General features: G+C 38.2%; 2 protein-coding genes across 11 annotated transcripts; one reads left to right on the top strand and one right to left on the bottom strand.

Moving 5' to 3' along the window:
- Positions 1–55,551: 55,551 nt before the first annotated feature.
- SMARCA1 (SNF2 related chromatin remodeling ATPase 1) lies at positions 55,552–173,226 on the bottom strand. Of its 8 annotated transcripts, none has more exons than XM_081793240.1 (25): positions 172,889–173,226; positions 168,132–168,218; positions 165,695–165,861; positions 165,268–165,368; positions 165,061–165,161; positions 161,767–161,946; positions 157,501–157,656; positions 156,101–156,232; positions 155,056–155,124; positions 149,550–149,659; positions 147,989–148,215; positions 146,885–147,006; positions 144,535–144,570; positions 143,471–143,623; positions 141,045–141,177; positions 140,129–140,277; positions 139,244–139,363; positions 132,273–132,383; positions 131,897–132,010; positions 121,950–122,072; positions 119,509–119,641; positions 115,842–115,960; positions 115,517–115,729; positions 102,636–102,777; positions 55,552–56,474 (listed from the first exon to the last, which is right to left on the bottom strand). In XM_081793240.1, the coding sequence occupies exons 1-24, from the start codon at positions 173,057–173,059 to the stop codon at positions 102,643–102,645; spliced, it is 3,162 nt and encodes a 1,053-aa protein (XP_081649366.1). In that variant the 5' UTR covers positions 173,060–173,226; the 3' UTR covers positions 55,552–56,474; positions 102,636–102,642. The 8 variants fall into 8 exon arrangements, with proteins under 8 accessions (XP_081649366.1, XP_081649362.1, XP_081649364.1 ...); XM_081793236.1 differs by having other exon boundaries at positions 102,667–102,777; XM_081793238.1 differs by lacking the exon at positions 55,552–56,474 and adding an exon at positions 92,550–101,636.
- An 8,288-nt stretch (positions 173,227–181,514) lies between these two features.
- Positions 181,515–239,504, top strand: OCRL (OCRL inositol polyphosphate-5-phosphatase). 3 transcript variants are annotated; one of them, XM_081792869.1, is made up of 24 exons: positions 181,515–181,592; positions 194,378–194,457; positions 197,238–197,276; positions 201,791–201,923; positions 205,506–205,616; positions 206,046–206,135; positions 206,847–206,967; positions 207,055–207,216; positions 208,481–208,582; positions 209,548–209,662; positions 211,068–211,184; positions 211,289–211,476; positions 214,162–214,273; positions 215,853–215,962; positions 217,572–217,707; positions 222,321–222,431; positions 223,089–223,254; positions 223,519–223,754; positions 230,997–231,020; positions 233,732–233,848; positions 234,746–234,830; positions 235,456–235,583; positions 236,699–236,810; positions 237,031–239,504. In XM_081792869.1, exons 4-24 carry the CDS (start codon positions 201,917–201,919, stop codon positions 237,150–237,152), a joined length of 2,472 nt encoding a protein of 823 aa, XP_081648995.1. In that variant the 5' UTR covers positions 181,515–181,592; positions 194,378–194,457; positions 197,238–197,276; positions 201,791–201,916; the 3' UTR covers positions 237,153–239,504. The 3 variants fall into 3 exon arrangements, with proteins under 3 accessions (XP_081648995.1, XP_081648993.1, XP_081648994.1); XM_081792867.1 differs by lacking the exons at positions 181,515–181,592; positions 201,791–201,923 and adding an exon at positions 188,740–189,041; XM_081792868.1 differs by lacking the exons at positions 181,515–181,592; positions 201,791–201,923; positions 230,997–231,020 and adding an exon at positions 188,741–189,041.
- The last annotated feature ends 12,686 nt before the right edge of the window (positions 239,505–252,190 follow it).

The raw sequence follows: 252,190 nt of genomic DNA, 5'->3' as shown, positions 1-252,190 counted from the left end.
ACTTTTATCCCCTTCCTGACTATAATCTTCCACAAGGCAGGGATCATGTCTTTTTAACCTTTGAATGCCCTGTGACATCTTGAACTTAGCAGGAACTCAATGCATATTTTAAGTGATATTAAACAAAATCAGATTAGAGGGAGCATTTCACCTAATTACAAATGTATTTGAATATCATCCCCAAATCCAACTGCTTTGTGAATTTGAAAACAATAAAATTTATCTATGGTGATAATTAAGTATTAATTATCATGGTGCTATTTCCCATTTATAAATATTAACATAGGGAAAAGGGGTTTTCAAAGTCACTGAGAGGGACAGACACTTTGGTTTCCATTTCTAAAACCTAAGCTACAGAATCCATTTTTATATGGCCTGCTTGGACAGTGAACTCATCACTTCAGCCTCCTACTGAAACTATATTGGCAACTCAGAGGTATCTCTTCAAACCCTGAATTGGTTCCCTGGAGCCTCCTGAGATAAAGAGCTGTAATTTAATTTGCCATTGCATAACCCAGTCACGGAAAGCATGAAGGAGCTCACATTTTCATTCCCTTCATAGTAGACATTTAATTATATGATAATTACTTACAGCTTACTGCTCAGCTCTACTTTTATGAAATGTAAATTACACTTCACTCAAAAGTGCAAGATGAGCATTTAAAATACTTCACTAAATAGATTTAAAGAGTTTTCTGACATTTTTTCCCAGGCCACAAATTAGAAAGGCGATATACCTTAAAAGGAAACTTTCATTTAGATACCAGGAAAGTTGAGTTCTTAATAAATAGAATACCTCAAAGGGAGAAAAACTTCGAAGTAAAAAAAAAAATTGTATATTGGGTTTTGAATAAGCTCAGTGGCTTCAGTGAAGCCAAAGCCTCATCTCTCAGAATAAGTAAACCACTTAATCAACTGTGCTTTACTGGTAGATTCATTAACTGAGTTTTACCAATGAGGCCAAGGAAAAGAAAGTGATAAAATGATACAATTTGAATGACTAATTTGAAAATTAATGTCAAATGTATCTTACTATTCTTCTAGCATTAATTTCTCCTGACTTTAGAATTATGGACTCCTAACAGAGGTCAAATGATTATGGAAATCATTATTATTTCCATTAAGTATTTAAGTAGAAAACTTAGTCTGAGGAATGCAAAGCCACAGCTGACTCAAAGAAGTCATGAACCATTTTCCTTTAACCTTGAACCTTGAATTTAGAGGCTTTGTCATTGTTTATTGGTAGCTCAAAATTTAAGATTCAGGATTATTCTCCATGATATTTGTCTCTGGCTTCTCATGCAGGGTCTTGACAGAAAAGTTCAAAGGAATTGGAAGATGAACAATAACCAGAAAAGCAGATAGGTAACTTAAATTTTCAAATAGAAAATAAATACATAGACATTTAAGTAAATTATTTCCCATTGTTTGCTCAAGAAATCACTAATAAAGATCAGGTACCACTGGTAACAGTAAAAGACCTTATACTTGTAGAGAACTTTTTAATTTGAAAGCATTTTCACATGAGATAAAAACATGTTAGAGCTGGAGAGAACCTTAAAAATCATCCACTGTAATCCCCTCCTCTCCTTTAATATATTTATTCTTGTTTTATTTTTATAAACTTTTAATTAAAGTATAACATATATATAATAAGGATACATCTTACTTGTACAAATTAATTTTTATGAAGTGAGCATACCTGTATTACCACCACCTATATCAGGACTGAGAACTAGATCAGAATCCTAAAAGCCTCTCTCATGTCCCTCCTGGTCTACCACTATTCTGATTTCTGTCACCATAGATTAATTTTGCTTGTGTTTGAACTTCATATAAATAGGTTCTCTTTTGCATCTGACTTCTTAATCAGCCTTATCTTTGTGAGATTCATCCAGTTGTTTGATGTAATTTAGTTCACTCTTTTTATTTTATTTTATTTTTTTGCAAGTTAAAATTTTCTTTTTTTTTAAATATATGAACTATATTGTCAAATTGGTTTCCATACAACACCGAGTGCTCATCCCAACAGGTGCCCTCCTCAATACCCATCACCCTCCCTCCCCTCCCTCCAACCCCCCATCAGCCCTCAGTTTGTTCTCAGTTTTTAAGAGTCTCTTATGCTTTGGCTCTCTCCCACTCTAACCTCTTTTTTTTTCCCTTTTCCTCCTCCATGGGTTCCTGTTAAATTTCTCAGGATCCACATAAGAGTATAGTTCACTCTTTTTAATTGCTGTGTGACATTCTATTACTTAAATATACCATACCACAATTTACTTATCTATTCCAATGCTGATGAACATTTGGATTGCTTTCCATTTGGTACTATTACAGATAATGCTGCTATAACCATTTTGTACATATCTTTTGATGTACACATATATGCATTTCTGTTGGTTGTATATATACAGGAACAGATTTATTAGGTCATTGGATACATCTATATTCAACTTGAGTAGATACTGTCAGTTTTCCAAAGTGGTTGTACCAGTTTACATTCCAATCAACAGTGAATAAGAGTTCCAGGAGCTCCCCATCCTTGACAATACTTGGTGGTGTTAGTCTTTTTAATGTTAGCCTTCCTGAGAGTTGAGGTCATTGTGGTCTTAATTTGCATTTCCCTGATGACTAATGATGCTTGTTAATCATTTCAATATCCTGTTTTGTGAAATATCTGTTCAAGTGTTTTTTAGAATAGAAATTCTTAGCATAAGAGACTGTTAAAAACTGAGAACAAACTGAGGGTTGATGGGGGGTGGGAGGGAGGGCAGGGTGGGTGATGGGTATTGAGGAGGGCACCTTTTGGGATGAGCACTGGGTGTTGTATGGAAACCAATTTGACAGTAAATTTCATATATTAAAAAAAAAAAAAAAAAGAAATTCTTTATTACACAAATCCAAAAGGGAGGGCTCAAATTAGCAATATAAAGAATAAAAAAAAAGAGATATCACTACAGATATTACATATGTGTAAAAAGATAATAAAAAGATAACATAAACAACTCCATGCCAACTTTTCTGGCACAAGTCAATGCATAGTCTATTTTCATCCTATAATCTATTACCACTATATAAGTCTAAAAAAAGAAAGATTAGAAAATGACCACTGAATTGTTACTTCACAACTGTGGAAAGATTTCACTTCATTTATTCACTTACTCCACCTTCTTTTACATATTCTAAACTTGTGATATTATGAAGTAATAAGGATATAACAATAAACAAAAAAGGCTAGTCTCTATTCTTATGGACCTTACAAACCTGTAAGAGAAAGAAATATTAACAATCACCTTAATAACTCATTACCATTATGGTGTGTACTACTTAGAAAAGCTACGCCATGCTATGCATGTGTATTATGGGGATCTAATTAGAGCATGGGGCCATGGAAAACTTAACTGAAAGAGTGACATATAAGCTGAGACTTGAAGGATGGTTAGGAGTTTGCTATGTGAAAGGGGGTGGAGGAGCAGGGAGGATTATGAGAAAGGGAAAATTCAGAAAGAACATAAACCCTCTCCTACCCTACCCCTGGTGTGCATGCACAGAAGCATACACATGCATGCGTGCGCACACACACACACACACACACACACACACAGACTAGCATGCACACATGCACACAGCCTACCCAGGGCAATATGAGCCTTGTGACTTGGAAACCATGGAGATTCAACAGCTTCAGGCCAAAGTTAAGAGAATGCTGTGTTCTAAATCCAAGGCAAAAGGAGGCAAAGAGCTAAACTGATGTCCTAAAATGGAAGTGGCTCTGAGATTTGGTACCTCAGATAAAGAGGTACTTAGAATTTAAAGACAATATCCTTAAAACTGGCAGGGCTACTAAAGTTTTATAGATTCTACAAGTGGAGAGTATAGGCACCCTGTGTCCAGACAGTGCCCAGCAGGTGACAAGACCTCAGAGAAAAATAGCAATGTGGTATACAAAGAAGGCTAGACTCCTGGCCACTCTGGGGCTACCAACCTGGATAAAAACTCCTGTTCCTTGGCTTGGTCCAGAGTCATCAGAGCTGTTAGCCTTGAAGAGACCATACAGTATGTAGACTGAAGACTCCCTATGATTTTCAAGATACCCAGTAACTTAACATGATCCTGGAGGCCTCAATAACAACTGAGATAGAATTTTCTACCAAATTTGAGGAAGGGATGTGGCATCTTAGCAGACTAAATTATGTTTAGAGAATAAAAGAAATACAGTACTTAATTCACTCCATATATTAAAGTGCATGCCCACCACAAGTTTTAATACTGGGGAGAAGTAGTGGAGTCTGGAGTCTCAAAGCAATTTGGGCTGAGCTATAGGTGTCTTTCCTAGTCTTCCTTTGGTCATGAGTGGGAAAGGAGCAGTTAAAGGCGTAGAGCCAGTGTGAAAAGATGTCTAGTGAATGAAAGAGGAATGGTCCTGGCCCTTTCAGGGACCCATTCCAATCTCCAGAAAGTCATTCTTTCTATCTTATCTCCATCTCTCCCACAGGAGAAATACATAGAAACTTTGGCTGCCTTACCTTAATCTATTGCTTCCCAGCAGTGAAAGTAGACTTCCCAAGTGGCCATCAAGGTTATAGGGGTAAAAATGTGCTTTATGCTTAACTGGAAAAGATGCTCCTCCTTGAGCTATGTGTCATTAGTAGATCCTAATGTCATTAGGTACAAGAATAAAAATTTGCATGAAATCATTGCAGGGAATTGTTTCTTCCCCACGCTGGTATTGATTTTCCAGCACCGTTAGCTGCTTAATGCTACTGCTTTTAATTGATTACTCTAGAGGAGTCCCTCAATAGCAGGTTTCTTCAATTGAGATGTGAGGACATTCATTGAATGTGATTCGACAACCCCAATTGACTCTGGAGACCTGCCTATCTATAGCATAATCACAGCAGCCCCACATGGTTTAATAAATAATGTGGCCCTTCCAAATGCAATACTCATGCTACAGCCCAGTTAAAAATATGAACCTTTCCAGTTCTGTTTACCTGCTAAAATCAATGATCAAGTCATACATCTGTAACTACACATAAAAGTGGATATTGAGGCTTATTTTAAAACTTCTTGTTTCCATCTCTGTATTTATGAGAAAACTCTAAAATGGCTGAATTCACCTTCCTGCCTTAATAGTTGAGTGACTCTAGCTAGAATCTTCTTTGACTAAGCACGGGTATTGCACTGTTTGATATTTGGAACACTATTGTCACAACTGAGACTAGAGGAGCTGAGAAGTGTTGGAGTGAAAGCATACTGAGGCAAGGACAACTCAGGGAGCACTTAAATACATACTAACTTACCCAATCCCCTGCAAGAGCTTCTTGTCTTCTGATTCACTTTCCTCCTAAATGTTGGCCCCAAGAAGAAGGCTCTGGTTCATCAAGTCAATCCAGTCAACCAAATACAGAGTATCTTGGTAGGGTTGATATAAATGTCAACTCACAAATACAGATGCTTAAGAATCTTTTCTTTTAACTTTCTCTATTTTGAGTCCCCATATTTCCAAGTAATATAAAATGGTCAATTCAAGCATTCCTCACAATCTCTGGGGTTGTGGCTAAGACAAGCAGAAGGTATTTAGTCTCCAGTTGTCTTCTGCCATCCACCCTGGAATCCACTGAGAGGTACATTTTCATGCATGGCCTTGATCGTATTCAACTTACACTCAGGTCTCAGTCAAAGTTGCACTCAGATCACTGCTGTGCCTCCTCAACCCTGAATTTAAGTTTTCTCGGGTCTCAGGGCACATTGTTGTTATCTAGAAAACACTTGGCTCCTCCCATACCTTACCAGAAAATTATAAGACTGTTCAAGCCCTGTCTCCTGAAATAGAACACATGCAGCCACCTCTACCGCTCTGGTGCCAGGCTGGGTTCAGCAGAACTCTTCAAGGTGTATTGCCTTCCCCTATGTGGGGAGAGGCAAGGCAAAGTCTCTTGCTTAGATTTCTCCATCACTCTTTCCCATTTGAGTATTATATTATTTATTCAACTTGGGCCTTGGCCTACAGGGACAGGTTACACCACCTTTCTTAAAGGACTTACCAGAGACTCACTCTTTTGCTCAAATTCTCACTCCTCTCACATCCCGTGGAATTTTCATCTAGTCTGGGGAGAGAAAAACTGGCTCTGTTTGGTCTTATATCATTTTAGATTTATTGTGTATGTCATGAAGTGTATGTTCTAAGTTCTTTATGCTCAAAAGTCTTGATTCCTGAAACTCAAATAGGTTTTTTTTTGTTTTTTAAATTTTTTTTTCAACGTTTTTTATTTATTTTTGGGACAGAGAGAGACAGAGCATGAACGGAGGAGGGGCAGAGAGAGAGAGAGACACAGAATCAGAAACAGGCTCCAGGCTCCAAGCCATCAGCCCAGAGCCTGAGCGGGGCTCGAACTCACGGACCGCGAGATCGTGACCTGGCTGAAGTTGGACGCTTAACCGACTGCGCCATCCAGGCGCCCCTCAAATAGGTTTTTAAAACTCAAAGGCTAAGAATTAACTTTTTTGTTTTCTGATCTCCTACTATATTAACCCTTTTCTTAGGTGATGTCTTTGTTAAATATGGGGAGGGCTAGATATAAGGACACACACACACACACACACACACACTCTCAAGATAATTTATTAAAACATTATCCAAACATGCTACTATACACTTAAGCCCATAGTAGAAACTAGAGGACACAAAAGAAAGATACAGTCTGTGTGCTAGGGAGAATACAGTTTCATTATGGGGACCATGATTTATATATCTTAGACACACAAAAAATGCATTGCCACATATAATCCAGGGATAGCTTGAATGCTATAAAGAAGCCAAATAAAAGAGCTATCAATATGATCCATTAGGGTCAGAGACAGTTCCATGGACATGATTGACCTGAAAGGAAGAAGGTAGAGAAGAGGAGGTAATAAATGAATAATTTCATCTCAATAACTTTTCTCCAAGCAAGTGTCATGCCCCTTATATTAGGCCTTTTATGGTGTTTTCACTATCCTCCTGTGGTTTTGATGAAAAGGCCTATATGTCTTTCAAAAACTAATGTACCCTACAGCTCAATTCACTCATTATTCAACACTACTATTAAACATCTACAGTATGCTGAGCCCATAGTTAGGTACCCTTAGGGCTATTTGCATACATGAGCGCAACCTGGATCTCTTACCAAGAGGGAACCATATAATAAGCAATCTAGTGTACACAGTGGTTCTCACATTTGAGCATGCATCAGAGTCACCTGGAGGACTTATTAGAACACAGATTGCTAGGCCACATTTCCAAAGTTTCTGATTCAGTAAGTCTATGGTAGTGCCTGAGAATCAGCATTTCTAATGAGTTCTCAAATGATGCTGATGCTGATGGTCTGGCAAAAACAACTAGCATAATTATTAAGAACCCATGGGATTTATAGTCAACTGTCTCTGTGTTTGAATTCTAGCTCTGGCACTTACTAGCTATGGAAACCTGAGTACATTATTTAACTATTTTGACATATGGAAACCTGAGTACATTATTTAACTATTTTAAGCTCAGGGTTTTTTTTCTGTAACACTTGATACAATGAGATTCATCAAGTGTATTTTGAGATCTACAGTATGTCTAGGTAAAGGGGAAATAGCAGTGAACAAATAGCCATAGACTCTCTGGGGGTGACAACTGTTAATCATTATAATTGCTGTTGTGATTAGTACTATAAAGAAGAAGGGCAAGGTGTTATAGAAAACAAGGAAATTTAAATCAGATTGAATGATCAGGGAAGACATTACTGAAGCAGGCTCATACCTAACCAGTAAGTAAGAGGGCCCTTGTTAATTAGTAGGGTAAGTAGGGTAGATCTGCTACTATTTGGAGCTGCTGGATGGGCAAGGATAATATGGTTGATGGTGGTATGTGGGGCCTCTGAGTATAGCTAATAGGGAGTGGTAGGAAGAGAAGCATTGGTTTTAGAAGAGGTGGATGAGGCTGGCAGTAATAGGTGGGGCTAGAGAGTATGGCTAATGAAGAAAGGTGTGGTGGTGGACATGACAGTGGGACATGACAGTGTGGTGGGTGATGAGATTATTGAGGAGGTAAAGCCTAATGGAAGTGGTGCATAGGAACTGGTGAACCTGCTGCTCCTGGTAGGCAAGGTTAGTGTGACTTGTAAGTGATGGTGGGGAGTAGAACCATTATAAAGAATAAGCAGGGACACCTGGGTGGCTCAGTCAGTTGAGCATTCGACTCTTAATTTTCACTCAGGTCATGATCCCAGGGTTGTGGGATCAAGCTCTGCATTGGGCTCCACACTCAGCGTAGATTCTCTATCTCTCCCTCTGCCCCTCTCCCCCATTTGTGTGCTCTCTCTCTCACACTCTCTTAAAAAAAAAGAATAAGGAAAAATTACTTTAGATACATGAATCAGAGAAGGCCTTTTTGATGTAGTGATATTTAAGTTGAGACTGGAAGGATAAAAACAGAGGTAATGTATACTTGAAGCAGAAGGAACTGCATGTGCACCAGCTCTGAGACCGTAGGGAGCTAAAGATCCTATAGAAACCCAGTGCAGCTAGAGTGCCAAGAGTGAAAAGTAAAATGGTAGAAGACAAGTTTGAAGAGGTGGGCAGGAGCCAAACCATGCAGAGCCTTATAGAAATCAGTGGAGTCAAGTCTTTATCCTAAGAGCAATTAGAAGCAATAAGATCTTAACATATTCAAAAGCTCCCTCTGGCTACATTGTGAATAACAGACTAGAGACGACCGCCAGTGAGAAGATTGAAATAACCCAGCAATTCAGTACCAAGTCATATTTTTCCACTGACAGAATACAAGTACCTCCACAATCAGAGCCCTTCTATGTCTTTCCTCCCCTGTGATTCCTTGCCTGGACTAAAGTCCTTCCTCTAGTTGGACTAAATTTTCTACAGAAAAATCTGTTTCCCAATCTGAATCTAGATCTGAATCCCACATAATCATACAATACTATATCATACCACAGTCCCTTGATAATTGACCACCAGCTAATCTGGACTCTGCCAATTGTCAAATGCTTGGATGACCATTGTCAACTGCCTCACTTCTGCTTGGCCAATAGCCTGGTTCTTGGGTTAGTTTGTCATTATGGATATTTACCTGCTTTTAGCCCTCTGTAGTCTGATTTGATTCTGAACCTACCCTGATCAAGTACATCATATACTCAAGCCTATGATAACCAAATCATTAAACCCTGGAACTACATCTTTACCCCATCCCATCCCTCCCCTGACCTACTAAGCCCTCCTAAATTCCCAAGTCTTGCCTCTTCCAATCTGGCCTATTCTACCTCCCCCAAGTCCTGGTTCTACCACTAGGTATTACTGAAGTGCTAGAACACCATTCAATAATAAACATAGCCTTGGATTCAGACCACATCAGGTCTTGCTGTCTAAGAATTGGATGTGGGCTATTTGATCTTCTTGGGCCCTTGTGATTATACATCTTAGGCCTGGTAAACAAGTTAGAAGTGCTCCTTTACAACACCTGAACTCCCTTGTCCACTTCCTGGGAAGTCAGCACTCACATTTGAATGGATTTGTCTGAGGCCTCCTGATAGTTTAATAAGTGAATCTGTTATATATCCTAGACTACAGGCATCACTTTGGTGACATCATTATATTCACTCTGAGGCAATAGCCTGGAAAACAAGAAATCTCTCCTTCCTGGGTTGCTGAAAGACCTTAGTAGCTATGTAGATCAGATAGTCTCTCTGACTGTTAGGTTAAGGCCCAACTGATCCTTATATTGAAGCCATCAAATTACAAATGGAGATGGTGGGGGTAGACAAGGGATAGGTGAAGCTACTAATAGCTTCAAAGTTCATCAGTTTTCTGGACCTTTGTTAGAGTTCTCTGGGAGTGAGATCAGAGGTAGGGAAGGCAGGTGACCAAGTGTAATGATTACAGATACAGATGGCAGATTTTGGGATTCAAGATCCTACATGTATAAATCTGCTATTTCTTATTGTAAAGATAAGAATACTTGGTGAGGAGAGGCAAAGTGGGGAAGAGAATTCTCTCTGGGAAAGAGTCATTTCACAAGTAATCTGTAAGATCTGATCAAAACCAGCCAGAGGCTGGTAGAAAGTTTATAGGTTAGGGCAAAGAATTCCTAGGAGCAGGAAACTCAAGTCTCTTGGAATGAAAAGAAAATGTGTCTGGCAGGCCTAGCCTAAAGAGCTGAACTTAGAGGACAGCAGGAAAAGGCAGTAGAGGTGGCAGGATGTCAGAATATTAGAAAGAAACAAAAACCAACAGTGGTGAACCAAAGAGCTATCAGTCCCAAAGTCAGACATTTTGTAGATTTGTATAGGAGAGCACAAGAAGTTCTTTCTTTCCTTGAGTTCATCAGGAACTCTATGGAACAGGCCTACAACTAACTAGATTAGTCATAAAGATGATGCTCACCATCCAAGGTGAGTTTTTCACTAGTTGGTCCCAGTACAAAGTGTAATAAATGAAATTTAGTTTTCAGGTTCTCTCTTTCCCCTTTTTGGCAGCCTCTTATCCCAAGTATCACTTGCTACACCCAGCCACACAGATACCACCCATCAAGTCTATCCTCTCACAATCCAAGGCCCAGAAATCCCTGCAGTCTGGGTCCCCTTCCATGCTCTCTGCCAGCCAGGAAGATTAAGGCATAGCAGGCTTAATGTTGCCTAACACGGTTTTTCCTTTGCATTTCAGCAGAAGCTTTTAACAGCTGTGTCTTTCAGTGATATCACCCAAAGCAATAATTCTAATATTGGGAACTTCTGGCTTTCCAGTATATCTTGGAGAATTTGGAGGGCTGGTTTGAGACCACACAAATTTATTCTCCTATGGTTCTGGAGTTCAGAAGTCTAAAATAGGTTTCAATGTCCTAAAGCACAATGTAGACAGGCCTGGTTCCTACTGGAGGCCCTGAAGGGAAAATCCATTTATTTGCCTTGGTCATCTTCTAGTAGCTGCCTGTATTCCTTTGGCTTTTGGCCCATTCCTCCATCTTTAAAGTGCATAACTCTAATCTCTGCTTCTGTCATCACATTGCCTTCTCCTCTGCCTCTGTCTCCTCTTGAGTCCCTCTTATTAGGACCCTTGTGATGACATTGGGCCCAGCCAGATAATACAGAATAATCTTCCCATATGAAGATCCTTAACTTAATCATATCTGCAAAGTTCCTTTTGCATATAAGGTAACATATTCCAGGGATTCCAGGGATTAGGACATGGAAATATTTGGGGTACCATTATTCACCCTATCATAGGGAACATTTCAAACTGTACCACAGTATAGACATTTTCCATATCTACACATTGTTTATGGGTTAGTGATTTTTTAAATGTCAAATAACTCAGTGTTACCTTTACCCAGTGATCATCATCTTCCAAAGGCCTTCTGTGGACTAAAGGAGGTGATTGCAGGGAGGGGGAATGCATATGACAAAAGTTGTGCAATGGGACATTTGGAATTGGCTTCTTACCTGAATAACTCCACTGCCAATTAGGATCAGGCTCTGCCTTGTGTTTTCATTTGAAGCCTCATTTCATGACAATTCATTTCAGTGCTTCTGCTACTTTTCCAATACAATTTGCTCTTGAGCCCAAACGGTGCTCTCAGCCTGGTTGAAGATTGAAGGCCAGTTTTCTTCAACTCTGGCCTTGATCAAGGAAATAGGAAGTAGACATTTGGAAAATTTATCTGGGAAGGGAGGGAAATTAAAACTGAAGGGACTCCAATTGTTCTTCAGAAATGTCTAAATAAATTAGAGCAATGGTGACTCAAAATGACATCCTACTTAGTTTACAAACTCTCACTTGTTCAGCCCTCTGTAGGGCAGGAGATAATCTGAGTCTCTGTGCCCAGGAAAGCAGCACAAGTCTCCGAAGCTGAGGGCAAAGATGTAGTGGTGAGCAAGAAAAGATGCTATCCAGGTCTGTCACTTTCTAAAGTTTGTGTTCTAGGAATAAATGTATATAATAACTACCAGAGATTGTGTGCTTACCACATGATAAAAACTGTTAAGCACACTACATGTGCTTTGCCATTTCTTTAACCTTCATAACAACCATATAAGGTAGTTAATATCACCCCATTTTAAAGGTTAGGAACCCTAGAACACAGAGAGGTTAAGTGACTTGTCTGATCTCAAAGGGTTCCTATAAGGTAGAGGTAAAGTTTGAGGGCAGGTATGTCTGACTCCAAAGCCCATGCTGTTATTCACCATGCTATACTGTTCCACATGGACCTCTGGTTGAGGAATTCTGCACTAAGAGATATGGAAGTTTCTGGTGCCAAATAGGTCATTATATCTGCTCCCTAGAACTATTGTCCTCAAGGATCTAATTTCCACATTAAGGGAAGCATTGGAGACAATCTCACCAGATTTGCATGAATTGGGTAAGATCCAGGCATGTACACCTTTAAAAAACAGTTATATGGTCATATGCTCACCAAGGCCAAAGATAACATGACATACATATTATCATGCAGGGATAAACCCCCTTCTGGAGAAGAACTATGTTTAACTAGGGTGTTAATTCCAACAAACATCCTATTTGGAATGATCCTCAGTTTTCTCTTTATATGCATTTTTAAAAAGCCCTATATAGTCATACCCTACACATCTAATGAATTGAAAAAGTTCTAGATCTCACACCCTCCAAGCTAGAGTTTACATGCATCATCTGTTTCAAGCCCCTAGACTGATTCAGACATACTAAGGACTTCAAGGGCCTTGTATCTGAGATTTTTTAAAAAGAAAAAAAAGAAGGCATATAGTCACTTTACTCAGAAGATTTAGAAAATGTTATAATTATTTGGAAGACTGATTATAGGAGCCAGCTAAAGTTGTGCAGGGCCTCAGCTTAATGATAGAGGCAGGACATCATCAAGACTTGCTTATCAGGAGCTACCTGTATGCCTCAAGCCAGCACCCTGCACCTCCATTATATATTGTTTCAACACCTCCAAGTTTGGGTTACACATTCAACAGACCTTTATTAAAGGACCAACTATGCACTATGCTAGACACTAAGGGGGGGGGGTGGGTACAAAGATGTACAAGACACAATTCTGCACAAGATATTACATCTATCTTGCTATTCAGACTCCCCAACAAGTATAAGAACCATAGAAAAGTACAACAAAAGATACAAATTGGTTCGGTGATCAAGTTCACCTAACTCTGGGTCATTTTCTTTTTTGTCCTATTATTTCCTTGTCCCCTTTACTCCACAACTTTTTGTCCCTGATCTCATTCTCTGAAGCTCAGACCACCTTTCCTCTTCTCTCCTCAAGTTATGGCCCATTTTTTGCTCTTCTTTTTGCTGCTTCATTAAGATTTCCTTCCCAACTTCCTTTGATACCTGATACATTCACCTATTCATAGTCATCACACTACGCTAATCCTATCATATACACCACAATCAACAACAACAAAAACAACACAACCTACAGTTTGAATTATGAGCCCATGTGAATCAAAAAACTGGCAACCACTTGGTGGCAGCATACCCAAATTCAAATAGCAAGAACTGTTTCTAAGTGAGAAGAACAGCTTGAATTTACAAAACTAAAGTTAGAATATGCCAGATATGCAAAGCTACAGTTAGAAATAGATAACCATGTCACAGCTATAAAGTAGTATCAGTTGTACTTAGGAAGACTGAACTGAGAGTGTGTTGCAGTCCCAATAGCTGCAAAGAGAGAAAGACAGAGATGTAAATTTTATTATGGGAATAGGGGGTGCATTTTCAGAGCCATAGCTAAAGAAAGAGTCCTAATACTTTAGCACTAATAGCAGAAAGCCTGTTGTGTCTCCATATTCCTTTGGAAAAAAAATTGAATTTAGACTAATTGAATAATCCAGACTACTGGAAACAATGATAAGCCAAATGAAAATGTATATACAGACATTTTTCTTTCTGTATAATGGGCCATAATAATAAGATACTTACAATAATACAAGCAGCAATGTGGCTTTGGTGAATGTACTCATAGGGAGTCAAATTCTCCTCTGGGATTTCTATCAAATGTCAAATGAGCTCTCATTGATGCTGAAGTCAGTGGGCTGACATATAAGCCCTCCCGAGACTCTTGAATTCTACACAGAAACTATATTCTAGTTTAAGTAGCTAAACCATGATAATTATTAGCAGTCCAGCACAACAAACTTTCCCTGATATCTTTGGAAATGTGGGGCTCAGAATAGCCTTACTCAAATGGTATCCAATTGATTAAGTAATGTCTATGCCTTGCATCCTAGATGCCTGAAAAACAAACATCTCCCTCTCTCATTAATGCTCTTCTATTTCTAGGGGAGTAAGTCTATAGTTTTCATCCATAACAAGACACCCAAACTGAGAAGTTCATTGGTAAAAACTAGGAAGTATTTTAGCTCAGCTGACATGCATGTAGCCAGTGTCAATCAAAAAAACACATATTGAACCCCTACTATGTGCCCATCCCTGTGCCAGCAGCTATAGGGTGGACATAAAAAGTATTGGCATGGTGCCTGATCTCAAGTGCTTACAGTCTGGTTGGGAGATAAGATTAACATATAAAACAATTAGATAAAAGAAATGAGTTTTGAGTTGGATTATTCAGAGGCTAGAGCTATGGCATTAAGAAAAGAAGACAGTGAATGTGGACTGGGGTTGTTGTCAAGAACTGTGAAGGGTCTAAGATTTTACTCTACCTAAAAGTTAACAAGTTAGCCTGCCACAGTCTCATGGATTCTGGTAGAAAATAGGAGATTCCTGGATTAGAAATGACAGATAATGTGTTGCTCACAGCAATAGCAGTAACAAGTGTATCAGCATTTTTGCATTGGTTCCAAACTCCCAATTCTCAATGGGTAATGTGAAGAGGGCCAAATGACTCCTGCATGTGAAGTAGGTTGCATTATGGGAGAGGAACCCTGAGCTTAGGGAAATCAAGCTTATAGAATCTTTTACAATGGGCAATAAGCATTTCTGCCCTTTGTTTCAGATGGAGACTCTATCTCTATATTGCAAGGCTTTTCCCTATACAAACATCCTTGAAAAAATAGTCTGGTACAATGGGCAGTCAGTGCCTGCACTCAGTAGTTAGGCAAGTTTGTGGAGTCATAGCTTTGGGAGGGAGTGCAGGTCACAGAATAAATGGCTCATACAAATTCATGTGCATTACAAAGCACATGTCTTAAAGTAAAGAGATTTTCTGAAATGGCTAATAAAATCCTAAAAGTTGAGAGCTGCAAAGACCTTTGTTCAACATACTCATTTTGCAAACATGGAGACCAAGTCCCAGAGAAGTCAAGTGGTCTAATATCATTGTGATGTACAACCAGCATGTTTCTTAAGTCTGATTAGACAGGTATATTGTGTGCCCACTGAACAATGTGCTACTTTTCATAGTAGGATGATGGCTGAGCACCTCATTACAAATGAAATTATTGCTTGCATCAGGTTTACACTAATGTATTGACATCTACAGCACTCATTAAATGAACCATAAATCCAATACACTGAAGTCGTTTTCTACCAAATCAAGTCAGGCTTCAGTCAAAAGAATTAGCATTGTGATGTACTTAATGCCTGGCATTTGTAGGGGGTCTCTGACTAGATCATTTTGGACAAAGATAAAAACTTGTGGAGTCATGAAATAGTGCTGACTACATAAATCACACTGCAAGCATCCTAATCCAGAGCTAGGAGACTAAGGGCAATAATCAACTTTAATTGACTATCTGGTGAAGCCATCTAAGGATTCACAGTTCTTTGTTTACTAATCTATCTGCACTTCCCTACTTTCTCTGGATTCCTAAGTGCTATAAATAATACTACTTGTTTTGTCTAAGTATATCTTTGGTTCTTCTCAATTTGCATAGCAACAGAACTGTAAGAAAGGGTGAGGGGGGAATATAAGAGCTATCCAGAGTACTAAAACAGAACTCAGAGTATATATAGACCTTCTTGTATTTGTGGGAAATCTCGATAAGAATAATAATCTCAGAGTAAGAAAGTTAATTGGACTTAAACATGTTTTCTGGATGGGTTTCATTAAACCTGGCTCAGAAAGTCAGGAGCGAGTATTGAACAAATGAAAAGTATACTTGTGAGTTTCTGATTTTGTTGGCATGCAAATCATGCCAATAGTATGAGAAAATATAGCTCTTTTCATAACCATAAATATACTGGCATATAAAAGCCAAACATAGAGTGAAGTTAAGTGTGACTCTAAGCCCCCAACATCATCCCCCACCTAAGGTTGACTTAAAAGTCATTACCATCTGTAACTGGCTTAAGCAGAATTATCTTGTTCTGGCTTCATAAATTACTTTAACATAAGACTAGTGTTGAGATCAAGGGAGATGATCATCTCAGTTCACCTGGCAATATACACATGAAGTATCTGTATTCATTTCTGGGTGTCATAAGAAACAAGAAACCTTCAAAATTGTAGTGTGTCCAAAGCAACCAATGTAATTATATGACTTGGAGTCATAGCCTTTGAGAACTAGTTGAGGAACCTAAAGATGTTTAGTCAGGAAAAGATTTAGTGGGAAATCATTAGGAGTGTCTTCAAACCTTGGCAGAGTTATTATTTTTAACAAATTATTCAGTCTGGGTGGCTCCAGAGAACAAAAAATGGGACTATTGGCATGGTTGAAAAAGAAAACAGAAATCCAACTCAGTAAAAGAAATAACTCTAAAATAATTGCAGCTGTCTGAAAATGAAATGAGAACCAAGTAGGGCAGGATAAATCTTCTGAACAGAAGAATCTTTTTGCAGTGTTACCCTCCCTTCTATGACTTAGTACACTCACAGTGTCTGGGAGTCAGGACCTTAAAGTGGCATGCTTCCACTAGATACCAGGACCCTCAATCCTCTGGTTGCAAAGCCACTGGCTCTTTGAGCTGGTTAGATTAAGAACAATCCATCTCTGAGCAGAAGAGCTGGGATTTTGCAAATAAAACCACTAGTTTTTTTTCTTAGAAACTTCATATTATAGGACACTAGAGGGGGAAAAATCAACATCTAAGCTTCCAATCAAGTTCATATTGCAGACCCAGTGAACAAAGGATGCCCACGAAGGTTATAGAAGAAACATTTGTGGACAACTTGAGATGTTACATCGACTGACATTATTATCACATTTAATTTTATATACTCTTTAGTCCCTTTAAAAATAAAATTTCAAGGGACGCCTGGGTGGCTCAGTCGGTTAAGTGTCCAACTTCAGCTCAGGTCATGATCTCATAGTTCATGGGTTCAAGCCCCATGTCCAGCTCTCTGTTGACAGCTCAGAGCCTAGAGCCTGCTTCAGATTCTGTCTCCCCCTCTCTCTCTCTCTGCCCCTCCCTCACTTGTGTTCTCCCTCTCTCTCTCTCTCTGTGTGTCTCTCTCAAAAATAAATAAATAGACATGTTTTAAAAAATAAAATAAAATTTCAGAGGTGCCTGGGTGGCTTAGTCAGTTAAGCATCTGACTCTTGATTTCAGTTCAGGTAATGACCTTAGAGTCGTAAGATTGAGCCCCCCACATTGGGCTTAGCGTTGAGCATGAAGCCTGCTTAAGAATCTCTCTCTTCCCTGCCCCCCCCCCCACTGTCTCTCTCTAAAAACAAACAAACAAATAAATAAGTAAAATTTTAATGTTCCTTGTGCCAGGCTGAAAGTGCCAATGGTTTTAGTCTTTGCTTCTTCTAATATCTTCTATCAGCTTACTAGAAAGCCAGGCTGTGTTGTGGCCCAAACTACATCACCAACTATGCTTTACAAGCAAGAGCCTCTGACACATGTAGTATGAATAATTCTCCTTGTAGCTCCTGCCGGGCTATAGACTCTTCTGAATATCTTCCATGTCCTTCATCCAGCTCTCTGGTCCATGCAGTATATTGCATGTCTCCCCTCCACTAAAAAGAGTCCCTTTGCAAGTGTAGTAACTTAAATTCAGTGCCCACATCACAAAGAACCATGAAAGTAGAACTTCTATCTTACTACATTTTCCACCCACTTAAGTATGTTGAGGCATACCTTATTTGCTTAGGACCCGTTGCAGAGCGAAGAGAAGAAATTAGGATATGCACATGCCCTCTTCTACTCCTCCTAGTTTTTCTCACGGCGCAGACCTAGAAGGGAAAAACTCTTCCCCTTATACCTGCTCTCTGTTCACACCTGGCTATCGATATGCTAAAAGTGGAAATTTGGGGGATTTAGAAAATCCTCTCTCGGGGCGCCTGGGTGGCGCAGTCGGTTAAGCGTCCGACTTCAGCCAGGTCACGATCTCGCGGTCCGTGAGTTCGAGCCCCGCGTCAGGCTCTGGGCTGATGGCTCGGAGCCTGGAGCCTGTTTCCGATTCTGTGTCTCCCTCTCTCTCTGACCCTTCCCCGTTCATGCTCTGTCTCTCTCTGTCCCAAAATAAATAAAAAAACGTTGAAAAAAAAAATTTTAAGAAAATCCTCTCTCAACAATGTCTAGCTTTCAAGCTGTATTCCTGGTATGGAATTCTACTATGAATGTCAAAAGCTGTAAGTTAATGTTTTCTTTCATATTTTACTCTCAATCTTATTTCCTTATCAGTAGGTGGATGTCTTGAGCTAAGAAAAAATCATGTGCCCCAAAATGCAAATAAGAAAAACACATTGATTTTTTTTCAAACTATTTCCTCTATTACAAATATTATCATTTATTCAGTACTATTTATGGTATATGCAATTTATGTATGCTACAACACTATATAAATCATGATTCTTTCAGAAGCATGTGAAAGAAACCCAATTCAAAAGTTTAACCAAAAAAAGAAACAAACAAGACTCATCAATTGGGAAGTTCAAAGGGTAATATGCTTCAGATGAACTGATAGCTCACATACTCTATCCTCTCAACTCTCTTCTAAGTGTTGGGTTCATCCTGCAGACAGACTCTCTCCATGTGCAAGGGAAGATGACTGCCCACATCTCCAGGTTTATATGCACCCAGCTCAGAAATCCAAATATAAAACTGTTTATATCCACCCCAGCACCCAAAAGCCAATCCAGAGAAGGCACATGGCTAGCACTGCTTAGATCTGTTGACCATCTCTAAACCATTGTTATCAATGGATAGGACACTATAAGAGGCCCATCCTATATTATACCATTACCACTATAGCCAGGGTTGGGTTGGGGAACATCATGATTAACAACCCCACTAGGATCACATGGAATGGCTGAAGGAACAGTCCCTCAAAGGACATAGAGGGTTGGATATAACAAAACATCAGATGTTGACCCTCACAAACATCACCTCAATCCTTAAAATTCTTCAATTTATTCTCACTTAATTGAAAAAGCTGAATACCTAACTAATAGAAAGTGATAAACACTCTGTATATTCTGTATATTCCCTGTAGTTTTTATGGGATTCTTAAATAATCTCATGCAGTATTATTGGAATTTATTTTGTTGTCTGGGCACATATCATTATAATAAAAATAAAACAAATATTTGAGGATCAGTGATTTAAAAAAAAAAGATATAAGCTAAATACATTTCCCAAAGTCACATAGCTGTCTAATACAGCTGGAATTCAATGCCAATCTTGACTGATTCCCAATGCCCTTACCCTTTCCCTTCTATCTTCTATTTTTAGTATCATCCCACCCACCTTGAGTGGTATCCAGGGCCCTCTACTCCCATCTTTTAACCCCAGTCAAAACCAACTCTGAGCAAAGGAGTTAACAAATTCATTCACACTTAGCTGTCTGACACTGACTGAGATTCTGGTATTCCTCCTAGGGAAAATTATAATTTAGTGTGTATCAACTTTAGGAAGCAGAATGGCTTCATAATTAAGGGGATGAATTTAAGATTCAGACAGATCTGAATTTTGGTCTTCCCTCCAACACTTGCTAGGTATGTGATCTTCAGAAAGTTATCACTATGAGCTTCAGGCTAACTCATCTGCAAAGTGGGGATAATAATATGTACCAAACAGTGATGTTGTAAGGATTAACAGAATTTATTCTGTTAAAATTTCCAGCTCAGAACCTGTAAAACAGTTCATGTTAAATAAATATTTCCCCTATTGCAAAGGAATAATTTAAGTTTTATTTTTAAGCCATAAAACGAGAGGAGTTTGGGGAAGGCCAGAGGCCCTTCCTATTCCTCTGAAATCGTATAGAAATGCCTTATATGTATATAGCATTCACATTTTAATTTTTTTCCACGTATATTAGCTATTTTAATCATTTTAACACCCATAAGGGAGACAGAGCAAACCTTGTTAAGTAAGCCTTATTTCACTGATTAGGAAATGCAGGTCTAAGAAGGTTGAATCACTTTGCCAGAACTGAGGTTTTTTGCCCTCTAATCCAGAACTATCTCCTGGTAGAGAAGAACATATTTCTCAGTAGTCATGGTGGGAGAGAAAGCAGTTTCTTTTTTGATTCCCCAGATAGAATTTTTTCTCCTCCTCCTCCTTTCCCCACCACTAGGTTATTTAGTCTGAGGGTTTGTCAGAGAGGCCACGAAAAACTTCCTTTACATATAAAACTCACGTCGGTGTAACAAATAAAAGGGCATCTCCTTTCATAGTTGATAACATAACTTTTTGTTGTTGTTTTAAGTGATATATTTCTCAAAGTTAGAGTTATTCAATCTTAAATGTCACCCCATGTGAAATTCATTCCTACCACAAACCTTTGCTTCTGGTGCTTCTCAGCAGGGATACAGTGCCCTCTTGTGAGTCTGTTTCACTGACTGTCTCTCCCACCAGAAGATCTACCTGAGGAACAGGCCTGTATCTGATTTATCACTGTATTGCCAGCACAGAGCCTAGCCCACAGGGTGAGGAGCTAAGCCAACATTTTTAAAAAATTTTTTTTAATTTTTATTTTATTTTTGAGACAGAGAGAGACAGAGCATGAGTGGGGGAGGGGCAGAGAAAGAGGGAGACACAGAATCCGAAGCAGGCTCCAGGCTCTGAGCTGTCAGCACAGAGCCCAACGTGGGGCTCGAACTCATGACCTGAGCCGAAGTCGGACATTCAACCGACTGAGCCACCCAGGAGCCCCTTTTTTTGTTTGTTTGTTTTGTTTTCTTTTTTCTATTTTGTTTTTGCTAAGCCAACATTTATTAAGTGCGGTGATCATTACACAAGGAGAAAACTGTTTTATTGATTCAACAACAATTACAAGATGGTCCCTACTCTCCAGGAGCTCAGTGTCTACTTGGGAATGTTTTATATCCCCCATTACAAGATGCTGGAGATTAGTGGATGGGTTTTAATCATCTCCATATCCCCATCACCTCACATAATTCTTGGCATACTCAGTGCTTTTTTTAATTTTTATTTTATTTTTTGGGAGAGAGAGAGAGAGAGACAATGAGCACAAGACCAAGGAGGGGCAGAGTGAGAGGGAGACAATCTTAAGCAGGCTTGATCTCACAATGGTGAGATCACAACCTGAGCCAAAATCAAGAGTCAGATGCTTAACCAACTGAGCCACCCAGGTGCCCCCCCCACCCAGTGCTTTTTAAACTTGCCCAACTCGCCTGGGTGGCGCAGTCGGTTAAGCGTCCGACTTCAGCCAGGTCACGATCTCGCGGTCCGTGAGTTCGAGCCCCGCGTCAGGCTCTGGGCTGATGGCTCGGAGCCTGGAGCCTGTTTCCGATTCTGTGTCTCCCTCTTTCTCTGCCCCTCCCCCGTTCATGCTCTGTCTCTCTCTGTCCCAAAAATGAATAAAAAACGTTGAAAAAAAAAAAAAAATTAAACTTGCCCAACTAACTACCCCAATAGTAGAGTAGATACAGTTGCCTGAATGAATATGGGGACTCAGTCTGAAATGTCCTTCCCAAGCAGAATTTTCTTTGAAGTCTTGTTTTCTACCTTACAAACTTAAATCAATATTATATTGTATTCCACAACACAGCCATTTATGTTTTTAAAAATGTTTTAAATTACTTAACACTGAATAAATGTATGCTCCAGTAAGACACCCATGCAGTGCTAACTCAGATACCCATCCAAGTAGGTAAGATACTCTAGATTCAACTTGTCAGGCCCAGTGGAAGGCTTGATGACAGTTTTCAAGAAGGACTTGGTCTTTCCTGAGGCTAAATAGCACAATTAGGGGTAAGGATGAATTGAACTTGGATTTTGTCTAAAATGATCTTCTAGAATGCCCTCCAATGTCAAGCTCCAATGTATAAGCTTAGGTGGCATCCCAGAAGCAGGAAAATAGCCTTCCTTGGGGAAGGAGGGTCAGGGAGTAGGGATAGTGCAAGAGGGGTTGGCCTGCCTAAAGGCATTTTGTTTTGCATCAGACTTGGAGAACTCCAGTAGTTTTAGCACTGGCCCCATCCAAAAGTGTCTGCTCTGATAACAGTGGGCCTGAGTGTGTCACAGGACCATACCTGAACCAAAGGAAAGGGTACTTAACATATGAGAAAAGAGCAAAAACAACCTAAAAAGAAAAGGGAATGGGATGGCATTACTTGAAATCATTGTTCATTGTCTGGTTGGGATGAATTAGAGAAAAATAAAACAGTTTTCAGGAAGCCAGTACCTATGATTCCCAGGCCAGTTTTGTTCTTGTTGTTGTTGCTCTGTTTTATGGCCTATACTGAGCCCTGATCCCAGTTTTTCTTCAGTTCCCAAACTAGGCTATAATCAGAGCCCTAACCCCAAAAGTCATATTACAAAGTGAGTGGTTGGCCACAAATGGCCAAACCATTTGTGAGAGATGCTAAAATAAAAAGTGAGAGAAGCAGACCAGCACTTCCCAACTTTAATGTGCATATGAGTTGCTTGGCAATCTTGTTAAAATGCAGATTCTGATTCATTAGGTCTAGAATGGGGCCCAAGATTCTGCATTTCTAACAAACACTCTGGTGATGCCAATGCCTGCTGATCCAAAGAGTACATACTGAGTAGCAAGTGTCTAAATCTAGATCTTTTCCCACTAATGCTCACCTCCTAGGTTCACTCTTTCAAATTTGATAGCCCCTATGTGGGTCCTTGAGGTTTCAGAGTAAATGTGCAGTTTGAATTTACAGCAATCGATTTTTATTCTATGCTATCATTATACATAAATGCTTTTTACTAAGCATTATGCACTACAAATAATCCTGTCTCCCCAGGGATATGAGAAATACATCTAGAGCTAAAGAAATCAGGCTATCGGCAATAAAAACAATAATAATTTGGGCAAAAAATTATCTTCAAGTTACTAATGCTCTGTGACCCAAGACACTAATACCAATCTAACACAAGTATGGGGGAAAAGGAATATGTTATCTGCTATTTTGCAAGTACTCTATTATGAACATTGACAAATATAACTCAGTTAATACAACAACCAAGGGATGTAAGTGGAAAGACTCTAAGTATGCTGCCTAGCACATAGTAATTGTTCAATAATCAATAAATCTTTAAACCACCAGAGAGATTTCAGACAGGGGCAGAAGAGATACATAATGGGAACCAGAAAAACTTAAAAATACAAAGGAAGACTATCAGAGCTCTCCAGAGAAACAAAACCAATTTCATATATATATATATATATATATATATATATATATATATATATATTTCATATATGTTTCATATATACATTTCATATATATTTCATATATATACTTAATATATATATAATTTGTAATATATATGTATATATAAATGAAACTTATTTTAAGGAATTGGCTCACATGATTGTGAGGGCTGGCAAGTCCAAAATCTGTAGGGCAGTCTGGAGGACTGGAAACTCAAGCAGGAATGGATGTTGCAGTCTTGAGGCAGAATTTCTTCTTCTCCAGGAAATTTCGATGTTTTCTCTTAAGGTATTCAACTAATTGGATGAGTCCCACACACATTATCCAGCATAATCTCTTTTACTTAAAGTCAACTGATTGTAGATGTCAACTACATCTACCAAATACCTTCACAATAATACTTAGATTAGCATTTAATTAAATAACATTGGGTAATATAGTTCAGCCAAGTTAACACATGAAATTAACCATCACGGAGACCAGTCTAGGTCACCAGCTCTTAGCCTTGGTTACACATTAGAATCAACTGAGGTTTTTTCTATTAAATACTAAAGCCAAGCCGCACTACCAAGAGGCTTCATAATTTTTTTATAGCTTCCCAGGTGATTCCAGTGATCAGTGCAATCAGGGTGGAGAACCACTAATTTAGAGACTAACCCTCTTCATTTTACAGATGAAGTAACTAGACCAAAAGAAAAGATTTCCCAGCATCCTTTAATAATCAGGGGCTAGATCTGGGATTCCTAACTCAAAACCCAGTATGTTGCTAACACTTACCTTTTCATCTTCATCCTCTGACTAGGTGAATTTACATGTGAATTCCATAATATAATATCTAGAATTTTGCTTGAAAATAATTTGGTGTTGAGGTGGTGAAGAGTAGGTAGGGTGTTATAAATAAAACAAGAGCAACCATGAGGTGAGGATTGTTAGAGGCAGATAATGGAGGTCTTGTACTACTCCCATTACTTTTGTATTAGTCTGAAATTGTCATTAATACTTTTTCTAAATTGAAAACAAAAAAAGAGGGGCGCCTGGATGGTTCAGTTGGTTGAGTTTCCAACTTTTGATTCAGCTCAGGTCATGATCTCAGAGTAGTGGGATCAAGCCCTGCATCGTGCTCCACGCTGAGCATGGAGCCTGCTTAAGATTCTTTCTATCTCTCTCTCTTTCTCTCTCCCTATGTCTCTCTCCTCCTGTTCACACTCTCTCTAAAAATAAGAAATAAATTAGATTCTAACTCTAATTCTAAGTCAAATTATCAATTGTAATTAACTGGCTTCCACTGGACTTGATGAACTTTTTCTTATTTTTCAATCCTATAGCTGGAAGCATATGAGAATAGTCTGTCAGGCATGGTCACTTCCATGAAATGGTAATGAGTACTGGTTCTTGGAATGTAAACTGTCTCTGAAATAATAAATAAACAGACAAAAACAGAACACAACAAATTGTCATGTTACTAACAAATGTAAAATTGTCTGTTAAAGAGCCATACGTGTTGGAAAGCCAACTGCATAAAACAGGTTTGACTTTAGTGAATTGCAAAGCACTGAGCCTGAGGTGCCCAATGTTAAGCATGGAAAGATTATTCTGCTATTGTTGGGTAGATTATTCTACAGATGTCACTTAGGCAAGACTGACAAATAGTGTTGTTCAAATATTCTGTACACTTGCTGATTTTTTGCCTAGTAGTTCTATCCATTATTAAGAGTAGAATATTGAAGTCTCCAAAAATTGTCTACTTAATTGTCTATTTCTGTCAGTTTTTGCTAGATGTATTTTGGAGCTCTGTTAAGTCCATATATGTTTATAATTTTTATATCTTCTTGATGGATTGACCCTTTTATCATTGTCACATGTCCCTCTATCTGTAGTAATATTTGTGTTGTAAATTCTATTTTCTGATATTAGTAAAGCCATCCAAGCTCTTGTGATTTCTGTTTGAATGGCATAACTTTTTCCATTGTTTTACTTTCAACTTATTTGTATCCTTGAATCTAAAGTGTACCTCTTATAGACAGCACATAGTTAGATCTCTTTTTTTTCAATCCAGTTTAAACATTTTTGCCTTTTGGTTGAAATGTTTAATTCATTTACATGTATTATAATTAGATATAGGGTAGGATTCATGTCTGCCATTTTGCTGTTTTCTATATTTCATACTTTTTTTGTTTCTGTTACTCCTTCATTGCCTTCTGTCTTATGTTAATATTTTCTAATATACCATTTTGATTCTTTTAATGATATCTAACTATATTTTTAGTTACTTTATTCGTGGCTGTCCTAGGGTTTACAATATACATCTTGGCATAGCAGAATCTACTTACAGATTTATACTAACTTAATTCCAGTAAAATATAGAAACATTGGTCCAATATAGCTCCCTTCCTTCCCCCCTCTTATGTGCCATTATTGGTGTATGTATTACATTTATATATGTTATAAACACAAAAATACAGTGTATTGATTATTGATTATAAATCTTTGCCTTTTAAAGGACTTAAGAGAATAAAGGAGAAAAAATAGACTTTACAGGTCTTTTATAATAACCTTCATATTTATCATTTCTGGCATTCTTCCTTTCTTCCTATGGATTTGAATTAATGTCTGGTGTTATTTGTTTTCTCCAAGATAGATCTATTCCTTCTCCTCTCCTTTGTGCCATCATATGTGTTGCATCTTTATATGTTATAACCCCAACAATACAATTTTATAATTAGTCTTTTATACAATTATCTTTTAAATCAGTTAGGGGAAAACAGAATATATAGATAGATAGATAGATAGATAGATAGATAGAGATATATTTATACTTATGTACTTTGTTTCTTTGCATGTATCTGAGTTAACTTTTGGTCTCACTTCTGTTCAGTCTGAAGAATTTCCTTTAATATTTTTTGTAAGACAAATTTTCTAGCAACAGAGTCTTTTGTCCTTGTGTATATGGAAATTTCTTTATTCTGCCTTCATTTTTGAAAGAAATTTTACTGGATATAAAGTTCTTCATTGAAATTTTTTTTTTTCCTTTGAGCACTTTGAAAATGTCATCCTACTACTGTCCTATACTATTTCCTGTGAGAAGTTGGCCATTAATCTTATTTTGGTTGCCTTGTATATGGTGGATAATTTTTCTCTTGCTGTTTTTAACTTTCTTCTCTTTATTTTTGACTTTCAACAGTTTGAATATGATGTGTCTGGCTGTGGCTCTCCCTATTTATCCTATTTGGGATTCACTGATCACCTTTTTATTTCTTCAAATATTTTTCTTCTATTTTTCTCTCTTTCCTTTCCTTCTGGGACACCCATCATATGTATGCTGGTACATTTAATGGTGTCACACAGGTTTCTGGGGCTCTGTTCTTTTTCCATTGCCTTTTTTTCATTCTGTTCTTCAAAGTCTATAATCTTCATTAATCTATCCTCAAAGTGACTTTTTTATTCTACCAGTCCAAACCTGCTGTTGAGACCTTCTAGTTAATTTTTTCATTTTGGTTGTTAGACTTTACAATTCAAGAGTTTTTATTTGGTTCTTCATTATAATTTCCATCCCTTGATTGATATTCTCTATTTGATAAATCATTGTAATCATGTTTTTCTTTAATTTTAAAATATGGTTCCCTTTAAGTCTTTGACCATATTTATAATAGCTGCTTTCAAGTTATCTGTCTACTAAATTTAACATTTGGGCCCCCTCAAAGACAATTGTCTGCTTTTTCCCAATGTATGAGTCATACTCTCTTGTTTCTTCCATGTCTCATAAATTTTTGTTGAAAAAGTCACATTTTTTATTAGGTATTATAGCAACTGTGAATTTGAATACCCCTCAGAGGTGGCTATTGATGTTTTTGTTGGTTTCTTGATGTGCCTGGACTAATTCTTTGGAACTTATTTCCCCTGCAACATATGATCTCTGATGTTTCTGCTCAGTGTCTTACTTTTTTTTTTTCACTTGCCTTCCTTACAGTTGTTCCTGGCTCAGCATAACTTATTTGGTAGCCAATAACTGGTCAGAGGTTATGCTTAAACGCTTTTAACCAGGGGCACCTGTGGCTCAGTTGGTTAGGCACCTGACTCCTGATTTTGGGTCAGGTCATGATCTCATGGGTTAGAGCCCTGAATCAGGCTCTGTACTGACAGTGCAGAGCCTGCTTGGGATTCTCTCTCTTCCTCTCTCTCCTTCCTCTCTCTCTGCACCTCCCCTGCTCACTCGCTCTCTCTCTGTCTCAAAATAAATAAATAAACTTAAAAAATTCAGCTCAAAAGTAGCTCATAAGACAGTATATTCTAAGATTATTTTATATGCTAAAATGTTTATAGTTTTATTATTACTTGTATTTTTATGCCGAAGTAAAAATAACATTCTATATTTATACAATCCCAAGCACCCAAGCCGGCTCCACGGTATAAGCACAGAGTCAGACACAGGGCTTGAACTCACAAATTGTGAAATCATGACCTGAGCCAAAATCAACAGTCAGAAGCTTAAGCAAATGAGTGACCCAGGTGCCCCTATTTAAACACTTAACCAGTAAGGGCCATTGTCCATGGATTTGTGTGTGGCTTAGGAAGCACTTTCAAAATTCAAGCAATTTATAAGCCTGCTTTTGCAAGGCCTCACATTTTATCCAGGGATGCATATCTTGCCAAGGGCCCCTCTGGTCTCTCGTATGTGGGCACAGTTTTGCATAGTGCACAGCCTTCCAGACCACCAAGTCAGATGGGATTTTAGCAAGAACCCCTTTGGTTGTCTAATTCCTGAATCTTGCTGTTAAATCTCTGGCTAATGTTTTGTTGATTTTCCCCAACCAGTATCATGATTTCCCAGGCTAACCACAATGTCAACCTTCCTAATTATTTGCCAATGATATTGCTATTGTCTTTGACAACATCCCTGGACATGGATTTTTCCACACTATGCTCCAAACAAAGTCAGCTCCCTCTGGCAGCATTCGCTGTCTTTTCTGTCTTCCGAGGTAGAATTTCCCTGCCATGGAGCTGGAGGAGGGTGGCAAGTCCAGGTTAAAACATCACATATTCCCACTGTTCCTACCAAAATTCAATAGATTTTCTTGAATAAATGCTTCTCAATGTATATGCCTTTGGTCAATTTCTAGAGTATTTTCATGATTCTTGTTTAGCCTTTCATTCAAGGAACAAGGATCATGGAGACAGATTAATACAGTTTAATCTTCAAAGAACTGGAGTAAATAGAACTCCATGGAATGCAGACCATATTCCTTAGAGGCCCATGGCATTTGACTGTCTTAACACTATGTTTCTCAAGATGTGATCCCTGGACCAGTAGCATCATACACATGTGTGATGGCTTGTTAAAAATACAGCCTCCTTGCCTCCACCTCATCATATTCCATTGTTTACATACTATAGATTGAGAACTAAAGACCTAAATCATTCAGTACTGAGAAGTCATGTTTTAAAAAGTAAATTTCTAAGACTGAAAGTAAGTTGCATCAAAATTTGTCATTACTCCTTCATCACAGAAGGTTGTGTCACACTAATCCCTTACTGATCAGGACCCTGTATCTGTTAGCCTTCCTAGTCTTAACAGAAGCCCTGCTGGCCCAGAAGCAACCTCACATGGAATTTTTGAAGAGGTTTTTAAAGAGGCAGATTTTCACATCATATTGCAAGTATTGTTTACCCCTCACAGACCTTAGATTATGGTACAAGAAAAGGGTAGCTGTTATGAGGAGAGCCACACTGCTAGAGAGGGCAGACACAGAGCAATGCAAGAAGGAAGGAGGAGGGGATAAAAAGCTCTTGGATATGGAGTATGCACCTGAGAGCAGTCATGGAAAGGAAGGAGCAGGAGAAGTAAAACCTGAGTATTTGTTTACAAATTCTATTCCAAAATTTAAATAGTAATGGTGTTTTCTCATATGTACAGCCTTTCCCAATTTGCAAAATTCTTTAATTTCCATTTTTTTGTTTCTTCTTCTCAAACATCCTGTGAGTTGGCCAGGGCAAGAGTCCTTAGCCTCAGTCTCTTACACTACCTCACAGTTTTGTTGTCGGTTCTCTCTATATATTTAAGAAGCCAGACTTCATGGGTTTAAATATCTCCTCTGCCACTTACTAGCTGTGTGACCTTGGGCAAGTTACTTAGCTTCTCTGTGCCTCAGTTTCCTTACCTGAAAAAATTATATAATACTAATATCTACTATATAAGATTTCTCTATGAAATAAGTTAATATTTTTAAAGTGCTTGGAAAAGAGCCTGGCACATACTATCCACTATATATGTTTGTTAAACACATATATGTGTTTGTGTTTAAGTTCCCAGCTGGGAAACTTACTAAATGTGTGACATTAGGCCTCAATGTCTTCATCTGGAAAATGGGGGTGACAGTACATGCCCTGCAAAACTGTGGTTAAATTTAATCTCATACTTTCTTGGTGGAAGTGCAAATTGGAGCCAGCCTTTTGGAAAATAATTTGTCTCTATGTATTAAAATATTTATTTTTTAAAATCTAACAACTAAAGTTAAATAAATTTCTATAACTCTAGAAGTAATGCAAAATTTGGTGATGGAGGATTATTTTCCCATAATTAAAGTCATTGTGAAAGAATTTATAATAGCAGAAATATGGAAGCAACAATAAAGGAACTGTAAATTATAGTACATCTACTCGGAATATTTTGCAGGCATTAAAAATTAGGGACGTCTGGGTGGCTCAGTTGGTTAAGCATCCAACTTCAGCTCAGGTCATGATCTTGTGGTTCGTTGAGTTTGAGCCCAGCATTGGGCTCTGTGCTGACAGCTCAGATCCTGGGCCTGCTTCGGATTCTGTGTCTCCCTCTCTCTCTGCCCCTCCCCCACTTCCACTCTGTCTCTGTCTCTCAAAAATGAATAAATGTTAAAAAATTGTTTTTAATTTATAGTAATAAAGGTGTTATTGTAACATGGAAAAACTGCTTATGCTATAACCAGATAGCAAATTATATGTATAATAGGATTATAATTATGTTAGACAATTATATTTCTGTTTTTTAAAAAGTTATCAAAATTATAAGAGTGATTGGCATGACAAAATTAAAGTTTTACTCTCTCTATTTTCCAAGCTGTCTCTTCTTCTATTTTTAAAATGTATGTTCAAATAACACCAATCCCTGCCCTGTCTACATAACAGACTTAGTGTGGGAATTAAATGAGACTCTGACATGCATGGAAGTGCTTTGTAAACTCTCACATAATGATCTGATGTCAGGTGTTATTATTTCATGGAGAGTTTTATGCAATCTGTACAGACCCACATATGCGCTAAATGGCACTTCCATGAAGTGCTTCCCACATTTTCACATCAGAACACACATAGAAAATGAAAATGGCCCTGTCCCACCTGAGGGTGAGAGGACCAATATCTCTGCACACCATACGGAAATTTCTGCTCTATTAGCTTTACACTTTCTTTAAAAGAGGCAAAGAAATGTAGAATCCAAAGATCTAACACTTTGTAACCTTCGACACTTCACTTCTCACTTACTAATGGAGATAGCAATATTCCTTTCCTTCGCAGGCTCAGGAGGCAAAGTGAGACTCCAGTGAGATGATGGATATGAAAGTGCTTTGTATGGAAATACAGAAGATAAGGATAGGTGACAGATGCTATTATTATTTCACATTTAAACACCAGGAAGGGGCTTCAACACTGGGGACACTAGAAGCCAATGTGCTTTCAGATGATACACGTATGCTGCTCATTTATTCTGCAAGTGCTTACTGAGTGTTCCCTGCTCGCAAAATACAGTGCTAGGTGTCTAGTCTCCTAAGAAGAAAACTGATTTTTTTCCTCTGGCCATAACAACAAGTAACCCCCAGAGCCAGTTTTAAGCCCATTTCTTTTGTCAGTGACACTGTGTACCAGTAATCATGCTTCTGAAAACCAACCAGTGGTAGCCCCATGCCTATAAAAGCCACTCAACAGCAGATACACTCCAGTAACCATGTTGCCATAGCGAAGATGTCAAGTCCCTAAAATCTTCAGTTTCTGGAGTTCACCAATTCCTGAATTTCACCTTTTCCAAAACCCTACATAAAATAAATCCTCTGCTTTTCTCAGATAATCTACACCTTATAAGTGAATCTCTCCCTTGTTTAAGCAAGCAATAAATTCAGCTTTTGCTTCAGCTATTGTGTAGTAGCCTCCAAGAGTACTAAAAGACAATACATCAATGAGCCAGAGGTGGTTTCTGTATTTGAGTCCTATGTTGTTGACTTCTTCATAGCAGGTTGGGATCTGTTAGCTCAGAAGCCAATAGGTACCAAATTCAAATCTTTGCACATCCAATTGTTTCAAATACTGCCCATATAGGGCAGATTTTTTGCCATTTAGAGCTTATCTGCTTTGCATACCTACACGCCAATGCTGCCCTTTAAAGCTCTCTAACGCAGAGGATCCCCATTATACTGCTGAGCAACATTATGCAGACATGTAAGCTCCTTCTCAACTCCACTCTGCTCTGGAAGTTCATTCCTGTCCTCTCCTCCTTCCTTTCTGGGTAGTGGCCCCTGTATTGTAGACTCTGGAAGGTTTCATCCTGTAAGGGACTTCCCCCCTACACAAACCTCCACCCCCACCCACCATGCAAACCTGTCAAATTGGCATCCAAATAAGTCTTATTGTGTGTTACTGCCACCTTGTGGTCATATATTTTTTCTTTGATCAGCCTATTCTATGCCATCACACTCACTACAGAAAGGAGCCTGGCTTGACCTTCTGCCCTCCAGGAGTTCTCAGATTGATGAGGGAGTTATGACAAATCCATTCAGATCAGTGGCCAGTTGATGGATATAAACTATCAGTGGCCAAATTTGGGAAGAGGGAAGAGGTCACTGTGGGCAGCTTCCTGGAAAATGTGGGAATTGAACTGAATGGTAAGATGATGAGGCAGAGAAAAGGATATAGAAACGAGAAGATGAAATCAAAAGAAAACTCAAACTACTCACCAACAGACTTTTTAAACATCTAAATCTTTTTTAAAGCTCTAGTAGAATTAGGCTCCCTAACACAGGCCAAATAACTGAAAGCTTGTTTCTACTAAGTGGATCTATATCTAAGTAGTGTCTCAAAGGTTTTTCCCCCCTCCAGTGGTCAGTGGAGTTTAAGAACACTGCACATGAAAATGATTGCAAGCTAAGTAAAGGATCACAATGCAGGACAGCTTGATGACCCGCCTGTCCCCAGGTTTAAATAACTCCAGAGAGAAATAACCTTTATAAAAACAGAGGAAAGATTACATCCCACCAAGGCTTTCCAAACACAAAAGAAATGTTCATAAATATTCTTTGATTTCTCTGGTAACAGCAGGTGCTCACAGGAAAATAAAACCATCCTTCCCTGCTGTCCCCAGTCTTCCAAAGGCATCCCACTGCCCTGATCAGGTTATCCTCCTTGAAACAAAGTAACTTTTAATAAAGTGGATCGCTGGCAGGGAGAACCTGATATGATCACACACCTGTTATAATAGGATTTAATTCTGCTTCAGATGTGCTAGTTTTAATAAAAAAGGATTGAGCAAATCGAAAATAAATTACATTGAAAGGTCAGGCTTATTGCTTGTACAGGTATGTTAACTCCCTCACTGACACTTTTAGAGACTATATTTATAAGTCCTTTTGATTTGGGAAAGAGAGGTATAAAATATACCTACAATTTCCCCATTATTTGCAGCAGTATTTCATTTTCAAGTGTCAATTCCAAGCACTTAAGTATGGCATTCTTTAACAGGAGTAAATCTAAAAAGTATGAGTTGTTTACAGAATGCTGTTATTCAGTATATTAATAAAACAAGCTTTTCTATCCAGTGGAAAGTTTGAAAAATCCTTCCAGAGCTTACACAACATATAATTCACTTTAGTGCGTGTGGAGCATTTATTAAGAATGTGTTGGCTCCTAATTTGAATAAATATATCCCTCTGACATAGTATCTCTTCTGCCAGAAGGGAAGCCTGCTTGATTTGCTAACTAGGGATAGATGGACCAATGACCCACCCAAGATTATTTTCCTGATATTTCTAATGGGACATTCAAACAGATACAGTGAGTTTGTTTCTTTCCTCAGCTTCAATTTAATAAGTGTTACCATAAACAATTCCAAATGTCCTTCCTTATTCCTAGGTTGATTTCATGATCTATCCAGCAAACATAACAGAATGTTGAAGGGGACTTCTATTATTGTCCTCAAACTGGTGACCAAGGTCCAAAGCTGAGGACAAATAACAACAACAATAATAATAATAATAATAATAATAATAATAGCAGCAACAATGAGCATTACTATTACTACTATTACTATTATTATTATTAGAGTAACAATAACAGCAACAATGAGCACTTTATAAACCTTAATCCAATTAGTTCTCACAATAACCCTATAATGTAGATACTATTATTACCCCTATTTTAGAGATGAGGAAACTGAGGCAGAGAAAACTTAACTGAGCTGCTCAGTGACCAGTTTGTAACTGCAAGAACCAGGATTTGAACTCAGCACTTTAGCTCTGGGCTTGAAGTATTTTGTAGCCTAGATTATCTCATAGCCTAAAGAGAGCCACCAACAGATGGGACCAGATATTTTCCTCAGGGCTTACCGGACATATTGTCATCTATCCTTTACCACCCTCTACTTCCAGTCTATTCCTCTGAGGCCTGGAGGAAGAGAAAGAGCAACTTATCAGAGTTTTCAGCCTTGTGGAAAAAAAGAAAAGTTATTTCTCTCCCCTCCACCAAAGCCAAGTAAAATAGTGGGTGACCCCCAAGAGACTCTCATAGATTTGGAGAGAATCTGTAAGAATAATGGACTAGAATCTTGCTCTCCAGGAGGGTTCTTAAAGAGCTGTAGATCCTGTGTACTTACCCTCATATCTTTGGGTGGAACAAGGTGAGAATCCTTAAGGGAGTGTGATATAGGTTTTCTAAGGGCAGAGGGTGTTTGTGAATATGGAGGCTGGGTCCTACTCCTCAACCGGAGATTTCTGAAGGCAGGCAACTTGCTGTGATAGTCCATCCCAATAGGATGTGAAAGGATTGTAGCGTAATGTAACCTGGAGGAAAATAGAATGATACCCCCCCCCAACCAGAGATCCTCGATGCCCTTAAAAGTCAAAGAAAAGGACTACAGCAATTCTGTGATTCCAGGTGAAGGAGCATGAAGTAGAAGAGCAGGAGTCTTAGTGCTACCTAGGCAGCTTCAGGGCCAATAATCATGGCAACCCACCCAGCAAAGAGGTTAGGCATGTGGACTTCTGGGAATGACTGTGAGGGACTAGGCTGCTCCTATCTGGGAGAGTTCTTAGTAACAGGATGCTTCAGTGAAGCTAGCCACCACTCCCATGAAAGCCACATATGCCACCCATCTACACAGAGGGTAAACGTAGGAAGAGAAACTACCAGCAAAAGCTAGAAGCAAATGTAGCCAGGGTAAGGCCAGGGGGATATCCCTACCCCTAGCAGACAGCTATACATTAATACCGGAGAAGATAAATTACAAGCAGGAGGGGGAAGAAGAATGGAAGAGAATAATACTACACCCCTGCATCTACTCCTAGGTCTCCAATACCTTCATCTAAATAGCAACAGGGTTAAGGAGCAATCTTTGAATCACATATGAAATTGGCATTTTTTAACAGACTAAATTTTACAAACTGAAAGGGACCAGAAGATTATGAATAAAAAGAAGAACTCAACAAAGCAAACTTGGAAACAACATTTAGAACATGTGAACACTTTACACGTTAATACCCCCTAGTAAGTTCATATTCCTCAGTGAGCCAGTTACATCAGAATTCCAAATAGTGGGTAGGGGTAGGTGCCTCTTCAGCAGGCTGTAGGAGTGTGGAAATTATTCTTCAGGCCCTTGACTTCAAAGATTCTATGTCTACATAAACATCCTGACCTTCCATGGCTCATTTTCAGCTTGTAATTCCTGGATTTATGACCAACAGGCATTGTCCAGACCACCAGCCTAGGACACAATACAGTCACACACACACACACACACACACACACACACACACACACACACAAACAGTAACAAAACTACCCTTCTCTGGATCAGTTCCCACTTGCAGAATTGGAGGAATGCTACCCCTTTGAAATTCCTCCTTCTTGCCCAAGTTAGCTGTGGTGAAGGATAGAAGAGGAAGGATCCTTGGGGTTTTGCGCAAAGGCTACCTTAGACCTTATTTCCACATGGTTCCTGGAGACCAGGTCCTGGTCATTATCTCTGGGCCCACCACATTGTCACTGTGCAAAGAATCTACTGCTACTTGCTGTCACAGCACTCCACCTCTGTAATTCTGTTAGTGTCGTCACCACTACCACAGCAGGACCCTTCCGTATTGGCACTCTTAGTCTCATACAGAAATACCACACCAGGATGTGCTGGTACATTCCAGATACTCCTTGGGAGCCCCCACTACCCCAGACTCTGATATTTGTCCCAAAGGAATATGGTAGCAGCCTATGTGTCAACCCACCACCATGTCCTTGATAATTCCTCTCTCCACACGTTAGCATTATCCCTAAACCAAGTTGGTGGATCTTAACTCTGTTACCAAGTTGAGCTCCTAATAATATTAGATATGTATTGTGCAAGTGCTTTGTAGTGAAGCACTGTGATAATTGTATTATCACACTTAATTCTCAAAGCTATTAGGCAGTTCCTGATTAGGATTAGTTTTGTGTGGAAAAGTACAAATGAAAAGGAAGTAATAGTGACTTAAACAGCATGGGGCATAGTTTCCTCTCGTGTTCAAGTAGGACTGGTATGATACGCCCCAGATTCTTATTCTGTTGCTCCATCTTGTGTGTTGCTTCTATTCCCATCATCATTTCACAGTCCTGGTTGGTTGCTGGGGTTTTAGCCATGATTGATCCCATCCCATCCAGCACAAAGTAGAAAAGCAGTGGGAAGGGCATGCCCCTTCTTATTAAGGACATTCTTTACAAGTTGCACATAATGCTTATGCTTGCAATTCATTGCCTGATCTTAGTTACATGGTTACACCTAACTGCTAAACTGGTTGGGAAGCATGGTTCTTCTTCTTGACGACTATGTAGTCAGCTGAAGAACTGGGGTTTTGTTTCTCATGAAGAAATGATAATATATTTAGGGGATAATTAGCAATCTCTACCACAGGTAGGTACAAGGCCCCCACATATGATTGTGTATTTTGTGGGTTTAGAAAATCTGAGAGAAAGATGAGAGATGAGATCTAGCCAGTGCCCCCTAGCCAAACAAGTGTTCCCTAGCCCAAGGTTCTATCAGGCCAGAAGGGGTGCCTTTCTGCATTAGGTTGAACCATATGAAATTATCATTTTTATAGACTAAAATAATGGAATACCAGCAATTTCCTATGGTTCAACCTAATAATACAACCTTACCCCTACTCTACCTAATGGGGACAGAGCAGGCCCTTTTATTCCCCAATAGTTAAACGCTAAATATTTAACAACCAGCTCTTTGAGGAAAAAAGCCCTTATTCATACTATTTGTTGATTGCCATGGTGTAAATATTCCTACCATGGCCAATTTCAAATCTTCAAATTGACATTCCTGAACACAGAGTTGGGAAGAGATATGCAAGAGTACACCATTACATAGTATTTCCACACACAAATATAGGTAAATAATCTCAAGAACATATATAAGCAAAATGTAGTAAAACAATTAGGAAGTGATGAGTTTTGTGTATTTGTTTTTAATATAATTTTCATTATAAGTTTGTATAATTTAATTTTTAATAATGGCTCTACTACTTAAAAATTCACTTGCAAAATTTCCTAAAACCTAACAATTGGCTCCTGTGACCCAGAATGAGCTGACTCTTGTACACCTTTGGCTAAAGATCATAGTCCATTTATCCAGTCATTTGACCTGCCCAGCAAACTCCTTGCTTCCTTCTCTAAACTAACTAGCTACTCACCTGTCCAGCCCTCCAGATGTGTAATGAGATGAACTGAATATATATATGGATTAGGCTACATCCAGGGATTTCTATCCATATATCAGCACTTTTTAAACTTCTTCTATTTATCTTTTCAGCCTATACTACCCCTTGGGGTAATAAAATTTATATGTACTCCCCACTGGGTGAAGTCTACATTCATTTCCTTAGTTTATTTATTGTAAAATGATCTCATTAGTCCTCTAGCTTCAGAAAGGGCCCCTACGTGCCCTTTCTAGAATCCAACATAGACAACAGCTCCATTTTCTCTTTCTCCCATCCCCCTACCCTCACTTTTGATAACAAAAATTTCCATACTGTAAGCCATCCTTTCTCTACATTAGAGAAAGCTAGGCTTTCTCTAAGCCTAATATTTTGTCCTTGTGGTCAAATGTATCCACCCACTCATCCATCCAGAAAGTGTAATCTCATAGTCTCCCTGGCTAGTCTCTCCATCTTCATTATGGTTTACAGATTAAACATTTTAAAGTCCACATAAGGCCCTTCATGAAGTCCATATAAATCCCTTTTCAAGGACTCCAAATTGTGTCACTCCCTACCTCACATGTGACATTTCAGCAACACTGAAAAGCCTGGAAAGCCTGGAGTGGCTTACCCTCTCCAGGTGTTCCTTGCCTTGTGCTGCTGATTTTCTCTCTCTCTGTCTGAAATGCCCTCTCCTCCTTTCCCTGCCCCACACAAACACATTCACCTGTCAAATGCTTGTTCATCTGACTTCATCTCCTCCATGAAGACTTCCCTGATACCTCAAGACAGAATTCATTAATTTCTCCACTGCACAGCATCTCTACTCTACATAATTCTGCTATTATGTGATAAATAGGGTTGCCAAATTTAGCGAATAAAAATACAGGACACCCAGTTAAATTTGAATTTCAGACGAACAATGAATAATTGTTGTTAGAAGTATGTCCCATGTGATATTTAGGACATATTTATGTTAGAAATTATTTCTTATTTATCTCAAGTTCAAACTTAACTAGGCATCCTGTATTTTACCTAGCAACTCTAATGACACCACACTAGCATTTCTGGCTGCTCATCTATGAGTTCCTCAAGGGCAAGGATTTTGGCTTGTTTACCTATATTTCCTTGGGCACCATGCTGTCCTTAGCATATGGTAAGAGTTCACTAAATGTTTTTGGAACTACATTCAGGTACTATTTTATACCATTTGAACTAGTTTACGTATATCATCTTATTGAATCTCACAAAAATCCTGCGAGGTTAGGGGCGCCTGGGTGGCTCAGTCGGTTGAGCAACCGAGTTTGGCTCAGGTCATGATCTCACAGCTCATGAGTTCAAGCCCCGCGTTGGGCTCTGTGCTGACAGCTCAGAGCTTGGAGTCTGCTTCAGATTCTGTGTCTCCCTCTCTCTCTGCCCTTAACCTACTTGCATTCTGTCTCTGTCTCTCTCAAAAATAAATTTTTAAAAGTTTTAAAAAAATCCTGCAAGGTTAAAAATATACATATATATTATCTTCATTATACCAGCCATGAAACCAGGGGCCAGAGAGAAGTGACTTACCCAAGACCATACAATGTGAACACTACAGAGCCATAACTGAGACCAAATCCTTCTGAGTCCCTAGTCCTTTCCACTAAACCACGTTGCTGTTTTCATCTGTATATGGCCACAGATTTTTTGCAACTCTGCAATTTTCAGAACTATTTCTAAGCTTTAAATAAATGATCATACTTGCTTTGGTTTTAAATGATATTATGCCTCCATTGGTATAGCAGTGACTTTAATATAGCTTGAGGTGCTTGAAGTTGAGCCTAGTGAATTTTTAATTAGGTATCAATCAAATCGAGGACTGGTTATAAAGCATCATTTTTCCAGTAAAGTCAGCAACATGGTAAATGATTTTATTGGTAAACCATGAACTTTTTTTTACATATTTATTATTATTATGTCAATACAGGTTTCCTCTATCTGCGTATGTATAGCAGTTGACAATATCAGCCACATTATTAGTTTGGTTTCCTCTGCTTGGCTAGCTTTTCAGTTGTGGTAAGTGAAGTCTGCATTCCCTGCCTCAGCACTTTTGAAGAAGTGGCAGTTACAGTAAAACTTACATTAACTTGCACCCAAGTAATGAGCCCTCTATTAATTGAAATTTTCTGCACTTAGCACTTACAAAAAAAAAACAGAGGAAATTATGTGAATATGGACTGACAAACATTTTTCCCCCAGAAATGTCTGACATTGGTCTATTCAATCCGATTTCCTGTACTACTTATTTCCATCTGGAGTTCTAGATAGTAATGAGTAATCAGCACCTTGGCCTTTATGAAGGACCCAGCTTTCTACGAGGTGTCATGGCGTTCAAAAGAGGGAAAGAAACTAATTTTAATGACTACTATAAACACTTCTGGAAAAATTTTCAAGAAACTGGTGGTTGTGGTTATCTCCTGGGAGGAAAAGTGAATGACTGGGGGACAGGGGTGAGTAGGAGGCTCATTTTGCAACACATTCCCTTGTGTACATTTTGAAATTTTTATCATGTACCTGTATTACCTAATCAAAGAAACTAAACATTGTTTCAAATACCCACCATGTTCTTTGCATGATCTGATAAATTCCCATAGTGACCTTTTAAGATAAGAAATGTTATCTCTGTCTTTATAGAGAGGAAACTGGGGCTCAAAGAATTTAGGTCACTTGCCTCAGCTCATACTGGTTAAGTGAGTAAACAAGAATCTGAACAAGGGTCAGCCTTATTCCAAAGCTATGCTAACTATGCTGCTCCTCAAAGAAAATGAAAGCCCAGAATTTGTCCTAAATGATAATTTTATTGGACAAATAAGACATAAAACTCTGAAGAGTTAATTACCACATTTCACGGATTCTAAAAAACACATTTTAAAGGTTCTAAAATTAGGATGTGTCTTCTAACGAGTGGCATGCTGTAGTATATTTGGTGGCATTTTATTTTTCTTAGTGATTCATAAGATAATGGTGTGTTTTTCCACCAATGGCATCTTGGAGTCAGTGAAATATAGTTGTAAAATAATGCCGAAAATCAAAATGTCTAAATGCGCGGCACAATCAGTAAGTGCTATATTTCTGAAAAAAGAGTATCCTCTTCTGTAAGAGTTGCTAGGAAATGCTTTGCACTGATTAGAGCCAAGCCTCAGTGATTGGGAGTGTATCTGTTACCTACTGCCACAATAAACCACCCCAAAACTCAGTAGCTCAAAACAACAATCACTTATTATTGCTCTCAAGTATACAGTGTAACTGGAAAATCTTGATCATCTAGGCTGGATTTGTTCATGTCTACAGTCAATTGAAGTCAGCTAAATGGTCTTGGCTAGGCTCATTCATGTCTAGAGATCAGCTGGCTGATGGCTGATCTAGTTTGGCCTCAGCTTGAGTGAGGGATGGTTTTTCACATACTTCCAGCAGGCTAGCCTAAGCATGTTCCCATGGATGTGGCAAGGGAGCAAGAGCACAGGTGCAAGAGTGAGCAGGAGGAAATGGAAGCTTCTGCTTCCACCATGTTTGTTAACATCCAGTTGGGCAAAGCATAATATGGCTGAGCCTAGAGTCCAGAGATGGGACAGAGCATACTGCCTACAATGGGAGGGATGAAGCATCCCTCCATCAATGCAATCTATCACAAATAGGCTTCAGATATGTAGGTTGAGGAAAGTAGGGCTACGTCTGCTGGCTAAAAGAAACCCTCCCGATAAAGGGGAATCAGCCAAATACCCTGTATGCATGTGCTTGAGGGGGTTGTTCCATCAACAAAAACAGAACCAGGCTAGGCTATAACTGTGAGTTTATTTAGGGACAATGTTGACGATGACAACACAAAATCATTGTTTGAAATAAGGATAGAGCCAATAATCTCATAAATTAAGCCTCCCTCAACCTCTGTACCCAGAATCTCCTGAGCATCACCCATGGAACCCTAAATCTCTACCAAATACAGCTGGAAAACAACTGCATGGCATCCTTGGCCCCAGCAGCAGACCTAGCTTGTCTTTGTTCAGCTTCCTAGGCAAGCATAATGAATTCAGCTTGGAGTAAGAGCACGCTAACCCTGGAAAAGTCACCTCAGCCATCTTGTGAAGCCAAGGCATTTTCCTCACTGACCACGGCACTATTCCTCATGTTTAGCTCCTTCCAAGGCCAGAAAGAGGTCCCTACCCCAGGAAATGAACTTTAGAAAGGACGTGCAAACAACCTCCCCTAGGATTCTAATTTGCACCATAATATGTTTGCAGAGTTCTCTTCTCTGTGATATTGATGGATAATTAACCACCTCTGAGCTCTGAATCATACTGAGGATATCCACAGCACTGAGAATTTTTCTTTTGAAAACAAAAAGGAAATCAATTTCAGCCAATTCAGTTGTTGCCATTTTATGAAGTTAAGGTGCTCAATGTAAATTAATGTTTTTAATGTATGCCTTTGATCAATAGGTGTAATTATTGATTGGAGTCACCCAAAGCCAAAAGCAAACCAATCATTCCTGACACTGTAGACTTTATACCATGCAGATAAATCCTAAACACAACTGCACAGAGCTCAAGGCTTATGTGACTGTCCAATGTTACAAGTAAACTATTAAAAAAGAACACAAACATTTTCACTCTTTGCTTCCTTTCTTGTGCACACTACTCTGGAGTTTTCACTAATAGGATCCATGGACCAGAATAGGAGCAGCTGTTCCTGACTGGTCGCTTGTCCAGAAAATAGCCATGAGTTCTTTATATTTACTAATTATATTGCTTCTAGGAGGTATAAATTAAGCAGAACAAATGTATCCAGAGCATTCAGACAAAGCTAGCCTGATTTTCTAACTGGAGGATTACTGCAGCTCCTGTTCCCAGTCAAAAGATTATCCCATGAGAGGCGCCTGACTGGCTCAGTTGGTGAAGCATGCGACTCTTGATCTCAGGGTTGTGACTTCAAGCCCCCTGTTGGGTATAGAGATTACTTAAAAATAAAATCTTTACAAATAAAGGCTTACCCTGTGAGCTAGTTTAAAGTCAAGTCTAAAATTCTTACTATTTGTCACTGTCAGGGTACCCAAAGGCCTTTCCCCTCTTAAGACCCAGGATCTATTCTCAGACCCAGGTCAGTATCTTATGCTCTCACAAACACTGAGTTAATACTCATTGAACACTTATTTATGTGCTAGGCACTCCGCTAGGCCCTTCACATACATTACCTCACTGAATCTTTACAAAACTCTATGAAACAGGTAGTAGCACCTTAGTCCTGATTCTAAGATTCCATTGATTTTAAGATTCAGTATTAATTTAACAAATCCTATATGGATCACACACACTAACTAGAATATACATATCAAATACAGAAGTGTTAAAATGTTAGAATCAGGAAAAAAGCTAATATCCCCTTTTGCAGATGAGGAACTGAAGCCCAGAGGAGTTAAATAACCAGTCCAAGGTCACAAAGCTAGTAAGTGGTGACTGGGGTTCAAAACCAGATCACTGCATCCAGTGCCTATAGAAGCAGCATGATCTCTTTACTTCCTTTAGCAAAGATCATTTGCCACAGGTGAGTTGCTCCTCCTCTCAACAAATGCCACCTTCCATTCTATTTCATAGAGTTCTGTTTGCCCCTAGAGCCTGGCTGCAAGGGTGACACCAACTACCCAGTTTCTTCCTTGCAAAAGACCTCAAACAACCAGAACTAAAGATCATCCCATGAAATAAGTAAAGATAGTATCATCTGGTAGATAAAGGTGCAGGATTGTGAACTTCAAGATGAAAGACCTAATTAATACATGTTTCAGTCTTTCCATCCAGCACCAAAACCACTGAAATATAGAGGAATCCTTGAAAGATATAAAGCAGGTGGAATAGTATTAAAGAGAAACTACAGCCCGCAATATAATCAGTAAAAATCTGTAGTGGTAGAAGACAGCAGTAAAAAGGATGCTTCATGCCTTCAGGTGGTAGAAATAGGAAGAGCTCAAGGATAACTATCAGATGATTAAGCAAAATCAAATAGGGTAATCGGTTCTGTCATCCCTCCCACTTTCTTCCTTCACAGGCCAGGTAATAGTAAAAATAGCAACAGTGTCTGCCTCCAGATGGGAGCAGTAAGTATGGGACCTTAAATCAAAGAGACGGCAATGCTTTGAGTGTAAGATTTCAGACAAATTATAGGATACCCAGTCAAATTTGAATTGTAAATAAGCAAGAAAGATTTCAGCTCTATAACTGTGTCCCATATATTGCATGAGACATACTAATACTAAAAAATCATCCAGTATTTGTCTGAACATCAAATTTAACTGAAATTTAAATATAAATTTAAAACTTCTAACATTTAAGGTTTTAACATGCAATATGTGCAACATACTTACACAAAAAAAGTTCACTGCTTATCTGAAATTTAAATTTAACCAGGAATTCTTTTATTTACTAAATCTGGCAACCCTATTCAGGAGGCTAGCAACCCCTAGAAAACACCCACATCCAAAAGAATAGCCACCCATGTACTCTCACCAGCAATATGTCGTATGGTCCCTTAAAACAGTCACAACAACAGTAGCCACTTCCATCTAGTCCCTCAAGCAGACTGCACAGAGGCTAAAACATTTAAGGAAAACTCACACCATTGAATGAAACAACAAACTCAATAAATGAAAGAATTTAAGTTATAGGAAACAAAATTAAAGAGAAATCAGAATGAGACCTTCACATAAATTCAGTTTATTCCCTCAGAGGGACATGGAAGGATATCACATTCATAAAACAAGAATAAATGCTTTTGAATAAGAACTGAAGATTATTTTTTAAATAATCTAATTAGATATCTGAAAAATGAAAATAGAACTATTGAAATAAATAGCTCAATAGATAGACTAAATAGCAGATTACATGAAATAGCAGATTTACAGGAAAGGCAAATAAGTAAGCTGTAAGACTGAACTGAGATGTTACCCAAGAGAACCCAAAGAGTCAAGGTGATAGAAACTGTGAAAATACAAAGACTCAGAGGACAGATCGAGAAGTTTTAATACCAGTCTAAGAGGTGTTTCAAAAGAAGAGAACAGACAAAATAGGAGGCAATATTTGATAAATATTTGAAAAATAATTGCCAAAACTTTCCCATATTGAATTATAATGAGTCTTTGATTGAAAATGACCATCAAGGACCAAGCAGGATAAATTATACACATGCACACACCCTTAGACACATTATAGTGCAATTTCAGAAACCAAGCTTACAGTGCTAAATGCTACCAATGAACAGAAAGAAGAATCAGATTATCAGAAAAGAATGACAATCAATTTGAAATGAGACTTCCATCTGCAACACAGAATGTAAGAAAACAAGGAGCACTTCATATTGCTAATGGAACATCCTTCTAAACCTAGAATTTTATCAACCAAGAAGTAATAAAGTAGGGGTGGCTGGGTGGCTCAGTCAGTCAAGCGTCCAACTTCGGCTCACGTCATGATCTCACAGTTCGTGAATTCAAGCCCTGCATGGGGCTCTGTGCTGACAGCTCAGCCTGGAGCCTGCTTCAGAATCTGTGTCTCCCTCTCTTTGTCCCTCCCCCACTCATTCTCTCTCTCTCTCTCTCTCTCTCTCTCTCTCCCTCCCTCCCTCTGAAAAATAAATAAACATTAAAAAAAATTTTAAGTAAGGTAAAATAAAGACATTTTCAGCCCTGGAACGATTCAGAAATTTTACCAACCACAAACTCATACTGAAAGAAGTACTGGTGGATGAATTACACAAAGGAGAAAATTGAATCCACTAGGAAGTAGTGAGACTTAAACCTAAAACTATCAATAAGAGAATAGGGGATAGAAAGCGGAGGGTAGGGGTGTCTGGGTGTCAGTTAAGTGTCTGACTCTTGATTTTAGCTCAGGTCATGATCTCATGGTTCATAAGATTGAGCCCTGCATCAGGCTCCATACTGACACATGGAGACTGCTTGGGATTCTCTCTTTCCTCCTCTCTCTGCTCCTCCCTGACTCATTCTCTCTCTCCCTCTCTCTCTCTCTCTTTCTCTCTCTCTCTCAAAATAAATAAATAAACTTAAAAAAAAGAAAGTGGGGGGGGGCGCCTGGGTGGCTCAGTCGGTTAAGCGTCTGACTTCCGCTCAGGTCATGATCTCCCAGTTTGTGGGTTCAAGCCCTGCATCGGGCTCTGTGCTGACAGCTCAGAGCCCAGAGCCTGCTTTGGATTCTGTGTCTCCCTCTCTCTCTGTCCCTCCCCCACTCTTACTTTATCTCACTCTGTTTCTCAAAAATAAGTAAATGTAAAAAAATTTAAAAAAAAAGAAAGCAGAGGGTAGTAAAGCTAAGGTTATTATCTTTTCAGGAAGATGAATTAGATACTTACTAATTCTAGTGTTAAAAATATATCTTTATGTGCATGTTAACAATTTAAGGGTGATTAATAAAACATAAAAATAAAATGTATAATTTACCCACATGGAAGAGGGGAGGGGAGTAAAAAAGCTCCATCCATTCAACAAAAAGCAGAAGTAGGGCATGTGGCTGGCTTGGTCGGTGGAGCATGTGACTCTTGATCTTGGAGTTGTCAGGTCAAGCCCCATGTTGGGTGGAGACATTACTTAAAAGATCAAATCTTTTTTTAAAAAGAAGAAGGAAAAAGTTAACAAAATGGCAGCATGATAGGTTTGTAACAGGAAATAGGAAAGGAATAACTATACCTATAGGTAATCACTGTAAATGTGAAAGAATTAAACTTATCTATTTAAAGACAGTAAAAATGATCCAACTAGATGTTATCAAAAGACACACTTAAAATGACTCTTGTAGATTGAAAATAAAGAACTAGGGAAAGATAATGCCAGACAAATGACAACAAAAATAAAACCAGTGTGGCAATATCAAGAGCAGATGAAATATAAATTCAAAGCAAAAATAATTCATAGATAAAGACAGAAACATCATTTTGATTTAAAAAACACTCCACAAAGAAAACAGTTATGAACTTTTCTACACCTATGTGCAGAGAATCAAAATACAGAAACATAAACTAATAAGTATACAATAACACACCATGCTTTATATAAACCACAATCATAATACAATAATTTAACACATTTCTCTAAGAAACTGAGAGATCAATTAGACAAAAATTAAGGATAAAGAAAATTTGAATAACACAATACATAGAACTTTGCACTCAACAGAGAATATACCTTCTTTTAAACATATACAATTATTTACCAAAAATGATAATTTGTTAGACCATAAGAAGATATCAAATTCCAAAAAACATAATATCTTATAGGCTATATTCACTGTTCTCAATGCAATAAAATAGGAACCAACTACAAAAAAGAAAATGCTTTAAAATCTTTACACCTGGAAAAATGTAAATTTTTTTATGTTCATTAATTTTTGAGAGAGAGAGAAAGAGTACAAGTGGGGAAGGGGCAGAGAGAGAGACACACACACAGAATCCCAAGCAGGCTCCAGGCTCTGAGCTGTCAGCACAGAGCCCGTCGCGGGGCTTGAACTCATAGACTGGGAGGTCATGACCTGAGCCAAAGTCAGACACTTAATCGACTGAGCCACCCAGGCACCCAAATACCTGGAAAAATTTAATGAACACAATTCTAAATAACTTTTAAACTAAACTATAAATAAAATTGGAATTATAAACTATTTAAAATAGAACTAATCTCAAAACCTTAGGAATGGGTACTCAACTTCATTAATCATTGTGGAAACAACAGCAATTTAATACCATTCACAATGAAATGGCTAAAATGAAAAAAGACAGAAAAATACCCAGTGTTAGTGAGGACACAGAGCAAATGAAAACCTCATAAACTATTTAGTGTAAATACTTAGGGACACTGGCATGAAACCACTTAAAACATATGTAACCTACAATCCAGCAATTCCACTCATATGTATATACCCAACAGAAATTCATGCATATGCTTACCTAAATATATGTAAAAGAAGGTTCAAAGAAGCATTATTTGTTATTGCTAAAAACAGGAAACAATCCAAATATCCATCAATAATTAAATGGATAAATAAATTGTTGAATATTTACACAATGAAATACTACACAGCAAGGATAATGAATCATTACCTACAACAATATGGATGAATCTTAAAAATACAATGTTAAGTGTAAATGTCCAGACTCAAAGAGTATATACTGTATTGTTACATTCACATAAAGTTCAAAAGCAGGCAACAGTAATCTATACAGCATTATAAATTAGGACAATGTTTACTCCTATAGGTGTGGGTTGGTGATGACTGAAATGCGCACAAGAGGGGGCTTTTGAGATACTGGTCATGTTCGGTTTCCTGACCAGGGTGTATTCAGTTTGTCAAAATTCATTGAGATAAACACTTCTGATTTGTACACTTTGTTATATATATGTTATGCTTCAATAAAAATTGTAAATAAATAACTTAGGGATGTGGCCAAATAGTACTCAAAAATAAATTTAGTCTTAAAATCACATATTAGAAATAAAGATTGAAAATAAATGAACTAAGCTGTCAACTCAAGACAGTAGAAAGAAAACGATAAAATAAGTCTAATGAAGTTAAAATGAAAAAATTATACAGATAAAAATATACACTGATAAATAGAAAATAAAACTCAAAAAACTAAATAAAATACCAAAAATGAGTACTCTCGAAATAATTAATATAAACAAATAAAAATAATATATTTAAAATATATTTATTAAAAATATTTATTTAAAAATATTATTATAGGGGCACCCGGGTGACTCAGTTGGTTAAGCATCTAACTCTTTATCTCAGAGTTGTGAGTTCAAACCCCACATTGGGCCCCACACTGGGCATGAAGCCTACTTAAAAAAATTTTTTTAATTTTTTAAAATACTATTAACAAATAATATAAACAAGAATTTAGCAAATATGATGATTTAAAAAAAGAGACAGCAAAATAAACTATATGAGGAACACAAAAGAAATAAACTGGAGACTTTAACAATTACAGGAGAATGCCATGTACAATTTAATAACAATCAATGTAAAACCTTAAAAAACAGGACAGATTCAAGGAATATACAAATTACCAAAATCAGCCCAAGAATAACAAAGAATGTTGAATAAACCAAAAACTACAGAAGAAATTTTATTAGTAGCCAAAATTTTCTAATCCCCCCCCCAAAAAAGTTCCAGTGGTTTTACTGACATATTCTATCAAAGCTTCAAGAAAACTATATTTACATGTAAATGAACAGAAAAAGTTCTGGAAGTATACAACCAAACTGATAATAATGGTTGCTTCCATAAAAAAGAGGTGGAAAAAATGCATAACAAAGAGATGATAAATAATATTTTTATTGAACGTATTCATATATTACATGCATTATTTATAATTTCTTTCAAATTACTCAACAATTCAGGGGGTGCCTGGGTGGCTCAGTCAGTTAAGCATCTGATGTTGGCTTAGCCCATGATCCCCCGGTTTATGAGTTCAAGCCCCGTGTCAGGGTCTGTGTTGACAGCTCAGAGCCTGGAGCCTGCTTTGAATTCTGTGTCTCTGTCTCTTTCTGCCCCTCCCCTCCTCATGCTCTCTCTCTCTCTCTCAAAAACAAAATAAACATTTAAAAAAATAAAAAGAAGCACGGACATGCTGACACCTTATTTTCAGATTTATGGCCTCCAGAACTGCGAACTGTCATTCCAAGCCCCCCAGTTCATTGTACTCTGCTACAACAGCCCTAGGAAGTTAATACAGTCCCCTACTCAAGATAATAGGATAGGGAAGTTTTTAAGTGCAATGGAGGATTTGAGTGAATTAGCTCTCTAATGCTTTGGGTAACAAATTACTCAGAGTTAGGGCACTTCTGAGGAGAGTCAGCTTTAGGTAAAGTTAGGAGCTATGGACAACAGAAGTGATTATAAGGGTGCTGGTGTCCTAGAAGACTCAGAATGTCTATAAAAGCCAAAGTGCTTACGACCATTTCCTTAGTGTTTCCAAAAATACTTTCTCTGAACCTATCTGATGACTTTCTGGTGCCACAAAATGCATAATTTCTCCCTCTTTGGTATTATTTTTTATTTATCTAAATGGAAAATCTCTTGGGAACAGATAGCTTGAGGGGAACCATCAGAGACAGGCAGGCTCTCCCATTTCCAAGCTGTTCAGTCTGGCATCATGAAGCATCTAGTGCTCAACTCACGTGTTGTTTAATCAGAGTGGAGGCTGATTTTTGTCTTTTAAAGGGCAGCGGGCTACCCTGGGTATTAGGTAAGAGCTTTGAAGACAGAGCATCTGGAATGAGTTGGAACATTCAATCTACCTTTCTATGAAAAGCTGGAGGTAGAGCTCACTTCTTTGTCAGCCATGGTATGATTTCTTCACTATAGACCACAGGCTCAGGAATCCAAGATCTTTCAGCCAACAGCTGTTGTCTAAGATTTGGAACTGAGGCCACAGAGGCCTTTCTAGAAAGCTTCCCTGCAACCCTGCTGACCTGCCTGGCAATTGAAAAGGCAAGATTCTTTCCCCAGGGCTTGAAATTGGCTCCCCCTCTTCATTAAAAATGAAATTCACAGAATTTAGAAGTTCATGAGGTTGAAATGTTCACTTGCTGAATTGGCCTTTAATGGTCTCTCATTTCTCTTCTGTGTCTTCCTGTGTTCTAGCCTCCTGTCAGCATGCCCATAACATATAGAAAATAGCCCCTTGTCAGCAAAATACCTTGAGGTTCATAAATGACAAATAGCTGAAAAGGGAGAGAGCCCGTGCCTTAGTTGGCTATGTTAGTTTAATGTGCCATCTCCTATTTTTTAATTATCTTTTGTTTTTTTAATTTCCCCAGCAAATCTTTGCAAAAGTTAGGTAACCATAATTATAAGTCAAAAGGAAGACCCTCCCCACAGGGTAACTGGAAAGATTTTCAGCCACAATCATCTTGACCAAATATCTAATCATCATACAAATCATGCCCTTGGCATTTGCAAAGATTTTCCAAGATCTAAAAGTGTATCCCTTTAAGAAGAAATCAAATAACAAATTAAAATGGGGAAATTATAGCCAAGCTTAGCATTGTCATTACATTTTGTTAAGCTTTTTGAAAGGTGGTAGAAGCTTTGATGAATGGTGTGATTCGTTCATTCATGTATTCATTCAGCAGATATTTCTAAAGAACCTACTACATTTTAGGCACCATGCTACACACTGAGGATACATTTGTAGTCAAGATGGACCTCGCCTTCACTGAGCTTATGGGATAATTAAGGAGATACACAATTAAAGCAGCAATTATAATAATGTGTGATACGTTCTGTGAAAGGTTATCCTCTCAAGTTACCATGAGACTACAATGAAGGGACATTTTTCCTGGACTTGGGAGTGGGAGTGGAGTTAGGAAGACTTTCCACTGGTGGTGAAATTTCAGCTGAAACCAGAAGGATAAGTTGGTCTGGCAGGATGTGGGCAGATTATAGTTCTAGTCAGTAGAAACCCATAAAACAGTCCAAAACTGTGAGGCTATCATTGTAAAAGAGAAAGAAGTATGGCAAACAAAAATGAAATTGAGCAAGTGGACAGATGCCAGGTCATAAAAGGTTTTCTAAAATGTGTAATAAATTTAGACATTTTCCTTAGGCACTGGAAAACCACTGAAGGCTTTTGAGCAGGGAAATGACATCATATTTATGCTTTAAAAGTACACTTCAGTTGTAATGTAGAGAAAGGATTGGCAGATAGGGAAAGAGTAGATGCAGGGAGACAATGGAGTTATTGTAGTAGGTCAACAGAGAAATACAGGTGGCCTGGAGGGGAGTGGTAGTCTGGTGCAGTGAAGGAAATGAAGAAGAGTGGAGAGATTCACGAGATATTAAGGACATAAGATGAACAGGACTTGATGATTGAAAAGTAAGAGAGGAGAAAAAAAGTGTTAAGGATGAGTCTTTGGTTTAGGGGATAAGAAACTGGGTGGTTGGTGATGCCATTCACTGAGATAAAGAACACACAGGAGAAGATACGAACTTTAAGGACTGTAGAGAGGGACAGAGGAGTTTAGTTTCAGAAATTTTGAGTTTACAGCACATGTGGTATATCCCTATAGAGATACCTAATCAGTAATTGAGGAGAAGCAGGGGATGGAAGTATAACTTGAGTGTTGCCATCATTTAGATTAGACTTAAAGCCATCAAATAAGATTGCCTAGGCAGAGAATGTAGGACAATAAGTAGAAAGGGCTGATGTTCAAGTCCTAAGAAATCCAACATTTGAAGTCTAAATGTAGGAGAATAAGCACTCAAATGAGATGGAAAAGAAAAGGTCAGGAAGTAAGAGGAAAATCAGAAAAGCTGTATCATAGAAGAATAAGAAAGGAGTGTGGTATGTTGAGTAAAGGGGAGTGGTCAACAATGTAGTATGCTGCTAAGAAGCCAAGCAAGATGTGCACTGAGAAATGTCCACTGGATTTAATGACATGGAGGTCATTTTCTGTCCCTGTATCTCAGTTGTCTCACTCTTAAAATGTAGGAATTGGGTTCATCTTGATCTCACCCAAAAGCAACCAAAGTATTTTTGCTTTTGTATATTTATGTATTGGGATTCTTTATATAAGATTCCATTTGAAGAAAAGAAAACTCCATGGATTAAAAAAAAATCTAATGAAAACTATAGGAACTACACACTGGACTAGGAATTCCAGCTCCAGCTTGAATATTAGCAATATTAGCTATTAGCAATATTAGATTTTCCAGCTCTGATATTCTGTAATTCTATCCACTCAAGATACACTCCAATCTACACTTATTTTACTGATATTATCTCCAAATGGTCCCTGATATGGATCTTCAAACCTCTTAGTCAGCCTCTTTATATCGTCAACCCTATGTTAGTTTCTTTGCATCCCTCTCACTCTTCTCTCCATCAAAATCTTTCCAAGTCAAACTTAAGGGTTCAACTTCTTTCAAAAGTCTTCACTGACTCCAAGTCACTCTGACAGTATGTTCCTCTCCCCTTGTTTTAGCAATTATCACACACTCTCTAACTTAATAGTTCTCTCTTTGAGGTATGTTAGTCTTATCACCCCATTGAGACTGTAAACTGCTGTAAAGCAGCATCAATGTATTTGCTTGCCTATCCCCCCACACCTGACACAGGCTATATGCTCAGCAAGTACCTAATAAAAACCATTTTTCTCCTAAAACTGGTATGCAGCCAGCCTCTTTAGCTGTTAAGACAGCAAGACCAAGCCCTACACTCTGATGTCTGTGGTATGCTTATTGCAAAAGATTTCCATTCTATGGCATTTTCCATAGTTAATGGGGTAGGGCAGGGAGATGTCAATATTTTAGTTGCAGTAAAGCACACACACACAAAAACAGGCAAATGCCACAAGAAAGAAAACAACAGCAGGCAATGTGCTCAGGAATCTGGGAACTTTGTTACAAACCTTCAAACCCCAGCATGGGTCTGGCCTTAAGAATAAATATTTCATGCTAAGAGGCACTCATTTCTAAAGAAGGTCATGTTTGAGGTCATAGCTAGTAGACTATATTGCTTTAATGGAGACAATATGAAAATCACACATTTTCTAAACAAGGGCTATGGGGATGACTTTGCTTTGGCTTGTGATGCATTTACCCTGGAAGGAAAGCAGGTAAACATGGCTGAGACTTTCATTAAGCTATAAAAATTGATGGAGCCAATTATCTCCCTCTGAAAATCAGCCAATATAAGGAGAAGAGAAATGGATTAGAAATAGAAATGAGGCACTGACAGAGGTATGAGTGGCATCTAGGCAGTCTCTGATTTTCATAGTGTCCTACAAGGAACTAGAGGTCCTTCTGAGAGCAAAATTGACTGGTCAGTCAGCTTTTATGGAGCACTTCTTGTTCCTATGAGCCTTTGTGTTACACTCTGTCATGGATAATATTAAAATACAGGGTTCCAGCTCCTTATTCTGGATAGATATCTACAGTGCAGTTGGTGGAGCCAAGACAAAGATATCTGAAATAACAAAAGAACATTCACAAAGTGGTATGAGCTGAAACAAAATGTAAATTAGCTTCAAGTACCCAGGGAAGTGAGGAGTCAGGGAATCACATGATGTGTGTATGTGTGTCTCCATGTGTATGTGTGTCTACTTGTATCTGTTGAAGAGATGGTGGTGCAATGATCTGGGAAATTGAGCTTTATCCCGAGGAAGTATATGAGCTAGATTGTTGGAGGAAATAGGGAATTCTTTGTAACTATATGAGCAATGGGTACAGAGGCAAAAATAAATAGTGCATGTAAATAAAAGGATAAAAAATATCCAGATTATTTAGACAACCAGGTCTTTGTGAATAAGGTTAGGATTGTAGAGTTGGGCAACCAGGCATGCCAAGATTTGTAGTGGGGGAAAAGTTATAAAGATAAATTAAGACAAGTTAAAGAAGAGCTTCAAAACCCATGGTGAACATAATACTCAATGGTAAAAGACTGAAGGCTTTCCCTCTCAGGTCAGGAACAAGATAAGTATGCTCACTTTCACCAATTCTATTCAACATTGTACTGATGGTTCTAGCCTAGGCAATCAAGCAAGAAAAAGAGAAATAAATCTCATCCGTATTGGAAAGGAAGAAGTACAACTACCTCTATTTGCATAAAATGTGATCTTATATTTAGAAAACACTAAGGAATCCACTAAAAATCTATTATACCTAATAAACATGTTCGGCAAGATTACAGAATACAAGATCAATATACAAAAATCTATTGTATTTCTATACACTTGCAATGAACAATAAAAAAATGAAATTAAGAAAACAAGGATATTTACAATTGCATCAAAAAGAATAACATACTTAGGAACAAATTTTAAAAGTGAAAAACTCATATGATGAAAACTACAAAGCATTGTTGAAGGATATTAAAGTTCTAAATAAATTGGAAAACTTCCCATATTCACGGATTGGAAGATTTCATATCATTAAGATGGCAATATTCCCCAAATTAATCTGCAGATTCAACATAATTTCTATCAGAATTCCAGCTGACTTTTGTAGAAATTTACAAGCTGATTATAACTTTAATATGGAATTGCAAAGAACAAAGTAGGAAGACTCACACTTCCTGATTTCAAAACTTTACTAAAAACAACAGTAATCAGAATAGTATGGTAGTGGCACAGGATTGGCATAGATCAGAAGAATAGAATCATGAGTCCAAAATTAAAACCATGTGTCTAGGATCAACTGATTTTTGATAAGGGTGCTAAGACCATTCAGTTGGGAAAAAATTCTTTTCAATAAATGATGCTGGGACAGCAGGATAGTCACATGCAAAAGAATGAAGTTGAACCCACACCTCACATCTTACACGTCACATCTTACACAAAATTAACTCAAAATGGATCAGACCTAATGTAAGAGCTAAAACTATAAAACTCTTAGGAAACACAGAAGTAAATCTTCATTACCTCAGATTTTACAAAGGATTCTTAGATACGACACTAAAAACATGACCAAAAACAAAAACAGATAATCTGGACTTCAACAAAATTTAAAACATTTGTGCTTCAAAGGGCACCATGAAAGAAAAGTGGAAAAGAGAACAGAATGAGTGCAAATATCTACAAATCATATATTGAATAAAGATATGTATCCAAATTATAAAAAGAACTCTTATGGGGAGGAGACAAATGGTGGAACAGCATGGAAGATTTTTTTGTGTCTCAAATCTATGAAATACAGCCAGATCAACACTAAACCATCCTGCACACCTAGATAACTGATTTGAGGATTAACACAACAATCTGTACAACCTGAACCACAGAACTCAGCAGGTACATGGCGCAGAGAGATAAACTGGGGGAAAAAGAAGCCAAGTAAGGCAGGGAGCTGTTTTAGCATGCGGAGAGAGGATGGGAACAAGGCGGGGGGGGGGGGGGGGGGGGGGAGGGAGGAGAATACGGGAAAAGCACCCGCCCAAAGCAGCTGGAGAGAAAGTGGAAAAGTGGAAACAGCCACATGGACTGAAAAGGGAGAAAGGAGAGGGTTTAAATTCCATTAAGACTCTATAAGGGGGAGCACAGAGTCTGAAACTCCACAGCTCGATACCTGGCGGTGCTCTGGTGGGAAGGGCGAATCCCCAGGAGCAGAGTGAAGTCTGGAGGTCTTCAGGCCACATGGGAAGAGGCGGTTCCCCTACTGGGAGGACATCTGGTAGAGGCTGTGTGGCCCCCCCCACAGGCAAAGGCCTCAGTGGACCCGGGAGAACAACCACATTCGCTGGTGCTGGAACAAGGTTGTTGGGAGTGAAACCTGGTGCCAGATGCCATGTTGTGATTTGCCATAATCCCTGAAATGCTGCTGCTGCACAATCACGTGAACTTTTTCTGGGGCAGGCTGGCACCCAGCCACAGTCTCTGGGTGTCAGCAGCAGCCCGGTCCTGCGAACGTTCCTGGATGCAGCCGGCACCTGGCCATTGCTTGGTGAGACTCTCCTGCAGAGGGGCAGACTGGGTCAGAGCCACAGTCCCTCAGAAGTAAGGGGTCTGGAAACACAGCTGCATCTGAGATAAAACTCAGGAGGGAGGTACGGCCTGGGGCTTGGCCACGGACAGTGTAAAAGAAGGGAGTGGATGGAAGCCGGAGACAAAGGATAGGTGTGCGATTGCTGGCCAGGGAGAGCACAGAGTTCCAATACTGGAGAATGGATAGCAGGGTGACACCATTTTTGCCCCGCCCGTGCATGCGCATACACACCTACAAGTGCCGCAACAATCCCCGCCAGTAAGCTAAGCAGCGCCATCTAGTGGAGAATGAAACAGTTACACTAAGCCCTGTCCAACTGGGTCAAACTGGCTCTTCAGGAACACAGGTCTTTCCACCTGCTTAGTTTATGGACTATAAAGCGCTCCATAGTTTGACTTCTAGGGGAAAACGAAGTAATTTCAGTCGTATTTCAGTCTGTTCGATGGTCCATCTGTTCAATTTTCTTTTTTTCTTTTTTTTTTCTCTTTTTCGTTTCTTTTCTTTTTCTTAAATACAGAAAGAGAAAAAATTTATTTTTATTTTCAATTTTTCTTAAAAATATTTTTCTTTATTTTTTCTATTATATTTTTTACTTTTGTGTAAATTTTTTCAAATTCTATTTTACTTCCATTATTTCATTTTATTCTATTTCAGTGTATTCATTTTTTCAAATTTTCAAACGATTTCCTTTTTTTTTCTTTCCCCTTTTTTCTCTAATGTATCAAGCCCCTTTCAACACCCAGACCAAAACACACCTAGGATCTAGCATCATTTATTTGATTTTGTGTGTGTCTGGGTGTGTTGTTTTTAATTTTTTTTTTATTTTAATTTTCTTTAAATTTCTTTACCTCATTAATTCCTTTTCTCCCTTCAAAATGACAAAACGAAGGAATTCACCCCAAAAGAAAGAGCACAAAGAAACAATAGCCAGGGACTTAGTCAACACAGATACAAGCAAGATGTTTGAACCAGAATTTAGAATCATGATAATAAGGATATTAGCTGGAGTCAAAAATAGATTAGAATCCCTTTCTATGGAGATAAAAGAAATAAGAGCTAGTCAGCATGAAATAAAAAATGCTATAACTGAGCTACAATCTTGAATGGCTATCACGGAGGCAAGGATTGATGAGGCAGAGCAGAGAATGAATCAGTGATATAGAGGACAAACTTATGGAGAATAATGAAGCAGAAAAAAAGAGGAAGACTAAAAAGAGCACGATTTGAGAATTAGAGAAATCAGTGACTCATTAAAAAGGAACAACATCAGAATCATAGGGGTCCCAGAAGAGGAAGAGAGAGAAACAGGGGTAGAAGGGTTATGTGAGCAAATCATAGCAGAAAACTTTCCTAACCTGGGGAAAGACACAGACATCAAAATCCATGAAGCACAGAGGACTCTCATGAGACTCAACAAAAACCAGCCATCAACAAGGCATATCATAGTCAAATTCACAAAATACTCAGGCAAGGAGAGAAACATGAAAGCAGAAAGGGAAAAAAAGTCCTTAACCTACAAGGGAAGACAGATCAGGTTTGCAGCAGACCTATCCACAGAAACTTGTCAGGCCAGAAAGGAGTGGCATGATATATTCAATGTGCTGAATCAGAAAAATATGCAGCCAAGAATTCTTTATCCAGCAAGGCTGCATTCAAAATAGAAGGAGAGATTAAAAGTTTCCCAGAGAAACAAAAATTAAAGGAGTTCATGACCACTAAAGCAACCATGCAAGAAATTTTAAGGGAAACTCTTTGAGGGGAGAAAAGATGAATGAATGAATAAATAAATAAATAAACAAATAAATGCCAAAAGCAAAAAGACTAGAAAGGACCAGAGAACACCACCGGAAATTCCATCTACAAGCAACATAATGGCAATAAATTCATATCTTTCAGTACTCACTATAAACATCAATGGGCTCAATGATCCAATCAAAAGACATAGGGTAACAGACTGGATAAGAAAACAAGATCCATCTATATGCTGTTTACAAGAGACCCATTTTAGACCTAAAGACACCTTCAGATTGAAAGTAGGGGGATGGAGAACCATCTATCTTCCTAATGGTCAACAAAAGAAAGCCAGAGTAGCCATACTTATATCAGACAATCCAGACTTTAAAATAAAGACTGTAACAAGAGATGAAGAAGGGAATTATATCATAATTAAGGGGTCTATCCACCAAGAAGACCTAACAGTTATAAACATTTATCCTCCAAATGTGATAGCACCCAAATATATAAATCAATTAATCACAAACATAAAGAAACTCATTGATAACAATACCATAATAGTATGGGACTTCAACACCCCACTTACAACAATGGACAGATCATCTAAACAGAAAATCAACAAGGAAACAATGGCTTTGAATGACACACTGGACCAGATTGACTTAACAGATATATTCACAACACTTCATCCTAAAGCAGCAGAATATACATTCTTCTCCAGTGCATATGGAATGTTCTCCAGAATAGACCACATACTGGGACACAAATCAGCCCTCAACAAGTACAAAAAGATCGAGATCATACCATGCATATTTTCACCACAATGCTATGAAACTCGAAATCAACCACAAGAAAAAAATTGGAAAGGTAACAAATACTTGGAGACTAAAGAACATCCTACTAAAGAATGAATGGGCTAACCAAGAAGTTAAAGAGGAAATTTAAAAGTATATGGAAATCAATGAAAATGATAACAAAACAACCCAAAACCTCTGGGACACAGCAAAGGCAGTCATAAGAGGAATGTATATAGCAGTCCAGGCCTTCCTAAAGAAGGAAAAGAGGTCTCAGATACACAACCTAAACTTACACCTTAAAGAGCTGGAAAAAGAACAGCAAATAAAACCCAAAACCAGCAAAAGACAGGAAATAATAATGATTAGAGCAGAAATTAATGCGATCAAAACAAAAACAAAAACAATAACAGTAAAACACATCAATGAAACCAGAAACTGGTTCTTTGAAAGAATTAACAAAATTGATAAACCACTAGGTTTGGATCAAAAAGAAAAAGGAATGGACCCAAATAAATAAAATCAAGAATGAAAGAGGAGAGATCACAACCAACACTGCAGAAATAAAAACAATAATAAGAGAATATTATGAGCAATTATACGCCAATAAAATGGGCAATCTGGAAGAAATGGACAAATTCTTAGAAACATATACACTATCAAAACTGAAACAGGAAGAAATAGAAAATTTGAACAGAGCCATAACCAGTAAAGAAATCAAATTAATAATCAAAAATCTCCCAAAAAACAAGAGTCCAGGGACCGATGGCTTTTCAGGGGAATTCTACCAAACATTTAAGACAGAGTTAACACCTATTCCCTTGAAGCTGTTGCAAAAAATAGAAATGGAGGGAAAACTTCCAAACTCTTTCCATGAAGCCAGCATTACCTTGATTCCAAAAGCAGACAAAGACCCCACTAAAAAGGAGAACTATAGACCAATTTCCCTGATGAACATGGATGCAAAAATCTTCAACAAGATACTAGCCAACTGGATCCAACAATACATTAAGAAAATTATTTACCACGACCAAGTGGGATTTATACCTGGAATGCAGAGCTGGTTCAATATACAGAAAACAATCAATGTGATGCATAACTTCAATAAAAGAAAGGACAAGAACCATATGATCCTCTCAATAGGTGCAGAGAAAGCATTTGACAAAATACAGCATCCCTTCTTCATAAATAAACCCAAGAAGGTAGGGATAGAAGGATCATACCTCAAGATCATAAAAGCGATATATGAAAGACCCAACACTAATATCATCATCAGTGGAAAAAAATCTGAGATCTTTCTCCTTAAGGTCAGGAATAAGACAGGGATATCCACTCTCACCACTGTTATTCAACATAGTATTGGAAGTCTTAGCCTCAGAAATCAGAGAACACAGAAATAAAATGCATCCAAATCAGCCAGGAGGAGGCCAAACTTTCAGTCTTCACAGATGACATGATATTCTATATGGAAAACCCAAAAGATTCCACCAAAAAAACTGCTAGAACTGATTAATGAATTCAGCAAAGTTGCAGGATATAAAATCAAGGCAGAGAAATCGGTTGAATTCCTATACACCAACAATGAAGTAACAGAAAGAGAAATCAAGGAATCGATCCCATTTACAATTGCACAAAAAAACATAAAATACCTAGGAATAAACATAACCAAAGAGGTGAAAAATCTATACACCGAAAACTATAGAAAGCTTATGAAAAATGGAAAAAGATACCAAAAAATGGAAAAAGATTCCATGCTCCTGGGTAGGAAGAACAAATATTGTTAAAATGTCAATACTACCCAAAGCAATCTACATATTCAATTCAATACCTATCAAAATAATACCAGTATTCTTCACAGAGCTAGAACAAACAATCCTAAAATTTGTATGGAACCAGAAAAGACCCCAAATAGCAAAAGCAACCTTGAAAAAGAAAAACAAAGCAGGAGGCATCACAATCCCAGACTTCAATACATATTACAAAGCTTTAATCATCAAGACAGTATGGTACTGGCATGAAAACAGACACTCAGATCAATGGAACAGAATAGAGAACCCAGAAATGGACCCACAAACGTATGGCCAACTAATCTTTGACAAAGCAGGAAAGAACATCCAATGGAATAAAGACAGTCTCTCCAGCAAGTGGTGCTGGGAAAACTGGACAGCTACATGCAAAAAATTGAACCCGGACCACTTTCTTACACCATACACAGAAATAAACTCAAAATGGATGAAAGACCTAAATGTAAGACAGGAAGTCATCAAAATCTTCGAGGAGAAAGCAGGCAAAAACCTCTTTGATCTTGGCCACAGCAACTTCTTACTCAACACGTCTCCAGAGGCAAGGGAAACAAAAGCAAAAATGAACTATTGGGACCTCATCAAAACAAAAAGCTTCTGCACAGCAAAGGAAACAATCAGCAAAACTAAAAGGCAACCGACAGAATGGGAGAAGATATTTGCAAATGACATATCAGAAAAAGGGTTAGTCTCCAAAATCTATAAAGAACTTATCAAACTCAACTTATCAAACCCAAAAAACAAATAATCCAGTGAAGAAATGGGCAAAAGACATGAATAGACACTTCTCCAAAGAAGACATCCAGGTGGCAAATAGAAACATGAAAAACTGTTCAACATCACTCATCATCAGGGAAATACAAATCAAAACCACAATGAGATAACACCTCACACCTGTCAGAATGGTAACATTAACAACTCAGGCAACAACAGATGTTTGCAAGGATGTGGAGAAACAGGATCTCTTTTGCATGGCTAGGGGGAATGCAAACTGGTGCAGCCACTCTAGAAAACAGTATGGAGGTTTCTCAAAACATTAAAAATAGAACTACCCTATGACTCATCATTCCAATACTAGGTATTTATTCAAGGAATATAAGTGTGCTATTTCAAAGGTGCAGACGCACCCCAATGTATATAGCAGCACTATCGATAATAGCCAAAATATGGAAACAGCCCAAATGTCCATCAATGGATGAATGGATAAAGAAGACGTGGTATATATATATAAATGGAGTATTATTCAGCAATCAAAAAGAATGAAATCTTGCCATTTGCAACTAAGTGGATGGAACTGGAGGGTATTATGCTAAGTGAAATTAGAGAAAGACAAAAATCATATGACTTCACTCATATGAGGACTTTAAGAGACAAAACAGATGAACATAAGGGAAGGGAGGCAAAAATAATATAAAAACAGGGAGGGGGACAAAACATAAGAGACTCTTAAATATGGAGAACAAACAGACGGTTACTAGAGGGGTTGTGGGAGGGGGAATGGGCTAAATGGGTAAGGAGCATTAAGGAATCTACTCTTGAAATCATTGTTGCACTGTATGCTAACTTGGATATAAATTTTAAAAAAATGAAAGAAAAAAAAAGATTTTTAAAAAAGAGCTCTTATAACTCACTAATAAAAAGACATATGTCGGGGCGCCTGGGTGGCTCAGTCAGTTAAGCACCCAACTTCGGCTCCAGTGTTAATCTCATGGTTCATGGGTTCAGGCCCGCGATCGGGCTCTGCTGTCAGCACAGAGCCCACTTCAGATCCTCTGTCCCCCTATCTCTCTGCCCCTCTCCCACTCACACTCTCTCTCTCCCTCCCTCAAAAATAAATAAACATTTAAATAAATGAATAAATAAATAGACAGACAACTCAATTTAAATGGTCCAAAAGACATTTTTCCAAAGAAGATATTAAAAATGGTCAATAAGCACATGAAAAGATATTCAACATCATTAGTCATTAGGAAAACGCAAATTAAAACCACAATGAAATATCATTTCATACCCACTAGTATCATTGGCTCAGTCAAGACAGCATGTGATGCTTTGATCTTGGGGTTATAAATTTGAGCCCCATTTTGGATGTGGAGATTACTTAACAATAAAACCTTTTTTAAGAAAGATGAATAGTAACAAGGGTTGAGGAGGATGTGGATTAATTGGAACCCTCATACCTTTCTGGTGGAATTGAAAAATTGTACAGCCACTATGGAACACCATCTGGCAATTCCTCATGGTTATAGTAACCATATGAACCAGAAATTCATAATTATATACACAAAAGAAACCAAAACATATGTCCACACAAAAGTTTGCAAATAAATGTTCATAGTAGCATTATCCATGTAGCCCAAAACTGGAAACTCAAATGTCCATCAAGTGATAAATGGATAGACAGAATTAGTATATCCATCCAAGAAAATATAAAGCCATAAAAAAGAATGAAGTATTGATATATGTTATAACATGAATAAACCTTGAAAACATTTTTCTAAATGAAAGAACAGTTACATTGGACATACTGTATGATTCTATTTATATAAAATGTCTGAAGAAAGCATTTTATAGATTAGTGATTGCTTAGGGCTGGGGCAGGGAGAGGAGGGAAATAGAGACTGACTACTAATGGATATGGAGCTTCTTTTAGGGGGAATAGAAATTATATTGTGGTGGTGGTTGCACAACCCTGTGAAAAAAGTAACAACCAATGATTGTACGCTTTAAATTTTTTTAATGTTTATTTATTTTTGAGAGAGGGAGAGAGAGAGAGTGCGTGAGCAGGGGAAGGGCAGAGAGAGGGAGCAGAATCCTAAGCAGGCTTCAGGCTCTGAGCTGTCAGCACAGAGCCTGATGCGGGGCTCAAACCCACGAACTGTGAGATCATACCGAGCCAAAATCAGACGCTTATGCCAACGCTTAATCCAGGTACCCCGAATTGTTCACTTTAAATGGGTGAATCATATGGGATGTGAATTATATATGAATAAAGCTGATATTATGAGTTGAATTGTATCTCCCAAAAAGATATGTTAAAATCCTAACCCCTCATACCCATGAATATGACCTTATTTATAAACTTAATCAAGATTTAATCAAGTTAAGATGAAGCCATTACGTTGCTGTGTAATTCAACCTGACTGGCATCCTTATAAAAAGAAGAAAATTTGAACAAAAATACTCAGGTAGAAGGCCATGTGCAACAGAAGCAGAGATTGGAGTGATGCAGCTGCCAGCCAAGGAACACCAAGGATTGATATCCAGCACCAGAAGCTAAAAAGAAGCAAGGGATGATTCCAGCCAGAATCTTAAAGGGGTCATGGCCCACTGACACCTTGATTTCAGGCTTCTAGCCTCCAGACATGTGAGACAATAAATTTCTGTTGTTTTAAGTCATCCAGTTTGTGGAATTTTGTTATGAAAGCCATAGCAAAATAATACAGCTGTTAAAAACGAATAGAGGCACCTGGGTGGCTCAATCGGTTAAATGCTCAACTCTTGATTTCCACTCAGGTCGTGATCTCATGGGTTCAAGAGATCAAGCCCATGTTGGGCTCTGTGCTGACAGCATGGAGCCTGCTTGGGATTTTCTCTCCCTCTTTATCTGCCCCTCCCCTGCTCATGCTCTCTATCTCAAAATTAATAAATAAGCATTTATAAATAAATAAATAAATAAATAAATAAATAAATAAATAAAACAACCCGAAGTGTTTCAACTTGTATGAGACATCAAAAATAACTAGGAGTTAAGAGACCTAAATTTTTTTGTCCCAATTCTCTCCTGACTTACTGTATTATATAAGGTAAGTCACTAGCTCTCTCTGAGCCTAAACTTTCCTATTTATAAAATAATGCAGGAATTGGGTTACATAATTATTAAGGCTCCTTCAAACATGACATTCCCACCATTAATAGAACTAATTTATTTTACAGTTCAGAAAACATTAGCATGGGGCTCAAAATTCAAATAACACCATAAAAAGTAGGAAGATATTTTATAATCAAATGAACTTTTTCCATCTTGAAGCTCTTTTGCTCATCTTGACATCGCACTGGAACTAAAATCACCCCCATTTCTTCTTGGCTCCTATAGGAACATGAAATCATTCCCCAAGCCTTGTAGGGACTATGAGCTAAGACATAACAGTTTCTAAGATATGATACAGTTATGAATTAAACTCCATTTGTTCTTTCTCTTAGACTATAAATGTAGAACATCCTTTCCAGCATTGTATTAATAGAAAACCTATGTGATACCAACAACTAAGCCTCATTTAACCACAGAATGAAAGGTAGCATTGTCCTAGTTCTTGTTCTGCCTTGTATTCAAAAATGCTTTATGTAGTTTGTAAACCACTGGTTTTGATGCACATTAAAGAAATCTCATGCTGACCTCTTCATTATTACAAATGTACAGCATACTTGCACAACACAGGAAGTGTTCAAAATGGCTTCCCCCTCCCTTTTCTATGTTTTAAAGATTTGGAACATAAAAGGTTTTCCTTTATGTTTCATTTCTGTTTTTAACTCTTGTTTTAATCTCTCCTGTGGTCCTTTCTCTTTGCAAGAAAAGTCACTTGACCCTCTTGAACCTGGTAAACTCTCTTGTAGCTCAAGAAATGGAGTATGTCTCAGTTGCTGAATTGTGCTCCTACCATAAAGATGTCTTTTCTTTAACACATAGCCTCACGTGAAGTTTAAATTAACTTCCCAGATCATCACAAACCAGCAGAATTTCTTTTCACAGGCTGAATATTCAGGAAGCAGTTTTTTATTTAGCTTCAAAATAATGAACTCTTCTAAGTGCCAATCATTGGCTTTTTGGCAACACATTATGGTTTCTACTTAATAGCCTGCCTGTTGCACTTAAGATTTTCCAACTTACTATTGCTAATTTGTATCAAAACTTTTTATCCTTTGGTTTTTATAAAATGGCATTTTCAATTTCATGCTACAGTAGTTAGTTTTACATTCATTCAGTCACTCATTCATTCAGCAAGTATTTTTTGAGTACTGTGCAAAGTTAAATAGATTTAATTTGTATAAATTAAACCACATTTCAATACAATACATGAGTAGTTCTTTAGAAGAAATCTAGAGTGGATCCTTCTGTAAAGTAAATAATCATTTGGTAAAGTTATATCTCTAACTTATGTTGCATTGAGTTTACTTGAGGTAAGGACCCTATTAGTTGAACATAGATGAAGCACAAATGTTTGTAAGGGGACAAGAAATGTGGTCTTGAGCCCACACAAGACAGAAAACTGGAATTAAGATTCCTATTTAAAATTAGGATCCTTAAAATCTACCCATTCTATGTAAAGGAGACGAGACAATTCTACCCATCATTTCAGGGAAATATCAAGGATACTTATGGGCTGCTAGGGGCTGCAGATTGAAAACAAATCTTCTCTGAGAAGTCAAATCCTAAGTATGTAATGTATTTCTGCATGGGGGTGCCCTCATATACATTATTCACATGGAATATTACAATAAATTAACATAAAACTTGATCCAGAACTGGTAAGAATCCTAAAGTTCTTGTGGAATTGAAGGCAATTATTTAGAAATATCTCCACACCTTAGGTTATGAAACACCCAAGAAAAGACAACCCAGAGTTTAAAACACACACACACACACACACACACACACACACACACACACACACGAGAAAATTAACCACTGTGAAGAAGAATCAGTTGTCACAATAAACAGCAGGATTAGCATCTCAAGAATTGTACAAAATAAACAGTTGAAGGCTATAAAATAGGCATGTTTAAAACAATTTTAAAAATAAAAGAATAGGATTTTTGAAAAAAAATCTGAAGAACAAAAACAACAAGAAATAAAACATAGTTATTGAAATTAAAACTGAAAGAAGTAAAACTTTAGACTAGACACAGCTAAAGAGAGACTTTGTAAATAGTAGAAATTAGCTGAGAAAATTACCAACATGGAAAGATAAAAATAGATGGAAAATGTGAATGATTAAAATACCTAAGGATAGAATAAGCAGAATATAATTAAAGAGGTACTATTATTTCAAAGATCCCATTCAAAATAGATGAAAAATGCATTAAAGAAAAAGTGAAGAAAAAGAATATGGAAAAGGCAATATTTGAGGAGATAATTTTATAGAACTGCATATTTTATAGAACTGTTCTCAGATTTCATAGTTCCTTACATTAAAGACATACATTGAGGGACACCTGGATGGCTCAGTCGGTTAAGCGTCCGACTTTGGCTCAGGTCATGATTTGGCAGTCCGTGAGCTCTAGCCCTGTGTCGGGCTCTGTGCTGACAGCTCAGAGCCTGTAGCCTCTTTCAGATTCTGTGTCTCCCTCTCTCTCTGCCCCTCCCCCTGCTCACATTCTGTCTGTCTGTCTCTCTCAAAAATAATACACATTAAAAAAATTTTAAAGAAGTGCATTGACTATTATGCAGGATTAGTAAAGACAAGTGCATATCTAGACATAGTATAGTGAAAATACAGAATAGCAAAGGTAAAACTAACCAAAAATATCCTACAAAGGAATGACCATTAGATTGACAACAGAGGCTCAAATAAAATGGAATGATAGTTTCAAAGTGATGAGGAAAATAATATCTGCTACCCTGAAGCTTATGCCTGGCTAAACTATTTTTGAGTGGGAGTAAACAAAAGGCATTTTCAGATAAATAAGATTATAAGCATTTTCCACTCACAACCCCTCACTGAACAATAACTATATGTACTTCAGTAAGGAAAAATAATAATTATTTCAGGAGAAAGTATAGGACACAAGAAACAATGGTGAGAAGAAAAACTGAAAAACATGTTGACAAGTTTTAAAAGTACTGAGTATAAAAACAAGCAATAATAATATTTGGGGATAATAATAAGTTTAATATAATAGGAAATAACATGGAAGAGGGGGGTGATGGTGGTAAGTATTTGTGTTCTACTGACCTTGAATTATTCAGAAAAATAGATTTAGTGATTAATATTAGACTTTGTTCAATCACATTTATCTGTACACATATAAGGGATCACATATTCATTTAAATTTTAAAAGAAACTAATAGAAAAGCAGAAACAACATGTATGACTCCCAAATGAGTAGAGGGTAGAAAGAAAATAAAGAAAACTTAATAATTAAGAAGAATCATCACTGAAAGTTTCTCAAAAAGTTAAACATAGAGGCGCCTGGATAGCTCAGTCAGTTAAGCCTCTGACTTCAGCTCAGGTCATGATGTCATGGTTCGTGGGTTCGAGCCCCACATCAGGCTCTCTGCTGTCAGCTCAGAGCCCACTTCATATCCTGTCTCCCTCTCTCTCTGCCCCTCCTCCACTTGTTCTCTCTCTCTCCCCCGCCTCTCAAAAATAATAATAATAAATAAACTTTCAGGGTGTCTGGGTGGCTCAGTCAGTTAACCAGCCAACTTTGGCTCAGGTCATGATCTCACTGTTCATGAGTTCGAGCCCCACATTGGGCTTCTGCGTGGACAGCTTGGAGCCTGGAGTCTGCTTCGGATTCTGTGTCTCCCTCTCTCTCTGTCCCTTCCCCACTTGCATTCTGTCTCTCTGTCTCTCAAAACTGAATAAAAGTTTAAAAATTTTTTAAATAATAAATAAACTTTAAAAAATTAACCATAAAGTTACCATATGACCCAGGAATTCCACTTCTAGGAATACACTCATTCAGAGAACTGAAAGCATGTCCACATAAAAACTTGTAAATCAGTGTTCACAGCAGCATTATCTACAGTAGCCAAAAAAAACTGAACCAACTCAAATTCCCATCAAAGTGTGGTATATATATATATATATATACCATGGAATATTAGTCTTAAAAAGTAGCGAAGTACTAAAATATGCTACAACATGGATGAAACTTGAAAACACCATGTAAGTCAAAGAAGCAAAACACAAAAGGCCACATATTTTATGATTCCATTTATATGAAATGTCCAGAATAGGTAAATTCATAGAGACAAAAAGTAGGTAAGTAGTTGTCAGGGGTTGTGGGAAGGAAGACTGTAAGTGACTGCTAATATATACAGGATTTCTTTGGGGGATGATGAAAGTGTTCTAAAATAAAATGTAGTGATGATTGTACAACTTTGTGAAAATATCAAAAGCCACTGAATTTTATATGTTAAAAGTAGGAATTTTATAGTTATGTGAATTATATCTCAATAAATAAGCTATTAAAAAACTAAACAAAAAAGAAAGAAGTTCAAATATATTGGTAGCCACAGTAAATGATGATTGATTAAATTTAGCTACCAAAGTCCCATATGGTTTTAGAGGCAAGTTTAACCAAATTTTCTAAAACAAAATATATTAAAAAAATGTATAATCAAGATTTTATATAAAATATTTCAGGAAAAAAGAAGCTGATCTTTCCAACTTATTTTCTCAGTCTAGAACACATTGGTACCAAAACCAGAAAAGTGCAAAAGGAAGACAAAAATAGGACAATCAGACTTATGATCATTGATGAAAAATCCTAAATTAAATATTAGCAAACCATTGTATTATAATTTTTAAACACTTATTTATTTTTGAGAGACAGAACATGAGCGGGAGAGGGGAAGAGAGAGAGGGAGACAGAATCTGAAGCAGACTCCAAGCTCTGAGCTGCCAGCACAGAGCCTGACACAGGGCTGGAATCCACGAACCATGAGTTCATGACCTGAGCCAAAGCTGGACACTCAATTGACTGAGCCATCCAGGCAACTCTTATAATTTTTAAATTATGACCAAGTGGTATTTATCCCAGCAATGTAAGGTTAATTTAACATTAGAATATCCATGTAATTCACAAAATTAAATGTCCAAAGGAGAAAATTCATCAAGGCTCACTAGATACAAAAAAAGCATTTGATAAAATTCAATATTTATTCAAATGAGTAAAATATAAAAGAAATTCTTAGCCAACTTAGAACGAAAAGGAACTTCCTTGGGTACCTGAGTAGCTCAGTCAGTTAAGCATCTGATTTTGGCTCAGGTCATGAACTCACGGCTCTTGTGTTCAAGCCCCATGTCGAGCACTATGCTGATGGCATGGAGCCTGCTTGGGGTTCTCTCTCTCTCCCTTTCTCTCTGCCACCCCCACTCTCTCTCTCTCTCTCTCTCTCTCTCAAAAATAAATATATAAACTTTAAAAAAAAGGAACTTCCTTAACTTGATAAGGATAAACTCTTAACTGCAGGGAACAACTTGACAGTAGGTGGGAGAATGGGTAAAATAGTTGATGTGGATTCAGGAGTTCACTTGTGATGAACACAGGGTGATACATGGAAGTTTATAATTACTATACTGTACACCTGAAAATAATGTAACACTGTATGTTAACTAACTGGAATTAAAATTAAAACTTAAGCAGCACCTGGGTAGCTCAGTTGGTTGAGCGTCTGACTCTTGATTTTGGTGCAGGTCGTGATCTTGCAATTCATGAGTTCAAGCCCCTGATCACGCTCTGTGCTGACAGTGTGGAGCCTGCTTGAGATTTTCTGCCTCCCTCTCTCTCTCTCTGTCCCTCCCTTGCTTAGTCTGTCTCTCTCTCTCTCTCTCTCTCTCTCTCTCCCTCTCTCTCTCTCCAACATAAATAAACAAACATTTAAAACAAATAAATAGATAAATAGGTAAGTCAATCAGTCAGCCATGGAGATGAAAAGTACAGCATAGGGAATATAATCAACTATATTGTAATAACTTTCTATAGAGACAGATGATGATTACACTTATCATGATGAGCATTAAGTAATGTATAGAACTGTTGAATCAATATATTGTACACCTAAAAAATTTAAAGATACAGCATTTGAAAAATACTTATATGTGGGGCACCTGGGTGGCTCAGTTGGTTGAGCATCTGACTATTGATTTTGGCTCAGGTCATGATCTCATGGTTCATGAGATCAAGCCCCATGTCAGGCTCTGCACTGAGAGCACTAGTCTGCTTGGGATTCTCTGTCTCCTTCTCTCTCTGCCACTCCCCAACTCTCTTTCTCTCAAAATAAATAAACTTAAAAAAATAAAAATACTTATATGAAATGGAAAGAAATGACCATAACTAGGAGTAAGAAAATCATGAAAGGTAAAAATTTCACAGGTAAAAGCAAACATACAGTAAAGGTAGTAGAATAATCACTTAATACACATAAAATGTTACATATAAACCCAATGATAACCACAAATCAAAAGCCTATAATAGATACACAAATAATAGAGAGAAACGAATCCAAGCAGAACATTAAAGAAAGCCATCAAACCACAATGGAAGAGACGAAAAGAAGACAGAACAGAGAAGAACTATAAAAACAACCAGAAAACAATTAACAAAATGGCAATAAGTACATATCAATAAGTATCAATAAATACTTCAAATGTAAATTAACTGCTCCAATCAAAAGATATAGGGTGACTGAGTTGACTAAGAAAAAACAAGACCCACCTATATGTTGCCTACAAGAAACTCACTTGAGAACTAAAGATACATACATACTGAAAGTAAAGGGATGGAAGATCATATACAATGCAAATGGAAGGATAAAAAAAAAAGAAGCTGAGGCAGCAATAATCTTATCAGACAAAATAGGCTTCAAAGTAGGCTGTGGCAAGAGACAAAGAAAGGCACTACATGGTGAAAAAAGGAATCAATCCAACAAGAGGATATAACAATTTTAAATATCTATGCATTCAACATACGTGCACATAAATACACAAATCAAATATTAATAGACATAAAGGGAGAAATTGACAGTAATACAATACTAGGGAACTTTAACATTCCACTTACATCAATTGATACATCGCACAGAAAATCAACAAGAAAAAGCTTTGAATGACACATTAGACCAGATGTACCTAACAGAGAACGTTCCACCTAAAAACAACACTACATATTCTTTTTATGTGCACATGGAATATTCTCCAGGATAGGTCACATGTTAGGCCACATAACAAGTCTCAATAAATTTAGGAAGACTGAAATCATATTAAGCATCTTTTCAACCACAATTGTCCACAAACAGTAATCAACTATAAGGAAAAAAATTGGAAAACACAAACACATGGAGGCTAAACAACATGCTATTGAACAAGTAATGGGTCAACAAAGAATCAAAGAGGAAATTTAAAAATACATACATACAAATGAAAATGAAAATACAATGGTCCCAAATCTTTGGGATGCAGCAAAAGCAGTTCTAAGGAAGCAATTTATAGCAATACAGGTCCACCTCAAGAAACAAGAAAAATCACAAATAAAAACCTAAATTTATACCTAAAGGAATAAGAAAAACGACAAACAAGGCCCAAAGCTAGAAGGAAGGAAATAATAAAAATAGGAGCAAAATAAATGAAATAGAAACTAACAAAGAAAATAGAAAATATTAATGAAATCAGTAGCTTGTTCTTTTTAAAGATAAACAAAATTGATAAACCTTTAGACAGAATCATCAAGAGAAAAAGAGAGAGGACTCAAAATCAGAAATGAAGGAGACAAAACAACCAACACTACAGAAATACAAAGAATTATAAGAGAACATTACGAAAAATTATGTCAACAAATTGGACAACCTAGAAGAAATGGACAAATTTCTGGAAACATATAATCTTCCAAAGTAGCAAAATGAGAAAATAAGAAAACAATTCCACTTACAATTTCATCAAAAAAGGAGAGGAAGATGGCAGCGTAGGAGGACACTGGGCTCACTGCATCCTGCTGACCACTTATATTCCACCCACATCTGCCTAAATAACCCAGAAAACCGCCAGAAGATTAGGAGAACAGACTCTCCAGAGCCAAGCATAGACGAAAGGCCCACAAAAGAGTGTAGGAAGGGCAGAGAGGCGGTGCGCGCTACACAGACTGGCAGGAGGGAGCCGGGGCAGTGGAGGGGCAGCCCACCCGGCAAGGCAGAGCCAAGTCTGGCTTGCAAAAGTGGAGGGGCCAGACGGAGTGTGTTCTGACAGCCAGTGGGACTTGTCATCTGGAATGTTATAAGTCAACAGCTCTGCTCCGAAAGTGGGAGGGCTAGAGGACAATGGGAGGGAGAGTTGTTGAGCCCCGGAGGACAGAGCTCAGCTTGGCGCAGTACAAAGGCATCGGGAAGCCACATCTCCCTCGCCCATTCCCTAGCCAAAATCCCAAAGGGAACCAGTTCCCGTCACGGAACTTGCTTGCACTGCACAAACACCCAAGCTGTGCATCTGCAGATCATCCCTCCAACAGGTCTGCCTCCCTCCCAGTGCCACAGGGCCCCTCCTGAAGCAGACCACCGAAGGCAAAGCGAGTTGAGTCTGCCCCTTCCACCCCTGTGCACCTTGTGGCTATACCCCAGCTAATACGCCAGATCGCATCAAAGCAGCACCACAAGCCTGGCAGTGTGCAAGTAGCCCAGACAGGAGCCACACCACTCCACAGTGAGTCCTGCCCCTGGGACAGGGGAAGATAAGGTACACACCAGTCTGACTGTGGCCCCAGCAGTGGGCTGGGGGCAGACATCAGGTCTGACTGCAGCCCCACCCACCAATGCAAGTTACTCCAGACAGCACAGGGGAAGAGCCTGCAATTCCGCGCCACTCCAGGGACTATCCACAGTGACGAAACAGAAGAATTCTCCTCAAAAGAAACTCCAGGAAGTAGCGACAGCTAACGAACTGATCAAAAACGATTTAAGCATATAACAAAAAATGAATTTAAAATAATAGTCATAAAATTAATCGCTAGGCTTGAAAAAAGTATAGAGGACAGCAGAGAATCTATTACTACAGAGAACAAGGGACTAAGAAACAGTCAGGAAGAGCTAAAAAATGCTATAAATGAGCTACAAAATAAAATGGAGGCAACCACAGCTCGGATTGAAGAGGCAGAGGAGAGAATAGGTGAATTAGAAGATAAAATTATGGAAAAAGAGGACGCTGAGAAAAAGATAAAAAAAATCCAGGTGTATGAGCGGAGAATTAGAGAACTAACTGATGTGATAAAATGTAATAACATACTCATAACTGGGATTCCAGAGGAGGAAGAGAGAGAAAGGTGCTGAAGGTGTACTTGAAGAAATCATAGCTGAGGACTTCCCTGATCTGGGGAAGGAAAAAGGAACTGAAATCCAAGAGGCACAGAGAACTCCCTTCAGATGTAACTTGAATCAATCTTCTGCAAGACATATCATAGTGAAACTGGCAAAATACAAGGATAAAGAGAAAATTCTGAAAGCAGCTAGGGATAAACATGCTCTAACATATAAATGGAGAGTGATAAGACTAGGGACGGATTTATCTACTGAAACTTGGCAGGCCAGAAAGGAATGGCAGGAAATCTTCAATGTGATGAACAGAAAAAATATGCAGCCGAGAATCCTTTATCCAGCAAGTCTGTCATTTAGAATAGAAGGAGAGATAAAGGTCTTCCCAAACAAACAAAAACTGAAGGAATTCATCACCACTAAAACAGCCCTACAAGATTTCCTAAGGGGGATCCTGTGAGACAAGGTACCAGAGACATCACTACAAGCATGAAACCTACAGATATCACAATGACTCTAAACCCATATCTTTCTATAATAACACTGAATGTAAATGGACTAAATGCTCCAACCAAAAGACATAGGACATCAGAATGGAGGGAAAAAAAAGACCCATCTATTTGCTGTCTACAACAGACTCATTTTAGACCTGAGGACACCTTCGGATTGAAAGTACGGGGATGGAGAACTATCTATCATGCTACTGGAAGTCAAAAGAAAGTTGGAGTAGCCATACTTATATCAGACAAACTAGACTTTAAATTAAAGGCTGTAACAAGAGATGAAGAAGGGCATTATATAATAATTGCAGGGTCTATCCATCAGGAAGAGCTAACAATTATAAATGTCTATGCGCCGAATACCGGAGCCCCCAGATATATAAAACAATTACTCACACACATAAGCAACCTTATTGATAAGAATGTGGTAATTGCAGGGGACTTTAACACTCCACTTACAGAAATGGATAGAGCATCTAGACACACGGTCAATAAAGAAACAAGGGCCCTGAATGATACATTGGATCAGATGGACTTGACAGATATATTTAGAACTCTGCATCCCAAAGCAACAGAATATACTTTCTTCTCGAGTGCACATGCAACATTCTCCAAGATAGATCACATACTGTGTCACAAAACAGCCCTTCATAAGTATACAAAAATTGAGATCATACCATGCATACTTTCAGACCACAATGCTATGAAGCTTGAAATCAACCACAGGAAAAAGTCTGGAAAACCTCCAAAAGCATAGAGGTTAAAGAACACCCTACTAAAGAATGAATGGGTCAACCAGACAATTAGAGAAGAAATTAAGAAATATATGGAAACAAATGAAAATGAAAATACAACAATCCAAACACATTGGGATGCAGCGAAGGCAGTCCTGAGAGGAAAATACATTGCAATCCAGACTTATCTCAAGAAACAAGAAAAATCCCAAATACAAAACCTAACAGCACACCTAAAGGAAATAGAAGCAGAACAGCAAAGACACCCCACACCCAGCAGAAGATGAGAAATAATAAAGATCAGAGCAGAAATAAACAATATAGAATCTAAAAAAAACTATAGAGCAGATCAATGAAACTAAGAGTTGGTTTTTTGAAAAAATAAAATTGATAAACCTCTAGAAAAGCTTCTCAAAAAGAAAAGGAAGAGGACCCAAATAGATAAAATCATGAATGAAAATGGAATTATTACAACCAATCCCTCAGAGATACAAGCAATTATCAGGGAATACTATGAAAAATTACATGCCAACAAACTGGACAACCTGGAAGAAATGGACAAATTCCTAAACATCCACACACTCCCAAACCTCAAACAGGAAGAAATAGAAAGCTTGAACAGACCCATAACCAGCGAAGAAATTGAATCAGTCATCAAAAATCTCCCAACAAATAAGAGTCCAGAACCAGATGGCTTCTGAGGGGAATTCTACCAGACATTTAAAGCAGAAATAATACCTATCCTTCTCAAGATATTCCAAAAAATAGAAAGGGAAGGAAAACGTCCAGACTCATTCTATGAAGCCAGCATTACTTTGATTCCTAAACCAGACAGAGACCCAGTAAAAAAAGAGAACTACAGGCCAATATCCCTGATGAATATGGATGCAAAAATTCTCAATAAGATACTAGCAAATCGAATTCAACAGCATATAAAAAGAATTCTTCACCATGATCAACTGGGATTCCTTCCTGGGCTGCAGGGCTGGTTCAACATTTGCAAATCAATCAATGTGATACATCACATTGATAAAAAAAAAAAAAGATAAGAACCATATGATCCTGTCAATCGATGCAGAAAAAGCATTTGACAAAATTCAGCATCCTTTCTTAATAAACACCCTCGAGAAAGTCGAGATAAAAGGAACATACTTAAACATCATAAAAGACATTTATGAAAAGCCCACAGCTAATATCATCCTCAATGGGAAAAAAACGAGAGCTTTCTCCCTGAGATCAGGAACATGACAGGGATGTCTACTCTCACTGCTGTTGTTTAACATAGTGTTGGAAGTTCTAGCATCAGCAATCAGACAACAAAAGGAAATCAAAGCCATCAAAATTGGCAAAGATGAAGTTAAGCTTTCACTTTTTGCAGATGACATGATATTATCCATGGAAAATCCGATAGACTCCACCAAAAGTCTGCTAGAACTGATACATGAATTCAGCAAAGTCTCAGGATACAAAATCAATGTAGAGAAATCAGTTGCATTCTTATACACTAATAATGAAGCAACAGAAAGACAAATAAAGAAACTGATCCCATTCACAATTGCACCAAGAAGCATAAAATACCTAGGAATACATCTAACCAAAGATGTAAAAGATCTGTATGCTGAAAACTATAGAAAGCTTATGAAGGAAATTGAAGAAGATATAAAGAAATGGAAAAACATTCCGTGCTCATGGATTAGAAGCATAAATATTGTTAAAATGTCAATACTACCCAAAGCTATCTACACATTCAATGCAATCTCAATCAAAATTGCACCAGCATTCTCCTCGAAGCTAGAACAAGCAATCCTAAAATTTGTATGGAACCACAAAAGGTCCTGAATAGCCAAAGTAATTTTGAAGAAGACCAGAGCAAGAGGCATCACAATCCCAGGCTTTAGCCTCTACTACAAAGCTGTCATCATCAAGACAGCATGGTATTGGCACAAAAACAGACACATAGACCAATGGAATAGAATAGAAACCCCAGAACTAGACCCACAAAAGTATGGCCAACTAATCTTTGACAAAGCAAGAAATAATATCCAATGGAAAAAAGACAGTCTCTTTAACAAATGGTTGCTGGGAGAACTGGACAGCAACATGCAGAAGGATGAAACTAGACCAGTTTCTTACACCATTCACAAAAATAAATTCAAAATGCATAAAAGACCTGAATGTGAGACAGGAAACCATCAAAACCCTAGAGGAGAAAGCAGGAAAAAAACCTCTCTGACCTCAGCCACAGCAATTTCTTAGTTGACACATCCCCAAGGGCAAGGGAATTAAAAGCAAAAATTAACTATTGGGACCTCATGAAGATAAAAACTTCTGCACTGCCAAGGAAACAATCAACAAAACTAAAAGGCAACCAACGGAATGGGAAAAGATATTTGCGAATGACATATCAGACAAAGGGCTAGTATCCAAAATCTATAAAGAGCTCACCAAACTCCACACCTGAAAAACAAATAATACAGCGAAGAAATGGGCAGAAAACATGAATAGACACTTCTCTGAAGAAGACATCCAGATGACCAACAGGCACATGAAAAGATGCTCAACGTCGCTCCTCATCATGGAAATACAAATCAAAACCACATTGAGATATCATCTCATGCCAGTCAGAGTGGCCAAAATGAACAAATCAGGAGACTATAGATGCTGGAGAGGATGTGGAGAAACGGGAACCCTCTTGCACTGTTGGTGGGAATGCAAACTGGTGCAGCTGCTCTGGAAAACAGTGTGGAGGTTCCTCAAAAAATTAAAAATAGACCTACCCTATGACCCAGCAGTAGCACTGCTAGGAATTTACCCAAGGGATCCAGGAGTGCTGATGCATAGGGGCACTTGTACCCCAATGTTTATAGCAGCACTCTCAACAATAGCCAAATTATGGAAAAAGCCTAAATGTCCATCAACTGACGAATGAATAAAGAAATTGTGATTTATATACACAATGGAACACTACGTGGCAATGAGAAAGAATGAAATATGGCCCTTTGTAGAAACGTGGATGGAACTGGAGAGTGTTATGTTAAGTGAAATAAGTCATACAGAGAAAGACAGATACCACATGTTTTCATTCTTCTGTGGATCCTGAGAAACTTAACAGAAGTCCATGGGGGAGGGGAAGAAAAAAAAAGAGGTTAGAGAGGGAGTGAGCTAAAGCATAAGAGACTCTTAAAAATTGAGAACAAACTGAGGGTTGATGGGGGGTGGGAGGGAGGGGAGGGTGGGTGATGGGTAATGAGGAGGGCACCTTTTGGGATGAGCACTGGGTGTTGTATGGAAACCAATTTGACAATAAATTTCATATTAAAAATAATAAAACAATTGCATCAAAAAATAATAAAATTCCTAGGAATAAATTTAACCAAGGAGGCAAAAGACCTATACTCCAAAAAGCATCAGACATTGTTGAAAGAAATTGAAGACAACACAAATGGAAAGCTATACCATGCTCATGGATTGGAAGAATACTGGTAAAATGTCTATACTACCCAAAGCACACTATAGATTCAATGCAATCCTTATCAAATTACCAATAGCATTTTTCACAAAACTAAAACAAATAATCCTAAAATCCGTATGGAACCACAGAAGACTTCAAATAGCCAAAGCAATCTTGAGAAGGAAGAAAAAAATCTGGTGGTATCCCAATTCCAGATTTCAAGATATACTACAAAGTGTTAGTAATTAAAACAGTATGGTACTGGCACAAAAATATATACATATATCAATGGACAGGATAGAGAGCCCAAAAATAAACCCACACATATATATGGTCAATTAATTTACAACAAAGCAGGCAAAAATACACAATGGTGAAAAGACAGTCTTTTCAATAAAAGACTGTGGAATTTAAGAAATAAATGTGATATCACAGCCTGTGAAATAGACCCCTATGTCAGGCTCTGTGCTGACAGCATGGCATCTGCTTGGGATTGCCTCTCTCTCCCTCTCTTTCTCTCTCTCTCTCTCTGCCTCTCCTTGCTCGTGATCTCTTTTGTTCTCTCACAAAATAAATAAACACTAAACAAAGAAATAAAACAAATGAACAAACAAAAAACCCAAAAAAGACTTAAATACAGAGAACAAACTGGTGGTTGCTAGAGGGGAAGTTGGTGGGAAAACGAGCAAAATAGACAAAGAGTACTAAGAGGTACAAATTTCTAGTTATAAAATAAATAAGTCAGGGTGCCTCAGTGGCTCAGTAGGTTAAGCCTCCGACTCTTGATTTAGGCTCAGGTCATGATCTCATGGTTCATGAGTTCAAGCCCTGTGTCTGGCTTCAAACTGACACTGCAGAGCCTGATGGGATTCTCTCTATCCCTCTCTCTGTGCCCCTCCCTCGCTCAGTCTCTCAAAAATAAATAAATAAACATTTAAAATAAATAAATAAGTCATGGAGATGAGAAGTACAACATAGGAAATATAATCAATAATATTTTAATAACTTTGTATGGTAACAGATGACTATACTTATCATGATGAGCACTGAGTAATGTATAGAACTATTGAATCAATATATTGTACACCTAAAACTAATATAACATTGTATGTCAATTATACTTCAGTAATTAAAAAAGTATTTTCTCCTTAAATAAGTAATAATAATAACTTATATGATGTTCTGTCTGAAAAAATATTTCGAGGCAACAAGTACCTAAGCATAAAATGCAGAATAGTCCATTTTTCCCACTAATAATTTAACACAGTGATTAAAAGTATAGGCTCTGGAGTTTAACCAGCTAACATCTATTGAGGACCTACTAAGTGCCAAATCTATCCATCTTCACAATAATCCTTTGAAGTAAGGTGTTATTTAGCACCATTTTTTAGATGAAGAAAAAACAAGGCCGAGAACTTGAATTATGTACAGCTAGTGAGAACCTGATGGCAAAGCCCAAGTGGCGCTACTCTAGGTGCTCCTAGAAGGAGTCTAATCTACCTAGAGTCATGTTATGAAATTAGCCACAGGGATCTGGTAGAAGGGGAGTGTTGTCTTCAATCCTTGTCAACGCTGTCAGAGCAAAATCTTGTTTTCAGTTCATTCAATGATTTCAGTAATTTTGACACCAAGGAGTCCAGAGAACTCAGACACCTTTGCCAGTTTTTCAGACTATTTAAATGTTCAAACTACCCAAAGGAATTGACAGATTCAACGCAATTTCTATCAAAATCCCAATGACATTTTTTACAGAAATAGAAAAAACAATCCCAAAATTCATATGGAACCACAAAAGACAACAAATAGCCAAAAGAAGTTTGGGAAATAAAAACAATTTTAAATAGCAACTTCAAAGAGACTTAAGATATTGAATCCCTAAAACAAGGACAAAATGCTATGACAAAGGACCAATTAGAGAAAACGTTTGTATAAACTTAAAATGTTATTTCCAAAATAAAATTTAGTGACAAGATTGAGCATAAAGCTGAGGAAATTTCCCAGAAAATAGAATGAAGAGAAAAAGAGGTGGGAAATCTGAGCAAAAAGATAAGAGACATAGAGGATCAACACAAAATTCTAAATTTGATTAACAGGAATTTCAGAAAAGAGAATTGAGAGAGGAGAGTGAAAGAAATGATCAGAACAAATAATACAAGAAAATTTTATGAGTTTTGTGAAGAACAGTTTCTATATCAAAGGGGCCTTCTTCAGTGTCAAGTGCAATGAATCAAAAACACTCCACAGCAGGCCACATCATTGCAAAATTCCAGAATGCCAAAAATCAAGAGAAGTTGCTAAATGCTTCCAAAGAGAAAAAACTAGTCATCTACAAAGGTACAAGAACCAGACTGACATTATATTTTTCATCAGCAACATCAGATGCTAGAAGACAACTGAGCCATGCCTCTAAATCCTGACCGAAAAGTACTTTCGAATGAGAATTCTGCATCTACAAAGTTATCAATCAAGTGTAAGAATTAGAATAAAACATGTTCAGACATTCAAAATTCAGAGAGTTTATCTCTCACACATTCTTTCTTAAGAAGTTAGTTGAGAAGCTGTTCCATCAAGAAAAAGTAGTAAGCCAAAAAGAAAAAAGACATTGAGGTCCAAGATCCAGTGGCTCTCTACTCAAGGACTGAAGTGAAGAGACCGCTTTTCTTTAGAACCATGGAGCCAAGTGGAGGGCTCCAGGAATGAGGTATCCACAGAAGACAACAGGCATCAAGAGATCTTATACTATCCTTAAGAGGTGCCTGGGTGGCTCAGTAGGTTAAGTGTCCAACTTTTAATTTTGGCTCAGGTATGATCTCATAGGTCGTGGGATCAAGCTCCATGTCAGACTCTGCACTGACAGCACAGAGTCTGCCTGGGACATCTCTCTCTGCCCCTCTACCCTGTTTGCATGCTCTCTCTCTCCCTGTCTCAAAATAAATAAACATTTAAGAAAATAGAGATGTTATACTGTAAAAACAGGAACAACCTAAGGAGATGATAAAAGCAGGAAACACCTGGGAATTAGGAGAGCAACTGAGGTAGCAATAACTTAAGTGATACAATGCCCACAGACTCTTCTTCTGGAAAGAACTACTTAAGGATGTAATACATTCAGGCAAGAAATAAACAAAATAAAATCTTATAAGTAGAGATTTATTGGCTAGTGTTCTTTGGTAAAATTGGCTAGTGTTCCAGGCAGTAAATCAATGTAAATATAGAACTAAAATCAAGCAAGACATTGAGGTTACAGGAACTTCCCACATTGTCAATGTGGTAAGTAGCAAAACTACATTCCTCAGCCTGCCCTACAGATAGCAGGTGGCTGGGGCAGGCAATGAAATAAAAATGGCACTTTAGCCTTCTAAAAGAGTCTTTTTGGGGGCACCTGGCTGGCTCACTCAGTAGAACATGCGACTCTTGATCTCAGGGTCATGAGTTTGAGCCCCACGTTGGGGTTACTTAAAAAAATTAAGACTGTGAAATAAAGTATATCTATATATTTTTAAAGTCTTTTTCACCTTCTTCCCCCTTCTTCCTGCTTCTTGCCTGGAGTATAGACACAAGGACTACAACACCAGCAGCCATATTATAACCTTGAAAATGAAAATCACACACTAAACATGGTAAAACAGAACACAGGAATATTAGGGAGTTCCTAATAAGTTCATGGAGCCCTGACCATGTCCTGACTTACCTCCAGTCTTCCTGTAGGTGTGAGACTAAACCCATACGTGTTTAAGTCACTAGAGTCAGGTCTCTAGTAACTGGCAAACGCAATTTCTAACCAATTACTAGAACATGAAATAAATGTTACAAACCTTGACTTTGTGATTATTGTTATATAAAACACAACTTGTAAGGGGAGAGGGAAAAACATAAGTGTGATTTCCTCACCTTTCATAGTAGAGAGTCAATCAATATCATTAAAATTGAAACAAGAAGGAAATAAATAACAACCTCTTGATTTTTTTTCATCAATTTTTCCCTCAATCTTACAGGATCTATTAGAAACTGATATGCCTTGTGGTGAATAAATATTTTTCCAAAGTGTATAGTTTCTCCAGTTTGACCTCATTTTCTTTTTATTCCATTAATTTCTAGTAACAGTACGTTGAGTAATCTTGATAAAAATGTGTAATATGATTCAATTTTTTTAAAAAAAATGGTTCTGTACATCTATCATCTATCTGTCTGCAGTGGGATATCTAGAATGCTGTTAACCTCACATTAATGGTGATTGTATCAGGGTGGTGGGGATTGGGGTGGTTGTAGCTCTCAACATTTTACTTTGAATGGCTTGAATTTTTTTAATAATGAGGATGTATCAATTTTAGAAGAACAATAAAGTCATTTTGGAATGATACTGGATTCAAAGGTCTCCAAAAGTCTCCAAGCTCTATAAGTCTATGATGTAATATTTTATGAAGCAAATATAGAGCTATAATTCAATGATAAAAGTCTCTACATTTTTTAAAAACAAATTATGCCTCACTGAATCTTCTAGCCTCCTATGATAACTGATCTTTGTCTAGGTCCAAGGCCTATTAGAAATACACTAGATAGGGGTGTCTGAGTAGCTCAGTCGGTTAAGCATCCAACTCTTGATTTCAGCTCAGGTCATGATCTCATGGTTCATGAGATCAAGCTCTGAATCGCTCTCCACACTGACAGCACAGAGCCTGCTTGGGATTCTCTCTCTCCCACTCTCTCTGCCCCTCCCCTGCTCATTTATTCTCTCTCTCTCTCTCTCTCTCTCCCTCCCTCTCTAAAAAATAAACTTTTTAAAAAAGTGTTTAAAAAACCACTAGATGACCTCAAACAATTAACCTTAGAAGGCAGTATGTTCTCAACTAAAAACAATTTCTTGAATACAAATGAAAATTTTAAAACAGGAAGCAAAGATCTAATCCAAGAACAACAAAGAAACATTACTTACACATAAAGCCACTCTAATATTTAATTGTATGACGGTAACACATAAAGCTGTTCTAATATTTAATTGCATGACGGTAAACTGTCTACTTAGAGAGGTTGTAAATATAACTTACATTGGCATCATTTCTTCAAAACAAGGAATCCAAATATACTATCTGGTAGGAACACCCACTATTCCTCTAATCTCCCAGCTCTTTCATACATCTGTGCCTTTATACACACCCTAATGCCTTCTCCTTCATCTATAATTTGGATAAATGCCATTCACCTGGCAAAATTCAGTCTTTCCTACAACTACAAGCCTATAGCACTTGGCATATACTGTTATAACAGTTTGCAGGGCCACAGTGTATAATTGTATAGTTTGTGCACTGCACAAAGGTACCCAGATGACGGAGTAAGTGGGAGCTGAAATTCATCTTGAGTTCAGCTGCCAAGCCAGGCTGTACCTGTCTAGAAGAAGTCTTTTTTATTAAATTTGCACAAAGGCGCCTTATAGGTTCACATTGACTCTTACAATTATTAGGTTGAAATCAAAGTTTACCCATCTATTGTACCCATCAAGGACCCTGCATAAAGTAGTAATTTAATGTTTGCTTAATGGATCCTGAATAAATATAAGATATAAACAGTTCCCTTAATCTCTTAACATCACAGTGAAAATAAGTGTCAGGCATTTTTCTCTTCTTTTATGTAACTTGAAAAAATATTTTTTTAAGTTCTACAGAAAAAAAAGGAAGGATATAAAACTAAAATTTCATGAGTAGCAACTGTATGTCAGGAGCTTCACATATATTATCTCATTTTCTTTTCCCAATAACCCTACCCATTAAGTCTCATTCAGAGTGATAGCCAAAATATTTAACACCCAGTACAACATGGGCATCCATCCATCAGAGTGGACAATGACCCAATCAGAACAGAGCCCAGCTGCAAACAGCTGCTCCACTCATGCTGGTAAGTATCAGTCCTGAGTATATCATAACATCCTATTACAGATGGGCAAATTAATGCTCAGAGAGGTTAGATAATGTGTCGAGCTCACATAGCTAGTAAGTGGAGAAGCTAGGACTAGACCCTGAATGAGTCTGATTCCCGAAACCAGTGCTCTTTCCATGATACCATGATGCTTCTCCCTGGTCTCTAACGCCCAGAAGGAGTGTGGGAAGTTGGGTCTGAGTTTCCTGATGTCTAATCCAATGTCTATTCACTAGACTATTTACTTCTCCAAAAAGGAATAACCATTGTTTACAACTCTAAAGTAATGACCCTCATTCCACAAGTCACACAAAACAAATAGTCACATTGCCTTAGAGTCATGCTTCGTATCTTAATAAATCTGAGTGAGACATTTTTATTACTTTATATATTGAAGGGGTTAGCAAAAGGAGACAATTCTTGAATAATGCTCCTGGCTCACTTTGCATTTTTAAAAGTCTGTATTCTTTAAATTTGAACTACATAATGCAGTTCCTTTCAGTAAATACACTTCAACTACTGAAGAATATACCAAATGTAATTTTGTTCTGTGACAGTTCAGGGCAGTATTTTGTATATTACACAGTTTAGTACCAATTGATGAATTCTAGCTTGTTTTAAGACCTCATATGTTCTATGAACATATGTTCATTTATGGATCTTGTTATTTACTCAATCCTTGGATCAGCCATTGCATAGCACTATGGCCAGACACTATATACATCATGCCAAATCCCTACTGAGAATGAAAACATTCAACAATGTTTGGTTTCCTTTCAGGTTGTTTTCCATTACAGCCTTGTAGGAGATTTTAATAAATTTGTTGCTACTATGAAATCAGTTCTCCGTAAAGGAAAGGGGATTTCCCCCCTTAGGTCAGTTTTACTAGAATATAATACTAACTTAGAGGCAATCAACTCATTCTGATTTGTGACCAAAATGAATTTTCCTGGCATTAAAAGAATAAACCTAAAGAAATATTATCACTTTAAAAATGCTTTTTTAAAGACTTGATTTCTTCTTTTTTACAGAAATAATTGGTGAATGTCTAAAAAACGCAAAATTTATACAAAGACACATTGAAATTGCTTTAGAAGAAATCAACCAAACCACAAAATATGTTATTTACAACTATACTTACACAAGTAAACATAGAAAATATTGTACATATGCCTTCTGTAATATGGGTTTGGAATCCTCTTTCCACATAAGCCACAGGAGTGGTATTCAAAATATTTAACAATCACTATGGCAAAGACATCAGCCAATCAAAATAGAAGCCAACCTTAACCCTGGGGCAGAAGCCTGAGTCCTCACTTATACCACAAATTCACTTTTAGTTGCTAGGTAGTAAGAAGACTTTGGGGTTTCCAGGGAGAGATCAAGTCAGCTGGGGTGAGGGAGGCACTCAAGAGACTCAGGAAGGAACTATTTACCAATCACTAAGAGGTATTCAATATTTTAAATATATATATATATATATATATATATATATAAATTTTTATTCATTTCTGAGAGAGAGAAAGAGAGAGCATGAGCGGGGGAGAAGAAGAGAAAGAGGGAGACACAGAATCTGAAGCCGGCTCCAGGCTCTGAGCTGTCAGCACAGAGCCCGACACAGGGCTCAAACTCACAAGCATGAGATCAAGACCTGAGCTGAACCTGGACACTTAACCAACTGAGCCACACAGGTGCCCCTTCAATATTTTAATAACAAGTACAGTGGTACTGGCTATTAGATAATTAACATTAGTATATTATAATGAATATTATATTTTATTAAATATTATTTTAAAAATAACAAGTATGGTAGGTACCATCTGAAAACTAATCCTGCCAGTCAAGATGCTATACTTAAAATGTCCATCAGTGCCTGGCATACCCCAAGCCCTTTGTTTAACCACCCTACCCTTAACCCCTGCTGTCCAGGCAGCCATGTTATATACTATATTACTCAGACATTCACTGGCCACAGTCACCAGCACTGACCATAGCCAATGGGACTCAGTATGGGCTCACAAGCCAAGGGCTGAAATCCAAAGGCCAGCTAGGAACACTTTCTGGCCTAACACAAAAAGATAACCTGACCAACCAATCAGATTCCTAGTCTTAGGATTTGGAGTTAGGAAACACAAAAAAGTATGCAAGGGGAAGTTAGTCCTTTCCTGGGGGGAAATTAGAATGGAAAAGATGATAACAAAGTTATCACTAAATACACAGAAGAAGGGGTCAACTAGGGTTGAACACAAGTGGCAGCAGTTAATCACAGAAGGGAGTATGGACATCACAATCAGCACATAAAGAAGGATGGCAATCCAGGTGCCAACAGGGACAAACACAGTGAGACCTGAGGGGTTCCCACAGAATAGAAAACCCAGAAATAAACCCACAACTAACTATATGGTCAATTAATCTTCAACAAAGCAGGAAAGAATATCCAATCGGAAAAAGACAGTGTCTTCAACAAATGGAGTTGGGAAAACAGACAACAACATGCAAAAGAAAGAAACTGGACCACTTTCTTATATACATCATACACAAAAATAAGTTCAAAATGGATGAAAGACCTAAATGTGAGACCTGAAGCCATAAAAATCCTAGAAGAGAACACAGGCAATACCTTCTTTGACATCAGTCATATCAACTTTTTTCTAGATAGATCTCCTGAGGCAAGGGAAACAAAAGCAAAAATAAACTATTGGAACTACATCAAGGTAAAAAGCTTCTGCACAGCAAAGGGAATAATCAACAAAACTAAAAGGCAACTAACTGAATGGGAGAAGATATCTGCAAATGTCATATCTGAAAAAAGGTTAGTATCCAAAATATATAAAGAACTTATAAAACTCAGCAGCCAAAAAACAATCTAATTAAATGGGCAGAAGACATGAACAGACATTTCTCCAAAGAAGACATCCAAATGGCCAACAGACACATGAAAGGATGCTCAACATCACTCATCATCAGGGAAATGCAAGTCAAAACTACAATGAGCTATCACCTCACACCTGTCAGAAGGGCTAAAATCAACAATACAAGAAATGACAGGTGTTGGTGAGGCTATAGACAAAGGAGAACCTTCCTACACCATTGGTGGGAATGCAAACTGGTGTAGCCACTCTGGAAAACAGTATGGAGGTTCCTCAAAAAGTTAAAAATATAACTACCCTACAGTCCATCAATATCACTATTGGGTATTTATGCAAAGAATACAAAAATACTAATTCAAATGGACACATGCACCCTCATATTTATAACATTATTTACAATAGCGAAGATATGGAAGCAGCCTAAGTGTCCATCGATTGATGAATGGATAAAGAATATGTGGTATAGGGGCACCTGGGTGGCTCAGTTGGTTGCACATCTGACTTTTGATTTTGGCTTAGATCATGATCCCAGGGTCGCAGGATCCAGCCCCACATTAGGCTCAGCGTTGAGCATGGAGCCTGTTTGGGATCCTCTCTCTCCCTCTGCCCCTCTCCCCCACTCATGCTCTCTCTCTCAAATAAAAAAAGAGTATGATACACATACACACACACACACACACACACACACACACACACACACACACAATGGATTATTCAGCCACAAAAAACGAACGAAATCGTGGGATTTGCAATGACACTGATGGAGCTAGAGAGTATTATGCTAAGCGAAATAAGTCAGAGAAAAAACAAATACCAATTCATTTCATTCATATGTGGAATTTAAGAAATAAAACAAATGAGCAAAGGGAAAAAGAGAAAGAGTGAGAAACCAAGAGAAAGGCTCTTAACTACAGAGAACAAACTGATGCTTACCAGACGGTAGGGTGAGGGAGCTGATGGGGATTAAGGGGTGCACTTGTCCTGATGAGCACCAGGTGAGGTATGAAGTGTTGAATCACTATATTGTACACCTGAAACTAATTTAACAGTATATGGTAACTAGAATTAAAATAAAAACCTAAAAAAAAACTTAAAAAGCCAAAAAAAAATTTTAGGGATCCCAGTAACACAACTGACAGATAAACTAGAGAAATTCTCCTGGCTTGAAACTACCAACAAAACCCCACTTCTTTTTTTAATGTTTATTTATTTATTTGTGGGGGGAGGGGCAGAGAGGGAGAGAGAGAATCCCAAGCAGGCTCCACGCTGTCAGCATGGAGCCCAACACAGGGTTCCGTCCCACAAACCATGAAATCATGACCTGAGCCAAAATCAAGAGTCCAGTGCCTAACCAACTGAGCCACCCAGGCACCCCAAAACCCCACTTCTACATGACCACCAAAGGCCTGATTCAAGCACCCTAGAACAGGGGTTTTTAAAGTGTGATTCCTGGACCAGCAGCATCTACATCACCAGGGAACCTGTTAGAATGGAAATTCCCACTAAAGGCCAAACTCTGGAGGTGGATCTCAGCACTGTTTTGTTTTGTTTTTTTGTTTTTTTTTTCTTTTGAGAGAGAGAGAGAATGTGAGAAAGCATGAGTGAGCGAGCAAGAGGAGACAGGCAGAGAGAGGGAGAGAGGGAATCCCAAGCAGGCTCCTTGCTGTCAGCACAGAACCAATGCCGGGCTCTATTCCACGAACCATGAGATCATGACCTGAGCTGAAATCAAGAGCCGGAAGCTCGACTGAAGCCCCCCAGGCGCCCAGCAGTCGTGTTTAATAAGCCCCCAGGTGATTCCAATCCAAGCTCAGGTTTGAGAAGCAAACCCTCAAAGCTGCCTTGCCCAGCATGCCAGTATTACCTGGAAGTGGACTGCCACTGCCCTTAGAACACGTCAGGGGTAAGTCCTCCCAGAGACAGATTCTCCAGTTGGTCAGATTTGCTGACCAAGGAATTGACTTCTGTGCAATAACGTATGCCTACTGATTCCAGTATATAATTCACCATACTCAAGCAGCTGCAGGATGCAATATATACTCTGAATAAACAACCATAGGTAGGCCCAGGACTTGAAGATTTGAAGATGCCACCTAGAAATTATCAACACTGGGTCCAATAAGCAGCTTTTAATGAGATCTTTCCACATCTAGATAAAACTGGCTTGTCTTCGTCCTGCAAGTGGAGGGAGCAGGTGTTTGTGGCTGAGGCCTAATAGGTAGATTGTTTCAGGCAAAAACAACTTTGGTGCGGGATATAGGAGAAAGATTAGTATACATTGGGCAAGAACCAGACTACAGGGAGGTATCAATCGCTACCTGCTTACAACCTCTGCTGCTCATGCTGCCAAGTTTCATATCACATGACCTTGCCCGGTAGCCACAGGGTGTACGCCTGACCCAGTTGCAGCCAAGTCAGTCAAACCATTTACCTACAATGTGACCTGATGCAGAAGATGATCTATGTCCCTGTGATTCTCCCACTCAAAAAATCTGAGGACTGTAGCAGTTAGAAATGACAGCTAATGCTTACCAAAAATGCCCTGGAGAAGAGAAGGATCTATGAAGGATCATGGCAAGGCAAAGTAACAACAAAAGCAGAATGCATTGAACAGCATGAGGTTCCAAGAAATAAAATCAGTAGGCCATCTATTAAAGCTATAGAGAAGCAGAGATACTGAGATAGAATGACAATGACAAGGACATTGAGAGACATCATGTGGTCCTAAAGAGAGACCAAAAGTATAACTGCCTGGATTCCTGCTGGCTTACAATACTCACCTTTGCATATTTAGGTATCAGAGTGAGTTACTAGAATGCCTGAGAAGGGGGCCATTTAAATTTGTTTTGGTGTAAGAGCAGGTGAGGGCGATTAGCAAGTTGAGAGAGACAGATGCGCTGTAATGAGAGAGACAAAACAACAGAGAAATACAGGTCAAAGGAGACAGAGAAAGTCTTACTGATGCAAAGCTTGAAGGGCATTCTGTCAGACAAATGGTCACGGCTACAACCCCTTCTCCCAGAAGTTTAACCTAAAGTCCAGTGAAATGAAGAACAAAGGAATAAATGAATGCACAAATTAATAAATAATAAATACACTTTAAATACATGAAATTAATGACATTTGTCAGGATGGACAGAGGTGACTCTGGTCAAGGCCCTGTGGCAGAATAGAGCAAGGGAGTTTCTGAGATCAAATCACTATGAGAGTAGAAAGAGATGGCACTAGTGAGCCAGCCCATGCTCACAGCCAGGTAGTCAGAGAGGAACAGGACTGAATCTGAGGTGTACCAAACCCAGCAACCAATTGCACCTCGGTTCTTCTGGTGTCCTTAAGAAAAGTTAATGTTTCTAAAGAGTTCAGGTGTTTGAATTCCAGACCAGTTTTTGCGAGAGCACCTTTGCCCAGGGGTGGCCTGGGTGGGATCTCACTAAGGGGCCAGGGAAGTGACTCGAGTGGGGAGTGTTCTGCACTAAACACATCAATTCTGTCATGACGAGTGACAGCACACAGTCCAACACAGCAATGGCAACAGGGGAAATCAAAGGATCAAAACCCTTGCCAACTTCAGTAGCAGTGAAAGTGACATAAAAGCCTGTCCTGAAGCAAACAGGTTAGAAAAGCCAAGGTAGAACTCTCCACCCTCAAAGGGCTTGTCTGAGTTCAGACCCAGTGCCAAGAGAAGAGTAGCAGGACCAAGCCCTGAACCCGGATAAACATACAGGACCTTGGGGGCATTCCCAGACACACAGAACATTTTGCTCTCACTGCCTATTTTGACCCTGCCATCTTAACCCCAGAAGCATTTTTGTTCTGTGTTTTGCTCTCTCCTCGACACAGAGTGGAGTCACTCAGGTTAGAAGAATCCAACCTTGGTAGGAGTTTAATGCCTCTACTCCAACTTATAAGAAATTTCTTTGAATGTATAAATAGGGACTTGACATCTTGAAAGCAACTGAGCTCATGAGGAAAGACACTGTATGCTGATCTCCCCAGTTATACAGCTTGCGTATGTTGCATTAAGTTCTCGTCTCAGAGTACCCTTGTTTTACCAGTTTATAACAATGATAACCTGAAGCGTGGTGCCTGGGGGCGGAAAAAAAGGCATCTCCTGAAATCCAAAAGCTGGCCTGATGGTCACAGCTAGGTCGTGTTATTCTCCTACTGGACATTAACAATTTCACATATCAACCCCAAAAAATGTTACTCTGAGAACATGAGAGTGTGCGACTAAACAAAGCCACTTCATAATTTTGTCCTAAGCCCAAAGTCAACGTCACTGTGCCCCCAACAAACTACCAAACACTGCTGCTCCCCCTCAGCTAAAATGAGTAATTGCTATTTCTTTACCAATTATAGCTTTTCTATCTCTAACCTGCCCTCTCTATAGATTTTACTGAGAAACCCAGTTATAGAATCATCCCTGATTTCTGACAGCATCCAGTCTAGAAGGAACCCTCATTTCCTTAGACCCTCCCTCAATCACCTAACCAAAGCTCAAATCCTATAAAAGGCTCTTTCTACTATCCTCTCAGTGTGAGACCCCATGGTTCCCCATGGTTTGTGTTCTCTCCCCCTACAGCAAGTAATAAGCCCAACTTGTCCAACTACAGGTGTGTTCCTGGTAGACTTTAGCTGAAGATCATTGGCATGCCCCTAAAATGTATTATTTTAATTGATTCATTTTGTCTTTATTGTTGTGTGTGTGTGTGTGTGTGTGTGTGTGTGTGTGTGTGTGTTTCATTAAATGTTGGAGGACATAAACTTTCAGTATCATATTGATGATTTCTGGGGGTGGTAATAGGGTTTTACATGTTGAGCATACAATAGCTGCAAAGAGGTTAAGGAGAACAGGTAAATAGCTATATTATATTAGGAGAAACTGCCTAGTTAGGTTCTATTATGGTAAGTAACATTAATTATTAAACCACTTGAGTGCATTTTAATGGAAATTTCGTGCTGTTTTAACAAAATTGGTGTCAATTTGGGGGCTCAGGGATGCGTGACATTTTCTCCCATTTAAAGTAATGGTAATTGCAACTTTGACTTAGGAGGATTTGCATTAAAGGAGATTGCCAGAAACAAATGACAAGAGGAAAGATTATAAGTATGGATGTGCAATGGGAAAATTCTGGAACATCTGAGGGGAGTTGCTCATAATTTCCTTATGGAATCACCAAGAAATTACTATCAATTTCCAAGTCATAAAAATATAGCAAGTAGAACTAATCAACACAAATAAAATGGTCAATGTCTAAAACTGCACATAGTAAAATTTATTAGAAACAAAAAAACAAAAAATAACATGTCATTTGTAACATTGGAAACATGGTGAAACTGCACATGATAAAATTTGTTATTGACTATAATTTTAAAAATCACACGTTCTTGAAAAATTTAGATTTATAAAATTTGACCCAGGGAAACTATACCTTGATGAAAATAACATCCACAAATATGAAAAATAATTTATTGATAAGTTAAAATGAAACTAATCAATCCCAATGAAAATATGTTCAGAATAAAAATACAAATGGAAAAAGATGGAATTGTTCTACCTTACAATTTAGAAGACTCATCAAGGATTTTAGTTAGCTTAAGGGAATTTATTTCAAATATTTGCTCAATAAAAAATCATCAATACTGGGGTATTAGTTAGGATACAGTTCCATATACCAATAACAACAAAATTTAAGACAGGGGCTTAAACAGATGAAAAACCATTTCTCTCCCAAGATAAAGAAGTCTAGAAGTGGGGGCACCTCAGGGCTAGAAGGCAGTTCCATGGTCATCAGAGACCCAGGCTCTTCTATCCAGCTACTACATCATCCTTGATGTGCATCCATTTAATTCAAGATGATTGCTTGAACTCCAGCCATCAAGTCCACATTCCAACCAGAAGGAAAGAAGAAAGGATGAAGAAAACTTTTAAAGACACATTCCAGAAGTTGCAATGTCACTTCTGTTTACATCTCACTGGCCAAAACTTAGTACAGGTCCATACCTTGCTACAAAGGAAGCTGGGTAATAATAGTCTTTTAAGCTAAGTGGCAGTGTGGAAAACTGAAAATAAATGTTCTTACTAAGCAAGAAGTAGAAGATGTGTACTGGGATGCAATTAGGAGTGTCTGTCCCTGTTAGCATAATTGTGATATACATGCTTATACTTGGAAACAGGGAGTCCAAATATTCTTGGAGCCAAAATAGATGGGGGATCCAAACTCCTAGATCAAAAATACTACTAGTTCAAAATGGTAGCCAAAAATAAAATATTTTGTACCCCTCACAAATATATCAGGAAGGAAGTCTCTAAGTGATAGACTCTGAACTTTCCACTGAGCTATGCCCATGGGGGCTCAAATGTTATAATTTGGGATACTGCTAGAGGACTGTTATTCACACACTAACTATAAATCGGGACACCTCAACAGAAAGAGCCTGTGCTAGATTCCCCTCCACACTCATCTTGTATCCAGTCCTTTTGCAATGTAACACTGCAGCATCTCCCATCTAGAACTGGAGTCAATTTCTCTACCCCTTGAGTCTGATCTGGCCTTGTAATTTGCTTGAAGTTGTGTGAAATCCAAGCCTGGGCCTCAAGAGACCTTGCAAGCTTTCGCTCTTCCTTTTGGAACCCTGCCAAGTTACCATGTGAACAAGCCCAAGCTAACCCACTGGATGATAACAGATACACGGCTGAGGTACCCCCACTGACCAAGCCAACAATCAGTCAACCACCACAACCAGAGTCACCTAACTGGCCAGTAGTTGACCAAAGACACGTGAGTGAGCTCAGTCAAGACCAAAAGAACTGCCTATCTGAGCCCAACCCAAATTGCCAACCCACAGAATTGCAAGTTAAACAAATGGTTGTGTTGGGGTGCCTGGCTGGCTCAGTCGGTACAGCATGAGACTTCTTGACCTCAGGGTTGTAAGTTTGAGCCCCACATCAGATGTGGAGATTACTTAAAAACATATAAAAAAATAAATGGCTGTTTTAAGCTACCAAATGTTAGAGTGGTTTGTTATGCAATAAAAGCTAACTGATGCAGAACCTAAATAAAACAAAACCAAACCAAGCTTAGTTGTCTTCAAAGCCTGAAGCTGACAATTCTGAATACAATTTCCAAATGTTTCCTTCAGTATATTAAGTCCAAACTCTACAACCTGGGAGACACAATCACTTTTACAGTTCCACAAGGTTTGAGCAGTGTAGCAACTCCAGCACCGACCTAGCACTCTGGAAGATCTCCACATAAGGAAAATTATGGCATGCAAATTATTCACACATAGTTTACATTGCTGTTTTAAAAAAAACCCTACAAAATAAAAACAGATGTTTTAAAAACATGGGCATGCATATTCAAATTTTAGCAGTAGATGTGCATTTATAATAGCATATGAAAAGCATCACTTTTTCTCCTACTATCATTACTAGGCAACCATTGCCATATCGCAGAAAACTCAAAATGCTGTAACACTGTTGTATAATAAACCATTGTTCACTGATAAACTTAGTCTCACCAATAATCACAAAATATGATAGATAATAAAAAATCCCACATAGATGATACGATTCTCAGAAGTTACCAAGTTTGTATTCTATAATGGTACCTCTTGTGACACCTTTTCTATTAGTCAATGTTCCTGCCATGTATGATCATGTAATCAACCACAAGCTGTAGGAACTGACCTGGCTACAGAAGCTGAACACTGAAGCAGTGTATGCATAGTGTCCATACTGGCCCCTAGAGGCGGGGGTGGGTTCAAGGCTCTTCTGTGGTCCTCCCCCTATCCTCCTACACAAGTAGTGGAGGAGTCTGAACTGATGGGTAAGATTCCCAAACACTTCTTGAACCACAATTTCTAAGTGGGTAGAGCTGTAGAAATCTAAACAATCCCATATGGATAGCCTCTTTCTGGATTCATTCATTCCCTCTGGAGTTGGTAGTTTTGAGTTTTTTTCTCATTGGAATAGCAAATTCTGAGTTGATTTTGGCCTAAGGGAAATGCTAAACCATTCATCCTGCTTTGGTTCTGAGTTCCAGGCAGCCTCTACCTTAAACCTCCTTATGCTCAAGCCCAACTCAGTAGCATGCTAAACTGGAGTTTGGAACCAATGTCCCAGTTTATAAGATGCTACTTAGCTTTCTTTTACCACTCTTTTATGCACATGTATCCCTTGTGGAACACATAGAGGTGGTAAGGCCAAGGCAGAACTAAGTATTCCTGAGTCCCCAGGCCTATTACCATCATAATTCTACCCTTTAATAGATTTATAATAATCTCACCTTCACCCCTAACACTGGCATGATCTCAGCAGACAGAGCAAATATATGCCCCAGAGAACTGACATTTGGAGAGCAAAGTCCCAAGAAAGAGATTGAGTTTCAGTCCTCCAACTTGAAGCAGTGCTTCTGTAGGCCCAGAATATAATCTCCCACGTGTAACAGGCAGGTGTTAGTATTGATGCAAATATTCATTTTAGGAGGTAGGGCAGACTTCAAACTGCAGGAGCAGCAAAGGTCCAGCACATGACCTAAGTCTTCCTAAAATAAGCAGTGTGACATATTTGGCCTACTGGATTGTTAGATCCAAAGAGTCACATGGCCAAGTAGATGGCAGGCCCAAACTCTTAATTCTCTTAATGTTGTTTTAAACTGCATCCAGGGATAAAGAGAGAACAATAGTGGGATGAAATTCTGGGGTGTCATATGCCTTCTCTAAAGTTTTCTGAGTCCCTTGTCCGTCATACGTTCTCATGTTGACTCTGATTTGGGCATTATCTAAATCCTCATCTATGAATTTGTGGAAAAAATATAAAGGGATAGAGTAACAGAAATAACCCTTAGTGATTGGCAAGGCCTAACTGGGAGAAAATACATTCCTTGCAATGGCTTTCCTGATCAGGTATCTTCAGTGAGCACTGACCAAATGTCTAATCATGGTTGTGAACTTCAGAGGCTTCAGAGCATGGATGCAATCACTGCATGTAGAGTTCACTAATAAAAAAGGAATTGAGGGCTTTATTGCACAGGGAAAGTAGACTCTTTGAGGTGGAGAGGAAAATTTAATAAATAAAAAGCAAATCCAAAAGTCAAAAAGACATTAAGTAATGCCTATACCCAGAATGGCTTGGCTTTGAGAACTGGGTTCACCTGGAAATAGTGGAAGGCTATTAGTCAGCAGGTAGAATGATTACAGGATATTTTAAAACTCTTGTCCAGGAGATACTTTGAGCTTTTGTTGTGATGGGAGAAAAGTTAGAGAAGAATTAGGAAATAAAGAAAGAGAATAAAGTTTGACATCTTAGAAGCCAGCATAGATGTATGAAAGAAAAAGATATACCCAGACCTAACTGCAATCCTCCCTCATGAAGGTAAGGGAGGCTGTCTACCTACCTGTACGCAGTACAGCTAACACATATGGAGAAACAATAGATGGAATACTCTTGGCGATCAGAAGAAAATGGGTAAATTATATTTCATCAATGCTCTCATATAGCCAGTACAAAAACTAAATGGCATTTGGGAGACTTATACTCGATTCTGGGAGAGAACTGAATAAGGTATCTATCAATCCCAACTGATGATGATAATGGTCACACACCAAATATTCTAGAAAAGATAAGACCTGGTGCAAAGATCTTTACTGTCTTAGATATAACAAATAGGCTTTGGTCTTTACCACCAAATGAGGTATATTAGTTCAAAGCTGTATTCATGATGGGAGGTAGACAACTGCACATACATGGTACTCACCATCAACCTTCCATAGGTAAATGGGGACTCTCAAAAATAGACCACAAAATTTGGTAGTCCTATACGGACAAATACTAATAGCTATCTCATGGGGAAAAGATCAGAAATTAACCAAGCATGTCTCGGCCTGTCAATGGAAATATATAGCTTGAATCTGATTACAGTGGCCTAGATGAAAGTTTCCCTAGTGGGAAAGCAATGTATCAGGAAATGGACAAATCATCAGGTCACAGATGTAAAAGCCTGGTGATACCACAGCACAGTTATATGCCACAGCACAGTGATAAAGGCCTACACTTGGTCCAGTTATCTCGTGAACCACTGCTACAGGCAAGAGGCACCAACCAGCACGGACACCACTTATAGAGACAATAGCCTGGGCACTAGCTTTGGCCTTACAAAAACTTGGTAACCTTTTAACCTCTGCTGAATAAGAAATCCCAACGCCACAGCTACTGGTTATATGAGAAAGTTTCATTTGTTTATGGAGAGAAATCAGAAACTAGCACTTTGTACCAATGCAGAATATCCTGATCCAAGCACATCATCTGCTAAGTGTCCATAGAGGAGTAGACCTAAGAACAGGTCAATGATATACTATCCAATCAATATTCTCCTTGAACACTCTACACCTTTTAATGAAATAACTAAGGGCTAAGAAGAACTATGTATACAAGGGGAGTGTCTTAATTGGGGTTTCCTCAGAAGCAGACCCTGGGATGATTCTCAGGCAAGTAGTATTACCGACGAGTTGACTCCAGAAAATACCCAGAGAGGAACAAGTGATACAGGGAAAGAAACAAAGTCAATAAAAAGTGTGTCATCAACACAACTACTACTTTGAGTGACTGGAGCTTAATTCTTTGAGTAAACTCCAGGGAACCATATAGAAAAGACCCAACCTGATTCCTTGTTTGCAGAATGTGCAAAGAGGGAAGTGGATAGAAGAACAGGGACCCTGAGAAAGACCTCACTCAAGGGGTGAGAGAGTTTGGGTACTTATACACCAACCCCAATTAGTTTTTGGTTAAGAGGCACTCAGAGGTGTTAACTTTCTAGTTCTTCCAGCCTATCATGCAAAGGGTAGAAAAGCCTTCCAAAGCTTCTGATAAAGTCCTCAGACAAAGCCCTTAGACAAAGAGCAGCAGTTAGAAATCAGCTGGAGCACACAGAAATAAGGCTGAGGGATAGGGCACAGAACAGATGGCATTAGCTATATATATTTGAACCACAGGAAAATCTTACCCCTTGTCAATTGGGGAGGGTAGCTTGGACAGACTAAATGAAGGAGACATGGAACAGAATTCTGATAGAAGTTTGAAATTTGATGACAACTAGAGGATTTCAAGAGTTAGTTAAGAATAGCTAGAGACAAAACAACGTGGACACCAGCACCATCATGGGACTTGAAACTGGCAGGGGAATCTGAAATAGCTGCATTGGCTACTGCACCACAGAGGAGGAACAATAACCTACAGTGGGGACCTTGGCCAGTAATTGGGAAATAATAGCATTTTATTTTGGTGACAGTAGACAGCTCTACCAGTTGAGCACAGGCTTTTCAAACCAAACACCCACAACTAAGATAGCTGCAATAACTTCTTTTAACTGCAAGGTCTCAGACAATACACCAAATGTGGGCACAGGTTTCATGGGAGAATTGTGAAATGCAACAAGTATCCAGGTTTTCCATATAGCATAACCACTCATAGGCCAGGGGAAAAGGAGCTGTGCAATAAAGAATGAGATACAAATGGCTATTATTACAATGAGAGATTACTGAGCTCACTGCCTTCTTTTGATTCTAAGGAAATTAGTGCCTGAGTATCCAGTGGATCAAGACAGATGCTTTCCAAGTGCCTCTTTGGGAGCCCAAGGATTATTGGTAAACCCATTCACCTCTTGTCTTCTACAGAGGTCTTGAGTGAAGAAAACCACTCAGGGTCCCTGTTCTTCTATCCACTTCCCTCCTTGCACATTCTGCAAACAAGGAATCAGGTTGGGTCAGATTCCCATACAACCGATTGGACCATTTTTGCTGGTGAGCTGGATCATTGTGCATTTATATGATTGTATTCAAGAATACAGCATGCTCTTCTGCTTCCTCTGGCCTCCAAGTAGCTGGTAAACTGATTGTCCTGCTTTATCTCTCCAACAGGGCAGCCAAGCCTAGGGCTACTACCCCATCAGTCTCAGCCCCTTGTTAGAAATGGGATTTCTTCCTTAGAATTTTTGAATTTTGTATCATACCTTAATTTCTCTGTGTAAAACTGACAATAAGAGAGGTTTCAAATAGAGACTTGGGCATTTTGTATCTCCTACATTGTATTATTTGGACTATGCTATCATCTGGGGTTCACTGCATGGGCCTCCTTGGTAGGCTATGTGCAACAACAATGCTGTACATAAAATAAGATGAATATAGTAGGTGGTGATTTTTTCACTGAATATATAGTGTGGCCTTTAAGTTAAAGTCCTGAATAAAACCATTTCACAAGTTTCTGAGGATGACATCAGAGGTATTCAGTGAACATCTTGGAGAGCTGAATTTCACTTCTCTTTGATCCAAAAAAGTTTCATAAGAGCCATGATATGGATCAGGAAAATGGCCCCATGAAAAGGTTCCAGGAACTTACCTGCAGATTTTCTCCCCTAAAGCAGATAGTCACATACAGCTTAACTATTAACCCCTCTGGGTTAACAGAGAAAGAACAAGCAGAGATTGTTAAATTTCCATGAAAGAAGTTTAAAGATCCTAATTGTACTTGCACGCACCCTGCATCTTAATTCCTAAGAAACGCTGAACTGATTGATCAGAGTCCAGGACCCTCACTGTTTTTCAGTGCACAAAACTTGGGGGTTTCAAAAAAACCCTCTCGGGTATCATTTTCTCTAGCTCAGGTAATACAGCATTTAATCTCACTGGTGTACAAAATTCCAAGATTTTATTTTGGGCTTAAGAGCTCTGGATTGAAGTTTGAAGCGAAAGCACCAGCTATTGAAGAATTACCTTGCTTACCTTTGCCTCCTTTGTGAATCTTACAGAAAGGGTAGTTAAGTGGGACAGATTTGGGGATCTCTAGGTCCCTTGACCTAATATCACCCTAACCTCATAATAGCACCTTCATTTCACCCCAATCTCCAACAGAGTACAAGACTCTAAGCCCTAACAATAGAAACAGTAAAAGGAACCCAATCAGGAGCATGGCAGGAAGAAATATGAAATCTAGACAATGAATGAAGACTTGGAAGAGTCCAGCAGACACTGGTTTGTCCTTCTAGATCTATTCCTATGTTTCAGAATGCCTATGAGAAGACTGAGGGTGTAAAAGATGCTGACTTGCATGCATGGCTACCCAAGTTTTGCTGGTGATATACTAAATAGAGTCTGATAGGAAATGCAAAAGATTTTGGTGGGGGGTGGGAGGGTGGGGAACAACTCTTTAGTGATCCAAGCCTTGTTTGGTAACGAAAATCACTGTCCTGCATTCCCCAACTTTGCTTATTTGCTGTGTGTTTCACACTAGATCCCAATTCATTTTCCCTGTTCCCCTGACAACCTGACCTCGATCCTGATTAATCACAAACCAACAGTTTCATGTGAAAGACACAGGTTGTTTCCTGAGCCAACAGGCCCCATGGCAGAGGCAGTAATGTTAAACACTCCATTTGTCCCCTACATTTGCCAGCCCTCTTTCAGATACACAGGACCATGTGACTACTTTGGGACAATAAAATATAAGTGGGTGTGACATGTGTCACCTCTGAGCCTACGTAATGACGAACCTACATGAGACTCTTCAGCTTCTCTTTCTCCTACAGTAGCAGCCGAAAAGGCCACATGTCCCAGATTGTACTGCCACAATACTAAACACTGGAGCCTCAGTCAGTCTGGAACCTTAAAGTGACTGTGTGGAACAGATCCCCTCCCATTCTCATATCCTTCTGACCTGCGTGGAATCTGTAGTGTGAGCAAGAAATAAACTCTTTGTGTATAAAAACTCTGATACTTTGAGATTGTTTGTTTTCTGAGAATAACTGTAGTCCTATGGATGCCAGCCCCCATTCTTCTACATGCATAGCACTTATTTCGTAACCTTCACTTAGTTGGTAATAACTCTACATGTTATACCCAGACTCCTCTGAACTGGCTCTATGGGACAGAAGATCATGCACAAGTCAGCAAACAAAGCTTTAACTTTCAACCAAATACATAGTAAAGTGAGCAAAACAATTCAATAAACACAACTATTTTTCTACTGCACAAAAAACAGGAAATAATTAAATTTCTTATAGACATTTCTTTATTATATTTTCCCACTTGAATATTTAGAGAATAATTTAAATGTAATGCATACTGACAGCAAGCACAGTATCAAATATTAGTTTTTTTTAATATTTTTCTGTTCTCACCCTTTATTCCTTTAGGAAAAAAATATTTAGATGACCTCAAAAGAAACAATTATTATGCTAATCACAGTATGCAGTAACACATACAAGCCCATACTCAATAGAAAAGAAAGCAACAAAGAAGTGAAAAAGTCTTTCTCCTCAAATCATTTTAATTCATTTTTCCACAGCCATATAAATTTAAAGTATGAAACAACAATAATACAGCTATAGAATCTAGGTTCTCTTTCAAAGCAGCGGCATATAAAACATAGAAAAGCTAAAACCTCAGCACAAGCTTCAAAAGAACAAGGACTGAGAGGATTTTGATGAAGACATGAAATGCACAAAATACAGTACACAAAAATACTAGAATGCATAAAATATAAAGCTACACATTTCAGGTAGAAAGCATTGTAAAATATATAAAATATGCAAGAAATCAAAACCAAAGAGATTTTTCTTAGAGTACCATGAATACACTGGAACTGGCAATTAGCATTTGAAGATGGGAACAAGAAAATAGCAGTTTCCCATTTAAAACTTTATTTCTAGGCTTTAGGATTTCACCTTCTTGACATCCTTCTTTCCAGAGCTCTCAGTAGCTGACTCTGCTTTTCTTTTCTGTGACTAAAATGGAAACAGATTTAATGTTCTGCTCCAATATGCACATTTTTAAATGGCCCAACAATGTTAAATCTAGGATGTAAATGCATCAAAAAAAAATTTTAACATGAATATTCACTTAAATGTTATACTCACAGTTAATGTTCTATATAGCCCAACAAAATATATAACCCAATGTAAAATAACCTTCAAAGACTTTTTTTTTAAAAAGACATAAAATACCCATCAAAAATAGTCAGCAAATGTCTACTTACACAGGGTACCATAAATGTACTCTCATGTTAAAGAACTACTTAATACTTAAAGTTTTCTAGGCAAATGCTATTTATTTTTAAAACCTTATGATAGATGTTAAAGCACCATATTTCATATATTCTATGATGCGCATTTCTTTTTCACTTTAGCATCTCTGAAATCAGGATGCATCTTACAATTGATGACAAATGAGTTAGTTGGCAGCAGTTTCACTTAGCAATACAGAAAGTGATGCTGTTTCTTACAATAGGAAGCATCTTAGACTTGATGAAATATGGTAGTTTACTTAACCACACTCAAATACTATGAGCTATTAAAGAATATTTCAAATTGTAGCTATACAAGGCGACCTGACTGGATTAAAACCAAGTCATCTTATTATTCAGCAATTCATTTGTTACCAAGTAGACCAAGTAAAGCTTTGCTGTCTGCTCCAAGTCTCATTTGTACTCATAGTTCCACAAAGATCAGAAAACTTATTTGATCAAATCAGAACTCCAAGTTTCAACCTCAGCCCCATCCCATCCCACCCCACCCCTCTTCTACTCCCCCACGACAACTTGACTCTCCATTCAAAGGATTTTACTTGCATTATACTTCTGCTTAAAGTCATGAGGAATTTTTTAAAATATTGAGCCCTCTTACTAGGGAGTTCCTAACCATATGTTCTACAAACAAATAAGGAATGCAGTTGTAGTGTATTCTTTTTCTGTCAAAAACAAATTAGCACTTCATAAAAACAGTTTTTATAATAGGTATCACGTGGCATTAAACATAATATAGGCATTTTAATTATGTAAAAAAAGTGAGATCTACCTAAAAGTTAGGAAAATGCTGAAAATTTTACCATTGGAGTTTTAGTTGCCCGTTTCTTCTTTTCTGCTCTCTCTCTTTCCTCAATTTCCATATTTTCTTTCTCAATCAATGAAATCAGAGTATTACAGCGTCTCTGGAATTCCTAAACCAAATAATAACAGACTTTTAATTTCTGCAACTCCGGCATAATCTTTAAAAAGTTGTAATTATTTATTGTATCATTTCTGTGGTACAGGATTTCTAAAGTTGATTTACTTCAGAACAATATTCATACAGGATATTAATGGATTCCACCAAAAATATGAGGAGGGGGTAAATGTCATCCAGTGCGGTGAATGGGTAAACCAACTGTGGTCCATCCATTCAATGAAATACTATTCAGCTATAGGAAGGAAAGAACTATTGGTACACAACAACCTGGATGAACCAAAAGTGAATTACATGGAGTGAAAACAGCCAATCTCAAACAATTATTTACCATATTCTATTTACAGTACATTCTTGAAATAACAAAAGTTTAGAAATGGAGAACTTATCAGTGGTGGCCAGGAGGTAGGAAAGGGGGAGAGAATGTGTGTGACTATAAAAAACTAGCATAAAGGAGTCTTGTGGTGCTGATTATACACACCTACAAGTGATGAAACTGCATTGAACCACACACACACACACACACACACACACACACACACACACACACAAGTGCATGTATAACCAATGAAATCCAAATAAACTCTATGGATTATACTACTACGGATTTTCTGATTTGACATTGTAGTATAGCTATGCAAGATGTTACCATTGGGGAAAACTTGGTGAAGGGTGAATGGGACCTTCCTGTACATTTCTTTATAACTTCCTGTGAATCGTTTCAAAATAAAAAGTCAACAAAAATCACAGAAACAAAAAAGGGGGAAGGTCCTATTGCCAAAATAAGTTTTGGAAGTATTCAGGCTACAGATGTACAACAGATTTCTTTACTACATACAGGGCTTCTCAGTTCCTGATGAGCACTCTCAAGCACTAGGTGGGAGATGTAGGATGCAAGCAGTTCTCAAAGCTATTCAACCAACAGAAATCTCTTCTCACAGGACATCTTGTAGGATCAGAGTCCTGAGGAGCACATCTCAGGAAACACTGCTGTATTTGTTAATGCAGAGAAAACAATAGCTGAAAAGATTTTGCCTTAACCTTGCCACTACCTATATTTCACTGCCAGCAAATCAATGCATCCAAACTATAAATAGTGCTTATAAATGTATGGTGAGCATTAAACATATGATTCATTAATATGGATACTCACATATATTAACCCTGCATACACAGCTGTATTTAAAGGTAAATCATAGATAAATAACATTTTAAAGTACAATTCCTTTTCTGTATTAGCAACAGGGTATGATACATACAACATAGCTAAACACACAAATGAAAATGTAGGTTTACTGGCAATTAAGAACCCCCAACAGGGGCGCCTAGGTGGCTCAGTCAGTTAAGCGTCTGACTTTGGTTCAGGTCATGATCTCATGGCTCATGAGTTCAAGCCCCGCATCAGACTCTGTGCTGACAGCTTGGAGCCTGGAGCCTGCTTTGGATTCTGTGTCTCCCTCTCTCTCTGCCCCTCCCTGCTCGCTCACTCGCTCTCTCTCTCAAAAATAAATAAACATTAAAAAATTTTGAAAAAGAACCCCCAACAAAAATATGGTCAAAGTACAAGAATAGAAAACTCATAAAAAATTAAAATGTCCACATATTTACAAAATTTTCACTGAAACTAATGATCAAAACCATTATTACACTATATGTTAACTAACTCGGAGTTAAAGAAAATTAAATAAATAAATAAACTAAATAAACTAACGATCAAAGAAATGCAAAGTGAAACAAAGCCATCTTTATCAAATTACCAATGATATGTGCATGCATGTGTATGTGGTGTACATATCCAGTATTGGCAATAAGATGGGGATATGCGAACTTTCATTCACTGATGATGGCATGCCAATGTTAATACCTGTTATGGACTGAATTGTATTCCCCCCAAATTCATACATTGAAACTTAACACCCCCACAATGTGACTACTGTTTGAAGATAAAGCCTTTAAGGAGTTAATTAAGGTTAAATGATATTGTAAGGAGGGGGGCCCTAATCTGACAGGACTGGTCATCTTATAAGAAGAGGAAGAAACACCCAGAGATACCTCTCTCTACACTCTTACAGACAAATGGCCATATGAGAACACAAGACAAGAAGACACTATCTATAAGCCAGGCAGAAAGACCTCACCAGAAACAAACCCTGCTGACACTTTGATCTTGGACTTCCAGTCTCCAAAACTGTGAAAAACTTCTGTTTAAGCCACCCCATTTGCGGTATTCTGTTATGGCATCCCAAGCAGACTAATACTCATATACTACGTTCATGGCGCCTGGCTGGCTCAGTCAGTGGAGCACATGACTCTTGATCTCGGGGTTGTGGGTTTGAGCTCCACTGGGTATAGAGATTACTTAAAAGTAAAGTCTTTAAAATAATATATACTACACCTTCCTAGAAGGCAATTTGGGAGCATCAATGAAGCATCTTAAAAATCTCCTACCTTTTGAGCTAACAATTCCATTCCTAGAAACTTAATGTAAGAAAATAAGAGATGTATACAAAAATTTACAAAAGAATATTTGGAGAAGTTACTATTTTTTTAGCATGGAAATACAGAGAACAAAATTTGTGATCATTTAAAAATGGAATACACAGACACATCTTACTATATACATATATACAGAAGAATAGCGGAGAGATTACTAACTACAGCATTACCAGTTAGCAGCAACTATCTCTAAAAGTAGGACCAATGCTAACTTTTATTTTCATGTTTATACTAGTCTGTATTTTCCAAATTTATGCAAGGAATGTGTAACTCTTGGGCAATCTATAACATTTTTAAGAAATGGCAAGTGACTTTTTAATACACTTTTACTTTTCCAATTAAAAGCCAGAAAATGACATACAACATAGGAAATGATACATACAGAAATATTATTGACTATCCAAGCATTTTCTACTCTCTAAAAATTCAAGCCCAAAAGGAGGCAGAAAGCCAAAGGCAGTGTAACCAGAAAAACAAATCCTCTTATTGTTTTTAAAATATTACTATTTAAAAAAATATGTATATTACTATTTATTAAAAATAACCTTACAGAACACTGGTACATTCACGTTTCTTCTGCATCCTCAATTATACAAGGTTAAATAATTTAGGAAAAATAACATCCTTACTTACCAAAACAATACTGATGTTTTTAATATGCAGACCAAATATTCTCCATACCTTCATTCAATAACACACATACAAACTAAACAGCATGTTATTCAATTTATCTATTATAAAAAGGGCTAAGTTGACCCTGATGAGATTTGATTGTTGGTTTCTAGGGAGACTAGATAGAGTCTTTATGTGAAGCTGATTCTTGAATCATTAAGCTATACCCTCTGGCTGTTATTATTCTCAATAAGTAATAGCAGCCAGTGACTGAAGATGTCTGTAAGATACATGTTCATGGTTCGTATGGGTGATTCAGGGGAACTAATACTTTTGAGACTGTGTCATATGCTGGGAAGGAGAACATCTCCAAATGATTATAAATAGACTGTATAATAAGTTCTCACCTTTACTCCTTTTAACCTGTCACTACTCCAGACACAGAAAAATACCCTCTCTAGAGAACAGCACCAAGGAGTGGGAGAGTATGGATATTACCTTCCTAGCATAGGTAATGTCACTTCCTCTATAGATATCAACCCCATTTTTTATTCACATGCTTAAACACTGCCTAACTAAACAGATGGTATCACAAACAGAACACTAGCTGAAACCAGAAATTACAAGGCAAAAGGCCAGATTACCAATAAAACAGTGAATCACTTTTTGAATAACTAAGTGACTATGAAAAATTTCATGACATCTAAAGCACCTTCATCTTACATAATTTCTCCTTTCACATTCATATTCTCCTAAATTCTTGCACCTCTTTATATTCCTATTTTCCTGGGGTTACAGGGAGTGTTTTGTGTGGTCTCAAAAAGTTTCCACAAACTCTGCAGTCTAATTATCTTTTTCACCATTTCCAAACGCAGGATTAGGAATGAAGTTGGAGGGAGAAAAACACATAAGAGGAAGAGAGAGAATGCAAAAACAACAAAAAACAAAAAAGAATACAAAAATGACAAATGGAAAACTGGTCTGCAGTGTGAATAGTGGTGGCGAAAGGAAAAAAAGTATTGTGTTCATACATGTGTGGGAGATGCTATAGTTTTAAAAAGTTAAACCAAGTTCTTCTCAGAGCTTTGAGTACCCTAATGTAGATTGGAAGTGTCAAGGACGAGATTCAGTATCAGCATTTCCTAAATCTATTTGAACACAGAACCTTTGTTCTACATATCACAGATTTGCATATCCTAGAACAATGTTTGGTAGAAACCAAGGTGGGAGATGCTGTGCAGGTTAAGATAGATGAGGCTAAGTTTGGATCAAAATACAAAGAACCTAGACACTACCAGTGGAGAACTGAAGAATTTTACTTAATTTAGTTGACAAAAAGATTTCATTAATGGATTTCTATGCAGAAGCAGTGATGTACTCAAAGGTGTATTTTGTACTGGGAAATCTTCCCTTGATACAGATTCTCGGTTGTGTGAGTTCATAAAATTACATACTCTCAAGATTAGAAAACTTTAAAAATCATTCAAGATGATGCTGAATCCTTTCTACTAGGTCCTTGCTAGTTAGTTGTCTGACCCGTCTGAATTCTTCCAATGATGGGAATACCAATAGACTACCTCCCAAGGTTTTCTATTCCACCTTTGGACAAATTAAAAATGTTCCATAATGCAATGCTACCTTATATTTCCAACAACTGGTTCTAGGTCTAATTCTTATACTCACAGAGAACAAGCTGATTCCCTCTTCTGTATGACAATCCTTCAAATATTATAGGCAGTTCCCATGCCTCCATCACAAACACCTCCCGAACACCTCCCAAACACCTCTCTTTCGAGCTAAATAGCCTCTCCCTTTACCTATCCTTCATTTAACCTGATTCATTTAACCTGCATTTACCCACATTCTTTTAACCAGAGCTCAGCACATCTTCTCTGTGAAGAGCCAAACAGTAAATAGTTTCAGCTTTGCAGACCACACAGTCTCTGTCACAACTACTCAGCTCTACCACTGTAGCATGAAAGCAGCTGTAGACAATACATAAATGAATGAGTATGGCTGTGTTCCAATAAAACCTTACTTACAGATACTAAAATTTGAATTTTGTATAATTTTCACATTTCACAAAATAGCTTTTTAATTTTCTTCCAACCATTTGAAAATCTAAAAATAATTCTTGGCTTGCAGGCCAATACAAAAACAGGTTGGTGGGGGGCAGGCTGTAGTCTGCCAACCCGTTTTAAACTATAGTCTTTAGATTTACTTTAAACAAATTGTGGTGCCTTGGTTTTTCCATACCTTCTTAATGGTTTGTGATTCTATTCAATGCAAAGTCACCCATGTTTCAACTTTTGAAATACTTTTCAAAAGTACTATTCAACTTTTGAATACTAGGATATGTATCTCTACTTTATTTAATAAATGATGAAATATTTGCAATAAGCAGTGCTGCCCTTTACTGTGTGGTGAATATCAATCACACCAGGCACCAAGTTCAAATATCCTTTGCCCCAGTACTCAGCTTCAAAGCATCAATTCAAAAGGCACAGAAAGCATCAATAGACTTGAAGTGACTTATTGAAAGAGATTAAAGAGGCTCCATGTTACACTTCCTATGTACTAAAATCCTAGACACTAAGCCTGCCTAAGTCTGAATGACAGAAGGTCTGTGCTTGTTATAGTTCAAAGTCAAAAGCAGGTGAATGAACAAGGGAAAAAAAATAAATTGCACTTCACATTTGCGCCTCTAAATTTGTAGGTAGTTCTAAAAAGTCAGAATTTTCTTCTACAATTCTTAGTAAAAGAAAATTGGTATTTTTCTCCTTTGCTCTTTTATTACCTCCCTATATTTTCCTTCTAGAATCAATACCTTTAACTATACATTCTCTGGTATATTTTCCAGGCTGTCACTTTTGAACATTTATCATACTTAAAAATAATGCAACAGCATTCTATATTAGAATCTCAGGGTCCAAGCATATTGGCAGTTAAATGGGAGTTAATATTCTAATAAATATATCATATATGTCTCACACAAGTATCAAAAGTTATGATACTTTTACATAACTGCTGCCATTTAAACATCATTTATAAAATGTTTTTGTCACTTCCTCACAAGATAACACAGAAGTATAAATACATAAAATGGACCCCTGTTAGTGCATTTACTGTATTTCAGATTGCTAGAACAGTTCAGTCTTAAACACTGTATTTGCTAGTAAAGCACATGATATTTATATCAGGCTTTTCAAACTTACAAAAAAATAAAAAATTCAGGTATGAAAGTCAAATAAAGTCTCTCATTAGAAAAAGGTAGACAAAAAGAAAAGAACTCAGAGTCATTCCTACATTACTTTCTATCCAAATCTGATCCAGCTACAGGAGACTATGAGACAGAAGCCAACTAAAGTACAAATGTTCCATGCCCATTTATTCACTGAATGCCTACTTTGTGCAAGGTGCTATGCTGGTCCCTTTAGATATAACCAATGCACTTGAGGGTTAAGAGAGCAGCAGTATAAAAAAAAAGGAATCTAGGGCAGATGGTGATACATTAGCCAAAGGAAGGGGGAAAAAAGGAGGAACAGAGAAAAGACAGAGATAGAAATTTGGTGATAATCAGCCTATGTGGTAATTGAGGCAGACATTTGCCCACTTGCACAGAACATTTCTAAAATGTAAATCTGATCACTGTCACTGCCCTATTAAAATCTTTCAATGATTCTTTCCATTTCCTATAGACACGAAGAAGACTTCTGTACAGCAGAGAAGGCCCTTCACAATTTGGCTGCCAGCTATCTCTTCTTCTCTGAGTACCTCCCTACTTATCCTAACCTCCTTGCAATTTCTTCATATGCTGTTTCCACAACCCAGAATGTAGTCCCATGGCCATTTCCTAGTTTTCCTAGACTTGGATCCAAGAAGGACCTCTTCTGTGAAGCCATTCCTCTAACCTAACCCCAAAGCAGTTAAGCACTACCTCTCCTGTACATGCCTCTATAGACCCTTTTTCAAACTTAAGGCTGAAAAGGGACAATTCAGTCTTTTAAATGCATGAGGAAATATATTCCTATGAGCATAAATATATTTTTTTAATATTTTAATAATTCTACAGTCAAGAAGAATCCATCAGTATATATTACAGTTCACCAACTTTACCAATAGTGTAATTGATATTTTCACATTTCTTTGTAATGCTCCAAAATATCAGTATTAGCTATTATCACACAATTAAGTGCTAATACGCAAAATTTAAAAAAAAAAAAAAAAACAAGCAGCACTCTGTAAGAAATTTCCTAGACTATGCTGCATAAGCAACAAACCAAAATGTTATTGTGACTACTGAATTAAGTGGAAAATGTTTTAATTTGACTTTCATTTTTCTAAAGTATCTATAAAGAAAATCCTTCTCTAACTGGACAGATAATTTATAAAATATCCTGTGCTGAACTAGTAACCCAATTATCATTTACTATCACTGATAAACCTATAAAAAGGGAAGCAAGCTAATAAAAAGCTATAGCAATATTTTCTAGAAAGTATTTTTTCTCCTGCAATTCTAATGAGATGTCAGTGTCTTAATTTTAAATAAGGAACACTTCCATTAATAACAAAGTTGTGATTTGAAAACAAACAGTAATAACGTGAAGCTTTTATCACACTGTATGCAACAGTGTGTGATTCTTTTTCTCAGATGCTATCAGAAAAATTCATTTAACTACCTAAGGCACGGTAATTGTAAACAACTCATTACTAATACTTTGACTCAGCTCCAAGGTACATGGCCACAGGCAATGCACACACAGCTTCCTGAGGTGGCTGTGAGAGGAAAGAAAACAGCTCCTCAGAGGCTAAAAGGTAAGAATGTTTTTTGACTCAAATTAAGAGTCAAAGCAATTCTGTAAAGGATGCAATAAATAGTTATATCAAGAAATGTTCTTTAGCTCAGAGAGTTAAATTCTGCCTTTTCTTCTTGAAGTCCTTAAAAGGACCTAAGCAGGTCTAAGGAATTACTGGTTGAACTTTGGGTATTTTCCACATGTCCTTTCCAGTAAACTGACTAATGTGGAAGATCTTTTGGACCTCTCAGGTTCCTCTCCAATCTCCCAGTCATGTTAGTCTGTCACTAAATGAACGGAGATAATATCCTGAAACTCATTCCCTAAAAGGAATGGCAAAAAAATTAATAAGCTCATGTTAGTAAACAGATTGGCAAGCATTACATAAAAGGTACTATATAAACACAGAGTATTATCATTTCCTCTTATAATCACTTGGTAAAGGTCCTTTTAACTTTGATCATCTGTGAATGTCCTACAACTAAGACCCCATTATAAGATATTTTTCTTCGAAGGAAATGGTAGGGCAATTCACATGCTCTGAGCTTAAAAAACTAAATTGATCATATCCTTCCTACTTGTTTATGTAGTTCAATAGAGACTGATTGCTTACTTAAAGACCACACAAGTTCTCAGAGAAAAAAATCACTATCTTTTTAGCACACAGAAATAGAACTAAAACTCATTTTCTCTTTTGTATAGCCAGCATTTTTAAATGGAGAAAAGCCTCAAAGAAATCTTCATACTTTAGCTGAAGGCTTTAAAAGTGAAGCATATTTAGAAGTGGAGGTTCATGCCTTTAAGCACTTTAAGACTGTTAGTTAAGTCAGGAGCCATGAATTCAGTACTTTGAGATGTCTGAATAAAATATAACTACCAAGGTTCCCACTTTTTTCCTAAGTATTTCACACTATTTATTGGCATCCCTGGGAAAGAAGAGTCACTTTTAAGCAAAACTCTGTTTTTAAAGATAGCTTCTTTGGTAAGCTAAGTTTAAAGTTTAATCATTAATAAGATTTTAATTTGAACACAGTGACACACGCACATAATCAAACTACATCCTCTGTGTTTCTAAGATAGGATTTTTCAATGAAACAAATTAATATTGGAAATGAAAACTGCCTCTTTCCAAGGGGAAAGTTCTCTTCCTAGATTGTACATGAGATTCTCACTGTATGAGAGCAATTATTTAAAATAAGGAGGGCAAATGGATCATCTATTAATACATACTCCATTCCTTTAACTCCCTAATAATTGATGTTGTCATGAAATATTCCAAAAACACCTTATAAATATATGCATGTTCTAAAATATATTACTTATACTCTAAATCCAGAAGTATAAGTAAAAATTATCCATTAACTAGGAGGGAAATAAAAAGCAATATGATAGAAAAGTTAAACAAAAAACTCTGGGTTAAAATATTTAAATATAAAATAAACTATTATATGTTCTTAAAGATTCTTTAGAAAACATAAATTCCACCTTCCAGAATGACAAAGGTATCTTCATTATTAACAAATAAAATAAAGGTTTCACTTCATATTCACCTAATGAGTTAATATTTGCTCTTTGGAAAATATACATAGGAGATTTAAATCTCTTAGTAAAGAAAGAAGTAAATGCTTTGTAGAAAGAAGATGGAGGAAAATGAGGATCTTTACAAGGGAGTTCAGAGCCATCTAGTGGTTGTTAATAATATACTGGTTTTTTTATTTAGAAAATGAAATAAGGATATGTAGTCCTATAGCCATGTTCATGTATTTCAAATAATATAAGGTTTTTCTTGCACTTGTGAATGTTTCATCCTCTGCTTTAGTTTAATGATTCTAGGGACTGAAAACAGCATCAAACTCTCAACATTTTAAAAAATTAGTAACATATTACTGAAATAATACTCAAAATCCAGCAAATGATCTATCACATAAAAGGGCATTTATGATCTAAAACATGATTCACTGACTAATTCAGGTAGGCATTTGTCTTTTACAAGCTGTTGGTGCTTCTCTACATTAGATCATTACACACATGAAACTCCAAATGGCTAAAATTTTTAAACTCATGGCCTTTGAAAGGAGTTCTCTGCTAAACATGGTCATAGATGCACTGAGTTAGAAGACACCTTAAAAGGCCAACTAGCTCACTGCCAAAGCCTTCAGACAGTCAAAGCAGAATCTCTTTCAAAGCTAACAGAAAAGCTATTCTATACCGTTCTTCAATAATCTATTTCAATGATCCAAAGAACCCTGTCAAACAACTCTTTCCTACATCAAACTTCTGGCTTTCATGCTACAAATTAATTCTTACCTTTTTTATTCTTATTTTTTAATTCAATTCTTCCTACTATACCTTATTAACATAAACCTCTTCATATTCTTTTGTGTAAGCAGAGCACTTTAAATTTATGTCTATTGAATGTTATGTTGTGAGACTCAACCTATCCATCATTCCAATTTCTCTAGTTCCTTTTGAATCCTGGCTTGATCCATAGTATTTTCTAGCTCTCCAGCATTATGTATTTCATAAACTTGATAGATATATTCTAATAGTCCAAGAACACTCTAAATTTATGTTATAGTTTTAAGAAATACTTGATCTTATCTGCCAGAATTAGCGTCTTCAGTGCAGCAACCCAGATCTTTCTTTTTTTTTCAGTTCAGCTTGAACTTAAAATATAAAATGAATCAGAGGCACCTGGGTGGCTCAGTCAGTTAAGCATCTGACTTGATTTCAGCTGAGGTCATGATCTCATGGTTTGTGGGTTCGAGCCCCACGTTGGGCTCTGCACCGGCGGTGTAGAGCCTGCTTGGAATTCTGTCTCCCCCTCTCTCTGGCCTTCCCAGCCTGCACTCTCTCTCTCTCAATCTCAAAATAAATAAATAACCTTTTAAAAAAATATGGGGCACCTGGGTGGCTCAGTCGGTTGAGTATCTGACTTCGACTTGGGTCATGATCCCGCGGTTCATGGGTTCGAGCCCCACATCAGGCTCTGTGCTGACAGCTTGGCGCGTGGAGCCTGCTTCAGATTCTGTGTCTCCCTCTCGCTCCACCCCATCCCTCTTGTGCTCTGTCTCTCTCTTTCAAAAATGAATACACATTTAAAAATTTTCACAAAAAAATAAGTAAGTAAGGGGCACCTGTGTGGCTCAGTCAGTTAAGCATCTGACTCTGAGCTCATGTCATGATCTCACTGTTTGTGGCTTCGAGCCCCACATCAGGCTCTGCACAGTCAGTGCAGGATTCTGCCTGGGATTCTGTCTCTCCCTCTCTCTGCCCCTTCCCTGATCGCTCTCTTTCTAAAAATAAATAAATAAACATACATGCATACATACATACATAAATGAATCAAACAAAACATTAAGCATTGCTTTGCACCCTTATTTCCACTTTTGGCCAAGAAAACATTTATGAAAGATAGCAGCTACTTAAAAATGTCCATTATTTGAACTGTTAGTTTCTGGAGCTTTTAATTTTTAGGCTATATAAAGCTACTTTTGTCTTAATTACCTCAGCTGACAAAAGACTGACAATGCTAACATTAAAAATGTGTTGCATTTTAAAAACCATTCAATATCAATTTGAACTCTGTTAAGCAGCATTAAAATTTAACAGGCACACACTTTACATTAGGAAGTAACAAAGTAAATTGCATGAAGCTAAAATATCTTTTCTACTTAATTATTCTCTGTCTCATAATATTCTTTTAAAGACTCACTTAGGCAACAATTCTTTCTCATTGAAAATAAATCCTTAAGTTGCTCACACAGTGTGAAGCACCACCTGCCTAATTACAAATGGGGAAGTGTACCTTTAAAGTGGACAGCTCTGGTGGTCACCATTTTAACCAAGTGATCAAACTTAGCATCACCAAGAGGGGGACAACCTATGTCATCGTGCCCCCTGACGTGATGCAATAAGTACACATCACTTATGTCACATTCTTGCCAAAAATGCTTAACCTAAATCTAAAAATGAGCGAGATAAATGTGGAACATTCTATGAGGTGCCTGGGTGGCTCTGTGGGTTAAGCGTCCGACTTTGGCTCAGGTCATGATCTCACAGTTTGTGGGTTGAGCACCGCATCGGGCTCTGTGCTGACATCTCAGAGCCTGGAGAACCTGCTTCAGATTCTGTATGTCTCTCTCTCTCTCTGCCCCTCCCCTCCTCACACTCTGTCTCAAAAATAAACATTAAAATTTTTTAACAAAAAAAATGTGGGACATTCTAGAAAACAGTAAGTTCAGGTACCTTAAAAAGCCATTTGTCATGAAAAACAAAAAGTTGTAGATTGAAAAAGACTAAAGAGGATCAGCAACAAAATGCAATATGTGAACCTTGCCTAGATCATCAATTTAAGAAAACAGCTATGAAAGACACTTTGAGAGAAACTGGAAAATTTTGTACATGGGACTGTATACCAGATGACATTACTGAATCACTGTTCACATTTTCAGGTAGGATAAAGGTATTATGGTTATGTAAGGAAAAGTTCTTATTTCTAGGAGATAAATGTTTAAGTATTTAGAGGTGGACACTCATGATTTCTTCAACTTACTTCCAAATGGCTCAGAAATATAGAATGTATATTTATGAATATCAGATACAGATACGTATTTCTGAATATAGGTATGTTCCTGTATTTCTGAATACAAAATATAGGCTCTATGTGTACATACAGATTCTATGTATATATGTACAAATGTATATGTGGGTAGGGGGAGAAAGCCAACGTGGCAAAATGTTAACCATTAAAGAATCTAAATGAGGAATATATGACATTTGAAATTTTTCAAGATAAAAAGTTGAAGGAAATAAGAAAAGAATACATACCATGGCAGTTCTAGACTTGATAAACCAGTCAAATCTAAACTGAGGAGCATTCCGTACACACTGTCTTAATTCTTCATACACGTTTTCTCTGTCAAAGCCCATTTTGTGTAACATACAAATCAAGAATCTATCTTCTTCCTCAGTATAGTTCTTTCCTTTGCTGGTTCCATACTGAATACGTAACTGATGAAATGGAGCCTTGTATCTTGCAATCTATAAATTTAAACAAAATAGTGATTTTAACTAAATGTGTAATAAGTCAAAACTAATCACTGTATCAATTAAAACAATCTAATAATAATTTTTAAATTATGAAATAAAGTACTTTGGCATCCAGGGCTTTCTTGATACTGATCCTTCGTTGAATTCTTGCTTCTCCACGTTCAATCTGAGCCATAATTTTCTCAATGTCTTGTAATTCATTGCAACGTTCCCAAAAGACAGCTGAAAAACACAATTATTACTTTTCAATAAATGTACTACCATCTTAAACAAATGAATGCAAGGAACTATAGAATAAAGAATTAACAGGGCATGATGTAGTAAACTTACACTGTTTAAAACTTAAGATTCAGATTCATCTGTATATGTGTATATGTTCAATTATTAAATACCCCTTTTTATTTAAAAGTAAGACCTTGGGGCACCTGCGTAGCTCAGTTAAAGCTTCCGATTTCGGCTCAGGTCATGATCTTGCAAACCAGTCCATTAGTTCAAGCCCCGCGTCGGGCTCTAGGCTGACAGCTCAGAGCCTGGAGCCTGCTTTGGCTTATCTCCCTCTCACTGTGCCCCTCACTGGCTCACAGTCTGTGTCTCTCTCTCAAAAATAAACATTAAAAAATTTAAAACACCTCAACAAGAAGGTTTTAGGCTAGTGAATTTCTTTTCATGAAATATTATAGAATTTTTAATTATCAATCTCAAATGACTAGAATTTTTAAAGATACTACAGACACTAATTTAAGCTATGATTTCATTCAAACATGATATAAAAGGGACCAAACACATAAAGTGAAACAGGAGAGAGGTAGCCATATAAACTTAGAGAACACAGCTTCCTAGCAAGAAAAAACAAAAACAAAACCCATTATCAACTCAAACTTGTTATGAAGCAGCAATTTATTACCGAAACTTGTTAAATTTATTTATCTTGAGAGAGAGCAAAAGAGAGTGCGTGCATGTGAGAGAGAGGGAGAGAGAGATTCCCGAGCAGGTTCCGTGCTGTCAGCACAGAGCCCAATGTAGGGCTTGATCTCATGAACCCAGAGATCATGACCTGAGCTGAAACCAAGAGTCGAACTCTTGAGAGCCACCTAAGCGCCACTCTTACCAAAACTCTTATTTCACTTTTGGAACCACTCACTAAACTTACAATATTTCCAACAACCTGCACCCTGTTTTCTAAACTTACCTGAAATAGTCTTTTCTCTTAAAAACAAAACAAAAAAACACAAAGTCACCCAAATTTTATATATGATCTAAATAATCTGGCTGTATTAGGTCACATCTTATGACTTCAGTGGAGGGTATTTTAATGTTTGTTTGTTTATGTTAGAGAGAGAGAGAGAGAGAGAGAGAGAGAGAGAGAGAATCCCAACCAGGCCATGTGCTGTCAGTGCAGAGCCTGATGCAGGGTTAAATCCCATGACCATGAGATCATGACCTGAGCCAAAATCAAGAGACGGATGCTCAACCGACTGAGCCACCCAGGTGCCCCAGTGAAAGGCCTTTTAATGGCATACTCTACATTCTCAAATTTTTCATTTTTAGAGCCTATCACAAAAGGAATGTTAGTGCTCTCTGATTTTTATTTGCGGGGGGCGGGGGGGGGGCTTCAATAACAAACATTTATTTCTCACAGTTATGGAGGCTGAGAAGTCCCAAGATCAAGGTGCTGGAAGATTCCAAGTCCAGTGAGAGCCCACACCCTGGTTCATAGATGACAGTCTTCCCAATGTGTCCTCACATGCTGGAAAGGGCAAGGGAGCTCTCTGGGGTCTCTTTTATAAGGGCACTAATCCCATTCGTGAGTACTCCACCCTTATGACCTAATCACCTCCCAACCCTACCTGCTAATACCATCACACTGAGGGTTAGGATCTCAACATCTAAATTTGAGGGGGAAACATTCAACCTATAGCACACAATCTGAACATTAGTGGGCCATTTTCTTCTTTGCGCTGGACGTTAACCACCCATCTCAGCATCACAAAAGAAACTGTCACTCTCTGGTTTTTATAAGCACCTTTGTTCATTTATTCATTCTCTCTTATTCATTCAGCACACAAATGCCTGCTATGTAGGAGATACGAACAGCCAATTATATACACTTCTTTTATTGCAACCAACTACATGAAACCATTCCAATCTCCCCATCCTGTGACATGGCCCCAATTTAACCGTGCTGAGCCAGTCCTGCCACCGGGCTTGGTGTCAAATGTGAGAGAACATCTGATATGGTATCTTTCTGAATCACTTTTCTTGCAATTTCATAAACATTGATGCTATTTTGAAGAAAATTCTACTTTGGAAAATCTCTCCACACAAAATCTCTCTTATATTCTTTTCATTAGAATGAAAATGCTGTTAGAATTTCTCATCTATTTTTACCCTTTCTAAGCCCCCAAATGCTGTAAACTTATGTGATAAAGCTTACAAGTAATAGTAATGCTATACTGGAATCAAGGAAAAGGAAGTTCATAAATTTGGTATTATATGAAGTAAAAGCTCAATATAATCAGCCTCTAAATTCCTTGTTAATCACCAGAAACCCTCTCTGATTTCCAAAAGAAAAAGTGTCTTTTCTCTTATTAAACCTGGATTTCTTCAAGCACTAACAGTACAGATAAATTAAAAGCTGTTCCTAGCTTATATTAATTTTTGGTATATTTATTAGTATCCTCTCCCAGCTATTTTTCATGGCAAAAACACAGAATTTCAACTGTTAAAGCCACGTAGGCTTTGAGGGGTTAGCACAGAAACCAAACCTACTTTGCAATATTGTTTCTAGAAGGGAAAAAAATGCTCTAGATTCTAAACAGCTGATACTCAGACTAAATTTGAAAGTTCAACCTATTTGTAAGTAAGAAAATTCCTGTTCTACATATAGAAAACTTGCTAGAGATAATTACCTATTTTTACTAAGATTTCTTTCAGAAACCTGAGGTTGCATGTGCTGCGACACGGGCATTCATATTAACTCTATATGCTTCAAGACCAAAGACACAGCTAAGTAAGGGAGAGGATTCCAGAACCAATCAAAAGATTTATTGTAGGGGGGATCTGGGTGGCTCAGTAGGTTGAGCATCTGACTTCAACTCAGGTCTTGATCTTGTAGTTTGTGGGTTCGAGCCGCATGTTGGGCTCTGTGCTGACAGCTCAGAGCCTGGAGCCTGCTTTGCATATTCTCTCTCTCTCTCTCTCTCTCTCTCTCTCTCTCAAAAATGAATAAACATTAAAAAATTTCTTTTAATTAAAAAAATTTAAAAATTAAAAATAATTCTAGCAGTCTTTTTAGATCTATTCCAGCTTGCCTCAAGTTAATGGAATCCACATGACCTGTCTGGAGCTGATTAGAACTCTAAGGGTGTTTGAGGACCTAAATTCCCTGAGAAGAATCTTCTACTTCAAAGATGTCCTAGAAAGACACAAATTCAATCTTCTGAACCTCAAGTCTCAGATCTGAATTGCCCATAAGAGGATCAAATTCCAGAGATGGGTAAGTGGGAAACTCATTTTGTCAATGCTCATTCAACAGCTACCCTTGTTTCGTTAGGACTTTACTTGGCTTGATAAGCTAACTGCTAAAGACAATAGCGGCCTGTTTAGGTAAATCTTATAATCTTATCGTGGAAATACAATTACATTTTATACTGTTACCTACACTTTATGCTTAATAGTTTAAAAGATCTCTGAATAATGATACAATTAAATTGATACTAAAGAATGAATAAGGTTACAATTAAACACTATGTTTAAAGTTATACACAAACCTGAATACTCCATGACCTCTTCAGGTGATTTGCCCTCCACCTCTCGAGCTATATTATCAATGTCATCTCTTCCATACTTCTCATTAGCTTTAATAAACTGGTTAAAATCTCGCTTAGTCCAGTTTGTGAATCCCTGTGAACAAAATATTAAGCATCATCAACAGAGGTTAAATTAGCAAATCCATTTATCCATTTATTATTCTACATGTTTTTTACAATGATACATTAAAAACAGTTTGAAAGACTTAAAATGCTCCTCCTTATAAAATCCCAGGGTATTTTTGGAATCAGAAGTTGAGTGTTATAAGAATAACTGATTTTCTATCACGAAGAGATATACTTCTAAGTACTACAAATGGATTTATAGTTCCAAGATATTGTGTAGTTTTTAATTCCGTATTGTATAGATGCCTACATTAAAATACAAATGCACTGATATAAAAATGCTAATATAAAAACGAAGTCCTTTATATTTCAGTGCTTCAACAGTTTTTTTTCAGATCTGTTCCCATGTAAATTAAGAAAGGAATGTGGTTGCATTAAATCCAAAAAACTTAGAGGGAAAAATAAGAATGCAGAAAATATTTCACACTCTTTATAGCATTCCAAATTACAGGTGACCCTTGGGTTTGTTTTTTTGGTTTTTTGATGAATACAGTGCACCACTATAAGTGTATCTTCTCTTCCTTATGATCTACTTAATGACATTTTCTCTTCTCTAGCTTACTTTATTGTAAGAATACAGTATGTAATACATGTAACATGAAAAGTATGTGTTAATCTGCTATTTATGTTAGCAGTAAGGCTTCCAGTAAACAGTAGGCTATTAGTAGATAAGCTTTGGGGGAGTCAAAATTACAGGAAATTTTTCAGCTTCATGGGGGGTCAGCATCCCTAACTCCCACATTGTTCAAGGGCCAACTGTACTGTGAATAAATAATTTCTATTCAAAATTGTATTCATAAAACAGAATCTGTATAAACAGAATATGACTGGTCCCACTCAATTTCCTTATTAAAAGATTGAACAGTTTAATCACTGTTTTAAATCTCTGGTATTATTAGCATGTCTGTGAAATCACAAAACCAAGAATTTGTTTTCTACTCCTTATTTCCCAACCCATAAAAATGTGATATCCCTGGCAGTTCAAAACTCTATCCCTAACTTTTAGTTGATGAAGATTTCAGGTGACCCCACATTTTGTTTCTTTGCCATGATTTTTTATTAAGATTAATTATTTAAGGCACCAGAGAAAGATGTTTAAAGATGAATTCAACTACTAGGGAGGAACAAAAAAAAATTGACTTTACTTCTAGTTACAAACTAAAGCAATTTCTCAGTTGATAATGTGTATTCACAATATACTGTACATTCACCATATACTACAAGCCAAGTAGTATTCTAAGACCAGAACTTTACTTTTGTGTTCAGGAAATAAATTGTGCAAATACAACATGAATATTTAAATGTTTTATTTTATTCTGTGGTAAGTCCTAATATTCAGCCAAAGCAATTACATTGTCAAACTAAACTTTATGACTTCCAGGCATTTGGCTGCAAAACTTATGATTATACTTTGCAAAAATTCATTCAGTAAAGTTACACATCATAACAAAGATCTATATAATAAGATAAAAATACAAAACTATCTTTCAATAATTAATGTGGCCAACTTTCCTAGCACTGTGCTTTGCATATTTTTCAAAAGAACTTGTTGAATAAATAAATCTTGCTAGCAACTTTCTATATACTAAGGTGGTACCATCCAGTACATTTGTTTATCTTGCAAGGGTCTTTTACACTGTAACGTTTTTTATCTTCTACAGATTATTTGTGTATTACTTCTACACTCATAAAACTCATTAAACCAACAATGACCAGAAAGCATTAATATTTTATTCAAATGAAAATGTACTCTATTTAAAACTATTAGCTTTTAATTATACAATAATCACATTACAGGTTCAGAAATCTCTCATTGTTATATGAAAGTCCTTTCCAAGAAAGGATAAAAAGCATTTTGAGAATTATGAAATTATTCTAATAAAATATTAGTAGAGTACAATTTCAGAGGACAGTTCACAAAAATGAAATAAATTTAAACTTTGAAGAATATGCTCGTAATTACTGTCTACCAAGCTTCGTATGTGTATTAACTGACTTTAGTATAATTGCTAAAATATGTCTTCTTAGTAATAACTGACACTTATATTTTCATTTATGTATTCTCTATATACTATATACTATATATTTCCAAATGCATGTATTCTACAAATGGGATAAAAAAAGAGGAATATCTGATCCAAATGTATGTTTACAAAATAGCCCTGAGTGTTGCTGATGTGTCTAATCAGCCCATACAATAAAAGGTAAATGTGATCTGTTTTTTTCTTTTTCTACTAGTTAATGAAGAAGCACTTCAGCCACTTAAAATATTTTACTTGTGTGAGAAGTTTTTCTTTTTCTTCAGTCTCTTCTGGTGTAAGAGGTTCAGCTCCATCAATCTTTTTTTGCTCCTCTCTTTGAGCCACAGCTGGATTGGGGATATCAGGATTCCTTGGGACCTATAAATCAAGAGATGAATTTTAATTAAACTGTTGAGAAAAATTAATTAAGGGTATATATACATGTATCAATCTTAGAGTTATTTCAACAGTAAACAATATAAAGCGATACCAGAATGATACGGGATCCTCTCCACGTTCTTACTACAATGCTATTACCAAAATAAAAACCATTCTTAAATGTGCCATGTGGTATTTTAGAGTTAAGCCCACAGCTAAATGCCACATTATATTCTAGATTTATTTATAACTGTGGAACAAAATACATCCTTGTAATATTGTAATATATGGTGGTAACAATAATACCATTATGCCAACACTAACATTATACAATAAAATTTCAAGCCCAGAAGAAACAAAAAGTTTGGCAGTACAAAAAGAACTCATACACACCTGGCAATATAGACCAGGGTAGAGAAGTGCAATGCACTCAATGCTCTGATCACTTCAAAATGAAAAAAGAAAGGAATGATTTTACTGCCTGCCAGGGCATGGAAAGGGAGAGCAACTTCACATAAAATGCCAAGACTGGAAGAAGTGACAGGATAATGAAGAACCCAAACTCTACACTCTACATATATAGAGAATACATGTAAGAGGGAAAGGGTGGTGGAGTATGAGAACAGCTGTGATGCAATCAGCAGTCAAGAGAAAAAGATAAAGTAGCAGTGACCAACAGAAATTCTAGTGTTTAGGATACAGAGTTACAGATACACTGATAACTAAGAAGAGAGTTCAAGTCCAAAAGAGTGGGGACAGAAGCTCAGCTCTCCAAGGAAGCAAGCAATCAGCCAGGCACCTGTATCTCAAAACTGCAGCCCCCCATGTCCAGTGTGTCACAGTGAACACAACCAGTACAGTTCAGCAATTTGGAGCAGCATTCACTGTATGGATTGACAAACTAAGTCACTCAGCCCAAAGCCTCACACCATTTCTATGTGCATCTGCAGTAACGTAAGTAACATAAGAGGGCAAGTACCTAAAATGTGTACTGCATTTTATAGCATTCCATTAAACATGAAAAGAAAAGGGTTGGGGCATCTGGGTGGCTCAGTCAGTTAAACATCCAACTCTGGCTCGGGTCATGATCTTGAGGTCCTGGAGTTCGAGCCCCACATCGGGCTCTCTGCTGTCAGCACACAGCCCATTTCAGATTCTCTGTCCTTCTCCCTCTGTCCCTCCCCAACTCATGCTCTCTCTCTTAAAAATAAATACAAAAAAATTTTTTTAATTAAAAAAAAACGGGTTGACACTAAGCCTTCCACTGTTTGATATGCACACCTATCATAAACAACTCATTCCCTATGGTTTTACTACAATGTAATTATGATACAAATCAGAGTACATTTTTCTAATTGTTGTACATATTTCATAGAGTTTTGAAACCATAGTGTAACTTGAAAATAAGTATTTTTTAATTTATTTTTTGAGAGAGAGTGAGTGAGCCAGTAAGCGTGAGCCAGGGAGGAGCAGAGAGTGGTTGGGGGGGGAGACAGAGGATCAGAGGCAGGTTCTGCGTTGACAACAGTGAACCTGATGCAGGGCTCAAATTCACAAACCATGAGATCATGACTTGAGCCAAAGTCAGACACTCAACAATAATTTTTAATATTTTCATAATAATTTTTAAATTATTGTATCCAGTAGTTTTTTAAATGTAAACCCTACTAATTTTAAAAGAATTACTGAAAAAACAGGTTCATTTGCAATCATCAGTACCAGACAATCAAATTAGTAAGTACAGACTAAATGTCTATTGTGTCTGTAGCACCATGACAGGTATTCACTGGAATATAAAATCAGTGGACATGGTCCTTGCCTACAGGAAGCCCCACAACCCAGTTGTGGAATTTTGAACGCTAAGGATTTGGGGAGATGAAGAAGAGGCAAACAATATTCGAGGCTGGAACACTAGGAGCAAAACCAGTAAAAGCAATGCCAGGAAGGATCATACAGGGTTTATGTTGAAAAGGGGTAAGAAACAAAGCCAGGTGGAGAGAGATTTACAAGCCTTTTAAACTACACAGTACACAACAGCAAGCCACTGGAGATTTTTCAATAGGAGACTAAAGTGTCAAAACGTGTTTTCACTTGGAAGCTTTGTGCTGGATGCACTGAAGTGTGGAAACAGCAAGAAAACCAGCTAAACGGCCATAATCTAGAAATGAGGTATGATCACCTGGCCTAAGATGGTTACAAATGTAAATGGAAAAGGTATAAATTAAAAATGAAATGCAGGCCAGTGACAAGCATGACTAAAATAACTTTTATCAAAAAATATATATATAAAATAATTTTTCAATAGCTAAATTCAATTTTTAAATTACAGGCGCACCACCAATTCCATTCCTAACATATCTATCTATACAAAGGCTTTTGCAAAGGGGTGCCTGGGTGGCTCAGTCAGTTGAGTGACTCTTGATTTTGGCTCAAGTCATGATCTCATGGTTCGTGGTTTTGAGCCGCATCAGGCTCCACAGCAGAGCCTGCTTGGGATTCTCTCTCTCTCCCTCTCTCTCTACCCATTCTGCACTCTCAAAATAAATAAATAAACTTTAAAAAAAATACTTTTGCAAAAATGTTCACAGCTTTACTCCCAACAGCCAAAAGCCAGAAAACAGCCCAGATGTCCATCAACATGAGAACAGATAAGCAAACTGGTACATCCTTACAATGGGATAGTACTTAGCAGTAAAAAAGAATGAGCCACCAAGAATGGGACATGAATGAATCTCAAAAACATTATGTTAAGAGAAAAACACCTTACACATAACACATGATTACATTAATGTGAAATTCTAGAGTAAATAACTAATCTATGGAGGAAAATACTATCAGAACGGTGGTTGTCTCTGGGGAGTGAGTATAGAGATTGACTGGGAAGAGGCACTTTCTGGGGTGACAGTAATATGCTATATCTCCATAGGGGTTTAGTTCTGCAAATATACATTTGTCAAAATACAATGAATGAAACACTTAAGATTTATACATTTCATTGTATGCTAATTTTACCTTGAAAAAAGTATCAAATAAATATTGAACACTGGCTAATAATATGCATGTTGAAGTGTTTCTGAGTGAAATATACTTAGGTCTGCAACTCTGAAATGCATAAAAAAATAAGTTGGATATCCATTTGCTAGAAGGCTGGAGAAACGGACAAATAGGTGATAAAGCCCATATAGTAAGATATAAATTGAAGAATATATGTGGTGTGTATGTAGATGTTCACTATACAATCATTTCAATATTTTTATATGGTTAAAAATTTTACATAACAAAATGTTTGGAAAAAATTACAGACAGAGCTTTAAAAAGTTTAATAGACCTGGGGTGCCTGGTGGCTCAGTCGGTTAAACATCCAACTTTGGCTCAGGTCATGATCTCACGGTTCATGAGTTCAAAGCCCGCATCGGGCTCTGTGCTGACAGCTCAGAGTGTGGAGCCTGCTTCAGATTCTGTGTCTCCCTCTTTCTCTGCTCCTCCCCTGCTTGCACTCTCTCTCTCAAAAATGAATAAACATTAAAAACATTTTTTTAAAAAAAAGTTTAACAGACCCTTGGTAATATATGAAATTACTGTGACTTTAAGTTTTAATTTTAACTGAGAAAAACTTATTTAATCTTAAGATATTTCTCTATGAAAAAGCTTCAAAATATCCATGTCCAAGAAACCATTTTAACAAAGTACATATTTTATAAACATCTAATTTTATGCCAGAAAATGGAAATACAGCTGGAAACATACCTGCACAAAATAAACTGTTCATTCCTATGCAGATACACCCAATACTAAAAATTTCCCACTTGAACTTTAACAAAAGCAAAATCATAATACTATATTACACCATTAGATTTTAGGCTCCTTGGCAAACTACTTTTTCCACATCTACTGCTAATATTTTCAGTGCAGCAAAACTTTAGAAGGACTTCATCTGTATTATGTTTACTATTTTAATTAAAATACCTAACTGCTAAAATTTCTAGAATTAGAAATTACTCAAAATGCCTACATTCCCATATCTCCTCCTACAATATTCATTTTTAAAAGGTATTTATTTTTTCATTTGTCATATTTGAAGCTGGAGAAAGCTGTAGAACATTCTAACATTTATCTTCAATAAAAAATTCGTTAGGGACAGATACAGACATTTGACAAATGGAGAAAGTTCTATAATCTCCGTGAGTTTTGTACATATTTTATAAATATGTTCTTACCAGCATTAAACTTCCTGGAGTGATTTCAAAGTGCTATATAAGAATTAAGTAAACAAATCATAGAGACACCTACACACTACCTGAAATATTCATACTGTATGTCTTACTGATGCCCCTCCCCCCAGTAACACTTAATACAGCCACAATATACTAAAAGTTATCTTTCGAGAGGAAACATCTCCATTATTACTTGGATTTCTAGTCAGACATTAAGGAATGTGCAACTAAGAGCTGTGTTCCATTGAAAAGTGAAAAAAAAATTGGTCATGGTCAGAATGAGTTTTAGGAAGCCCTTCACAGAAATATGGAACAATGAATTAAATGCAGTGGCACACAAAGTCATGTAGTGACCTGAAATCAGCACATGGTACTGTCTTGCCACTGCAAACAGCTGGCTCATGATGGCACATTACCAAAACTCACAGAGATTATAGAATTTTCTCCATTTGTCAAGTGTGTGTATCTGTCACTAAAGAATATTTTATTGAAGATAAATATTAGAATGTTCTACAGCTTTCTCCAGCTTCAAATATGGCACAGGTCTTTCACGCCAGATCTTAGACTCAATGGGACTTACAGATCCTCTGTTTTTTTTTTAATTCTGCAATTGAAATTTCAATGAAGTCATCTTCTTCCAATAGAAAGATTTCAGGGAACAAGTGATTAAATACACTGAGTAACTCATTTAAGTTGCAAGGGCAGTGAAGTTTCTGGATGTGTCTAACTTGGAATAAGGTCAAAGCTAAGACAGCAGGGAGAATTGGCACATGATGCACTGCTATCCAACAAGTGGTTAGGGCAAAACAAACAAAACTTCTCAGGTTCAAATAAAATAAAACGCTTTAATTCCAGATGTTATCATGAGCAATACTGTTGTGACCTTGTTGTGCTGAGTATCAGGGGGAAAAACAAAATAAAATTAAAAATGCAAATAGGCAGGCTCTGGAGAAAAAATGTTCTTTACTAAGTGCTTCAGAAGTACAGAGCCCCCAACTAGACCCACCCAAAATCACTACAGAATAAGACTAGGGGGGCTCAAAATGGATAAAACAGTACCGTGCACCACAATACCCCTAGCTATAAGACAACACCTCTCTCCCCAACAATCCTTTAAGCAGAAAGGGGGCAAGAGTCCTTTTTGAGAACCTAACTATGCTTCGAGAATACCAGGTAGTTACACTGTAGCAGTTGTGTTCAACTGAGAATAAACCATTGCTCCATTCACTTTGTGGCTCTAGTGAGTTTTCTGTAGCTATAGGGGGAAAAATGTTAGATACCTCTGAGAAGATATGTATAACAGTTATTAATATCACATGGTCCTGGGAAAAAAAGCTTTTGCAGAGGACTAGCATGCCATGCTCCTCTGCCTATACTCTCAACTCCAACATAACACCCACCCAATTGAAGCACACACCTTAGCTCAGATCTGCATCCCCTGGTAAGAATGGAAGAGACAAGGTTCAGAAAGAGCCAACATCCAGAATGTACTCTTATTTGTGTTATAAATCCTCAGCTAAATAAATATGCATATGGAGGATCAAAGCAAGTCTTAAGATAACACAAACACAATCCACGATGAGGCTGCAGAGAACATACAGCTAGTAGAGTGGTAGGAGACAAATTCTCCTTCCACCATCACCACCATCGCCACCATGCTCCAAGCTGCCATCATTTTCTCTCATCTTTTCACCCTTCAACAGCCACCTGGCTGGTGTCCCTGGGTAAAGTCATCATTCTCTGTATGTAGCCAGAGTGATCTTTTAAAAAATGTAAATCTGATCATACTCCACATCTTAAAAGTTGTTTAATCTAGGGCAAATTACTCAACCTCTATGTGCCTCAGTTTCCCCATCTGTAAAACAGAAATATAGTCTCAGGGCTGTTAGGAGGATAATGAGCCAATCTTTTTATTTTTAAATTTTTTTAACATTTATTCATTTTTGAGAGACAGAGAGAAACATAGCGTGAGCGGGGGAGGGGCAGAGATAGCGGGAGACACAGAATCTGAAGCAGGCTCCAAGCTCTGAGCTGTCAGCACAGAGCCCGCCATGGGGTGGAACCCACGAACCATGACCTTGCGACCTGGGCTTAAGTAGGATGCTTAACTGACTAATCCACCCAGGCATCCCGAGCTTATCTTTTTAAATAACTTAGAACAGAAAGCAACACAAGTAAGGACCAAATAGGTATCTGCTATTAGTATTTCACGACCCACTCACCCCTCCACCTTAAGAACATCTCAATGGTTTTCCTTTGCTCTAAAGCTAAAGTTCAACGTAATTAATGGGACCTACAATTAATGTTCAGTTAATGACCCACTCCACAACTTCATCTCACCCCTCTCCCTCATCACTCCTTACCAACCCTGGTCTGCCTTCAGTTTCTGAAGGGGCAATCCTCCTTCCTACTGTAACACCTTTGTACCTATGGTTTCCCTGATGAGCTCTTCTCTCCCACACTTTATACTTTGGCTAATTCCTGTGCATCTCTCTGATCTCAACTTAATGACACTGCCTTAGGGACCAACTCCCTGATCTCCCAATCCACATTTGATACCCATATCATGTTCCCTTGCAGCACCCTCTGTAAGCACAGAAAACAACTAATGCCATTACTCTGTTGTATCAACTTAATATCCATCTACTCCAATGAAACACAAGTTCCATGCACTGAGGGACCTTGTCTGTCTTATTCACTACTTTATCATCAGTGCACGGCATAGGACCTGGCACAGAGGAGTCCTCAATAAATACGAATTAAATGAAAAACAGCCCTCCTTTCACTCATACTCCCTTCTCCTGTTACTTCTCTCTGGGAGGTGAGGAAGAGAAAACAGCAAGGTGCCATAGTGTGGATTCCATGCCATCTTCCCTCTCCTCATTCATCCCTGTCCTCCCTCCTTCCACCTGCCTACTTGTCACCCTCTGCAGCTGTCCCTTCATTCCTCTCTCTACTAAGGTTTCTCTCTCCTCCATCTCCTTCCAGTTGGCTACTACCCAAATATGATTGTAAGACCTCACCCCTAACCACAAACCGCCCGTAATGAAAGGCACTGCTTACATTAAAACCAGAGTTGTGGCGAGAATGTGGTGGGCACTGTACTATGACAGGGAAAAGAATTTCAGTATCTCCAAAGGAGCACGAATAGTTATATCCACAGAGATGATTTTTTTCATTGCTGCTATTTGACTACCACTTGGCTTACCTCCCAAACAACATGTCACACTACTATAAACACAGTCCTTATTTAGGACTGCAAAGAGAAGCAGGGTTATGTCACATGCAGAAATAGCCCAGAATGCCTGAGGGAAAGAGCATAGCATTTGAACAGTGAGAACTCAGGTTTGAGACCAGCACCCTTGGCAACTCTGTTAGCTATGTGAACTTGAACAAGTCTTTTAACCTCGCTGAACTTCGGTCTCCTCATGTCTTATATGGAGGAGATAACACCAATGTCACAGGACTGTTAGAAATCAGATGAAGTGTGTGATAAAGGATTTCATAACTTATAAAAGGCTCTATACAGATATTTGATTAATAACTGGGTCTAACATTTCAGTTAATTTTCAAGTCTCACTGATAACAGTCCATAAAAGTAACAATATAACGATTAACATGTTTATAACTTTAGTGGGATAATATATATTTGTATATTTGTTCACCTCACGAAATATTACTAATCACTTTATTAATTTACTATTTTCATTTTTATTTTGAATCATTCTTAAAATAACATGTTATTATCACTATTTTTGAAATATTGGATAATTCTCCATTAATTTTACAGTTTCTTCTGGCATATTGCCATTTTCACTTTCTTTGAAACTGATTTTACTCCTGGTCTGAATGTTCAACCATGCTACTTTTACTCTTTTACAACTTCCTAAGACAGATTTTATCCAGTCATGTTGATTCAATACATTCAAATTTAATCACATTTCCTAACCAGATTATAATTAACTACTTATATTCACCTTAAGTTTCTTGTTCCTATTTATATATATTGAAATTTAGTACATAAATAGCAAGCAAACCTTTTTTGCTCCATTTCAAATGGTACTGCTCTCACTCTGGACAAACAGTAGAAATACTCTAGAAATTCACTCTACTTTCAAAATATAAATGAACTAAGCATCTTATATACATGAAGCTGTTCTAGACACATTACAGCTACTAATCAAAATAATTGGGTATAGTTCCACTTGTGATAAAGGTTCACAAAATAAATTAAAGCATAGCTTCCAATGCATGAAACAGAAAAGCTCATAAAACTACAATAGTGTTAATATTTTTTAAGTTTATTTATTTATTTTTGAGAAAGAGAAAGAGAAGGGAAGGGACAGAGAGAATCCCAAGCAGGCTCTACACCGACAGCGCAGAGACCAACATGGGGCTTGAACTCACGAACCATGAGATCATGATCTGAGCCAAAATCCAGAGTTGGACACTTAACCGACTGAGCCACCCAGTCCCTAGTGTTAATATTTTTTATAATTTTGTTTATACTACTGAATTTTATACCTTGGTCATCCCTTTCCATTCACCAGAAAGTGAGTTTCAGCATATAGAAATAACCAGGTATGCTTAATCTCTCAGTGTGAAAGCTTTAGGGTGACAAACATTTCACTCAATAAAAACGGGTTCCTATCTACTTAAAAATTAAGAGTTTTGATTTCCAAGCTATCATTTTTTAAAGTTTTTTTTAAATGTTTATTCATTTATTTTGAGAGTGTGTGTGTGAGTGGGGAGAGGAGCAGAGAGAGTGGGAGAGAAAGAATCCCAAGCAGGCTCCACGCTGTCAGCACAGAGCCAGAAGTGGAGCTCCATCTCATGACCTTGAGATCAAGACCTGAACCAAAATAGACACTTAACCAACTGAGCCACACAGGCACTCATCTAAAAGATCATTTTAAAATGTTAAAATTCATTATAATGTTTATTATTAGCTTTAACACCTACGTGGCAACAAATAACCACCAACAGTGCTTTCATCAACCCAAGAACAATAAATACAAAAGTGTCATTTCTTGATATTATTAAGGAAAATGATTTTAAAAAAACCTCCTGTCATCTATCATATATTCACTTCTAATTAATTGTTCGATTGTTATTTCTACACAGTCTTTGACCAAACACTAGCATTATTAAAATAATGTTATCACTATTTTTGAAATATTGGATAATTCTCCATTAATCCCATTTCAAATTCATCCTATTGATGACTTGATAGTTTGATGCTTTACTTCTAGTTAAACTTCCTCTTTGGTTTTAAAAACACCACTATTTTGAATTACTCTGATGTTCTCTCACATTAAAATGGAATTCTTTCCAGTCTACTTTAACAGATTATATTAGCTTAAAAGATTAGATTATAGGGCTTCCTGGGTGGCTTAGTTAAGCATCTGAGTCTTAATTTTAGCACAGGTCATGATCTCACAGTTTGTGGGATCAAGCCCCACATCAGGCTTCACGCTTGCTGGAGCCTGCTTAAGATTTCCTCTCTCCCTCTTCCTCTACCCTTCCCCCACCTGCATGCACACACTCTCTCCTCAAAAAAATTATACTAATCTGAAAACTTTTAAAAATAATAAATACTTGAAAAATTACCTTATAGCCTATTGTCTTCCTGTAATAAAGAATTTCCTTTTCCAGGAGCTCAAACAAACGTGGTGGGAAAAACTGAAAATCCTGAACATTTGGCTGCTTTGGAGGTCGGGGAGCCTATGGGGGGAAATGCATTACACACATATTTGTTTTCAGTACATGAAGTGAACATACTTATCTTTAACTATTTCTTTAATATATAGAAAAATAAATATAATAAGTCCCTTTATATAAGGCTGGGCATACCAGCTACTTTTCTACATTGTTGTTATATTTTAAAGACTATAATTTCACACTAATATAAATCAATCTAAATCACAGACCATGTTATAGGAGAATTCTGCTGTAGAGCATAACAACAGAGCTCATTCTTTTTTACCTTTGGAACCTTTGGCTCACTGACACGTAAAGCCTCTCTAAAGTAGGCATCCACTGCGTAGTTTGCTTTGCGTTCTCGTTTAGGAGGTTCGATCCATTCCACCATCCCAAGCTATACACAGTAAGAACAAGGAATTTAATTATTCCAAAATGTTTATAAAAAATCAGACACAGCAAAGTTGCACAAGCATGAGAAAACTAAAGCTATTAGGAAGAATCAAACTTGCTTTAGATGTCACAATTATGTATCCCAAGTTCCAAAACCTTGTACCATACAGGCCAAGTTCAGGTTCAAGGATGCTTATCTTTTTCCTTTTTTTTTTTTTGTAAATAAGTTTAATTCTTATTAAAAAAAAACCTAGTTCTTCCTTAATAATTGGGAAGAATTTGCACAATCAGATTAGTATTTTATGTTAAAATGAATACACAGTATCTAATACAGATGGAAGACTAACATTGATTCTGGTGACTGTGTCAAGTGTATGAATTAGAAATAGCTGAATGGAGTATGATGAATATCAACACAACACGCATGTGTCCCTTCTAATCAAGAGTTAAGTAAGGTCTTGGGGCACGTGGGTGGCTCAGTCAGTTGAGCATCCAACTTCAGCTCAGGTCATGATCTCACCAGCTCATGAGTTCAAGCCCCAAGTAGGACTCTGTGCTGACAGCTCAGAGCCTGGAGCCTGCTTCAGATTCTGTCTCCATCTCTCTCTCTCTGCCCCTTTCCCACTCGCACACTCTGTCTCTGTCTCTGTCTCTCTCTCTCAAATGTAAATAAACAAATTTTTTTTTTTTTAATTTATTTTTGGGACAGAGAGAGACAGAGCATGAACGGGGGAGGGGCAGAGAGAGAGGGAGACACAGAATCGGAAACAGGCTCCAGGCTCCGAGCCATCAGCCCAGAGCCTGACGCGGGCTCGAACTCATGGACCGCGAGATCGTGACCTGGCTGAAGTCGGACGCTTAACCGACTGCGCCACCCAGGTGCCCACAAATTTTTTAAAAAGATGTAAAATGAAGTAAGGTCTTAGTAAGACAGCTGTGGGAAAAGTCAGTGGAATCAGAAAGACCTGAATTTGAAACCAGGTTCTGCCACTTTACCAGTTGTAGAACTTGGGGAAGATTAATTTCTCCCTCTATGAAGTGGGAATAGTGATAACCTAACTTTAGGATTAAATGTGACCATGTAAGTGAAGGTATTAAATAAACTGCCAGGAGGTAAATGTAAATTATTATTAAATATCCAAAGTTGGGTGAACAATGGTTAGGTAGCTTTAAAAGACTTTACCCCAATATTAACTAGAAAATACAATTTAAAAGCCAATAGGCAAAACTGACAATCCAAAATTCTGGAGTCTCAAGAGATGGTTTTCCAGTTCAGATATTTTTTTTTGGTTTCAGAGTGTCTATCCTAGTGCCTGTACACAAAAGAGGCCATTAATCTATAATTAATACCACTCTATTTGATTCTATCTGAGGGTTGAGTTCCAACCTTGGTATCCTATTTTAAGAATGGATGATAAACCAAGATGACTAAGATGGTCAGAGATCTATAAACTCTCATTGTCCAGAGAAGGGAAGACTAAAGACAGACATAATGGTGGCATTCACATATGTAAAAGTCTATCAAGTAGAAGAGAACACAGTTCTCTTTTGAGCCATAAGGTTAAAACCAATGGGGAAAGTAAACTGCTACTTGATATAATTTAACAAATATGTCGTAAGTACCTATTTTATTATTTACAAGTCAGTGTCATGGATACAAAGATGAATAAAATAACGTCTTCCATCAAGGAGCTTGTAAGTCAAATAAGAAGTGTTATGAGAAGCAAAAAACATAAAACAGTGAAATGAACTCTCCCAAGAGGAGTATGATCCCCAACATGACCACATGTAAATAGAGGCTGGATAACTGTCCTACATGCTCTAGATGGGATTTCTTAATTACAAAAAAGGTCGGACTAAATGACCTTTAAGTTATCTTTTAACTCTAAAAGCTTACGAAATAGTATACAGATAGCATACTAAAAGCTTACAGATAGTATAATGTAAGTTTACATAAAGTAAAAATACCCAGCGAAATGAGTTTTGTTTTTTTCCCCTCAACTGAGTTAACGTGAGAGGATAGTAACAGAAAAGATGTTTTATTAATAACCAATATGTTATTTGTCTCAATTGGGATGAAAATAAATCAATAATAATTTAAATTAACTTAATCAAAAGTAACATACTGGCCATTTAACCCAAACTTATATGCAAGTCTAGGTATTCAAATTTGGAATAAGCATTAAGGGTCAATTCCCAAACTTTGAAAAACACCAAATGGTGCTGAATTAGTTTTAGATAAGAGTACATTAATACAAACTAATTCAAGTTGATTTCTTCAGGATCAATGTCAGTCATTATGATTTAATTTACCAGACAGACATGGCTGTAAAGTAATGCAACTGGTTCAACAAATCATATATGAACATCTACCTCATTATATAATTCCCATGATTTATGTACAAACAACATTCTTCTATGTTTTCAATTCTCTTCAAAGGATAATATTAACCTATTTTTTGAACCTATCTAGAAAATATGAAAAGCCAGAAATAAAAGGTAATCTCAAGTCAGAATATTTTTAAAAATCTGATTTGGCCATTCAATTATAAAAACACAAGTCATCATAATTATTACTAAAATTTCTCTATATGTGTACATTATTTTGCTAGAAATGGAAGCACAGGAAAACCTGATGTATTAGAAAGACAAATATTTTACTAAGTCTAATTTTACTCTAAGAATGTAGATATGAAGATCCACTGATATTTAGACTTTTCGCTGTTTAATATTTTTCCACTTTATAAAACACTCTTATTACCATGGAAATAACTAAAATTTACAAAATTCATACCACACAATGAGATCTAGAAAACAATTTCTACCTTATGCATGCAAGCCATCACGTTCATCTCATCAGAACAAAACGTAAACAGTCTAAACTAAGATTACAGATAGAACCACCAAATAGATGTAAGTGAAGACACTAAAAACTACCAGAAATAATGATAGCAACAGAGCATTAACAGCATACTAGTTGCAATGCAAACTAAAATGGCTCACCTCTCATTCTTCAGTAAAATCAATATCCAAAATAAGCTTTCTTATTTTAACAAAATTCATTTCTGTGAGTTAAAAATATAACAGCCTTATAGAACAATTTCAGCAAACAAAATGATAAAATTATATTATAACTCAGAAAGTGAAATAAATATCCATGAGTCCATGCTGATATAAATAACTGAGTATATATATAAATGGGAAGGGACAGGTCTTCCTTACAGAAAACTCTCCACTAATAAGTGTAGGAGGAATGAAAGGAAAACAAAATTACTATTAGGCAAACACCACAATAATAACTATTGCAGGCAAACTCCAATACATGCTTAAATCAATGGGTATGTTTGAGGAGTATATTCCCCAAGATATTTATCAAGTACAAAGGGAAAATGGTAACTCTACAGTGAAGAAACCCAGAAGACACCACCTCAACTAAGTGATCAAGGTTAACAGTCCCTACAACACAACACAGCAACATCTTATATTCCCTGGTAAGATGTACTGAGGACATAACATCTCTTCCATGGCATTCTTGCCAAAAAATACATAATCCAATCATGAGATAATGTCAGACAAATCCAAAATGAGAGACAAACTACAAAATAACTGACCAATACTCTTCAAAATGGTAAAAACTGGGAAAGACAAAGAAATACTGAGAACACAGATTAAAAGAGCCTAAAAATATCAGCAAAAAAAATGCAATCTGGGTCAACAGAATGAGAAGACAGGCTCAGAATGACAGAAAATATTTGCAAAACATAGCTCATAAATGACTATTATCCAAAATATACAAAAAACTCCTAAAATTCAACAATAAGAAAACAACCTGATTTTAGGTGTTTTTTTTAAGTAGGCTCCACACCAAAGATGGGGCTTGAACTCACAAACCCCAAGAACCAGAGTCACATGCTCTACTGACAGAGACAGTGAGGTGCCCCACAAACAACCTGATTTTAAAAATGGGCAAATGGGGCATCTGGGTAGCTCAGTCGGTTGGGCGTCTGACTTCAGCTCGGGTCATTATTTCACCTTCCGTGAGTTCGAGCCCCACATCTGGCTCTGTGCTGACGGCTCAGAGCCTGGAGCCTGCTTCTGAGTCTGTGTCTCCCTCTCTCTCTGCTCCTCCCCTGCTCATACATTCTCTCTCTCTCTCAAAAATAAATAAACATTAAAAATTTAAAAATAAATAAATAAAAATAAAAATAGGCAAAGGATCTGAAAAGATGCCTTGCCAAAGAAGACATACAGATGGAAATAAGCAAATGCAAATAGGCTGAACATCTTCTGTCAGTGAAATACAATGAGAACAATGAGATACTACTACACACCTGTTAGAATGGCCAAAATCCAGAACATTGACAACACCAAATGCTAGTGAGAATGTGGAGCAACAGGAACTCTCATTCACTGCTCATAGGAATGCAAGAAGAGTTGGCAGCTTCTTACAATACTAAACATAAACTTACCATGTACTCTAGCAACCATGCTCCTTGGTAACTACCCAAAGGAGTTAAACTCTCTGTCCATCCAAAAACCTGCACATGGGTTTTTATGAGAGCTTTATTCATAACTGCCAAAACTTGGAAGCAACCAGGGTGTCCTTCAGTAGGTGAATGAATAAATTGTAATACATCCAGACAATGGAGTATTACTCAGCACTAAAAAGAAAAGAGCTATCAAGCCATGAAAAAAAACAGAAGCCACCTTAAATGCATACTACTAAGTGAAAGAAGCCAATCTGAAAAGGCTACATACTCTAGGATTCCAACTATATAATATTCTGGAAAATGCAAAACTATGATGACAGTACAAAGATCAGTGGTTGCCAGAGGCTGTAGAGACAGAGAAATGAATAGGTAGTGTACCAAGGACTTTTAGGGCAGTGAAACTATTCTGCATGATACTCTAATGGTGGATACATGTCATCATACATTTATCCATACCCACAGAATGTACAACACCAATAGTGAACTCTAACATAAAAGATGGACTTTGAATGATAATGATGTATCAGTGTCAGTTCAATTTTAACAAATATACCACTCTGATATGGGATACTGGTAGTGCAGTAGGCTATGTTTGTTTGGGGCAGGGAGAATATGGGAACTCTTTCCATTTTCTGCTTGATTTTGCTGTGAATCTAAACTGCTCTTTAAAATAAGGCTTCAGGGGCGCCTGGGTGGCGCAGTCGGTTAGGCGTCCGACTTCAGCCAGGTCATGATCTCACGGTCCGTGGGTTCGAGCCCCGCGTCAGGCTCTGGGCTGATGGCTCAGAGCCTGGAGCCTGTTTCCGATTCTGTGTCTCCCTCTCTCTCTGTCCCTCCCCCGTTCATGCTCTGTCTCTCTCTGTCCCAAAAATAAATAAACGTTGAAAAAAAAAAAAATTAAAATAAGGCTTCAGGGGTGGCTGGGTGGCTCAGTCAGGTAAGCGTCCAACTTCGGCTCAGGTCATGATCTCATGGTTCATGGGTTCAAGCCCCACATTCGGCTCTTGGAGCCTGCTTTGGATTCTGTGTCTCCCTCTCTCTCACTGCCCCTCCCCTGCTTATGCTCTGTCTCTGTCTGTCTCCCTTTCTCAAAAATAAATAAACATTAAAATAAATTTTTTTAAATAAAGCTCCATTTTTAAAAATTGCAATGTTGAGACCCTGGATTGTATTTCCTGGAACAGAGAAAGAACATTAGGGAGGAAATGTGTTTTTTTCCTGGACTTGATAATTGTACTATGATCATGTAAATTGTTAACATTAGGGGAAGCTGAGTAAAGGATACATGTGAACTCCATACTATTTTTTGTAATAAAGTCTAAAGTCATTTAAAATTTAAAAAAATTTAGGGGCACCTGGGTAGCTCACTCAGTCAAGCATTTAACTTCAGTTCAGGTCATGCTCTCTCTCACAGTTCATAGGTTCGAGCCCCACATCAGGCTCTGTGCTGATAGCTCAGAACTTGGAGCCTGCTTTGGATTCTATGTCTCCCTCTCTCTGCCCCTCCCCTGCTCACACTCTTTCTCTCAAAACTAAATAAATATTTTAAAAATTTTTTAAATTAAAAAAATTTTTTAAATTTTAGTTATAGGGGCGCCTGGGTGGCTCAGTCTGTTGAGTGTCCAACTTCAGCTCAGGTCATGGTCTCCCGATTTGTGAGTTCGAGCCCCACATCAGGCTCTGTGCTGACAGCTAAGAGCCTGCAGCCTGCTTCAGATTCCGTGTCTCCTCCTCTCTCTGCCCCTCCCATGCACATGCTCTGTCTCTCTCGGTCTCTAATAAATAAACGTTAAAAAAATTTTTTTTAATTTAGTTATAGCCATAATTTTAAACAAAATAAGTAAAACTCCCACTTCCTCAAAGGACTCTTGTTGTCCATGCAGTGTATTACTGTACCCTCAATTTGACAGGGGAGAAAAATGAGTACCCAAAGTCAATTAGTGACACAGTTGGGATTTCAGCTTCAGAATCCAGGAACTCAACCACAATCCTACACTGCTTCTCAAAAACAAGAGTAGCAGTAGCAACAGCAGCAAATACAATGATGAAGATTATGGTACTAATAATAATCTAGCAGGATATATTAAAAGATAACACTTGCATGAGATCTTCTGATTTACAGCAAATTTTACTCCAAAGCAGAGCACTGTAAGAGTTAAGTGCCAGTGGTTATTTTATTTTATTATCATTTTGATTTTATTTATTTTTTAAAGTAATCTCTACACCCAACATGAGGCTTGAACTCACAACCCCAAGACCAAGAGTCGCATACACTTCGGACTGAGCCAGCGAGGCTCCCCTGCCAGTGTTTTTTAATAATGGTTATGGGGAGAAATGCTAATTTGAGAGTCTAGTGGTTAAGGTAAAAGGTTACCTTCTGTTTTTCTCTATAATCTTCTCCTTCAAACTTGTACAAACTTTGTTCAGTGTCCATTCTAAAATTTCTCAGAGAAGATTCTCCCATTTTCTGCAAGCGTTCATTCATCTCTGCAGTCTAAAGTTCAATACATTGAAATTAGAAAATTATCACTGAACTGCTTATAAAAATCTGTGGACTCTCTTTAGAAGTGAGGTTTTGACATGAAATATCCAATCGGTTAATTTACAAGGTAAGAATACAATGCTAACATTAAGTGAATATAAATTTAACTTCAAGGATTTTAAATATTTAAATGGTTATTCAAGTATTCTCTATTAGGCTTTCTTTAAAATCTTTTATCACTGAAGATGTAGTCACACTTTGATTTAAGTCTACTCTTACTTATATTTGAAATTATCCATAATTTTTAAAATAAAAGAGATAAATTCAACACAAAACTGTAATAGTCTGAAACAGCTTATTAGACTTTAACAAATGATCCTTTAGTATTTCATGAAATGTTCACAAGAGATTTTCATTCAATGCAATTTATCAGTAGATAATTTCTAATACAGTGCAAAAAAATGGGAGTTGTAAAAATGTGGTCCTGATAGATGTGATTAAAAATGAAATTTATTTGGCTTTTAAGTAAATATCAACATCATTTTCAATAAAAATAAGGTATAAGGTCACTCAATTTTAAACTCTACTTCTTAGTGTTTATCGCCAAAAACTAAACTAAAAAACCCTAAACCACCTCTGGGTATCAATCTACAAATCCTTAGAGAGAACAGGAATTATTTTAAACATGCATTTGAAATGATGCAAATACAAGAAGCATGCCAAAGTATGTTGATATTAAAGCAATTCATCATGAAAACAAATGCCATTTTAACGAACCTTCTTTTCCCCTCTTTCTAGGAGAGTTGTAATATCTTCATCTGTCAGCTCACTTTCTTTAGAAGCAAAAACATGGGTGGCTCCATGACGTATCATTTGCAACATTTCCTCTTTTGCCAGCTTATTAGACTGTTGGTCAATGAGTCTTCCTAATAATAAAAGTTGTGTATTTTCAATTATATTCCAGAGAAAGCACAGCATCATAGTTCTAACCAGACACTACCACATTTAACCATAAGTCAAGCTTTATGAGAAAGAACAATTAATGAACTTTAAAGTTATATTAATGAACAGCCCTACCAATTTGTCTTCTACCATACCTTCTATTTCAATAGAAGTTTTTCTGTAAAACTCTAATTTTTAAAAAAGGAAGAACTTCTAAGCTATGCCTCACTGACATTTTAATTGCTTCCAAAAATAGTAAACTATCCCATAATTTATTGGGATTTTGAGTGCAAAGCTATTTTGCATCTTTGTACTTCTGAAATTAAATTTCTTTATCTTAAAATGTGAGTCACACTGACAGATGTGACTCTAAAACTCAGAAGAACAGAAATATTTTTTCATGTTCAAACTTCATTTTTCAGATCAAAATTTCTTTCCACCAACAGGCACTCTCTAATACCTGCTTAAAATGTTTTAACCTAGACATTTTAACTGCTGCTTAATATCAGAATCTTCAGAAGACATGCCATTGGCATTCACCTAGAAGGTAGTGATGTTCAACTATCTACTCCATATATTACTGAATGCAAGGCTTTAAATTAGAAAGATTTAAATTAGCACTTATTTAAAAAAAATGACTTTTTTCCTCTAAATTTGCAAATTTTTGTCAACTTTAAAAGTAATCTCCTTTAAAGAAAATTGCATGTGTTTTTGCAAAAAAACACCTAATTAAGTTTATATGTTTAAATACCTTGTTGTATAACAATTGAGTCAAGTCTCAGTTTTATCTCTGCTCTTTCTACAATCCTTTCTTCAACAGTGTTGTCAGTGATGAGACGGAACACACGTACTGGCTTCTTCTGACCAATACGATGTGCTCGATCCTAGTAGAAAGAATCCTAATGTAAGACATTGGGCATTCTGGATAAAATATATAGTATAGCCATCATATGCTATAAAATGCTGGATATAAAATTAGTTTCTGAGCTCTCTTTTTAAAGAGCTTTAAAAAGCTCACTTTTTAAAGAAGGATGATGAGGGGTGGTGGTGACTCAGTCGGTTGAGTGTCTGACTCTTGATTTCAGCTCAAGTCATGATCTCACAGTTCATGGGATCAAGCCCCACACTGGGCTCCACACTGATAGCACGGAGCCTGTTTGGGATTCTCTCTCTCTCTCCCTCTCTCTCTGCCCTTCCTGTGCTCACTCTCTCTCTCAAAAGCAAATAAGCTTTAAAAAAGGAAGATGATGAATATTAAGAATATCTACAGATCACTGTGACCAAAAAAATCTGCAAATATTATACTATACCATTAATGGAAAACTTCCAGAAAGACAACAGCCAAAGCCCCTGTAAGATGAGGACTAGAGGGAGTTTATTAAATAAATTTAAGCCACTAAATACAAACATCTTCCCCACTAGCAAGAAATTTTGTGAGGGGCAAAGTAATTATCAAGGGTTGCTGTGGTGGCAAAGTTAGCTTTATCTCATCATCATGCAGTTCCTTCTGTTTATGGAGGCAATTCAGGGATGTAAAGGGTCATAAAAATTAATGGTATATTAAAATCCTTACTATATAATGGTCTAGAATTAGTCCTATGATTTATAGTTGTGAAAGGTGACAGATAGCAAGTACTGATTATATAAAAACAGCTAGGGAAGTGTCTTTAAAACACAGAAGCTGCTAGGGGTGCCTGGGTGGTTCAGTTGGTTAAGCATCCGACTTCGGGTCAGGTCATGATCTCATGGTTCATGGGTTCGAGCCCCACATCAGGATCCGTGCTGATAGCTCAGAGCCTCGAGTCTGCTTCAGATTCTGTGTCTCCCTCTCACTCTGCCCCTCCCCCACTCGTGCTCTGTTCCTCTCTCTCTCTCTCTCTCTCTCTCAAAAGTAAACGTTAAAAATAAAAATGTCCTGATGGTCAATATGTTTCAATTCTCTATTATAAAAAAAAAGAAGGTGGTGGGTGCACTCCTGAGTTTTGGTCTCAAAAAATATAAATACAAATATATAAATAAATTTTTAAAAAAGGAAGAACTTGGGGCGCCTGGGTGGCTCAGTCAGCTAAGCGTCCGACTTCAGCTCAGGTCACGATCTCACGGCCAGTGAGTTCGAGCCCCGCATCGGGCTCTGTGCTGACAGCTCAGAGCCTGGAGCCTGTTTTGGATTCTGTGTCTCCCTCTCTCTCTGACCCACCCCGTTCATGCTCTAGCTCTCTCTGTCTCAAAAATAAATAAACGTTAAAAAAATTTAATAAAAAAGGAAGAACTTCTAAGCTATGCCTCATTGACATGACTTTAATTGCTTCCAAAGAGAATAAATTATCCCATAATTTATTGGGATTTTGAGTGCATAGCTGTTTTGCATCTCTGTACATCTGAAATTAAATTTCTTTATCTTAAAATGTGAGTCACACTGACAGATGTAGCTCTAATTTAGTAAATGACACCATGATGAAAAGGAAGAGAAATAGCTCCTTGAAAAATTTTTTAAAGGGTAGGATAGTTTAGTTTTGTTTGAGAAAGAGAAAGAGTGTGTGTGTGCACACATGCAAGCAGGAGAGGGGCAGAGGGAGACAGGGGCAGAGAATCTTAACCAGGTTCCAAGCTCATCACAGAGCCGGATGCTTAACCAAATGAGCCACCCAGGTGCCCCAAAAGGGTAGGATTGTTTCTAATGCTATCCTTAGGTAGCAAACATTTTCCTGGAATATATTCTTTTGTTACCTTTTTACCTCCTCACCTCAAATGTTTTATTACAAAAGGTAAAATCATATCTCTCCCAATTTCAGTGCTAAGGATTTTAATATATTTACATATTAAGCAGAATTAATACTGACAGATTGACTTTTTAACCCTTTTCATTAAGACGTACATATATGTCCCCTTCAATATTCAGGAGTGGGAAAAAATATTACTGTTTCATGATAAAAGTCAAAATAAACACACAAATACTATCTATCATTGGGTCTGGGGTATATGTGTGTTTGTTTTTGTTTCCTTTTTTGTTTTGCAATTGGCACAGCATCTTTTGTTTTCCAGGATAATCTATTTCAACATCTTGAAAACCTCCCAAAAAATAGTTACCCTTTTATCATTATTTACGTCTGTGCTGTATATATTAACAATAATATTCTGAGCTAAGATAAATTTCTGGCGTCATTGAAGATTACTAACCATAGCTTGTAGATCAACCTGTGGATTCCAGTCTGAATCATATAGTATAACCACATCAGCACTTGCCAAGTTAATTCCGAGACCCCCAGCTCTGGTACTCAGCATAAAGATGAATTTGCTACTATTAGGAACATTAAAAGCCTCTATTGCTTCCTTTTTTAAATTGACATAGGAGATGAAAGAAAAAGAGAGAAAAAATAACATTTTATTACCACAGTCCTTAAGAAAGAAACATTTTTAACATGCATATACAAAACCCCACTTTATAATATTCTTCCATCTCAAAAATATTAAAGCAAATGCCTACATATTGTACTTTGTGAATTACTGTAGAAAGTATATTACATAAAGTTCCTAATCTTTAGAAGCTTACATCAATAGAGACAAACTCAGAACAACTGCACAAAGAAATAAATCTTTTATTTAAAGTAATAATAGTGAATATGTTTTAATTGACAGCTGAAAAATATCTAGGAAGTAAAATGTCAGCTATCTCAACTTCATTCCCATTACTTTATATAGGATTAATAAGGAAGGTATAGTTTAGAAGATCAGCCAAGAGAGAAAAAGGTTCAGGATGCAAATGAGAGCAACGGATAAAGGGGAGGCTAAGTAGATTTATTTCCGTATCATGAAAAGGGGTAAACAGGGAAGTAATGAGGAAATTCAGGATGGTAATCCAGGGATATTTAGTAAAGAGTTTTAACAATTAATGGGATGCTAACATCTGAACTATATAAAGATCTCATACAAATTAATTAGAAAGAAAACACTAAGACCCCAATAGAAAAATGAGCAAAAAGAAAAAACAGACAACTCACAGAAGAACAAATACAAATGGCTAATAAATACAAAAATAATGTTCAATCTCACTAGTAAACAAATAAATGCAAATTAAAACATAATACCATTTTTTGAAGATTAAAAAAATGATAATACTCAATGTTGACGAGGGGGCGGTGAGACGGGCACTCTCATACATTGCTGCAGGGAGTGTAAATTGGTACAACCTTTCTGGAAAGCAATTTGGCAATATGCATCAAGAGTCTTAAAAATGTTCATACCCTTTGACCCAGTAATTCCACTGCTAGGAATTTATCCTAAGGAAATAATCAGAAATGTGCACAAAGATTTATGTATAAGGACTTTCACTTTAGCATTATTTATAATAGTGAAAAATTGGAGACAACCTAAATGATCAACAATTGGGGAATAGATCATTTATAGTACGTCCACTGGATATATATTATACTTAAATTATTTACAATAAATTTTACTACTGATATAGGAAAGTACAACATAATGCTAAGTAAAATGTTACCAAACTTCATATATAGTATATATAATTTAACAGCAATTACTTATATATGTTATATATACAAAAAGAGATTGGCCAGAAATACTTTTATTTTGCAAATTTCCTTCAACAATCATATATTACTTTCATAATCAGAAAATACAGGAAGTTATATTTTTAATGAATGGAATGGCATGGTCAAAAGTTGCAGCAGAGGTGACACTGCCGCAGTCCATATAGCATGTAGAGGGGGCAGTGTAGAAAGCAGCACGGTGTAGTGAGAGGCAATTTGGTGTAGAGGAAATAGCAAAAACCTGGTGTGAATCATTATCATTCATTACACATGTGTTTCTAAGCAAGCATTTAACCTCTCTGAGACAGTTTCAAGTGGAGAAAATTATACCAGAAAATTATACTTTACTGGAATGCTAGGAGAATTAAGTTGGAACTATACATTGCCTAGCTTCAAGTAGTTGCTTGACAAATGTTATATCCTTTCCCTATGACAGTGAGGAGGCCAATTAAGTAAACGTTATAGGAAATGAGTCAGAGAATGACCAGAGTCTTAGCTAGCTGAATTTACCTGTACCACTGAAGGGCAAATCTGAGAACTACTGAAAAAGAACTGTTTGTTAACAGCTGGCAAATAATGAAAGTAATGAATCAAATATGGTCATTTCCTCCTTACTAGGGAAATAGATGAAATGATTATGTGGGCAGCAGTATAATGGGAAAGGAGGGCATTTCCAAAAAAAAAAAAAAAAAAAAAAACAGCTCTGCTTTGCTGTATCTAAAGTCTAACTACTATAGTTAGTAAACTATTAAAGTAAACTATTCTAGATCAGGGATCAGTGTAAACTTTGAGACACCCATTATTTGCAAATGTTATCAATGGGTAGCAGGTTAACCCTGAATATTAAAAGAGCCTGTGTGTCTGCTATAGGCCCTATCCTATGCTATGAACCAAGCTTCAATAAGTAAGCACACAAGGGACAGTGTTCACTGAAGCTATGGAAGGAAAGAGACATGAACTAAGAGTCTTTGTAGCCTGAGATGGGGCCCTAAAGTTGAGGTAAAAGGCCTGTGTGCAATTTCCTGACAGTGTATCCTGCATGACACAGTTTAAAAACTATACTCACATCTATTATATCCAATGATCCTCACAATATTATCAGAAAAAAAGAAGCCTAGGTATTAACATTACCTTAATAATACAGTTAAAAATACTGAGGCTCAGAGAATTAAACAGCTTGCATATACTACAAAGTGGTGGCGTTGGTGTTAAAATTTAGGTCTTCTGAAACCAAGTTCAATGCATTTTCCACTATACCATGAAATCACAATCTTTGCCCAGAGCAGGAGAATAGACTTAAAAGAGAAGTCAAAGACATAGCCTTGAGGGACCACAGAAAAAAGAAGATAAATTAGCAAAGCCCTCCTCCCCCCAAGAAAGTGCTTTACATTAGACCCATGACATTCAGGAGGGATAATCTAAAGATCTGTTAATAATTCCTTTTGGGAATTCTTACAGGCTGAGAAAGATAATGGGTGCTAGTTAGCCTTCCTCACTAGCTAAGTGACTCATTCCTGTACACCAACCTTTTAGTATTCCAAGATCCAAATGCATGATAAGCACCTATACCTATGCTTATCCACTTTCAGTTTTACAAAATCTAACACTGAGATTATTCCCTTTACAAATTACTGTTTCATGAGTCTTTAGGGTTGCTAATAAACTAGAAAAATCTCAACTGTTAAACTCCAAAATGGCGAGGGTCTACTGTAGGAAGGAAATAAAGAAAAATAAGATACAGAATCAGAAGTCAAAAAGTAGGATGAGAAACAGTAATCAAAAGGTTAGAGATAGCAGTGGTTAGAGGAGGTAAGGGTATAATGGTACAGTGTCCTTTAGATAAGTAAGGATGTCTTTGATGATCTTGAAAAGGATGATTTGTGAAGAGTCAGTGTAATGGAAGCCAAACTGAAGATCTCAGACAGAGAGAGAGGTGTTAGTGAGAAATTCAATGCACCTAGCTTAAAAAAAAAAAGTCAAAGTTCAAAACTACTGAATGATGAAAAATATGGATTAACTGAACTCTGAATTTTTTTTTCCTCACCTCTCTTTCTTCATGTGGGGTTTGTCCATCCAGTCGACAGTACTCATAACCACGCCACATACAATAATCCTCCAGAATGTCCAGCAAGCGAGTCATCTGGCTAAAAATGAGAACCCTTGAACCTAAAACATTTCCCCCCAAAGAGCAAGTTATTCAATTTGTGTAAAACTAATTTGAAACTTACAAAAATAAAAGTAAACATCACATGTAATAAAAATGCATAGTGCATGAACACTCCACAAAACACACACACGCACACGCACACACACACAACCTTCAAGGAATGCTATACAGAATTATGCATTGCTGAGTTATGCACTTTTAAGGACTTCAAAACCCTCCACACATACTGAGATTATTTAAAGTCTTCCTTTATTCTGTCCCGAGGATGAGTGATGGTCCACACCACCTTTCACTAGACTATTGCAGTAGTCTCCCAACTAGTCTCCTGTTTCTCATCTGTCATCCTCAGTGGAACCCGCATACTGCTTCCAAGGTTCTCCTTCAAACATAGAAGTCTGATCGTGCCAGCTGACACAGCAAAATCTTCTAGGACAAACCCCTCCTCACCTTCCAAGTGGTCCAAAGTCCTTAAAGCATGCTTAAAAGGCCTTCTATAATCTGGCCCATCCAACTTTCCAGATTCATCAACTACCACTCTACCCAAATACCATAAGCTCTGCATTCCCTATTTTCACACTGCTGTTTCATTGCCCTAGATAATGTTTCCCTTCCTTTTCTCCATGAGTTACTCCTACACATTCTCCAGTGCTTAACTTCAAATGTTGTCTTTGTGAAGATTTCCCCAACTCCCAGTATCTCAACTTACTTATTACTTACTTATTACTTACTTATTACTTACTCCCAGCATCTCAACTTACAAATTGCAACTATTCCTCTTCACTACACTATGAGTTTCTCCAAGGCAAAGACTGTTGTCTTACACATCTTTGTACACCCAGCCCATAGGACAATTCCTAGCAAATAATAAGTACTCAACAATGTTTGCTGAATGAATGGATGATGAGTAAATACGCAAAATATTATTTATACACAAGTCACTAATACAGTCATTTCAAGTGAATGTATAGATTTGTAACTCACCCTGTTCTTTCAGTTTGGCCAAGAGTTTATCAAGAACTACCATTTTACCACTATTGCTGACAATGTGCTCATCAGTGGTATAAGGTGGGCCAGGTTCAGCACCATCAAACAGGTAAGGATGATTACAACACTTTCGAAGCTGCATCAGAATGTTTAAGAGTCGCATCTTGTCCATCTTGCCAGCAGAGTTTAACACATCAATATCTTTCATCAGTATTTTTGTATACCTAAAATTTTAAACTATAATTAATCATTGATTATTAGAAAGGTTTAATGACATCAAGCAATATCCCTTTGGTGATCAGCATTGAGTCCTATTTAAATATAAACAACAGGTCTGACTTTGAGACTAAATCTGATCACTAAAATCAAGAAACTTTTGAACATTTTAACTTGTACGTTGCCCATAAACCTGTTTCCTCCTGCTTTATCCATTGCTACAAATTGCCATTAGCTGATAAGTATTTAGATAAGTGTATCTGATAATTAACTATTCAATAACTACAATATTTGCTGAAAGATGGCATCTAACTTTTACTTGTTTGAACTTAAAACTATCACAATTTCTTATACCTATATTCATAAGGCATTTTTTTTCTGATCTATAAACGTTTTTCGTTATCTTTTGTTGACCTTTACCCAGATGAAAACAGACCTATTTATCCACCTGAACAGCAATTAATATTTAATTATAGTAACAGCCAACTTGCACTGAGTGAAAGTGCCAGGTATCATGGGAAGGGCTTTCTATAAATTATCTTGTTAAATCTTCACAACAACTCTGAGGTATGTACTAGAATCACCCCCATTTTATGAATGGAAATTCAGGCAGCTATGAGAAGTGAAACAGCCTACTCAGGACCACAAAAAGGGACAAAGCCGGAGTTTGGTCTTTTGTCTGAATCTAGAGAAATATACTCTTCACCACTACCGTATACTGGTCTCAGTAGTAGAGAAGTCATTATACATTATAAGGGACCTGATTTTATTTATATAAGCAACATTTTGCTTCTTTAAGCAGCATTATGACATAAGCATATCTAATTTGTGATTCCTTGTGACTTCTCTTGTCAATTTCCTGCTTTGCTTGTACTTATGAAACCGATTCAGCTTCTATTTTTGTAATACCCACAATCGCTATTCTCATCCATCTTATTACTTATTATGGTTATTACTATTTTCACTGATGCAAAAAGCAAAAATAACAAACAAACGTGCAAGTGACATCAGCCTCTTTAACCCTGACATCAACTCATAAGCTAAGTATCATACCTGTTTTACAGAAGAGAAACTGAGGTTATAGAATTTGCCCAAGCTAAATAGCTACTAAGAGACGAAGCACTGTATTCAAATACAGGTGTATAGACTCAAGGCCGACATGCTTTCCCAAAAGCTAAATAAAATATTCACTAATTTTCTATTAAAATATTTGAACTACTTAACTTGCCATTTAAACATAAAATTTAAGTTTTGATCTAAAGGCATAACTGAACCACTAAAAAGTTAAATTTTAATAAATCCTTATACATAAATAAATGCTAATGGAAACAAAATAGCTCACCATTCTCGCTGCATCTTACTCAGTCCCAAGTAAATCTTTATTTCCTTTTTAGGAGGTAGGCTCTTCTCTACATCAGTTTTTATACGACGTAACAAAAATGGTTTTAAAACCTAAAAAGTGACAGTTTTCATAAAAGTTTATAAAATATCTAATATTATAAACTACATCTTTCATTGACAACACCCTAGTGTGAAATTTACTTCCCAATGCATAATCTGAAAAAAATCTGGCATCTACCAATGCCAGATGTCAATATTCTCAGTAAAAAAGAATCAAGTAATGGCCCATTAGAAAATCAGAATGGGGGGTGTCGCCTAGGTGGCTCAGTTGGTCGAGTGCCAGACTTCAGCTCAGGTCATGATCTCACAATTCTTGGGTTCAAGCCCAGTGTTAGGCTCTGTGCTGAAAGCTCAGAGCCTAGAGCCTGCTTCAGATTCTGTGTCTCCCTCTCTCTCTGCCCCTCCCCCTCTCCCTGTCCCTCCCCCCTCACAAAAATAAATAAACATTTAAAAAATTTAAAAAAAAGAAAATTGGAATAGGGAACCTAAATTAGATATTCATAATTTGATGGCACAAAATACATTAAAAAGACAACAAGATTACTGACTACTGAATAGTCATAAAAGAATCTCTTTTTAAAGTTTGTTTATTTATTTTGAGAGAGACAGAAACTGTGAATGTGGGGGAGGGGCAGAGAGAGAGAGAGAGAGAGAGAGAGAGAGAGAGAGAATCCCAAGCAGGCTCTGTGCTGTTAGCGCAGAGCCTGACATGGGGCTCAGTCTCACATACCAAGAGATTATGACCTGAGCTGAGATCAAGAGTCAGATGTTTAACTGGGGCACCTGGGTGGCTCAGTCAATTAAATGTCCAACTTTGGCTCAGGTCATGATCTTACAGTCCATCGGTTCAAGCCCTTCTTTGGGCTCTGCACTGACAGCTCAGAGCGTGGAGCCTGCTTCAGATTCTGTGTCTCCCTCTCTATCTGCCCCTCCTCTGCTCACACTGTCTCTCTCCATCTCTCAAAAGTGAATAAATTTTCTAAAAAAAACTTTTTAATTAAAAATAAGTCAGATGCTTAATTGACTAAGCCACTCAGGTGCCCCAAAAGAATCTTTTTTTTTTTAAAAGCTGTTGTCATACAAGATTTGTTTTTTCATTTGGTATAGGAATAATTTTGATGGTAAGGAATATACATTTTTCCAAAAAAGACATACAGATGGCTAACAGACACATGAAAGATGCTCAACATCACTAATCATCAGGGAAATGCAATGAGATATCACTTTACACCTGTCAGAATGGCTCATATCAAAAATACAAGAAATATCAAGTGCTGGCAAGAATGTGGAGAAAAAGGAACTTCATACACTATTGGTGGGAATATAAATTGGTGTAGCCACTGTGGAAAACAGTATGGAGGTTCCTCAAAAAAATAAAAATAGAAATATCATATGATCCAATAATTCCACTACTGGGTATTTACCCACAGAAAATGAAAACACTAATTTGAAAATATATATGCACTCCTATAGTTATTGCAACATTATTTACAATAACCAAGATACAGAAGCAACACCCAGATGTTCATCGATAGATGAACAGATAAAGATATATGTATATATGTGCATATATGTGTGTGTACATACACACATGATGGAACGTTACTCAGCCATAAAAAAAAAGGATGAAATCTTGACATTTGTGACAACATGAATGGACCTAGAAGGTATTATGCTAACTGAAACAGCAAGATTTTTAAATCTTAGAGGAAATCTGAAGTCAGAGTATGGATCAGAGAGTCACCAGAAGTAAGATAAAGATGTAGGCCTCTTCAAAATAGTTAAATATTCACATGAAGAGAAAATGGTTCAATGTTAAGATACAGATAAATAGAGAAAAAAGGTGAAATAATCAGTGTATACCTGCAAGACAGATTCTATCACAAGAACATAATAGCACTACCGTCTATAGAGTACCTGCAATGTGCCAGAAACAGCACCATAAACTTTACAAGACTGAGTAATAAATCCTTATAATACATCCTTAATGGGAATGTGATTATTTCAATTTTATTAACTTAACCAAAGTCATTTTGCCAGTAAGTGGTAGAAGCCGAATTCAAACCAACATCAAGCTGATTCTACCATCAGCTCAGTCTCTGATTAGCTGTTGTGAGCCTAGACAAGTTCCTTAACTTTTCTGAGACTATTTATTCATCCATTCATCAAAAAATTATGATATATGCATATGAAAAGCATTTTAAAATTAGGATAATGATACCTATTTCCAAAGCTGCTGAGAAAATTTGTGGTAGTACTTGTGTAGACCTTAATAACTGTAGATGTTAGTGAACAGCAGATATTATTATTAGAGATCTATGGGAGGTAAAGAAAAGGAAAGAGTAAAAGACAACTTCTGGTTGCTGGTTTGGGCCACTTAAATTTGTCTAAGAGAGGTTCTTAAGAGTTTAAACTGTCTGTGAGACATTTAGTCAGAACGACTCAGAAGGCAGTGGGATATGTAGGAACTCAGCAAGAAATATGGAGAGAGAAACTTGGGAGTTATAAGTAGATGGGTAGTTACTAAAACCACAGGAGTGGATCCCCAAAGAGAGCACATATGAAAAAGAAAGTCAAAGACAAAGCCCTACAAAACATGAAACTTTCAGGGACAGACTGAGAAAGAAAAGCCCATAAAGGAGCCTGATAGGAATGGCCAAAAAGGTAAGAGAAAATCCACTCTGTATCCCAGAAACCAAGTAGGAAATGGTTTCATGCAGGAGTGGTTAGCAGTGCTAAGCAGTACAGAAAAGACAAAATACTGAGCAAAAGGTATACCCTGAATTCAGCAACTGGAAAATGACTGAAGACCTTGCAAGGTAAGTTTCAGTTGTGTGGAATGGATAGAAGCCAGTGGTCAGCAGATTCAAGAGTAAACAGGAGATCAGGTAGTAGACACGGAGAATATAAACTAATTTTTCAAGAAGCTGAGATATCAAGGGAAGAAACCAGAATCACAGCTAGAGACACACAATGTTGAGAGTACTATTTTGTATATTTGTGAGGGTGGGTGGGTATGGGTATGAGTTTGGATTTTAAAATACTTCAGCATGTTTACATGTTAGAAAAAAGAGCCAATATAAAGTAAGAGCCAGAAAATTCAGTCAATAAGAATGATAAATAATGGGGAAAGGTCCATAAGGAAACAGGAAGAGATGAATGAGATCCAAGGTTCATGCTGAAAGACTTAGCCACTGACCAGAGAAAACACCTCTTCCACTCAGAAAGAAGGTAAACACAGAGGCAGATATCCTTGGAAGATGGATATCCTTGAAGGAGTTCCTACCTAATAACTTCTATTTTCTCTGCTGAGAAAGGAGAAGGGCAGGGAGTATCGTGATAGAAGTCTTGGAGAGATTGGGGAAGGTCTGAAATAGTTGTTATAGGAAACTGGAAAGAATGCTATAGGCAGCCATGTTGAAGGATTGCTGACATCATCAAATCCCAGCTTATGTTACGGAACATGAAATCTGGAGTTGTTCCAACGTATACAGTTGTATAACCTTCTTTATCAGTGTTGAGAAGCCCCCAGTATAGAGCAAGTCACTCTTCTAGTAAATGGTAGAAGCAGAATTCAAACCCAGAAGACAGAGACAGTTATAGTATTCTAGTTTAGGGTTTCCAGGGCAGAAATGACAGATGGACAAGAGAGAAAAAGAGTTTGGGAGTATTGGCAAAAGGGTGATTCAAGAGATAGAAAATGGGCTCAGTTCACTGATACAGAAAAAAGTAACCATAGGGGCGCCTGGTTGGCTCAGTCAGTGGAGCATGCAACTCTTGATCTTGAGGTTGTGAGTTCAAGCCCCATGCTGGATACAGAGATTACTTAAAAATAAAAACTTTTTTAAAATTTTTTAAATTTTTTTAATTAATTTACTTACTTTTAAGAGACAGACAGCACAAGCAGGGGAGGGTCAGAGAGTAGGAGACACAGAATCTCAAGCAGACTCCACACCATCAGCACAGAGCCCGATGCAGAGCTCGAATCCACGAACCGCGAGATCATGACCTAAACCGAAGTCGAACACTTAACTGAGCCACCCAGGTGCCTCACTTTTTTCTTTTTTTAAATAAAGGTTTTGGGGTGCCTGGGTGGCTCAGTCGGTTAAGCGTCTGACTTGGGCTCAGGTCATGTGGGCTCAGGTCATGATCTCGCAGTTCGTGGGTTCGGGCCCCACACTGGGCTCTTTGCTGTCAGCTCAGAGCCCATTTCAGATCCTCTGTCCCCCTCTCTCTGCACCTCCCCTCACTTCAAAATAAACATTTTAAAAAACGTTTAAGAAAAAAGTAACAACAGAAAAGAGGTAATGGATGGGGAGAAAAACAGGGGTCCAAGGACTAGAGGTCTCTGTATGATAACAAAGTACAGGAGTAACAGGAATGAAGGAGTTAAAAGGACATAAGAAGTTGTTATCAAAGAATGGAAAATTGTTGTCTTTTCTTAAGTTTCTTTATTTATTTTAGAGAGACAACAAGAGCAAGCAAAGGAGGGGCAGAGAGAGAGGGAGAGAGTTCTGCCAGTGCAGAGCCTGATGAGGGCTCAAACGCACAAATCGTGAGATCATGACCTGAGCTGAAATCAAGACTCAGACGCTTAACAGACTGAGCTACCCAGGTGCCCCAGAAAACTGGTTTTTAACAAATGTGAGGGAGTCACCTGGCGATGAATAGATGACAGAGAAGAGAATGGGTAGAGGTTGGACCTGCAACATAACTTAAGCTTTAAAGGAAGAGTTCTATACATGATGGTGGAAAAGCAGTGGCTTAGAAGTGGCATGGGTGGGGGGGGCATCTGGGTGGCTCAGTCTGTTAGGCATCTGACTTCAGCTTAGGTCATGATCTCACAGCTTGTGAGTTTGAGCCCTGTGCTGGGCTCTGTGCTGACAGCTCAGAGCTTGGAGCCTGCTTTGGATTCTGTATTTCCCTCACTCTCTGCCCCTCCCCCACTTGTGCTCTGTGTCTCTCTCAAAAAATGAACAAACATTAAAAATTTTTTTAATTAAAAAAAAAGCAGGGGTCCCCTGAGTGGCTCAGTCGGTTAAGCATCCAACTTTGGCTCAGGTCATGATCTCACGGTCTGTGAGTTCGAGCCCCGCGTCGGGCTCTGTGCTGACAGCCCAGAGCCTGGAACCTGCTTCGAATTCTGTCTCCCTCTCTCTCTACCCCTCCCACACTCATGCTCTTTCAAAAATGAATAAATGTTAAAAATTTTTTTTTTAATTTTAACAAGAAGTGGCATTGGGGAACTAGAAAAATACTGATGCCATCTTGAGACAGGCTGAGAATATAGTGGAGTTCATTTCCCAAAGAGGCTGTCAGAAAGGTTGGGAGAAGCAGTGAGACTGAGCCAAGAGGTAAACCCAAAAGTTCAAACAGATTCTACGGCCGTTTGTTTTCTGGCTGGGTTATATACATTTAATTACTAAATTTTCTTGTCTATTACTTACTGCGTGAAGTCTTTCCACAAGTTTTTGATCACCAAGACAGTTTTTAGTGTCAAACCAAGAATCAAAGTCCTGTGGAGGGGTGGAAATTCTGCAGTAAGCACACAGGTGTTTGTTTGTTTGTTTGTTTGTTTTAATAAACTCAATATTCTATAAATTCTTATACAGTGATACAGCAGTAATTCATTTTAAAAGCACTTTCAAAAATATATTAACCATGATGGTCAATATTATTTACTTATGAAAATAGCTAAAATACTGGAGGAGTTAAGAAAATTTGAACTCCATGATACAGGAACTCCACCAGCAGGGTTTCCTTATAAGACTTTTATGAGGCTTCCCCACACCATAGTAGTATTATATCCAGTTAAAGAGTTAGAGTAGGAGTGAGAATATAAAATTGAAGGCACATAATAATAATAAAACTTTTACACAAACAATAAAAATGAACAAAAGCAAGATAAGGTATACAAACCAATGGATAGCTGAACTTGGTACTTTTTATTATCAATTAATAGCAGTAATGAGGAAAGCTCCAAAAGTCCTTAAATCGTTCAATTCGGTTTGCTGCACTAGCATAACCTTGTGTTAATGATAAAAACAATGTAAATCATACATTTACAAAATATGTTGTTTTTCGAATCACACATTATGAGCTCTTCAGTACTCCCAAATATTAACGACTACAATAATCAAAGATCATTTTAAAGACTCCATCTGCCAACCTAGTATGTAGAAAGCCCTTTCAAAGAAAATTTTGAGCTTGCTGTTATAAAGTCAGCCTATCTCATATCTTAAGTTGTGGTAACAAGGAGATATAGGCAAAGTTTAAAAGGCAGAATAATCTCAAAGAAAAGAAAATCATTTCTCTAAATATCCCCATTTGAAAAATTTGTGCTTAAGAGCTTTTTTCCTGATAACACCAAAACACACAGATAAACAGTTACAAATGAAAAAAGAACTATAAATTTTAATCTATATTCTATGATTGGAAAAGAGATCTGTGAACATAAGAAGACTGTACTTAAAACATAGGACTTAAACTTACATCTGCAGAATTAAAGACATCTGGCAATAAAAAGTTGAGTAATGCCCAGAGTTCATGCAGGTTATTCTGCAAAGGTGTTCCAGTTAGGAGCAAGCGGTTAGTTGACTTGAACTCACGAACAATCTCTGAAAGCTAGAAAAAAATAATAGTTCTGTTAACATTATTTCATTTGTAAGAATGCTCAACATCCGGAGTTCTTTATCCAACCAATGCATTTTTTTAATAAAACTTGAAAATTATCTTTCTATAGAAAAATATCCTAGTTCAGGTGACACTGCCACAGTGAGTCACAACTGAACAAAATATTCTAGGCATTTCTATACTTATAAGAACGCAAATCATAGTCCTACCTGACACCCCTCCCTCACTTTAAAAAACTTATTTGGTCTATTTTGGGTCCACAGAAACAGTCAGAACTCCATGGAATCCAGGCTAGTCACTTAACACAATAACATCTTTCTCCCTGCCAATCATGTTCATCCACATACCTAGCCAAGTTCTAACTTGGCCTGGTGACAATTTTTTTTTTAAGTAGGCTTCACACCCAGTGCAGAACCCAATGCAGGGCTTGAACTCACAACCCTGAGATCAAGACCTGAGCTGAGATCAAGAGTCAGATGCTCAACCAACTGAGCCACCCAGGTCCCTCAAAGGCCTGGTGACAATTTCTAAGCACCAGAGTTGAGCCCATTTTCCCTGATATCTTAACTTTCTAAATATAAGACTATAAAAATTAAAGCACAAAGCATAAAAGAACAGTAATCTTATCAATAAAAATGCATATTTTTATAATGCTCTTAAACAATTATTCTCTAACATGCATCCTTTTATAAGGTACTAGTCTCAATTTGAAGTTAGTATGATCTGCCTGGTGGTTTTGCTCCAGTTCTGTTCCTGTTTCTCCCAAAGTAGCCCAGTAATCATAATAATCAATGCTTTTCGTACTGTTGATGGAGTTGAATAACAAGAAATAGTGGTATTTTTCAAAATTTACACCATGCTCTAACTCACACAAATCAGGTAATTCCAGGAAATTATTTTTTCTAATCCTTATGAATACACACAAGGTAGAAGGCTCCTCAATAAAAATCAATGCAAATGCCTCTGGTACACCAAATATTACCAAAATATTAAAATACTGTAGCATAACAGAGTTAAACTGCAACAGGTATAGAAAATGAACACCTTATTTTCTTTACATTAAAAACTGTGTTCAATTTTCATTTGTCTCATATTCAATAATTTAAACTTCAAATTATTTTTAAAATGGATTTTCATTCAGATTCTGTGAATAAAATCACAATCTTCCATCACATTTTTTCTTTTGAATACACAGAAGTAATAAACGGACATGGTTAGTTAAAAGAAAAGTTTAATAATGATATTGAAAACTGTCTTACCTTAGATTTTTCATTCTTTATTCTGTGAGCCTCATCAATGACTAGGTATCGCCAATGAAACTTTTTAAATACAGATTTTTCTTTAATTACCATCTCATAAGAAGTAACACAAACATCCCATTCTCCTGGCATCATTTCATCACGAATAAAAGCAGCCTAATGCAAAATAAAGTTCTTTATATTAGAATACACTGACATGATGATCACAGAATTAAAGCATCAAGAAAATACTAATAATTCTAAGAGCCCTCAGAATCATTTGGTCTCATCCATCTTAAAGATAGGAAAACCATTTGGTGTCATCCATTTTAAAGACAGGAAAACCAAATCCCAAAGACACATTATCTGGGTGGCATACTAGTATCAACAAAAGAGAAGCAAAGGCTTCCCTTAACCGAGTACAACATATTCAATGAACTGGAGAAGTTCTTATCACCAGATGATAGATATTAGGCTCTCTTCATACAACAAATGGTCCAAAAAGACAGGAGCAAAGTAAACTGCTTTCTGAAAAGCATGTTCTTACTAAGGTCAAAGCACTACCAACTATTACCAACACAGTTTCAACAAATGAAAAGAACTCAATATACATGAATGATTTCCACCTTTTGATCTCTTTTATGTTCCTTCCATTTCTAACAGGAATGAGTCATATATTTTGTTAAGGGGTCATGAAAGCCCATTAATGCTTTTGTGAATTCCCTGATATTGTTGTAAGACTACAAATATAATCTTATAAAGAGAACTTGCTCTATCTAGTACAGAGGGCTATTTAAGACAGTGAGACTATTTAAAACTATTTTTAAATCTTCTAAATCTTCATAGGCAGTGGCCAACATAGTAGCCAAGTTGACTGAGAGCATTTTTAACTTGTATGAACTGAATTTCAAATGTTATGTATGGGTCAAAATAAAACCATGGAAGTTAACAGGGAGCGGCCAAATCTATATTGAGAAGGTTCTGATTAGTACTGTAAATATGAAATTACAGTGCATAAACAAAATTAACTGTTCACTGCAAACTCATTATTTCATAAACTCACAGTTATGCACCAAACACACTGTGGACTCATTCAACAAATATTTACCGAGTGCCCTGATATCTAAAAGGATTGTCTGGACTGAAGTAGAGGACAGAAAAAAGGCCTTTGTAGAGATCCCAGTTGCACTCTGGGAAGTGGTCATATTTAAAAGGTTAATTAAGACATTACAGAATTGGAGGCAAAATAAAGAGAACCAGGATGCCAGACTCCATTTGGTCTTGCAAACACCTTATCTTTGTTTGATTTTTTTGAAACACTCAATTTTGAAACTCCTACAGTTTCATGGAACAAACATATATTTATAATTTATATTAGCTCTGCCTTGAAATTTGTGTAACAGAACACTGAACATCACATAATCCAAAAGCTCTTTTATAGGTGACAAAATGAACACCCTTCAATTGTCACTCAATGTCACACACGGTCAATAGCAAAGCCAGAACTAAAACCAGATCTCCTGTTTCCAGGTCCAAGATCTTTGATGTCTCTGGAGTGGAAAAGGAAGGAAAAACCATGTTTGGTGGGGCGCCTGGCTGGTTCTGTTGGTAGAATATGCAACTCTTGATCTCAGGCTCATGAGTTCAAGCCCCACATTGGGCGTGAAGCCTACTTAAAAAATAGAAAACAACTAAAAAACCATTTTTGGGATTCACACCTCTATATACTGCAGGACTACATTAGCGTCAAACTGGGTCAGGAGTATTACTAAGAATTTCCCAACTCAATCAAATACCTGTGGTAACCTACATCAAATTTTTTATTAGTAAAACACTGACCTCATAAAATGTTTACAGAAGGCCAGGAAATTATAAAAACACATTGTATCTATCCCATGTGGTACCAAGATTCAAATTTGTCTATAAATAATTATCTGGGTGGTGCCTAGGTGGCTCAGTCAGTTAAGCATCTGACTTCGACTCAGGTCATGATCTCACGGCTCGTGGGTTCGAGCCCCGCGTCGGGCTCTGTGCTAACAGCTCAGAGCCTGGAGCCTGCTCCGGATTCTGTGTCTCCCTCTCTCTCTGCCCTTCCCCAACTTGTGCTCTGTCTCTCTCTGACTCAAAAATAGATGTTAAAAAAAATTTTTTAATAATTATCTGGACTTTCTCTATACATTCTAACACCAATCTGTAAGTGCTGAATATAGTACATTATTTATGTAATTAATAATTACCATTCCACAAACTCTTTACCCATGGCCCACAGTAAAATAATATTTTAGGTTGCAATCCTTTTTTAAAAATGTTTTTAAGTTTATTTATTTATTTTGAGAGAGCGAGCAAGTGGGATAGGGATAGAGAGGGGGGAGAGAGAGAATCCCAAGTAGGCCCCTTGGCGTCAGTGCAGAGCCTGATGCAGGGCTCGAACTCACAAACTGGGAGATCATGACCTGAGCCAAAATCAAGAATCAGATGACTAACCGAGTGAGCTACCCAGGCACCCAGGTTGCAATCCTTAAAAAATGAGCAATACATATCCCTACCATGTGCGAAACACTCTATTTTCTATTCTATTCTATCTCATTTTTTTTTTATTGTTGTCCACACCAACACGAATTTGCAATATTAATGACTGGCAATACGAAAAGCACTGACTTTGAAGACTGGTTTTCAAGATTAAAAAAGTTTTGAAGCCACTAGTAAAATCTCAGCCACTCATGGGGTAGAGATAGGGCAGTCACAAATTAAATACAAGCATTCTTCCTTTAAAACTCCCAGAGAGAGAAAAAAAAAAAAACTCCCTGAAATATTTCATGAAATCCTTGAATTCCATATAATATAAGGGAAAACCACTGACACAGTTTTATTGAGACATATGAAAACACAAGTGCACATATTTCTTTTTCTTTATGATCTTAGAGAAATACTTTCAACCAAAAATCAATACTTCAGAAATACAAAAGTTTTAAGGAATGATATTACATTAAGTAACAGCAGTGATCAGAAAAGGGTTCTAAGTGACTAATTTGCCACTGGGAAATATTAAGCATAAGGAAGAATCAAGCCTGTAATTCTAAATTTATGAGCTCAGTATTTCAATACATAAATTATTTATAAGCTGAATTTAAATAAATTTAAGTATTTTTTCTGCAAGCAAAATGATAAGAATAAAATTACATAATTCATTATGCTACCATTCTTTTGAGGATATCTTTTGATAACCTATCTAAGTACGAAAAATAGAATAAATCTTTTCTCTAAACTATGTCCTCTGGAGGCAAAATAAAGGCAAAGTTTAATAATATGCTTTCTAAGCTGATTATTCATTTTTATATTTTTGCATAATTTATTTCTTTTAGATTAATTCTACAGTCCTAAAATCATTGTAGCCTACTAAATTGACAAATGGCTAATTTAAGCAAGAGCCCAGCGTTTCCAATATCTAAGAATGTATGCAGGTATGTATTTTTCTATTCAAAGAGCAAAACTGAAAGCTGTGCCTTTGCTTAAATACAAAACACAGGCTCTCTGTATGAATAGAAAAGGCCCCATTCATGTGTGCATCTATGCACACGTGTGTGCATGTATACCAAATCAAAGTTAAAAAATTAAAAATTTAAACATAAAAAATTAAGTCATACAAACGTATATATTTTTGGTGTCAAAATAATACAACTGATCAGTCACTGATAAGATATACTGTCAATGATGATTTCTTTTAATAAAAAGTGATTTAAAATGCAACTCAAGGGGCGCCCGGGTGGCTCAGTCGGTTGAGCTCAGTCGGTCCGACTTCCGCTCAGGTCATGATCTCACGGTCCATGAGTTCGAGCCCCGCGTCGGGCTCTGGGCTGACAGCTCAGAGCCTGGAGCCTGCTTCAGATTCTGTGTCTCCCTCTCTCTCTGCCCCTCCCCGACTCATGCTCTGTCTCTCTCTGTCTCAGAAATAAATAAACATTAAAAAAAATTTTTTTTTTAAATAAATAAAAAATAAAATAAAATGCAACTCAAAAAAGCTGACGTTAACGTGCTAGTTAAAAGTAAATGCAGATAAGCATAATAAAAGTGATTGCGTGTTATTAATAGGTAACACATCTACTTCACAGGAGTGTTGGATTAATTAATATATTAAAGGCATTTACAACAGAGCCTAACATAGAGTAAGCACAATGTGTTATTTACTAGTAGCAGTCAACTTAAATGTCTTTTATGGTATTTGTATAAAACTTAACCCCAGAAATGATGTTATTCTTGATTGCCTCTTTAAATCAGTTTCTCACTTACTCTTGCATCCTTGTCTCCGACGAAACAAATAACACGGAGAGATGGGACCCATCGTTTAAATTCATTCATCCAGTTGTATAGAGTAGACTTTGGAACTAAAACCATGTGAGGTCCTGGAATGTTTCGGTAATGTTTCAGGTAACCAAGCAAAGCAATCGTCTGTAAAGTCTTACCAAGACCCTGCATTATCGTTACAAAGAAAAAAATCCATAAATGTTTATTTAATGAAACATTTTGTTAGTAATAACAAAGACATTTGCCAACTATCTCACATGGGGAAAAATTTTAAAGACCTTTGTTTTTTTTAAGTGAATAACCATACCAATTCGTACTTACTGTGTGCACAAAAAGAAACCAGGAACTTGCAGGCAGAAAGTTGCTTTGTTGCTCCTCTTAAAGGAGCAAGTAGCATACTTCATAATTTTTTCTAGTGGCAAAATTAGGGAATTTTGTGTGTATGTGTTTCACACTCAAATACCAGCCTGCTTCGATACCAGTCTTTCTTTCCCATTGTCCCCAACATTATTACAGCCAAGGCATGAAATATTCACACTATGCATCTCAAGGGGCTTGTAGCTCTGTACTTGCATCTCACACCCTTGAAGACCTATGGAACCATAAAAGAACAAAACATGAAAGAACTCTGCAGCCAGAAAAGGCCTTAGAGATCACCTAGTCCAGTAGACTTTTTAAAAAACAACCTACTGAACAGGGGAGCCTGGGTGGTTCAGTTAGCTGAGCATCCAGCTCTTGATATCAGCTTAGGTAGTGATCTCATGATAAGGGGATCAAGACCGGCATCCAGGGGCGCCTGGGTGGCTCGGTCGGTTAAGTGTCTGACTTCGGCTCAGGTCATGATCTCGCGGTCTGTGAGTTCGAGCCCCGCGTCAGGCTCTGTGCTGACAGCTCAGAGCCTGGAGCCTGTTTCGGATTCTCTGTCTCCCTCCCTCTCTGCCCCTCCCCTGTTCACGCTCTGTCTCTCTCTGTCTCAAAAATAAATAAACGTTAAAAAAAAAAAAAATTAAAAAAAAAAAAAAAAAAAAAGACCGGCATCCAGCTCTGCGCAGAGCATGGAGCCTGCTTAGGATTCTCTCTCTCCCTTTCTCTCTCTGCCTCTCCCATGTGTATGCACTCTCTCTCGCTCTCTCAAAATAAATAAATAAGTAAACATTTAAAAATAAATAAGTAAAAATAAAAAACATACTGAACACCATGAACCCACCACCTAACCCATGAGGAAGGGAATGATGTCCTATGCTGTGTGGCCTTTTAAAACAGTTTCTGGCTTTATCTCTATGCAAGGTATATATTTTCTTTTATAAACCTAGGCTCAAAACTATTTTTATAGGGTTTATCCTAATATTTCACTTAATGAGATGCATCAAAACCTTAAAATACTCAAAATTCCTTAATCAAGTAATTCCATTTTTAGGAATCCTATGGAAATAATTTGAAAGGTACAGAAAAAGTAAATTACAAGGGTTCTCACAACAGCATTATTATGTACCATATACACGTGTATCAACCAATATATACTATATACATCAGTCCAAATGACCAGCAATAAGGGAGGATATTAACAGAATTATGGTAACTCTCCAGGATTATTATACAGTAATTAACAATTATTTTTACAAATATTTGAATTATGCAGAAAATATGTATGAATGTGAAGAAATCAGAATACCAAATTATATGTACAATATGATCTCAACTATGTAAAATAAATACATCCAGAATTAAAATGCTAAAATGAAAGATGCCAAAATGTCAACTGTGGTTATTTCTGGGTAGCATAATTATAATTTACTTTCAATTTTTTTCTTGTTTTTTTTCCAAATTTTCTATACTCCTTAAAGTATCTTTCCCTTTTTTAATAAAAAGTACCTGGTGTCAGCATAAATTCAATATGAAGGATCTTCAGATCCTTCATGTTTAAAGGCTGCAGTCAAGAAGAGCTTGGGGCAAATAATCCTGGACTTTCTGCTATCCAATTAACCAAGCTCCTCCCGTCCTGAGCTAATTGTAGTCTCCAACCCAGAATACTAAATATAAGGAGCTACAGACCCTTGATTTTAAATTTTTTTTTTAATGTTTATTTATTTTTGAGACAGAGAGAGACAGAGCATGAATGGGGGAGGGTCAGAGAGAGAGGAAGACACAGAATCTGAAGCAGGCTCCAGGCTCTGAGCTGTCAGCACAGAGCCCGATGTGGGGCTCGAACTCACGGACCGTGAGATCATGACCTGAGCCGAAGTCAAACGCTTAACCGACTGAGCCACCCAGGCACCCCGACCCTTGATTTTAAAGGACCTCCTGCCACACACCTAACAGTTGCTTAGCATCTATGGGATCATTACTACACTACATGTTATAGAGCATAAACAGTCATGTGGCTCTTCTAGAGAAGAGTGATTGCAATAATGGCTCCAGAGTTTCATAAATAGGAATATCACTGGGTCATATAGATCTAGAACTTCCCCCAGTCCTCTCTTAAATCACATTTAATTTATTTTGTCTTAAAATACCAATCTAAGTCTTCATATACTCCCCCAATCTGCTGAATTAGCATCTTCAATGGACTAACTTTTTCTCTTTGGTCATTTTATTTATATGTCCATCACTCCTGAGCTTACTTCCCAGGCCCTACCTGGTATTCTGCTAGGTCAGAACTCAACATTGCTCTTTACTTTTTTTTTTTCCATCTATTCACTTTCTCACTGCTCACACATTGAGGCATTTACATTTATTCATTCATGCTTTCATCATTTATTGTCTGGTCTATTCATTCACTCATTTAGTGTTTGGTTTATATACCCCACCTCATTACCAAAAGGATTTCAGGTAGCCTACAAATAAAACATGTTTCAGGTGGCCTACAGTGAAAACATGGAATGTAAATTAATGGTAAAATAGATATAAAGAAGGGCCAGGGAAAGATTAGAAGGTATTGAATAGGAAAAGACACAAAAGACACAATGGGCCAACCATTACATTACACAGGTGCTCCATTTTGGCATTCATTTTGGCTCTGAGCTTCCTGGAAGCCAAAGTATAAATAAAAACAAAAGTACAAGGAGGTTTTTTTAAACCATTTGAGGAAATCACACTAAGAATTATGTAGCCTGTGAAAGTGTAAACAATCCTAGACTTTACAAACGCCTTTTACATTATAACTAAATAAAGCAATTAGCCTCCAGACCTCAGGGGTGCAATATAGCTCAGGCACTTCAAATTTACAAAAAAAAAAAAAACTGATAACTGAGATCCTGTTTTTAGCTATCATCTCCTTACCATTTCATCTGCCAAGATACCATTGACTCCATTTTCATACAAAGAGATCAACCAGTTCAGCCCTCGAATCTGATAATCTCTCAATGGTCCTCCTTTCACATCTAAAAAAGAAATCAAGATGCCTCATACTTTTATTAATATAATCAAGTAAATTTTTTCTAAAATCAAATTGGGAAAAAAAAAACACCAACATGATGAGGTACTTACATGAAGGTGACACCTCAAATCTAACACACACATTAGATGTTTTCCGACTCTCTGAGAGTAGCTCTTCATCTTCTTCTTGTTCCGTGCGCCTGTGGCGGTAGCTGAAATGAAAAGAAATACCTTTATGTTCAACACAAATGTTAAAGTGTCAATGAAGTCAGTATACATCGCTAGTATCTTCATGAAAAGAAAATGAGTTACTTAAGGTCTTGCTTAGAAGTTGGTAGAACCGGCTTACATTTTTACTGATTTCTAGTGAGAAAAACTTGTTGCCTCCAAAACTTATTTACACTGACAATAACCTTATTTTTTGAACATAGAATTATACTGAATAAGTGAAGAAGGAATGAGAGTATAAGGAGGGAGAAGGGGGGACAGGATGAAGAGAGGGAAAGAGGGAAGAAAGTAGAGAGAGATGCCAACATACTCTCCAGCAGAAATTAAGCTCTGCTTGTCATCTTTCTTTATTCGAGGACGTCCCAATTTCATGTTCAGAGGAGATGTTGGAGATTTCTGTGCTGACGGTTGAATGAAATGTGCAAAAAGTTCTGTTTGCTTTAATAAAAATTCAAATCTCTTTGCTCGGTCTGCTTTCTAATGCACAAAAGAAAAAGTAATGATTTTCTTTTTTATTTGCTCGCAGTTATTTAACAAACACTTACATTGCCCTTACTTTGTACTATGTTCTAAGCACTTTAAACATACTAACTCATTTAATTCTCTTAATAAACCTATGAGGTAGGCACTAATATTATGTCCATTTTACAGATGACAAAACTAAAGTACCGAGAGGGTAACTAACTTGCTCAAGTTCCCACAGTTAATAAGCACCCAAATTTGAAAAATGGCATTTTCAGATACTCTGAATAGAAGCCAAGTGATCTAACAGAAGTAAATGCCCAATAAGAAGTATCCTGTTGGGGCACCTGAGTGGATCGGTCTGTTAAGTGGTTGTGCATCCAACTTCTCAGGTCATGATCTCATGGCTCTGTGAGTTCAAGCCCCGTATTGGGCTCTGTGCTGATAGCTCAGAGCCTGGAGCCTGCTTCGGATTCTGTGTCTCTGTCTCTCTCTGCCCGTCCCCAATGCACAAGCGTGCACACACATGCTGTCTCTCTCTCTCAAAAATAAGCAAACATTAAAAAAAAAGAAGTACCCTGCTTAAAGAGTAAGGGTCAGAAAGCAAATCCTCCTTCCAAACCATAATGATTTTCTTTTCCTAGTTAACAAAATAAAGCATCATAATATGTAATATATCCTAAATGCAGAAATATGAATTATTGGCTTTGATATACATATACCATAAACTGATCTCTTAAGAATTTATAAGATTTGGGGGAAAAATACCCATACACATATAAGTAAAATAGTTAACATATATTAACTATTAAAAATTTATATGTGGGGCACCTGGGTGGCTTAGTTGGTTAAGCGTCCGACTTCAGCTCAGGTCACGATCTCACGGTCCGTGAGTTCGAGCCCCGCGTCGGGCTCTGTGCTGAAAGCTCAGAGCCTGGAGCCTGCTTCGGATTCTGGGTCTCCCTCTCTCTCTGCCTCTCCCTGCTCACACTCTGTGTGTGTGTGTGTGTGTGTGTGTGTGTGTCTCAAAAATAAACATTAAAAAAATTTAATTGATATATTCTATAATTTCTCAATAAATTGTAAAAGGTCATGTAACTTGTACCATATTAATGAAATAAAACTTCACTAAAAAATCTTAGAAGATCAAAAGATGTATACATTATTCTAAATGAAGAAAAAATGAAAATGATTTTTTATTTCCCAGTCACTTTCTGACCACAGGGTAGGGAATATTTGATTGCTAATGAAGGATGCATAATTAATAATACCAGAAACTTACAAGAGTTCATTAACATAAACACAAGAATTAGACAAACATTCAGACCAGAAGCTGGAAGGAGGCCAAAACTTTTCCATTTTATGTTATCCTCACTGGAATGTTGTTTTTAGAGTTGTTAAAACATTAACTGTCTATGTTAGATGTGACCTTAAACATTAAGGCATGGAGTATGGCAAAATCACTATGAACAACCAAAAAAATACTTCATTTCTACTTATTTTTATAATATTACTGCAAAAGCAACCCCTCAACAAAAAAATTCAGTTCCAACTACTTGTTAAATTTCTCTTTTGAGTTAACCAAATTCACTGGTTTTGAAAGATCCCAGGGCATAAAAGATTAGTTAAAATGAAAGCTAAGATATGGATTTTAGTAAATAAAAACTAAATAATTTGAAATACACAGCAAAGCAGTAGGTGGCATAATTAAGATTATACTGTTTAAATACGTAACATTTTCATGTACTGGGAAAATGTCCTCTCCTCCAGAGAAAGTGTTACTGTATTACATGTCTCATAATATGTAACATTCATTCAAATATCCAAAGCAAGAACAGAGGGAGAAAAAAATATCAGTCCAGCTCTGTGACCTGATTTCTTTAAGCCATACTGATATTCCCACTGATATTTTCACTTAGTGGATACAATATTTCTAGCATAAAGCATCTTATTATGAGATAAAGAGTGCTGAACAACAGTGAAGAGATGTGGTTTCTGTTCCCAACTATTTCATATAGTTTTTCTGCTCCTTATTTTCTCATCTGAAAACGAGATTCATTTATTCAACAAAAATCTACTATAATGGATTTATTATTAAATTACTTTCCAATTCTAAAATCTATGATCCTGTATTCATTATATATGAACATGTATCGTTTTAATCTTTCACATCTCCTCAATAAAAATCAAGTACAGTGAAACTAATGTTAATATTGGGTGCCAACTACAGTTCAATGACAAAAAATCAACTACATTATTCATGATCAACCCAGGAATATATTTACCATTTTCTCTTCATATTCTGGGTCCATTTCCTTTTCAGATTTAGAAGCTTTAGCAGCAAGTTTGAGTTGAAATGAAGAAACATTTTTCTAGAATTTCAAAAAAAAAATAAGCCATCAAATTGCAAAGCAAGATCTTAAAAATGGTCGACATTGTCATTTGAAAAAAGTAAAAAGTAATTAAATACTAAATAAATAAATCAACATGGGCCACACATAGACCAATGATGAGAGCATGTCATGAAGCAGGGCTTATGATTAATCCAGTTCTGTGCACCTGGGGTCCAATAAAAAATCTGTATTATAAAAGCTAGAGAAAGAACATTAATTAAAATAAACACCAAAAGGTGAAACATTGAGCCATTTCATCTATTTTTTAATTTCAAACATAAGAAAGTACAGAACCATTGAATAGATTTAAAATCTAGAATATGGTAATATTATCATCCACAAACCAAGGAATTCAAGGAAAGTAAATATTAATTCTCAGAAACACATCTTTATGTAATAGAAACGAGCCAAAATTTCAGAAGGAGACTATGGTTTCTGTTCCTGAAAAGACACTTTTTCATTGTTTTCATATTCTAATAAGAACATTTAAACTTTTTAATGTAATACATGTTAATTTCTATTTAAATAATAACACAATACAGTTTTAAACTTTTGATTTATGTTAATTTTTCCCAACTGGAAAGAAAACTATTTTAAACCCTGTTACATAAATATTTTGTAGCAGTTTCTCAAGGTTATCAACTATTAACATCTGATATTTAAAAAGTTGTGATTTAGTGAAAACTAACATAAGTCAGCTTCTTCAAAATATTGAAATTATCTGGGGGTTATTTCATGCACGCTATCCTTTGTAAAGATAAGCTTGTACTTGCAAATATAATTATGTATATAGAATATACCTCCTTCCCTATAAGAAATAGAGAAATAATAAAAACACAAATCTACCGTTTAGTATCAGAGCTGAGAGTATTTCAGTTTTAACACAGATTTTGCCCAAGTCACAAATCAGTTTGTGAAAACTACAGAAATTACGTCCATTTTATCATGGCTTTTGTCAATCAGTTCCTGAAAACTTAGATCATAAATCAAAACCAGAATGTGATGTTAAACATAAAAAAAACATAGCTCCAATAGTTAATGAATGTCTTCTAACATTTACTGAAATTCCTAGTTTAAGACAATTCAACCTAAGATTATGGAATTTGACCCTGGTCAGTGTTCTACTTTGAAGCACTGATCAGATATTGTTCAGTTATTCTTAACCCAAATAATAGCCATCTTGATTTAAGCATCGCATACATATATATCGTCTATGTGAGATGTTTTGAATGTAATCCTGGATGGACAAGAATAGAAAACTGCTAAAATCCCCTCAATCCCACTCTTTCAAACTGTCCCATGTACTATAAATCTGATTTTATTTTCAAAGCAACAAGTAACGGAATACTGGGTAACAAAATTCACACCTTTATCATTCCTTGAAAAGCTATATGAAGTCTAGTTTTCAAGTTTCAAAACAGTGAAAATTACTTCACATCATATACACAAGTATATATCTAATAGTGTGGGACAAAGACTTCGCTTATAGAAAAATTAAGGCTTTAATTAGAAAAAAAAAACTTTACTCAATACACTTGCCTACCTTGTGGTAGAATACCATAAAATTTAATTATATGCTAATTAAAATTCCTAATCTTAAGCAGTGCTATTAAAAGCTGTGGGTAATTACTTAATTGGCACTATCTTCCACAACAAATTTTAAAATACCTACCTTCTAAACCTTCTCCTTTGCATATGTTTTCAAAAATACACTTCTTGTACAAGAAAACATAAAAGGATATTTTAATGAATTTCCTATGGATTTCATCATCTGGTAGTTTAGATGCCATGAGAATGTGGACAAGGTCATCAAGATGCCCTTAGAGACCATGACCTTTTTCTTGATGTTTTCATTACCAAAAATACCAACTCCAACTTCCAGCGTTAGGTTATCCACTGTCACTTAAACCAAGTTAAGCTCAAGAACCAGAACGTAAACAAAAATACGTTTCTGTAGCTAAATGTCACAAGTCAATCAACCAAATTTCATCTACTTTATGCATCACAAAAATGCTCTTACTCAGAGCCTATTTTCTTTTACTTGATATACAATTCTAGCAAGTTTGATCATCTGACTTGCCATACTACAGAGAATAAAAGCAACAGCAAATGACACAGGAAAGATCACTTAGAAGAAAGCACAATGTCAACAGCAAGAAGGGATGGCAGAAGCCCAGGACTAAAAGAGGAGTTCCACTGCAGTAACATCCCTTTTCCTTACTATTCAGGCATAATTATTTCCCTCTCCCTGCTGCATCACTTGTATTTTTATATTTTGTATTTTTACAGTTGTTTTAAAGGATTGTATGGTTTTGTTACATCTATGTCATTTTATCATATGTTCTTTCTGATGAAAGTAGATGAAGTTTTTAAAAAATGATAGCTAACACCTGACAATTGAGGGAGGAGAGTGAAAAGTCATTTAGGAAATCAACACAATACTGGGGGCACTGGCTAACTCAGTCGGTAGAGCATGCGACTCTTAATCTCAGGGTTGTAAATTCAAGCCCTGTGTTGGGCATGGAGCCTAGTTAAAAATTTTTTACAAAATCAACACAATACTGGAAATGTCCGGGAAGTGGTTATTTGAGGGGGAACAGCCTCCTACATCTCAAATGCCTATGTATCACTTCCAGAGTACAGTAACTGATGAACATGAAGGAAAGTTTAATCTACATTTTCAGTCCATCACTTAGGCAGTCAAGGTAGTGAGCAATCTATTTAGATGGAGTGGGGGGAGTGCCAAATTACTTTATTTAAAGGAATGAAATGATAAACATGAAAGAACTTAAGTAGATATTTGGTACTCTTTAGATTTTTGAGAAAAAATTAAAAATGAAAGATGTGGTGACTAAAATAATCAACTTAAAGTATTCAGAAAGTTCCTGCCATGCAACACCTCACTTCCCGATGCTGAGCAGACAAATGAGATAGTATTAGGACAACTTCTGATGAGGCTATAGAATTCATTAATATATGTATCAATTCAGTGTTTGTTACATAGGTGTTTTTTTATTGATTCCCAATCTTTCCACAACTCAAAAAATGTACACAATCTGGAAATTCAACAATCTTTACTGCCATACAAAAGAGTTTATCCCTTACATTTGCACAGTCTAGGGAATAAAAGGCACCTAGACTCATTGGTGAATTCCCCAGCATTTGATTTTATATTGATACTTCGTATCTGAACCATCTTTACAATACCATGTTACTGATTCAAGTACCACATAGATCTTAAAATGTGTATGTTTTGTACGGTTTTCACTTACCACTACAATTGTCTTTCTGTTTAGTCAACCTTGTAACAGTAAAATATATCACTTTAAACAAATGCTGGATTTAAAATTACTAATTCACGGCAAAAGGTGTAAATTGCCTTCAAAAGCTTTTCATTTGGTCGCATCGTACCATATAATAATTCAGACAAAGCCAGTTGAGATCTCTAAAGCATAATTTTAATTACCTACCGTTGTTTTAATTGCGAGATGTCTACTCGTAAACGGAAAAAAAAAATCTACCCATAAACGATGCATTCTACAATTTAATTATACATCAACAATCCTTATACCCCATCTTATTTTTTATTCTGAACGTGTTTCATAGTTTCATTTGCATGTCTTGGTCCATATGAAATATGCCTTATGGAGATAATACATATTTTCTGGATTTGGCTTTAATAGGTGTCTGAGTGGTCCCTTTATGTATGTTAGCAGGAGCTCATCCTAGCGACGCTGGGTTAAAGAAAAAGAAAAAGAAAAAGAAAAACCCTGCATGTGTCCAGGAGCCAGCAGCGCCCACTAGGAGAGGGAGGCGGAAGCCTGGAAGGCTTGGGGCTGGATTGGGGGACCATTTGGGTGGCCCTGGAGTGAAACACTATACCGTCGGGGGCGGGGCAGGAGAGGGTGAGGGTGCACACGTTGGAAATTTTCCTAAGCCAGCGTCCACGGTTCCTCAGTTTGGGCTCTGGATTGCGGGGGAGCGGGTAGCACGCGGAGAGCTCATTTTCTCGGGGTGACACCCCCGCTTCAGCAGGCGGGGACCAAACGAACAAGGGATGATTTTTTTGCTGCCACCTAAAAGGCCGACATGGCCATTCAAAAAAAATAAAAGTCTCTCCTATCGTCCCTCCGCCTCCCAACCACCAGCACCTTGAAATTCAAATTAAAAAATTGTAAACCCCAGCAGAACCCCTTTCGCGCGGGTGTGGGATTGAAGGGCCCAGATTTCCCAGGCAGAGGCCGACGGGAAGGGGGGGGAGAGGGAGCGAGCGAGAGGAGAGGGAGAGGCGGAGGCTTTTTCCTGCACAACCCCATCCCCCACCCTGTTACCCCAGTTCCAGGAATGTGGATGGGGCCGGGGGCTGTCGAGGGGCGTCCAAGCCCCCCAAGCCCCGGGATAACGGGCACCCTCCGCCCCGCGCCGCGCCCGCGCCCAGCCCCGCCCCCGCCCTCCAGGCGGCATGGAGGAAAGGGGGAGGGGAGCGAATGCTAGACTGTTCCGCCGCCCCCCACTCCCAGCGCGCCCGCGGCCCCCATCCCCGGTGAGCTCCGCCGGTACCTGTCGGCGCCGAAAGGTCAGGGCTTGGGCCCCTCGGAGGGGCCCGGCTCAGGATTTGTTGACTATACACACACCCCCTTCCTATTTACCTCCTTCTTCTCGCCCTTCTCCGTGGCCACGGTGGCTTCGGTGGCCGCGGCGGCCGCTCCCTCCTCCTTAGAGGTGGATGGCCCCGGCTGCTCGTCCTCTATGACCACGATTGTGGCGGTCGCATCAGCAGCTGCCACGGTGGCTGCCACTGCAGCGGTGTCCGGCTCCATTGCGTTGGAGCGGGAACGAGGAAGGGGACGAGGGCTCCTGGGCGGCGGCAGTGGCTGCACTGGAAAGAGCTAGATGGAGCAGGGGTGGGGAATCACTCCGCTTCCAACCCCTTCGCTCAGCCCCCCCTTCTTTAAATAACCCTCAACCCTGCCCCACTTCCGTCCACCCACCCTACGTCATGGCCTCCCCCCGTCACCCTCCCCCCTTCCTCCACCCCCCCCCCCCAACGATCGCGAGACTCCCCCTCCCCACCAAGAGCCCGGGCCGGCCCGCACGACCAACTGTTGCCTGAGTGTGGGGCGCGGACTGGGGTTGAGGCGGGAACCCACAAGCCCGCGGCTCCCTAAAAATCTCCCTTCCCACACGCCCCCAACAGTCAGCCTGAGCTCCCCACGCATATGTGTGCAGAAGGAATCCTCTTTCCCTTAAATCTGCTCTTTGTACCTCGGGGCGCTCTCCCCTTCTTGCACAAAGAACTTTTACTCTGCTTGTAACTGCACTGTAAAAGGTCTCACTATTTGCAAAGCAGAGAACCCCTCTGGGGACTGCCCTTTCCCAGGTCCCAAAAGGGGTATTGGTGGTGCTATTCCCACCTTTGGAAATTCTGCAGAAGGAGAAGCATTCCTTGAATCTCTTGATTACAGCTGCAAACATTGTCTTACAAGGCAAAGCGTGACACTTGGGTTTTATGTATATTTGCTCTATTTGCAATTCTGATACTTCTCAGATGGCCAAAGTGCAGGAGCCCTTCTGTTGCCATCACCGCTTAATTTTAAAACTCGTTGCGTGGGGGACAAGGTCAAGGGCCTCAGAGAACCTGGGGCAAATCATGGTAGAAACCCAATATTAGTAATTGGATTAAATTACCTTGAGTTTTTTGGTATGTGTTCTTTTTGTATCCCCATTATTAAGTAGTAATTAAACACCAATAATAGGCATAATCATGGATATAAAAGCATTTTGTAAAGGGTGGGACAGTAGGCAAATGTCGATTATTAAATATTATTGTTTCTATTTCTCCTCACCATTTATTTTGATCAATGATGGGAAGATTTACATCTTTCTAGATTTTGATCATTACAGACGAAAGATAGCAAAACAGGTGGAAAATAGTATACCAAACAACAATCACAAAATCTACAATTTCCAAAATGAAGCAAATACTTTTCAAAGTGTAAACAAATCATGATTAATTTCCCTCAACACACCTTCCTAAATTACCAACTAAAATTAAATGTGATTTCTATGAATAGCAGGAAAGCACACAATTGCCCCCCAAATATATCCCTTTTTCCTGGGAATAATAGCCTAAATTCCTCTCTGTTTTAAAGTTGTGACTGCTTCATATGCAAAATCCTTGTGACATTTTACCTACTATTGGTCATTTAAACCTTAGTGTAAAGAGGTGTGAGATACTGTCCAGGGACTGGTTTTGCACAGAGGCACACAGGTTTTTAGAGGCAAAGAGCAAGACAGTGGTGATTGAAGGAGTGTGTCACTGAGACTGGTAGTGATAGCTTTGCTCTGATTTTACTTTCATTATTTTTATCATTTGCCCTTGTTTCTCATCCTGAAGTATACATGTGTAGTATCCAATGGGTGTGTGTGTGTGTGTGTGTGTGTGTGTGTATATATATATATATATATATATATATATATATATATATATAGCATATATAACAATGGTTTGTATTTCTGGAACATCAACCTTAATCAAAAAGTGGGATGGAATTAAACCACTTAACTGATCATTTGAAACACTATTTTTTCTGTAAAATATGCAGATGTATTAAGGAATGAACTGCAGTTTGAACTGTCTCCACATAAAAGCTTGAGACTTCCAGTTAGATATCCTACCCCTTCACCACCACCTTTTCAGTCTCCTCAGTCATTAAGACTTGTTTCATAGGGAAGTCCAGGAAGCACTAAAAGACAAGGATGTATGTATCCACTTGACTTGAAAAGGATCCTTCTAGAAAGTGTGATGAAAGATTTCTTTTTCATGAAACTGAAGCTATGGAAGGATATAATTCCCCTTTCCTTGCCTGGGGATTCAAAGAAAAAAGGGTTAGTAAATATTTATTATGTATTGGTGTGTTCCTGCTTACAAAGATACCTTATTCCACTGTATTTCTCATTTCCAATGTATAGTATTTCAGTTACACCTTGGGCTAAATGCACTCTTAGAGGAAATCTGGGAAACTCACATCCGTTTGTAATACCTTTTCTTTCGAAACATGTGTTTCAAGTTCCAAAAAAAAATAAGTTAGAAATTCATTTGGGGGCCAGAACATATTTGTGTGTTGGTAATTTTCCATATGTGTATAATGTGATCCTTCCTTTTCAGGATGACATGGCTGAAAGTGCTACCAAGTAATGAGTTTGGCTGGAAAGGTCAATGCTTGGTCCATAGACCTTGCTTCAGGATTCATGTAAATATTGCCCTTTGGCTTGTGGCAACAGCTGCTATTTACAGAGCATGTGCTATCCTTATTTGCAAATCTGCCTAAAATTCATGATCTGTAGACTTTGCTCAACAAAAGTCATCTCATTTCTGAGCCTACCCAACACCTTGCTCTATCTGTTGCTGCTACTACCTTCTATTTTGTCTTTTCATTTGAAATGGTCTTTAATTGCTGTACTCCAGTGAGGTAGGAGAACAAACCAAACTTTTGTAGAGGATCTTGGGGTCATATTTGGGAGCCTCAAAACCAATCCTAGTCTACTAGACAATACACCCATTTTGGCAGATAGCAAGTATCATAGAAATTATCCAATAGTCATTTTTGTATAGCCAAACAGTATCTGCCAGAATGCATGTCCAGTAGTGGTATTAAATACTTTGATAAAGTTTATGAAGGCAAGGTCAAAGACTTGGTGTTCATTCTCTTATCCTGTATCTGATATTTATCATTGAAACCACAGTGTGACTTAAAACTACATTGTGATCCCACTAATCAACGTTCTTTAGAAGTTGGTACAAACGATTCCAGTCACAGTATCTTGCTTACCAACTATAGTAACCTCTCTGTTCTTAGCAGTAAGCTTTCTCACCATTCTCCTTGAAGACATTTATGATATGTCATTTTTGAAAATATGGTTATTTCCTCAGCACTCTGTATATTAAGGAAAAGGTCATCATAATGGCTAGTATACATCAACCATTTCTTGAGCACTCACTATTGTACTAGGTTCCTGACATATGATGTTGCTAATCCTCCTGGTAATGCTATGAAATAAATGTTATTATCCCTATTTTACAGATCGAAAATGGAGACTTAGGGTAATAACTCATCTAAGGTTTCACAGCTAGTGAGTGACAAAAGCCAGATTCAAATCCCAGGCTGTCTGGCTCCAAACTTCATCTTTCCATTTTGCCTTTATTAAGTTCTCTGTTCTTCACAGGGCTTCCTCTTCGACAGTTGAAATCATATTGAGAAAATTACTGAAAAATACTTTTGCCATCTATCTCCAAAGTGTTCCCTCTGGATTTCTGAGGAGACATTATCACTCTTAAGGCTCTGGTAGTATGCACGGCCAGATAATTTCTTAGGCTGTACATAAAAGTTGCTGTAAGGTGGAGATTAGAGAATAATTTGGGATTCTTGAACAGCATGTACCCAACGTAATTTCTCAGAACAGTAATGGGACTCAGGACACAGTGCAGAGTGGGGGAAAAGCTAACTGAAACAACTTATATGTGCAAGAGGAAGTGTTTGGCAAAATGTTGTACAAAACATTCGTAAAGGGAATACTATGCAATCATTATGAATGGTTATGGAAGTATGTATCTGGTTGACATGGAAATATAACCCTAATAGGTTGTTTTTTCCATTTTTCAAGTTTTTCATTTTATTCATTTTATCATGTGTATATAAAATATTTGAGTCTCAACAGTCAAAATTATATTAAAATATATGTTCCTAGAATCTCTACTGCAACACTGCCTTATCTTTTTTTCTGTTCCCATCAAGTAACCACTTGTATTCTTTTTCAGTTTTCTTTCCCATTTTTACACCAAAAAGCTAGCTGGCTATATGATATTCTCCACATATAGTAGAGATCACTCCATATTAGATTGGTAGTCTTTCTCAGACTTTTTATAACTCCACATTATAGAATCATGTGTCCCCCCCTCATTTCCTAGGTTGTTTTTTTGTTATTTTATTTTTTTATTTTTGGAAGAGAGAAAGGGAGAAAGAGTGTAAGTGGGGGAGGGGCAGAGAGAGATGGAGACACAGAATCCAAAGCAGGCTTCAGGCTCTGAGCTATCAGCACAGAGCTGGATGCAGGGTTTGAACTTACAGTGAGATCATGACCTGAACTGAAGTCAGATGCCCAACTGACTGAGCCACCCAGGCGCCCCTCCTAGGTCATTTTCAACAGGGCGAGTCAATATGACAAATTCTACCTAATACGATAAGAGTAGAATAGATATCTCACTTCTAGGCCAATTTTTTAAGAGACAGTCTGTGGCCTTCTTGCTCCCAGTTCCTTTACAGTCATGATCACAGAGGCCCCTAATATATTGTTGAGTGAAAAAAGGCGAGCAACGAAGTAGAATGATCCCATTTTTTAAAAGAAAGAAGGAAAGAAAGAAATAATTAATTAAGTAACTAATTTACATAAATAGATTTCCACAAAGGAAAAGGTCTTGAGGGTTCTACCCCAAATGTTAAAGTAGTTGCAAGAAGGTGGTGGGATTATGAGTGACTTTTTTCTTATTTTGTTTCTCTATTACTTCTGATTTTCCTTGGTGAAGGTGCTTATACTTATATAATGAAAAAATAACATTTTAAAGGATTAATTGCAAAATATTGCTCAAAACTAGACAGGTTGAAATAATCCCTAACAGATGGAGTAGGAGCTAGTAGACAGAATGATTCAAAAAAAGGAAAAGAACACTTTCATACTAAAGAGACAACACAGTTACTTAATGTGTAAAGTAAGAGAAGAAGTATAAATTACTGGGCCGTTTGCAATAATGTTACCTGGTTAAAGAACTATTTTTGACATTATCATTTTAAGTTGTATGTAAAAGGATTTTTCAACTTTTAAAAATTATCACCCAACTCCTAGTTCTAAAAAAAAGATATTGTCAGTTTTTTAAATACTTCCCACCCTGAAATTGTATACAGCAAAGCATGCCCTAAAACCTGTAACACATACTAAGTAGTCTGAACTGGGTTTTCTAAAAACACATGGTGAATATTACCGGAAGGAGAATAGCACAATTATTACCAACCTGGGCTCTAGAGTCAGAAAGACTTGGAGTTCAAATGCTACCAAATTATTTAACCTCCCTACACCTCAGGTTTGCATCTGCAAAATGGATATAATACCTAACTCAAAACCAACTGCAATTAAAATAACAACTTTTAAAAAACCTAACTCAGAGTTGCTTTACAGAGAATTTAATGCACAAGTATATGTAAAACATTTCGCATTGTCTTGGTACATAATGTGCATTCATTGGATGGTAGTTAACATTAAGGTGATGCATTGAGCTTAAGACTGAGCCAAGGAAAAAGCCAGGACACAAGAAAAGTCAGTCTGGAAGTAAGTCGTGAACTAAAGTGGGAATAAAACAAAACTGTTGTTTGCCAAGTTAATTTTCTCTCTCCATTATCATTTATTACGGTCAGCAATTACACTCTCAAAGGTAAGTTCTGAAGAAAAGTAGTAAATGAGGGAAAAGAGGGTCAGGACACTTTCCTACATAGACCGTGACCTCCTTGAGGACAGGGACCATATCTGATTCATCTTTGTTAAAAGGCTGCATGAAATGAGGTGGAAGGAAGCGGGCCCAGAAACTGGCTCCCCAGCTCCATTGTGTCTTCCACCCTCCACATATACCCTTCAGATTTTATGTTTGCCCCTGAGGTTTCTCCCACTTTTCCTCCTAGGTATCTATTTGGCAAGATCTCATATGCATAAAAATACATCTATAGGACACGTTTGAAGGCTCTTTTACAGCTTATCCACTATGGGTAGAACTAAATAGGAAGGACTATGATGGCTCACAAAGAGAATGGATGAGGTCCTTGTCCTGCACCTAGACCAGAGGTCTCAGACTTTAACACATCAGCATCACCTGGAGGGCTTGTTAAAACACAGATGGCTTGCCCCATTCCCAAAGCTTCTGAATCAATAGATTTGCAGTGTGGCTAGGAATTTGCCTTTATAACAAGTTCCCAGGTGATAATGATGCTTCTGGCCCAGGGACCACACCTTAGAACCAATGACCAAGAACAGAGATGAACAAACTTTTTCTGTAAAAGGCCAGATAATAAATATTTCAGACTTTGTGGCCCTTAAGGTCTTTATCACATGACGCTATTGTGGTAGCATGAAAGCAGCCATAGGCAATAGGTAAACCCATGAGTGTAGCTGGGTTCCAATAAAATTTTATTTATTTATGGACACTGAAATTTGAATTTCATATGAGATATTATTCCTCTTCTGATTTTTTGAACAATTAAAAAATATAAAAACCAGTATTAGGTTGAGGGGCATACAAATATTGGCATCAGGCTGTTTTCTGATCCCTGCCTGAAAAAGGTTCATTATCTAATGAAGGCAAAACAAATACAAGTGAAAAAATGAGACATATCAAAGGAGTAAATGTATGAGAAGGTGTTTAACCTCAATAGTCATCAGAGAAATGCAAATTAAAGCCACAACGAGGGCTCAGTTGGTTAAACTCTTGGTTTCAGCTCAGGTCACGATTGCATGGTTCATGGGTTCGAGCCTTGTGTTGGGCTCTGCACTGACAGCGCAGAACCTGCTTGGGATTCTCTCCCTCCCTCTCTCTCTCTGCCCCTCCCCTGCTCTCTCTCTCTCCCTCAAAAAAAAAAAAAATAACAAACATTAAAGCCACTATGAGATCCTGCTACGCATCCACTAGAAAGGCTAAAATGTTTTAAAGATTAACAGTACCAAGAATTGATCAGGATGAGAAGCAATAGGAACTCTCATATAGTGCAGGTGAGAGTGTAAATTGTACAACCACTTTGGAAACCAGTTTGGCATTATTAACCAGAGCTGAACACTTATATACCCTATTGCGGGTTGTGGTAGAGAAAGAGATATAATGCCTCCCTTCAAGGAAGGACATTCTGCACAGGTATGGGTAATGCACCAACAGATAGCCTCCAGCTGCCAGCTCCTTGAGGGTCTACATTATCTTCAGAGAGTTGCTTTGCCCAAGGTCACACTCTTCCTAAGGTGAATGAGCAAGGCAGGAGCAATGCAGAACACATGAATGAGCGCTACTTGTTCCAAAGCTCTATACCAAATCAGCTCAAGCTTTGTCAGACTTGTATCACAGTTCATCTTTTTTCTCTGCTTAATCTTACTTCCTTCACCTTTCTTTCACAAATGTTAGTCCCTAATAAACATCTTGTACTCAATACTCCATCTCAGCCTTTACTTCTGGAGAGCCCAACATGCAACACCTTTGACCTGGTAATTCCACCAGGATAATATACCCTAGAAAATAATCATTCATATGTGCACCAAAAGCCATACACAAGAATGTTCATAGCAGGTTTTATTTATAATAGCCAAATTCTTGCAACCATTTAAATGTCCATCAACAGGAGAGTAAATGAATTGTATTCATACAATGGAATACTATACATCAGTGAAAATGACAGCTACATACAGATACATGCATGACATAATATTGAGTGAAATGAGCAAGACATGAAATAGTGCATACTGTTATGTCATTTATATAAATTTCAAAAACAGGCAAAGATATTTATGGCTACATCTGTAAGGGGTAAAACTGTAAAGAAAAGCAACTAAATGATTATCATAGAAGTCAAGACAGTGGCTATGTACAGGGATGATCCTCAAAAATTTAAACAACTGGTAAGACACAAACCTTGACTAATCCAAACAGACAGAAGCTTTATGCCTCATCAGACTATCCTGGCTCAGTACCAGCCCTGGTTTAATTCTGGGTGGAAGAAGAAGAGGTGGTCAGAAAGAGAGGTATCAGGTTTAGGGGTGTCTTCCAAAATGCTAACAATGTTTGCTTTCTTTTCTTTTTTTTTATTAAAGACTTTATTTTTAAGTAATTTCTACACTCAACCTGGAACTTGAACCGTCGGCCCCGAGATCAAGAGGCACCCCAATGATGTTTGATTTCTTAACCTGGCTAGAGGTTACATGGGCATTCACTTTATAATCATTTGTTAAGCTGTACATATATATTTTATGTTCATCAAAAGAAAGAAAAAATAGGCATACTCTGGAAAAATATAAATAAATGTTTTGTAAATGATTTACTTGAAAAAGTATAACAATAAAATGCTGAGGAGGTGGTGGGAGAGTAAAGATAAGAAACATCAGAGCTCATCATGTGCTTATTCATTCTGTAACAATATGATACAAGATAGACCTTGAAAAGTTCCAAGAAGTTCTATAAGAGGTACACAGAGACACTGTTGTTCAGAAGAGGGAGCATTCTTTTCCAGCTGAGGGGTGACAGGAGAAGAGCTTCAAGAGGAAGCATCATTTGAGGTGAGCATTGAAGAACAGAGAATATTCCAGCAGGTATAGTTGCAGAGGAGGTTGGGGAAAAGACAACATTAATGAGATGGAAATAGTACCATGTGATCAAGAAATTAAATAGTCAAATTGATTAAAGCAGCATTTCACAACTTGTTTTGATGCTTAACACCATTAGGAAAATTCTAAATCATGCATTATTTTCTGCAAGGGATAATTATATGTTCCACAGATACCTATCAAATAGCTACCGTGCTAGGTGCTAGGTGCTAGGTACACAGCCATAGCAAAAGAGAAAAGGTTCTTGAGCTTACACTGCCTATATTTAGACTTAATTTCTTTCTAGAGGCACCATTCTTCCTGAGAGCAGAAAACAATCTAGCCTTGTCTCCATAAACTCAGTCAATTCATTGCTCTGTGTGTGTGTGCGTGTGTGTGTGTGTGTGTGTGTGTATCATTTCATGTTAAACTCAATCAGATTTAGGAGTTACCTCTTCCCTTCTTTACTCTCACATTGATTTGGAACTCTAGAGTTTATGCAAGACTGAAATAGCAGTGGTGGGGAGGAGGTGTCTACTTCTAGGGCTCTTGATATATTCTGCACCATCCTTCCCTGGGATATACAGTCACCCTCTTATCGATCCCTACTGCCATTCATTAAGGCAGCTAACTCCCCGTCAGGCCTCTAATGACACAGTCCCTACTGCTACCAAATGCTGCTTCCTCTCATCATGACCACAAGATCCCATCTTCTAAGTTCCCTTTTCCTACTTGCCTTCCTCTTCTCAGTTCTGAGGCTTTTATCCACTAGGGTAGAGTAATGGGGTGAGTAACATAACATATCTTCCCCAGCAAGTATTCTTCCTAAATCTGTCTTACACCCTGGACTGAGGCATAAAACAATAACCTAAAAACCAAGAGAATGTTCTGTCCTTCTTTCATGATAACTGTGTTGGAGGTGAGACCAGTCTTATGTGTCACTGCCTGCCTTGAGAAGGGTCACAGGGTTGAGGATAGAAGGGAGCTTAAGTAATGCTCATAGATCATCCCACTAGATCTATCACAGTGTAGATTTTTTTCAAAGTAGGCTCCATGCCCAACATGGGGCTTGAACTCATGACCCTGAGATTAAGAGTTGCATGCTCTACCAATTGAGCCAGCAGGCGCCCCCACAGTGGATTAAATATCACAAATAGACAAAAACAAAGTTGAATTTAGTCATAACCCTATTTTCTCTTTTCAGGTTTTTGAAGTATGTACTAGAGAAATCTTTACGTGCCATGTAAGAATTTTGATCAGATAAATGCAACTTATGGGTCTGATGATTATCACCTTGAGAATTTGTAGAATTTTTATCATTTTTAGTCTGTGTTTCAACATCAGCATCTCTCTAATTCTTTGTGGGTATATATTAACCAGCTTGTGACCATTAAAAAAAATTTAACACTCTATAAAGTTTAAGACCAAGATGACAAGTTAGCAGTATTCAGCTGAATTATCAATGGAGTACCTGAATCATGAGCACACCAGTCTGATTGCCACTAACCCCTGCATATGTTCAGTTCTTAAGAGAAACGCTGGGTAGAGCATAAGGTTTATAAAGAGTTCAGTTCTTAAGAGAAATGCTGGGTAGAGTCTTGGGAAGTAACTGGGAAGATATGTTCAGCACAGAATCCTTGGGGCCTTAAATGCCAGGCTAACTCTATATTCTTTCAGTTCAGCATCTCCAGAAGGAAAGTAGGCCTGGGCAATGACAGACCTGGCTATGGGATTCTTGAAACAGAAAGGAGAGCCTGACCTAGCAGAAAGAAATAGGGGTGGAGGCAGAAGGAAATGAAGAAATTAGCTAGGGTGGGAATAAAGCAGCAAGTACCAAATTCTAAAAGAAATGAAAAGTACAAATGGAAATCTGTAAATAAAAATGAGCTCTTCTTTATGCCACTTTGTATGGAAAGCCAGATCTATGTTGGATTTGTGTATATGAAAAGTGAAGCTTTTCAACTAGCAGTGATTTAAAAATCAGTGAATCATTTATACCTCTGTTCAGCCTGCCTTTCAGCCTCTGGCTGCTGACTCACCTATGTGAAATCCTCCCCAGCCTCGTCTATGTTAGGCAGGCCTGTTTCTGCCTTTGCAGGCCCTAAGCTCTCTCACTTGTGAAGTCTTCAGCCAGCATCATATTAAACATATTAAAATGCATCCACATCTTGCATTAAATATTTATATTTTTGTTATAAATTTTTGAAAGGGATTTTGTAATTCTGCTTTGGAATTATTTGTCTGTGCATAACTAATTTAATTTATAATGGCTGTGATTTCTCCATAATTATTATGCATACTTGGAAATTCTTGAGAAGTGGGAAGATCCAACCCAGAAATTGTTTTTAAAGGCAGTGGATTTTTTAATAAATAGAAAATTGGGGTGCCTGGGTGGCTCAGTTAGTTAAATGTCTGACTCTCAATTTTGGCTCAGGTCAGGATTTCATGGCTCAGGAGATAGAGTCCCTGAAGCCCTGCTTCAGATTCTCTTTCTCCCTCTCTCCACCCCTCCCCCACTCATGCTCATGCTTGCGTGCTTGCCTCTCTTTCTCTCAAGATACATAAGTAAACTTTAAAAAAATAAAAAAGAAAATGTAATAATGAACTTGATATGTTATATTTTGTAGCCATTTAATTAAATAATTATTTATAAGTTTTCTTATTTTCTTTTAGTATTTTATATTCTTTTCTTAAGATCTCACTTTTTAAATTTTGTCTCTAAAAAGCCTGTAAGTTCTAAGCTCTTAGTTACAGTAGTCTTATGTATAAAAGATAGGCATTGACCACCAATTTAATTGTGTGTGTGTGTGTGTGTGTGTGTTGTACGTATATGGTGTGCATGTGTGTTGTCTGTGTATATATGTGGTGGTGGTGAAGGTGGTGAGACTCATGTTTTCTTGAAGCTAGAGTTTCATTTAATTTTTTTAATATTTATTTTTGAGAGACAGAGAGAGTGTGAGCAGTGGAGGGGCAGAGAGAGAGGGAGACACAGAATCTGAAGCAGGCTCTAGGCTCTGAGATGTCAGCACGGAGCCTGACACAGGGCTTGAACTCATGAGCCGTGAGTTCATGACCTGAGCCGAAGTTGGATGCTTAACCAACTGAGCCACCCAGGTGCCCCACTAGAGTTTCACTTATTTAACTTTTGTTCCACAGCCATTTAACTCTTTGCATTGAATGTCTCTTGCATCTAAATACAAGTATAGGCTGCAAGACCTTTATTTAGTTAGGCACAATGCCATCTGATGATGATAGGTGAGAATGATCAGAGATATACACTAAGGAATTTACTATAGAACTGACAAAACTTGAGTTATTGGATATGATAGATGAAGGGGAAACACGGTTCACCAATAAATCTGAAGTTTCAAACTTGGGTGACTAAACAATGATATCATTAACAACTGTAGCTAAGTCAGAAGGTGGTTGTGGCTAAAATAATGATCTTAGCCAACTTATAAAAATTACCTAACATATACAGAAGCATCTAAGTAAGCATAGTCCCTGAAGTGATCCTAAAAAAGATACAATAATTTGCTACAGGATCAGACCCAGAGAAGTGATTGCATTCGTCAAGCTTGCCTTCATTCTCTCTGCTGGTCTTAGGCTGAGGGGATACATACCTTTACTTAACTTTGACTCCAGAATAAGCTATTTCAATGAATCCCAACTACCACTTTAAACTCCCTCACCCCATGACCTACTGCTTTGCCTGCTATACTAATTCCCAAGCTTAAAGCACCTTCTTGGTATATTTTTACTACTCCTGCTTTTCAAAATCTGCCAAGCATTGCTACAGAAAGTTACCGCCCCTTGCTGATTTGGACCACCATAGAAATCCATGTCATCTTCCTCCAATTGGGCTTTCTCTGTTGACCCTAAACACTTTATTAATTTTTCTGGATTCACTGTCACTCTCCAACTGTGGCTGTTCCCTCCTTCTCCACCTTATTCAAGTTCTCAAACCCTCTGTCTCAACTTCAGTTTCATCAAATTAAATGTGATAATACAGGTAGGGAAGTTACCATAATGCCTGGCACATAGAGGGTTCTAAATAAACACTTACTGTTAATACTGTTAATATTGAACGAACAGCATAATGTGTTTGGTTAAAAAGTTCCAACTCTGGGGTGCCTGCGCGGCTCAGTCAGTTGAGCAGGTGACTCTTGGTCTCAGCTCAGGTCTTGATCTTGAGGTCGTGAGTTCAAGCCCTCTATTGGGCTCTGCACTGGGCATGAGGCCTACTTTAAAAAAAAAGTTCCAACTTCGGAGTCAGACTAACATTAAGTTTGAATCTTGATTCTGACATTTACTAGTTAATGGGAAAGCTGCTAAACTTCTCTGGGTCTCATTTTTCTCACCTTTAAAATGGAAACAATAATATTACTACTTTACAGTGATTTAGTGAGGAGTAAATGAAAGTATGTATGTAAATCCATGTGGAGATTGTCACATGAGCATTCAACATTAGCCACCAGGATTATTTTTGGTATTACTATTACAATATCCACTTACTATTTTTTTTTTTTTTGAGAAAGTCATTGTCTCCCCTGTGAGAGACCACAGTTTTTAGTGACCTCACCTCAATATATTTCCATTTTTTCCCAACCTCTGATTTGTTTTATTTTAGAAAGGGAGAGAGAGCACGTGTGAGTGCAAGTGGGGCAGAGGGGCAAAGGGAGAGAGAGAGAGAGAGAGAGAGAGAGAGAGAGAATGAGCAGGGGAGAGGGGCAGAGGGAGAGAGAGAATTCTAAGCAGTCTCCATGACCCCGGGATCATGACATGAGCTGAAATCAAGAGCCGGATGCTCAACCAACTGAGCCATCCTGGCACCCTGGTGTGATGTGAATTTTCAAATTTTGCCAAACCAATGGTTGTGAAATGCTATCTCATTGCTTCAATTTTCAATTTCTCTGAATAGTAATGAAGTGAAACTTCCTTTCTTGTCTTTATTGGCCATTTGGGTTTCTTTGACTATGAATTGCTTATTCATATATTTTGTCAATTTTTCTACCAGGTTTCTTTCTTTTTCTCACTGATTTATAGCAGTTCTTATACATTCTGGACACTAATTCATTCATTACTTTAATCAATATTTTTCTAGTGTATACTTTGTTCCAAGAATGGTTGTAGGTGCTGGGAATGCAGTTATGAACAAAACAGACAAAATCTCTGCCCTCATGGAACTTATATTCTAGTGGAGGAAGGTAAACAATAAACAAGATCAATAAGTAAAATATAGGATAATGGATAGTGATGAATCCTATGGGGGGAAAAATGAATGTGGAAGATGAATGAAGCTGCATGTTTCAGTAGAAGTGGATAAGGAGATTGTTGAATTGCAATGTTAAATGAAGATGTCTAGGAAGGCCTCACTGAGAATGTGTCATTTGAACAAAGACCCAAAGGAGGTGAGAGGCCAGGCAGAGTAAACAGCAAGTGCAAAGGCCCTGAAGCAATAGTGTGCCTAGAAAGTTCTAGGAATAACAAGGAGCAGTGTGACTAAGCAGAGTGAGTTGCAGAATGTGGTGGGAGAGAAATAGGTAAGAGGATGATAAGTAGAAGTGTAGAACTTCATAGGTTATCCTTCGTCAGTTATACACATCAAAAACATCTTTTCCCAGTATGTGGCTTGTCTTTTAACATGTTTATGTTGTCTTGAAGTACATGCATTTTGAAATTTAATGTAGTGAAATGTATCTATTGATTCCTTTATTGTTTGCACTATCTGGTGTCTTAAAGAGCCATTCTCATTCCCTATTCCCAGCTCATAAAGATATTCTCCTATTTTCTTCGGAAAGCTGTAAAATTTTGCTTTTTCACATTTGGATCTTGAATCAACATGGGATTGAAATTTTCCTCTATGGTATGAGGTAGGGATCTAGTTTTATTATTTTCTATAGTGATGATCAGGAGTCCCAGCATCATTTAGTGAATAATCCACTCTTCTCCCATTGATTTGAAATGCCACATATGTTGCATATCAACTTTCCATATATGTGTGGGTCTGTTTGGGGCTCTGTATTCTGTTCTGTGGGTCTGACCAGCTCCACGCCACACTCTTTTAATTACTATAGATTTAAGATCAGTCTTGCTATTTAGTCCACTGTAGATTCTTGAACAAGTAAAAAATACAATTGAAACATTACTCTGAGAAGAATGTTGTTATGATTATCAACAGAGTAAAATGATCAAAGGAGGTATCACAAGAGCTAACAAAGTGAATGGTGGTACAGATGGGAAGAAAACAAGGAATCTGAAAGTAACTCCAAAGAAAATATTAATAACCTTTGTTGACGGATTAGATACAGAGAAATTAGGAGAGAGGAAGAAAGCATATGGCTTCGAAGTTTCAAGGCTGAGTGGCAGTGTGAAATGACGAGTTAGTTTTGTCATCCAGTATTGTGTTAATGATGGGGTGTATTAGGCAAGGGGTCTGAGCCAAGGGAAGTGTATTTGGTCGTTGTCTGCTTAGAGATGACCTGGAGGGGGTGCAAAGGAAGAGCAAAGGTCTGAGCTTTGAGGATTTGTCCGACGATTTCGGTGGTGGAAGGAAGAAGAGGAAGGGGAGAACATCTGAGAGGTAGAATTAACCAACACGGCGCGTTCTAACTGTAATAAGGATTTTTTTTACTGGATGATGTGGGTCCTATTGGCCCAACACATTTGAGTTTTCCCACAGGTATGGCTGTGTTTTGTTTCTGTGGCAATCTTCAAAATCCACAGAACAATTCTGGTGTCACAGGCAGCATTTAAAACGCACTCCTCCCTGGACCTGGTAGAGACGCCCCCGTCCGTCGGTCTCTCGCTGCAGTTCCGCAGGTTGGCCGCAGGGGGCGAAATCTGCGGCGGCCTGGAAAACTGACGGGGGCGCAAGGCGCCGCTCTCTCTCGGGTCAGGCTCTCGGTTCTCGGCTCGGCTCCCGGCTCCCGGCGCCCGGCGCCCGGTGCCCTGCGCGGAGCTGTTCCTCAAACAGCGCGCAGCCAAGGGCGGTGGGATCCGCCCGCAGTCCGCAGCCCCACTGAGCCCGGAGGCCGCCGGGATGGAGCCGCCGCTCCCGGTCGGAGCCCAGCCCCTTGCCGTATCCACCAGAGGGAAGGGGGAGGGGAGGCCGCGCAGGGCGGGAGGGGCGGGGGTCGGAGGGACTGCGGAACGCGGCAGAGGGGTGGGTGGTCGGTCGGACTCAGAGGCAGAGCCGAGCCGAGGAGGGGGGCCGGCGCGGGAGGCGATGCCTTGGGCACCCAGGAGGGCGGGCAGAGGGGCGGGAGCCTCCCTCCACCCCGCACCGCGCCACCCCTCCCCGGCCGCGCTTCTGGAGGAGACCCTTGACTGTCGCCCACATACTGTTGAGGGTATGGAGATGAAGGGTGCTCTCCGGGAGCCCTGCTTCCTGACGCTAGCCCAAAGGAACGGGCAATATGAGTAAGTAACCACCTGATTCCCACGGAGGAGGGGAGCCTGCCATTACCTCCTAACCCCAAACCGCGACAAGCCGCCCACTCTCCGTCCACTGAGGCAGCGTGGGCAACAGGTTCAGGCCCAGGTGTGAAGTGTGAGTGCTGTAGCCATGGGGCTTTATCCCCAACTCTCAAGCCGCTAGGTCGCTCCTGGCAGTGTGGCTCAGTGGAAGGACTCAACAGGCGGGCGTTGAAGCAGGAAGCCTGGGTTTTTAGTTCCTGCCTCTGCAACTGGCATGTGTTGTGTAATCTTGGGCAAGTCAACAATGATTTCTGGGCCTTGGTGTCCTCATCGGTCAAATGAAAACATTAACTGCCTTACCTTATAGACTTTGAAGTTGCAACTGGTGGAATAATAAATAAATGCAAAAGTGGTTTGCAAAAAGTAAAAGTGTTAATAGAAGAGCTGCATTGTTAACCTTACAGAAGTGCCTTTTCTTAACGCATTCAACTGGTTCCTCCTGTCTCCCTACTCCTTTATTTCACTTGCTTGCAGGCATATTCATTAATTCAGTAATGGTTTAGTGTAAGCCAGTAACTGCCTCACTTATTGACTTGACTGTTAGAAAAAGTAATGAAACGTGTAGAAATATAAACAGCATTTGGCAGTGTATCAGTGTGTGTTACTTTCCATTCTGCCTTGCATATATAGGAGCTCAGTAAATACTGTTGACTGATTGAATAAAAGATTATTTTGATAAGCTATCACTATAGCTGCTGATCTCACTCCCTTTCCACTAATGCCTCATCTTAAAAGTATCCATGGTGACCATTACATACATAGCATAGGCCCTATCGCTCTGTGCCCAATTCACCTCCCTTGGTTCTTCTGTTGGTTTCTTGACATCAGAGTTTAAAAATCGGTGATTTTTAAATCCTGCTTTCTCCCAACATTGGATTTGGCCTAAAAACAATTTTTCTCGGTCCCTGCTTTTAGATCTTACAGACTCAGTCTGGGTCTATGCTGTCGAATTTACACAGAAGAAATTCCCACTGACCTAGCCTGCCCTTTTCTTGAGACTCTTGCTGCCACTCTAACTGGACAACAGCAGGGCCTATGAAGTAGTTCTTCCTTAGGTCCTGCTTGGTCAGTTCTGTTGATGTGGTAAATTGATGTTATTTTCCCCAGATTTCATCAAACACTGAAAGACCAATTGAATAGTAAATTCAACAGAAGAGTGAATTGAAAAGCAGAATACCACTGCCACTTCCAAAGGCTAGAATGGGGTGGAGAGATGTGACCCTTGAATAAATCAGTAAATTTTTTACATCTTGGTTTCCTCTTCTGTGAAAACAATGTTTTGAGGATTAAATAAAATAGCTACATTGTTGAGATGACCACAGCCTCAGATATGGTTCCTTGGTTTGATAGGGTTGGAGCTCTAGTTAGCTACTAGGGGAGTGAGCAGCTGGCCTTGAGATGAATGCCTCATTCTATCTTGCCTCATGTGGTAGAAGAACTGGTAAACTCGGAGTGATAGCTCTATTTGTGTCCTCTCCACAAAGAAATGAAAGTTTTGTGTTCCATATCTGTTTGAGTTAAGGGGGTATAGCAACAACTGAGACTTAATTGGCTTGGTGTGTGCCAGGTACTCTTCTGAGCACTTTCCATGAATTAGTTCATTTAACCCTCATGTCAGGGTTACTGTGAAATTGTGATATTATCACCATCACCCCCATTTTCTAGATACAGAAATTGAGGCACAGAGAGATTAAGTCACTTGTTCATAGTTAGGAAGTAGCATACCCGAGATTTGAACACATGTAACATTTCAGAATGACACCATTTGAGAAGTTTCTTTTGAAATCATTTATTGGAGATACCGAGTATTGTCATACCATCTATAATCCTCACATTCTTGTCTCATGGGTACCTTCTCTGACTTGGGCTCTTCTCACAACTTTTTTCCTTTGGTCTTTTTATTCTAGAACTTGAAGTCTGTTTTAGTATTTAGTACTGTAGTTCCTGCTGTCAACCTGCTGTCAATAGGAGAAATTTAGTTGAGAGAGTAAAATTACAATTGAAAATAAGGGTTTTTTTCAAGGAGAATGGATTATTTTTTTTTTTTATTTTTTTATTTTTTTATTTTTTTTTATTTTTTAATATATGAAATTTACTGTCAAATTGGTTTCCATACAACACCCAGTGCTCATCCCAAAAGGTGCCCTCTTCAATACCCATCACCCACCCTGCCCTCCCTCCCACCCCCCATCAACCCTCAGTTTGTTCTCAGTTTTTAACAGTCTCTAATGCTTTGGCTATCTCCCACTCTAACCTCTTTTTTTTTTTTTTTTTTTTCTTCCCCTCCCCCATGGGTTTCTGTTATGTTTCTCAGGATCCACATAAGAGTGAAACCATATGGTATCTGTCTTTCTCTGTATGGCTTATTTCACTTAGCATCACACTCTCCAGTTCCATCCATGTTGCTACAAAAGGCCATATTTCATTTTTTCTCATTGCCACGTAGTATTCCATTGTGTATATAAACCACAATTTCTTTATCCATTCATCAGTTGATGGACATTTAGGCTCTTTCCATAATTTGGCTATTGTTGAGAGTGCCGCTATAAACATTGGGGTACAGGTGCCCCTATGCATCAGTACTCCCGTATCCCTTGGGTAAATTCCTAGCAGTGCTATTGCTGGGTCATAGGGTAGGTCTATTTTTAATTTTCTGAGGAACCTCCACACTGCTTTCCAGAGCGGCTGCACCAATGGAGAATGGATTATGATGCAACCTGTTGTTTCATCTTTAACCTTCCTTGAACAAATCAAAGTATTTCCTAGAGTAATGCTGAGTCTGCATTCACAATTTGTTACTCTTTTCTGTTTGACAACACTCAAGTTCTGATTTCCATTGTTTTGTCATACACCTATTATTTTTCATCTTTCTGTTCTGAAAGTAATGATTACATTTAGGAAGAATTTTTAAAAAAAAATTTTAAGTAGGCTCCATGCCCAATATGGAGCTTGAACTCATGACCCTGAGACCAAGAGTCGTATGCTTTACTGACTGAGCCAGCCATGAACTCCAGAAGAATTTTTATACTTATTCTTAACCCTATTCTTGCTACAATTTATTTAGTGACTAACACATGGTAGATATTGTGGAATTGACTTAAATTCCAAGTTGATCTTTGTTTTGTGATGGATTTTTTGGGGGAAGGTTGCATTTTTAAATTGAGATATAATTGACATATATTAGTTTCAAGTGCACAGCACAATGATTCAATATTTGTATATATTGTGAAATGACCACAGTAAGTCTCCTTAACATCCATTACCATACATAGTTACAGATCTTTTTCTTGTGATGAGAACTTTTGAGATCTACTCTCTTAGCACCTTTCAAATATACAGTACAGTATTATTGATTGTAGTCACCATGCTATACATTATATCCCCATGACTTATTTATTTTATAACTGGAAGTTTGAGCCTTTTGACCCCCTCCATCCATTTCACCTACCCCCCCCCCCCCCACCTCTAACAACCACCTATCCTCTGTATCTATGATTTTGGTTTTTTGGTTTTGTTTTGTTTTTAGATTTTACATATAAGTGAGATCATATGATATTTGTCTTTTTCTACCTTATTTCACTTAGAATAATGCCCTCAAGGTCCATCTATATTGTCCCTTTTGTGAGGGCTTTTAACAGTACAACCTAGTTCAAGCTTTAACTGCTAATATCAAACACTGTCTTTTTAGTCATTTCTTGGAGATTGTATTGGTTTGTGTTCATTTTCCCCAAAGTAAGCTCTTCCTCCTTCACTCTTGCTTTTTATCTAGTTTCTGATCTCCATCTGGGTTTATAGGACTCTGCTTGACTCATGAATTTTGCACATTGAAAGGAGCCTGCCCCATATTCCCTTAGTCACCTTAAAATATGAACCCCTACAGATTAGGTATGCAGAATCAGAGCAGAAAGACAGCATTAATACTTTTATTTCCCTTAGTTCTATCTGAGCAATTCCTCTCCCCATGTGATCTCCTTTAAAGTTAATACATTTGAAAAAAATTCAAAAAGCTAAAACAAGCCCCTGAAAAGACATCAAACTAGAAATAAAACCCTTCAAAACAATGACATTTTTTAATGTCAGGTTGAACAAATTATATTTAGAAATTTATCTCTGTTTATAGCTTAGTGAAACTGGTTCATTGATTCAACCAATATTTATTGAGCATCTCTTAGGCAGGAGGCAAACTGAATATGATAGCGTCTTTGTTTTCAAGGAGCTCAAATTAATGAAAGAAATAAATATAACTGCAATGAAGGGTGTAAATGCTCTAGTAGAGGGGCAAACAAAGGGGACCAGGGTACTGCTTCTGCTTGGGGGAATTAGGAAAAGCTGCAAAGAGGAGGTGATATTTGAGCTGGGTCTCGGAAAGAATAGAAGAGTGTTCCTGGCAAAAAGAACCACCTAAAGACTGCTTGATTTGGGGAAGCTAGGAGATGTTCAGAATGGTCGTTTTACCAGTAGGTCATACCTTGATCCTGGGCCACTAAGGATAAGCAGTAAATGAAAATTAATATTTCAGGAGTACCTAGGAATTTAGAAGTCTTTCATTTCATAGTGGGAGGCCAAATCAGTTATGTTTACCTAGAAATACCAGCATGAAGTTGGAAACCATAGTAAAAACACAAGGAATATAAGGCACTGGTTGTGATATCTGCTGCCTTGGTCACGGGTTATGTTAACTGATCCGGCTGGCTGGGCACCTCTTCTTACTTCTCTATGAACCTGTATAGTCGTTTGAAGAGATAGAGCCATTCTTTGGTAAAAGCCAGAGGAATATAATCTGAAAGTTAATTTATGAAATTTCTAATTCACTTATTCAGCAAACTTGAGTGACTGCTATGTGCCAAGCACTGTGATAGTTGCTAGAAATACTATGGTGAAAATGCAATCATAATCAGGAAAATGTCTGTCCTCATGGCATTCACACCTAGCTATTCTTTGCTCTAGTATACATACTCTGAAGGTATATGCACTATAATCCTTGCTTTTGAGATTGTAAGCTGTTTTTAGGACATAAACTATTATATATTCTTTATGGCATAGGACAGTGTAGGTATTCAGATATTGATCGTCACTAACATTCTCTTAGATCTCAAGTGATATCTCACTGTCATGATGCCCAGATCCAGGGAATATATGAGATATAGTAAGTAATATGAGATATAGTAAGTCTAATAAATACGGACCAGATTTGTGTAACAACACAGCAGTATATTTTGTTGTTAAATGTTTGGGTTTTTCAGTAAAGCCACTCGTTGATGCCTTCTTCTGTTTCCTAGGTTAATAATCCAGTTGCGCGAGAAGGAACAGCATGTTCAAGATATCATTCCTATAAATAGCCACTTTAGATGCGTTCAAGGTACTAGCTTTAATTGCCTAGCTAGTTTTACAATGTTTTTCCTTAGTCGTTCTTGCATTGTCTAATACCATACATATTTAAATATGTCACTGCACATAAAATGAAATGTATTAGTCTTTGCATAAAGTGATAACATTACTAAGCTACCATTGAGAACATGGTAAATACTTTGTCTATGAGTGCTGAAGGGCTATACTGAAATATGTATACAGACTCACCTGCTTCCCTGGCTGGGTGTTAGAGATGTATGTAGTCTCTTACGTATGTAGGTAGTCTTTTATGCTTATGGACTTCTATGTGGATTTAAATGACATTCTTGGTTTAACAAACACACTGCTCATTGTAAAGTATCAAGGTCACTGGATTCACACCCATTCAGTACTTTCTCCCCACACTGTTTGAAGTTAAAACATTTGGCAACATGCCTTACCAGATTTTAATACCTTACACTCAATTGTGCTGATTCTCAGACCTTGATGTTGGTGAATCATACTCCAAAGAGGACATATTTGGCTTCGTGCCCTCAAATTTGGGGACAGAGAACAGAAAATCTGTTGTTTCATCTGCTACAATGAGACTCAAAATTTGGGAGGTTTGTGTGGGAAGTGTTGCTTCTGTCGTCTCACATTGCTGTAGAAGGAAAATTGATTACTAGAGAACAAACGCATTATGTTTCCAGTGGGTTCATTGGCTTTGTCAGAAAGAAACATTCTGTATCAGCTGTAGCTTCTTGAAAAACTTGAATCTTACCTTGCATGGATTCTTTTTTAAACTACACTGAACTTTTTTTTATCACAGAAGTAATATGTATACTGTAGAAAGTTTGGAAAGAACAGAAAAGTATACAGAAAATAAGTACATTCCCATCCTTCAGGAACAAACACATAACATTTTCCCTTTTTTTTTTTTTTACACATGTAACTTTCAGGGTGGGCAGAACTCACACTATATGTAGTTTTTTGTCTGTTCTGCATGCCATCGTATTATGAGTGCTTTTCCATGCTATAAATAGGTAGAGTACTATTCCATTTTATGAATAGCCTATAATGTAAGTATTCCCGTGTTTGACATTTGAGTTATTTTTTGCTAGTTTAAATAGTAATGTGATGAATATCTCTGTACCTAAATCTTCTTGCACATCTCGTATTAGGATTTATTCCTGTAAGTAGAAATACTAAGTGGGTATGACTTTTTAAGACAACATTGTATTGAGAATTAAAAACAACAGTCTCCACATTGTGTAGAAGAATGAAATAGCCGTTTAGCCTGCCCTGTGTGAGAGTTACATGTTGAACAAGGCACTTGCCTGCCATAGTAAGTTGCTGTGGTCACTTTACTTTTCATGGTGTAGTACCCTTTATTACATACCTAGCCCTTTAAGGAGGAGAAAAACTAAAGAACACAACTTTAGGTTTTCGCATCCTATTAACCCTCTACCTTTTTGTACTACTTCTATAGTCTCTTTAACTCTCTTTCTCTTAGTATTGTTTTTAATAAGAAATATAAGGTAGATTGTTAGGTTGGAATCTAAGAAAATATGTGTGAGCACACATAGTCGTTCCCCATAACAAATCTAGAATGGCTACCTCCTTGAGTTTTCACATCCTTTGTTTCCCAGCCTGTGCATCCATTTTGATAAGTCTATAAATACTTGGGTTTCAAGGAATTAAAGTTACTGAAGAACAGTGGAGAACTTAAAGTACTATGTCCTGATTCACTATTGTCTATTGATTCATCATGCTAGCAAGGATATTGAGGCTATTTTTTAATATTAGACTACTTAGTTCCTTACCGTAGCTTCTGTAGTAACTGAATAATGCAGCCAAGTATACAATCTGGGCTTCTGAAGGAGCTAGAAAAGGCTGAGGCTACTCCATCTGGCCAAGGTAGATCCAGACTAATCCTAAGGAGTCAGTACCTAGAGTTCAACTAGCCAGGAGGGTCTTACAGGTGCTGTTGGCCAAATCCAGGGAAGTCCCAGAGGAAGAGATGGGTTGGATCTAGACACTGGAGCTAAGGAAAGAAGTTCAGGACAGCCGGGGGAGGGGAGAAAACCGAGCTCTGAACTCCAGAGACTGTGCTTTGCCCTGTTTTATACTTCCTTGTTGGGTGTGGTAGACCCGACCCAGGTATTAAATTGTAGCCTGAAGGTCAAGAACTGAAGGTATTCTCTGATCCTAAACGTGGCAAAGGCTGAAGAAAGGAGATTGCTGGAAGTTTTCAGAGACTAGGTCCAAGTTAAAATAATTCACTTCTGGGCCTTTGGGGTCACTTCCTTGACTTTTTATAAGAATTATCTAGAGACACCTGGCTGGCATAGTTGGTAGAGCATGTGACTCTTGATCTCAGTGTTTTAAATTGAAGCCCCGTGTTGGGTGTAGAGATTACTTAAAAATAAAATCTTAAAAAAAAAAGAATAAATGACACAGATTATATTAAAGTCAGTATGTTTTGGTTGAGGGGAATTAAACTCCCCTTCACTTGAATTAACATGTTCTTATATTGCCTACTATTGTCATTGCTTGATTTGCTTTGAGTTGTTCCATTCAGTTATTTGTTTAGTTTTCTTTTAGTTGAATTGCTCATAATCTTTAGAACCTAGTGCTACCAAAATCCATTTTTAAAAATGCTAAACAAAAAAAACAAAGGATTTGTAAAATGTATTGTAGACCTAGGAGTGGTGATTGAGAGAAGCAGTTATTTACTTAGGCATGTACTTCTTTTAGTTGTAATGAATGGTTTTCCCTTCCCTAATCTTGTTCTTTCTTCTTTTCCTTCAGAAGCAGAAGAAACTCTTTTGATTGATATAGCTTCAAACAGTGAGTATCTTTCTGAGTGGAGTTGATTTTTGTTCAACAAATATTTAATTGACTACCCACTATATTTAAGACACCTTTTTTGGCACATTTTTATTTTACTGTCTTATTCTGTATTCTTCATTTTCTATTTTTTTTAATGTTTATTTATTTTGGGGGGGGCACACATGAGCCTGAGTGGGGGAGGGGCAGAGAGAGAAAGAGAGAGAGAATATCCCACAAGCAGGCTCTGCTGTGTCAGCACAGAGCCCAACGAGGGGCTCAATCTCACAAAGTGTGACATCTTGACCTGAGCCGAAATCAAGAGTTGGAAGCTTAACTGACTGAGCCACCCAGGCGCCTCTATTCTTCATTTTCTTAAGGCAGCCATGTGAATTAGCATTGTCCTCCCAAAAACATTTAGGCTAAGCATAAGAAAAAGCAGGTGGCTGGCAAGAATCTTTAACAAGTTGAAAATATGATTTGCTTGTCTAATGCTGAACTTCTTTGAGCCATCAGTATTTTTGCCATCAGTTAAATCATTACTGTGGAATTAAAAATTCCAGAAAGAGCCAGAAAATGTTTAAAGCACATAAGGTTTATGAGTGGTTTTGTTTTTATTTTAACTGCTATTATATTTAAAAAATTTTTCTCACTTTTTAGTTTTGCATATTAAATCATAATTTTTTCCTTTATTCATTTTATCATTTTGGGAGGCTATAGAGTCACTCTCGTACCAGATACCTTGCTTTTCCCAAGCTACCCTTTTTTCCTTAAAATAATTTTGGTCTTTTATTTAACCTCCATCCCCTCAAGGCATCCCTTTATCAGGAAGAACATGATCTTCTCACTGTTTCAGTTCTCTCATTTTTATCTGTTTGAAGCAAATCATCTTGACTTTCTGTGCAAGCTGTTCTCTGTTTATCATCTAATTGTACTGTGTTATGGGGAGGAGACAATGGGCACTTGAATGCTACCTTGACTAGTCTGTGGTTGCTATGGAAAAGAGTTTGTGACCACATAAATGTAAATCAAAGTGGTTGCCTTATCTCCTGGTTGAGTCCTTGGATAGTGGGGCTTAGCCCTTACCTTGGGGCTATGGGTTATACATAACTTTGTTTAGAAACAGTCTCTGTACTTGCCACCATTAATTTGTATTGAACAGTTTAGATAGGCTTTTTCTGGTTTGGGTTTTATTATTCTTTTCATTGGTCATGGAATTTAGAAGTCTTAACGGTTGATTCTGAAAGGCTAAATAAACCCAGCTGCTGACTTCTGCAGGTATCCAAGAGAGCAAATAACTTACTATCTCTGTCTTACTGTGCTTAGAAAGGAGAAGGCAGAAACAACACTAAAAAAGCAAAATTTGAGCAAAGGCATTTCAGCAGTGACTGGCATTGCTGCTGAAATACGATGTTGAAATGTCCTGTTCTTGCTGTAGAAATAGATATTTGATCTAAGGCTGAAAAAGTTAAACTGAGCTGTGCTTTTTCTTTCATAAACATTTATGGCATTAGTTGTTTTGGCCTTGCCCTCATAGAAATTAGCCATGTGTTGTTCTGTCCAGAGTTCCAGTTACTGGATCACAGCAAGGTAATAGTTCAGTAACCACTTGAATAAAATCCTTTGTTACGTCTGCCCATTTAGTAATATTTGCAGTGAAATAAGATTTTATCATGATCCTTGGGCTTCATACATAAACCTTTAAAGCACACAGTATGTTGCTTGAGGGAGGCCCTGGGTTTGTTTGTAGTCCTGATTTTAATATAAATATGTGTTTTCCCATTATCTGCATGTTGGTATTAAACATTTTAAAATAATTTTTTCTGATTGTAGAGGAAATAGACGTATCTACATTATAAACAATTTGAAGAATTTAGAAAAGTTTAAAGTACCAAATTAAAATTATGCTTCTGCAACCTAGAGATCAGCACTGTAGTTAATATTGTATCTCCTTCCAGTTTTCTATTTCTACTTTTGTATGACTGGAATCTTTAAACAAAATTTTTTTAATGTTTATTTATTTTTGAGAGAGAGAGAGAGAGAGAGAGAGACAGAGCATGAGCGGGGCAGGTACAGAGAGGAAGGGAGACACAGAATCCAAAGCAGGCTCCAGGCTCTTAGCTGTCAGCACAGAGCCCGATGTAGGGCTTGAACCCACAGACTGAGATAATGACCTGAGCCAAAGTCGGACGCCCAACCAACTGAGCCACCCAGATGCCCCAATACGATTGGAATCTTTATATGTAGCTTTTATCCTGCATTTTCATTTAATGTTATATTGTAACTTTTTTCCATGTCATTTAAAATTATTTAAAAACATGATTTTTAAAGACTAATATTTCACCATAGGTATGTGCCAAATTTTATTGAATTAACTCCTTTACAAAATTAAGACACTGTCAAGGAACATGGTCTGTCATTCTACTTCTTCAGGTCCTCTTTATATTTCTCAGTAACGTTTTGTGTTTTCTTCATATATATCATACATTTGTAGGTTAAGGATTTTATGGTAGATTTTATTTGTTTGAGTGCTGTTGTCAGTGGAATCTTTTTCTAATTGCTTATTTCTATTATATAGAGAAGTTATTGAGTTTTAGATATTTATTTTTTATCTAGCCACTTTATAGAAATATATTTTAAATTTTGGGGGTTCTGTTTATTTTGTTTTTTGGTTTTGATAGACAGCTGTGGTCATCTACAAATAATTTGTCTCCTTTTTAGTAGCTACAACTATTAGTTTTGCTTTGTGTCTCATTATACCAATGAGAATTTTAAGACCAATATTAAATAATGATGATAATCCTTGTTTGGCTCCTATTTTCAGTAAGAAAGACTCAGGTGGTGCTTCATTGTTGAGGACATTATTGCCTGTTGATTTGATAGGGTTTTTTTTAAAAAACCATATTAAGAAATTCCATTTCAAGTTTGTGTGGTTTTTAAGACCATGAATGTGTATTGAATTTTATTAGATGTCTTTACACTATTTGTAGTGTAAAGGAATATTGTTATTCCTTATTTGTCCCATCGATGGACTGTATTATATTAATTTCCTAATAATAAATCTTCCCTTATTCATTATTCAACAAATGTTTGTTGAGTGCCTTCTGTTTGCCAAGTACTCTTCTAAGTGCTGCAGAATCAGTAGAGAACAACATACATAAGATTGCTGCTCCTGCTTTTGTTCATGCTTCTGTGCTGTTTGGTACTAGTGTCACACAGATACCTATAATCCATCGTATAAAAATATGAATACCTTTTATGTGTCAGGCACTGTGCTGGTCTAAGGATATATCAGAAAGCAATATAGTCATGGTACTTCATTTAATAGTGCAGGAAACAGACTTTAAACTGATAAGGTATAGATACTTACATAATTGCAGTTTTGATCAATGCTATCAAGGAGAAATACAAAGAGTTTATAAAAGGGCTGACTAAATTAGGTGGAATGGTCAGGGAAGGCCTATTTAATAAGTACCATTTAAATTGAGACCAGAGGGGCTAAGTAAGACGGGTAAAAATGGGGGAGAGAAAAGTATGCCAGGTAGAAGGAACCACATGTGTAAAGGTCTCAAATTGGGTAAGTAGCTTGACACCTTTGGAATAAAAGAAGGCCAGGGTGGTTGGAACAAGGCTTAGGCATCAAGTTAGGATGGGGTAAGGCCAGATCCAGTAGTATCTTGTAAGTCATGGTGAGGAATCTGGATTTTTATATTAAAAAAAAATGGGAAGAATATGAAGGATTTTATCCCAGGGTGCCAATCATTTGCATGGAAATCAATTAGGAAGCTGTTTCCAGAGTTTAAGCTAGAGACTATGAGTATGGTGGCAGTATAAATGGAGAGAAGTAGACGGATTTGATAAATGTTTTCAGAGGTTAAATCAGCAGAGGTTGGTTTGGGCATGGGGGTAAGTTAGAGAAGTGTCAGAGATGAATCTTAGGTTACTAGCATGAATGTGGATGATGGTACCATTTGCCAAAATAAGAACATTGTAGGAGGAATGAGTTTTCCTTTGAGGGGGTCATGAGTTCAGTTTTAGCTATATTTAGTTTGAAATTTCTTTGAGACATTTGAGTATAGATTATAAATTGACAGTTGAATGTATGCACCTGAAGCTCAAAAGAAAGGTCTGGGCCACTAGCACATAGATGTATTTGAAACCCTGAGAGATGATATGATTGAAAATAGAGCTGTGCTATCAGATACGTTAGTTTCTAGTTACATGTGCCTATTTAAATTAATTAGAAATAAAATTAGAAGTTCAGTTCCTCAAAGTAGTCACATTTCAATTACTCAGTAGCCACATGTAATTATTGGTTACCATATTGGACAATGCTGATACAGAGTGAGAAAAAGGTTTAGGACTGAACGCTAAGGAATTCTGCTTTTTTAAAGGTTAGATAGAGGAGGAGATACCTCAAAGGGCACTAAAAAATTAGTGATCAAAGAGAGAGGCAAACTAGATGAGGATGGTATCATAGAATCCTTTGGAAAAGAGTATTCAAGGAGTGGTCAACTATTGATTTCTACTGATAGGTCTGATAAGATGACTGAAGAGGATCCATTGGATTTAGCAATTTGGAGGTTCTTGGTGACCTTAACAAAGCTATTTCACAGGGGTGGTGGGAGCCAAAGTCATATTGGAATGGATTAAAGAGAGAAATGGGAGGTAAGTAGTGACTGTGTGTTTCTAATAAAGCTTTACTGTGGAGGGGAATGTAGAGATCGACTGGAGTTGGAGGGAAATACAGGGTCCAGGAAGGTTATTGTTTTTCAAATGGGGAGAATTTAGAACACAATTTGTTTCTTTTAATTTTGTAAAGTTCATTTATTTTATCTTGAGAGAGACAGCACGAGTTGGGGAGGGGCAGAGAGAAAGGGAGAAAGAGAATCCCAAGCAGGCTCCGCAGTGTTGGCACAGAGCCTGACATGGAGCTCAGACTCACGAGACTGTGAGATCATGACCTGAGCCGAAACCAAGAATCAGGTACTTAACAGACTGAGTCACCAAGCGCAATTTAATTTAATGCTAATGGAAAGGAGCCTGTGAAAGGGGGAGATGAAAGATATTGGGGGGAGGTGTCTAGGGAATGATTGTGAGTGTAAAATTCCTGAGAGAACTAGAGGGGTTAAAATTCAAAGAGAAGGTGGTCTTTGATAGGAGGGCTCCTCTTATATCAGAAGGGAAAGGAGAAGATGGGTACAAATACAGGTAGCTTTCCATGTGGTGCCTTCCATTTCCTCTGAAGCATGAGGTGAAGCAATCAGCTTGGAATGAGAGGGTTTGAGAAGAGGGGGATCCACAGATAAATGAGGAGGTGCGAAATAGTTTTTCCAGATAGTAGTGGGAGACTAGTTGACTATTGAAATTTAACATTACTTCCTATCATAGAGGGCCAGATTGAAGTTAGCAATCAATTTGTAATAATTGTGTGTGTGTGTGTGTTTACTCCCTCTGGAGTAAGGCAGTTAGTTGGATTTCTGAGGGTTGAAAGTTAATCAGGTAGGTGCTGTGGAGGAATAGAGTGGTAAGGCAGTTCTGGGCTTTTGCAACAGAGTTGTTTGTTTTTTTTTAATGTTTATTTATTTTTGAGACAGAGAGAGACAGAGCATGAATGGGGGAGGGGCAGAGAGAGAGGGAGACACAGAATCGGAAGCAGGCTCCAGTCTCTGAGCCATCAGCCCAGAGCCCCACACGGGGCTCGAACTCACGGACCGCGAGATTGTGACCTGAGCTGAAGTCAGACGCTTAACCGACTGAGCCACCCAGGCGCCCCTGCAACAGAGTTTAATGATGACATCTGTTTGATAAAATGGGAAGTGAATGTAGGAGTGTGTGAATGGACACTAAGTAGAAGGCTGGAGGTTCCCATTTGAGCAAGTAAGCTGGAAATAGCAGGTCAGAGTTGGGTATTTTAATTAGAGATTTATGAGGTGATAGTGTTTCTATGATGAAAAATTTCAGGGTATAACTGAGGGAGTCCCCATAGGGACTGAGGGAGTAGGTGGCTGAGATGGTGGGGCAAGGTCATTGCATGAGGAAGTTGAAGATGTTTACTGTGTTTTCTGTGTTAATTTGGAAGGGACTCAAATTTAAGCCAAGAGTTTGAGTGGAGAGGAAGTCATATGAGTCAGGTATTGAATCCTGGATTCAGAAGTTTTGGGAAGGATGGCACATGATCTCATGGGGGAGGGAAGGGAAGAAGCTGGTATAGCCCAGTGGGTGAACCTCGAAGGACAAAGGATTTGTCCTGAGGGAGGAGAAGAGGGAATGGTCTGGAGTTGGCGTTAGGACAAAAAAGGACACCAGTCTTAAATTCCATAGGGTGTGAGAGACCATAAACAACATCCAGGGATAAGCCACTTTGCAGATGACTCTTTGGTTTTCAATCTGGATGCACATGAATCACTTGGGGAGTATTTTAAAAACTACCAGTGCCTGGGCTTCACCCCCTGACATTCTGCTTTATTGGCCTGGGATGGGATGCAAATGTCTGTTTTCTAAAAATGCCTCTGGTAATTCTAATGCATTTTGTTGAGAGTTAACTGAGAGACATAGGGAATGTTCAGAGGAGAAGTTTGAGGATATAGGAGTGCCTGCTGGTCACAAAGAGGCCAGGGGGTTTTGGAAGGAAGAGTAGTAGAAAGTTGGGTCATGGGATAATTTGTCCTCTTTCCCATACAACATGGTGAGAGAACATCCAGTGTTATTTTGTAAGCAATTTCTGGAATTTTCTGTTAAATGAGTCAGTGTATTTTTTGTGTTTGCTAAAATATATCTTTCAAGGATTGTGGGAGAGAGAGAAAATGTATTATTGTTCAAGTTTTATCAGATAGAGACTGATCTTTTAATTTCTTTTCTACTTTTAATATAAATTATCTGAGAAAGGGAGGACTACTTGTGCCCTGAAGGAGGTTTTCCCTGTATCTTCAAGGCTGCGATAACTGACAGCCTTTATTCATGCCCTTCATTTTTTTCTTCTCCTTACATTAACACCCTCAGTAATTTTCTTATCTGTGGTCTGCTTGGGTGCCTCCTTTCTCATGTTTTTCTCTATTTTTACCTCTTTTCTTCTAATCACTAAATCTGTGAAGATAGAAACTTACAGAAATACAAAGGAAAAAGAGTCAGAGGTTCACAAGTGGATTTCCAACATAAGAAACTAGGATTTTCATTTCATTTTCTCATCTCTTTGTCATTTACAAGTATGAAAGAGTCCAGTTCAATAGTCATTTATTAAATGCCTTCTGTCTGTGAAGTCTGACATTCATTGTCACCAGTAAAGGAACCAACCATCCTGGTTTGCCTGAGACTTTCCCAGTGTTCACTTTGAAAGTCCTGAGTCCTGAGAAACCCCTCCGTCCCAGACAGTCTGGGAGATCCTCGGAAGTGTTGTGTTGGATAACTTGTATGTGTAGCCCACTTCTTGCTCTCAAGGAGCTTATGGTTTCCAGGAGCATGAGAAAGCAATATATGTAGTAAGTCAGTTAAATAAGAATATAAACAAGTACATAGGTTTCCTGGATCACCATATCCAGACCATTGATATGGATGAGAACTAGGGCATCAGAAAAAGGGAGACAGTATGTTAGACACATAAGAAACTAAAGTCTTAAATAACTTTACTATTAATTATACTGTTTTCCAGTTGGCTGTGCTTGAACCAGGCCACTCCTAGTCATAGGTCATTATATTGCTTTCATACGTTTATTCAAGATATGCATTCTTTACTTGAGGTAATGAGATCTAGATGCTTCTTTTCGGAATAATTCAAACCAATTCCACTACTCTTTTCTTTTTTAATTAGTTTGTAAATTCAATTGTCTAGGTACAGTGTGTACCTAGGAGCAACCATCTTATTTTCTTTATTCCCTTTATGCTTTAGATACTCTTACTATATGATCTGTATTTGAAATGGTAGGAATCTACGGCTGGAAGATGGGAGGAGGGTGGTTGGGGAATTGATCTTTTGTTAGAATTTGGTCCCTACGTTGACAATGGAGACTATGATTTCAATATCACTGTACTGGGCTGCTCATTGACACAGTTCATCAGCCCCTTAGATTTCCCTGTCTGTATTGCACCCCCACCACAACAAATCCCCTGATCCCGTAGATATGCTTCCTACATTAGAAGTCTTAGAATATGTGTGATCTGGACCTTCTCTTGTTAAACTAGTAAGTTGAGAATCTGACCCCAAGAAAGCACATATTCCATAGCTGTATGTGTATGGATTTCACTTCTTTTTAGGTGGCTGCAAAATTCGGATTCAGGGAGACTGGACCAGGGAGCGCCGCTTTGAAATCCCTGATGAGGAACATTGTTTGAAGTTCCTCTCAGAGGTCCTTGCTGCTCAGGAAGGTAACTCAAGACTCAGCAGTTTTCTTTCTACTTGTTTGAATGGCAGTGACATTCTGGCATGCTGATGCAGAGGCAAGCAGCCGTTAGCAAAGTACCTCACCCCTTGAGTCTTCATAGCTGATTTTTCTTCCTTCAGGAATGAACCAGGGTTAGGCTAGAGAACAGGTGTATTCAGCTATAAGGAAGGACACTGAGCCATTTTCCAGAATCTTCAGTGTCACAGCATGGACAGGTTACTGAAGACAGTAATCCTCCTTCTGTTCCCAGATCATCCCAGAGCTGCCCTCATTCTCTTAGTCTCTTCCTTTACATGCAAGAATGCTTCTGGTCCCTGCATTTGAGGAGTGCTGAATGAATGGCTTTTGGTTATGGTAAAATTCACTCAGTGAAGGGCTCCCCTGTTTCTGACCATGACTCTTATCTCTCTAGCTCAGTCACAGCTTCTTGTTCCAGAGCCAAAGGACTCATCTAGCTGGTACCAGAAATTAGACACTAAGGACAAACCTTCTGCTTTTTCAGGTACTGAAAAGATTCTCTTTTGCCTGGTTGCTATGATCATTGCAGAGTCAATAGATTTTATCTGGACAGATAAGATAGTGTGGATTAATGTCAATCTCAGACACCTTCTCCTATGGAGTGGTTTTATTGAGTTCATGCCCACTGACTGATGTTCATTCCTGATCTTTTCTGTGGCATGTTAGCTCCTCAGGAGCCAGCTTAGCAGTGTGGTAAAGATTGGCGTGCTCCAGGGCCAAACTGCTTGGGTTTAAATTCCAATTCTACGACTTGCTAGTTACATATGACCTTGGTCAAGTTACTCAACAATGCTGAGTTTCCATTTCTTTTTCTGTAACATGGGAAGATTTTTAACACTACTGGCCATATGGGGTCTTTGTGATGATTTAAAGAGATAATAATATAATCCCTTACTGTCAACCAGGCATTATGTTAAGTCTTCAATAAATGTTAGCTGTTATTATTCAGGTTCCAAATTAATGTAACTTGCTGTTGTTCTAGTTAATATGTCAAGTCCTTCAGGGACAGATGTGTTTCTTCCCCCAGTCTAACTTATCACTATCCTTGTGATACCTTTCTGTTTGGTAATGCCATTGAGCAAATAGTGATCAAATCAAAACCACTGTGATGAAGGCAAAAAGCTCTGTCTATCCTGGATAATTTGGATGTTATCTTTATTTTCCCCCCTTTGATTCTGGGTTCTGTGTATTTCAGGGCTTCTTGGATTTGAGGATAATTTTTCATCTATGAATTTGGACAAGAAAATTAATTCACAAAATCATCCTACAGGGATTCATCGGGAACCCCCACCTCCACCCCCTTCTGTGAATAGAATGTAAGTCCTATGTCAAAATGTATTTCTCATTTAGGAACTTTTATATTTTAGGCAGTTTCACTTTTGAATTTCTCATTTATTTGCTAGGCTTCCACGTGACAAAGAAGCTCCTAATAAGGAACAGCCCAAAGTGACCAACACCATGCGGAAGCTCTTTGTACCAAATACCCAGTCTGGGCAGCGAGAAGGTCTCATCAAACATATCCTGGCAAAGCGAGAGAAAGAATATGTCAATATTCAGAATTTCAGGTTAGTCTCTCTTCTACTTACTGAGGTATGGCATAAAATGTCCTTTTGTTACTTAAGGTATTAGTTTAATTAGCTTAAGAATCAAAGCATAATAAAAAGGAATGGTCAGCCAGTTCAAGCCCCTATCTCTATATTAGTCAGTGACATACATATACAAATATATATATGTATATACAAAACTGTAGCAAATGCTACAGTTTCCCTTGGATTTTCTAACTACTAATGATACCGTGTCTACTAATGGTTCTGTCTACTCAGAACCAAATCAAACTCACATGTACTGGAGAATTATCCCTTAGCACATTCCCTAAGCAAATGTGTTTATCTTTCTGGACTGCTGAGTTTTTTCTCACCAATATTAGAAGATTAAAGTCTCCCATTACCACTAGTTTAACTTGCTTACTTTGGTAAGTTAACTAAAGAACATTTCACCCAGTCCTCTTGATTGAGAGGTCTGTCTTGGATTCTTTCTTCTTTTCTCCATGTCATATTTTTCATTTCACCTTTGCTTGTCAATCTCTTCTTCTCTGGACCTAGCGTGAGTGGTATGTGATGTGGCGTGGTGTATATCCCAATGTGCAAAGCAGCAACACTTTTCTTTGTTGTTTGTGAACGGCACGTGCCCTTAATAGTCCAAGATTCCAGTCCCATCTGCTATCCCATTAAGCCTCATTTGTTATAATTCAATTATAACTGTATCCCTACACCAAAATCTATAGTTCCTCATATTCCCCATGATGCTTATTTTTGTATGTAAACAGTTAAGACAGTTATGAGTTTTTCCTTCTGCTTTCCCCCTTAGTACTATATCTGCCTCAACAGAATTTCCTACACAGATGTCCTTGTAATCCTTTGGGAAGTGAGTTTTTGGATTCAACTATAGCTCCTTATGGAACAGTTATCCACATCAGATGTATTTACAGCATGAAGATACCTTTTTTCCCCATCTACAAGCTCTCCCTTCAAGTATAAGTTTGGATGGAGTTTAATTGAAAGGAAATGTGGTAGAGCAATTAACTTTATGTTTTTTTAAATAGAGACTTGGTTTCCTTTTGTGGATTCACCTAATATAAAATTTAGAGAATGAGCCCACTGCCTTTGTGTTCTACATGCAAGAGGTTTTTCTTATATGTGTATAGCAAAACATTTTGAGAAATTATGTTGGCTTATTGTGAATATACCCTTGTATGAAGAGTGATGAGAGAACTTTCATTCCTTCATACTTGACCTTTGTTTTCAAGTAATTTTTCGTATTATGTATTAGATTTTTTGTTGGAACGTGGAACGTGAATGGCCAGTCTCCAGATAGTGAGCTGGAACCTTGGCTGAACTGTGATTCGAATCCTCCTGATATCTACTGCATTGGGTAAAGAACACATCTGGAATTTCCTTTTGGCTGTATGTTTGGTATTAGCTTACATGACATTTTGCCCTCCTTTTTCTAACGATTTGGTAAAAACCTACTATAGACTATATGTGAGAATTATCTTGTGGGTCAAATTTGTGAGATAAGAAAGGAATGATACCTGAAATGGTGAAAGGAAACATCTAGTCATCTCAAAATGCAAATAAAACTATATTCTTTTTTTTGAATCTTTATTTATTTTTGAGAGAGAGAGAGAGCACAAGCAGGGGAGGGGCAGAAAGACAGGAAGACACAGAATCTGAAGCAGGCTCCAGGCTCTGAGCTGTCAGCACAGAGCCCGACATGGGGCTCGAACCCACAAACCGTGAGATCATTACCTGAGCCAAAGTCGAGTGCTTAACCGATTGAGCCACCAAATAAAACTATATATATATTTTTTAATGTTTATTTTAGTTTTGAGAGAGACAGACAGAATGCGAGTGGGTTAGGGGCAGAGAGAGAGGGAGACACAGAATCCGAAGCAGGCTCCAGGCTCTGAGCTGTCAGCACAGAGCCCGATGTGGGGCTCAAACCCACGAGCTGTGAGATCATGACCTGAGCCGAAGTCAGACGCTCAACCAACTGAGCCACCCAGGTGCCCCTAAAACTATATTCTTAACAGCAACTGAGACTTGAGGTCATTTCCAACAGTGACTATTCCTAGGATATATAAGCAAAGCTCCACTGTTATCCCTTGTGGAGGTTTTTGTTTGTTTATGTTTTGCATAACCTGTGCATATACTTATAAAGAGTCTTTTGAAAACAAAGTTGCTTGTCCTTACTGATCACCTGGGTCAGTGGACCAGTTCTATAAAGTTTCTCTCTTTCCCCATTCCCTTTCCACCTAATGTCTCAAAATAGGATGGGAGGTAGTCAGAGATAATTATGGGATATGTATAGATCTCATGTCTTCGTGTTTTTTTCAGATTCCAAGAGCTGGACTTGAGCACAGAAGCCTTTTTCTACTTTGAATCTGTGAAGGAACAAGAGTGGTCCATGGCTGTAGAGAGGGGTTTGCATTCCAAAGCCAAGTATAAGAAAGTAAGCTGCATTTCATTATTAGTATACAACTAAATAGAACTCACTAGAAGTTATTCTGTTATCTATAACTTGTTCCAAAAGAATGGCTTAATTGAATTCTTCTCTGTGTGTAATACTGGACTAGGGCAGAATAGTCCTTTACACCTATTTTCTAAAAATAATTTTTTTCCTAAGCTTTCTGACCCTATATTTTCATTGCTTAGGTAGCTTTTAGGAGAAAAAAAAGAATTTTATTCTCAGAATGGTAATTAGCTTATGATAATTACTTACAGAGCAACAGTAAGAGTTTAAGATCAGAATTGTTCACTGACTTGGTCAGAACCAGATACTTTACAAAAAAGCAGTTTGAAGCATGTGGGTGCATAGGGTATGCTGTGGAATCAGGAAGAAGTATTGTGGAATTTAAATGAGTTCTAAACCTTGTAAATCAAAAGTAGAGTTGACTTTAGCAAGGTGGGCTAATTTCTTGGTCTTTGGAAGGCATGTGGTAGAGGCTACCAAAAGAGTTATTTTAATTACATGGTTACCATAGTAACCCCTTTAAAAGGAGTCCTTTGAATATTTTTCATCCACTCCTTCCAACAGTTGATATAGGTAATAAAAATCCTGAAGGTGTTATTCCTCTCACATAGATCCCTGACTAACTTATATTTCAGACATATTTCTAGCTCTAGTTTACAGACTTAAAAAAAGATTCTTATTTTAGAAATTTTAATTTCTTAAGAAATTGGAAATCAGAAACTAGGAAGGAGAGGCAAAAGGAATAAGCTGGGATAGGGGTTTTAGATTTGATTTTTTAATGCTAACTACTCCTGGTAAGTTTAAAAGTGATTAAAATAGGGGCGCCTGGGTGGCGCAGTCGGTTAAGCGTCCGACTTCAGCCAGGTCACGATCTCGCGGTCTGTGAGTTCGAGCCCCGCGTCAGGCTCTGGGCTGATGGCTCGGAGCCTGGAGCCTGTTTCCGATTCTGTGTCTCCCTCTCTCTCTGCCCCTCCCCCGTTCATGCTCTGTCTCTCTCTGTCCCAAAAATAAATAAAAAAAAAAAAACGTTGAAAAAAAAAAAAAGTGATTAAAATAGATACATAGGTAGGTAGATACATACATACATACATACATATGTACATACATACATACATACATACATAGATTTGATTAAAATAATGTGTCCTAGAGCTGAGTATACTTGATGTCCCCCAAAATTTTTATCTCCATCTGGTCAGAGCTGGATTAGAGTTTCCCCAGAGAAATTTTGTTTCCTTTGTATGGGGTCCACTGGGAAATTAGAGGGTTTGGATTCAGATTTGAACATCATTAATATCTTCTTGGTGGAAAATTAGTTGTGGGATTAGATGTGTGGCAACGAGTATATTAACATGAACCTTTTCTAACTCCCTGGAACTCGTAGGTTCAGCTAGTCCGCCTTGTTGGGATGATGCTCCTCATATTTGCCAGAAAGGACCAGTGGCAATATATCCGTGATGTTGCTACGGAAACAGTTGGAACTGGAATCATGGGGAAAATGGTGAGTTACTTTGGAAATGAGCTTGATTATTATTTATGTCCATGTGAAATTCACCTGCCAGTTCTGTCTTTGTACTAATTGTGAATAATTACTCTTGCCAACAGGGAAACAAAGGTGGGGTAGCTGTGAGATTTGTATTTCACAACACTACCTTTTGCATTGTCAATTCTCACCTGGCTGCCCATGTGGAGGACTTTGAGAGAAGGAACCAAGATTATAAGGACATCTGTGCACGAATGAGTTTTGTGGTCCCAAATCAGACACTCCCACAGCTGAACATCATGAAACATGAGTGAGTGGTTAAATCTCCTTTGGCCTTTGAATAGTGGGGCTGAAATGAGATTAAACTGGTAGGAAACTATGGAACTGTGAAGAGTGAATGAATACTATTTAGGGATTGGAGTTGCAAAGAAGAGCGGGTTTTTGAGGAATTCACTGAGGCAGATTCACTGAGGAGATTCACTGAGACAGAGAAATCAGATTTGCTATTAGAGGTTCTATTAGTGGGCATGTAAAAGTAATGCTGGAGGGGTGTGTCAATTGGAGTCAGTTTTTATTATTTAAAAAAATTTTTTAAGTTTATTTTGAGAGAGAGAGTGAGCATGGGCGGGGGAGGGGCAGAGAGAGAGAGAGAGAGAAAGAGAGAGAGAGAGAAAGAAAGAGACACAGTCTCAAACAGGCTCTGCACTGCCAGTGTGGAGCCTGATGTGGAGTTTGAACCCACAAACCGTGAACTCATGACCTGAATGGAAATCATGAGTCAAGTACTTAACTGACTGAGCCATCAGGCACCCCTTTATTGTTTTTTATTATAAAATAGAAATGTTTATTATTAATGTAATAAAAGATAAAAGTAGAAATCATTTTGCTGTCCCCTAGCCAGTTTCTATCTTCAAAGGAAAGTGTTATTAATAGTTTGGTGTGTATCCTGGAACTGTGCTGTCCAATGTGATAGTTAGTAGCCATAGGTGGCTATTGGACACTTAAAAGTAGCTAGTCCAGGGGCGCCTGGGTGGCGCAGTCGGTTAAGCGTCCGACTTCAGCCAGGTCACGATCTCGCGGTCCGTGAGTTCGAGCCCCGCGTCAGGCTCTGGGCTGATGGCTCGGAGCCTGGAGCCTGTTTCCGATTCTGTGTCTCCCTCTCTCTCTGCCCCTCCCCCGTTCATGCTCTGTCTCTCTCTGTCCCAAAAATAAAAATAAAAAACGTTGAAAAAAAAATTAAAAAAAAAAAAAAAAAAGTAGCTAGTCCAAACTGAGATGTATCGTAAGCATAAACTATACACTGGATTTTCAGAGACTTAGTAAGAAAAATGTAAAATATCTCCATTTTTCAATATTGATTACATGTCGAAATGATAATTTGGATATATTGAGTTAAATGAAATATATTGTTAAAGTTATATTCATTTGTTTCTTTTCATTTTTAAATGCAGCTACTAAAAAATTTAAAATTACATCTCTGACATGCATCTTATTTCCTTTGAATAGTGCTGTTCTAGACCTTTCTCTATATACAAACACATGCACACTCAGTATAGAGAACTGTATTGTCCTATTGTGGGTCTCATTCCAAGCCAGTGTGTATATGTATTATATTAATTTATGCATTATATATATATTGTATTATATCTATATTATTTTTTTAATGGCTGTGAATCATTAAGAATTGGGGCACTGGAGATGTAGACAACAATGGATCAACAGGATAATATGAGAAAAGTTTGTGAAGAATGGGACTTAATAAGAATACAAGCAGAAATCAGTTGAGGGATGGACTGGGTAGTACAAAATGATTAGTCTTCAAGAAATTAATATGGGTAATTGAAATTCTGAGAGGGTGGTGTGATTTGGAATAAGTGATTTGAGATGGGAATTAGGAAAACAAAAGATAATTTAACATATTAGGATCAGCACAGAGTAGGGTATTTGGGAAAATAGTAGGGAAGAGTAGTGATATTGGCCTGATTCCATAATGTCTCAATAATTAGGATCCTATAGAATTCTTTTTTTTTTATGTTTATTTATTTTTGAGAGAGAGGGAGAGACAGAGCGTGAGCAGGAGAGGGGCAGAGAGAGAGGAAGACACAGAATCCGAAGCAGGCTCCAGGCTCTGAGTGTTCAGCACAGAGCCCGACACGGGGCCCGAACTCACAAACCGCGAGATCATGACCTGAGCTGAAGTCGGACGCTCAGCTGACTGAGCCACCCAGGTGCCCCGAGGATCCTATAGAATTCTGCTTTGTGGTAGTAAAGTCAAGGCCTTGACATTAATGGTCATGAGGTTGTCCTGAAATGCCTTAAATTTATTTCCTCAGGATTCCAGAAATTTCATGTTGCATTTAAGATTAGCAAAGAGACCCATTCAGGACTTGAGATAGCTCACAGGAGAATCCTTTTTAGTGTGGTAATTTCTGGGTCTTCCCTGTGGGGGGACTCTCAGCTCATCTAGGGGCCTGTGGCAAGCCAGTCTCCTTCCTGCCTGAGACTTGGACTGTTCATCTGGGGCAGGAGTAGGCAAATTGGCTATGGTGCATAGCTGGTCAGACCACGCAGACCTTAGTTAAGAGTCTGCAGAATGTCAGGGCTCAAAGAGGCAGAAAATGTTCAGATTCTCTTCCCCTGGAAGAGGGGCAGGAAGCCAGACAAAATTTTGGAGCTAGTCCAGCAAATAAACTACATGCTTCTTTTAGGCAGTTAACTCCTTAGCTTCTGAATTCCACACATATACTGTATTTCCCTCTCTTTGTTCTTCATGTATGGAGTGCCTATCTTCCCACCTATTTGGTAATCCCTAGTCCTTCTCAGGTGTTGGTAGTACTTGCCCCCAGAGGATAAGTTACAGCTTAAACTCCTTGTGTCAGGTAGTGATAAATGAATCCTTATCAACAATCTACTAGTTTTCTTCTTTCCATTCTTCTCTGATTGACTTGTTATGGTAATTCTTACTACTTCTGTTCCTGTATTTCTTGATCTTCAGTGTTGTCATCTGGTTGGGAGATTTGAACTATAGGCTTTGCATGCCTGATGCCAATGAAGTGAAGAGTCTTATAAACAAGAATGACCTTCAGAGACTCTTGAAGTTTGACCAGGTAAGTAAATTTTCGTTTTATGGGTATGTTCCTAGATGGCAGATAAAATTGTTCGGTTTATGAGATATATGTGTGGGAGGTGTGTCTTACTCTAGGAATAGATGGAAAGGTCTCATTGTCTTGGGAAAACAGTGTGACTAGCGATGCAGCGAATGCACACAGGTTTGTAGTGCTTTTATTGAGCGCTTGCATAGGAGAATGGGAGATAAAAAGTAAATATAACATTTGTTCATTGTCTTTATCAAGAAGAGATTTTAGAGATTTATATAAAATAAGTTGGATAATGGGTGGGGTTAATTGGAGACCACTTCCGGGAGGAAGTGGGCCTTCAGCTATGTTGATGCGGTTTGGCAGATGGGACAGGGAAAGTTGCTCTATGATTAGTTGGCAGTCTTAGCAACAGCATAGAAGTAAAAGAGGGAGGTCCTGTGAGGGGATTGGGAAGAACAGAAGTTTGGGATAAATAGCACAGACTGTGGTCTAATGGGAACTGATTGAGAAGTTGGGCCTGGCTGGCTTATAGATGTTAAAACCTGTGGGAAAAGCATTGATTTAGTAACATTTATATAAAACTTGGTATTCAGGAACCTAGTTTTCTGTAAATTTGCCTTGGAACCTGGCACATGACTTGAATTTTTACTTCAGCTTATGGATACTGGTTGCTAAAAGTGAACACTTCTTATGGAGGGAAGAAAATGTTTCGACTTGATTTTAATGTCTTTAAATCCTTATGAAAGCCTTTTTGACCTTTAGACATAGTAAAAATGTAGGAGTTTTGCAGTAGAATTTTTTATATATATATATAGTGAGTCTTTTTGGGCTCTTTCTTCATATTGAGGTTGACTGGCTAATGTCTTTGCATTTCTTCCTCTGTCATGTTTCCAAAGGGGGTACAGTTAGAATAAATTCTGAGTCTTATGTAATTCTGGTAGAGTATTTGAGTGAGGATAACTTTCAAAACGATCCATAACTATTCACTGAATTTGGCTTTTGGAATTATCCGTTCAACAATTGTGTGCTTTTTTAAAAAATTAAAATTGCGCTAGATGATTCCTGTCCAACTTAAGAGAAAGATTATTCTTATTTCATTTTTCCATTTTATTCAACCACTATTTTTAAAATTAAAAAAAATTTTTTTTAACATTTATTTATTATTGAGAGACAGAGACAGAGCATGAGCATGGGAGGGTTAGAGAGAGGGGGAGACACAGAATCTGAAGCAGGCTCCAGGCTCTGAGCTGTTAGCACAGAGCCTGATGCAGGGCTGGAACTCCCCAATGACAAGATCATGACCTGAGCCGAAGTCAGACACTTAACTGAGCGACCCAGGTGCCCCACCCAACCACTATTAGCAATAAAAAATTAGTGATTTGCACATAATGAGCATTCTATCTGTGGGTGAGTTTAGATGTCATGGGAATGGCAAGATTTAATTCATAAGGTACAGAAATTTTATTTATGCACTCTGACAGTTGCAAAGGCAATGAAACTTGATAGTTAGAAATCGTTGATCAACCTGATAATCACCTGTATTAAGATGGTGTTACCCTGCTTATGTGATGCTTTTTTCTATCTCTAGCTAAATATTCAGCGCACACAGAAAAAAGCTTTTGCTGACTTCACTGAAGGAGAAATCAAGTTTATCCCCACTTATAAGTATGACTCTAAAACAGACCGATGGGATTCCAGGTAAAGTGACAAGAACCTTGTCACAGAATAGGTTCAGGCCTGGTATTATTTCTGTCCCTACAGATTGGTGAACGGCTAGGAATTTTTAGGTCATGCCAGATGCAGATATAAAGACCTAATGGTTCAGTGCTGTTACAGAAGAGTTTTTAATGCATGTGTACTCACAGGTGAATTTATCTTAAAGTATTACTTTTGTTGAAATTTTATGGGCTGTCTGCAGTGCCTTATTTCTATCATCTCAACAGACTTGCTGAGATTTTTACCTTCTTGACCCCCTCCCATTTCGTTATCTATTGTCCTGTTCTCATTGTTTTATCCAAATTGTTTCTCAACTCTTCAACTGTGAACACCAGAAATTGAGTCACAAAAGGCTCTTCCAGCACAATGGTTCTCAGTCCTGATCACACATTAGAATCTATTGGGAGACTTTTAAAAATACTGATGCCTGCAAGCTCACTGCTGTCAGTGCAGAGTTGGCTTCAGATCTTCTGTTCCCTGCCCCCTCTGCCCCTCCCCTGCTCACATGCTCTCTCTCAAAAGTAAATAAAACATTTAAAAAATACTGATGCCTGGGCCTGACCTCTGCAACTGCCAGAGAATGCTGAGAACCATTGCCCAGGGGGCCCTTTGATTTCCTGATAACTCCCAGTTAAGTACCTCTGTCAGTATGTTCCTGCTATTTGCCTTCTACCTACTGTCTCTTTGTTCCCTATGGCGTACTAGCTGGCTGAACCCAGAAGATTGAAAGAGAAGGAAAATCTCTGGGCATATTAAACTTCTTTAGACTCAGAGAGCACTAGGATGGGGTGGAGAGGGGTCTGCATTCCTGTGCTCTGAGCGAGCTGGTCAGCAAGTGAAAAGTGACACTCAAAGATCTTGTACACCTCACTTTGTTTCTTCCACTCACCTGACTTGAGAGTCAGTTGAAGAGCTACTGATAAGAACTTATGTGTGTCACCTTGTGGCTTAGGTGTACAAGGTGTTACTTATTTTAATTGAATGATGACTAGGCTTTTTCCCTACCCTTGGTATTCTATGGGCTGTTATATGTTCAGACTTGCATGCTTAGATGTTAGTTCATCTCTATTTGAAGAAGCTAGTCATGAAAGTCCAGGTTGAAAAGGAGAAATCTCTAGTTATTTCCAGAGATCAAGCCCAGTCTAGGAATATAGCATTGGATTTTTAGATTCTTACCAGTTGTCTATCTGTTGTGAAATGTCATTGCAAAATGTCATAGAGCAAAGTATTCTGAGTATAATCCTGACCTTCTGAGGATATTTTAAGAAGATGCTATTATATTTTCCTCTGGGGCAATGTTGTTAAAGATGTAATGCTAATTTGGGGAGCACTGTTTATTCATTCATTACATAACTAATCATTGAGCACGTACTTTGCACAAGACACTGTGCTAGGGGTTGGAGATTCAGTGGCAAACAAGCAGACACAGACCCTTTACAGAGTTTGCAGTATAGTAGGGAATATTATAGTTGGGATCATTAGGGAAGGAGAAGCATTTAACAAGACGGCCTAACCCTGGTCTAAACCAGTGTGGTAGGTATTACATTCTTGTGTGGTATGTTCCCTTCATAATTCCTTTCTTTATTTGCAGTGGGAAATGTCGGGTTCCAGCCTGGTGTGACCGGATTCTTTGGAGAGGAACAAATGTTAATCAGCTTCATTACCGGAGTCATATGGAACTAAAAACCAGTGACCACAAGCCTGTTAGCGCCCTCTTCCATATTGGGGTAAACACTTGTTTGTTCATTTATTTGTTTGTAGGTTAAGTATATATTCTTAGAGCATCATTTAGACTCAAAACAGATCAGTAGTTCAGTGAGCCATAAATGTTACCATAACCAAATAATTATTTGCAACTTTGAGAAATTAGTGCCCCCAACCGTCCTAAATGCTGTCCATATGGTTCTTAATGAGCTTGGCCTTTTAGTGACACAGATGTTTCTCATGCTGCAGAGTGGCTGGGTGGTAACCTTAGCCTCCTAAAGTTGTTATTCATAAAGAAGAGTTAGAAGCTAGGTTTTAAAGAATGAGTAGATAGATAGTAAGGAGGGAAAGGCCTAGGAGAGAGGTTCCAGGTGGAGGGGCTGGGAACAGCAAGAACAAAGGCATAGACTGATCAGCATACAACCAAATCTGTATATTAGCTTAAAGGCATATTGTCAGCTGTACTATTAGTGAAACTTTCCTATTCAGGAGCACATGTTTTAAATTTTTCTTTAACTCTGTTGCATCCTAGGCTGGATTAATGGCCAGTTAATTTTTTTTGTCTCTGTTGTGAGTAGTTTTTGCTTTCACATTGTATTTTCTAGCTGTGTGTATATGTAGGTTATATCTTGGGATCTTGTTGATTTAATTTATTACAGCTAGTACATTAAAAAAATTTTTTTAATCTTTATTTATTTTTGAGAAAGAGAGAGACAGAGCGCGAGCAGGGGAGGGGCAGAGAGAGAGGAAGACACAGAATCCGAAGCAGGCTCCAGCCTCTGGATTGTCAGCACAGAGCTGGATGCAGGGCTTGAACTCACAGACTGTGAGATCATGACCTGAGCCGAAGTCAGATGCCCAACTGACTGAGCCACCCAGACACCCCATGACAGCTAGTACATTTAGATTATTTCTTGTAGATTTCCCAGACCTACAGTCATGTAATCTGTCAGAATCTATATAGTTCAGTGCTTGATAGGGTGGACTTTATAGACTGCTTAGATTTGCATCCTTGTTCAACTACTTCCTGACCATGTAACCATGAAAATTTATTTAACAGCCCTATGCCTCAGTTTCCTCCACTATAAAATGGGGATAACAGTGGTACTACTTATGGGGATTAATGAGTTAAGACATGCAAAGAGCATAATAGGGTAGATTTCTTTCCTCTGTGTATATGTTGATTCTTTTTGCTTCTGAGATAGATTATCCCCAACATGTCTTATCCTTCTGTCTTAAAGGGGAATTTGGGGGGTATTTCCTTTATTTACAAAGTTACTTCTTGGTCTTAGAATAATCTGAAGCAATTGTGACTTGACTTTTATCCATTTTGAAATTTTAAAATAATAATAAATAATAGTTTTTCTCAAATAGTAGCTATGTGTGCTGGGGACTGGGATGGGCAGTTTACACATATCTCATTTACTCCTCACAACAGTACTATGAGTTAAATATTTCTCATTTAACAGATGAGCAAATGGAGAACTAATGAGTTAAAATAACTTCCTTAACAGCATTCAACTGGAAGGAGAGCTAAGATTTTAATCTTGTCTGTTTAACTCCCAAGCCTATGGATGTTCTTTCCACTAACCCCACAATGCATCTATAGTTACAAAGAACTTACAGACTACATAAACCTTTAGATACTATTTCTAGCCCACCTAATTTCTATTTTGTACTTGAGAGCTGCTCTGTTTTCTTCATTTGAATTCTCTTAATTCATTTTTAAAAGGATGTCTTTCCCCCAGACACTAACCTTTTTGGTTTAATCAGCTGTGCTTGGCTTTTTTGTTTGTATTTCTTTTCAGAACCTTGGAATATTTGTAATATTCCACACATATTAATCCAGAGCTCCCAGCAGGATAGTTAAAAATTCTCCATACTACCTGTGTATTTTTGTGTATCTTTAATAAATGTCTACCTTTCTAATTTTTAATACTACTTAAATTATGCAGGAAATCAAAAGTGCTTTCTCTTTAAAATTAAAAAAAAAAAAAACGTTTTAAGCAAAATTTACAGATAAGGCTGAAGTTCTTCAATCCCTGTTCTACTCCCACCTTTGTCCCAAACCCCCACTTTCCAGCCAGGCCAACTACCATTATGAATTTATATCTTTCTAGACCAGTATAGTCCAATAGGTCTTTCTGTGATGATGGAAATGTTATAGATCTATCCTGTCCAGTACAAAAGCTACTAGCTTCAGGTAGCTATTGATCACTTGAAGTGTGGGTAGTGAGACTGAGAGAGCTGAATTTTCAATTTTATTTAATTTGAAGTAATATAAATTTAAAAAAACTTAATGTTTATTTTTGAGAGAGAGAGACAGAGTGCAAGCAGGAAAGGGGCAGAGAGAGAAGGAGACACAGAACCAGAAGCAGGCTCCAGGCTGTGAGGTGTCAGCACAGAGCCCCACACAGGGCTCAGACCCACTAACTGATCATGACCTGAGCCAAAGGCAGCCACTTAACCAACTGAGCAACCCAGACGCCCCTGCAGTAATGTAAATTTAAATATCCATATGTGGCTACTGGCTATAATCTTGAACAACACACTTCTAGACTTTTGCATATGCTTTTCAGTGTTTACCCATATACAATATTGTTTTGTATATTGGTACATATATCATAAATGGTCTCATACCGTATTTGTTGGTCTGCAGCTTGCTTTTTAAAAAAAAAATTCAATGGTGTGTCTTGGAGAGCTACCCATGTTACTACGTAAATATCTAGCTCATTAATCATCTAACTCATTCTTAATTCCTAATTTTGTTGGTAATTTCCTTTTCTAAAGTGGGTGTATCAGGTGGTGACATTCTTATGGTGGTTTTCCCCTTCATTATCCTTGATATGCCATTAAGGGGTATGATCATGATAACCCACTGAGAAAAGTTTTGAGTTTATTGAGTTAACCACCCCATATTTTGGTCTCTTGGGCATGCTTGGGCATGATTAGAGGCTTTAAGAAACCACATTATATTTTTACCACCATTGTCATCAATGACTGTTAATAAAGGGACCAAGTGCTCAATGGCCAGTTAATTAACTTCAGAAGACTTGCTGTGGGCTAGCTGAGATATGGTTTTCACCCCTGTACTTGGTAATGGGATCTGTTGCATTGGTTCTCAGACTTTGGTGGACAGAGAAATTGCCTAGAGATCTTTTTAAAAAATGCAGTAGGCCAAGGCATCTGCATTTTTTAAGACCTACCTGAATTAATCCTGTTGCGTACCTGGTATTTTGGAAAGGATCTTACACTAGAGGTCCAGATACAACAATTGGATACAATTGTGGATACAACTGTGGCAGTGAGCAACTTAGCTGATCTTTTTGTATCTTGATATTCTCAAGGATCAGAAGAATAATCCTTGCTTTGGTAGTCTGGCTGGTTATTGTGAAAAGATGACACACATAAAATACTTTATGAAATAAGAAGTTGCAAAATTTTATAAAAATATTAAAAATATATAAAATTTCTCTTAACACTATAGTATGGACCCTGGTGACACTAGCGATTGCTTGGGCCTCAGTTCTCTAAGAGTTATGGTTTAGACATGTAAAAACCTTCCCAGTCATTGAGATCTTTGGCTCAGCTTTGATGCTTTTATTTTCCATATTTGATTTACAACCTCTGCTACATGCATCAGTCCTTTTTTTTCCCTCAACATGGAATTCGTGAAGTTTTCTTTCTAAAAAGAAGCTGCAGCCTCAATAAGTTAAAATGCTATGTTAATTATGTTCATTTTTGGCATTGATTTGTATGAAGTTTAATAGTGAAAAAAACCCAAAGCTATTTCAGGAAGCTGAAAGTGCTGTGTCAGATGGGAAAATTTTTTGATCTATTAGTCAAGATGATTTGTTTGTCATGCTTTTTTTACCCTGATCTAGGGCATTTTGTATTGGCTCTTCTCTAAAATAACCATAGGATCTGTTTAGTAATGTATCTTTATCATTATATAATGATATAACGCACTGACATTATGATTCTTGGCATTGCGCATAGCAGCTAATAGAATTAAATGCTTTAATCATTTTTCTGCTGTTTCAGCGCTTTGTGATCATTGTTAGAAACAGTAGTAGGTATGTTTTGACACTTAATTTGTGCAATGCAGGAAATAATTTTTACCATAATTGTCACATTTCCCCCAACCCCAAATAACTTAACAATGGAGCAAGAAAATATTCTTCCCAAATATTACTGCCAAGCTTTTTATTTATTTATTTATTTATTTATTTATTTATTTATTTTTATTATTATTTTTTTTTACTGCCAAGATTTTTAGCACAGAGGTTTAACCTTTTCCTTTTCCAGGAAGTTAACCAATTAACCTTACCTTTACCATAAAGTGTGTAGTGCTGAAATGCTTAGTTTAATTTATATTTGTTTTAGTGATGTTTAAAAAATTGTTAGACTCTTAGAGATTCAAGCTGAGAGCACACAAGACTAAAATAAGGATCTGTTTTCTTTGAGGTAAAAGTTGTGGATGGAGTGATATTTCAGAAAGTGTTTGAAGATGTTGTTTGCACCACATTTTATTTTAAATGATTGCTGTAACAACGCCTTTTAAATTGTTAGGTAATCTCAAAGGAAGATGAGCTAGGAGCATGTAAGACTGAAAAGAGGGTTTACTTTCTTTCAGGTGAAGGTTGTGGATGAACGGAGGTATCGGAAAGTGTTTGAAGATATTGTACGCATCATGGACAGAATGGAAAATGACTTCCTTCCTTCCTTGGAGCTCAGCAGGAGGGAGGTGAGCAAAAATACACGGCTTCCCCATGCAGTGCCCATCATGGTCAGTGCAGGGGAAAGCATGTTTGTTAGAGAAGGCAACACAACAAAGTGGTGAAAACCATGTGTGTTGAAGTCAAACTGCCTCCATGCTGATTCCAGCACTGTCATTTAGTAGATGTATGACCAGAGGCGCGTGTCTAACTCTCTCAGAGCCACACTTTCCTTTTCTGGTTAAAGGGGTGGTTGTGAGGATTACATGAGTTAATACATGTGAAGCTCTTAAAATGGTGCCCAGCACAAAGTAAGCCCTCAGATGTTAGCTTTTCTTACTTAGTATTTCAGAGCTGCTGGTTAATTCATATCTCAGGAACCAGGATTTGGTCATGGGATGAATGTCCTGACCCAAGGTTGGGTTATCCTCTTAGGATCTCAGGAATAATCAGAGTAGTCCAGAGAAGTAGCAGGAGCTGCCTAATTCCTCTTCTGGTGTGAGTAGAATAACAAATGAGAGGACGTGGCATACAGCCAGCTCAGTCAGTGAAGGCGTACAGACAATAGTTGCACACCTGGTCAATAATAATTACCTTATTCTTTATTCATATTCCCTATGGAATAATCCAACTGACTGACTTCCCCTACTAGTGATGCATGTTTGTGTCTGTCTGTTATTCCCCAGTTTGTGTTTGAGAATGTGAAGTTTCGGCAACTACAAAAGGAGAAGTTCCAGATCAGCAACAATGGACAGGTTCCCTGCCATTTTTCTTTCATCCCTAAACTTAATGACAGCCAGTACTGCAAACCATGGCTTCGGGCTGAACCTTTTGAGGGCTACTTGGAGCCAAGTGAGTTGTCCCTTTACCATTGTCTCTGCTTGCAATGCATCCTCTCCCCCTGGCTCCCACCCCCTCCCTCTGTTTAACTTCATGTTTTCTAACCACATGTCTCTTACCTTTACTGTCATTATATTGGGGAGATCTCTTTTGTGTGTCTAGTCTCTCCTTCATCACCTGATGACTTTTTAGAGGACACTTCTTCTGTTGGTTTTCATCTCCTTTCACTTTTCCACCATAAGTTTCTGTTACCATGTGTCATTTCTTATATTTCAGATGAGACCGTGGACATTTCCCTTGATGTGTATGTCAGCAAAGACTCTGTGACCATCCTGAACTCAGGGGAAGATAAGATTGAAGATATTCTAGTCCTTCACCTGGATCGAGGCAAAGATTACTTCTTGACCATTAGTGGAAATTACCTCCCAAGTTGCTTTGGTACATCCTTGGAGGCTTTGTGCCGAATGAAAAGACCAATCCGAGAAGTTCCTGTAACCAAACTCATAGACTTGGTAAGAAACATCCTAAGACACAGAACCTCCTCTAGATATAATTTTCACAATACTTAAGTGATGTCCTCGTTGTCTCTGGGCTTTCTCTTTTGCTGGGGTTGGGGGAATTGTCAAGTGATAAGAACAAGAATGTCACTTTACTCTAGCACTACTTTCATTAGATTAAGTCTCAAAAAAGAGAGAGTAATCTGTAATTGGCTCTTGTCAGGAATATATAATACTGTGTTCACTGAATTAGATTAAAGACTCCCTTCTTAAAGATCTAATGCTTATTTGTTATGCTCTTCATAATTTAAGTTACTTTTGTATAAATTAGCATGTGTGTGAGGTCCAGTAAGTTGGGGGGGGCAGTATTATCCTCATTAAACACATGAGAAAACTGAGGCATGAGACAATAGCTTTCCCAAAGTGGAATAAGTTAGTAACGAATCTGTCCCCCAGACTTTCTCATTCCCAGTTTGGTAATTCCTTACTTGTATCATCGTATCTAATCCCAAACTTGGCTGCATGTTGCAGCCCAGACCTATAAATGAACCTCAGAATCCCTGGGGGTCCTTGAACAAGTACAGATTCTTCCCTCCGTTCAGCTCTGGCAATGGAAGGACAGTCTCGGTGTGTAGGGCTTAGGAACCTGCATTTTATCAGCATCCCACATGATTATAATGTACACTGAAGTTTGCTGCATGTTTAATGGGACTCAAGAAAGGGAAGCAGTAGGATTTCCCTTCCCTGACACCAAACTATAATAGCAGTGTTCTTATATAGGAAATGCTTACTACCTTCCATAATGTAAATTGATGTAGTAACAAGTTCATCCTGTTAAGGACTTTTCTTCTAAATAAAAATATTGCTGGATTTGTGTGCAGACCTCTTTGGGCTGTAAAAGCATGCTTTTGGTCTTTTACCAAGAAAAATGAGGTGATGTGGCAGCCATACTTTATCACTACTATTAGTATTCATGTTGATGTTCTTCAGCCTCGCCAGAGCAGTGATGTTATCATCTAGCAAGGAGGGCTAGACCAGCGGGCAGACTGCTGGCCTGTGTGATCTGTTCTGTTGCCATGGAATTGTTTTAGCTATGACTCAGATGGCAGATTAAAACACTTGAGTCCAGTCCCAGCATTCTTTCTTGGAATTATACTTGTTTCCCTAGAGCCCTCATAACTGGGTGTATTACCTCTGTTTGAGAGAGAACCATTTCCTTCAGAAATTTACATCCTTACATTCTCTTATTTTTTTATGATACTTGTTTTTTTCCTTTCACCACCATATTCTGTCTTTCCAGTTTCGTATTTTACTGTTTAGGATATATTCTAAATGAAGTTTCCCCTTTTTTCCCTGCCCCCTTCCTTCCATCCTAAATATCATTTCCCAGTTTTCTTTCTCCCAACTTTTAATTATGAAAGTGGCAGATGTACAGAAAATTGCGAAGGACAGTACAATGAACCCCCACATGCCTTATATAAAATAGGCGTGGTTTTTTTTTTGTTTTTTGTTTTTTTGTTCTTGTTTTTTTTTTTTTGCTGTACCATCTGAAATTAAGTAGTGATATGTCACTTCACTGGTGAACACCTTACTCTGCCTCTCTTTTTTGAAAAATTTTTAAAAATGTTTATTTTTGAGAGAGAGAGAGCATGAGCAGGGGAGGGGCAGAGAGAGAGAGAGACACAGAATCCAATGTAGTCTCCAGGCTCTGAGCTGTCAGCACAAAACCCGATGCGGGTCTTGAACACACGAAACATGAGATCATGACCTGAGCTGAAGTCTAAAATTATCTGTATCCCATTTGTAATATCTTCCCACTGTATTTTGATTTGATTTTGACCTTCTGCAATGCTTTCTTGTATTTGTTCATATTTGTTCCAAGACCAACATATTTCACATCCTATCAGATGATGCTATTAATAATGATACCCATTATCTTCTATTGTATTATTTACTCTAAAATTTTGGTGAAACCAGAAATGAGTTCAGTGCCTATGTTGAGTTTCCTTGTACTGTTTCAGAAAGATTCTTGTGCCATACCCTCTTCCCACCAAATGTGGAATGAAATACTGGCATAAACCCTTTTCATTCTTCTTGCCCTTCTCAATGATAGTGAATTTGCCACTACTAGAATAGTTGGAATTAGCACAAGTGACAGAGGAAAATTTGTTTGTAATTATCTTTATTCTTTTCCAGAATAAAGATAAAATTTTCTAGTTTATTAACTAGCATATAATCATCAATATTTATTCATTACACATTGAAAACAAAGTATTATGGAGTTTACGTGGGTTCCTGAAATTTAGTGGTGATGAAAGTTTACTTATATATAGAATATGACTAAATTATAAATCGAGGTTAATAGGGAATTTGGTTAGAGATACTCTAAACATTAGCTACTTTTACAGGTTAATGGCCAGTGTATTTGGTAAGTCAATATTTTGGAAAGGCATTTGTAATGAGAGTTGTGGAGCTTGTAATTTGTATTAACAATAGATTCCTTTCCTGTGCTGTTTGCTCAAGCCTTATATGTTATAAAAGCTTATTGATTAACCAGCTAATTTCTATAAAAATCAATCTCAGAACCAGCTTATTTTGGCTTTAATGCATATTTGATTCATGTAACATTAACATAACTAGAAACAAGTTCAGCACATAAGAATAAAATTGACTAGAAAAGTGATTTGGGGTTCATCATAGAAGTATTTTGAGTTAAGTCCAAGTATTCAAGAAATATGTATTAACATATTGGGTGATCATGTCTCCCAGGTGTAAGGGACATCATGGGTAAATGCTAGAAGGTAAAAGCAGAGGCACCTAGGTGGCTCAGTCAGTTAAGCATCCAACTCATGATCTCAGCTCAGGTCTTGATCTCAGGGTCATGAGTTCAAGCCCCATGTTGGGCTTCATGCAGGGCATTGAGCCTACTTTAAAAAAAAGGTGAAAGCAAAAAGACCACGTATGAAAAATTATAAGATTTCCCTGGGAAGGGGCACCTGGGTGGCTCAATCAGGTAAACATCCAACTCTTGATTTCAGCCTAGGTCATGATCTCACAGTTGGTGAGGTCAAGCCCTGAGTTAGGCTCTGTGCTGACAGTACAAGCCTGCTTGGGATTCTCTCTCTCTGCCCTTCCCGCATTTGTGCATGTGTATGCTTGCTCTCTCTCTCTCTCTTTCTCTCTCAAAATAGATAAATAAACTTAAAAAAAGAGATATCCCTGGGAAGAGTGAAGATTAAAGAAAAGAGTATGTGAGGCTGGTTGGGTAGGTTGGGAGCAGGGAATAGAAAGTCTTGAAGTCAACAGATGAGTTTATGCTGGAGCAGAGGGCATCTACAACTATCACAAGACTTTTATGGGTAGTATGAGGTTGTAAATTGACATATTTGGAGGAACAGCTTGGTCTTGCTTATAGAGTGGGCTAATGGACAGACCAGGTTTGAACTTGCCAGATATGGTTAAAGGTTTTCTTGTAGATACGGAGACAAAAAATGTTGAAGGATGAATGGACAGACTATATTTGCTTGGGGACATGTTTATTAGAACAATATCAAAGTTGAAATAATAAGAATAATGGTTTGGTGATTAGTTCGTCCCCAGTGATCTTTTCACTAGGTGTTTACTTCGTCTTACTGATCAACCACTCATTTCTTATCCTGTTAGGTGTATGGTTTGTGTTTCTCCTTTTTATATTTCATTTTAATTAATCCTTTCTAGAACTTCGATATCTATTTAGTTTTCTGCTTTTTATTTTCTTTTATTTTTTATTGTTAAAGTTTATTTTTGAGAGAATGCATAAGCAAGGGAGGGGTAGAGAGAGGGAGAACGAGAATCCCAAGTAGGGTCTGTGCTGTCAGTGCATAGCACGACGTAGGGCTTGAACTCACGAACCATGAGATGATGAACTGAGCTGAAATCAAGAGTCGGGCACTTAATGGACTGAGCCACCCAGGCACCCATTTGCTATTTATTTTTAAATTTGAATCTGCCTCTAAATGACTCTTTAACATTATCTTAGCTACATTTACTACTGGCAAAATTCCTCTAGGGATGAGTGTTGGAGTGAAGAATGATTTGCAGTGCATTTGTAGCATGCCAATGTTGCCCCACTAGGGAATCTGAATTAGGTTTCCTTTTTAAATGTAATCAATGCAGGGGCACCTAGGTGGCTGTCTGACTTCAGCTCAGGTCGTGATCTTACTGCTCATGAGTTTGAGCCCCACGTCGGTCTCTGTGCTGATAGCTCAGAGCCTGGAGCCTGCTTCGGATTTTGTGTCTCTCTCTCCCTCTCTGCCCCTCCCCCACTCATTCTCATTCTCTCTCTTTCTCTCGATCAAAAATGAATAAACATTAAAACATTTTAAATGTAATCAATGCATAGCCTTTTGTAGAGAGAGGACAGGTCAGTTGAACTAAGTGATTATAAGCAACCTTAGAACTACCTTAGGAGTATGCTGTTTATCAGTGGAGGCTAAGTAGTGTTTCTGTTTGCAGAATTGAGCCTAGTGTTGAAATAAGTTATTTACATCTACTATATGCCTGTAGCCAGAGAGGTAAACTCTCAGTATAAATGTGCTGCCCCACCAATATCTAATCAAAGTCCTTTTGATTCTTCTTTCAGAGTTTTCTCTTTTATCTATTTATTTTAAAAAAATATAGTTTTCCCATAATTAGTTAAAGTGTTTACTCGCTCCTTTTTGATCTACCTTGATAACCTCTTAACAATCCCTTTTGCCTCTATCGCTGCTCATTCATTTTTCCTCTTCAGGGCTGTCAGACTGATCTTTCTATAATACAGCTTTGGGACCTATCACTTCCTTGCTTAAAGGTAGTCCGTGGCCTGCCCATGCCTACTAAATACAATCCAAATTGCTTTACCTGTCATTCAAGTTCACCAAAAGTCTGACTTTAACATTCCTTTTCATACTTATTTCCCACTATTTTTCTCAGCATCCTGCCATGCTGTCTGCAGAACAGATGACCAACTTTTCCCTACACCCACCTTGGGATTTACCTTCTCTGAATCTTTGCTTATTTTTGCCCCTCCCACTTGTAGTGTCCTCACCCCATCTCTACTCTTTAAAATCCTATGAATCTTTTAAGGGCTAGTTAGGTCCCATCTCCATTGTGAAAAGTCCCCTGACAGCCCCAGCCTAAAGCCATCTCCTTCTCTTGAACCCCTTTGCTTGTTTTTCATATTAACCGTTTATTGAGAACTCCTCTCTGTGAATTATAACAATATCAGGCTATAAATTCTGGGACTTCTTACCCCAAATCAATTGCATACCCAAATCAGGGACCATATCATTCCCTTCTGTGTAGCCTCCTTTCTCATCCACCCCCCACTACACCCCCCAAAGGCATGCCTTGCACTGCTCAAAGAAAACTGCTTTGAGGGCCTGGTTTGACAGGTTAGTGTATAAAAACTCTGCCTAGTTTTACTCATCGTATCATGTGGCATGTATTCATGGGAGGAAAAATAGAGAAGTCTGTTAGGCTAGTTCTACTATTTCTTAATAAGTAGTCCTCAATTTAAAGAAAGGTTGTGCTCCAAAATTGTGTTAAATTAGATGTTTGGCATTCAGAATTTAACTTTTAAATTAAAAAAAATAATTACAATACTATTAATATTGCATACTTCATAAGACAATATTACTCTGATTATTTTTAGCTCGATTTATATGTGGTATTTAAAAGTCTAGGTAAACCTACAAGAGCCTGTTTAATCCATAATGTATCTAATAATACTAAAAAGCCTATCCACCATATATATAAAAGTCGTTTGGGGGAAATGTATTTAGCATTCTATTTGGAACATCAGGAAGCACACACTACCCCACCTCCAGCCTCCTGCACGTCTCTCATAGTAAGATCGGGACTCCCCCTTTTACTATCAGACATGAGACGTGTGATTTATACTCAGGTTCTTGGTGGCCTGTGGCAGCGTTGGCAGGATTCCAGCTGGGAGTTGCTGGGGAGGTGCTGGCATACTGCACCACCAGTGCCCCAACATGCCTGGATTTTAGGCTGTTTCCTTGTCCTACAAAGTAAATATCATTATCCCTGTTTTGGAGATGAAGAAACTGAGGCTTTATAAAGTTTAGTAACTTGCCTAAGGTCTGTACAAAATTAATAGGAGGCAGAACAAAGATTTTACCCAGGACTGTCTACCACTAGTGCCTGTACTCTCTCCACTAACCATGGTGCTTTGTTTCTCACTGTCTTTTTCACAGTCTTGCCCTGCCTCTCTGCCCAGGAAGCAGCTAGATTGTATTTTCTGAGTTGTCTAGGGGACCATAGTGGTAATGACTATGGAGTCAGTCAGACCTGAGTTCTAATCCTGTACCTGCCACTTAATACCTAATAGTATGACCTTGGGCAAATAATTTAACCTGGTAGAGCCTCAGTTTCCCCATCTGTAAAATGGGAATAATATCTACTGTGCAGACTAAATGACATTGTATACAAGTACTTTACAGTTTCCGGTACATGGCCGGTGCTCCCTAAGTGGTGGCAGTAGTTATTGTTGCTCTTGTTATTGGATTATAATAAAAGCACAGAAGACAGAGCCAATTAACCTTCTTCCCTCTCCTTTGCTTCTCTTTTTTCTCTTATATCATACAAGAAATCACAATAGGGATAATTATGGGTCTTCTGGTCCACAAAGGTCTGAAATGAAATAAATTTACATTTCAGAGGGACCTCCATATTTGGGGAGTTTAGGGGCCTTTGAGGAGGGGAGTAGGTACATGGCGAGGGAAAAGAGTGTGGGATACTGCTTAGGGTGAAAGGAATGGCAGGGAGAGGGGAGTAGCCAATTGTCTCCTTCTGAATGGCCACTGTCAGACTCACAACCAAATTCGTGCATCGAGTGGCGTTAGGATGACTTAGGAAGCCACATAGTATAGCAGCAGGGCCTGCCTCCAGGCAGCACGTGGAAAGGAGCCATCACTGGGCATTTGGCCAGGTCAGCTGGAAGCTGCCAAAGGACACAAAAGTCTGGAACTGCACATGTATGTTTCTTGAGTGATAATCTCAATAAACCACATGAACATTTAATATGTACAATAGAGAACTTTGCATGTAGAGAGAACATATTCCATTTTCAACAATAATTTATTTGAAAAATTTAAAGCTGTTTAAAGTGTATACATCTAGCAAGATAGTGAGTTCTAATAATACTGATCTGTTTCTAATTCTGTAAATTAATTCTGATTTCTGTCTGTCAATGACTTTCTTTTCCTGCTCTGCTCTCAGGAAGAAGACAGCTTCCTAGAAAAGGTAATACAATCCATTGGTGGTTATGTGCTTCCTGTGCTTAATTAACACTTAACTGTGGTCCCTGGAATTTGTCCCTAATCTTTGCCATATCAGAGACCTCTGACTCCATGAGAATCCACCAAAGTCCTGCCAGCTGTTTTTAAGTGTGTCTGAAGTATAGAAAAGATATTTACTGCACTGGTGGTTGTTGAGACCCAGTACATAAAAGCAATAGGAGTCAAGTTTCCAAATTTGTATTTTTAAAATGAGAAGTAACTAAAGAGCTGTCTTGATATATGTGAAAGCTCATGAGGTGGAGCAGGGTACCATTTAGCTCTCCTCCATTTCCAATGATAATAAAAGCAGAAGTGGATTTGTGTTGTATTAAGAGTGATTTGGGGTTGGTGACAGTAGTCATTAATTACCGAAAGAATGCAGTTATATGGTTAAGAAAGAGTGTAGAATAGAATTATAGAGCTGAACAAGACCATGAGGGATCATCTGGTGTAGCTCTCTGCCTTCAGACAGGGTAACTTTCCCCATTCTAATAGATAAGACAACCAAGGCCCAAGGTTGAAAAACTCACTAAAGTCATACTGCTCCTGGTATCAGGGGTGTGGGGCAGAGGGCACTAGAACCGACATCTCCTGAATACTCAGTCAAGGAACCTCGTAAAGGGCTCCTGTAGTGCTTTGCCACTTCTATCTTCAAGCTGGAGGGTGTCTGGCTCCACACAGGGCTATCACATAGAGAAACATGGGCTTGAATACCATTCTTAAAGCGGTGTCACACAGCATCTAACACCATCTCCCCATTTGGTGGAGTTTAATGCATTTTGATGGTGGAAATGGTGTACTGTTTTACTGCGTTAATTATTAGCACTAAGGTTTCAAAGTGTGCTTTATTTCCCTTTGAAAATTAAAGTTATCAGGATAATTTGTGGACTTTTGAGAAAGTACTATTTCTTGTGCATGATCTTTCTCTAGACTTCAGAGACACAAGTCTGACATTTCATGTTATCACGCATGAATTTGAAAATGGATAGTGGATGATGTATATAACCTACTGACATTTTATTAACCTTTTTAAACCACTAAGGGTTGAGACAGTTCTGCTTCCTGGCCTTTCCTTGTTAATAGCAGGCCATGTTGTCTTTTCATCTCGGACAGTGCCTTGTGTCGCCTTAATGCCTTAGTACAGGAAAAGCACCAGTTGGATGTCAGATTTTTTAAAAAGTACATGAATCAGTGCTGAATAATTTATATACGGTAAGTTTGGAGGCATCTGCTAAATCTGTACATGTGTTGCATTTGGTTCAGAAAATGAGCAGAGTGCATTATGGACAGTGTTTTGATTCAGATACTATGTGGATACCTGGATTTAATACTTGCAACTAGAAAGAAGTTAGTGGATGAGCCCCTGATAAAGTTCTGGCAGCCACAGGGAACATGAATACCAAGTGATAGACTCCCAGGAAAAGAAAGAAAGAAAGGAGGCAAAATGGATGTGAAGAAAATAGATTTTAAATGGTAACCAACTGTCATGCTCTTTTCTCTTCCTCATTCTCTTAGAAAGGCAAAACAGCTTTAAAACGTCAGCAGTGCTGGTTGAAGAACATAGTGTTAAGCAGAGCCCTCATCTCTGCTCTAGTGTACACAGTCTCTGGAAGTCGTAAAATGCTTTTCTTTCCCATAAAGCAACACGGCTGGGGTTGGGCTAAAATTTACAGAATTTCCTAAAGTTGAAAGTACACAATTTATAACCTCAAGCTGGAGAAGGGAGGAAGATGCAAAGAATTGGTCACCGTTTTCTCCACTAGGATTTTTCTGAAGGCTGCCCTCAAGGACTTAATCTATTTCAAACACCTTTTTGATATAATTTATATTTGACTATATAAACACAAGATAACTGAGTTTATGTCCCCAGCCATTTCCAAGTTCAGGTTTAGTTGTCACTTTTGGGTTTTTCTCTTAGATTCTTTCAGGAGAATCTAACAGAAAGTAGGAAGATAAGTGAAAGGGGTCACAGCCTTGAGAAATCTGCTGAGTTATTAATATAAAGAATAACTTCTGGACTCAAACCTGGAACTTTTCACAGTATTTTTGGCTCTTGGTATGCTGTATTCGGTTTACTATTTTTGGATCTTAAGGGCTATGAGTTTAGTGCCTTAAGATTAGACCTTCTATTGAGGCTGAAATATTCATGAATGTAGGTGTAATGTGGAGAATTGTCTTTAATTTCTGTGGACCAGAGAGCCTCATTTAAATCAGCAATGAAAACTGTAATTTTGTGGTAAGACCTGAAAGAACCAGAAGTTAAAAGTCACCAAAAACCTAAGTAGATGCTGCTCTTCCAAAGTACTGTGTTGACCATTGTAATTTAACGGCCCACGAGTCTCAGGTGGTATGTGCACTCTGCCGTGACCGTACTGCTACAGCGCTGGCTCTCCGTGTCACCCTTGAGAGGATTTACCACACACAGTGCATCCAGTGATAAACATAATGAACCCAAACGGAATGCTTAACTGTTAAGCATCTAGAAAACGAGATTCTTTAACTGTGGGAATCCGTATCAAGTGCCTTCTGACCAGGAGTGACCCCAGTGAGAAAAAATGAAAAATCTTAAGAGATGAAGATGAAATTGTACTTACATAAGCAGAATCTGGAGGACCTCAAGTTACATACATGTTTTTATTGAGACCGCTTTGATTCTCTTCCTTTTTCATCTATTAGGAGAAATCCCTTCTGCAGATGGTTCCCTTGGATGAAGGTGCCAGTGAAAGACCCCTTCAGGTCCCCAAGGAGATCTGGCTTCTGGTAGATCACTTGTTCAAATATGCCTGCCACCAGGTAAGTGACTATGGGCCTACCCTACAACTTTGGAAGGTGTGTGATACCTCCTGTCGGTATTGTGCTTGTAACTTTTGCAAGCTACCTTCACAGAATAGCACTGTCAGATCGTCTGGGCAGATGGAGGTATCCGTATTTACAGATATGACAATAGAAGCATACAAACTAAGTGATTTAGTTAAGACCACAGTGTAAGTGTAGTGGTGGAGCCAGGCCCAAACTGAGCATGCCTGTCTCCTGGCTACACACAATTTCCCCTGGACCACTGTGTACCTCGGTCTATAATGCATGTTTCCCGTCTCACATAGGCATTGCAGATTTTAAAGTCCAAAGCCCATTTCTATACTTCTAATACTTCAAGCCCATTTCTTGAATTTGATTTTCATTTTTTAATCCTATCTAAAATATTAGCTACCCCCAACCCAACTGCCCAAAAAGAGAAATTTCTTGGGACTAAATTGAAGGAAAACATTTTTTTACCTACTGAAGTGTAATAGAACTCAAAAGCAAGGTTTGGTATGGGCATGCCATTTACTGCTGCCCTAGCATTCCCTAAGGTCAGTATTTAACTGTGGTTCAGCTGTTTCGACTCTGCCTTCTACTTGTCAGGAAGCTAGAAGTGGAAACATCTGGTCTCCCACTGTAGCCATCTAGTCCTCTGCCATATCAGGTATAAGCTAAAACCTGTGGAGATCATTTTCTGGTTGGAAGTAAAATTTCACACGGATTATACAGATGATAAAGGGAAAAGATGCCATTGTCACACCTCCATTCCTAATCACGAGTATGCACATTACACTTCCATTTGCATTGTCACTCTCTTGATCCCTGGATGGACTTCAGAACCTTAGGGCTGATTATCTTGCCTTGTTCCATTTATTGTCATGTCTTTGGTAGGAGGATCTGTTCCAAACCCCTGGAATGCAGGAGGAGTTACAGCAGATCATTGATTGTCTGGATACTAGCATTCCCGAGACAATCCGTATCCTTTTTGACAAAGGCTTAGGAAGCTGGATGAATTCTTGACCAAACTTTTCTTCCCTCCTACATTTGATTTTTGTGTTTCCATCTGTACTTTCTCTCTGACTGTCATCTATTATAAGGTAATCATCAAGTCTGCAGTTGTTTTTCAATTCCTTTCAGGAACTTTTGACTTCTCTCTGTATCAGACTCTTACTGAAAGGAATAAAGGGGTAGGTAACAACAACTTTTAATAAACATAGAGCATAAGACCCACAGCACTGGTACTGTTCTGCTTCAGGCTTTTGATCACTCCTGCCACCATGTATGTTGTCACTAGGACATAAAAGAGAATGGGAAACACTGGGGACTAGTTTCAAGGACTGATCGAGTGTGAACATCATTCTGCATGCCACATTCCCCTGACTCTCAAGTTGAGCCAAACCTCCCAAGAGTCTTTGATCAATTCTGTAACAACTCAGCTGCAGCATACCTGGACCAATAAAATATCAAACCCCAGTTAGGATCAATGTGCCCTGAATAACAGGAAGGAAACTGTCCCTGAGGGGGCTGGAGGAAGGAAGCAAATCAGGTCTCTGTGTGGCCTTTTTCCTAGAGCCTCTTTCCCTTGACTTAAGTTGATACAGCTGGCAGTAATCACTCTGTGGCTGAAGCACTGCTCATTTTCCTGGAGGCCCTGCCAGAACCCGTCATCTGTTATGAGCTGTATCAGCGATGCCTTGACTCTGCTCAGGACCCCCAGAACTGTCGACAGGTGAGTTTTACTGCTCTGAGGATGTGCCTGGGGCAGGTTCCCCCGTAGAGAAATCAATCTAGCAAAGCCAGGCGTGTAGCTAGCTATGTGGTAAGATAGGTCTGGATCTGTTATTCATGGCAGGACACCAGCTTTGAGTGTTGGGACTTATTTATTTATGAGTGGGGGAGGGGCAGAGAGAGAGGGAGACACAGAATCGAAGAGGCTCTAGGCTCCAAGCTGTCAGCACAGAGCCCGACACAGGGCTTGAACTCATGAACTGTGAGATCATGACCTGAGCCAAAGTCGGATGCTTAACTGACTGCGCCACCCAGGTGCCCCGAGAGTTAGGACTCTTAAATTTTAGGTTGTATTATTTCCTATTATAGTTGCCACACTTTTCTAGTTGGCCTACTGAGTAGGGTGGATACCTCTACGTTGGCAGAAGATTGTTTATGAAGCTGAGTTCTGGCTGACATTACCAGGAATGGTCGGTGATACTTGTGAGCCTTTCTTCTTTTTGTCTTCTTGGTGTTTTTTTTAAGATTTTATTTTTAAGTAGTCTCTGCAGACAGTGTGGGGCTACACACAACGTGGGGCTCAAACCCACAATCCTGAGATTAAGAGTCACTCTGCCAACTGAGCCAGCCAGGCACCCCCTTCTTGGTGTTTGTTTTTAATCTTGAAATAATTTTGATGCACAGTAGCTGAGAATACTTCTCAATCAGGCTAGTGAGTATTGGGAGGAGCTCCCATCCATGCTAAATGACATTACAGAGAAAACCATTCAGCTTGGCAGATGCCATGGCTGCGTGCCTGAGGAGATGGGAGAAGACCAGATTAATACCAACCTTCTTGTGAGGTGGGGTGTGCGTGTGACTGTGTGCTGACCACGTAGCCTGGTCATTGAGTGTATACCCAGGCCAAACAGGATGACCTTTCTGACTCGGAAGTTATTATTTGCAGGTACTCTGTTAGTCATGAGTGAATAAAGGAAAGTTGTGACAGATGAATGGGGTTCTGTATAGGTTGGATTATAAACTACTTCTGTGGCAGCTGTAAGCTCTTGTTACTCCCTTCCTTCACCTGTTCTCACTGCCCACCCTTCCCCCCCTTTTTTTTAAAAAAAAAAACAGGTGATTTCCCAGCTTCCGAGATGCCATAGAAATGTTTTCCATTACTTGATGGCATTCCTTCGAGAACTCTTAAAATTCTCTAAATACAACAATGTCAGCGAAAACATGATCGGTAAGAGTGCTTCATAAGAATGGCAACGTGAGTGGGGGTAGGCTGGTCGGGACAGTCTGTGTATGGTGTACACAGTGTGTTCCTTCCTTCACGTCCAGGCACATGGCAGTTACTTCCCTCCCATTGCCCTTGTCCCCTGGCCCCCCACTTCCTGTCTCTGAGGCTTTGCTTAGGTTGTGTCTGACAAAGGGTTTTACCTTTCCTTTCTCTCACCCTCTAGCTACTCTCTTCACTAGTCTTCTCCTAAGGCCTCCACCCAACCTCATGGCAAGACAGACTCCAAGTGACCGTCAACGTGCTATCCAGTTCCTTCTGGGGTTTCTTGAGAGCGATGAAGACTAATAAGCCTTTACCTCTTACTACTCTCCAAGGTTCTAGAGGCGGAAGGTCTCGGGCACTAAGTATTTCAGAATGGTTTGAAAAGTCATGCCACAGGAAGGGGCAGTTGCAGAATTTTGAGGCTGTTGGCATGAAAAAGTTGTTTCTAGTGCAAAAGGAAAAGAGTTTCCTAATCCCTCCCTTACCATATCCTGCACAGCAAAATACTTTTAGACTCACATTGCCAAGCCAAAGGTACCATATTTTGGTGTTTTTGTGTTCTCTCTTTATAAGGCAAGAGATCTATATCTACACTCCTTTATCTGGGAAGTGTTTGTTGCCCTCGTGCCAGCTATCATGATTGTCCTTAGCACCCTAGGCCTAGATTCTGAGATGTTCCCATTCTAGGTCTGAAAGCACTATGTGCTCTAGCTCAGACTAGTCTGTAGTCCTTCGTCTAAAGCACTTTTGCCCGGCCCCCTCCCATATCACCTCTTTGCACTCCACTCCACTAGTACTATTATGTCGAAGGAAGTCTGGGTAAAGCTAGTGACTCCTCGGGTGTCCCCAACAGTGAGTTAACTGTCTACATGTGGTTGTGACATGCATTTGTGCATTTCTACTACAGTGGCATCTGTATGTCTCTGTAACATTGTCCTTGTCATGGATCAACACTAGGTGGAACCGTATTCTCTTGTCTCCAACCACATTGAGTAGCAGAACTTTAGGGACTGTCAGAGATGCCATCCCATTGATGTGAGAGAATCACGATCAGAGTGGAAGCACTTTGAGCGTTTCAAGAGTGAGAATATTCATGTTTGACAGGTCCTGCTTTCTACCATCCCTTTTCTGTTTTTATTCAAATTGTACATGAGAACTCATCCTGGTTGTCTGTGGGACCTGTTCCCCACTTACACATCCATCTCCAGAGCAATGCTTGCATCAAAGTCAAAAAGGCAGTCTGCATCTCAGGTGGGCCTCTCCAGCGATACTGCTCCTTCCTTCAGCAAGGCTGTTGTGGATAACCCTTAGAACCCCCTCTCTGGTCTTCTGAAATACCAGGGGGTAGATGTTGCCCCCTCTCCCATCAAGGCTGGTTCTGGGCTCTATGACCAGCTCTCCATGGTTTCTAGTCACCTTATCCAGTGTTATGTAAAAGAGATTATGCAGTGGGACCAATGAAGCCCCTTTCTCTCCCACCCAAGACAACCCTCTGAGCATTTCATTCACTCAAGCTCTGTGGGGAGCATTGTTGTTGTTTTTGTTGTTTTTTAATTATTCTGTGTTGGTTGGCAAACCAGCCACCAGCCACTAACTGCAAAACTACCTGATGTAGTTGGCTTCTTCCTGGTTTTCTTTCATTAACCACCCTGAGTTAACTCATTCTTGGCTGTTAACATTAAATCCAAGGAGCCTAATGTATAGGCTTTGTGTCTGGTCTTGGGCATTGACTCCTGACTCTTCTAGCACATTGAAGGAGAGAGCCAGGGGAAACACCACTGCTGAATGGTTCTTCAGTTCCCCCCATCTCTTGTAAGTTGAGTTCTGTGGGGAAGAAAAGGTATGTATCCTGTGATATACTGGTTAAAGCCTTTCTTGATAGGGAGTTATGGAACTAGGAGTTAAGTTCTCTGTGCCAAACAGCTGCAGATCTGATAGATCGGAGGCTAGGTATTGAACTTAGTTAATAGAAGATTATAGGCAGAATGCTTTTGCCATCTCCACTAGGCCAGAAGGTGATCATAGAGGCAGATTATTGAATCTGGGGCAAGGTCGTTACACAAAGACAGGGAGATGCCTGTCCTGGACACATTGTCTAGTATATTGCCAACCTGGGACCTTTGGGTGATCAAGGATGTGGTTGGTGGGGGGTGTAGGCAGCATCCTGTTTCCTCATAAGACAGGCAGATGCACCAAATTTGTTTAGTGCCTCTACATTTTTCCAGCTCTGGCCCTGGGATGTACACTGCATTAAGGGTTTGAGACAATCTCTAGGTAGGGGAGACAGAAATAGAGTAGACGGAAGAAATCTGCCTCCCTACTGTGCCTACTCCAGCACGCCAACCTCTGATTCCTAAGTAACTCTAATGTGCTATTTATTTCATAGCTCCTGAAGTAAGGAGTTCAGATTCAACTGGTAGAGAAGGACTCCACATCTATTGTTTTAGGGAAGAAATGGCTCGAACCTATATGGTGACATTGCATTAGTTTCCCTTTCACTGTTTTCTGATTCTTATTCTGTAATTGTTATATTTCTCAAAAATGTCTTGGTCACTAAGCAAAGCTGCTAGTGGGATTCTGTATTTTGTGTCATCTTTTTTATTATAATTTATTGCAAATGTTTTTCTGAATAAATATATGTTGTGTGAAAAATCAGTGTGATCTTGGTAAACGGGGGCTTATGGTCACTGGATCCTACTTGACTGCAGTCCTCACAGCTACGACTGTACTGTTATTTCCTGTCTTACACAGAAATAGAAGAATGCTCGGTATGTTTGCCCCTGGAAGGGAGAAGAAGCCACGTTATTTTCTGAGGCTAATAAAGTCACAGTGCTTCCAGAGGCCAGCCCAGGATTCTTATTTTAACTCCAGGGATTCAGGCAACAAAATAACACGATTACCAAAAAGGATGTTGATTGTTTATGCATGTAAATATCACACTGGGTCAGATCCATGATCACTCCAGCCCCAGAAATCTGACAAACCCCAACATACACATTTTGGGAGAACCCAGTTGTCCTTGCCAAAATAGCCTCAGCGGTTTAGACATGTTCCTACAAAGAGCCTGTTTTCACAAAAGTCATTTTGCAACTTTTGAAAACCCATTTTGAAGCTTTATTACCTCTCGGGGGGCATGAAGTCCATAAATTAAGTACTTCTGAGGGAGCTCTACTCTGAACTCTAATACTTTAGGAGGAAACCCCTAATTTGAGCATGCTGCCTCTTATTCCCCTGCCGATCTCCATTATGACTTTGCCCATTCTGGTTCCATTCCCTTTGAGGCTGAAGAGGCCTCAGCTGGAGCTTTCTTAACCAGGGCCCTCTTCCAGTTCCCTTTGACTATGAGCTTGACGCTGATGAATGTGCTGATTCAGTGTTGTCACGAACAGTTTTCTTAGCCCCACCCAAAGCCTTGGCAGAAGAAGATGTTTCCTTTTGAGAGTGATTTCCCCCCAGTGGATGGAGACTGACACCCAGAAGTGTTTACACAGCAGCAGGCGATATGGCCAAGCACACACCTCTTTCCAGAGGTTACAAACTGCATCCCTGGATGCTGTTACAGGAGAACCATTAGGCTCTTTCAGACCACAGGACAAGCTCATGACCTGGCTCTTGGTGTAGCCTAATGATTTAAAGCTAGACACTGCCACAGCGGGATTGCTGAGTATTAGGGAGAGAACCTTAGTGGTGATCTAACCCAGTCTCGTTGTTACAATGGGCAAAATCAGGCTCAGAGGGGACAATGAGGGAATCAGGGTTACTTAGATTAGTGACACAGTAATGCATAGTGGGTAAAAAAGAGTTTAAGCTTTGATGTTAGACCTAGTCCTTTTTGTTTCACTTTATTTATTTTGAGAGAGAGCACAAACAGGAGAGGGGCAGAGAGAGGGGGAGAGACAGAATCCCAAGCAGGCTCTGCGCTGTCAGTGAGGATCCCGATGGGCTCGAACTCACGAACCATGAGATCATGACCTGAGCTGAAATCAAGAGTCAGATGCTTAACTGACTGAGCCACCCAGGCACCCCAGACCTCTTTTTTTTTTTCCAACTTTTTATTACAAAATCTTTCAAACATACAGAAAAGTCAAAAGGATACAATGAATACCCTATACCCTTAACTCATCACCTGTTAACATTTTGTCACATTGCTTTATCTCAGAGAGGCCTGATCTTTAATCTAGATTCAGACACTTCCTCGTGTGTGACCCCAGACTGGCTAACCTGTAGTTTCCTGGCCTATAAAATGGAACAGGTGTAGTACTGATCTTTGACGACCTAACTACATCTCCTCACTTCTCTCTTAAAAACCCTTCAGTGACTTCGCAGTCTAATTAGAAGAAAATCCAAACTTTCCATGGCCTACCAGGCCCTGCGTTATTAAATGAGAAAGAAACAAAGTGGCAACCACGGTACCTGGTGCACAGCAGGTGTTGTGTAGCTGTCAACTTATGTCCTGCTCCCCTAGCTCTCCACTATATTTCACTGACTCTACCGCACTGCCAAAGGCTTTATGGCTTTCATTTGATGTTAACCTTGTCAACTAGGTATAATCAGACCCCATGCTCAGCCTACTCCGTTGCCCTCCTCCCCCCCACCACCACAGACACACCACGGTGCCACCTTCTATATACGTCTGTATTTAAGCCTTTTGCTGCAGATTTTTTGGGAGTAGGGGTGAGGTGTAAATGAAAGGATGAATAACAAGCTGCGGAGCTGAGGTCACCAGCATATACACCTGGCTGTTGTTGTGCCTCAGGAGCCACACCTGCTGTTCTGCCCTTCCCCCCCATTAGCCTCCTTTTGCTCTTTCCTATGCTGCCGTCCCCTGCCCTGGGTGCCTGGTTCCTAGCCCTTCTTTCTCTTCCTTCTGCTTTGTGGATAAATCCCCCCACCTCTAGTTTGTACCTTTGCTGCTCTTACCTACATTGATTCTTACCAGTCACTGCTACCTACCTTCTCCCTCATTTCTGTCTTGTGGAAGCTACTCCCATCCCCTAGCTCCTGCATGGAGAAGAGGGGCTTTCCTCTTCCTCCATCACACTTTGAAGCCATGGTTTTGTGCCATTCAATTCCCCATCTTCAATTTAGATGCATGGTTCTCAACCCTGGCTGCTCATTAGAATCATCTAGGGCATGTTTCTCAAAGTGCAGTCCCCAAATGAGTGTCACCTGGAAGCTGGTCTAAATCAGTGGTTCTCAACCCTGGGCACATAACCTAGGGTTTTTACAAAATACTAGTACCTACACCCCACCTTACAATGTTTGAATGCTCACCAGTAACCCTCCCCTGTCCCCACCACTGTGCTCTGACACTGACTACCCCCAATTAGCTAAGCTCTTTTCCACCTCAGGGCCTTTGCACATGCTGTTTTCTCCTACTCAGAAACCACCTCTCTTGTGCACTTTAGGATAGCTCAGTTTCTACCTTTACCATGCCTAACTCAAAGTTACCGCCACCCCATACACCTCCATCCCATTCATGGTTTTTTGGGGGATTTTGGTTTTTTGTTTGCTCCCATTCCTGGGCTTCCTGGCATAGCATTGGCTGACTGCTCCTAGGCCTGCCATATATCATTCATTCCACAGTCCTCCTCTTCATCTCTTACTGACCCTTCTAGACTTGGTGCTTCAGGAACTAAGAGGCAGGAGATTGCTGTGGTTCTTTGCATAGGCTCCAACAGCTACATTGCCTGGTTCAAATCCTAGCTCTGCCACTTCTAGATGTCTGATCTCGGGCAAAAGTTCACTGACCTCTCTGGGCCTCAGTTACCACATCTTAAAATGGAAGTAATAATAGTATCTTCCCTCATAGGATCATCATGAGATGGCATTGGCTAGTGTGTTTCAAGGGCCGGGAGCAGTGCCTCATGCATAAGCACTAAATAATTGGCAACTAGTATAATTCTAAAACCTTCCACTGGCCTCAAGGCCCAGACCTCTCTTCCTCAGCCCTTCAGCTCTCAGCAGGTGGCCACATCCTTTACTTTATGCAAATGTCAAAGCAGTTAGCTGAAGCAGCCATCTCAGAGCCCTGCTCTGCAAATCAAAATGTCTATAGCTCATCCCTCCCCCTTCCCACCTGTCAGAAATAAGTGGTCTTCCTCCTTGCCTAGGCTAACTCTTCCACTGTGCTTTGAGCCCTTCTCTTTCCACCCTGATTGGGCTTGTTCCCATCATTCATCACCACCCACCTCGCGTCTTCAATATTAATCAACCAGTCATTCAATATGTATTTATTGAGGCCTCCTGCATGCCAGGTGCCTCTCAAGGTGCTGAGGCTATAGAAACCACGGTGCTTTCACTAGGAGGGTGGGGCGGGATGGGGAAAGCAGACATAGAAATAGTGCACAAGGTAATTAGTATGACAGATGCTCTGCAGAGAATAAAGGATGATGTGCCAGAGGGCATGGCGAGTGGACTTGGTCAGGGAAGGTTGCTTTGAGGAGGTGATGTCTGCTAAGACCTAAATCTCAGGAAGACAAAAGGTCTCAAATCCTGATTTGAATGACGATTATACAGTATATATGTCCCCCCCCCTTCCAAAAAAAAAAAAAAGCCAGCCATACAATATCTGGCAAAGAACATTCCAGGGGAAGAAAAGAGCAAATCCAAAGGCCTTAAGGCAGCAAAGCAGCTTGCTGTGTTCAGGGGACAGGCAGGGAGAACACAGTGGGGTGGTGATGGGGGTGCTGGACAGGAAGTGGTCAGGGCCTGTGGAGCCTGGAGAAGGAGGCTGCCTTTTATTCTGTGTGTGCAACAGGAAGCCATGAATGGCTTTACTCGGTAATGACATGATTTATGCTCCCTCTGACTTTAATAACAGTGATAGTCACTAACAACTACAGCTATCATTTACCCCAGGTGCTGTACTAATACATTTAACCTCACATTCACCCTTGATAACCTCTTTATTAAGTACTACTTTATCCCCCTTTCATAGGTGGATAAAACAGGCTCAGAGACTACTTGGTACTGGGCTAGTGGCAGACCAGAATATGACCCCAGACCATAATTAGCGCTCTTAAATATAGCCACTATCTCCCCAGATGGAGTGTGAATGAAAGTGGGATGTTCCTTGAAATCTCTCTTCAAGCTACATCCCAAAATTTCAAGTCAGCTGGATGACCTTCCAGAAGCTCAAATTAACCTGACTTTGAGCAGCTTCTCCTGGTATCCTACTCTCTCCCATCAGCCAGGCTTAAAGCTTTGGTTATTTTTGGCCCCTGTCCCACTTCGAATTAGTCACCAACTGCAATTCAACAAATATTTACAGAGCACTTGCTAAGTGTAGGCCACTATGCAAGGTTCTAAAGGAAACCAAAATGAGCAAAACTGGTCATTGTAAGACATACATAATATTTTTCAAGAAGAAGTAGGAAGAAAAGAAGAAAGAAAAAGAAGAGGGAGGGAAAGAGAAAAGAGGGAAGGAAGGAAGAAGAGGGAGAGGAGGGGAGAAAAGGTGTGATGGGATATTCTCGGAAGGGAGTCCAAGGTCAGGTTGTTCATAGTCTTGTCCATCTGGCCCCTCCTTTCCTCTGCGCACTTCCCACATCCCACCAGCAAATGCAAACCCTCATTACTTCTGGCCTGGTGTATCCTGTTTAATCCCTTTCTAACTGATTTTTCAGCTCCCTTTCAGTCTATTCTACACACATCACTGCCAGACTAATCTTCCCAATGCATTACTTTGATGACACTCCCCTAATCAAAACCCCTCATAGTCCCAAGCCTCTGCTTACTGCAGAGTCCCAGTTCTTCAGCCCGGTATTAAAGCTCTCTTTCGTCTCTCCCGCCGACCTCTCTGGCCAAACCTCCCACTCTTGACCTTGTCATGCCCTCGCCTTCCCTAAACTCACATACACTCCACTTTGGCTCAGTCTGTGTAAGTCACTTGGAACTCTTTGGCCACTACCACTCCACCTGTCCAAACCCTATCAAACCCAAATGTCACTGGCTCCAGGAAGCCTTTCCTCACAACTCTTGCTTCCTGTGAACTCTTAGAACCTTCCCCTTGTTCCACTATATTAACACACCACACACAAAAAAGTGTTGTTGCCAACCTGGGACTCCAAGTATCATGAGAGTGGGAACCAAGCTAGGCATATTTTGGATTTTCCCACAATGCCTTGCTGAGAGAAGTGCTCAATGATATTTGGTTAATAAATATTGTTCTTCAGATCACTTGAAGACACAAGTCTGTATACAATAGGTGTTTTTAAAAGGTGAATACATTTAATTATTCATACTGAGCTCTATTAACTTTAGAGGAGTTCACTTGTGGGTGTGTGTGTACTTAGTAAATTATATTAATGTAGTCCAAAAAGTTAATAGCTTTTAGCAGCCATCCAGTACTATTTTCTATTGTTTTTGTGGGCAACAAGATCAGCCTTGCTGAATTTGCTTTTTAAAAGTGGTTCTCAAGGTTCCTCAAAAAATTAAAAATAGAACTACCATATGATCTCCCATCCAAGTACTAACCAGGCCCGACCCTGCTTAGCTTCTGAGATCAGACGAGATTGGGCGCGTTCAGGGTGATATGGCCGTAGACTACCATGTGATCCATCAACTGCACTTCTGGGTATAGATCCAAAAGAATTGAAAACAGGGACTTGAACAGATATTTGCACACACGTTCATAGCAGCATTATTCACAATAACTAAAATGTGGAAGCAGTCCAAGTATCCATTGATGGATGAGCGGAGAAACAAAGTGTGGTATCTGCATGCAGTGAAATATTGTTCAGCCTTAAAAATGAAGGAAATTCTGACACATGTTCTAGCATGGAAGAAGCTTGAGGACATTATGCTAAGTGAAATAAGCCAGTGGCAGAAAGACAAGTACTGTATGACCCCACTTACCTAGCAAATTTATAGACAGAAAGTAGATGGTGACTGCCAGGGTCTGGGGGGAGGGAGAAATAGGAAGTTGTTGTTTAATGGGTTTAGAGTTTCAGTTTTGCAAGATGGAAACATTTTGGGGATCTATTGCACAACAATATGAATATATTTCACACTACTGAATCATACACTTAAAAATGGCTACAGTGGTAATTTTTTTTTTATTTTTACCACAATTAAAAAACATTTTTTAAAGTGATTCTCGAAAGGCAGATGTAATCGCATCACCCCTCTGTTTAGAGCCATTTAGTGGCTTCCCCAAACCGGGGCCCACAAGGCAGCAGGTCTGAGTGCCACTGACTCCAGCCTCCTCCCACATCCTGCTACTCCCATGGTCTCTGCTTCAGCTATACAGACTTCTTCCTTGACTGCTCTCTGCATCCTCTCACCACAGAGCCAGCTCTTCCCATGCTGTGCTCCCGCCCCCCTCCCCCCACCGCCACAGCATCATCACAGTCTGTACTTACACGGTCATTATTGGGTCAGGCCGTTCTCCCACCAGGTCAGGAACTGCGGAGGCTGAGACCATGTTCTTTTTTTTTCCTTACTGTGCTAACCCCAGGACATAGCCCAATATCTGGCACCCAATAATCTGTGTCATCTATAACTCTAGAGGCACAGGTGAGGGAAAACATGTGTGTCCACCGCTTGTCAAAGGCAAATGAGTGTCACCTCTTTAGAAGTGATATGGTCATAGGTATCAAGAGCCTAGAGACATTCATAGTAGCAGTTCCGCTTCTAGGAAATGTGCCAAGAGGAGCACAAAGGGGCAAGTCCACAGAGGTTCATCTTAGTGTTAGTAGAACGAAAACCTGGCAACAATCTACATAGCCTTCAGAACCAGAAGATGGGTACACATGTTATATATTTTATGGATAAAACATTATGCAGCCTTTACAAGTAATGTTGCTGAGGGATGAGCAGAAAAGCAGGCTGTAAGTAGGTATGTACCAAGTGTTCCTAAATTTTAAAAATCAGTTATAAAGATAATACATAAAGATAAAACATGTGATGTAGAGCATGGTGAATACAGTCAATAATACTGTATTGTTTATTTGAAAGCTGCTAAAAGAGTAGATCTTAAAAGTTCTCCTCACAAGAAAAAATTGTGTAACTCTGTGGTGGTGGATGGTAACTAGACTGTGATCATTTCACAATATACACAAATATTAAATCATTATGTCATACACCTGAAACTAATATCGTGTTATATATCAATTATATCTCAACAAAAAGTAAAATTTACAAAAGATAATACGTACACCCAAAAATAGTGAAAGTCAATGTTCCATTCAGTCAATAGCAGTCAGCCCAGGGTGGTGGCATTGTGGGCTGCAGTGGCTCCAGAATGTCTGTAAAGGAAGGTTTAGAAGCCATTCAAAGGGAGGCTAGTGACTGTCTGGAAACTGCAAGCCGTATTTGCATAGCAAGTGGAGTTTTTCCTTACATTGCGTGTATATTTAGAACAACTTTGGGAGTGCTAATGGAGATTACGGTAAAGCCCCCCAAGCCAACCTCTGTGCCAACCTAAATTATTTTGTTATTTTTATATTTTTCTGCTTCTCTAATGTCTTACAATGAGCGCCCATTACTTTTTATATCAGAAAAAGATTAAAGAAAACATTATTTCATAAAAGAAAGAAACGTCTGTGTGTTGGAATGAACGGGCACAGTGTCCTGCTCAGTCTTGTAGGAGGCTGGAAAGGGCCTCTCGGGCATGGAGCCCAGCCCCACACCGCTCCCTCACATCCCTGGCCTGCTCCGTCCCTAGCGTCTGCAAGCTTCTCTTCCCTAACTTCTGGCCTAGCACACCAGCACACCAGCAGGCAACCATGGGGCTCTCCAGCCAGCCTGGCAGCTCCCTGGGGCATGATGTTCTAAGCCATGTCCTGGCACAAAGCACAGTTGCAAGTGCCATCTGGTGACCATGGGCCACTCTACCTTTTTTTTTTTTTTTTTTTTTTTTTTAACAAAATTTTTATTTTATTTTATTTTATTTTTTTTTTAATTTTTTAATATATGAAATTTACTGTCAAATTGGTTTCCATACAACACCCAGTGCACATCCCAAAAGGTGCCCTCCTCAATACCCATCACCCACCCTGCCCTCCCTCCCACCCCCCATCAACCCTCAGTTTGTTCTCAGTTTTTAACAGTCTCTAATGCTTTGGCTCTCTCCCACTCTAACCTCTTTTTTTTTTTTTTTTTTTTTTTTTTTCCTTCCCCTCCCCCATGGGTTTCTGTTATGTTTCTCAGGATCCACATAAGAGTGAAACCATATGGTATCTGTCTTTCTCTGTATGGCTTATTTCACTTAGCATCACACTCTCCAGTTCCATCCATGTTGCTACAAAAGGCCATATTTCATTTTTTCTCATTGCCACGTAGTATTCCATTGTGTATATAAACCACAATTTCTTTATCCATTCATCAGTTGATGGACATTTAGGCTCTTTCCATAATTTGGCTATTGTTGAGAGTGCCGCTATAAACATTGGGGTACAGGTGCCCCTATGCATCAGTACTCCTGTATCCCTTGGATAACAATGCTATGAAGCTTGAAATCAACCACAGGAAAAAGTCTGGAAAACCTCCAAAAGCATGGAGGTTAAAGAACACCCTACTAACGAATGAGTGGGTCAACCAGGCAATTAGAGAAGAAATTAAAACATATATGGAAACAAACGAAAATGAAAATACAACAATCCAAACGCTCTGGGATGCAGCGAAGGCAGTCCTGAGAGGAAAATACATTGCAATCCAGGCCTATCTCAAGAAACAAGAAAAATCCCAAATACAAAATCTAACAGCACACCTAAAGGAAATAGAAGCAGAACAGCAAAGGCAGCCTAAACCCAGCAGAAGAAGAGAAATAATAAAGATCAGAGCAGAAATAAACAATATAGAATCTAAAAAAACTGTAGAGCAGATCAACGAAACCAAGAGTTGGTTTTTTGAAAAAATAAACAAAATTGACAAACCTCTAGCCAGGCTTCTCAAAAAGAAAAGGGAGATGACCCAAATAGATAAAATCATGAATGAAAATGGAATGATTACAACCAATCCCTCAGAGATACAAACAATTATCAGGGAATACTATGAAAAATTATATGCCAGCAAATTGGACAACCTGGAAGAAATGGACAAATTTCTAAACACCCACACTCTTCCAAAACTCAATCAGGAGGAAATAGAAAGCTTGAACAGACCCATAACCAGCGAAGAAATTGAATCGGTTATCAAAAATCTCCCGACAAATAAGAGTCCAGGACCAGATGGCTTCCCAGGGGAGTTCTACCAGACATTTAAAGCAGAGATAATACCTATCCTTCTCAAGCTATTCCAAGAAATAGAAAGGGAAGGAAAACTTCCAGACTCATTCTATGAAGCCAGTATTACTTTGATTCCTAAACCAGACAGAGACCCAGTAAAAAAAGAGAACTACAGGCCAATATCCCTGATGAATATGGATGCAAAAATTCTTAATAAGATACTAGCAAATCGAATTCAACAGCATATAAAAAGAATTATTCACCATGATCAAGTGGGATTCATTCCTGGGATGCAGGGCTGGTTCAACATTCGCAAATCGATCAACGTGATACATCACATTAACAAAAAAAAAGAGAAGAACCATATGATCCTGTCAATCGATGCAGAAAAGGCCTTTGACAAAATCCAGCACCCTTTCTTAATAAAAACCCTTGAGAAAGTCGGGATAGAAGGAACATACTTAAAGATCATAAAGGCCATTTATGAAAAGCCCACAGCTAACATCATCCTCAACGGGGAAAAACTGAGAGCTTTTTCCCTGAGATCAGGAACACGACAGGGATGCCCACTGTCACCGCTGCTGTTTAATATAGTGCTGGAAGTTCTAGCATCAGCAATCAGACAACAAAAGGAAATCAAAGGCATCCAAATTGGCAAAGATGAAGTCAAGCTTTCGCTTTTTGCAGATGACATGATATTATACATGGAAAATCCGATAGACTCCACCAAAAGTCTGCTAGAACTGATACATGAATTCAGCAAAGTTGCAGGATACAAAATCAATGTGCAGAAATCAGTTGCATTCTTATACACTAACAATGAAGCAACAGAAAGACAAATGAAGAAACTGATCCCATTCACAATTGCACCAAGAAGCATAAAATACCTAGGAATAAATCTAACCAAAGATGTAAAAGATCTGTATGCTGAAAACTATAGAAAGCTTATGCAGGTAATTGAAGAAGATATAAAGAAATGGAAAGACATTCCCTGCTCATGGATTGGAAGAATAAATATTGTCAAAATGTCAATACTACCCAAAGCTATCTACACATTCAATGCAATCCCTATCAAAATTGCACCAGCATTCTTCTTGAAACTAGAACAAGCAATCCTAAAATTCATATGGAACCACAAAAGGCCCCGAATAGCCAAAGTAATTTTGAAGAAGAAGACCAAAGCAGGAGGCATCACAATCCCAGACTTTAGCCTCTACTACAAAGCTGTCATCATCAAGACAGCATGGTATTGGCATAAAAACAGACACATAGACCAATGGAATAGAATAGAAACCCCAGAACTAGACCCACAAACGTATGGCCAACTCATCTTTGACAAAGCAGGAAAGAACATCCAATGGAAAAAAGACAGTCTCTTTAACAAATGGTGCTGGGAGAACTGGACAGCAACATGCAGAAGGTTGAAACTAGACCACTTTCTCACACCATTCACAAAAATAAACTCAAAATGGATAAAGGACCTGAATGTGAGACAGGAAACCATCAAAACCTTAGAGGAGAAAGCAGGAAAAGACCTCTCTGACCTCAGCCGTAGCAATCTCTTACTCGGCACATCCCCAAAGGCAAGGGAATTAAAAGCAAAAGTGAATTACTGGGACCTTATGAAGATAAAAAGCTTCTGCACAGCAAAGGAAACAACCAACAAAACTAAAAGGCAACCAACGGAATGGGAAAAGATATTTGCAAATGACACATCGGACAAAGGGCTAGTATCCAAAATCTATAAAGAGCTCATCAAACTCCACACCCGAAAAACAAATAACCCAGTGAAGAAATGGGCAGAAAACATGAATAGACACTTCTCTAAAGAAGACATCCGGATGGCCAACAGGCACATGAAAAGATGTTCAACGTCGCTCCTTATCAGGGAAATACAAATCAAAACCACACTCAGATACCACCTCACGCCAGTCAGAGTGGCCAAAATGAAGAAATCAGGAGACTATAGATGCTGGAGAGGATGTGGAGAAACAGGAACCCTCTTGCACTGTTGGTGGGAATGCAAATTGGTGCAGCCGCTCTGGAAAGCAGTGTGGAGGTTCCTCAGAAAATTAAAAATAGACCTACCCTATGACCCAGCAATAGCACTGCTAGGAATTTATCCACTCTACCTTTAATGGTGGCCCTGGCTCCGCGCAAGGATCTTTTTTACTGATTGTAGCTGTGGCCAGTAGGTGGCAGAGGAGCGTGTTCCCAGATGTAAAGCTGGTATTTAAAGCTTCAGTCACTTCTCTGGTTTTCTGATCATTTCTTTCTATTTTGAGGAGTTTCATTGACTATTTTCCTTATAATCTCTCACTTATGGCCTTTGAAGTCAACAACAACAAAAACAATGTTTCAGGACTAGATTGAGATTATGTAATGGCCATGGACATTTCAGCACCATCTCGCTGAAAACAGGCCAAATGAAATATCATTTTCCTCTCTTGCTTCCTTCACCATCACTCAATGCTGCAAGTTATTTAGAAAGTTTCAACAAGGGTGGGGAGGTCATTTTGCTGCAGAAAAATGATGCATTAGATCTTCTCTGGAGATGGGTCAGGAGGGATGGAGGCCTGGAGACAGCTGGAGGAGGGGGAGACACAGATGTGAATGGGAAGGAATAGAATAATTCCTGACCATACAACTGGAGAGGAAGTGGAAAGAAGGGAGACCAAAAGGCTTGTTATAGGTTGAATTGTGCCCCACCCGCCCCCATGAAAATCCATCTGTTAGAGCCCTAACCTCCAGTACCTGTGATTGTGACCTTATTTGGAAATAACATCACTGCAGATGTAATTAGTTAAGTAAAATGAGGTTATTTTGGAGTAGATGGGCCCTAATCCCGTATGACTGGTGTCCTTAGAAAAAGGGGAAATTTGGACACGGACGCACACACAGGGAGAAGGTCATGTGAAGATGAAGGTAGAGATCTGGGTGATGCACATACAAATGAAGGAATGCCAAAGACTTCCAGCAAATGACCAGAAGCCAGGGCAGAGGCTTGGAATAGAGTCTCCCTTGCCACCCTAAGAAGGAACCAACTGTGCCAACCTGGATCTTGAGCTTCTGGCTTCTATAACTATGAGAGAATAAATGCCTTTTGCTTAAGTCTGTGGTACTTTGTCATGGCAGCCCTCTTCGAAAACTAGACTCTTTGGGCCAAGGTTC

The sequence above is a fragment of the Panthera onca genome, chromosome X (genome assembly GCF_046562875.1).
Source record: "Panthera onca isolate mPanOnc1 chromosome X, mPanOnc1 haplotype 2, whole genome shotgun sequence".
In the NCBI taxonomy this organism is placed as follows: domain Eukaryota; kingdom Metazoa; phylum Chordata; class Mammalia; order Carnivora; family Felidae; genus Panthera; species Panthera onca.
Note: the sequence above shows the minus strand (reverse complement) of the source record. Positions and strands in the feature narration are given on the sequence as shown.

What these genes read in the sequence shown, in the direction of transcription:
- OCRL (XM_081792867.1), top strand. Translation starts at nt 188,848, where the DNA reads ATGCCTTGGGCACCCAGGAGGGCGGGCAGAGGGGCGGGAGCCTCCCTC. An exon ending in GATTGATATAGCTTCAAACA is followed by an intron (nt 197,277 to 205,505) that starts GTGAGTATCTTT and finishes ACTTCTTTTTAG; the next exon opens with GTGGCTGCAAAATTCGGATT. An exon ending in GCGCCCTCTTCCATATTGGG is followed by an intron (nt 217,708 to 222,320) that starts GTAAACACTTGT and finishes ACTTTCTTTCAG; the next exon opens with GTGAAGGTTGTGGATGAACG.
- SMARCA1 (XM_081793235.1), bottom strand. Translation starts at nt 173,059, where the DNA reads ATGGAGCCGGACACCGCTGCAGTGGCAGCCACCGTGGCAGCTGCTGAT. An exon ending in AGTAAGATGCAGCGAGAATG is followed by an intron (nt 148,216 to 149,549) that starts GTGAGCTATTTT and finishes TTAAAATTTTAG; the next exon opens with GTATACAAAAATACTGATGA. An exon ending in AGAGGTCATGGAGTATTCAG is followed by an intron (nt 115,961 to 119,508) that starts GTTTGTGTATAA and finishes TGTGTTTTTCAG; the next exon opens with CTGTCTTTTGGGAACGTTGC.